This window comes from Clavelina lepadiformis, chromosome 7 (genome assembly GCF_947623445.1).
Source record: "Clavelina lepadiformis chromosome 7, kaClaLepa1.1, whole genome shotgun sequence".
Lineage (NCBI taxonomy): Eukaryota > Metazoa > Chordata > Ascidiacea > Aplousobranchia > Clavelinidae > Clavelina > Clavelina lepadiformis.
The window spans coordinates 12,744,509-12,991,954 of NC_135246.1; the positions used below are offsets into that span (position 1 = coordinate 12,744,509).

Genomic DNA, 247,446 nt, shown 5'->3' on the forward strand with positions numbered 1-247,446 from the left:
TTTGGTTGCTACATGTAATTATCGATGATGTATTTTCTTTCATTACGTTTGTCACTTCAGAGTTGTGAACGTCAAAATTACCATGTGCTCCAAAAAACACCTGCTGCGTAGAAATCATTACCGCAAACCACTCGATCAAAAGATATATACTCTAAAAGGTTGGTAATGGGACACAACGATTTCATGATATTATCAAATATGAGACAACGTGGCGTGTTTGTACAGTACTAAGAAAGAGTTTGACTCAGTTCACTTCCATGTGCGTAGTGACGTCTTGAGTAGTCTATGCGAAATGGCAGCGAACAGTAACAGATGGGCGTATTTGCCGTCTGAAAGTGTTACTAGAGCTTTCACAAAATCACTTAACTGTTTCAACTTACAACCACTGAACAGCGACAGCTATCTTCGCATATTTCGCAACCTGACATGCAGAATTTCTGTTCGATTTATAAAAAGTTGTTTTACAAAAAGAGGTTGCGAATTGAATATGCCCCTGGGCGGTTAGCTCTGTGTTAGTTTATTTTATACAAACAGCAAAAAGATAATGAGAGTACGCCAGACACATGTGAATGATAGCAAGGGATACCATATCTTATATCATCATGGCCATACCTTTCTAAGCAGTCGCTTATTTCCTTTACAGCGCTTCCATTATAATCATGTACTGTAGACACTGTGCATAGACTAGACGTATAGCTACGACTACGCCTCGCGCGAAAAACATGACGCCTCGAAGAGTAACGGGAATTTAATTGCTTTCTTACAAAGGTACTTATTATCGTAATTGCAAGAGCATTGTGTCCATGTAAATGCCCCTGCAGATAAATAGGAGGTAGCCTGCCGTGATTTTAATGCAGCCGGAAACGTGCGTATTATTAGAGACGTTTTCACAATTAGCAGCAAAGAAATGAATCTTGGCATTTGGTTCCAGTATCACAGGGACTGTCTTATGGAACTAACAATAATTACCTGTAAGGTATAGAATTCCTCGCCAGGTTTTCACGGGTTTCTACCTTTATCTTAACGTCTCATTATATTGCAAACGCCATAGCAAGAATCTTAACTAAACTACTTTTGGAAAATCCTTTGATTTTATGCAGTACAAATGTCTAAACTCTAAACAGAGCCAAAATCTCAAAATTTATTCAAGAACTTGAAATAATCGACAAGTTTTGTTATCGCCTATCGCTACCTTTTGGGTGGTAGCATTATTTCGTGTAGGCCATGTATACCTATAGAGTCTCCTTTTTACACTTACAGGGGTTGAACTACACTCATTTTTAATAAAAAACAGTACAGAATTTTTTATGAAAAAAAGGACCTCTTGTATTGAGTTAACTTAAAGTTAGAAACCTGTTCTTGTTTGTTTCCGCAATCCGCTGTTTACTGTGCTTGCTTTATATGCGACATACAAAATACAAGGCTGTTCAAAATGTTGCAGTAAACTCCCAATACCGCTGTTTTCTTGAAGTGAGCAGGAGCTCCAATCCAACCTTTTTTATTAAATGGAGAGTAGCCAACAAAGTTATCGATAAATGGTACAAATCGTACGCCTACGAGTCGCTGGTTATATTCGATCTTCATTTTTCGCCTAATAGGTCATACGCTACATAATTAATGCATTAGAAACAGGTCTTCTTTCTTCTCAGATCTTTGTTTTCGTGACATTTTTAACGCATCCAAACCTTCCAAACCATTTTTAATCTGGTAGATGAGACTTTGCAAACGCTTTGTTTGGATGAAGGGTATTTCAGATTTGCTACATGTAATTGCCATGTTTCATAGAAGCCGTTTAGCAATGCCTATTTGAAAGAAAGTAGTCAACGTTTTCACAGCGGATTGTCGAAACTATTCCGACCGGTTTTGTTCTTTTTGGATTAATTTTTCATACGAGTACGCAACAGTTTTTTTTTGAAGGTTTAACTAAGGCAACTGCTAAATTTTGTTATGAGACCACGACTTTTAAAAACTAACCTCTAACTTTCTGCTGTATTTGCAGGAGTAGAGATTTTGAGGGACCGTTGGAGAGATTTAAAAGACCGGTTCGGGGTCCTTTAAAAAGAGTAGGTGATCATATTGTTCTGTATTTAATCCGAGTTTTCGCTATATAATCTAATTCCTGGTCCTTCTTACCACCAACCTAATGCTCTTTCAGTGGGATATTTTATATTAATGTTGAATCTTTTCGTTGTCTTACACTATAGGTCTACTATTGTTTGTACGCTTGTTTTTTGTAAGAAAGTTTAACGGCCTCTCCTCTTCAACACAAGCAATTCTTGAAAAACATCAAGCCTGATAATTTTGAAACTGTTCGTCTATTACTAAAGAATTATCTTTTCAAATGTTGTAGTATAATTGCGACGTGCATTAAATTATAGGATTTTGTTTAAAAACGTGTACTTTTTGTAGTGCTCTTAATGCCTCAGCTTGCTTCGTCTGGTTTTGAGACCAACGTCTCTTATAACAATGGGTGCAGGCCTATTTAACAATCAACGTATTTTACATTAGAATAGCGTGTTGCATTGGTTCTTATCAATTGTCTTCTCGCAGCAGTAACTCTTAAATCCCATTGTTTTCGTGTTGAAAATCAGTAGGTCTACTGTAGGCGTACTTAGGTTATACATTGGACAGTGCTACGTACACTCCACAGTGGTTCATCAATGCATTATTATCCAGAATGAAAACGCTTAATGACAGCATGGCTAAATGCTCAAAACAATCAACTTTTATGGGTATACCAAGTAGTGTATGAGTAACAGAAGTTTGAAGTTCGTGAACAGAAACCCAACACCACTTCGATTTTGCCATGATTCCTTAAAACTTAAGCAAAACAATGTGACACTTTAGTGTCACCGTACGGATAGATTACCTTTAAACAACAACATCAAACGCATTTAAACGCCCAGTCACAAAAGCTCAGTAACTGAAAATGGACAAAACAAGTTCAAGTTAATTACATATAAGCCGCGTTAAAATACTTGATTTATTAACAAAAGTAAGTATTGATTAAGATGTAAGTACAAAGTTGATATTTGCTATACACAGACACATGCCATAGATGTTCAGTAAGGTGTATTTCTCCATGGTAAGTATAAAAGCGAGCCAGTAGCCATTGAGAGCGGCATATAGTGGTAACTTTAACCTCTAAAATGGTTATTAGTTTGGAAAATTCCCCAAGTGTAGCTACCAGATGGTCAATCTGGCCATTGATGGTCGATCTGGCCATCTGACAGTTTTTTTGATATGTTTCTTATAAAATAATAAAATAAAAACAACATAGGCCTATAGGTTGGACACTCTGAAGGTTAATTTTATTTTTGATTTTTCTACGCGAGCTTTCACAAACATAAGCTTGCTTCTTCAGTTGTACTACGAAATGGGAAAAAATAGTTTAAAATTGCTAGGTAAAGGTCTGCTTGGAAAAAACAAACGCAATGGTGACGTAGTATCTACATACATCCAAGCAATTACAAAGTACTTAATGACGCATCAAACCAAAATAAAACGAAAACGGGAATAAAACTGTATTAATATCAAAATATCAATATTTATTTATAAAGTCCCAAAAAATCGGCATCTCTGTTAAGGCCGTCAATAATGCAATTAAAAAGGTGAATAGTGCGCTGTTCTTCAATTCTGCGATCAAGGCGGTTAGTAGAAATCAATTTTCGTAATACGCATAAGTCGTTGATGTTATTGCCCGGTGAGTTGAAATGATTAGCTACGGGTTTATAGTTATGTTTATGACGGATATCGCTTCTGTAGCCCGTGAATCGTTTCCTCAAGGTTGATCCTGTTTCTCCCACGTAAACTGCCTTGGGGCAGCGTTGCATTCAAACCTTCCACTGATGAGATGCATAAATCCATTAGGGCCGACTACTTGGTCAGTTGTGTAGATATAAGAACGGAATTCACATCTAGTGTGTTGACAGGGGAATGTTCCCAATTTTTCAGATAAGTCGGGTAGTTTTCTCTACGTCAGGAGATTTCTAAGGTTGGGAGGTTGTCGGTAAGCTATTAGAGTTTGGTTTGGAAAGATAGCGTTAAGTGTAAGATCAACATTAAGGATGCTTTGTAGATTCTTGGCTATATGCTTTATGGGTCTCCGTTGTGGAGAGAATGCCATGATGAGTGGATTCTTATACGACTCTTGAGGGTTACGTCCGTATTTCAGGAGCCTATTGCGCGGCTTCTTTTTGGCTTTTTCGATTTGCTCTTCTATGAGATCGTTTTGGTAGCCGAGCTACGTAAAGTTTTGGTGTAATTTGCGTACTTTTTAATCTTGTTCTGAAATGGAAGAGCAAATGCATCAGTATCTTAATGCTTGATTATGAACAATAGATTTACATATGGGCGGAAGGTGTGAGCTATTTTGGGGTGTAGATAGGTAGAGGAATCTGTAGGATTACGGTATAAGGAGGTTTGTATTTTATTCTGGGTTAACGTCACCTGGGTATCTAAGAAGTGGACTTAATTCCGTTTTAGACCATTCCAATGTCAATTGAATGCTGAAATTTAGAGTTGAGTGCCTCCGAAATTTGGACAAAATTATCGTAACCGTGAGTCAAGATCATGAATATGTCATTAATATATTGCAAATATAGGAGTGGCTTCAGAGAAAAGTCGGATATAACGTCATTTTCGAGTCGAGCCTTAAGAATATTTCCGTACTGGGGTGCCATGCGAGTTCCCATTGCTGTGCCTTTCTTTTGAAGACAAATCTTGCTTTCAAAAATGAAGCGCTGTAGTTGTGTTAAAAAAAATACAATTAAATATTCGGTAACGGTAGAGGTGTCTTTAGACGGAGGTCTACGACGGCTGGCCTGAAGACCGGCTTCGTGAGGAATGTTCGTATATAATGATTTCACATTCATGGTCGCAATGATGGTTTCATCAGATAGATCTCCAACAAATTCGAGTGTTTTGGGAAAATAAGTGGTGTTTTGGATGTGGTTGCTGCTTCCGGACGCGCACACGGTTTTAACACGCCTTCAATATAGCCAGATATCATCTCTGTGAGTGTACCGTTGTCGGAAACAATTGGCCGGCCAGGATTATTGGTTTTGTGAATTATTGGTAACAAATAAAATGGTGCAATACGTGGGTCCTCAGGTATGGCGTCTAGAAGCTTTACGTCTGTACTAAGTATAAAATACGAGGAGAGTTTTCAGTTCTGTTTTGAAGACGTCAGTGGGATCGTTATCAAGTTTATCGTAGTATAGAAAGTCTTCCAGTTGCCGATGAACCGCGTTGACGTAATCATCTCGATTGGGTATAACTACGGCTCCTCCTTTATCTTCAGGTTTGTTGACTTTAATGCGGTTGGATTTCTAGTTAGGTAAATTTTAGGTTACTTTTCTTATGCTCTGGCGGTTAGCGCTATACTTTCCGTTGCATCTCGAAGTTTTTCGTTAGCTGCTGCCAGCAAGGCATGAGAAAAAATGATCAGATAAACCTCCATTATCACAACAACAAGAAATTTTTGCCAGCTGTTACAATTATAACCAGGGTTGCCATCGGTCTCAACTCAAAAATAAGCACGACTAGGAAACGAAAGACGAATACCACCTTAAACAGTGCACAACAGGGGAAAGCAACCAATGTTCCTAAAAAAAAATAAAACAAACGAGACACTATCTGCATGTTCTTAATTTTGGTATCTCATTGGTACAAAATGGTATACTAAAGGTGTCAAAATGCCCAAAATACGAACCTCTGCCCTAAAATTAAGATGAAAATAAGGACATTTCTTAGAAAAAAGGACAAAAATATTTTCTGAGACACTGACCTTTAAAATAAGGACAAATCTTAGAAATACGGACGGTATGGCAACCCTGGGTATAACCCTGCAGAAAAATTGGTCCATATTCTTTAATTCAATTTAATATAATCACAAACAAAGAATGATGCAAGGGTTAGTAAAGGGGAAAAGCTTTGCTAACGCCAATGATTAAAAGAAAGTTGTTGATTCCTTTTTTGTTCATGATATCTAACTTTTTTTTATAATTAAACGATATCATTTGTTGATATTCATCGTATAACATTGCGTGCTCAGAGAATAGCATTTCACCAGACTGGGCAAGGGCCAGCAAAAGCGTTTTATCAGATACACCTGTTAATAATACAACTTACTAATCAAACAAAATGCAAAACTATTGATCAATTTAGCAAAAAGAATTCATAGCTGAGGACAAAAACGAACGTTTAAACTACGTTTTTAAACAATTCTAAACCGGGACACATCTATCAATGGTGAGAGTGACGTCATAAAAAACACCAATGTCAGCCAAAGTATTTTGAAAACTATAGACTCTAGCTTTAACCAAACAAGGAAATCAGCAAAGTTAAATCGAGAATAGAGCAGGTACAGAATTTACATAAAATTGGTACTAACACTATAAAGGAAATTAGTGCATTGAAATGCTGTAGATTCATTCTTCAATGACGACACATATACGTTTAATTCTCTCTGACTGATTGCCTGTATGATTTAATTCTTGAGGTATGCTGTTTTGTTTTTGCCGGATTTTATTTCTGTGATAATGTTGTTGTAATTATGGTTTTCGGTGCTTACTGTTACAAAGAGCACTGGCTACGTGAAAATTGCTTCGGTAAAACTTTCTTGTTTTATTTAAAATGCCAAGAAGATATGAATGTTAATTTCTACTGCATGTATGGTCATTTTAATAAAATATAATCTTTACGTTTATTAACAGATTTTGCCACATGATCTAGATGCAAGACATGTAAAATATTATCATAAATGTTTTAACTAATAGATATGCTGCTGGAGTTATAAACAAAGTAAAACAACAAAAACGTATTACAGTTAATTACAAAAAAACGTGCAGAGCTAATCATATTTATAATTTCTCGTGTCAATAAGCCTATATACGGAGGGTTAATCACGTTTTAGCTGACATTTAACGACTTTTGAAGTCTACCAAATCTTTAAAATCATGTAAAAAGTTGCCCGAAGGTCCAATTTTTATTAGAGTATCGGAAATTCCCAAATCGATTCGTAAACTTCTAAATGCTTTGTATTTGCCATAAAGCTACGAGTCTTCCATACCACGCATTTCTCTAAATCTTATGAACATCTGGTGGTCGGTCAATTAACTCACCAACGATTCAACCCAGTGCGACTAAACCCACGACGTTTTAACCCAAGTTCTATTCAATGACTATGAATTGCAAACGTTTCAACAACGTTATGCAGTCCTTGTGAAATGCAAGATTTTGTGAAGTCAGCCCGCGGTGGTGAAATTTTAAATTATTCGCGTTAATAGATTGTCTCAAAACGTGAAAAGTGCCAGCTAATTATAGTTAACTCTGCGTAAATCCTAACTGTAAATTCGGCCTCCTATTAATTAAGTTTCCGAAAAAGTAAGAATTTCATTACCACAGACTGAGATCATCAGTTTGTGACGAACTTGTTGACAACCATTTAACGCTGAGAAAGTATCCTGAGGCAAATGAGGAGCGGATTAAAAGCTCGAGCACATTCATGACTGCGAGCAAAATGCAGTTTCTTTCATTCGTCGTCGTTTGTATTTCGTTAGCCTCAGTGCAGGCAAACTGGCTTTCAATTCACGATGAACGTAAGTAACATACAAAGAGAACCTGTGAAGTTTTGTGTATGTGAAAGTTATGTTTGGACAGTGCCAGTTATAAGTTTGGTAGGGCTGTTATGATAATGTATCGAGATAACTTCTAAGCCTTTCGAGTAAGCGGTCCAAAAGTATAGCTTATGAAAAGTTGAATAACACTTTTATGTCACTGCTATTTTTTTAACTGATAAATACAACTGATATTTCTATTCACTTGTTATAGTTTGCGATTACGATCCACCACTGATCGCAAATGGCACTTATTCAACTGTTTCGTTCTTTTCTTCCGTTCCCAATGGAGGACCCGTTACTTACAAATGCCATCCGGGTTTCGAATTACGAGGACAAGCAATTGTTTATTGCAGTGAGGGAACATGGACAGAAACCCCAACGTGTATAGCTAGCAAAGGTGAGACATGTCAATGCTTTAAGACATTAACAATAACAGCTAAGCTTAACATTCAGTGTTTCAAGCCTTTTGTGGCTATAGCAGTTAAACAAAACGTCTAAACTGTCGTAGGGTGTTATATTAAAGAGTATGTTGAGAGTCTTTAACAATTTGTAGGTTATAGCATGATTGTAAAATAAATTTCCTACTGTAGAATCTCTTCCTATTTCAGGATGCCCCGAACCTCCACCGTCCCCCAAGTACGGTCGGGCAGAATTTCTGCCGGTCCCAGAAGGTTATAATTACACCCACGTTGTTTTTCGTTGCGATGACGCACATGAATTACTAGGAATTCCTGGCACATTTTGCAATGAAGGAAAGTGGTATCACAGAGAACCACCAATCTGTTACAGTAAGGAAAATAGTGATAGCAAAAGAGATAACCTACAGTAGGCCTACGTGTAGTAAAATACTAATAAATGCATTACGAGTTAACAATTGACATCTTGTGAACGTGTTTGTATTTTCTTTACAGTTAATTATTGTGCGAGCAGACCTTGCGGTCTTGAAGCAGATTGTGAAAACAGAGAGGGCCACTACACTTGTTCATGTGGGCCAGGTTATGTAGGAGATCCATACAAGAAATGCCGACCCCGGTCACGTTGTCGCGGCAAGCAATGTCCACGTGAGCATTTTTTCTGTATGCAGGCGTTAGGCCGTTTAGACTTTAGACGATATCAGTGCAATTAGTTTATAGATAATATCAAATTCCTAAACATAAAATCAAAGTAGCCTATAGGCCTACTCTGAAAGCAATCATCTTCGTGATTCTGCTGATTGTCTTGGCAGGGTGCGTTCTGCCAACAATGCCAGAAAATCTAAAGACTTTTGAAGCCCCAAAGTTGAGATATAAGCCAGGAGATGACATAAATTACTACTGCTCATCGAACACACAGCTCTCAGGCAGTCTGTACAGTATTTGTCAAAACGATGGAACTTTCTTTCCTCCGCCACCGCAATGCAAAGAACTACGGTAAGGTGAAGTTTACAAATGCTTGAAAATTAATTTCCAAGCTTGATTAATAAACACAATTATGGTGATGTCATATCTGACGCTGCTTTTCGTCCCCTCTGCGCCAATGCTGAAAAATGACATGATTTATTATACAGTTACCAAGGTTGGTGGCGCATAGGAACTGCTTACTTGCTGGATGCAGTTAATTAGAGAACGGAAAGAGATCGAAACGGGCCCAATGTTTAATTCCGAAATTTGACTTACCGCATGATTAAAAAATTACGTTCATAAGCGTTTACGGGCTGCGTTTATAAGCGCAAAATAGCTTATCAAGTGACTATCTGTTGTGATATAACTTGCATGTAGGCCTATTGGTATTGTGGCGTTTCTATTTGTAATGAAATTTTGTTTTCATTTCAGCTTAGCAACTGCTTGGTTGCTAAGCAGTTGCTAAGCTGAAATGAAAACAAAATTACTTTTTGTATTATAAAAGATGTCTGTGTGGAGACCCGTCAATTTTCAGATACTGAAGCCCAACCTGATTTCCATTTTTGAACGGAATAAATTACTGCATCGGTTTCTAAATATGGCTTCTGACATGTTATTGACCATTTTGAAAACTGGAATGCGAAAGCGTGACGCTGTGTTTAAACTGTTTTCGTGCAGGGGCAGGAGTTTGGAGGAATCAAGCGGTGAAGAAGTAGCGGAAGAATCTACGGACTAATCTCAAACATCTTGCTTCACGACTTGTTGAAATTCTATCGTCTAATGTAATTGGGCTATTTGAATCCTAGCGAACATTGCGTCTTTCAAGCTTCCTCCGGTGTTCTTATGTAAGACAAATATAAGCCATATAAGCGCCAAGAGTATCATTTAAAATTGCAAGCATCATGCTTTCTCGTACTGCTTGATAAAACAGCGAGATTCTATGAAAATGAAGAAAGCAACTGGTCGATTCCTTGTAGATCAATGACTCATACTAGACCTGTAGCCAAATTAAACATGATTAGCCTATATAAGACACAATCACTGGTGAAAACGCTGCAAGTCGGTCAGGTGACGATTATTCATCGCGGACTCCATAAATCAGCAGTTGTTTTTCTTTTAAAGGCAACTACCAAACCCGAATTTCGTACTTATTATAGAAATAAATATTTCGCACAAACATAATTTTAGTGCTGTACAAAGGTTTATCAACTGGGTGCCATGGGGGCGTTCTATGGGAGCCACGAGCAGATGCGTTGAAGTACTAAAATGAACGTTACCAACTAAAAATTCCAATTTAATGAATTGATTGCTGTGACCACACACCACAAACGTACATTACAATGAAACTGAAAGGTAAATTTGAAAGTAATTCTGTGCTTTATTTAATCCGAGTGTATCAACGACAGTCGTATCCATGTATAACGTACCAAGTCTTGTCAAGTAAGGTACTGTACTAGGCTTACCGGTGGTAGATTACGTACCACAACCACGGTAGCCTAATAGCCGTAGGTTCATTCAGACAGAACTTGAACATTTACAACGTCAAATTGCGATCAACCGCTTGTAGCATGTTTTTTCAAGTGTGAGGGTTTCAATTTCCAACAGGCTAAAAACGAAAGTTTTAACACCAATTAAGATGTGAGTTGATCACACTTCTTTGGGTCTATCAAGCGAGCCCAATTGATACTTCCGTTTATAAAGAAAAAGCATAAGTTAATAATTTCCCACTCGTTAAAAACCGCTGTTCTAATTAAAAACATCTGGTCAATTTGCAGTTAACTATCCATAGATGACACTTTTAATATCACACCAAAGACTTTATTAAAGAACCCTATGCAGCAATGCAGTACCGTTTCAAAGAAGGATTACGCAAATTTCGTGAGCAAGGCGTGGTTGTTAAAAGGCAGACTCTTGTTGCTAGTAGAGAACAAAGCAATGGAGCAGGCTCTTCAATAACAAGCGAAAAACATTAAGCAAAAACCTAATCACAATAATTACATTTATTTAATAAAAATGCAACCGCAAAATTGTCTTTAAAGGTCATAAAGACACACAACGCTATGGCTTGCTTACTGTATCTAATACAAGCCCCTTCGGAATGTAAGCTTGCAACACTTAGAAGTTTATCCATTCTACAAACACAAAGGTTTCAACAAAAATATAATATTTATAACACAATGAATCACAACTTTGTAAGAGGTAAAATTACATAAATTACATACATGCACCTTTAACTATAAACAGGAGGACTTCTACAAACCGTCATGCCAAACTGACTTACTAATATGATTGAAAACACCAATCCAGTAATTACTGAAAGATCTAGCTCATAATAGTGGGATGAATTGACATTTTATTATACACAGCAAACATATCAGGGCAGTTTTACAGCCAGTAACTTCATGTTTTTCACAAATTGAAAAGATGAAAACATCTATGTAAGTCTAGTTACTGAAAGGCATAGGTATGAAAGCACAGTTCATTGAATATCCTTATATTGCATTCCAACAACAACACAACAGATTAACATTACAAGAAGTGACATTTAATTGGATTTCACTTTTTCAGTTAATTGGCGCATGGTTTCTTGAGTAAGTTGCTTTGCCCCTTGCTGTATGACTGAGTTGTAGATGTTGCTGAGAAAGTTTTCCCAAAGAAAATCGGCAACAACATCAAGAGTTTTCCCAATGTCTTGGTGGTTGCCTGTGAACTGTACATAACTCCATGAAAGGATTGAAACCACAGTGATGAAGAGAAAAATGTTGCAGATGGTCGCAAAAGATGTCAAATATAAGAAACCAAATAACCCAGACATCAGATAACAAATAGCTCCAACCACAAGATAAACACTCGGAGTGCGTACATTTCTAAAAACATTTTTTGCAGAATTGGTGCGAACGTAATTGTCGTACATTTCAACGATATCAACTTCCAGCTTTTCCCTGTAACTTGTACTAAATTCCACACCACCCATTTTCCTGGTGTTGTCAAAGCAATCTAGCGACAGCTCCTTGTATTCAATGTGCTTGTCATCTAACACAGTTGGATTAACAAATGCAGACGAGCTTCCACAAACTTGATCCATGGAGCTGGAGTAAAGATCCCGAGCTTTTGCAACAGCAGCTAGGTTGTTGGCCTCTGCTGTTGCTTGGAGCATACTCTTTGGTTCAGGAAGCTTTTCGCCATGATATATCTTTATGTACGACCGAAAATATTCAACCAACTCGGAGCACTTGACGGCACTCCCGTGTATTTCCTTTACTTTTAATTTTTCTGGGGCCAATAACATAGGAGCCAACTTCAACATATATTCTTTAAAATCCGGGGTGATGTCTTTCAATGCACCTTTAAAATGGGGATTGGTAGCAACAGCCAAGCCTGGGTGTGGCATGAGAAAGCAAGACAAGTCGTCAAAACAAGATCGAATGTGTGTTCGTACTCTTTGCAATTCCTCGTGCTGCTTTTCTGACAGCTCCAAACGTTTATTTAGTAGCTTCCTACCACCCTCGACACCATACTCATACTCATAAGGATAACTCCAATCACGAACTAAAAACTGCAGTGATTGGAATGGTTTCACATCAGATTCTTCCAGTGCCAACCTGCCATACTCTGTAAATAACTCCAGATGCTGAAAATCATCTTCCTGGATGTTTTGGGATATGTTGTAAATCTGTACTGAGCTGGTCATCGTACTCAATGCAAATACAGTTGCGCAATCTTTGACAGTTGAGGAGGAATCAAACGCTCCCTGTGTATCCATTAGGACAACTGCCACCTTCAGCCCAGCTGGTGTGCTGATCTGAAACACTTCGCTCCACATTAATATTCCTGTGGTCACACGATCAGATCCACCTCTCCAGGAAAATCCAGAAAGGGATTCATCAGAATCTCCAATCCAATTTTCGTTCTCATAATTTGACAGGAAACGTAAAAGAAAATTTAGTAGGAATGATTTTCCTTTGCGAAAAGCTCCGGCAACAGATATAACAACAACAGGAAGATCAGCAATTTCCTTTTTTAAAAGGATGGACGAGATTGCATCTTCGTCAAGAGTGAAAGTGTGGTCATCATTGACCAGAACAACAGGGACAGGTGTTCCCCGCTCAGTGTCATCGACCAGTTCATTTTGAACAGAATCTCCATCAACAACCATTTTATTAAATGTTAAGTATTTATTTCTGCAAAAGAGAAAGGTCATTGACTCATTCATGATAACAATTGTAGCATACAAGTATACCTAACAGGGAGTTACGCTATTTCAGCTTAAAAAAGTCACTTTACCTAAAATTTCTGATTTAAAACCTTGACTTATCAAATCTACTATATGTTATTTATTTCTTCACTTTTGACAGTTCAAACTTGGAAACCTGATTGATCTAACAACCAATCGTTTCACACAATTAGATTCAATTACATCAACTTTAATTGCATGACTGGTTAAGGGCTGCAAAAACTGTTTGTGCGGTACATGCTTTGGGCAGGCTTGTTGTAAGATATCAATTGGCTAAGTATGTTAAGCTACAGATCAATCAGCTAAATTTGTTTGAACACATGATTCATGAATATATTTCATTTTGCTGTCTAATGTTTTTAACAGTTGAATTGCCTAGTAACGACGTCATGTTTAAAAAGCAGTTGTGATTCATGTTTTAATTCTGGTGTAATGTAGCAAGTTGATCAGTAGAACCAATGTGAGTATTCCATAATTAATGGTTACATTGTGGAGTTAAAAATGTTGCAACAAATAAGCATTCATCTTTCTATATATATACCAGTTGCTTCTGTCCAATTTTAAAACAAGTATGATAAATATATGCAGTGATTATACACCATGTTTGTTAGAATAGTTCTTCTGCTAACTGTTAAATGTGTACACAAATACACACAGTAAACTAACTTCAGTACGGTCCACCTCTTAATAAGAGGTACCTTGTACAATGCAGAATGAATGGTGAAGGTCATACTAGGATCAGTGTTTGTATATCTAAAGATGTACAGCATTCAGTAACCCTGGAAAAGTCTTCTTGTTTTTTCTATAATCTATAGCAACATAGCATATAATCTATAGCAAAATAGCAAGTAAATAAGCACATTGTTGGATAGCTATGAAGTAATGTGTGAAGATGAATTAAGATAAATTTTGCATGTGATTGACGATACACTGTAATGAATGTTAGTGAAATCATACAATACAATGCTTTCAAAGCTATTGGAAGCCAATGGAGAACTGTGGTATGCTATAAAGCAAGCACTCCAAGCCTAGCTTGATGATAAGCTCTGCAATGAAGAAAAATTCTATGAAATTGAAATACTGCCTGACTTGTTTAAAATATTTTAAAGCTCAAATGTTGAGAATGAATTTTAGTTTCCTATATGAAATGATTTTTTTACCGATTGAGGCACGTTATGTACTTAATTCATTTGTTTAAATAAAAGCTCTTTTAGTAGTTTTTGTACGTATGCGATGCAAGCAAGTGATGTGAACAAATATTTGTGACTGACTACACAATGCATGCCTCCAAGGGCAATGGTGTGTAAACATAAACTGCAAATTAAGGACACGTGACCTACTGGGATTAGAATCTGAGGGTCAAAAACAACAGCAAAAATTGTACAAATGTGTGCAAGCATTGTCTAGGCTAGGCAAGTATTTACCATATATGCCAACGTATATGTAAGCCCATTACTAGCTTTTGGGTCCAGAGTATTGCTTTTAGCCTAGATACTCCCATGTAAACCCATGCCACATTTTGGCTTTTGACTACAATAGCATAATTGCACCACGCACCATAATGTTCACTCACATCCATCATCATGATGCTACAACTTCATATCAATAAATTGTGCTTTTAAACAAACGACCTCCTATAACGTTATTGTTATCAACAGCAACACAAATTCTATTTTCTATTTGGCTGACTAGCTATTTGCAACAACTATTTATTTTTTTATTACGCTGTTAAACGAGTTTGAACTGATGTACGCATTTGTTCACTTTTGTAAATAATAAAAAAACATTCACATCATCTGCTTTACCCGCAAAGAATCATAATCATGATGGCCTAGTGAACTCATACGAAAAGGTAAAAGTACAATACCGAAACCACAATTGAGAACTGTCTTGATGCATTGTTTATTTAGTGTTGGTTAGGAAAGGACGCAAGTCAGTTATATGGGCAGCAATGATTTTGTGGTCAGAGCGACATTTTTTAGGTAACATTTTATACTCAGCGTAGAAGCCCACTGCTAATTTTTCAGATGATTTGGAAGTGCTAAAAGTGGGCCTATAAGCTGGCATATACGATACAATATTTAAATTAAATATATTAAAATTTAAAACTATACCATGAGGACGAGATAGTTAAGATTCGATAGACTGATGGGCAAAATGACTAATGAAACAACGAATCGAAATTGTGTTCGAAGTTATTGTCAGCATGAAACTTGATCCTATAAGAAACATTACTCCTCCTTGTAAACTTTATTCTATCATTGTGTGGATAACAATAGGATAAGTCAGCTACAAAGTGCCTGGTGATTTGCATTATTAAAAGGAATTGATTGCTTTTAACCCAACGCATGCACTGCACTTAAAAGCATTGTTTTCTTAAGTTGCAGAATATAAATAATGTCTTGTTATGTATGTACAAGCAATCTAACAATTAAAATGATACACACCAAAAAATCAAACAGTAACACGACACAAAATCTTCTTGAACAGCATAATTATGACAAGCAAACAATTCCAAACCAAAATATTTATTAAAGTGATAAACCTACCCTACTAGCTAGGCCTTTTCTAAGCTGTATCTACAGTAAGTAAAAAAAATAAATGAAACTCTGCAATATGCATTAAGGTAAGTTTAAAACTGTAAATAGCATAGAATCAAGATCACAGTTTCAACCGCCAAGACTTTCTATTTTAGAACCACTGGATCAATTTGACATTAAATTCATCTCATCAAAACAACAAGATTTTTTTGGCGAAGCTTGTTCGTAAAAGTATTAACTAGCCCTTCTGCACGTTATTTAGACATATGCTGGTAGGATACGTTTCACTAGGATTAGCACAAAACAAAGCTTATGGAATTTAATGCTTTGGGTCTTTTCATCAGCTATGTAGTTAAAGCTGCTGATGTTACGTTATTTTAAAATTCGATGAGCAATGTACATTATACATGTTAAAGCATGAAGACGCCCTGACATGGATGAGTGCTAAATGCAGAAGGAATGACAATGGTGTCTCCTAACACAGGTTGGTCCAGACATGAAACGCCACATTAAGGTTTGAGGAAAATATTGCGAGCTGCAAATAGGGGAAACTCTATAGTCTAATAAATAGGAAATATAACTTTAAGACAAATAACACACTTCTTGACTTTCTACTTGTTTGCGAATGTGTCTGCAACAAAGAACAAAAATCATAGCACGGGTGTTTTATCACACAATACAGTGACGTAAGCTGTAAAAAAGCATTGTTATTCCAATAAATCACATATTCACTTACACTTCAATGATGTGTGACTTATCTTGGCTGTGGGCTAATGTAATACAAGTAAACAAAACATAGTTGTATTCTAACAACTGCTGATTTTCCATTAAAAAATACAGAGCGTATTGATAGTGTCCGCAAGCTGCCCACATGCACATGACCTGTCCTAGCATTAAATTGGCAAGGGACATGAAAACGGTTCTTCGGGAGTTTTTTTTGTGCAGGGCCCGGTTCCACCTCATGCTGCTAAAGAAGTAAAGAAATTTTTTGACAAAAACAATATGAAGATGCTTGACTGGGGGGTTACCACATATCGGACTTTAAATCAATAGAAAATTTGTGGAGAATTGTAATATAATAATATGTCTCTTGAAAGCAGGTTGTGCCAATACGACAAAACTGATCGAAGATGTTATTCACAGATGGTTTCATGATGTAAAAAGACACAAAACTGTGAAAAGCTTGCAGCCAAAGGGAGTCGAGGAAGTTATTAAACACATAAGTGATCATGCTAATTGCATACTAAGAGCAATGTTTTATTTATGAGTTAAACAGTGGTGCCGAAAGTGGGGGTGCGCCATACGGTTAATTTTAAAAGTGAAAGGTGGGGCACCCTTTGCCAAAATGTAAGTAATGCCTAAAGATAAAACTGTCTTTCTATAAATTCCCCTATTAAGGAAAGAAAGGTGCATAAAACAAAATATTTACTTGATGTCCAACTTATAACATGTCTTTTGTTCATATGCGTGACCTGGAGGTTTTACGACAATTGTTTTGTTTTTAAACAATGTATCGGCGGGAATGAAGTTAATCTTTTCCCGTATAACAGATTCAGTTGTACAACAAATAGGTTATCTGTTCTCATACATCCCGGCTTTTTTCTTTTCCTTTGTTTTTGCATTTGGACAATACAAGCTATCATACAAGGTGGCATTACTAGTTGTAACTGGCAAAATTGCCAACATGTTTAAAATAAAGCTGGTGTACAAAACCAGTTAAAACCGTTACATAAGATTGGTTATGCCTTGAATATCGTTTAATAGACGAATGGATTCACCGTAGAGTTAATTGCCAAAATATATATGCATTAAAATATTTTTGTTAAATGTATTTCGAAAACAAGTGTCTGGCATGATTGGTGTATCCATCACCTTCTGTTAACTTAACTTAATTCCACGTTTAATACGTCACGCGTGTGAAGTGTGGTTTGCCTCTCTCTTTTAACTCTTTGGAGAGTGTACGAGGAGTTCACAATGAAACAATGCCAAAAATAGTGTTGGCACTTGTGGTTTGCACACTTATTACTACAATAACCAATGGAATAATTTATATAATTTTGTTCGAAGCTGAATCCATATGAATTAACATAAAAACGATCTTATTTTGTGGAAGCTATGATAAATCCTACTTTTCGTGGCGTGTGGTCTTCCATCTTTTTTCATGGATTGAGTCAATGTTTCAATTATACCAATCGTGGTCAATCGTCAACAATAGATGTTCTAATATACATTAACAGCCAACTTTGGAGCGACTGGATGGTCGTACTCGTATTTAACAAATCAGGTTTGTACTAATTTTCGACATAAAGAAGTATGACTAATACCTGAAATTCGCCAAGTTTTCACTGAAGAATATACTTCAGGCCTTCAGTTAGTCAAATCTAAACAATGTATTACATTTAAGACTACGCTTAAACCTCAATGTGCAAGCATATGTTTTCACATGCCCAGCTTTGTGCATGAGGTACGCTACATGAAGTAGTGTGACATTAGAAATGGGCAATTCAGAATAATTTACTATTCTATAGTTATTTCGAATATCTAAAACGAATCCAGAATACAGAAACCTGTTCTGAATTTTTTATTCTAGCAAATAGCAAAACAACAACAATTTATTCTCTACAACAAAAAGACAATTAAAGCACTCAATCAATCAATTTATTGCAGTGCAATACATTAAAGTTTCTAAATATCTACCGGTCAATTGAGATCGCAAGTTCGTCGCAGTTAACCCTGCTCTGGAAAAAGATCTCTCTGAAGATGCTGACGTGGCAGGTATGTAGAGATATTGTAAAGTCAACTGCTTTAGCAGAGGCAAATGTTCAGCATTTTTGTGCCATCAGTGTTAGTGGTTTTTGGTTGGATCTGCAACTTCAGAAAGTGAAAAAAGAGAAGAGAAAAAAAATGCATGTGTGTGTGAAACACGTGTGAATAATGATTACGCTTGTTTCCTTCAAACAATTGCATGCAAGAAAACTCACATTCATTTTTTCTCGCTTTTGTGTCGCACGTCCACTTTTTTCTCACTTGTTCCGTCGCACTCTCTCGCTCTTAAAGCCAAACCCTATTATTCGGTTTAAATTGGCATTTTGAATTCAAATCCGGAGGATTCGGTATTCTGAATCGCCCAGCCTTATGTGACATCACACCCCGTTGTTTTGCAAAGCTTGTAAACTATTGCTGGTAAGTAGTCAACCAGGTAAAAATCCTTAGCAAAATAATGTCACACCCATCCAATTCTTGGCTAGGCAATAAAATATTCACAGAAGGATATAAACAAGACGCGGCAAGAACAACATTAGTTATCACAACGACGTCGGTTACTTGATGGCGCCATACCTTGCTGCACCTTCAACGATTTCCAAAAGTCGGCGCCTATGGTGTTAAAGTTTTGATAATAATCAAACAAAAAAACTGAATGTATGCTGCAAGCCTTCAACATATAATGAAAGCAATTACGATAACCATCAAATTAATCATTGTCAGTGGCATGACCAACATAATAGCAGAGAGATCAACATTAACAACTTCATGTCACAAACTTACACCTCGATGCCTAGCAGCATTTTGATTGAAAGTGAAAAATAATGCATAATATCAATGACACGTGAGAAAGTTTTGGAGAAGACAATGTTCACATAATCACAATTTACATTAAAGTGAACTCTAGCTCTCAATTCCAATGGTGTAATCTAAAGATTACATAATTAAGTAAATTATGATATATTTGAAAAAGCATTTAACCTTAGTGACCTACACATGGTCCATTAGAGAAAACAAGGTTTGTTAGGCAAGCTCATCCAGCAAAGTAAATCGGGACATACACAGTTTTGACTGATTCCAGTTAGTGACAAATCTGAATTTGTTATTGACAAATGTATATGTCTCTGATATTCCATGTGAATGGTGTGTCATCTGCAGCATTGGGAATTTTGTGGCTAAGCTCGTTTTTGCTTGAATTTTTAAAACTGATGATTGTGGATTTATTAACAAAAATATATAGCTTTTTGTAATGTTATAAGACTAAGCTATAAGCACCAGATCTGGTCGTTTGAGGCGGCTGATCGCTCATTTCAAACGATTAGGGCAAGCGCTTAATCACTTTTTTTAAGTGGACATGACCCTACTGGTACGTTTGTATGATGCACCAGATTTTTCTGGTGCAGAAAGTTGGCTTTCGTGCCAATTTTCTGCCGCAGAATTGCTATTTTTCTCCCATAATCTATATTATAAACATGACATTGGCACGGCACAAATGTTGCCAAGTTACATTTATCCAGCGTACTGAGAGCAAATTTTCTGGTAGGGGACATAGCCATTAGCCAGAGAAGAGCGAGGTGGCATTCATGCTTATAACAAACAATACACATCCGACAAAATCGCCCATCTGACGTTGATGAGGATGAGCATGTGAATGTAGTTACTCAGTTTGTATTTACTTGTAGTTGAATATTTTAAACTTTGCTTAACATGCAATACAAAATTAGCTTAATGCAGTGTGCTGCATATAGCACACAGGCCCTTACGAATCTTATGCCCAGGTGCGTTCCATATGAGTTACCCCGAAGCTTAACCGTGTGACATACAGCCAAGCGGCATCAACTTGCTTTGTACTCAGTGTGACACGAAGTTAATTCACGTCTTGGCGCAACCATGGCAACAGCAAATTCACTATGGTGCTTTTTCATTTTTCTTTTGTTTTTTTAAATTGCATTTGGCGTAACTTCTTCAATGGCATAATGGCATACTCCATGAACTGACCTTCGAAGTATGCATTGCACGGACTGCACCCTGGATTTTACATCACATGCTTTACTGGCCATAGGCCTATATCTAGACGTCAGGGTGCAAACCGGCATAAAATAAAAGCTAGGCTAGCCTAGTCAACATGTTCGCACATTTTTTTCTTCATTGTGTAAAGGGATTTATATAGGCTAAATAAATAAAAGCTGGTTGTTTTACCGCTAAGTTATAATAAATATACAAACAGCTGAAGCTTCAATCCACACAAAAAATTGCTCGCACGATTTCTTGTCGAAAATTGCCGTACTTTTGAAGTGGTTGTGCACTTCCGCACTAGGGTATACCCAAACGAAGTAAATGACTCGGACAGTAGGAAATCTAGATACTTAAAGTACAAATCCATAACCTACTGACCTACTTTTTGAAAATTCATCGACTCATTTGCCATAACAAGACCGAACAACAGATTTGGATTTTAACTTGTGCTTTCAGCCGCCTTCTCATGATCATAGACACCTTAAACGCTGCCGATATCTGCAAGCAACTAAGCATTTCTGTGGCTGTGAAGTATACAAAATTTTGTTACGAAAAAATGTTGCATGAATCAGCGCAAGTCTTTCGATCAAAAATCTTGTATTTCTATTAATTTGAACGTTTTGTTTTCTTTTTTGTAAATTAAGTTTGTAACCATGTAAGTTTAAGGTTTTTGAGTGGAAAACTTACGCTGAGTCATGCCAAATTTCTACGCTACAATGCCCAGAACAAAATTGATATGCCAAAGCCACAAAAATTTAAATTTCATTGGCTGCTTTGAGGTAAGTAAATTTTGAGCATAGAATTTTCAGGGTCCATGCCGCTTTACGGATGACTGCTTCGTGAATACACTTCTCTTATCTCATATTCAACCGCAAAAAAATTATGTTTATTAACCTGCTTTCAAGTATGTCGAGTTCTCGTTTTTAACATGCTCTCCTAATCCATTTAAACGAAAGAATTTTACTTCACCTTGCCCTCACAATATCGAGCAGGAAAAGGTATATAGGCAAGAAAGTACTGTAGGTATAGATCAGATCATGATAAAAGCATATGGTAAAAGTAACCTATAAAGTGATAGACTATAGAACATTGAATTGACGGATAGGGCACCGCTACTTACAACTCCGTAACAACGAGTAACCAAACATTCAATGATTTACAATTGTGAGAGTTTGTATTTAGAGAATAATGTAAAAAGACATGCAGATAGACGTTTGCAGAAAATCTTGGGAACGTGTAAGATTATCAACATTGTTTATAAGTAAAGACAGTAACAAACTAAGACAACTAAAGCTTAGTCTTTACACTATTGGATTTTTAAGGACTATGGTTGAAGCAATGGCTGATATTTAAAGCCTCGCTTTGAAAAGTATCCTTGGGGTCCAACAGAAGCTTTCTAAATTAAATAATTGTGGAGATTTTCAATAAGATTACCTTTCACAACAAAAGTGTTAGTTTCAAATTAGATATCCTGGGTGTAAGCTAGCGAAACTAGGCTACACCATAAGTAACCAAACGATGTGCAAGGTAGTCTTTGCCGCTTTTTCTCGCTCGTTGGTTGCCGTTTGTGAGCGTATTGCTTGTTATGTTTTTCTATAACAAGGTTAGTTAGTTAGGTTAGTCTTTTCGCTCACCAATGTAAACGGCGTAAAATAACATATATAAACAAAAATTTAGTTAGATTTTGAGTCAAGTTCGAGGGACTGAACAAAAGCTTTGAAGATCGTATATATGAGTTCGCCAAGATTATGAGCTACAGAAGTTACAGCATTAGGTCTCACATATCAAAAAAATGCACATTTTCCTCTTTGACATCGTAACCGTACATTTGATAAATAAGCTATTGCTTTGATATTTTATAATGCTGAGAGTAAATAATATTGCTTGCACTAAAGGCAGCCAGGACACAATCCTTTTAGTTTTCTTTCAGTGCTGACTGTTGAGTCGAATGTTGTTGAGATCGTCTATTTTCTATAATCTATACATTCTATAGGTTCTGTGTTACAAGTTGTGTCACAAACGATAAACGAATAAAACCTATACGAATTTTTGAATGATTTTATTGCGCAGCATATAGTCTACTTGATTTCTAATGGACTGAAATATAGTGTTTAAAAAAAGTGATATAATGGGATATTTGCTGAATTATACCTCATTTTGATCTTAGCAATATGAAAGGTGACGCAATGAAACGTGGGTCGCTAAAAGAGATGTTTAATTAGGCTACAAACAGTTGAAAGCTGATCTTTGAATCGATACGCTTTTCTTCTGCAATGAAAACGCTATCGTATCAACCTACTGTGTAATTAAAATATATTTCATTGTTCTCAACGGCACAAGCAAACGGACATTTTGGTGCATGTTCTCTATCTATTGTGCGGATGTTAAATATTCCTACATGGTCTACCTCGTAAGTTAGCTTTCTCTGCAAACAAAAGCAATTCAAAAGTTATATGACGTCTTTTACTATTTGTTATTCGTGTAATATGTGCAGTAGGATAATTCATAAGTCAAAGAACGATAAGTCATTACATTTCAGAAGCTTTGTGGGTTTTCTTTCAATTGCATTTACTTGCTTATTGGATTTTACAAGTAGACCAATGTGATACTATGTAAATCTGTTTCTTGGTAAATCACGAAGGCTAATCTTTTTTGTATTTTACACAAAATGAAATTTTGGAAATATGTGTGCCTTGTGCATGATATAAACTTATGTAGCTTGTGATAAGCAGTACTGTAGGTTAGCCCACTTCAAACTTTGTAAGGTTTGCAAGACGGAATACATCGGTACATTCAATATAGCAAACGAAACAAAGCTCACATCATGACCAATGTTTGGATTTCTGTTGATACCACGTCAAGGTATAGGGTACGTTAACATTTAAGTTTGCCGAAGTTTCGTCCCTTTACCGATGCTATTTTATTAGCAACATTAGCATACTCTTGTTGTTTTTGAAAGTAACTAATCAAATACTTTAGTGTGCACTTACAAACAAACATTTTGAGTGTGTTACACTGAATTTCGCATGTGGCGCGCCATTGACTGCATGAGCTGAAATTAACCATTCTCTGCTAATCACAAAGTTTGCTATCGATCCTTATCTTAATTCAACGGATAGAATAGTTCAAACCCCGTAACAAGAATCCTACAAATTTTCGGAAAAAGATGTTTGAGTTTATTCTATAGTAATGCAAAAACTCTCAAAATTATGCGAAAACTTTGAAATTATCGACAATTTTCCGTTATTTTTTAACCTGCTATCTTTTCTGTGGTGGGAACGTTTCGGTATACAGGTAGTCTACATAAGCAGGGTTGCCATACCGTCCCTATTTCTAAGATTTGTCCTTATTTTGAAGTTCCATGTCTTAGTAAATATTTTTGTCCTTTTTTCTAAGAAATGTCTTTATTTTCACTTGCGTTCTTATTTTCGTCTTATTTTTAGGGCAGAGGTTCGTATTTTGGGCATTTTGACACCTTTATTATACCATTTTGTACCAAAAAGATACAAAAATTGAGAACATGCAAATAGTATCTCGTTTTTTCATATTTGGAACATTGTTTGCCTTCTCCTGTTTTACATTGTTTAAGGTAGTAATCTTCTTTTGTTTCCTGTTCGTCCTTAATTTTTGAGTCCAGGCCGATGGCAACCCTGTATGTAAGCCTAACCGGAATTTCCTGTTGTTGTCAAACATTCTCAAAAAGTAATGTATGAAGAGATTTAATTGAGTAACGAGCTCAATTAAACTAGTTTTGAATCAGCAGTTATAAAATTCTGCACGTGGCATTGACTCTCTGCAGCATAGAACAAGATATGTTATTAACATGTAGCATACGCATAGCGGTTATAGCCTAATGCTGCACCCGTGCAAATAATTAACATGGGTTTGTTCAACGCCATGCGTGAGGGTGGCGATGCGTAATACTCGGGTGTGACTTATAAGCGTGAGTCATCACTGGGGTCCAAAATCTAAAGGTTAAAAGCAACCTTCGACTTGATGTGCAATTGCAAACTCTTTTTGCACTGCTCGGTTCAAATGAAAACAAAAAAGTCAACCTATGGCGTTCCGATAAATACTATTGTAGTGATGAATAAAATGTTACAAGTGTTTTGTTTGTGCAGTTAATAAAGTAAATATATTTGTTTATGTGATCAGATCGCGATGGACAACGTTCACAAATTTCTGCAATGCGTCGTTAGCAAAGTTTTGTGCTTGTTCGTATTCGAATAAAATGTTTGTCATGTAGAGTTTCATAGTTCAATGGAACTTAATGTTGCTGTAGTTTGCGAAGCCTGTCAACGGTAACCTCTGGTTTAATGTTGACAAGTTCAAGTGTTGTTTTATGTTATTTTTAAAGGAATATTTTACATATAGGCTACCGTTTAAGGTTTTAGTTAGTTTTAGCTTTTATCGTTTAGTTTATGTAAAAAAGAACAATTAATATTAATTTTTTTCAATTATAGTTAAGCCATTAATAACATCAACGTTTTGTTGTAGCTGGGAAGAGCACGATTTTTTAACTGTATAGTTTTGTTGATAAACTGTAACTAATAACTGATGTACTGTACGTTTCAAGCAAGATTACTTTGTGCAATATTATTGCAGATTTGCCTCCGAGTTCTGTGCCGCTATTGCAAAACGATAAGTGCGAAAAAAACAAATTTGCTTTGGGCTGGATAGCTAAATTAAACTTATCCGGTCATTAATTTAGCTTACGTATATAGGGCTATTATAAATTAAGACGGTGGCGTGTTTGCTTTTAATTCAGACAAGAGCGAGTTATGTTGAATGCTTTAATGTTTGTAAAAGTAAATCACAAACATAGTCTGTTTGTTTTAACTTCAGTAATCATTGATTGCGCCGCTGAATTTGTCAAAAATGTCTGTTAACGTACGTAATGCGAGAATCAAGCGATATCCATACACCGGAATAATCCTACCGCACAACAAGTAGCACTAGAGTAGCAGGTTAAAAACATGTCAATAGTTCCAAAGTTTTTCGAATTAGATAGGAGGCCCGGTAATGGAAGTCACGACGTTTTCAAGAAAACTTAGGAAGAGATAAGAAATTTGGGAAAAGAATAAAACTGTGGCAGCCAATTTGCTCTTTTTAGGCTTATAAGGATTCATCGAACATAGCGTCCCAGAACCATTGGCAACTGTTATATCCTATATGATAAAATTATAGGAGTTACTTGACTTCATGAGCCATATAAAGCTACATTTTTTTGGTAACTTTTGTTTATGAAATGAAACTACGGCCGGAATTCTATGAAGAATGGCTGCGACCTGTGATAGCGGAATTTATTGGACAGGTTATTTTCGTCTTCATGCATATGTGCGGGGCCAACACAAATCTGGCGGTCGGTACAGCACTGGCTCCAGCTCTAACTGACGGATTTACCATAGCACTTATTATCAATTTGTTTGGACATATCAGGTAAACGAAGCCTACTGTACATGTGAATAAAGGTAAAGTATGGAAATTTATCGTGTTATTGATTAATAAGCTTATTAATTTATTTAAATGTCGCTTTGTTGTACTTTATCAAGCGGAGCTCACGTGAATTTCGCCGTTACTATAGCCGTGTTTTTAGCTGGCGGTATTAAATTGAAGATGGTGCTCCCTTATCTCGTTTTCCAAATACTAGGATCTTTGGCCGGTGCAGGATTAGCTTATGTAAGTAAACTTTTTCCACTCTACCATTATTACTTTTGTCTCGAGATATTTTTACGCACCTTTTTTTATAAGCACTAACATTTTAACGTTGTATCACCCTATTTGTAAGGCACGCTAGTTTAGTTTACAATGTAAGTTGCTTATTACTATTTAGAGTTTGTTTTTATATTTATTACCACGTAGACTGTGATGGAGCATTAACCTTAATTTGTTTGTCTGCTTGTCGGTTTTTATAACTGCTCTCGTACTGCTCCCTTCTTTACTATTGCATGGTTTTTAGCTTATTTCTCGTGACGCGTTACGCCATTACACCTGAGAACTTATTTGGTAATTAAAACCCCACGCTTATTTCCTTGCCAAGCGGCTAAGATTGACACTGTGTTTTGTGCTGACAAATTTTTTTCTGGAGTGAGACAGTCTACGTGTGTGTTCTCGAAGAAGGGGTGGTCGATTTCTGTCTGAAGTAAAAAAACTTTTCTTGACGTGTTCGGTGCAGTGGTTCAACGTAAAAGAAGAACTTTGACCTGATAGGAACGGACGCGATAAACCCGTTACACTTTTATATTTTTAAGGAATTTCGAGCATTACTTTGAACGCCCGATGCACGGAATATGTACACCACGTCCACTTGAGATTACCAGTGACGGTTCCCTGTCTGGAAGGTGCATATGCACCGAGGTATAGCCTAATTACAGTAATTATAAAAATTTGCAGGTTGTAAACGGTCGAGGAACCGGCGCTTTCAGTCTTGGTGTTGGAGTCAGTGTGGAACGTGGGTTGCTTCTGGAAGTAGTAACCACAACTGTACTCACATTAACTGCCATCATTACAGGCGTCCAACGTAACTCTATACTGGCTTCTGTAGCTGTGGGTTTCTCCGTCATCATTGCAATATTAGGAGGGTAAGATATGTGTTTGTTATGTCTGTTGCCGAGGGGAGCACGACATATGGCCGCGGGAAAGTGGCCGCGAACAAACTCACCGGGGTCAACTGAACGTGACGTAAATTGACCGCAGACAAACTGACTGTGACATAAACTGGCCGGCGATCAAATTAACCGTCGATAAATTGGCCGGCGATCAAATTAACCGACGACAAATTGGCCGTCAAAAGGTCAAAATTCTAATTCACTATCTAGTCACTTCTGTTTATTTCAATAAACGTTTCAATGTGTATTGAAATAAAAAACAATTTTGTTAAAAACAAAGGAAATAGTTACAAACAAATATTTACTTTACATATCATATACTACCGAGTTTAAAATTTTGACCTTTTGACGGCCAATTTGTCGCCGGTTAATTTGATCGCCGGCCAATTTATCGACGGTTAATTTGATCGCCGGCCAGTTTATGTCACAGTCAGTTTGTCTGCGGTCAATTTACGTCACGTTCAGTTGACCCCGGTGAGTTTGTTCGCGGCCACTTTCCCGCGGCCATATGTCGTGGAACCGTTGCCGAGTATACTTAAAACCCCTGTTTTTGGGTCATTTAAACGTAAACAGCTTTTAAAAACTTCCACTTAACCTGCAGTAAAGTGGCTTAGCTATGTGATTTAGTGTAAGCTGGTTCTGTTGTAGATATAGCAGACAAAGGCAGATTTTTTACTCTCGTATATGATTGCTTTTAAGTTCAACAGCAATGCTTCATCAAAGCAAGTAGCTGAAGTAAGGGCTCTTGATGACGTTTAAATGAGTTTTGCCGATGTGTATTCTAATATGGACGAATAGCTTATTTTAACAACTTATTTCCGAATACATTTGTATTTTGTTGTATTTAATCAACAAATTAATCGGTTTCATTTGAAGTTACCGAGCAACTATTTATTTGATACCAAATTTCCCTTTGACAGTCGCCAAACAATTTCTGTTTGTTCAGTTTGGCATGATGCATAGAAATAAGTTATTTGACAGGTTCAACATATCTGGAGCGGCAATGAATCCAATATTGAGTCTTGGGCCTGCGGTCGCTTCTTCTGCGTGGGAAAATTACTGGATTTATTGGGTTGGACCTTTAATTGGTGCTTGTGTATCAGGAACATTATACAGGTAACTTCGTTATCAAATTAGCAGTTGTGGTGTAAAAAAAAACAATTTTGCCTATAATTAATTTTGAAAATATTTGGGTTAAACAGCTTCTATTATTTATAATAGTTTACATTTTCGATTGTTGTTTTAACAAAAATATCACATGAGAAATTTAAATTGCTTCAAAAAGCTTGGCAAGTTAGCGTTGGAAATCTGTTCTCGATTAGGGAATATTTTGTTATATGTAAATACATTATAAAATATATACAGTAAGCGTTATAATAAAAAATTTAATCAAAATATATAAAAAACTACATTAATTTTTCTTAGATTTGTGCTTGCTGATAAAGCCCGTTTGTATTGTCGTCGACATGAACTGGATCCGCAAGACAACGCCAGTGATTATAAGCTCGAGAAAGAGAGGGAAGCGGAAATGACCAAAGAAATCACCAGAGTGTGAACAGAAAGAAAAAGTTTCTCATTATTAGTTATTATGGTGATCTGTTTATAGCAAACATCTAACATGATGCATTAAGTTTTGATTATAGCGTTTTTACCAACTCATGCTTGCATGACATTCGTACGATTTTTATCAGTTCTTTTTTATAACAATCTCTTGTTGAACTTTCTTTTAATAGTTTGCTGATTCTCATTGCATTAGAATCTTTAGAATATTTTCACTCACATTTTAAAGTACAGTTTTTAAAGTATTTGTTTAATGTATGCTTTTATCATTAAGACCGGATGTTTCTTATTTTCCATCGCATTTGGATTATATTGTCTTCTGCGCACTTCAAAAATCCAATTCAACGATGTCCAAAGGTCGGTTTGGTTAATTCAAATAGCTATATGGTCCGCAGGCTTAATCTCATTTGCACTAGCTCCCCATGGCTTCAGTCCCTCAAGTTTTTTATTGGATATATTCTCTATTTGGTTTATCCATAAAAGTTCAATGCTTTGTGGACAACAAATCGCTGTATATGCTAGATAGATTTACCGACCAAAATGTACATCCTAATAAAATATGTAAGATAACTTTCACGTCGGTGTTTTGTAATTGTGAAGCTAAATGACTGTGAACTTCTCTTGGCAATGATCGTTATTGGACACAATGTATTTCAAGACGACAAAATCGCCCTTGGCTATTTTTTTAACATAAAAACTCCTGAATTGATCATTTTAATTCTTATTCTTATTGGCAATGTGCTGTACCAAAAAACGCTATGAAATATTATTTCATCATCATGATGATTCGGCAACATCCGAGCAAGTTAAGATTATTTTAAAATCTTCATAGTCATGTTGAAGAAAAAACAGCTGTATATTTAGCATATGTAGGTTATAGTCTCTGCAAAAAATACGATTCTAACGATGAATTTTCGCGAAAGAATATTTGAATCTAAAAAGCAATGATTAATATTAAATATCATCTTTTTGATACTTGTTTAATTATTCAGCGCAACGTAATGGGATTTGTTTTGTTATACACGATTACCCTGAAATTTCGTCGTATTAGAAAGAAGCGCAAAGTTTACTCGGTCATAATTCGCAGGCCATTATGATAAGAAGATTCACAGAACCCGAAGCCGGTTAGCTATATTGAATTTTAAAGTCATAATGACTCGAGTCAGTGGATCGAATCGAATTACATTTTTGAAAGACTTAACTTTGACTTAAGTCTCTTTCTAAGAAGTTGCATAAAAGACTTGACTCGAGTCAATTCTTATTTATTACCGGTTTTGGCATTTAAGGTAAAACTAATTTTTCTTTTTTTCGTCCAAATACATCAAAGTGAAATTTAAAATGAAGCTTTTTCTACAAGAATGCGTTTGGCGCATAGCAAAAGAAACGAAACAAACTTGTAAAATTTCTTACAAAGTTCATTGCTGACAAAAACGGTATGTTTGCCGTTTTTGTTTCCATATGGCTGTTGTTTTTGTTTCCTTATTTTGTTTCCGTATGGCTTGTTTTCAGATATAAATTGGTTAGACTCGACACAACTTGAGTCACTTCGTCCAACAAACTCGACTTGATTCCCGATTCGGGTTTGATAACTTGGGGGCCACTTTGCCGGATTCTACAGTGTAATTTTGCGCATAGGACTTGCGTATCGGTTTAAGGTCGTCAAGCAGCAGAGTGACGTCATTCAGTTTCCGGATGTTGTAAACAGTACTTATCCTTGTTTCATTAATCATCTGACCTGTAAATCTATGTGTGCTGTCAAAATAAAGTAGACTTCAATCTTTTTGTCGCTCACTGCATGATGCTTGATATACCCTCATCTTTGCTTTTAAGACATGTACAAAAATATTGACCATTACCTAAGCACACTGAGCAAACAGTAAACATTTTACTAAACTGTATGATTTTGCAGAATGAAGTATTGCAAACGATTATAAGCGCGATATATGTGATCATTTATAAAACAATCGCCTACTGAGTATGATTTACTTTCATTGGCGCACAACACCCAGACGAAAAGGAAAAGGGCCGGCCTGGAGTGCTTTCGGTCAGCAAAGTTAATCGATCACAAATCATAAGTCAGATGCACATACAGCGTTTTATCGTATATGTCAGACAGGTTTACTTACTGCTAAAGGTTCACTTTACCTTCAAGCCTTTTATTAGGTCCCTGACCTATTTCTGAGGGCGTGTATATACTGTGTAAACGCCCAAAGAATGATCAGAATATGAAGCAAGCAAACAGCGATAACGAGGGTGCCAGCAAAAAGTTAAATAAACAGTTGACCATAAACCAACTTAGAATAAATAGTAATAAAAATACCATAAACGGTAACCTGCAGATGGTGTATGCAGAAACCGCTGCACACAAGATGAGCAGACAATCACGGAAATATGCTAGACACGAACCATTTCAGCTTGTTATGTGTACTTTTGCAGCGGCACCGCAAAGAGCATCATGCCAATTTGTATTCCGGGTACCGACTCCCAAACAGGATATTAGAAAGCTCATGCCTAGTCATGTAGTCATGGGCTGGGAAGCACCAACGTGATGTCTAAAAGCTACATGGCAATTCTGACGTTGCGATAATCATCTCTTTGACATAATAAATGTAAGGAAACATACTCTAAAATCCGCCATTTCTGGTTTATTTTTCACCCTGGCAACGCCGCTGGCTACTGAATGGTATACATTCCCAAAACGCCGTCTGCCTTTTTCTTACGTTGATTAACGGGAAAAAAAGGTTTGAGTGAAATATAAAGCGCTAAAAACTTTTTCAAATTTTCAAAGCTGGAAGGATAAAGTGGAAGAGTTTAACCGAAGACTTGAAGGTAATAATTCTGCTTTGCTTGCATCTTTATACTTTTTACTTGTTGTACTTTTTAATTTTCATATTTTTAGCTTTAGATAATTAATGCATTATGTTGGGTGAAACGCGCTTTTCTTTCAACTGTGCATTTTGGCATATTTTTAATTAACACCATCCAGAAAATACAATCGCAAGAAACGATGGTTAATTAACCTAGCATTTATATGCAATTACATAATTATATGTTAACGTCAGAATCAATGCCTACGCATAAAACTTTACACAAACTTGTATTGGTCAAAACATACTCGCATAAATGTTGTACCATGCTTTTACAAGCCTATATAGAGAACATACAAAATACTTCTTGCAAGAATTGTTCAGCGAGCCTAAATCTGTATTTCACTTTTAACCTCTGTATCAAAACAACGCGTTACAATTAGCATATTGATTGTAGTATTTTGGCGAGGGTTTGAGATAGTCAATATGTGCTGGACCACGATCTATCTGTACACAGTTGGCCATTATATCTTTGTTATCGGAACATTTACTTAGCAATATCTAGAAGATAGAAGATGTATGCTTAGAGAGATAAACACAAGAGGTGAGCTCGGCAAACCAGCATGCTAGCACTTTTCGAATAACCTGCAACCTGTTAACTGGATTCACATGTATATAGCAGAATTTGGAATCGTATATTATAACCCACAAGTAAATTATTATGTAAGTGGAAATTTAATTGACATAAAACATCTGAATTTGTAACAAAGTAACTTAAGTAGTCATCTCCAAACCACTACTCTGCAAACACAACCTAGGCTTTTCAATAAGACACAAGGTTGCAGCCGCATGCAGTTAATGGTTATGGATTTTTCAGCAATCGAGCTTAAATGCCGCTTGGAAGGTGAGTGTGTGTGTCAAATTGTTCACTTGCCACTTGTTGTAACCAATTAAAGTAAGTCGTTGGCTTCCGGCTGCTGCCCGCATAAAATTGTTTTGTAAAATGTTTGGAATGCAGCATTCCCAAAACGCTGCCACCTTTTCACCAGAAAAAAATTCGTGTACTCGAAGCTATTTTTCACAGTTTCTTGTTAACGTAACTTAAATGTTATAACATAGTAACCTAAACCAAACCTAAATCTACCTTCTAATCTAAATCTAACTCCAATAAAATCTCAAATAACTAAAATCAACTTTTTGCATTGGTTTATCGATTCTTCTGATCTAACCGCCTATTTTAACAACAAGCTTCGTGACCTACACTTTGTTATAAAAGCCCTTCCGTGTTTATTTTTGATACTTTCTTGCAACAAAACTAGTAATTCCTGCGAGATAATTTTTTACCATACAAATTACTGTGGTTAACCGTCTTTTTTTGCAGTGGGCATTCTGTTTGTTAACTTTTCAAAACAGCGCTTATATCAGGTACAATATCGTAATTTATTAACAGGCGTTTGGTTACTTCTAGTATAGCCTAACGCTTTCCATAAATGCCCGTTTCCATTCATGCATACATAAGATATAGCCCTATATGCAGTATCATATTTTATGAAACTGGGTTTTGTAGTTTCTGTATCATGCATTTTATCATTACGTGCTTGTTGCATACGCACACTGGAAACAGTGATGTGTAGCCTATATGATATGAAACATTTTTTTGTTTATGTTGTTTGTTTATAATCACATCCATTTGGAAAGATTGCAGTTCTACAGTTTGAAAGACGTATAGCTAGAATGAATTTATTGTTTCCCTGGCTGTCATTGAGAATATTTTTCAGTGAGAACGTTCATAATCCAGTCTAATCCTGAACATAGTTTCTCTTTGTAAAAACCGCACTGACCGCATTAACACCGTTTTATATCTGTCATGATATCAATGTTTTGTCGACTGGAACAGAATACTTCACAAGAGAGAGCGCGGCGAGTTTTCAAAATTGCAGTTAATTGAAAAGTATGAATAAACTTAGCACGAACATCAAATATCATAGAAATTCTTTCCTTTTTTTGGAACTTTTTGTGTCTCATGCAATGAACGTAATATGCTTTCATTATCTGTGACACCACTTTGGCTTTGAAGTTATCACTATTTCACTGGAAAAAAGTTGTTCGTATCTAACCTAAACGCGATAACATAAAGTAGCCTAAACCTAACCTAAATCTACCATCTAGTATAAACTCAACTGTTATTAAACCCTTAAATATAGCTCAAATCAAGTTTTGCATATCATTTCTTCTAACCAATCCGCTTATTTTCAACAAGTGTCTGGGTCAGGGTCACGTACTTACAGTGAATTATGGTCACTTTTTAGTTACAACTCTAATCAGACGACGGTCAAATGGCATGAATATAGAATTATGACTAATCTTTTGCAATCTTATGCATAAACTTCGGAAAACTTTTTTTTGTTATGGTTTTTAAGAATATTTGTGCTTCACGTTTGGCAAATTTTTTGGCCATTTCTGCGTCTACTGCATTTCGCTTAGTTTGTTTACGAACTTGTTGTTAGAAGTGGCCTACCTTGTTTGTTACATATGGCGCTGCGGACTGCAGTCTATTCTATAGCCTGTGTTTCCATGTGCTACCACTCAATTGGCCTAAGAAAGCGCTCGATAGTGATTTCATTACAAATCCTCATTGGGTGGTGGATTTTTGAACATGTGATTAGTTTTCATAGGTATATTTCATGAAGTCATTGCCAGTAAATCTGTAGACATCTTGTTCAAAGATTTCAGTTGTTTGTATCTCTGTCACTACTAAATTAACACGTTTTGGACAGAAGCAACACAGGATTTACGCAAAACCTTGGTTTATTGATGATTTTAGTGAGAATATTGCTGTATTATTATTATTAAGTATATTAGATCTGTCACAGACGGCGTGCAAGGGGTTTTATTGTTAAGAGATTTTACGCAGTCGTCTTCCAAAGTTTTTCAAAGTTAGTGTTCAGCTGGTGTCACGTCTGGCTATGTTTGCTATACTTATGATGGTTTTTGATATCGTATATAAGTAACAGGTTATTAGTTATAAGTATTTAATACATAATAGTAACAGCTAATTAGCATTAGTTGGTGTATTTTCGTATTTTTACATGACAAAATGGAAAACGATTTTTGCAAAGACACCGAAAAACTGCTTGGCGCAAAAAAGCGGTAAGAAGTTTTGCCTTATGCCTGAGTTTAATGTATTTTTTGGTGATTATTTCTGAGCTATAATTACACATTGGTAGAGAACTAATGTGAATGAAAATAGTACCTCTGCAGAAAGCCAAATCATCAATTCCTTAATGTCAGTGGAGTTGGAAAATTAAGTTCTATGCTGGACATTGATGAGTTCAAAGTTCGAATTATGTGATAGATTCGGTCTAGTAAAAACCTACCCACCGGCCACAGGCATCGACGTAGCACTACAAACCAACTTCAATTGTAGTTGAAAAATCGCACTATTATGATTTTTAACCCTCACTCACTGTGAGTCTATTTAATAAATATAAATGTGGGTTTGTATGTTAAATGCGGATTCTTCCGCTGATATTTTGTCCATATCAAAATACAGTTTCGTTAAAAGACGTTTGATTAAATTTAACCCATGTAAAAGGTTGTTGTTTTCAGAAAAACCATAAAATGTTTTCGGTGGAGAGCATTGAACTTAGATGAAAATAGAAAAATATTCAACGAACGCCACAAACCAGGGCTTTGGAGCCGGAGCTGGAGCCCGGAGCCGGAGCCCCGGAGCCGTGCATTTTCAAAGGAGCTGGAGCTGGAGCTGGAGCCGGAGCTCTTCGTGAAATTCAAATGGAGCCGGAGCAGGAGCTGGAGCCAGTTGTTTGAAACATAGCTCCGGCTCCGATGTATTTCATAAGATGCTATGCTACTAGCCTAATACTATTGGCTGAATTCACATAATTTAAGAGCAACCCTTCAGAAAATTAAGAATTACTGGGGATTTGACAGCAGAGCAGTCACATGTTCATAGTAGCAACCGATGGTACTGACTACTGACTGACCCATTGAGCTATATATTCCAAATTGAGACTTCATCCTTAAACCTCAGTTAGTGACGTAATGGAGCCGGAGCTGGAGCCGGAGCAGTGGTATCAATGAGCTCCGGAGCTGGAGCTGGAGCTAATTTATGATAAAAGAGAGCTCCGGAGCTGGAGCTGGAGCAATTTAAAATTTACGCCTGCTCCGAAGCCCTGCCACAAACTCCGTTGACCTAAAACCAGTCCTGAAGCGGCCTTGATAACTGTTGTAAACAACTACCAACCAGTCTGGCTCGTCCGTGTCAGTTCTGCTCGAATTTAAATTTATCATGGCATGTGCAACGATAACGCAATTTCGTTGACCTAAACCCACGTGATGGCGTAACGGTGTGAATGTATAGCAAGCCATACTGGACAAAAGTGAAAACCTTGAAGTGTAAGGTATTGGGTTAGCCAAATGGGACAAAAACGCGTGATTACGCGTTAAAAGGAGTAGAATAGAAGAGGTTGGGATCGTACGTGTCATAAACTTTCACGCCGATCGTTTTTAATCCCTAGCAGGCCTATACGACGGGATCACGTCAATTGACCGTGAACAAATTCACCGGCGACAATTGGTCGTGGTCAACTGACCGGCAACAAATTGGCCGGCGACACAAATCAACCGCTACGCATTTTATTTTTATTTTTTACGCAAATTAGCATTGTTGTTTATTCAAATTATATGATTTAAGTGATAATATGATTTAAGGTCAGTTGGTTCTAGGTAAATTTACGTCACGGTCAGTTGTCCCCCGGTCAGTTGTCCCCGGTGAGTTTGTTCGCGGTCAATTTCCCACGGTTAATTGTCGTGGAACCCTATACGACATGTTTCCGTCCACTTTAGGTAACAGTCCATTTCAAACCCATCATTTCACTTGCGTAATCACCCACGATTAGACTTTTTTGTCCCACTTGGCTAACTCAATACCTTACACATACCGATTTTCACTTTTGTTCCATATATGGCGTGCTATACAAATGCAGTTCCATAAGGTGTAATGAGCGATGATCCTACGTAAATCTGTCGTTGCTCAATAGCCTTGGTTAATTTGTAAATTGCAAACACGGGAAACCAAGGTTGCAGTAAAAGCGAACCCAATAGTTGTAGAGCAAATGCTGTAGAAGCAAGGTTAAATGCCTTATTCATAAGAATACAACTATCTTTGTTCATATTTAAGCCGAGTTGTAATAGATTTGAACCTATTCTAGCAATATGTTGTAATCCTAATTTAGCTTAGTTTCTTTCTTGGTGTTCAGGAATCAGAATTGCGTCAAAATTGTAAGTCAAAACGCGTCTGGCACTAACAGCATTAGTGTTATTAATAATTAATTAATTAATGTTTTGTGGCGGAGACAACGTTTTTCACAGTCGTATCTTATGTTTTTTTGGCATTGACTTTAGGGAGCGCAAAGTTTGATGCTACCCTTGTCATAGCAAAATATAACAAGAAATACGCTCACTAACAATTAACGATCAGGGAAAATGTGGCAAGTCCGAAAGCTTAAAACGTGCAAGATATTAAAAACGGTACTGCTGTAATGATGGAAGGTTGTCATTATTACGGATACCAAACCTAAAATATGACACTACATTAATTGGGATGTATATAGCTGTCTGTCGGGAAACTAAGGAAAATATTTTTGACGCAAACGGCGAAGAATTAGATGCAAAGTTGGATTATTATCGATTACAACGTACCGTGTAACACATTCCGTAGTGCTATAAAACAGGTCTAAGTTTAAACTCAGAAATTTTTTAAACTTCTGTTGTTCATCGCGCACTTGCCAATGCTCCACCAAACATTTTTGTTGTATTTGCGAGCTGCACAATTTCGTCTTAGGTTTGATCGAAAACAGTTAAAAACCTGTTCACAATCAACCAACATGGCGACAGATTGTTTAGATCAAATCTGATTAGATGTGTGGTTAATAGCATCTTATCAGTATATTGAAGCTGTCTACAACAGGGTGTTGTCGTTAATCGTTGTAACGAAGTACATTGCTAGGACCGAAAGTGTCCTTGCAATGTACTTTTTTCTTGTCTTTTACAGTCATGTGAACATTTTAAAGACAAACGTCTTTGGCATTATTAAATTCATTTCCGGCTATGAATGTACAAGAGTACGTCATAGGAATAAAAAATCAAAGTGACTATTTCACCGTAAGTAGGTTACGCAGCCCTTTGTTAAGTTAGGCGGTTATGTGAAGAGAATTGGTATGCAATAAGTCGATTTTAGGATTTTTGGGTTTAATTGAAGCTATAGATTAAATTTGAAGGAAGATTAAGTTAAGGTTAGGTTACTATGTTACAACATTTAAGTTTCATTAACAATAAGCTATGAAAAATAGCTTAGAAGATACGATTTCTTCGGTTAAATAGTGACAGCCATTAAAATAGCAAACTTCTCGTTCAAACAAACTGCGTCAATGCTTTTTGCATTCTGCAAAATGACGAGAATGCTGGCAAAAGAGAAATCCCTCATAAAATAGTTTACCGTTATTCAAACATTTATCTTTTATGGCGTGTCCATTGCCAGTAAGCATATACGTTTGTAAACTTTATGAACTCCTGTAAAAAGAATCCATTATTGTCTGTTGGTGGTCTTAGATAACGCTCTGTATATTTGTTACTTCTAGCCAATAACTAATTTTGCCTATATTTCTATTTTAGTGACTTTCAGAGTATAGAGCAACTTCCTTCGTCGTCTAACGATCCAAAACTGCGCTCATTACGACGCGAATCTTCTCAAAACGTTGCAAACAAAATGAGACCGAAATCGGAGATCTATGAACAGTGGGTTCGACCATTGATAGCAGAATTTTTCGGCCAGCTCATTTTCGCTTTTCTACATTCCTCCACCGGCCACTCTAATATCGCGGGAACTGCGCTTGCTCCTGCTATTAGCGATGGATTAACAGTCACCATCCTAGTTATCACGATTGGTCACATAAGGTTCGTTAATTTTTTTACTCAAGAGAACGTTTTTTTGTCCACTTTACTTTTCTTATTGGATTCCGATTTAAATTGGATTTAAAATCGACTTTTGCCTTGGCCTGTATTGATGCACTGCTTTTAGCGTATGTGCTGCATGAAGCACCGAATACCTTTATAATAACGTTTAAAAATCAGAACGAAAAACAACCACTTGGTTTATCATTGTTTTATCAAAGCATAGACCGTATAGGATGTGAAGGTTGTTACACGATTCTTTCCACTTGGTAATAACATTTTTCACCTTGCTTTGCAGTGGTGCCCATGTCAATTTTGCGGTCACAACAGCTGTCTTTGTCGGTGGCGGCATCAAGTGGATGATGGTGCCTCTCTATCTTATCGCTCAACTTCTTGGTTCACTGGCAGGAGCAGGACTGGCTTACGTAAGAATAACGTGCGCTTAAAATATATACTTTTTTAAGGTTTATATTGCAGGAATATAGGTTATGTGATGTTCATTATAGCTTAGATCTAAGATTTGCATAGGGTTTGTAATGAAACAAATTCATGATTTATGTTATATAGGCTACAAACGGCGGTGCGTCGGGTGCCTTTGCTTTGGGAGCCGGAGTAAGTGTGGGGCAAGGTATCTTGATGGAAGTCATTCTCACTGCAATGCTCACTTTGTCGGTTGTCTTGGCTGCTGTCGAACTTAACGCGGATCTGGCCGCATTGGCGATTGGCTTTTCAATTTTAATTGATATATTAGCTGGGTAGAGAGCAATAATATTTTAGTAGAGTGCATTCACTATCATATAGCATATAGATTGTTTAAGCTATAGTTGTTTATGTTGTGGATTACACGTTTTTTCTCCTTTTTAAAGTTTATAAATGTGGTTGCTGTGTATTTGAATATAGATTTACAGTTTCTGGTGGTTGCATGAACCCTACTCTGAGCTTCGGACCAGCTGTTGTCGCGGGAGCATGGACAAACTACTGGGTATATTGGGTGGGACCTTTACTGGGAGCTATTTTTTCTGGAATCGTGTTCAGGTGAAGTTTTCTGCATTAATAATGTGTGCGTTAAAGTTGCGGTTTCATGGAAAATAAATACGGTTGAGATGTTAAACGATAACTTCCACGTTTTGGACGATTACGCATTGCGCTTTTGAGGTAAGAGTCACTGGCTTCGAAAAATCACGATCGCTTCTAAGTTTTATTCATAGCTTTCCATTTTACATTTGCTCCATGAACAGTTGACTCATGTTTAACTTTTGTAATGATTTTAACAGGCTTTTTCTTGGCGGTAAGGCCAGACTTTTGTTCCGGCAAGAAACGTCTGCACCCACTGAACAGGGAATGGAAAGAATAGAAAACGGGCATAGCACTGAGAAAAGCAAAGGTTCAAACATGTAAAAAGGTCATCTGTGAATCTTTGCAAGAGTTTCGCTTCCGAGAAACATCCTGCTCTATACGAACCCTTTATACAAACTCAAAATGAAATCATTGATTTTAAACATTACTAAGTTTTCCTCGTAAAACATAAAACTGAACCGTCTGTTCTTGCTTGTCTGTTCGTCTTGTTCTTGCTAAACCATATCAGTAACCGAGCAAGGTGAAGATGGGAATCATTTTCCAAACGCCTGCATGGACTCGTTATTACAAATATCGCAAATTGCAACTGTATAACGTTATTTAGATGTAGCAACATTTACAGCAATGTGTATTTACTTAATCCAAATCTACTCGGATTGCAACAGCATCAGACATTTATAAATGACTTAATAAACTTATCTTGTAACGACATAACATGCTTTTGTTGCGGTGTTACTGTTAATTTTTCTGTGAAGTTTTTCTAATGCATAAGCTAAATGACTAAATCGTGTTTACGTATATGTATATTTCCCATTTGTTTATACTTTCATTAATAAAGTCTTGCTAAATCATCACCAACAGCATTTTTTGCCTGTGTATCTGCAACTCAGTGCAGGGTAAAAGCTATTTCCCAATTTTTCCAAAAACCTTGTCTCTTTCTATAGACGGTACCAATTTGTGTTACTTCCTTTAAAAGCTTTATAATGGAGCGCTGATGCCATGCTGGCCCAGTACAGACTAAAGAATTTTTCTGTTAGGCTTCAGCTTAATGACATGTCCATATTGTCCAGGTTCTTTCTAAATAACATAACATAAATGGTACGAGAGTGAAATAGGTTAAAATATTTAAATAGGTCTGGAAGCATGAAACGTTGTCGGTGGCTGTGGACAACGAAACCATGTTGCTTGCTCACAAACAATCAATGAACGAGAAAAAGCGGAAAATTTCGGATGGCTTGAAGCGTGCAAAGTGTTCACTAAATTGTGATGCTATAACGATGGAAGGTTAGCACGACCATCAAATCTGGTGCCATAACATAATGGATTTTCCGCGTAATTTTGGAAAAAAAAACAGAATTCAACATTATCTAGAATTCGTACGGTTATGAACTATGCATAACTGTATACGGATTAAACATAACTGATTAAACTAAACATAACAATAGTAACTTAAAATATTGGCAGTAGGCCTAACATGACTACGGACAGAAAATTTGAAGCGTCTGAGAAAAAGTGTCAGAATGAAGTCGCTGAGGAAATTATTTATCTGTCAACGTCGACTCCTACAGTAGGCTATTGTGTCAGAATCCCTGTGCCCTATCTATCTTTTTTCTCAGAAAAACGAATATTTAATCACTTAATGTTGTTTTTGGTTTCTATGTGTTATAAGTTTTATTTTCAAAGTTGCTGTTATTGACCCTTGAACTCGACCAAGGGCTGTTAAGATCTTATGTCCTGAAATATTTGGCTAAAGTAATTTCAGTGCTGTCCAGTTTTAGATCTGGTCTGGCATAATTGGAAGCAAAGAATTCCATACCAAATCGAGCCGACGATCTAGCATGGCCCAAAGGCGTTTGAGTTCAAACGTCGCGACAAACGAGTGCACCACTGTACGTGTCATAATTGTCATGAATAATGTTCCGCATTGATGGTACATTTGGGTAATCGTGCCGACGCGTGCACTGTGTTTGCAACTAACCTGATTCTATTTAAAATATCCCGGTCTGTCGCAATAAAACGCGAAATTTACGGTAACATCTTCCATGAAGTGTGTTATTTTAGTTAAAAAAAATTTTGGCACTGAAAAGCAACAGTACGCATTTTTATCATCCAGAGAAAAATGAAAACATTCCAAAACATAGTTCTAAAGAAACCGTGATGGGACAGACAAAAACATTTTAACAGTCAGATCGCAACGTCTATTCCACCATGGCAGACAAACTATAACAAAACACAGATAAAAGTTATCACAAGAGCAACCGAATGTAAATATTTATAACAAAACGATTATGAATTTCAATCCGATAAATGATGAATGCAGAAAATACAAACGATTTGAAAGAAAATGCTGTTTACCACAACACAAGGAATCATTCCTCGTAGCTTTGTCGCGTAGTTGCATTAAGTATTGCCAAACTACATTCTGAATTCCGGCTCCTAAACAGGATGTAAAATAACTACACCGCGTTGCCCATTGCCTAGTCATGTTTTACGTATCATGGTAAATACCGCGCCGTGATTTCGAGTAATTACAAAGCAATTATGACGTAGTCATTACAGTCTGTTCGATAATTGAAAATATATATACAGTACTTATGAGAAAACAATTCTGAAAACAGCCATTTCTAATCAATTTTTCACCATGGCAACGCTGCTGGCTACTGAGCGCTGCGACCGCAAAACGCCGCCTTTTTTCTTGCATTTATTTTGCGATGGAGAAATAGTTCAAGTGACGTATATAACGCGCGACAGTCTTTTCACCGTTCTTAAACATGTGAAGGAATGATAATTTTGTGCTGAAAATTTATTTGCTTTTGTGTTTGTTAACTTATGAACCTGGAAAACGACCAGGCGCAGTAAAGAGTCCTTCGTGATGCTACTCCACAGTTTGTTGTGAGATAAATATTGATTGATTTTATCTATTGAATTTTAAAATTCACATATTATTTACATTAACATGTTTAACGTAGTGTTGCGCAATAATGTCTAATTTCTGAGTTACAATATAAGTAAATTTTTAAATTGCGTATACTATAATCAGAAAAATAAATTTTCAAGAAACATCGATAAATTAATGTAGCATTTATAATTATATGTTTTGCGTATAGCATATATGTTAATGCCAGTGCATAAGTATATCGATTCTATGGTCTACCTTTTATTGTTGCTTGCAGTTTTCATGGCTAAATCAAACACACATACTTACACATATAGCTTACACTGCCCTTCATTTTGCACAGCAAATAAATTATTTATATTACCTTGAAGAGATGTAGAGCCTTCATCGTGCTACTTTTGTGGAGCTGTATGGTTTTGTCAAATGTGATGACACTATTAGATTCAGAACAGCTTGTAATTAACAATGGCACATAATATTCCATAGAAAGCTTGAAGCAAGCGCCAAATATGTCAGCATCGCATGTGAGCATTTTTGCAACGTTCTTGTTCTTAAAATAATAAATCTAATTGATACGGACGGTTTATAACTGTGTGTAGATGGCAAATTGTTCACTTAAAAATCTTCCCACGCCTATACTAATTAATGTTGTCACAAATGTTACTTCGTGTTAGGGGATAATCTACAAACTATGATGTATGCTTTCAGAGATTGAGAGAGAGAGAGAGAGACAAAAACCTATCCTCTGCAAATTTTCCACAATTTTTCAGAGTAAAACCATTTGCTTAAAACCACAACAAACCACAACCGTTCATATATGTAGCCAGGTAGAATTTCTAACCAGCAAAATTTAGTTGCTTATTGGGTTATAGTTGGCAAACTTAGGATACCGGATAACGAATGTCTGGCTAAGTAACCAGGTAAGTGACGAAGAACTTCGTTAGCCATTACCTAAAAGTGTAGAGGCACAAAAGATATATGACAAATGTTTTTTGATTTTTTTTAATGATTTTTTTAATGATTTTTTTAATATCATTTTCGCAGTACACATGAAGAAGCAAGCTTGTGCTTGCGAAAGCTCGTGTAGAAAAATATAAAGTTAACCTTCAGATTGCCAAACTATATCCTGCTTTTATTTTACTTTGTGTTCTTATAGTTTTACTTTCTATAATCTGTTCGGATAGCAGGAGATCACATTTGTCGAAAAGTTTTGCTACAACCAGCTATCAATTTTCTTTAATATCTTTCATTGAAAACTTTTTTCGATGCGCTCGTTCACAACAATCCTGTTTAGTCTTGATGCTTTTCAATTAAACTTTTGACCAGTAGGTCGCAGTGACCGCCAACGCGTATCACATATCCCATGCTAGAAGCATGAAATCAACTTCTTTATTAACATGATTGCACTGCACTGTTTTTCAAACGTGAGCGGCTATTCCTCAAAAGTTTAATCAACAAGCTGGGATAAGTCTATAATGCAATGAAAATTCGATGATGATCCATCTTGTTTTTAATTTCATCTTAATGCTTGTATGCAAGAATTTGATCGTGAAAACAAGTCAAATATCGTAAATATGTCTAAAGAATCATCATTCTGATCGAGTTAAAGTTCTTAAATGATGAAGTTCATGCAGGATATTTGTTCAATACTTGTTGTGGAAAATTTTATTGCTTGTCATATAAACGTTTGAGCTGTTTACATATCTTTGCAAAAGCGTACGGACACCAGGATTGGAATAGTTCCACGCAAAAAAATTGGTTTGATTTTTACGCGGTTTCAACCTGCATATAAAAGCAATCAAACTGTTTGCTTTGGTACTTGGCTCTGTTGTTCGGTAAATTGTTGTTGACTCGTTAATGATAACCCACTCACAGGTTACCACTGTTATATTCGCAAAGTCACACCGCATGCTTGTCATCAGCATGTTGTTTTCCTACAATAGCTTTTTAACTTCAATCACATGACGGTTAATTTACATAAGCATAGCATATGCATTGACCATCTGCAATATTGTATTATATTATCAGCAACATTTGCACAAGCCTTCCACATACGGAACGCACGAGGAAGTTTTCCTCATTTGTTAAGTTGAATTTTGTCGGTGCAATTACGCAAGCTTCCCACTCGTCACTATACGGTATATTTTCTACTGTTGGGGTAGTTTTGGGAGTGTAACGTGTTCGTATGCAGTAAGAGTGAGAAAAAGTTAGCAGTAATAAAATATTTAGTTGATATAACTTTGTTTTAAAAAAATGGAAAGCGATTCTTACGGGGATAGAGAAGAACTGCTCGGTGCAGTGAAACGGTAAGAAATCTTGTCAGCTGTTAGTGTACCTGTGTATACGTGATACTTTTTGTGATTGTCATTGAACTGAAAGTATATACACAAACAACCATTGAGCTAGAAAATATGCTTTTAAAGGTTTCCAGATTATTGCTTATCTAATTCTATACCTTTTTGGTGTTTTTTCGAAAGCAAACACCACAAAACTTTGTCAGTGAACCTATGAGAGGGATCCTATAAGAGGGAATATAGCTTATGGCATATTCAAAAACGACAGTTTTAAAAACTTAAAGCAAAAGGTATTTTTGCTGGAATTTAGTCAAAGGATCCAATGTCAAATTATTAAGTATATTTGTTTGTTGCAAGGATTGGATCTTTAATGTCCTTTTGCAAGCGTATTGCCTAGCGCTGGCCTATACAAAGACTCAGACGAGGATCGATCCTTGCAAAAAAGTGTTTGTTATTGCGAGGTGTTGTCACGAAAATGAAGGCTAGCAAATTCTTTTTTATCAAGTGATTCCGCTTACGATAAAACATTATTACCTCGTCAATCATGTCTCAGTTTATATCGTATTTTTTCTTACGCAATGCACACAGGGTTTGTATATGATTTTTGCTGACATCATGTTACACAACCGTTATTCCAATCACATGACGATAAATTGACACAAGCATAAAATTTACATCAAACCTTTGACATATTATGCATTGACTTTGGCAATATTTACTTCATGGAAATGCATCCGATTCTGATCCGATGCGGTTTTCTACTATCATTACTTGTTGCTTACGATGATTTTGATATCGCGTATATAGTAACACTGATAAATACTAAGCACAACTATATTGTATATAGTGTTGTAAAATGGACAGAATTTTGTGTGTAACTGACACTTTGTGATGTTTATCGTTGAGATAAAAGTATACAAACAACAGTACAAGCAAAATAAGCCAAACAATATAATTTTTTCGGGAGTGTTTGTTTAATTCAATAACCTGGTGGTAACTATTACGCTTTAAATCGAAAGTGGACAAAAAGTGTAGGCTAACGTGTCGATGAAAAAGAATGGAATCTTTTGGTGTATGACGCTAAATCATTGATTGTTATCGTCCGATTAATTTATGACACGGGCTTCACATGATCGGCTTGGTAGCGTAGCGGTTTGTGATCCCGGCTCATACAAATGCAACCAGCGTTCGGTTGCCAGTTGCGCTACCGCTGTAAACAGTGTCATACATTTCTATTTCAGTGACTTTGGTAGTATAGAGCAACTTTCATCATCATCTAACGAGCCAAAAGAGCGATTCCAAAGTGTTTCATCCCAGAAAGCAGCAGACGAAATGAAAACAAAATCGGAGATCTACGAACAGTGGATTCGACCATTGATAGCGGAATTTTTCGGCCAGCTCATTTTCGCTTTTCTACATTCCTCCACAGGCCACTCTAATATCGCGGGAACTGCGCTTGCTCCTGCTGTTAGCGATGGATTAACAGTCACTATCTTAGTAATCATAATTGGTCACATAAGGTTCGTTTTGAATATGATGTTGTCCATGTTGTCCAATTTTATTTTCTTAATCTGCATCGTTTAATATACAACTTACTTTGTTTTACAAAATTCCGCTCGATTTTTGTCTTGTTTTTTGGTATATTGCTTAAGCGAGTGTTGTTCCAAGTTAAAATTTTCAGCAGCATCACTTTGACAAAAATTTTCTTATAATCAGACCTAAAATCTAAATTAAAAAAGAATAGTAACAATTATCTTGTCGATCGTCATTGTTTTTGAAGGTATTATTAGATGATTGGAAATATGCGTTTCACGTGCCTTCTGAGATTTTTTCCATTTGGTAACTAGATTTCATGTTGCTTTGCAGTGGTGCTCATGTCAATTTTGCGGTTACAACAGCTGTCTTTGTCGGTGGCGGCATCAAGTGGATGATGGTGCCTCTCTATCTTATCGCGCAACTTCTTGGTTCACTAGCAGGAGCAGGACTGGCTTACGTAAAAATAATGAAAAAATAAATTTTCTTAACGTTACGGTTTTTATTGAGAGATGATAGTGACACTGTTAACTTTTTTCTCCCTAACTCAAAACTGGCCGCACACGCAGTACATCCTATACTTTCGTATATACCGAGGAAAGTCTTTGCACAGTTTAAATTCAGAGATTGCACATCGCTGGAGCCAAGGTTTTGGAGCTAACTTTCGCGCAAGTTCCGATTGAAACACTTTTTATCTTTTTATGTTGCCCATATTTGGAACTGTTAACCAGGACCACTGAACAGGAACAAGCGTCGTTAACGCCAAAGGGCATTCAGAAGCGCCACTGGTTATCGAACAGGGACCGCAGCATTGCAACCCCAGTGCTCTAATCACTGGGCTACCGAGCCGACTAATGCTACCGCATACAGCCTATACTTCAAACAATAATATTAACAAAAAGAATAGGTTTCCTACATTCATTGGAAGATAAATCAAGATACATTTACAGAAAATGCAAACTGTAAGACATTTCCTCAGGCGATAAAGTTGACCTAACTTATAACATATACGCTTCGACTTAACAGATATCTAAACGAAGTTTTACTAGTCGTGAATGTATGAAATTTGATAATTTCACTCTAAGAACAGACAAATGAAAGGCGGATTTGTTGGGTCACTAATAGGAAGCCAACTAAGGCTAAAATTTCTGTGTAAGAAAAACTCGAAACGCGGAAAATGAAAATTTTTTTTTTGTATTTTGTGCATATTTATATATATATGTATAATTGTATATCTATACCCCACTACCCAATAACAGAACATAGGTACCCTGGGGTACATGACAGCCCATTGTCTTTATAGAAACTCGAGTCGACTCGAGTCGGTTTTTGCGAAGGCTTAACTTGACTCGAGGCACTTTCTAAGAAATTAAATAAATGGCTTAAATCGAGTCAAGTGACATAAGAGATGAAGTGAAACTTAAAATGAAGTACGTTTGCTTTTAAACGCGTACAGGGAAGCAAAACGAAGTAATTTTAAAAAGTTTTTTTAAACGTTTCTTGTTGACAGAAACGTTTTTTTGCTTTCTGTATGGCTTGGCTTCAGGTATCACTTGACTTGACTCGAGTTTTCACTGCCAAATGCCTAACCTTACTTCTTCCTAAAGTCATGACTTGCAAGTTGAGTTTAATGTTACGTTACGGTTACGACTACGGGAACGTCAAAAGAAAAGGGAAAGCTTGTCAGTGGACAGTTAAATTCAAGTAATTAAATTCAACTTGGAAATTGGTGGAGTGTAAGATATTCCAGGTTGCCTTATACTGGAGTTGAATTTATGGTTATGAAAGGTTGCAAAGGTTGCATTGAGTTAATAATGATAAAAAGTTATGACGTCTATTTTAGATTACAAACGGAGAAGCGTCGGGAGCTTTTGCTTTGGGAGCCGGAGTAAGTGTGGGGCAAGGTGTCTTGATGGAAGTCATAATCACAGCATTGCTCACTTTGTCGGTTGTCTTGGCTGCTGTCGAACTTAACGCGGATCTGGCCGCATTGGCAATTGGCTTTTCAATTTTAATTGGTATATTAGCTGGGTAAGCGCAATGGTATTTTTAATGTAGAGTCCATAGTCCATTCACAATCATATAGGATTGGTTTCATATAAGCTTGCCATTTGTCATAGGTGGGTAGTAACCGCGGTACTATAGTATCGAATTCCTGAACCTTGGTACTTTTTCAGTACCGATACCGGTACTGTCAGTACTTTTGAAAAAATGTACCAAATCTCTGTACCGAATTACTTTTCTGAAGATTTTTCAATTAATCCCGGTACTCGATACTTTTCACGTGATAATTTGAAAATTTTAACAAGTATGTTTTCAAAAATACATGTTAATTAATTCCTGATACTAATTTTAGCACTTGTTGATCTTTTCTAATCTAGAAATGTCAAGTAAAATTGCAAGCGATTAACGTCACATATGTTTTGACCTGAAGTAACCTCTACCCGGAGCATAATAGCGGCAAACATTGCATTTGCAGCAGCTTACACAAAACGTACTGGTACCGAGTACCGACAAAGTACCGAACTACTTTTTTTAAATAGTACGGAATACCGGAACCGTCGGTACATTTTTTGCTAAGTACCGACTGCCCACCTCTGTCATTTATGTTAGTGTAACTTAGTTATATTTTCGTTTCGGCCTACAGTTAGACCTTCTGTTCTTTTTGCAGTAAAAATGTGGTTGCTGTGTATTTGAATATAGATTTACAGTTTCTGGTGGTTGCATGAATCCTACTCTGAGCTTCGGACCAGCTGTTGTTGCGGGAGCATGGACAAACTACTGGGTATATTGGGTGGGACCTCTACTAGGAGCGCTTTTTTCTGGAACTGTGTTCAGGTTCAAAGTTCTCTGCGCTTAATGTATGGGTAGTTGCATTTCATGAAAAATACTGTAGTCAGTTTTGACATTTTGGATGATACTTTTTGCGTTTTTTCCGTTGACCAGAGAGCTATTAACTACGAAACTAAGCGTTATGGTGACCCACTGGCCGTGAATAAACCACATATGCCACAATACCACTGTTGTTTTACAACTCCATGTTGTATGCCACACTTGCTTTGCAGTGAATACTTGTTTAGACTTTTTGTTAATTTCAACAGGTTTTTTCTTGGCGGTAAGGCCAGACTTTTGTTTCGGCAAGAAACTTCTGCACCTGCTGAACAAGGAATGGAAGGAAGGGAAGGCAGGCGCAACCCTGAGCAAACGAAAGGCTGAAAAATGTAAAAGATACATTTATTAATCTAAACAGAAGTTTTCTCCCTAGAAAACAGCTTACAATATAAACCTGTTGCTTCAAAGTTTTGATTGAGTTATCCAGTAAAATATTTTTTCAATCTGAAATTTGTGTTGCAGCATTGTGTATCATAATATTCCACTGCACAAATTAACGAACTCGCATAACATACTGCACTGCTGCCTTAGTGTTGCTTAAACGTTTCGGTGTTTTTTGTTTTCTCTAAAAGTTAACGCTTATTTAAGCATTTTAAAATATATCATCCGATTTAGCCTACTAGTTAATTACTCACGTGTTTATGTATTGTTTTCCACATTTGCGTATACTTTTGTTTACAAAGAGTTCGTATCAAATACTAGTTCGAAATAGAACGTGGTTAGGCTACGTTTAGTTTTGCATACGTGATGATAGGCATGCAAAGGTTTTCCGCCTGCACATTATCCGTGCATGCTATAGGGATAAAAATTTATTTTTTCTGCCATCCACTTCCGGCAGAATCTATGTGAGAAGGCTTACAAAAGTTAAGGGATGACGTTACTAATTCTTTAACGAGAAAGCGTGGCGTTAAAGTTCCAACAAATAGCGAGCTAGTTTTACTTAGCCGTAGTGCAGAAAAACTTAATCGAGTTTCGAACTTGGAAGACTTGATCTAGTTCCGTTCTTCTTTACCAGTGATGGAATTAAGTTTTAATAGTCGCGACACAAGTCAAATCAAGTCATTTACAGCGCAAGTCTAAGTCAAGTCTTTCCATAGGCTTAATGTCACTGAAAGTATGTTTTGTCATGATAAAGTTGTGACGGTTATCCCTAGTCAACAATGAACAGCCGACAAGAGCAAAATATGTTATAATAGAAACGATATAAAATTAAATGATCAATTTCAATGGTAAAATTTCCTGTTTCATCTAAATTTGTCAACCCATACGAAATGCAATTTAACCCTGGCCTTTTTTCATGAGATGGGCTGTAATTAACTCATGAAGCTCCTGAATATTGTATAATAAATTGACCTTTTGTTGACTTCATTAATGGTGAATCCCCTACTGGGGTTCACTCCAAAGCTAACCCATGTTATACTAAAATATAAAACATCTTTTAGTTTACTAGCCTATTGGTAAACCCTTATAGTAGCCTAAACACTGAAACACCAACTTAGTTTATAGCCTAGTAGCCTACTGTAGTGAACAGGGGTTCCATACGTTTCTGGACCAGTATTTAGGAATTACAAGCATACACAATTTTTGCAGGGGTCTAAATTTACCCTTTGGCCCACATTGCACTCTACGCCTAGCCTACACGACCATGGGGTGAGTATTTTAACATCGTTTCCTAGACGATCCCTTTGCTAAAGCAACATATTGGTGTAGGCAGTAAATGCATACTCGTATTCTAGCAATCCCGTGTAAGTGCAATCACGTTGGGTTGAATGCCGGGTGCAATGCCTTGGTCACCAGGGAACAGTAATAGGCTACTGTTATAAGGGTCACTTCCAACAGGAAGACAATTTTGAACCTGCAATGTGGCGATTGTGGCGATGTCGCACTCAAAGTGCCATTTTAAAGAAAGTAAGAAATTTTTCGGTTCGATGTGCATGTAAGGTCGATGTGGGATGTTTTCCTAAGGTGTTGGCGATAGCCTATCTGGTTGCAGATCCAGACTAAGTTGTAAATTTGGTGTGGGTTTGAATTTTGGAGTATTTGTCTTTAAGTTTTAAGCTCAAAAATGGATATAAAGTTAAGGTGATTGTTATAGAAATTTGAATACAAGGATTCTGTCCAAATTAAGACTGTAGCCGTCCTAGCCTAGATTTTGTTGCATGCCAAAATTCAGGGGAGGTTTATAATGTGGTTTTGCGATAGTAGCTTCTTAATTCAATGTACTTTGCATTGAAAAGCCCATCTCTTTGAATTGGGTCATGATCCCTATAAGAAAATACTAGCCTATATTGGCCTATCAACCTATTAACTACGTTTATTAGTTTTGGTATAAACTAGTTCTGTACTGACACAAAAATGTACAAACAGAAAACTTTATGTCTATTTCAAATCATGTCTACTCTAAAAGGTAAAGTGTGCCTTATAACTGGCGCTTCAAGAGGGATTGGGCGTGGAATTGCATTGCAGTTGGTTACAAATGGAGCAACTTGTTACATTACCGGAAGAAATATTGAAAAACTGGTAATGGTTCAAAAAGAGGTAGGTTAAGTTTCTTTGTGAATTCAATATCTTGATTAAGCTATGGTGTTTTATTTGGTAGGCTTTTTGGTAGTAAGGTCCCTTGCCACCACCTGTTAACAACCAAAGAGATGCCTAATAAGTCAACATTAGTGTGTTGAAGTGCTAAAGTAATGTACTAATTTGCTGGACTGTAAAAGAAGAGAGTACATTGGACAGAATATTGCTATACTGCACTTCATAGAATAGTGTTTTCCCTTGCCAAAATACACCTTACATCTCAAACGTCAAAAGTTGAAAAAATCATCTGTCTTACATATGATATGTAGTAATAGATTGCATTGACTTTGTGGCTGGAATACCCTTAAATGTTTTTAGTGAATGGCCCTGGACATCCTGGCTCCGTAAAAATGGGCGCCCCTTGAAAAACTTGAATGAGCAACTCTGGAAAACAAGCTTAATCATTCAACAGGTACAATCTAACAATGCAAGCTCAACTATTTTCTCTCCAATGGCCTGGTCACAATTGCCAGACTCATTTCCTGTAAATAAATCACTTCATACTGTGCGCATCGCTGGCACAGACCAAGCCTTATACAATGGCCTTATCCATAAATTAGTTACATGGGCAAACTTATTGTGCTGGGAAGACCAATCCTTAAAAAAACAATGGATGCCGAGTGGGCATCCATACAACTCACATTTTGGATGCACAATACAAATTTTGCTTGTCATGGCACCAAGACACCCACTAAAATTTGACTCTGCATAATGTGATAACCATTATAGTCAAGGTGAGTAGGACACTACAATTCAACAAACAATAGACACACTAATGAGTGCGTTTTTTCTTGTTTGTAACATGATAGAATTACTAGACCGATGTTTATATTACAGTTTATTGTAACTTTTTGAATATGTTATTTTGCTATTGTTCTGCTATTGTCAAGAAACAGCAAAAGTTGTTTTAAAATTTAATTTTTATGGACTATTCTGTGGTTTGGATTTGTTAGACTGTAAAGTAAAAGGAATTGGTTGGATTAGAGTTAAATAAAACTTTTGTTATAGCAGGACTTTTGAAACTTACTGTGCTCAAACACATGACCTACATTGTACAAACAGTACATTGTTAAAGCAAGATTTAGTGGGACCAATTGGTAAAGTTGAAAAACTTTGCTGTGGTTTGCAACAATATTTTCTCCAGTACTGATAATATAATTGATAAGTATGTTATTATCCACTGTTGTACAGATTAAGGGACTAACTAAGTATTGCTACAATCAATGTGCAATTTATATTTGCAGCTGTATGGCATATAGTTATGACACCACAGTTTGTCATTTATAAGCAATTTGTTAGAAAGTGATTGGAGTCTATACGATTCTGAAAAATCTTTACTTAACCCTCTGAAAGAAATATATGAGCTTATTTATCAGGCGGCTGAATGCCAGCTTAAGGGATGGATAGTACTGAAAATACAGAAATGTATTACAGGGGCAAAATAGATGTGTACCAGGAATATGCATTCCTGTTGAGTGTGATCATTCCAATGATGAAAGTGTTGCGAAACTGTTTGCAAGAATATCTGCGGAACAAGCTGGACAATTGGATTTGCTTGTTAATAATGCCTATTCAGCTGTGCAAGTAAAGTTTAGCATGATACCGTAATGTTTAGTGTCACTCTTTTATGAGATAAATTTGCTTAGAACAGGGAATAGCAATAAATTTGAACAACCATTACTGTATTACTGAGGGTGATTACTTAATTTTTTTGAGTTCAATTATAAGAATGGTTGGTAGTTGCTCAAGTTCAAAAACTTCTTTTGTGGTAGAGGTATTCTACTCATTTGGTAGAACACAGTTGATTTTAACTTATTCTATTTTTATTTAAAGGAAGACAACTGCAAATGAAATTTTATGTAAATGTTATTACTGGTACCATTCAAATTTGTTATTTTGTATCCAGTTTTTATTGAATAACCATGACAAACCATTCTGGGATCAAACACTTGAGGGTTGGGATACTGTTAATAAAGTTGGATTACGGTAGGTATACTGGAACATTTGTTTGTCATTGTGTGAGATAAGATTTGCTTGTTTCATAACTTGTACCGGTCATTGTTTGAACACTGTTAATTTCGTGCATAGAAACAATTACCTATGTGCTGTACATGCTTCTCGTATGATGATCAAAAGAAGACAAGGTTTAATTGTTAATATCAGTTCAGTTGGGGGGAAAATGTATTTTCAAATCCCTGCATACGGTATTGGAAAAGCAGGGGTGAGTTTTCATACTCAATGTTATTATCGAGATTAAATCTGGAAAATATTGTAATGCAATTAATGCAGCTCGATCGAATGGCAAAGGACTGTGCAGTTGATTTAGCGAAGTACAACGTGGCTTTTGTCTCTCTTTGGCCTGGAATTGTTAAAACAGAGCTGTTTGAGGAGTCACTTCATGATAGCAGCCTAACTCAGAAGCGAGCAACTCAAGTTAGTTGTTTTATCTAAAGTGACAATAATTCAATTTTAAACTCGTTCCAACGAAATTATCACTTTTAATTTTATTTGAGTTACCATGGATAACATTGCATTTTTCATAAATATTACATATTAGTATTATACAGACGTATTTAGTAAAAGATAAAAGTACAGAGTTTTCTTCAAAAACTTTGTAGTTATCTTTCTGTTAACGAAATTCTCTTAATTTTTCCCCATAAATTTTGAATGAAAGCAGATTGATGTTTTAAGCTGAAAAACTATGCGAAAAAAAATATTTATTATATGGATGTAATAATATGTAATAAAGTAAGTTATCAGAGAGTCCGACCCAAAATTTTATACAACTATAGCAAACAATTGTAGGCTGTTTAGATTTACTTAAAACACATGTCATTCAATATGAAAAGTTCTTCATCTAATTCTTATATACTTTTTCAGTTAAACTGGTTCTACTCCGTGGGAGAAAGTACGGAATATTCTGGGAAATGCATTGCTCATCTTTTGCTTGGTTGGTAAAATCTCTGCACTTGGAAATAGTTGGAATATTTTTAGAGGCCTTCTCCGGACAAAGTTTTATAGAATGAGGACGATTTATGTATACTGTAGGTTTAAAGATGCTTTAGTATTAAAAGTTTACAATTTTGCACTTTTACATTTACAGATAAAGATATCATGAAAAAAAGTGGGCAGATATTGCTATCCACTGATATTGGACTTGAAAATGACTTTAATGACGTAAATGGTAAGGTTTGCTTAAAGTAATCCTCTCTTTGTAAAATTAGTGCCACATAGAAAGTAAACCTAACTTGGCAGGAAAAAAGATGGAAATTAAATGATTATTTCATAATGTTGTATTCTATTTAAAGAATTTTACCCCTATGTTAGCTATCGCAAATTTTGCTTTATATAAATATCTCGAGTGTGTGAAGTGTTTCTTAAATGGAAATTTTGTTGTGTATTACTCAAAAGATTAAAGTTATGTTTAGAGCACTGTTTTCATTGAAACAGATAGCTAATAAAGGATTGTCTACTGTTCTGGTATTAATCAACAATATTACATAATACTGATATCATAAATCCATAATAGGTCAAGATCCACTAAGCTGCAGAAGCTTGAAGTTTTTGCTTGGTGTAGCAGGAATGTACAATTTGAGTAACTATGTACCACGATGTTTGAGAATTTCTAAAAGTATGTTCATGCGGTCACTAACATCGTCAACAGCGAACACACCTTTCAAATTGGAAAGTGAATATGCCTGAAATAAGTGCCAAGTGGAACTCCAAGTATCATTTGCAGACTAGACAGATACATGATACATTTTATGGACACCACCTTCAAGATAAGGGAAGGAAAATTACCAATAGGATTTAGTAGGATTAAAACATTCATTTGTTTTACATTGGGCGTACACTAAACGGGGAAATTGTACAAATCCTCTACAAACTCCATCTTTCAATGCCAGAATAGAAATCCTTCAAAGTGGATTAGGTATTATTTGCATAAATTTTGTTGCGTTGTAGTGTCTGCAGTTTTTGCTATTTGTTAAAACAATTTTGCAAATAACAATATATATACAATATATATATATATATATGTCATGATAAGGGCGCACAAACTGTGTTGTGTTGTAAGTCGGTTTTAAAGTGACAGGTTAAAATTATCGATGTCTTACTAAATGTCGATATATTTAATTTTATATGTGCAGGCAGTCTATTTTAAAGTTGTTTTAGGGGGCCAAAACGGTCCTTCAAAATTTATACTTTTGGATCGACAATGATAAGTTAGTCTTTAAAAGTTGTGGTCTTTAAAAATTTCTTAGCAGTCGCTAAACCTTGAAAAAAACTGCGTACAAGCATTGCTTTACTCATAGACTGTAGCTGATGTTTTGAATTAACAAAGATATTGTAACGGTTACGTCACGAGTCATGAGTTGTTTTGTAAATGCTGAAATTTTATTTTAGGATCTTACAATTCAATTGTTGACCACACTTGAATTCTCCTTAATGACGTTCCGATAAATTACCTCGCTTGAATTGGTGTGCCATATATATACTGTTGTTATGTTACAATCTTTTTTTACGTTATCGAGTTCACTGGTTAACATCCAGTAAGCTTTGCCCGAATGTGGAAGCCTTTGTGTCTGATAATAAATAAAATGGGAACTTTATAATATTGTAATGTGTATAGACAGAATTAAGCAACTAACAGCATAATCACGCCGTTTGACGAATGAGAACTCTTATCATCGAAAAAGAAGTAAAACGAATTATCATCTTCAATCGTCCTCGCTCATATTATAACAATAGCCGCCAGCATACGCGGTCATTATGACAGATGTGTTTGATGTGTAATACTTCACACAAGTAATATCACAACGAACTAATTTGTCATAATATATAGTGTGATATATAGATTTGTTTTCTACAAAATTGACCCTGTATTTTAACTACATTTTAGGTCTAAATGAGGTTTTATTTTATCGTAATGTCCATAAGTGACATCATCATTAGATGGTGTTTTGACGTCGCCTGACGCCAACCTCCACAGGCCTAATAAGATAAGAGTACCCACACGCCTTAGTTAACCTATACATACAAGTTTATAACAGGTAATGTCACAATAACATAATAACTGAAAAAAGACAGAAAACACAGATTCATTTTCAAAACATTCCCGGAGTCAGGTCAGTTCGAGCCCTGAAAGTCAAATCAGACAAAACCAGAGTACCAGACGAGTGCTGTCAGGATGACTTACTTGAGGATCCCTGTGAACTTAGATTTCCGGATAAGAATATAGGCCTAACTGATTGGTTTCTGTCATGGTGATCAACAGCACTTGTCCTCAATGAAGCCCAAACAACCTTGCAACAAGATCAACTCGGAAGAAAAAGATAGAAAAATAAAATAAAAATATAGCACCACTGGTAGCTGGTACTTGACTAAAGTTGTCCCAAAGTCTCGAGGTGCCATCAGTTTTGAAGTACTGTAAATAACTTTGATAACCTTGTTAGCGGTAGCTTATATGGTGTTTTGCTACTACGTTGCAAGTACACCCACACTTGAAAGTTTGCATTGTGCAGCTGATTTATCAAGCAAGAATTATCTGCATGATTTATAAAGCAATCCGCAGCGGCACAGCCATCGTATCGTTTATTGTTCGTCATCGTCAGTGGTGGAACAAAAAAAAATGCTAACCATTATAATGTAGAAACATCACAGTTCAGCCAGCAGACAATAGCGGGAAAACGCAGCAAAGCCCAAGGTCTTAAAACGTGCAAGGATAATGATAACACAAGATAAAGACGACCAATGGTTAGCATGGCCACTAAACCCAACGAGCAAATAACAACAAAACAAACAAAAAATTAAGTGTTACAGTTAAATTTGGGCACCGATGCAGTGTGGTAATTAAAAGCTGATAGTAGAAATACGTATTAGTAACATGATAACAACAAAAAACAATGAGTTGATTAAGATTAGTGCAGCTGGATGGTGAAAAGAAATCCCATCCCAAGGATTGGAATCCCGTTTCCGTGGCCAAAGAGAGGGCACGATAGTACACACTCTGGTGCACTAAACTTATTAGATTACACATGTCCGAAATAAGGTATTGAGAACTTAGATGTCCAATAAAAGATAATAAAGCAAAACGTTACACTAACAGAAGAACTAAAAAAAACATAAAAACACTCTGAGCTGTTGGAAGAACATGCCCGGGAGCAAATCAGTTTAAAAATGAAGATGAACATGGAGCAAAAATAACGAAACCAGATCAGATCAGATCAGTAATCTCAGAATGACTTTGATTGATTGGATTCTCTCACCGTGATTGGTGTGGATGACGCCCCGATAACCTTAGAATAAGAAAAACTCGGAAGGAAATGATGCCTAAGTAAAATGAAACACCAGCAGGCACTATTAAATAACAAAAATTAAAGCAAGGATAAAAAACATTCAAGCTTTTTGTCGTAATATTATTCACAAATTTGTTGCATCGTGTCTGGATTCGATTTATTAAAGTGATTTGCCCCTGGTTACCGATAGGAATACAATATCTAATATGTGGTTCTATAATAGAATGATACAGGGCAAACAGGCACTTAATTATAGTTCAAATAAGGTTTAATTTTCATGATTACACCTGAGTTCCTTTTAACTTTTTGTAGCACAAATTTCATACGGTCTTTCCAAGATACGTTTTCGTTGATATGAATTCCGAGGAACTTGAATGTTTTAACTCTTTCAATGTTTTGACCATTAACCATCAGTGTATGTGAAATGGGTTGCGACAGGTTTAGCAAAAAAGATCATAATCTTAGTTTTGTTTACATTGAGTGATAATGTTTTCGTGACAAGACAATCAGTAACGTTAGACATTTCAGAGTATCTAAGTACTCTTTGCTCTCAGAGTATCAAAATTCGTTCAACCATATCATAAATTGCGCTATTCGCAAACGCACGCACATCCGAACAGTTTTTGAATGCTGTGCAGTCATCCTTGCGCGATCGATCTTGTTTGACGCATTGAGCACCCTTAGTCTAATACAGTGGTTCTCAAACTTTTATACCTCACTACCCAATATCATCTTTAGAGATGAACTCGCTACCCATCTCGATTACACAGACTGATTGCATTTAACAAAAATAGAAATAGCTTATATTGTTGTGCGTTTGCTTGATATTCAAATTTGTCACAACCTATTGGAACGAATGAGCTTGTTCATAATCCGAAAGTAGTTTGATACATGTCTCAATGCTAGACTAAATCACAATCATGTCGCTGTCCACGTCTAGTTTATTTCGTTACTGCATTTGTTTTTAACAACAATCATTGTGGACCTATTTGCAGAATGGGTGCAGGACTGCAGGTGTAATGGATTAATTTCAACATTGGCGTATTTAAGATTGTGTTCAGAATGACCAACAGTTTTTAAAATCTGGTTTTAACATTCCAATGATTGACCACCCCTCCCAAATTACGCGAAGCGCAAAAATGTTAGGTTTTACGCCTAAAAAACGCCTTGAAATAAAATGTATTCTCATATTTATACGTACAATGGCTGTCAGGTCATAGTGTATACTTTTGAAACGCCGAGTACAACGATTTTTTTTTAAGCCAAATACAACGATTTTGAAACGCCGTATACACGCTTATTATGTATATTCCATCGTATAGACTATAGTATCTGTTTAGTCCCAAACAAGGAAAAGTAATAAACAAAAATTAAACAAGGTATAAAAAGGCCTATGGCCCAATGTCCTCTAAATACGCTAGTGAATTTCACAGGTGCTTGTTTGCGACATTCTACGCAAAAGAGTTCTACCATCTCGCAAAACAAACGTTTTGTGTGCATTATTAGCAATGCTAAATTCTAAATAAAAGAAACTTAAAGCCGGTATAAACTGTAGGCATACACAGCAGCGAGGAAAATTATTTCGGGTAGCATACTGCCAACTCGAATATCATGTAGGGCCTACACACACAGTAGGAAAATGCGAAGGAATCCCGAATCTAACTTATTCTCATCAACACCATACGATAAAATTTCATCAACATATTGGCCAATTTGTTTTGTTTCAAGAAAAGATTAAGTCACTTTTGCTTGTTATACTTTTACGTTTTAATTGCAGTGCTTCAGATGTGTAGAGTGAGTCACAGTTTTTACAATGTAGTTACCACAAAACTAAGCAGTTATGTATGAAATTGTGGAATTAATTGCAGGAAAGACCTGCTTTTTATGCTATATACAGGAGCGTTTACAAATTAATGCTCATGTATCTTAGCTTTGTACCCTATTGGGAAATACTGTATGATCCGGGTTCTGCAAGATCTGTTGGAAATAAATTTGTATTGTATTGTAGAATTGTGGTTTAATTTGCATTCTTTGTTTTTTTTTAATTACTTCCTCATAGAATGAAATTAACTAATGTTTTCATGCCGCACCTGATAACATATCAAATTCACTATCCATTTGAAGTTTCAGTTTCTCAATATTTTTGCAACAAAAAGAGATATAACTAGATTTCAGTTTTTTATTTCAACTATCCCTGGTCACTCTCACTACACATACTAAAGCAGGGTTGCTCAAAGCTATAAGTGTGTGGTCCACATTACATTATTTTCATGCCTTGGTGGCGACATTATCATATCTCTTCACCCACAATTTTTTGTCAAAAACTGACATACTATGACAAAGAAATAGTTCGTTGAATTAATATCTTGTTTTTCTTCTCACTCGATGAAATGGTTGTCATTTCTCGAACGGTTTGCTTCTGCTATTTTTTTAATTTCTGTCTATACAAATTGCTAACTGATAATGTTGCCATTTTATTTATTATAACACAAAGGTTTTCACCTTCGGGCAAAGCTTACTGAATGTTACATAGCGCTGTAGTAACCAGTGAAATCGATCACACGAAAAGGGAAGATTGAAAACATTACATCAGTATTTATATGTGACACACCAGTTCAAGCGAGGAAATTATCTGACGTCATTAAGGAAAACTCAAATCTGGTAAACACTGAATTCCAAGATCCCAAATTAAATTCCAAACATCTCAAAACAACTCGTGAGTCGTGACGTAATCGTCACATAGCCTTCCTACCCAGAGTAAAGCTTGCCTGAAATGAAATTGAAGGCAACCTTTACTCGACAAAATTATGTCTTCACGGACATTAAAACAAGAATTTAGTACAGTACAATGACAGAGTTCGGCAAATATAACAAATATCGATACACCGTTTCACTTGAAATACAAAACATGAGACATAAGCTTACAGAAGTGTCGCAATCCCTTGCGTGTCGAAGGTAAAAAAAAATGAGCGATCACGTCTGCGTGTGTCGTTCCGCGGCTGTAGCAAGCCTTGTTCGCGGTAGTAAGATGCAGTTTGTTGCGATGTCCAATGGACTTTGTTTCTTGATGCGTAAAAAATATATACAATAGTTTGCTCATGCTCTTGGAGATGTATAACACGTTAGTTAGGCGATCAAAACTTCATCACATCAACCAGGCATCAATGTCATTAGTGCTGTTGTTTCCGAATTAGTCTGGTTGCTAAGATTGTAGATGGAATGTCTTGAAAACTTCCTCGTTGACTAGCGTTCGTAGTTGGCTGATCTTGCTCTTGAAACTTGTTCATCAAAACTTCATAAATAGCTGGTAACATGCTTTCTCGCTCAATGTGCAACTAACTCAGCAATTTCGAACTTGTCAGGGCACCAATTTATGACAAAGAAATAGTTCGTTGAATTAATATCTTGTTTTTCTTCTCACTCGATGAAATGGTTGTCATTTCTCGAACGGTTTGCTTCTGCTATTTTTTTAATTTCTGTCTATACAAATTGCTAACTGATAATGTTGCCATTTTATTTATTATAGGACACGAAGGCTTTTGCCTTCGGGCAAATCTTGCTGAATGTTACATAGCGCTGTAGTAACCAGTGAAATCGATCACACGAAAAGGGAAGATTGAAAACATTACATCAGTATTTATATGTGACACACCAGTTCAAGCGAGGAAATTATCTGACGTCATTAAGGAAAACTCAAATCTGGTAAACACTGAATTCCAAGATCCCAAATTAAATTCCAAACATCTCAAAACAACTCGTGAGTCGTGACGTAATCGTCACAATACTTTCCAGGTGGGGCTTTCTCTACTCTATATAAGTTGTATAAAAACGTTGACTTGAGCACCATATATCATATCTGTATTGAAGGCTATAAGTTTTAGGTTGACATGGGGACATGGTACAAATTATGACATTAGATTTATTGATTTATTTATCTGGTATGTTGAGTGCAAATATGCCAACAGAGTTATATTATATGCAAATATTTGTTTTTGGTCAGACATCAGCTCAACTTAAAATGTATATATGTTGGCATACTAACTTAATTTTAACTCAGAGAGTTCACGTGCTGTCTGCTAACTTTGCTTATTTCTAAGTTCTTAGTATTAACCTGGTAGCGTTGTTGAAATTTTGTTTAAAACTTAACTGTACTGAAATAAGTATTATTGGCAAAAATGTCATTGCAACTTTATACATAAAAATGTCATTGCAACTTTTCATTAACATTATAATCTACTGGCACTGGGTAATACCGATTAAATGCATAGCTTGTGACAAGAGGTATGTGCAAGTACAGTGAATGAAGTCTTACTTTTATTTAAGTGTCATATTAGTAAACTAAAGTGTACTACCGGTAGTTGGATCAAGTCGGTGACTGTGGTGAACTCAGAAATATATAGAGAATTTGTAAGATGCCACCAAAAGCGAAATATTATTTCCTAACAACCACGTAACTGACTGATCAGAGCTACTTTTCATTAGTAACTGCTATAGAATTGTTTCTAAACCAGATAAGATAAGACTTCAGGGTGCAGCATAAACTACTTTTTCAAGTTAAACGTGTAAGTGATCATACCTGAGTTATGTGCTCTTTAGAAGGTAAAGTGTGCCTTGTAACTGGAGCTTCAAGAGGGATTGGACGTGGAATTGCATTGCAGCTAACTACATATGGGGCAACTTGTTACATTACCGGGAGAAATATTGAGAATTTAAAACTTGTGGAAAAAGAGGTGTGATCATATTTGTTTGGTTATTTTTTTTATGCAACTTTGTTGTATTTAAGTTGTGCAATAATTTATATAATTACAAAAAAATCAAAGTATTTATACTGAAATTCCAATTAAAAAAGTTTGGTAAATTTTCCCAACTGATTTTAGTGAAATTTTATTGATAGTGCAGTGTGTTTTACTATGCAATATTTTATTGTATATTAAGTAAAACTGCAAGCATTGTTTTCTGCCATTGCTCGGTATTAGAAAACGACAGTGTTGGCCCAGAGTCCAGTGTTGTCTTGCTACACATTTCAAATCTGTTTTCATAATGAGTGCAGGCAAATTAAAAAATAAGTTGCCATGGTTTGTGTGGGTAAAATATACCCAATAAGTAGGTTACAAAATAATGTATGTTATGCCAATGTTTGTAACATTAGTATTTATTTATGTACTTGTAAGCTTTTTAGTTATTGCATAAACAATTAATAATCGCAATTCACAATCTCCCCTTGAGTAATTGCAACTTAATTCTCACAAATTGTAAACATATTTTGGTGAAGTTTGCATGTTGTGTAGGTTGTACAACCATCTTAATTGCGCACAATTGTTTGATAAATGTGTAGCAGACATGTGATAAACAGGTTGAAAAAAGATTGTGTAACAATAGATTGCATCAAATATGTTGCTCATGCCGCATGACTTGAATCAATGAGAAGTAATTTTTAGAAATGATTTTAAATAATTTTGTGTCATGAATATTAATCCTGACCCCAGTATGCTTTCTTAGTTTTGAAAACCAGTAAAATGTTTGCTCTATAGCAGTGTTTCTCAAACTTTTTGCGATCGCGTACCACTCGTTCGTTTTTTTTGCTACACTGCGTACCACCTGGCTCCTGAATGACTTATTTTACTCAAATGTACCGGTATTTATTAGTTATTACCGTTATTACTATACCATAACACCAATGAATAGCAAGAAAACACAATTTAATTTGATAGAAGCAACTGTTTCTTCTGCACAAGCTTGTCTATCCGGGGCAACACATTACTCACAGCACATCGAAAATCATGTTCAGCGGTACGCGGTACCACTTAAAAAGCTCTCGCGTACCACTAGTGGTACGCGTACCACAGTTTGAGAACCACTGCTCTATAGTCTATACCAGGGGTGGGCAAATTTGTTCAATGAAAGAGTCACTTGCGGAAAAATATAAACACCAGCGAGCCGCAAAATCAGTAATGATTGTCAATTTGGTTATTATACTATTAGTAGTCATTTTGGGATATTACTTTTTAACTAAAAGACCCATAAAAACATGTTGGTGAGGTGCATTTTGACAACCTTTGCCATAGAGTATAGAATCTATACCTGAAAACAATGTCGGAATCGATGTCTAGTGTTACGTCATAAACGAAATCCTGGCCTAAATAAAGAAAAACTACACAGAAACTTTCATAAACGGTACTCTTGGTAGCCTTTACATTTTTTGGAATTTTACGATTCGACTAGAAGAGCCACAAAAAACATGCCGGAGAGCCGCAGTTTGCCCACGTCTGGTCTATACGAATAAAAAGTGGACTGTTGCATAACTAATGTGACGTCTTCTAATTTATGATGTTTTTCACACTTGGGCTATTTCAATCTCACTTTCAACTTATGCCAATGTGATTATTTTTTAAAAGTAGCTTATGTTGTCGCAGATCTCATTTAGAGTTCCCAAAAAAGAATGCTGTTGAATTTTTGCGGCCGTTAAAAGTAGGATAAACTTTTGCGATGAAAATATACATCTTTTTCCTCATTGCAGGTAAAAACTAGATATGTATCAGGAAAATGCATTCCTGTTGAGTGTGATCATTCCAGTGATGAAAGTGTTAAGCAACTCTTTGAAAGAATATCTGCTGAGCAAAATGGGCAATTGGATTTACTTGTCAACAATGCCTATTCTGCTGTAAAAGTAAATTAGTCTATTTCTAAGTGAACATGTTTTCTTAGATTATAATCATTGGGCATTTGGTGTGTTGGTATTTACCATTAGCTGTTTCCTTAGTTTCCTTATGATTGCTTCATCCAGTCTACCTGACTTGTTTTGCATGTAATTAGTTGCATCATTGTTTAAGAGATTTAGGAGTGTTGATAGTTTTGTATTGTAATTTACCTGGATAATCTGTAACGTTCATAATACGTTTTTATTTAGTATTTGATGGACAACCATGACAAATCGTTTTGGGATCAATCATTTGATAGTTGGGATACTGTTAACAATGTTGGTCTAAGGTAATTGCTTGAATAACGAATACAGCCTACAGCCATTTATGAGATCAAATGCTTTATGTTAATTGTTATGTTATCTGTGGTACTGTCTACTGGTACATTCAGTACCACTTAAAAAATTATTATGGTGTTTAGAAATCATTATCAATGTGCTGTACATGCTTCTCGTATGATGATTAAAAGAAGGAAAGGTTTGATTGTTAACATCAGTTCAGTTGGAGGAAAGCTTTACTTTCAAATCCCTGCATATGGCATTGGAAAGGCTGCGGTAAGTTGTGTAGTGTATGTTATGCTGAAATATGGGCATTGAGCAGGTTATTTAGTATGATTGTTCAAATGTGAATCGCATTAACTTTTTTCTTGCAGAAAGACCGAATGGCGAAAGACTGTGCGGTTGATTTAGCAAAATACAATGTTGCTTTTGTTTCTCTTTGGCCCGGTCCAGTAAGAACAGAAATGATTGGAGAATCTCTTGATGACGAGAGCCTGACTGAAGATCGAGGAAGAGCAGTAAGTTGTTGTTGTCAGATATTGTGTGAAATGTTTATTGTCTCGGTTCCTGCATGTTCTGTTGCATTCCAGTGAAAGGTTACATAAGAATATATTTTACTACCGGTAAACTATATTGTTAATGGGTTTCCACCATATGTTCTTATACATTAAATACGTTTTTTAATTTTTGTGTATGATATGATCAGTGAAAGAAAATTACCTGAAAACAGCAGCTTAAACAATATATATATATTTAACACAAATAGCACTTTACATAAATGAATCCTTTTGATTTGCTTTTTAGCTAAATTGGTTGTTTTCCCGAGCTGAATCCCCAGAATATCCTGGAAAATGCATTGCATATCTCATGTCTGGTATGCTTTGTTTGTAGATGGTAGACATATTTGTAAAATAAGGTTTTCTTGCAGTTGTGTGTTAAAAAGTGTAGTGTATTATAGCTGGATATCAAAGAAATATCACATAACTTTTATAGACAAAGATATCATGAAAAGAACTGGTCAGGTTATATTGACCACTGACATTGGACTGGAAAATGATTTTAAAGATGTGAATGGTAAGAATTAATGAAGTTCTTTTAGCTTTAATTGTAATAATTGTGCCATTAAGCTACTTGTTTAAGTAAAAAGAAGGCGAAAGTTACATAAATTAAGAGCATGGTATCAAAATGTTTTTCTTTAGATTGAGACAAAGTCTTGCATAACTTGAGATTAACGAAGGCTAAGCTTGTTTGTGTGCCTTTTCTGATAGATGCATTTTTAATTTGAGTTTTTAGATTTTATAGTTATATCCGAATTTTCTACTGTTTACCAGGACTTTTAAAGGATCATTTATGCCTTGTTCAGAGTCATTACAATGATAGTTTAGTGCTGCAAAATGTGTAACAGATTGCTTAATTGCGAGTGACATGCTTCCTTAATATAGGCGACCCTTACCACCAAACCAATCTGAGCGGTTTGGGATGTACCGATTTTAAAATTAAATATTTCTTTTTTAAATGTTTAAAACAAATATTGAGTATAATGGTTTAAATTTAAAACAAAACTTTTTTGGCAGGCCAAGATCCACTCAACTGCAGGAGCTTAAAATTTATGCTAGGCGGTATGGGCATGTACACATTAAGTGACTATATTCCAGAGTGGCTGAGAATTCCTAAAGGCTTGTATATGATGATTTTGTCCCTAGCCAAGGCAAGATCTCCGCTCAAAAAGAAAAGCGATTATGCTTAGAAAGTACTGGAAAATGTCTTGCAGTTTGTTGTTGATAATTTTATGAAGCTATGTAATCTTCATGCAATTGTGTGTCTAAAATACGCTTAACGTTTTTATTGTTTTGATCACATTAAATCTACTGTGCAGTACATGATTGAGTATTTTGTTTCATATATGTCATTAAACTGTTTTACTAATAAGGGTACAATTTTCATGTGGTGTGCCTCAATTATTGTTATAAATTAACTGATATTTGCCACTACAGTAGAATCCACAATATGACCACCCAGTTTATATGTCCATTTTGGTATGGTCCCGAATTTTGCCATATAAAATTCTCCTTTTACTATGACCAGTTTTCGCATATTATGGCCACTTTTTCAGGTTTTTCTTTCAATTTTTTGTGTCAATTATGCAATTTTACAGTGTAGGCCTAAATTGTGTCACGTGTATTACACAGGCCAACAACAAAAATTCGTTTTCAAAAGGCATGATATGTTAGATCGATATAGGGGTATATCAGGTGCGCTGAGTCCGAAAATGCCATTACTTTTGCTGAATTGGCTCTAGTTTTTGAGATATTGCTTCTTCCTACATATACCATGAAAAGTTAGAAATGTATGCTAGTGACTAACATAGGTTAATAAAAACTGAAGCCATGTGAAGCTTGTCTGGCGCAAGTTTCTCGCTTGGGAGGTAAATAAGGTCTTAGATTAGTTTATATCATCTCCCATCAAGCACTAACATAAGCTTTGTAGGGCACTGATAAGGCAATAGTTAGTGTTATCCTGAAAGTTATCAGTTAAAGGCTATTTTGCTGAATAGACAGCTTACGCTAATTTATCCTCCCACTTGAGCTGAAGAATTATAGATGAGATGACAGATCAAATGACAGATATCTCATCACCGACGATTAGTACGCTCAAAGTTAACATGCGTTTTTAAAGTCAGGATATAGATAGTGTACCTTAAGCCATGACTTTAATTAATGCTCTAACATTTTCAGAAATTTTAATTCACAGGTGTTTTAAGTATATGTTATAAAAATGAATGGTGCAGCTAGACGGAGAAAGTGTCATAATGACCCAGAGGTGCTTTGCTACATCTGTGGCGAGTACACGATGAGGAAGCGGCGATTCAATGTGCGAGATTTCACCAAGAGAACTTACAAAGCCTACTTTGGCATGAAGTTGGGAGATCAACATAAATGCTAGGCACCTCACATGGTCTGCAAGCATTGCATTGAAACCTTGCACTTATGGACTCAAGGTAAAGTCAAATCTATGGTAAAGTCTAATCCCTATGGTTTGGTGCGAGCCTAAGAATCACCATGATGATGTTGAAAATTCACGGCTCCGGGGCTCCGGCTCCAAAGCCCTGGTTGTAACTAATCATTTCAGGGCATATTTAGACACTTGTGTTGTATGTAAATAAGAATTTTCGAATTTAACTAATTTATTTCATGCGTTTCTTTAAGTTCCTTTTGACCCTCCAAAATAGGATATTTATAACGTCAATGGTGGCGTCTTTGGGCGTCCGGTTTCCAAGAATGGTTTGGCGCGCTTTGTTGTATTTTCTGCTCAGGGAAGCGTTTTGTTTCAATAACAGAATATGTAGTATCATTAATGCCTTTATAATACTATATTTAGTATTTTAAAGGCATTGGTATCATCGTAGACTCTTACGGTAGTCTATGGTATCATAATCGGATTACGTTCAAAGTCACCTGAAGAAAATTATATGTCAGTCTGTTTATTTATTAACTTGTAAAATTTCAACACTTATTACACAACTATTTCGGATATTTAGTGCAATTACTGCAGATCGCTTTTACATATATTCAAGATAAAAGACTGGAACCAGTTACTGGATTGAAACATCGCCACTCAAGTCTTCAGCTTCGGATCAAGCGAGGTTACCTTTCAGCACTACCGTCTATTGGACAGCATTGGCATATTTTTTCGTAAATCACTGTCGATGTACTGGAGAAGTTTCCATCTAGCAACAAGCAGTATTGTCATCACATCTTCCAAAGATTATAATCATTGGTGTGCATTCTTGCTGTACAAGTTCAGGCTAATCAATAACGCCCTTAGTGCTATGGCCACCAGAAACCAGGCTCTTGCCAGGGATGGGGTTTCTTTTCCCATCCACTGATATGCAGCATAGGAGCAATTTTCATTCATCAGTTGCTTGAACACACCACCTGCTCATCTGCTTAATTTTTGCCTTTTCAACTTATGTTTTATAGATTTAAGTAATTATAGGTTTAGTGGCCGTGCTAGTTGTTACCAGCAAATATTAACGTTATTTCTCTTTAGCACATTTTAAGCCTTTTCGGCTTTATCACTTTTTCCTGTTCATTGGCACGTGTTAGTAACAACTGGCTTGATTTTTTGTCCCCACCACACTTTGACGAAAAATAAAATGATAATGATGGTGAATGATAATTTCATACATGCAACAAGTTCTTTAATCTGTTGGGTACTTGTCTCAGTAAAGTCTTGTTTCGTCCAATGGTGGTCTGTAGGCTATTCCAATATTTTAAAATTTGTTTCCATTGATCTTTGTGATAAAATTAGTGTAGTCACTTTTCTGCTCACTGGGTCATTTGGGCTCTGGTTGTTTCAGTGGACAAGATTTACCTCCCAAATCTGGATTTAAACGCGACTAGCTTAAATCCAATTGTTAAGTTAAATACTCTAATTGTCCTAAAATATCAAACGGTAATTTATATGATTGTCGTAAAAGACTTGTGCCAAAACCATCAAAATATGTTGCTGAAGTACCTGCAGCCTAGTAAAACAGTAAAACGTTAGCTTAACTCGATTAAATAGGCTAAGTTTATGTGTAAGTTTACATATTGCAAACAAAGTGAATATAGTAACATTAGGAAACATGACTTTCTAGCGCAATTGGCTAAAGTACTAGCATAATTCTTTAGCACTACATAAACAAGGCCTAGTGGTTATTAGGTTATATTGCCAGAAACTAGTTTAAGTTAAGTTTAAACCGAGTTTAAGTTGCGGAATGACGTTTTTTTAGTTAGAAGATAAAGATTATTGTGAAACCGATCACCGTTTCCTTACTTATTTTTACCGGTTCTTGTATATTTTTAACATACGGCTTGGGAAATATGTAGCCTATGATGAAAAAGTAAGTAGCACATAAATCAGTGTTTGCAAAACTTGAACAATTTTGAGAGTTTTTAAACATTTTCATATTTTTGGCAGTAATAAGAAAAATTTAGACTCGATAACGTCGTGATGACAATGACTCAATGATTACATAAATTAGGTAATAAATGTGCCAGTGTTTGGTTTGTTACTCAAAAAGTACTCACTTGGTCAAAAAAGGCAGTAATTTATGTTTATCAACCATGATGTAACATAACAGAACATGTTCATTTGCCCATATTATTCTCAGTACATACCGGAACAATCCCTTTTTGCTGTAAATTGCTGTGTCATTATATTTTTTTATGAAAGAAACACAATTTTCAGCATGGTTCCTTTACTCAAAAATGATAACAGTATGTAGTGCTGTATTGACAAACCCTGTGTAAGGTTTCCTATTGCTCTCAAATCTATAAAGCAATTGTAGTTGGGGCGAGTTTGGTTAGTTGAAATATCTTTAGTTTCATAATGGAGCTCTGAAAATGTTTGTAAAATGAAAAGCTTTGTCATATTTTTATTTTTATGGTAACTGATGTTATTTCAGTTTTATAAGCTGCATAGCTTGACTAAATAATTTGTGATGTTAGATTTCAGGCATTTTTCCACTACTCTGCTTAAACATGTGTGCTGCTTATAGTATAAGCATTGTATAAGAAAATTAAGGTATAATGTAGGTTAAATTGTAATCACTCAATTTTAAAATTGCATCTTTGAAACGATTGCAACTTGCAAACAGTTTCGTGTTATTGCTGGATGTACACATCAGTTTCGATAGACACAAAGTTAAAATTGACAATTTCTGACCATATAAATTGCTGGGTTTTAAGCTTCACCCAATACACTCAAACATGCTTTGTCTAGGCAACTTAGTATATTTCAACTCTTGTTGTGTTTAATGTTAGATTGTATTTGTATGCGAGTTACTTTGGATCTCATATTGCAGTACTTAAGTTTTCTTAATTATGATACTGGTTTTAGTTTAATGCCAGAATAACCCCAGTTAACGTTACAATAATTGTGGTTACACACCTTTAATCAATAAACAAAGCATATGTGTAATAATAACCTTCACAACTAACTTATCAAAAGGATTGTTAATTGAAGATATTAGCTGAGATTCCTGTGATGTTTCTTGCATACTGCTACTATGAATTTTTGCGCAGAGTATTTATATAGTTATCATTAGCTAAATGCTTCAAGTAAAGGAATTTAGATAACAAACATTAATATACGATAGTTATGAAAAATTGATGAATGATAGTCTAACAATTTTTAATTTTGTTTGATGGGTGTTTTTCTATTAATTTGAAAAATCAGTTTCTAAATTGATATGTCGGAGTCGGTCAGCAAGATTTTTAGATTAGATGTTGATGTGAGTTAGGCCAGGGTCAGATACATGGGAAGGAATCTGTTCCTAGCAATCTCGTGTTGGGTACCAGCCTAGCAGGTTCTTTGTTTTTGTGGTATTTTGATAAATAAAGTGTGACTGTATATGACCATTAATTATTTTCCTGACATCTTGACACAAACGAGTTCTAAATCTACCAATGTTAGTACAAAACACTTATTTGCTCTCAGTATTGTGACACTGACACACATAGCTAATTACATGTTGCCATCATTTTATTACAGAAAGTTGTGATAATCATAATTAGCTCATTCAACATTTTACCATTTATAGTTCACAATCTAACAAAACTTGAAATAACTCAGAACATTAAGGGCCTGATTAATTATTCGATTAATACATATATATACAAATTAATGCAGTAGAATTTACCGTGAGAGAAGGACACAGGAGAATGAATTTTGCTAAAATATTTAATTTATATATATCGTTTAATTACATAAAACTAGAGATTTTTATCTAAATTTTGCTCTAAAATATTCCTTGATGATTTCAAGCTTGTATTTATTGGTTTTCCTTGGCTGACATAATCACATTATTGTGATACACTGAAATGAACCATGCTGTAAATCTAACAATAATAACACACAATGGAATTAAATTGCAATTTACCACTTTACATTGCACACCACTTGATGTTGACAAAGACTGAATTTTATTTTACATCTGATGGCGTTATGCTAGCAACTTTGGATCAGCACGAGTATCAAAATTTTTTACTGTATTCATATTTTCACAAATCCGAATCTTTTTCACTTTGGCACATCCCTAACAAGCATGATTGATCAGCTTTTAAAAACACGAGTTTTCTTGGTGAATGATGTGCAGTAACTGATATTTCGTTTTTAGTATTACTTTTCCTAACATATTATGTCATCACGTTTTGCTATACTTGGCAGTTTTACGTAAAGTGATGTAATTAAATTCACCCATTGTGCTACTATGCACTTTCATTTGTGGTTTATTTCATATTGGCCCGTCCTTGTATACTGTATATAGACATCAATTTTTTTTTAAATTGAAAATTCGTAGGCCATAGCATCTAGTTTTGTATGTGCACGCAGTTTTAGAAACCGCTGATATCTTTGTGCAGTATTTCACAACATTTTCAACCCATGATCTATATACATCTTCCAAATATTATTATGTAAGGTTTGTAGTTTAGTTTTTTGTGTTCCACTCGCAAAATCCATGACGCACATGTTTGTGAAATGCATTTATAAACACAGCAATATCTTATGGTTTTAGGATCTTTAATACAAACTCATCAATCATTCTTTTTTTACTGGTGTTGTGGGATCATAAACAAAGTAGGGCATGCTTGACTTGACTGAGACGAAACATTAAAACATGTAAGACTATGATTTAAAAAGTGTTATCACATTCCGTGGTTACTAATATCTTTTGTTTCTTTTTAGTTTCAATCAGTTGTTTTGCAAGATAGCAAGTAAAAATGATGAGCGATGCTACAGGCAGTTATAGATTGGTTGCTGTGAAGACCAATTAGAACTCTAACTGTAAGGTTAAGATCAGGTTTTTATGACTCAAGTCACCTGTAAAAATGAGAACACAGAAATGGCAAGAACACTGCCAGGTTACACCATATCAGTACCTAGAGAAAATTGATGTTTTTACTGACATGTAGTTTGTCAATTATTTGAAACCACTGTGCAATTCAGTTCATGATTATGCCAATTTATTTCAGTATACAAGAACGTTGCTGGAGTGACGCTAATTGTCTTTGGAAGGAAATAAAATTTTAAATGTGATTTTCATCTTCCACTTTGAAAGAGAAGATCGTTTATACAAAGGAAAGTGTCACAGGTTTACCAATTTATAACTGAATGCATGTGTAGTGTTTTATCTTTTCATTCATATTGACTTGGCAGTTTTGGAGATATTAGAGGGGGAGCTATTGAAAGCAACATAACATAAAACCACTTTGGAAATTTAATCCATTCTGGGATAAAAGCTGCCGTTTTATACCAGCCAGAGGCGATGGTTAACAATCTTAGACTTCGCCCACTGATTGGAGAATTTCCTACACAAAGTACATCAAATTAAGATATAGGTATTATCCATGCACCATATCTTAGTTTTTAATTTTTGTAAAAGTTTTGTAAAATTGCTTGGATGAGATGTACTGAAGTAATACCATTTACATCTTTGAAATTGTATTCATCTGCTAAATCGGTTGTCAAAAGAATCTGTCCCGTCTTTTTCAGAATTGTTTTATCTGCATATAATATGTATAGTAGTGCTTTGCTTGGCTATAACTAATAAATTAAATATTAATACTGACTGCAGATAAAAAACCTTAAATAAAAACTACTTTCATATTTTTCTGTTGACAGACGTTTTTGTTAATGTTTTGCATAGATGCTGTAAAAACTAAGCTTCAGATTGACCTGTAGCATAACTACAAAGTTTTCTCTTACATCTGTTTTTATGGCATTCCTTAATCCTAGATCGCCAGATTCAGTAAATTCTGTGATAAACTCTGTTTGGACCATACCTGGCCACAATGACACAAAAGTGATATTGTATTTTTCAAGTTCCACTGCACAATCCTTTGCCATACGATCATTCTGTATATGAAGCATTCGTTATGCTTTGTAATACTTTTAATTATTGTTTAACCCAAGTAGAAAATGACCAAAACACTTACTGCTGCTTTTCCAATTCCATACGGAGGCATAAACAGAAATAGTTTTCCGCCCACAGAACTAATGTTAACTATCAACCCTTTTCTTTTGGGAACCATCATACGTGCCGCGTAAACGGAACATATATAATGATTCCTGGCCAAAAAGACATATGGCTATTTGGCTATAAAGACTTAATACAAAAATAGTAGGTCTAGCCTATGTTAGATACATGCACAATTGCACAGTTCTACCTTAGTCCAACGTTGTTAACGAGATCCCAGGCCGCAATGTCTTGATCCCAAAAATTTACATCGCTCTTTCCAAAGACGTGCTACAAAGTAACTGTGGTGGATATTTATGAAAATCCGAGCAACATGTCAGTTAAAATGTTTGAATTTAGAAATCAACCACAATACATTGACGGCAGATCAATAAGCAAAAATACATTCACAAAGTTGTTGTAACAAGTTTTCATTTTCATACTTACCGAAATAGCAGCATAAGCGTTATTGACCAGTAGGTCAAGTTGACCGTTTTGTTCGCCGGCAATTTTTTCGAAAACTTTCTTCGTGTTCTCTTCATTCGTGTGATCACATTGCACAGGTACACACTTTCCACTTGATCCTCGTTCTTCTGTCTGCAAACATTCAACATAATCAAAACTGGCTTTTTAAGAAAGTCATAGATGTAATCATTCATGGTGATTCCCAATGTAGTTATACAATGGTAGCAATCAAGACGTCATTCTTACCAATGAATGTCCGACCATTTTACAATTTCTTTATGCTAGATGTAATATAAAGTATAGTTTTATGTAAAAAGTTTGCTATTCTGTAATAACTGAAACAATATTTTTTTTTCTTGGGAACTTTATTGATGTTTTTTCAGAAGACTAAGAAACTATATGCTGAAAGATATGTTCATACCAGGCAGGTTAAATTTTAAAGCTTTTTCGTATAATTCTTTCACAATACACGTTCTCGATTCTAATGTGCTGGTCTGAATTCAACAAAATTTAGCTTAGGTGAACCCATGATAAAAGGTTAACGGTATTTGTCTTCAGCTTAAAATGTTTAACATGACAGATTAAGAAACTTGATAACAAACGGCCACTAGACAAAAACTTTTTTCAGCCAAACGTTTATCGCAAAAATGAGTGTATATCCTATAGGTATATGGAATACTACTTTCAAAACGCTATTTTAACCCCTCCTTTGACATCTTGTAGCGTTGTCAAATCTCTTCCAGTGATATAGCACGTGGCACCGCATGATATAAGTTGAAGGGCTATTCCTCTGCCGATACCTTTTGAAGCACCTGTCACTAGACAAACTTTACCGGTTAGGTTAGGCATATTAGGATATTATATATTACCGTCCCTTGCACTGGAAAACAAAGAAATCTAGGAGTTTGGTGTGCAAAAAAGCGTTCTTGTTAAATTTGTTAACGGGCTCCTTAACTGTGGTCTGCGTGAGTCGTATTTTGTCACTCGAAAAGTTAAAACAACTCTTTTTTGCTGCCTATACACTGCCTGAAAGTTTCCACCAGAGCGCAAGTAATGGTTTCATATAAAAATTGACCGTCGTTTAACCTACGATTTATTTGGCTGTTGAGCGTTTAACATCATCGTGGTTTGTTTAAATATGGTTAAAATTTAACTAACTCAATATGTATCATTTCCCGAGAATATGCAGGTCGTTGATGCTTTAAGAACGTTTTCTTTTGCCTCCACATGGAGGTAGTTTTTGACACATCCTCAAAAATTGAAAAATGGTTCGTGATTCGGCACAACCTGTATATTTTCACACTGGATATATAACGTTTAGTTGTGACGCGGATAAAGTTTTAAAACACGAACCTGACACCTATCCGCGTATGAATATAACACCATTTGCGTTAATAAAAAGCAAAAATTGTAATCAAACATGGTCATCAAACAAAAATATTGAAATTCGATAGCGTGCGAGCAGAAATAACGAATGATATTTATTCATAAAAATAATATATTGCTACGTTGGCTGGATTCGATTTCTTGCGCTTTGCATTTGTTGTTTCTGGACAATGTAAAAGGTCATAGTTTTATGTTAAAGTTGAAGTGATATGCTAAAGTAATTTTGCCTTAGCATACAGTATGCAATAGAACAAATGTTTCTTCGTATGTGTCTCCGCAAAAATTTCATAGTTGGAGCCCTATCGTTTTTTGTTCACCCTTTCTTCGAGTTTTAACAGTTTTTGTCCGTTATATAGTTACGTCATGGAGCACCTATCACAAATTACCTAGCGCTTTGTGAAATACGTTAATTTTCTTGTTTTATCGCACAACTTGCCTGATTTAATCTAATGCTTATTCCGCAAAGTGATGAAACACTCATTATAGCGTATATATATTTTGTAGAAATTTCCTAACTGGCAATTTATGCCGATATGATTAGGCAATTGCTTTTCGAGAATAACTTTGTTGCACAAACGGCAATTTACATATCCATGTGCGAAGTTCTGTGAATGCTTACGGTTTAACGCAGAAAATCAGGTATGTGCTTGTACCTGACTGACGAACCTATGAAGGTTGCAAAATGGTGTTTAATTATTTTCTTGTGCATTTTCGAAACTTTTTTTACTACGGTACAGAGCAGATCGCTAAGAAGTTTTTTGTTGGATTCGTCCTTTTCTGCTGTGATTTCATCACGCTTGTTTCATCAAGCGTAAACTTACCTGCGAATACATAAGTATTTAGCAATTTTGCTTTAGGCCGAGATGAAGTACTGAACCTAGATTTTACCATTCCACTTTTAAACTTCTATTCATTATGTAATCATAGAGAAAAAATACTGTACTGGATTTTAATTTATGGCCTCAAGTAGTTAATTTCGATTAGAAGATAGATTTCGACAAGGTTCACGTGCGGAAGTGCAAAGTGTACAACCAGTGTCGGTGTAAAAATGGATACTTTTTTTCCGATGCAATTAAGAGAGGCAGATCATTAGATGGAATTCTGGTGCAAAATTTTCATTTAAAAATAGCCATGATGAAAACGAAAAAAGTAGTTCTCCATTTTAATGGTTTGGTTGTAGAAATAGCAAATATTTTCATTTCATGTATATTTTCAGCACAAACAATATTTTAATACTGTACTTTAAACATAAAAAGTAATCAAAATTACCGTAACAAAATAATATGCTGAAGCAAATGCCTTGCTAATTTTGTCACATATTTCCTTTGTGCCAAATAAAATTGTGAACTACATGCTGTTCCGTCTCGAAAATGATCAGAAATCCTTGCTAAACTTAAATGGAGTGTCTTACAATCGAAAGGCCTTAAATTAAAAATTTGTAGGACTTAGCTTTTAAGTTCGTCGATGGTTGCTTTTTTTTTAATTGAAAGCAAATTCATTGGAGTTTTACACGGCAAATTACGAATTGTATACGCGCAGAAGTGACGCCGTATAAATAAGTTTTGCCCAAATAAGGTCGTCGTAGCACAACGTATAATGACGTAAATTGTAAGGTATACTAGTCACGACAAATCAATTATTTTTAGTTTCTTTTTCGTTGTTCATATAGCCAGTATTAGGGTAAGATGGCAATCCATCTGCATCCCTTACTGCTGTTTATGTTTGGATTGACGAACCCTCAACTCCTGCTGGGACCGGAATGGTAGTCCTCCTAGTGGTAGTAATGAAAATGTTTTGCGGGTCTGCATATTTAGCTGAAATACAAATGTAACCAGGTCACTTTTATGTTAGAAAGGGGCTTTAAAATCAAACGCACTCATAGGTCACGGAAAGCATTATCTAAGAAACATCCTCACCCGACACCGCTATGAAAGCGTAGCCCCACATAATGCTCCAAATCCAGCCAGCAATTAACCAACAGGTTAAAAGTTGAGCCCAACCTATCCAGAAGTTGTAGCAAAGTATTTCACATTTACTCGAGTTTGTAGTCATGTTGACACGACCGCAACAGAAAATGGTAAAGGAAGCTATAACGGTACCTAAACATGAAATTAGTTTCATATTACTGTTAGGGTAATTCGAATTGACCAAAGTTCTTCTAATTAACAGAATACGCTCATTTTATTTGAAGACGTTCTTTATAAGAATCCGTGGTGCTATATTTTGAGAAACTAAAATTCTGTCAGCTTGAAATTTTAGAAACTTGTCACGTTTGCAACTTGCACATCCTATTTTATATTGTATTGAGTTAGTACATGACACGCTTAAAATTGCATGAGTTTATACAAACATTTTGTTATGAGCTTCAATTATATTTTATCCGACTACCAAAAAATTTTGGCTCCTTGTCAGTGAAATCCGGTTTAAGCAAATAAATCATATTTTGAATACAATATCTGCTTTACATTTTTACGGTAATATTTGTGCCAAGTCTACCAACTAAATGATCAAGTTTCTGAAAGTTCCAACGCAAAATGTCATATCATAGAATCAGGTTTTTTTTAAGGTTTGGTTTGGGTGACCGCTAAGTAGTTTTAAGAGACCGCAAGTGTTTCATTTAAATACCAAAAAATAGTAGTAGTAAGTTGCAAGTCCAAATTTTGGGAAACCGCTGGAGAAATTTGGGGGACCGTTTCGGTCCCCCCAAAACACCTTAAAAAAAACACTGCATAGAATGATGGTCAATAATTTGTCATATCGTTTTGAAATCAATAGAGTAGAACATTTTTTTTGTAAAATAATTGCTGTAGAGTTCTATACTAAGACCATGTAGATGAAAGGTTAACACTACCATGTAATAAGAACATAAAACGCGTTGAGTTATAGAACATATAACCAAATTTCAACATATTAACTTACCCATTCCAGGACAGATCGTGTTAATGACGCATAGAGTAACTGCCAAACACATTGGCATGATGGGTATGCGGGAATACATATCTTCAAACGCACCATGTTGAGTTGTGGTTTGCGTGATGTAAGTTATTTGGTTAGGTTGGTTGGATTGGGGAGGTAAAGAGACCGTGGTCTGCGTGACGTAATTTACCTTAGCTGGGCCCTGCAAAAAGTTTAAAATGTATATGTGTGTATGAAAATTTAAAACGTAAAAGCATAACGCGTTTTCGTTTGATTGGCGTTATACTTACAATGTGTTGTCCTGTTTGAGATATGCCAGACTGAGATGGACCCGCCTTTGTTTGATAAGGGGGTGGTTCAAGGTTGGAGAAGTCGTTTCTTTTGTCGGCTACTTTTTCCATTTTTTATCACAAATGACGCTGACTGTGTTATACAAAGAGTCTAATTCCTTGAAGAATTGAGCATCAAATTAAACCTACATTTAAAAGCTGACATGTGAACATACTTCAAAACTAACGTTTTTGCTTATAAGTTTTAGCTTCTGTGTATACTCAACAGTTGCAACCTGTCTGTTTTCTTTTGCGCATACAACAGCTTATATTTAACGACTGACTGAACATTAATCTGGAGCTGCTATAAATTATTTTGTCGTTATTATTCTTTACTTCCCATTTCGAAATGTCTGGCTTGCTGCATCTGACAAATATACCGATCATAGCAACTTTTAAATACATTGCTGAACTGCTTAGGTTTACCAATTTTTCTTTTCTTAGTTTGTCAACATTTGGTTCTTACAGTATGACTACAGCCACTGTATAGTCACGTTACCATCGTTTGTTTTGTTGGGTTATTACGGCCTCTTCACGTGATGTCCTACCAGTATTTATTTTGAATTACGGTTAAAGATTAACGGGTTATTGCACTCGCTGGTTTAAATTTTTGTCAGCCAGTTACTTTTATCTGGTGGAGTTTATATTATCTATCGAATAAGTAGACCACATAAATTTTTGTTTTAGTTATAATTTTTCAGTTATAAGTTATAAGTTTTCTGTTTTAGGGTAACATGTCTTGCACCCCCCCTAGGATGCATTGCTACGTTTTCTACACTTTCAATCGACTACAATAATTTTCACCCGGGAATCATTGACGATAACGTCCTTTTCTGTATGGAAATAGTGCATTTTTTCCGGATTCTTTCTATTGCATCTATTCTGAATTCAATATTTCTTTGAAGCCAACTTAAATACCCTAAATTAAGTGTCTAAAATTGACTATAGATGACCACTTTTTATTAGTTACGAGAGAGGGAACCATAGATACGAATAATACATGAAAAGTAGGTCATGTTGAAAAAGGTTGGAAACGACTGTTTTTGTAGTGCATCAATATCCTTCAAATATTTGTAGGCACGGTTAGAATGCTGGAATCAACGTTTTTTTTAATAATTGACTTAGCCTATGTAGTAAAAATCGCAATGTATTTTTTGTATTTATTTGTTTCATTGGAAAATTTTTTGTTTACCGAATTTTGCTTGTAGGTTGACAGCGAATAATGCTACATTTTATCGTATTTGAGTCTGCCTGTGTGTGATGAATTCTGCATATCACTTACTTACACCATTTTTCAATTTTTTAAACTCTTCACACACGTTATCCAGATACCACAAAGTGGAAAAATGGGAGATACTAAAGATGAAATGGAAATGAAAATTAAAAATGGAAGGTCAAGTTTACGGTGTGCGGGAGTACAATGGCGGGCAAACACATATCTGGTTTAAAATGTAAATTTTTATTGTAACGTTACGCATATGCAAAAATCTCTTTCTTTTTAAATGACCCGAATGCTCATTTTATGCACTAGTTAGCTGTCTTTGGTTTCTGGAACATTACTGTGTCTTGTAATTGGATAACCGGGAGGGCTGAAATAATTTTTTGTGCCCGTAGCTGCATAGCCAGGCGGTGGAGATGGCTGTGCGAATCCACTTTGCGCTGGAACAGTGTTCATTGTCGTTGTGACTGTGACTGCAGGCTGCTGGTCTTTCTTGGTTGAAAGGAACAAGGTTTCTTGTTTATTCTGTTCTGTGTGGTATGGTTATATTTTACAGTACATTTCTTGCTTTCGCATTTTGCTTTACATGAAATGGATATAAACGCGTATCCCCACATTATGCTCCAAACCCAGCCGACTCCTATAGCCAGCACGTTAGCAGTTGAGCCCACCCAATCCAAAAGTTTATGCAAAACAAAACAAAAATGCTTTGTTGTACTTCAGCGCTCTGGTGAGCACAGCAAAACACGCTGAAAGAGGCAAAAATGGTACCTAAAATGTGGTGGTCGGACGATTCAACCCAGAACAACCTGCCGTTTTACTCCATGTTTTTATGCATAATTCTGAGTTATTTCTCAGTAACCACATATCCCAACGCAATAGCCTACGTTATACAGATCTACTTACAAAATTTTGGAAGGAAGCTTGGTATGAAGGTGGTTGAACGTTACAGCCCTTTTCCGAATTTTCCTTGTCCATATCGTATCGTGTAAAATAGCACTGTATGTTTACTAAAATAAAATGTGCTTGATGAGACGAGTGACGGACTGATAGTGTTTTGGGGATTGTAAAATTGATAGAATATTTCTAAATTGCATTCAATAACACGCGATAACATTCTCGTGTCGGATTAAACTACAGGCTTAATTAGATTCTGCTAGTTTGAAAAGAGAAAAATAGAAATTTACGGTTTATTGTTTCGTTTCCTTTTGTCTTGGCCATATAAGCTTAGTTGCAGTTGAATTTTGCAACACTCGTCATTTGCCCCATTTTAACTCGTTTTTCATCTAGACATTTCTCACAGTATTTCTTAATTTTAAACACCAAACTAATAACGTATCTCGAATGAAGCTGAAACATTTCTATTTTATAATATGTGCTTGCGTTTGTTTGTATGGCTGGGAATGGTAAGTTTGCTTGTCTCGATTTAATATCTTCATTTGGTAAACATAGTTGCGCACTTGAATTACCTTTCTGTTTTGAAATTATTTCCCATACATATCCTATACGCACTGATGTCACGATCGGTCGCTCTCATTCTAAATACTCGATTACGCGTACGGCATCAAGCAGAGCTTTCAGCACTTCGGTTTTGGGAGAATTTTTTTTAATGTACGGCGTGTGCTCACGTGATACCCAGTCTCCTTACCTTTCTAGCTTAAAAATAGCTGGGAAATATATTTTCTTTGTGGCCAATTGTTTTTATCACATGATGCAGGAACACATGACTGCGCTTAAACGAAAGTGGCGCATACTGTAACTGTAACACAATTAAATCGAATAAAATCGTCATGGATGTTGGTTTGGGTTAATGTTTCACCCAATTGGCAGTATTGTAGTTTCATGTTGCACTGTGTTGTCTCGTTTGTGTGTATAACTAATGTTTTCTTTTAAAATTAGCCATTTGCATTCGTTGGCACTACCAATGCAGCTGCCAACTTTATCTTAAAAATCCCTTGCTTTGATTGATTGTATTTCGAAATTTTTGCAATGTCTTTAAAGTTTAAACGTTTGATTTACATAACTTTGTTATTGGCCTGCAACAGCGCAGTGTTGGTATTTTGTCACATCGCTCATGGTCACCGTACCGATTGCACTTTTGAATACGTATTTTAGCTAAGCGGTTCGAAAATACTATTTCGTCAATGTAACTATTACCATGTCGTCGTCAACCTTATTCATGCGCTTTATACATGTAACGCATTTTTGCTGACTTGTATTGCTTGAACGATTTCTTGCTGAAGACTTGTCGTGCTGCTAACAGTTTTACTATTTTATTTGCAGCAAACTGCACGTTACTCATAATGTTACTCCGTACGATGATATTATCTCTTATTATCATTTCCAAAGTTGTGTGTTATTTACAATTGTTTGCTTCCGATATCACATCTAAATTTACTATACATACATATTTTCTGCATAATACTAAATAGTGCACTTCAGGTTTCAAAAATCGTAGAAAACAGCGTGCATTTTTTTACAATAGCAAAGTGAATCATCATAATATTAATAATAATTATAAATGCTAAAAATCGGTCGCCAAAAACGTGCTTACAGCCTATTGAAACATATCTGGTATTTCGTGAATTGTGACAATTCCTTTATGTTATGCTATGCTGTTCATACGTTTGTTATAGCCTATATTAGAACACACATTGACAGAAAAAACAATGTTTTGAAAAATTAGAGGAATACATCTTGTAAATCAAACTTAAGTCGACGTTTGTAAGCTCAGTTTTCTTTTACTTCTGGAAGATTATTGGAATATCCAGCCTGAGGATAACTCGAATCAATGGAGTAAGGTGCTGGTGCTGGAGCGGGTGCTTGGAAGCCAGGTGGTGGAGGTGGCAATGGCGCAACTTCGAGAGGAACTGTAGTGGTGGTAGTTGTAGTAACCACATTGACGTTCTCCTGCATGCTAGCCTGACCTTAGTGAAGAATTTGTTAGGTTAGTTTTAGCACTTGACGGTAGTTATTACGTATACATCGTGTATTTACTATACCTGCGAGAAAAACAAAACCGTAACCCCACCATATGCTCCATGCCCAACCGACGCCAAACGGGCATGTGATAAGCTGGGCCCATCCAATCCAAAACGTTATGCAAAAAAGGCTGAATGCACTTCGGTCGTCACGGGAAGTTGAACGATCACAGCAAAACACTGAGAACGATGCTATAATTGAGCCTATTAATTCAAAAAGAGTACGAAACGTTAATACTCTCTTGTTCGTATGGCGTTATATCAGTTAATTTCTCACCAAATCCTGGCAGAATGCAGTTAATGACCAGACAAGTCACTGCCAAACACATTGGCATTGCAGGTATGAAACGTTGAAATTGAGCCATGGTCGATTTTTGAGCTGTGGTCGTTTGGGTGACGAAAGTAACATTATTTGGATTCGGTGGATGATTTTGTGGATAAGAATTGCTTGGCCCGGGTTGACCACCATAATTTGGTGGTGGTTGTAGCGGTGTAGAGATAGGATCTTGTTTAGGGTAGCTTGCAATCGACACTGTCTAATTGTAAATAAAAGTCATAAAAATAATAGTAGGCTACATCACTTAATTAAGAGAAAACCGCGACACTTGGAATGGTAATCTGTATACCAAATTATATTATTATATTCGTGTTAACGAGGGGCGTCTGCTCAATTTGCTCAAACCTGCGTAGTTACCTGACCAAATCGCTGTACTAAAATGCGTGTAGACATTACAATTTACCGTTTGGTGAGTGTTGGATTGATAAGGTGGTGGTTGGTTGTCAACGTTGTATTGCTGTTCATAGCTTTTTTCCATTTTATCCTAGTCTTATATCACTATTAGACTGAAATAAAATTGAAAGCGCAGTTTATCATTTCGTTTTACATTGTTTACTATCGGCTCCATGTGTATCCATTGGCATTTTTGCACTAAATCGTTTTACTAAATTTTGTTCAATTCGCACAGCTCATGTTTTTCTGCTCACACGTTTTACCTTCCATATCATTATAACCTGTACTCTTTCGAATTTTAGTTAAGTGTTTCTCATCTATATAACTCTAAAAATGATACAGTGATCGGACTCGCTTCTACGGTAGCTTCCATAACGTCTGTATAGTCATTCTCGTATTTTATTCTTCCAGAGATGTATTGCAGGGTCTAGGGCTCTAGGCTTTAATGGTCAGGCGCCCATTGAACTGTTGTTCTGACTGTTGAACCATTAGGTTTTGTTTTTGTGCTTACTTTGTTCACGTGACACGCATACGTACTACCTCCTCAAACAATGGTTGAAGATTAATTTGATGTAAAAAGCAGTCTTTTCTGTATTCTTTAATAGAGTATGGGATTCTGCTATCTCTTGTCTCAGCCACTAGGTCAGTGGTTCTTAAACTGGTGGGCGTGTAAGATTCATAAAGCGGGCACGAGAGATGACAAACTGTCCTTTATATGAGCTATGTCTAAACATGCTTTCTTGACTTTCGCTATCGGTTTATTTTTACTAAAATTTTAAAGCAAGGCTCGGTAACCTGCGGCCCGCCATGCGAAATCGTCCGGCCCGAGACATATTAATTAGTTATCACAAGAATACGGCCCGCCGTTTCTTATTGAGTTCCAAACTGCAGTGTTAGCACTGTTTGAAAAAATTGTGGTATTGTTACGCCATAAGTACGTCGTACTAGTCCAGGGGCGGGCAACTTCTTCGGTCGGCGGGCCTGATATGAGAAAATGAAGTAATTGGCGGGCCGGATTCCTGAATCGTGCATTTATCCACCTATGCAAATCGTATTTAATGTAAACTTTAACCCTGTTTTCACTAGGTGTGGCTTCTCCTGCACACAGTCACAGCAAAACGTGGCGTACAGTTGCATTGTTTACTGTAGAAACTTGAAATTTGGCGACTTTTCCTAAAAAATGTTCAGCTATCTCTCCATGTTTGTTTTATCATGTAAGACCGGAAACTGTCTGCGGGCCGCTCAAAATCCCGTTGCGGGCCGGGTCCGGCCCTCGGGCCGTATGTTGCCCGCCCCTGTACTAGTCTATTGTTACGCCATAAAGCTGGTGCGAAGGCGGTAGACTAGTATCTCGTACTAAGTACGAGATTGCTTGTAGAGTAGACTAGACTAGTGGTTATAGAATTATAGATACAAAGAGAGATGCGACATTCGTTCTCTACAAAATAAATTCAGGCTATTCAGTACTCCGTTTCAGTGTTTTTTTTAAGGTGTTTTGGGGGACCGAAACGGTCCCCCAAATTTCTCCAGCGGTTTCCCAAAATTTGGACTTGCTACTCTGGTCTTGCTAATTTGGTCTCTTAAAACTACTTAGCGGTCACCCAAACCAAACCTTAAAAAAAAACCTGCTCCGTTTGATGTGGACGCCAATACCATTCCCGAAAAATTTCAAATGGACCTTATTGAAATGCAATGCAGTGACGAATTGAAGGCAAAATTTCATACAAAGGGCATATCGCTGCTTGACTTTTACAAAAAGTACCTCCTTGAAAGTGGTCTTTATCCCAACTTGACCAACAATGCAAAAGAAATGGCATCGATGTTTGGTAGCACGTACACATGTGAACAAATATTTTCAACAATGAAATTCACGAAGACTAAGCTAAGATCACGCATTTCCGACGCCTATTTAGAAAATGTTCTGGTTCTTGCTTCATCTGACTTGTCACCAGATGTTGAAAAACTTTCACAAAGCAAGCAGTATCAAGTGTCACATTAATGCTGTGTTGTTGAAGTGTGAATACATATATTTTGCTCTTTTTGTGATTGGTATGATTGAGATTGCAGCAATGTAGCGTAATATACTGAAGTGAGTGTGAATAATAGTATTAATGAAAATTCCGGCCCGCCAAAGAATTGTACGCTCGACATTTGGCCCGTGACTAGCAAAAGGTTGCCGACCCCTGTTTTAAAGTGTGTCATGAATCATGATGGCAATTGTATTTTTAAAATTTGGATTCTGAAATACGACAATTGTTACGTCATAGTACTTGCTATCTCCCCGCATTGAAGCGTATTGTTTTCGTTTACTCATTCACGCACTCCTAGCTCGACTAACTAACTGTTCTCTTGTGTTCTCTTTTTGCGGTGACCTGGTTTTTCTCACAACGGAGGGCGGCGTAACAAGAAAAACTTTTACAAATGTATCACTTGTAGAAATACTTAATTTACACTAAATGCATTTTCTTTAGTTTTACAATTATGATGTATACAGGAAGCCATATGTTTTTGCTACTAACCTGTAAAAATCCGATCAGTTTACGACGTATAATTTTCGAGTAATTAACGATTGAAAATTTGTGTGCAGTGTCGGCCACACATAGTTAAAAGAGTAATGTCGCGCACCCGGTTTAAATAGGGAAAAACCAACGTCAGCCAATATTAAAACCGTAAAATGAAGTAAAACTTAAAGTTAGTATTGATTTAATAACCAGGTATTTTAGTAATTAAATTAATTGTATTGACACAAAATGAGTGGAAAAAAGAGAAAGTATGACCAAAATTATCTGAAGTATGGCTTTATAGATACCACAGTGAACGGAAAAGTCGTACCGCAATGCGTGATATGCTTAGAAAAGCTAAGCAACGACGCTTTGAGACCAAGTCGTTTGCAGCGTCATCTTCATGAATATAAAGACAAAACCTAGGAACAAACTTGACTGTGAAGCCGAGATGTGCATTATCTTCTACAAAGCCTCGAATTAAACGTTTGATTTCCCAAAAACAACTGCATCCTTCACATTAGTGAAAGTTCATTGAAAATAAATTGTTGTTTTGTTTAATGCTTTTTTATTTTGCAATGAGGTGGGGCGCGGATTTTTTAGGTACTGTCAAGGGGGGCGTGTGCCAAAAAGTTTAAGAACCCCTGCACTAGGTTAAAGGTAAACGGATTTGTACAAAATGAAAAGGATTGATACAATGATTGAAAAATTTACAAGTAATGTGCCTTGTCCAGTGTTGAAAAATATTCTTAAGTTTCGTCATGCATTTTTGTAAAACACGAAAATTGGTTTTTAGTTTGTTTGTGACTATCATCTTGCCAGCTATCATATCCAAAAATACACATGCAAACATGTTTTTACTTTTTAGCACAGTGAAGTGGTTTATCTAAAACAGTTTGTTTGCAGAATGAGGGCGCTGCTCCAATGCGGTACAATAGTTCGTTTCAATCTCAAATAAGACTTGGAAATTAGAAAAATCTAATGCTTATTTTCTGTTTTTAAACGTGTAGGTAGTTTATTTTTTATTGGCAAAAATCTTATTTACTTTCTTAAATCAAACTTACAAATGACCAATAAACACAATGTGTATACGGAATTTTGTTTTGAGCTTTTATTGCGTTGTTTTGCAAAACATTTTATTCATTGCATTTACAATATAAATATACATTTTTTCACCAGGAATGAATGGATAATGAATACATTTCTGTGTAAATGTACTTGAAAATTAAAATTCAGCTTCTTAAAAATAATTTGGCAAAAGAAATTACAGCAACAATGTCACGAAATTATTTTCCATGAATGCCATAGCTGAATTCAGATCAAGCACTGAGCTGCTTCAGAAGTTACATGGATTTTATAAAAGAATTAAAAATAACTTTGAGTTGGCAGTAAAAACATTTTCGGAAATTCAAACCTAAACACGCTTTACACAAATATCTATGCACCGTTTTAAAAAAATTACTTGTTTTTGGTGCTAATACACTATAGTGACTATACGATGCTTACACACAAATTGAATTAAATTAGCAATATTAGTTTCAAAATGAACAGGTTTAAATCATGTATTTTTATACTAAGTGAACTTTGAGTTATTTTGAAATGATAATTCCTTGGTTACCAGTTACCAAAGATATAGCTGGTTACCAGTTTTTTAGTTTCTTATGCAGTTAGTTGTTTGCAGTTTTAGTGGCCTTGCTATTCTATCACTTGCTACCTGAAAACTTGCTTTAAAATTTTTTTTTACAAGAATTAGTGAAAGTTTAAATAAATATATCATCTATACAAATTTATCAAAATTTAAACAAGTAATAAAAATTATAGGATTTTTATTTCAGTTTATAAAAATTTATCAAAATTTAAACCATTTCCTGTATAAAATTGTTTTACGTAACAAATGGTTTAACAGGTAACCCACTTGAAATGTGAATGAGGAACTAAAAAAAAGGGAACTGGTAATAAATTTTGCTCTGCTGGGATAACTAATTATTAATAAACTCACATTAAATGAAATAGCTTGATAGATTAGTACATGCATATATGAGTTTCAAAAGAAATAAGTTAAAATCGAATATCATAATGCAAAGTAAACTTTTAGCTAAAGCAAGGTGATAATTAATTAATGAATAGCGAGAGTAATGACACACAAAAAAAACTGAAATACATGCAAGAAAAGAAAATTTATGCATTTTACACCGAATTTATGATTTCAACTTCTTCCACAGGTTCTCCTATGAGAAATAATAAATAACTGTCTGGGTAACTTAAAAAGAATACAGTGCTTGCGTTAAGTCAGCTTATATTGATTTCTTACTTTATAGTGCATGTGATACTTGCAATACATGTACTATATCATTTTTTCAATCATAAAATACTTATATTTACCTCTTGTATAGTCACCAGATGACTTTGTAGACTGTTTCTTCTTCTGGTTGCAGCAAAGAAGTGCTGTTAATATAGCAACAAACACAACCAAACCCAACACTGTCCATAAAATAATCTGCATGGTTTGGTCCCCTTGGTCAATAATAACTGCAAAGTGAATATTCATTTTTGCACCAATTCTGGAATACAATTCAACCCTATGTTTTTATAGTTATTGTTGGTGTTGCTGATTCTGTTTAAATTGGTGTCATTTACCTGTTTCATGTATGTAGAGAGTTACAGAACGGGTTCCTAGAGGTTGAGTGGGGCGGTAATTATCCACTAAAAATGCTTCTTTCGTTGCTAGTAATTCTGAGTCTGCAATGTATGAAATGCAGATATGTGTGAAGAAATACATTGCATTAAAAATGCTTTTTGTTTTTGCACATATGTCAAAATATGTAGTATGCAAGTTTCTTAATTTAAAACTTAATACTTTATTTTTCAACAGTCCCTTATGAGTGCTGTATGCCTGCATTTGTTATAAGGTTTCTTTACTCATGTTATAGATGTTGTACAGTTTATTGGAATAATGATAATATGTAATTATGCTTGTTATTTTGAAACAAAAGTATTGTTACCTTGCTCAGTTGTGTCAGAAAATGACCTAGTATTGTTGAGTGTCACAATTTGATCATATGCAACTTTGTATAGAGATTGAAATGTAAGAAACTGAAAACAATTGCATTAAAAAATTGACATGCATTATAAAAATTTTTGGCAAATTGTCAATGGATTGGTAGCTGGATTTACACAGAATAAATCGTACTTACACATTCTGTTGAAACATATACTGGGTACTTGTAAACAGTCCACATCACGGTTTCGCTGCATGGAGGGGTTGTAAGTGAACCCATGTAACGATAATATGTTTTGTTTTTTGGAAAAAAATCATAAAGCTTTGGGCCGTCAGAGATGTGGTCTTCATCATCTTAGACAAAAAATGCAAAATTAATTTCTTTATACTTTTTTCATGGCTCAAACTTTTTAAAAAAGTTTTTTGATTCCTCAAATACCTAAATAATTGACAACATCAAAAGACTTTGTTATCAATTGCAATGCATCATCAGCCCTTTGTGATTCTAAAACATTTTTGTCCTTGTAATCCAAAAATACAGCGATAACTGCAAGATTGTCGTTACCATCACCACCCTCTAGTACTTTTTTATGTACTATGTGCATCTGGAATGCAGTTTACAGCATGTTAACATTTCACATACTTACAAAATTAAGAATAAAATATTATTTACATTTAAATTTAATAAATAGTTGTCATAACTGGACAATTTTTTATAAGTTCCTGAAACTTGGAATCAAACCAAGATTTGATATGTATCTGGTCTTAAAGGATCTTACACAAATTCCATCTAGATTTTTACATTAATCTTTTACTTTTTAATTTTTAGATATCACTGTTGTTTGAAACCTTGCAATGAGTGATATGTAACTTTCTCAGTTATGGAATGGATGGTGTGTCGGCGAGTTATTTCAAAAATTTTATTCAGTAGTAAAAGAGTTATGACTTTAGTAAATATTCGAAAAAAAACCTCCATGGGGAAATGTTTTCCATCCACTGTATGTTCTGATCCACCAATGACCTCAATCCCTTTTTCACCAACCTGCCCTGAACCCCAATGGAAGTGAACTTGGACAACTTGAAATGTTCTCTTGTTGTCAGTGAAGTAAAGTCCCTCATCCTCACTTACTTTGTACATAACTACAAACAACAGAACTTAAATTTTATATTAGTTATTGCAATTAACCTCTTGGATACCAAGGTGTAAGATTGAAACATTCATTAATTTTAAACATAAATTAAACTGTAGAATAAGCGAAGTAATATCTAAACTTTTCCATCTTACTCTATCAGATTTTACTTGTCATTATTAATTAGACCAATGAATTTAATTCCAACAATTTTATGCTCTTGTAAACACTTAATACAGAAGAACGAACTGGTATGGCCATTGTTGATTATCTGGCCAGTTGTTTCCTCATGATACGCTGATGAAAGTTCCAAAGTTCCTGTTTCAGTTGTTGGGTTAATATTTTCCGAGATAAAATTTATTGGTGATTGGTGCTTTCCATGACATTGTTCATAGGTAGATGACCAAGAATCTGGAGCTGACCATAAATAATTAATTTAAGAGTTATATAAACATGATTTGACATTTTATCATTGACATTAGATGTTGGCTGTACAGTATTTGACATTTCATATGGATTGCTAATACCTCACCAGCATGGATACCAAAATCATGTTTCAAAAAGAAATTAAGTCACAAAAGTAGGTATGGTCATAAAATAAATAACATCACACAATACATTTACCACAACTAACAATGTTTAAAAGAATGTCAAATAAAGATGAATCCAACAACAGCCACACTAAGTGCTGATAGGGAGAAACAGGAATATGGGATTTTGGGTGTCCCATGTGTATTATTGTATCATGCAAGCCATTGTTTGCAGACACTTACGTTGCATGATTTAAGCATGTTCAGTTAAACACAAATTTATCTTTCTGTGTATTAGCTATTGTAAATTATTTAGTGTATCAGTTGTTAAACCTATGAAAAAATTTTTAAGCTGTTGCTTATGATTTAAACAATCTATATGGTTTTCTTAGACGACATTCCCACATTCACAGTTTCTATAAATAAAAGCGCTAGTATGCTGCAAATATTGTTAAGGTGCCTGTAATTAAAAGTTTTTTTTACCAAATATCATGTATGTAACATGTTGTGCAAATAAAACTGTGTATGATATTTACGTAAAAACAATGGCCATTGAGCAGTGTGACTTTTCAGATGACTGCGGAATCATGGTATTCTGTTTCGCAGTAAGCACTGCCATTCTGGTATGACCAGCTTTGTGTCTTTTTAAATCAGATAGTACTTAACCGTGATCTTACCATTTCTGCCCTCATAATGCCAGGTATCAGGCTCCTTTACTTCCTTAGATAAGTCTGTAGATATAAATATTTATTTTATTGTAAAAGCAAGTATGTCATTAACCACTACTTTCATGAACCATGTCATAGACACCTTGAAACACAAATTAAAACTGCCTATTTGTAGCTAGTTCAACTACATCCATATTTGTAAATAAGTAAAGCTTTCTTTTGCTTAAAGTGTTTTGACAAGATTTGTATATTGACATAATTTAATTCTTTGGAAACCTTTTTAAAAAAATGCTAAATTTAGCCAAATGAGGTACGATGGTTGCTTCTGTAAAATCATGAAACTCTGGCTCAAGACAAAGTAACAGATGGTATTAATTTGAACAATGAAGTCTGTTTTGCTTTTTGCACATGAATAAAAAATCGGCATGCCTTACCAATATCAAAAAATGCTGTGACTATCCGTCCATTTAGGGGTTGTACTGGTCTGTAGTTGTCACCGAGTTCATAATTTTTATCATGCACATCACTTGCATGGTCGTCATAGCCATTTGGGTCTTTGTTTTCATCTGTAACAAAAATTAAAGAAAATTTCATCAAATTGCAACTGTTTATTTTTCAGCAAACATGTCAGCCATTTGCTGGGTATTGTCAATTTTTTATACAAAGCCTGTTGTAACAATACTATTGTAAGTTGAGTGTATTTATAGTTATGCTGGTACAGAAAATGGCATTTGTACAGTATTTTTGCATTAACTAGATATCACTAAAAGTAAAAGTTTTTATGATTTACTAAAAGCAATACCTGGTTCAGGTTTTGTTTTTTTGAGGCTTTGAAAACTATCCAACTGCAACATAAATCAAAAATAAAATCTTGTCTGAACCATGTTAAACAAAGGGTAATAAATGTTTATGCTTATTATTAGAAAGTTTGAAATAAAGTAAAAACACATGCACCTGTTGCTTTGAAATAATCACTGGATTCTGATAAATTGTCCACAAAACTGTTTCATAACAGGGTGGGGTGGTTAAAGATCCATTATATCGATAATAGCTTGCACTTTCTGGAATCAAGGAAATTAAGCTTGGTCCATTTTCCAAATCTGCAGTTTCCCCTATAAAAGACTGTTTATTATGAGAACGAATTTCCATAGTGATAAAAATGGTTTGCTATCGTAACATCATTCTTCCACTTTTGCAAATTGAATTAATTACTAGAATACTTACAGTCTTTTACCTTTACTTACACACATTTTAGCAGTATCTAAAAGCATTTGAAAATGTGGATTGTCTGCTGCATTGGGCTTTACTTTTAAAAAAACACCAATGACTGCCAACCCGTCTTGCATGCTTTTGACATCATCAACACTAGTGTAGGGGTCTTTAATGTGGACAATGTGCATCTGTTAGTATAAATCCACAGATTACACATCGATATGTATTTATTAAAAGTTAGAAAATGATCCATCAATTACAGTGTCCAATTTAGGATATAGGCGTGCAGTTTTAGAGCATCTAGTAAGCTACACGTGGAGTAAAATTAGATATTTATTGTAGCAAAAGCTAGCACACACCAGAATACGGGAATAATTTATAACTGCTTATGAAGAGTAAACATAGGTGCCACATTTTGTTTGCATAGCAAGCCTACAAAGTTTGTCATAAGTAAACAGTAAGTTAGGGTTTGATATACCTTGTAAGCTTTAGTTGTAAATCATGTTTGGGTAACATTTAAGACTATAATGTTTTGCCGTAATTGAACATGGTGTTGTGCTGCTGTGTCATGCTTTGCAATCAATCTCGTGACTGTTTGCATCGGTTACCGGTGAACATATAGCACTTTGGTTTTGTTATGATAGCAATTAGAACACATCTTTTATCATAGTAAATGTAAACTTGATATCTGCTAGTTGCAGGCATTAACTATTAGTAATCATTTCAATTGTACCTAATGTTTGGTATTTGAAACATTAAATTTACACTGAGTCTTGGCCCTGCTTAAATGCGATAATGATTCCTCCCAATATGATCTTTGTTTGCCGACCTTGACTGTGTGCATTTTGCAATAGATGCATGTTTTTCTCTTTTACTTTTTGTTGTTTTGTCAAAAGTTAAAACTGTTCAACAAAACCAAAATATGAGAGCAAGCATCGTAAATGGCATGTTTAAAGGCATTGCAACAACAGTGTAGCGTTTCAAAGTACTAAAACCGGATCGTGTGATTGCAAGTCCTTTCTTCCAACTGTTATACAATTTACTTCCACTACTTATTTTATTTTGTTTTTCATAAGTTACAGCTGTGTTAAATACCTAAAAAAACGTGTTAACATTACGATGTCGGAACAAGTTTAGGTTCGGTATATCCACTACAAAACAAAAACGCAGGTTCCATGCTGTATTGATTACTGTAACATCAGGTACCTTAAAAGAATATGTTACCTCAGCATCATAATAATGACCATTCACTGAGTGTTCCGAGCCTACATCATCTGAGCCACTTCCCACCCAGTGAAAATGGAGCTGAAGTGCAGTATATGTATCAGTCATTTCATTACCAGCAAGTCTAAATGATTTGTCTTTGGGAAAGTTTAGCTGGACTGTTAAAAATATTTAAGGAATAAGTTTTGAATTTACACAAATAGGCTTTTAACTTAAAACTGACAAAATTACGAATATGGGTGATACAACACTCTTTTAACTTAAGTAAAGTGTTACGTTGTAAAGTTGTTTGTTTTTTTCATTTGAAATCTGTTGTTAATTATTTTTTATTGTAGTTAAAGATATGTAGTATTTACAAATATATAACAGTGCCAGAAACAATTGCTAAGCAAAATCACTAATTTAATTAAGCAGAGTAGTGAAAGTTCTTACGCATATCCCCACTCGGCGCATTTAAGGAAAGCAGTGGATAAATTGGAGCCAACTTTCGTAACCACTTAATTAAAAAGATTATTTGATTTTTGACTATTTCATCAAAGTACCATTTACCTGAGTGTCCATTATTGATAAACTGACCACCACTCAAAGTTTGTGAATAATTCATGAGTTTGAGGACGCCCAAACGAGCATCAGGAAGTGCGGTCATTGTGTCTATGTTAATAGGCGACTGAGCCGAATTACCACATTGTGGAGCATCTTTATACCACTGTTGTGTTTCTACAAACAATGAAAGAGGTTAAAGTTCAATTTTTCTTGCGGAATAGACAATGAATTAATTATTATTTTTAAATACTTTTGAGTTTGCCTTCAATTTACCTGAATATTTCCATTCGCTTGATCTAACGACTGAAAAGACAGACATGTTAAACAACGGAAACACAGTTACATCAGTCTTGTTCGGTATAAAAAGTTTAAAACTATTTGTAAGGTAAAAAGAAAATTTATTTTCAAAATATCATACCTTTCGTAAGTGCATAGAAGCACACGAAGCTGATTATGACGCGTAGCTTAGATAGAAACATCGATCAGATGTACACAGCCAGAATTTTTACAACACTGTTTGCTTAAGAGATATAACTTATAAATGAATTTTCAAATCGCATGAAACAAAATGGTTTTGCATTTATACTTAAGCGGCCCATTAAGAAACATGCTTCCTAGTAGGCTATAAGACCATTCAATGCCAAAATGTATATACGAGCAAACTGTCGCAGCATATCACACAAAAGCTACACGCTACAGTACTTTATCCTTCGATAAAAGTGAAAGGCAAGTCCGAAAAACGATTTGACTTAAAATCACGTGTAGTTCTCAGCAAATATATAATAAAAAGCATACTTTAATAATGTTTAGTAAAGCAATTTTTTGAAGCGAACAATGTGCCGCAAAAACCGTAAATTTTGTGCTAATTATGATGTACTCGATGGCAGTGTATGAACCTCTTGTTTGGATTAAGTATGAACAGAACGTTTCGTGTAGGCAACAAGAAATAAGTATGGTCAAAAGTCACTTAAGTGCGTAACAGGAATATCTTGCTTTAATGAAGCCAACCTTATCTCGAGCTGGTATATTTATTCTGATAAAGATAAAACACTAAGCTATAACTCACTGAGCTCAGTCATTGTTGTTGGCGCTATCAAACTCCGATCCAGAAATTGCCGTCAAGACACGAATGCTTTACTAGTGCATACACTGTCATATCTGAAATTCCTATACTGAAGAAAATGTTGGCCTGCGAGGTCGTTTTTAATTTATATTTAGCCACCCTACCAATGCCATCATACTTTATTCAAACACCTGCCGTCAAGCTTGTTGATTTCACAATGTGACGTCATATTTGCTGCCACCTTCGTCATAATTAGCAGCAAATTTGCGATACATTTTCAGCAATAAATGTTTAAAGATAATGTACTGTCAAAAAATAATTTATATATTGCCTGATCAGCTTTTATAGTTATGTTCGAATTTGGTCTTGTACAAAAATCTGATTAAAAAGTTTAGTGAGTATTACATTAATAGCGTAGTACAGTTTCCAATTTGCTGCGCCAACTAATTACACACAATTCTTCTATAGATATACCAGTTATTTCGACAACTTCAGCTGTCTACATCGGTTTGCAGATTGTTTTTACAATTTCGATGGTAGTCAACGTTGACTGTCTAAAATCACAAGCCCATAAGCATTATTTTGTTAAACGAAACTAATCAGTAAGAAAATCTATATTTCAAACAACGCTATCATTCCACGGTTTCCCGGCAGACCACTTGTACGTATTGTTGCATGTCCTTCACTTAGTGCTGTCCTCTCTTTTTAACCTCTTGACATGGTGTTTTGTCGACTTTCTAGGGTAATCCCCGAGACTACCAGAGTGACCGGAATTTCTTAGAAATATGATATCTCAAACTCGCCATAACTGTCTGATTAAACAACTGCGCTAGTTTCGATAAAATGATCATGGGGTATGAGTACATCAGAGCAATTAACTTAGATCTGCTTGGAATTGCTTCCCATTAAATGAGTGAAATCTTAATTAACTCCAGTGTATCTGTGAATCATGGATCATAGAATCTTAATGTCTCGAGTTAGTTTTTGTAAGGATTTGGCTTGATTTGAATCAAGTTGGCCTGGTTACGGCTTAGGTCTGAGATACGGCGTTGGCGCTTCTGTTAAACTATGACAGGGAGCCACAAACTTTGCGACCAATGAGAGTGGCGCGCAGGAACAAACCGCAGATCATGTTATATCCGAATATTCTGTCTGCCGCACCCCGTTACGGAATGCATGGCCTTTAGGTTTTGGCTGACGGCACGACCCAGTGGCTGCTCTATACGTGCCCCAACATCAAGTCTAGGTGGATGAATAACATCTGGCTCACACGGCCACAAAAACGTTAATATAGATCGAATTTATTAGAAAGGACTATATTTCGCCGCAACTGTTATTAAAATAGACCGTTTTGTCAGAAGAATGGTATACAATAAGTTAAATTTAGTTATTTGAGGTTTAATTCATGTTAGGTTTACTTCAAAAGGTTGGTAGGCCTATATAGTTTACCATTTTATATCATTGAAGTTTGGTTAACAAACAACTGCAAAAAATATATTCGAAGGTACACTTCTTTTTCGGTGAATTTGTGACAGTCGAGTTTTCAGCAATGTTAGATTCTGTCATAAGCGAAAGCTACGACCGACAGTATAGGACGCTTATGTGAATTTGTTACTTTATAAAAAGTTCGTTTATTCTATGATTTAGCCGATATCCCTGCCCTCTTCCTGGAGTAATTAATATACTTCGAACGTGCGTTGGTAACCATGTCCGGGACCAACGTGAACAAGTAGTTAGACAACAACAAGCTATACCATATAAATCAAGTAGATCATTGTAGTTGTAAAAGTTACGACTTAAATTAAATTTATAAAAATTAAAAATTCCCCCGAAATTTGATCGAATTAAAGAGAAACAAGGTCACATGAGTTAAAAAACGCAACAAGACTTCAACTAAGTTAATTCCATACAATTTTGTGTAATTTTTAATAGTTCATTCGAATTAAAATAAATTTATGCGAATTTAAATAAATTCATCGTGATATAAACTTACTTAAATAGCAATTAATTTACTTAAAACCAAACAATTTTCATAAAAAACTAGCACTTTTATAACGTCTCAATCCAAAATCCAAAAATATTGTAGGTATTTAAGTAAATTTGAATTAAGTTTGTGCAACTTAAAATCAATTATCACAAAATCAAAAAATGAATTGAAATAAATTCATTGGAATTGACGTTAAAATTTAAAATGTTTTTTAATAAACGTAGATAAAAATTTATTAAAAACGAAATAGGTAACAGTACTGCTGACATTATTTTTATTGTTTATTTAGAATAATGCTTCCAGTGCTAAAACTTCTTAATTTATTTAAAACATTTTTGGAAAATTACAGCATACAGTTGTGTTTATGTTTTCAAAGTTTTTGCTGTATACCAATTTAAGTGAGGTTTTCCTTGTTTAGTTTTTATGAGTATTTGGACTTACATAATTTTTATTTTATTATTTTAGTTTATGAGGTTTCCCTTGTTTAGTTTTTATGAGCAATTTGGACTTTTTCCAATTATCTATGCTTTCTAATTTTTATAATATTTATTGGTTTTTAATTTAATAATTTAGTCTACTTGATGTTATATAAATATAAATACAATAGTTTAATTTTATGTGAATATCCTTATCTTTCTCTTTAAGTAAATTTGTATAATTTAATTCATGTTTACATCGATTTTTATGAATTTATTTAAATTCGTTTTAGTTTTTTCAAACTTACATGAATTCTCATCAATCATGATTTTTGCAATAGGTAAAAAGTGCTTTCACAAATAAACCACGTAAACTGCGATTTAGTAATCAAGAAACCCGATTTGTCCGCAAACTTGTTGCGGTCGTTACATGTCTCTTGATGCCAGATCTTATACCGATCCTAATTGTCATTGATATTCCCAGCTGAGATTTTTGCCTTTTTTCTGCCCAAACATGGTGCTGTTTACTGCAATCTAACAAACAAAGAACGTGGTATAACGCCTTGGGATATTACATTTACAATGTAACGTTATACAAACCATCTAGCATGTATTTAAACTTGTAGCGCTTATTAACGATACGTACGATTCTTCTGCAAAGATACTAACTGGTGTGAGTACATTGGTCGTCTTTTTAAGTTTGCCTGCAGCTTTTTTGCCTTCATTGCTTTCATCACTCTGCCTTTTGCGCTTATGTTCTGTAATTTTCAACGCTAGCACCTTAAACTAATTGTTGTGTTATTCAAATTCCGCCAACCTAAATATACACAAAATCTTTCAAACGTTTTCGGGTCATCTCAAACGCAAAAACTGAAATCAAAATTGCAAGATTTTCCGACACAGATTTCCTTTGAAATAATGTCACTCATGTAAAGCAGTATTTAGTAAAAGAAATCGCTTCGTTTCAAACAATTCCCAGATTTTTAGAAACAAATTAGAACATCTGTGACGCAAGTCGTACTTTAAAAACATGAGCATTTACACTTGAACTCAAACTATGTTTTTATGTTTATATTGTTTTTGAAAGGTTTATATGAGGCAACTTTCACTAATACGCAATGAGATTGACATACATTTTGCAATGAAAAATAATATGACCTCGCTCGGTGGTTCCCAAAGTATGGATTACGACCCAAACAAGGGTCGTGAAGGGTCAAAAAATGGGTCGCGCTGAAGCGATGCAAGCCTATGTTTGTAATGAAATACCGTACATTTTTTCATAATGAGTAAACCACAATACCACTTTTTGTCTATGTCTGTCTGTAGTGTATAGGTACTTGAGAAAAAAGTAGATTGCTGACATTGAAAACAAACTTAGCAACTTACTGCAAAAAATTACCCATACACTCATTATTTTTTCGTGTTAAAATACGCTGTTTTAGGCTTGGGTCGCGATATTTATCAAACTAAGATTTGGGTTGCGCTCAAAAAGTTCGAGAACCGCTGACTGGTATAAAGAGCGTGAGAGCATTGTTTAATCCTAAAAAACAGCACGAACACTACCACCACTACTTCTTTGTTTCGCATCAGACAGGTTCTGACGTAATTAACGAAACACATGACTTCTAAGAGGTTAAGTTGCACGGACTCATGATTTTTGCTTGCATTGACGAAGAACGCATTACTCAGTGCATGTTCGCCAAAAGATATTTCTGTATTATTATTATGGAAAGATCTCAGTTAAATTGCTGAAAAAGTTGTATCTAGATTTTGTGATAAACTTTTACCGGACGAAACACCGACAAATACATTGATTGATCAGACAAATAACTAAAGACGATATTCTAAAATTTAGTGTGGTCATTGTTTTTCTACGTTTATCCCTTTTGGCTTATTCACTCTATCAATAACATCATCTTTTATTCAAACGCCTGCCGTCAAGCTTGTTGATTCAACTATATGACGTCATATTTGCTCTCACCTTGTCATAATTAGCAGCAATTTTGCGATACATTTTCAACAATAAACGTTTAGTCATAATGTACTGTCGAAACATTTTTTATATACTGCCTGCTCAACTTTTATAATTATTTTCGAATTTGGTCTTGTATAAAAATCTAGTTAACAACGTTTTTTGACGCTTTGGGGTATTACGTTAATAGCATAATACAGCTTTCAATTTGCTGCTCCGATTACTTACATGCAATTCTTCTGCAGATATACCACCTATACTGACAACTTCGGCTGTCTACGTCGGTAGGCATACATCGGTTTGTTGCTTGTTTTTACATTTTAAGTGTTGTTATAGGTTCGCTCGTTGCATTTAACATTCCTCGGTTATAGCTTTCAAAACTATCTTCGTGAAATAATTGAACTGTTCTTCGATGGCAATGAACGTTGACTGTCTAAAATCACAGACCCATAAGCGTTTTTTTGTTTCTAAGAAAATTGTAGCCTACAGTTATTCGAATACCGCCAACCTAAATACACAAACATTCTTTCAAAGAACTGAAGCTGAAACTAAAATTGCATAATTCTCCGAGACTGATTTTCTTACAAATTTTGTCTTTCTTGTTTCCAAAACAATATTTGCTAAAAGAAATTATGGCGTTTCAGGCAATCATCATTTATTGCGCAGAAAATTAGAGCAGCCACGAGTTAAGTCAGAGTTTAAGAACATAAACAATTGCACTTAAAACTGTTTATCAGTGGTATGTAGGACAAAAATCTAATTAGGACCAAGTAATCACGGATCTAAATCAAAAATTTCGATGCGTATTGTTTTACGCATTCTCCTTCTCCTCATCTTGCGTGTTTGGTGCGGTAACTGGCGTAAAAAAGATCGGACATTCTTGAAATTTGGTGTGTAGATGGGATTTAATAAAATCTCGGTCAAGTTCGTATATGAACATGATCACATGACTATGTTTTGGGGAATCTCCGACAACTTTTAAATTTTGGCATTTTTCGCCAGTTAATAGCTCCTTTATCTTTTATCGGTTTGCTTTGAAACTTTACTGCTTTAAAGGTACTTGATCCCCCAACATACCACTATAATGACGATCACATTCGGTCACGTGACAAGGATATTTAGGGCAATTCATTAGAGGTGTTTTGCTAACGCCACAAATCTCACGTTTTCTTGCATAGCTTTTTGTGGAGTCAAGATAATTTATTCAAAAATCGTGGAAGTAATTATCGTTGTCATAGAATGGGTGGAGAAAAAAATTCTTTCGTCACTTGAGCATAACTATAGAAAATCGACTTTACATTCCCGGATTTTACTTTAGCGTTACTCAAAAAACATTTTCGGTACAGCACTGAAACTTTTTCGATTGTTAACCTGTTAACTCCCCATCTAAAAAAGGACGGACACTTACATTAAATCACGTGATCTGACAATAACAGCCCAAAATCGGGCTTAAACGTAAATTTTTAGATTTTGAAAATAATTTTTTTACTTATTTTGTAATTTTAAGCAAGGCTATTTCTTCTAGCAGACGCACATCCTTTAAAAGTGTAAAATTTAACGCACTTACTTATACATTTAGATGAAGTTAAAAGCGGATTTCCCGCTTTAAAATTTTTTAATTCTTAATATTTTAGCGGTTTTTGCGTCAATGTCCTTGTAACTTTATGGGTTTGGGCGCTTTGGGCCAAAAGCGATATAATGCTACTCAATATAGTTCAACCTTTAGGTGATATTTTCAACTTTTAAACCATAGGATAGTAATACTGAACAAAAATAATATAACCACACATATTTTATTAATCACGTGACTACTTTTATCGCTAGTCGCCAAAAACTTTGAAAAATAGACATTTTCGTTGCTTCATAACTCCTTTATACTTTAAGATATTCCCTTCGAATTTCATTGGTAGATGGAAAAAGTCCTCGGCAATATTTAGCTAAACCGACAACTTCATTTAAACCCGCACTACGAAGTTGTGAGTGAAAACGCTAGGGCTACTTCAACCATTTTCGATATATTGGCTAAAACACGTAGCTTAAAGTCTATCCACCAATCTTGTCCAACTCACCTTAAGTATTAACGCATACGATACCTCTGGCTTGATGTAAATCGAAATATATGTTAACGCCTTACATTAAAGTGAGTGGCAAGTCCAAAAACAATTTGCCCTTAAATCAAAGAGTAATTGTTAGGAAATATACTGGTGAAAGGATTTTTATTCGTACTAATATGTAGTGGTTAGAGGCAGTTATTGCCACTAGTATTAGTTATTAGCAGTTATTTGTACTACTAATATTATTGGTTCTTATTACGTAACAATAACAGAAACATAAGTGACGACTCTGGTCTTTGGACCAAGTATGAACAGAATGTTTTCTGTGAGAGACAAGTAATAGTAATAGGCATGAACATAGCGTACTTAAGTGTATAACCGGAACATTTTGCGTTAAATAAACCTAAACTATCTTATTGTTTTTGTATATGTACCGGACCGGTACATGTAGAAGAGATGCAAGTCTGCTGTCCGGAGAATTTAAAAATGGCAACAACCTTTTGCAAACAGAGTCTTTAAGATTAGCTGGCAATAGTGGAGATTTGAGTTTTTCAGTTGTTCCGTTGCGTTCCACTACGGACAAATGCAAGCGGATGTTACAATATTTTCTCCTTCAACTTGTTGCATCGCTTCCTTCAAAGGCAATGGCACGCTCACGAGCTTGCTCAATGCTAAATAATCCTGATTTGTTATTTTTTCAAGTGACTGGATCAAGGTGAGAGCTGCGTTAACTTCTTCGTGATCCTTTAAGACACTTTGCAACATAACAAACTGCGAATTCCATTTTGTCACATTCTGTGTTCTTACAGTTATTTTTTTATGTTGCAAATAAGAGGTAGCATTTACAGATTTTCTTACCGAATTTACAATTTTGGCCACCTTTGCCAACGTAAGAATTAGCAAACTCCGAATCTTGCAGACAATCCTTAATACGAAATTGTTGCGTAGGCTATGAGCAAAACAGCTTACTCTTTCTTGTAAGTTAGCGAGAAGAGCATGTAAATCAGCACCCTACACAGTTCACAGTTCACTTGGAACTGTGTAAAACTTCATCAGTTTTAACCCATAAAGCCAAAGCAAACATATATGTAATTTAACAAAATATGAATATTTATTTAGGATTTCTGAAACCATTATAGCGGTAGCCTAATTTGTAACAAGTGAAAATTCATTAAGTTGTTTGGTGCAATTTTTCGGTTTCCCTGCAGAAGATTTCTTTGTTATCTGCAAGAAAAACCAGTTTAATTAAATGCAGTTCGTTGTACCTGCAGTTTGCTCAATAACTCACATAAGGTACCTGTACCGAATAAGGCCCACGTAACACTTTTTTGAAAATAACTCAAGAACCATAAATGAGAATAGACTGCAAAATCGTATTCTATTAGTGAGGGTATATGACTACAACATATTAAAACCACAATACCTGACTACCCCCCAAAAAATTTTATAAAGAAATTAAAAATTCCAAAAAATGGGCTTTATTAGGAGCTCCTAATAAGGCCCACCAATTTTGTGAGTATTTTGATTCAAAACATAGTAATAGACAACATATAACATTATTAGAAATTTCACATTTTAAGTTGTACAAACATTTAAAAAGATTCCACTAGGCGCATCAAAGTAACTGCAACAATTTGCCAACTGATGACTGGAACCACTCTTGAAGTCTGGACATCAATTAGCCAAGCATCTTGTATGGGCCTTATTAGGCGCATGTGGAATCCACGAAAAAAATGTCACATTTTTATCATCAGAAAAATTTTAGCAAAAAAAGTGCATTATCCTTTTCAATACTAAGTTGGTTGTTACATGAAAACTTCAGCCGGCTGACAACAGTTCATTTAACCGGCCAAATTCTCACTTACTTTTTTTCTAAATTAACAAAACCACCTTAACTGCAAATATCAAATTTTTGTTGTGCTCTAGCGAATCGGTTGATCACGTGACAAGGATGAAATCTGGTAAACCATCATGAATTTATATTAGTTTTTATGTAGGAACAAAATCTTTCATTTATTTGCACGGGTTTGCAAAATATGAGCAATGGGCCTTATTAGGGACCGGGCCTTATTCGGTACAGGTACCTTATATATGACCTATATATACCTATACTATAGGTATATCGTACATATCATATACAGGTAGGCCTATATTGTATAGTGTATTGGGTCCACTGCTAAACCCGGTTACCTTTTTTAGCCCACGTCTGTTCAACGCCAGACCCAAATATAGCGAAAATTAATCCTCCGGTCAAATTAATACCAAAAGTTAACCAAAACAGGTTTTCCCAAAGAGCAACGGATTGCTGAAAATATAAACTCGTTTGTTGAAATAAAGTTTTAGCAGGCGTAATAATATCATGTTTAAAAAGCGGCCGTTTATAACGTTGTTGGTTTTACCTGGTCGGTTATCATGTAACCAGCGGCAAAAGGCCCCAAAAATCCCATGGTGTTAGCCATTGTGTTAGATATTCCAAAAACTATTCCGCTGTATCTGGGTGCAACATCTAGTGCTGTAGACAGATAACCAGGGTCTGAATAAAAAAATGACGAGGTTTGTTAGGAAAAGAATGAAAAAAATATGTACCAACAGATGTGATAACAATCAGTATACTAATTTTAGCGAAAAATTTTTACGATCACTTTTAGAGAATATGTAGTATAATGAACATTAATTGATTTATGGCCTCATATCGTATGTTTAATAAACTATCATATTCCTTGCTGTTTGTATGACTGGGTATATATTTTTAAAATAACTTTTAAATGAATGACAACTTAAACAAATTACAAAACTCACAATGAAGGCCGCCGATTGCGAAACTAATTGTGAAAAGGCTAATCACCACAAAACGATCTCTTCCCGTATAACCACTTAAAACTGGCAATACTCCAGATACTAAACAGCTTGTTAATGTGTTTATTTTCCTTATACGTGTAGTGGTCACTATTTTGTGCTTTCTCAGTAAGTCCGTAGTTTGACTGGCCAAAACAAGCACAAGCCACTGTGTCAAGAATGGAAGGATCATCACTAGTCCACTCTGTAAAATAATAGCTTTCCCTCGTGCTTACTATTAACATTGTAAGCTAAAAGTTACAACTTTCGTCTAAGGCTCTAAGCCAATGGTTCTCAACCTGCTTCGGACCGCGTACGACCGAAGTCTTTTACTAGCACTATACGTACCACTTGTTTTCACAAGAACATAATTTTCTCAAATGTAGCTATGGTTGCTAAACCACACAAATGAAGTTACAAAAAAAGCACAATTTAATGCGAGGTGTACAACTGTTTTATCTTCACGAGCTGGTCTATACGGCCTGTAACCTTGCCAACAGAACTTATAGGAAACCATGTCGGGGACGCGAAAAATGGTGGTACTGGAAAATAACGGTAACCAATGTTTCCTTTCAAATTTGCAAGTATACGTAGTACATGTAAAATTATAATCTGTGCATTACAATTAATTATTTACAATATATGTATGTTATATTATGTAATATAAAAAATATACTCTTATTCGCCTTCATATCATAACGTCAAGCTATTTCTTATTTTTTCCGTTTCTGTTATTATCGATTCTCGAAAATTATTAGTTTATTTTTCGCAAACTGTCATTGTTATTGACACGTGATGTTAGAAAGGTAGTAACAATTAATAGACATTCGAAATCGCATCACTGCAAGCCTAAACCAAATATCTTAAGTCAACACTTATTTTTGTTTCATGTTAAGTGTTTTTTTACGTTTTGATTTGCTTTGTTTGTAAAGTAAAATGGACTCAACTTGGCAGGTTATATGCTTTCGCTGTTATCTTCATAAAATTGCAGACCGTAAATTTTTAAACAGAAATAGTGCGTTTATAGCAGAAGTCAAAATGATTATCAGGCGACTTTATTGAAAAGCATATTTAAGGCGGTTGTACACATAAAACGATGAGATTTTAAGTGCGTAATTACGTACGTAAGTGTGTAATTTAATTTAAATAATTATGTGCGTAATTGTTGTGATAAAAATACGTAAGTCTTTTAATCTTGCGATTTTTAATCATAGCAAAAACGTGTTTCGGTGTTATACATACACCTAATACGATTCTCCTAGTTGAGTCATAGCGTTTGCTGTTTTCAGCCAGTTCCTAAACTTATAAACTGAGTTTGTAGGTTATAGGTTAGCAAGTATAGGAACAGAAAAAGTTAAAAAGGTGATCGCCAACAAACAAAATTTTTTAATCTCAAAATTCATACATTTACAGTTTGGAAAGGAAAAACTGATTTTCGTCATATTCCACTACGGTCATTGTCCAGGTGCAACAACACAATTCCAGCTTAGCTACATGGCTCCTGATCATATTCCCATGTAACGGGGAAAATCAATAGCTGAAGAACGATGGTGTACCTATTTAGGATTGTGTTGAAGTTGGACAAAAATGGTTTCAAACTTTTCACGTTTGCCAACCCGACGCAAAACAAGCAGAGCCCAATAGTTTTATAGTTTTACGCATCAAAAAAATGTTAAAACATCTCGAAATTAATCAAAATCTCATGTTTATACGTAACCTGTACAGTAATGGCAATTTATGGCTTAAAATCTTGAAACGCCGTGTACAACAATTATGTAACGCCATATAACCTGCCTATTTTATGTTTTGCTTAGATCCGTCAAGTAAGCCGGGGCGGGGTCCTACTCAATTCATCCATCTTGGAAGTAATACATTACCCCATGCAACTTGTTTTTACACTTCAATTAAAAAATAAACAACTCTGTATCAACAACTATAATACGCCATTTGATTTGTAAGACGTAAATAGTAGATACCATCAAAATGTTTCTTTCGATGTTGATTGCTAACCAGAACAACAAGTAACATGTTTGTTTGTTGACCAGCCCATTGCTTTTTTGACCACGCTGTTCTTTCTTTTATAACAGTGCTTTCTGGAGCTGAACGTCGCAAACGGTTGAAGGCGATAAGGAGTCAGATAAGAAAAAGTGCAATATGAACGAAAAGGAATGAAGACGTAAAAATGCTTACGGCTATAAAAATATTGAGTTTGTGGTTGGCTAATGCCCAATGATCCTTTGCCTCTAAATACGTTAGCGCTGAGGAAAACGTTAGTGGTCAAGGTCGTGCACGTGGAGGCCAGGGTCAGTTAAGCATTTTACACTAAACTTTATCAAATAATCCGATCACATGCTCGTGTCACAGGGTTGAGAAGCACTGGTCTAGCTATAGAACTTAACTATCGTGCAAACTTGAGCTTATGGGGAAGTTCGCACATGCAGTTATCTCGGTAAAATCATGTTTAAATTTTTGTGTGAATAAGAATATTTGTACAGTAAATAAGGATTATAACTTTTTTGCTAAATATGTAGAAGCCGGAATTTTATTTGCCATCACACTTTGGAGTATATACCGTATGTATGTATTTTTCGTAATACCACAGTCTACCTACCTGAGTTATATCATAATGAAATACTTCGGCCATATAAGTTGGTAATATGGCAGCAAAAGTGTACTGGAACCAAGCATCTGCTGAAAGACTCGCAAATAATGCCCATATGCATTTGGAAGAGAATATTGCTTTCCATGGAATTAACTTTGGCTCATCGCATAACTAAAGTCATGTGAAGTCGATTTCAAACGATATAATTCAAAACAAACGATACGTTACTGCCTTGGATACAACACATGAGATTTTTCATCAATGCAAACAGTTGTTAGCAGCCAACATATTTACAGTATTATACCTACCTCTCTTTTGCCAATGCTTTTCTCAATGAATGCTCTTTCTGTTTTAGAAATCCATTTGTTGCTAGATGGAGTGTCAGATGCAAAGATAAGAAAGAAGATTAACCAAATCAGAGTCATGCTTCCTGTATTTAAAATTATAGTGGTAAGCTGTTTGCAGAAATGTTTATGGATAGATTGTTCGGAATACCATTACTACTTACACAAAAGTGAGTAAGGTCACCAACAATTAACTTAAGTATTTTTGTATCGTTTTATTACACAAGCAATAGGTTTCGCTGCCCAAGTCTGATTAACCTGTAATGTAATAGGTGGCCTCCCAGCCTACATTATGTGCAATTACGCCTGCCAAAGGATATACAACCAATTGACCGAATATCATTCCGGATAACCCAATTGAGTTTAATATGCTGACTTCTAAAGGCGGTGCCCATTTAGACCAGGCGTAGTTGAGAGCAGGAACAGTTCCTCCCTATCACAATTCATTTACTTTAGCAATACGTTTATGTAAATGTGGACTATTAGGCAAGCAACAATAGTTGATGTCAGTAACCTGAAATAATCCAAGAGTCGCCCTACAAGCAACGGCAAAGTAAAAGTTGTAATAAGCTACTAAAGGAAATGTTATCGTGAGAACACTTGCAACAAGCATGGTGATCGCGCACAAGTTACGAAATCCAAATTTGCTTGCTAATATTCCTCCAGGAATATTTGCTGCTGCATACCCATAGTAATAGGATCCGATGAGAATACCTTGTTGTTTGCTGTTCCAGTTAAACAGCCCCTAAAATAATCAAAATCTATTAAGCGAATAATCTTACGTTCTGGTTTGCGACAATTGTGTTCAAGAAACCTTTACCAAGTGTAATTACATGTAAAAGTAATTTTAATCCAACTTCAATTGTTTGAAGTTGTGAGTTTTGGTTCAGAACTGACTGAACTTTCTGCATTTGTGGAGTTTGGTCTAAAACCATTTATTGCAACATATATTTTTCCCAAACGTTTATCCTGTTTTCAGCTTATCATCCGATCGAATTTTTTTCTCGTTACAAAGACGTAGTTGCGAAGTTTTTATACCATTACCTGTGATCACATTGCGAGATTAAATTATGTTTGCTTAGCAAATAACATTTCACAAAGTCAAAAACCTTCAACGCCAAAACAGGAAAATGCTGGCATGTTTTATTACAATTGAGTATTTACAAGTGAGAAGGTACGCGACTTCAATGTGAATAATGCTCACGTTTTTGTCGTTATAGTATGGGACAATTTCTTAAAAGACCAAATGAAATTAGTACAGCAAAGATATGTGCATAATATTCTTATTACTTACTGTTTGTGTTATGTTGTCCTGCGTTGTGTTTATCATCGCCAGTATTGTAACATTTATGTTGCTCCGCATACAGCTGACGTTGAATAATCCAAAGAAGGCTAAAACGGCGAGGACGTACCTCTGCGGAATGTAAAATCCCTCTTTTCTCACCTTAATATCAGTATTGTGTTAATTGCATAGCCTTTGTTAACATAATAGAGCTATATAGTGAATACATAAGCTTATAGGAGTAACAGGTATACCTCTCTCAAGACATCGTTTCCGTCGTTCATACCAGAGCTGTAATGTGGGTATTAATATGATGCTGATGATTGATCTTATAAAGACTGTTAAGATTAGGCTGTGTGCCACTTTCAGGCTGTTGGATATGATGGCCCGTTTACAGGTTATTGCTTAGCGCACTGACAAGTTATCCTTCGCCAGAAGTTTGTTATGCTTTTCTTAAAACCTGCCCGAAAATAAACTTAATCACAATGCATAACTTTAACTTAACCTTATCTGAACCGGGTGGGCGACATCACTATTTTAACTATGTGTGGCCGACACTACACACAAATTTTCAATCGTTAATTACTCGAAAACTATGCGTCGTAAACTGATCGGACTTTTACATGTTAGTAGCAAAAACATCTGGCTTCCTGTATACTGCATAATTGTAAAACTAAAAGAAAGTGCATTTAGTGTAAATTAAGTATTTCTACAAGTGATACATTTCTGGAAGTTTTTGTTTGTTAAGCCCTGCTCCCGCTGTGCTTAATTGCCTAAAAAACCAGCTGACCGCAAGAAGAGAAAACGAGAGTTCAGTTAGTTGAGTTAGTTGTGCATGAACGATTACCGGTAAACGAAAACGATACGCTTCAAAGCGCTCGTGGCAGCAGCAGAGAGCAAAATTACGAAAATATGACAGTAACTCAAAAATTACAAAATCAGACTTTATAAAATAAATATGGAAAGATAGCTGAACATTTTTTAAGAAAAGTGACCAAATTTTAAGTTTCTACAGCAAACAGTGCAAATCTACGCCATGTTTTGCTGTGACTGTGACGTGCAGGGTCGGCCACACAGAATGTAGATAAGGCTCCCATATTTACAAGTTGACTTTATTAGTTTATCAATATAATTAGTAGTCTGCGGGGGAGCAATAGCGTGTTTGTTTCAATATTTACTTAATTTTGACCGTTGTTTCACTCTAAAACCTTTTTGAAAGCTTCGGAGACACTTTAGTTTGTCACTTTATAGCATTGGACACTGGTGGAGAAAACATCTGTATGATTGTGTGCCTCGAGTATATCCAAACTTAAATGTACAGTAAATCCATAACAACGCGGTTTTGAGACTGAATTGACTTGAAGATTTTGACCTTTTCTGCATATCCTACTCTCTTTCAACAAGTTTTACATTCGTAAGTTTTACGCGAACGCGTTTGATGAAAATTTAATTGTCATAAAAATGTTGATTCTCTGCTGAAGTTGCTGTTTCTGTCCTATCGAAGCTGTTCGCTCGATGCAGCGGTTTTCTTCTAGTGACATACTGATGAATCCGTATGTCTATGGAATCATTAGGCCATGCAAACATTTTTTCAGTAAGTCAGTGGGTCTACAATTATCATCCAGATTAATGTTGCTGATTGTGCAAAATACAGTTGTTCTCAGTCACATATACGATGCTTAGCGTGTGCTTGTGTTATTTGAATAAGACTTCGTGCCGCCAAAAGTTCTTCTTATTAACTCTTGCCTAACACGTAATATAGCGCGTTTTACAACCTCCACCGCAATGCACATGCAGTAAACTTTGGGGTACGTGTTCGGCGACGATTTACTTTCACGCAATACATTTACTTTACAGATTTATCGAGCTCATTTTAGTTTAAACTTTGCTTGCTTTGACACACTTCCATTGTAAACTTTTCAACCTCATTATTGTTTCGACTGTTGCGTTCGTGTCAACATTCCTATACACGTCGGTCAACTTTTTTATAAGCGTTTGTTCCCGTCTACTTTTCTGTTTACGCGTCCTACGTTCTTATCTCGTGTGGACATTGACTTTCTTGACCCGACCTTTAGAGAATTGACTTCATTGCAGTTTCTTCAACGTGGTTAAAAAAATATTGACTTGACCAAACGTTTCTACAGGGGTGGGGAATTTTGCTGATGTTTCACTTTTTTAATGTTTTTAAAAGCGATATAAACAGCTCTGCAAGTACAAGTCTTAGCGAGTTACATCTTGTGGTCTAGGACTCTAGGGGAAGTCAAGTGAAATGACGCAAAAACATACAATGTTATATTTTGTTAAACAGATATTTTAGCAATGTTCTAAATTCACTCGATCACTGCTGTACACCTAAACTCATGTTGACATTAAATGTAAACCAATGTTTGTATAACAACATTTAATGTAATGTTGTGGTGAGCCTGTCATTTTCAGTTTCCAATACTTTGCCACTTCTATTGTCACCTGCACATAAACATTTTGATAATATTTTGTGAAAATATAACTTTCACAAATTAATTCAAACAAATTTGATTGTGTCTGTTATTTACATGTGTCTGCTTTAGCCCATGGTTGCTCATCGCCTGATCCCAGAATAGCGTATGCAGTTACTCCGGTTAGGTTAATACCAAAGCTTAGCCAGAAAAGATTTTGCCAAAGAGAAACTGATTGCTGTAACATCAAATGTTTCTCATAATTTTTTACACGACTTCGCGAAAATAATTCTCACAAAACTTTACCTTGTTGACAACAATGTAACCTGCAGAAAAAGGTCCGAAAAAAGCGAAAATATGGGCAATGGTGTTGGATATCCCATAAACGATACCGCTATACCTCGGAGCAATGTCAAGCGCGTTGCATTGATAACCTGAAACTAAAAACCAACCATCTCCTAAATATTTAAATAATAATGTTTAATCTTGATAGTTCTCCTTCAAACACATATCTATACGCTGCTAATTGGATGATTTGCTATATGTAAAAGCAAACTTTTTATCATACAAACAAGTCCGAGAGCTGCAATGCTCATTGTGAAAAGACTGATGACCGCGTAATGGTTTCCTCCAACGTAACCAGTTAAAACCAGGAACAATCCCGACATAGAAGCAGATAGGAAAGAGCTTATCTTTCTTATGTTTGTTGTGGTTATAACTTTTTTTCTTCGAAGCATATCAGTAATTTGGCTTCCGAGTACTGCCACAAAACCTTGGAGCAAATAAGGAAGGATCATGGCTAATCCAATCTGCAGAACAAAAACACAAAGGTCGAATGCATGATCCATAATGGCAAATTGATGACTTGACAGAATATGTTAACGAACTTGTTGACCCTTGTAATATATGGATATCGATGCTTTTGTATTCAAACTTACTTGCGTCATATCAAAGTCCAATACATTCGACATATAAGTTGGCAATACAGCAGGGAGAGTGTGTTGAAACCAGGCATCAGTTGAATGACAAACAAACAGTCCCCATGCACACTTCGATGTAAATATTGACTTCCACGGAATCGAGCTCAGTGTATGACGTACCTGAGAGCCGTTTACACGATAATTTTTGCAAATACCGTAAAACCTCTATTTGAGCGCCACCTTTATTTGAACGCCACCTCTAATAGAACGCCACTTTTAAAGAAGGGTAGAAAAATAGAGCGCTATGGCGGTGAAATAGAGGTTTTACGGTAATAACTGATTTATGACAACATGTGTGATTAAAACTGTAGAAGTTGTTTAAAGAGCTCTTAACTTAGTGGTTACTAGTGCAACCAAGATTTTCTTTAGCCAGGCTGCCTTCCCACATTCACAGTGAACCGTGACACCATCAGTAAAACCCAAGAAACCAATTAATTTTATTAAATACCCCCATGACCAAAACCAAACCACACGACAACGGATTTTATAGAACCCAATAGGTGAAGTGTAAAACTATTGATAAGATAAGAGCGCACAAAACGCGAGATAAACAATGATAACCGCAAGTACAGTAATGGACTAAAACTAAAATGTGAAGTAATCATCGCACAGAAAATTAACGCATTGTAAAACGGTAAAATATAAGGTATTATAAATAACAAGTGACATATTTTCGTTACACTAGAGTTATTTAGAAGAATATTTATCCCTATTTTGAAACTGCGATTGAAAGCTTCAGAAATGTTCGTATTCTACCTTATACCTCCCTTTTTCCAATGCTTTTCTCAATAAATTGTTTTTCCCATTCAGAAATCCATCTGTTGTTGGAAGGCGCATCAGACGCAAATATAAAAAAAAAGATTGCCCAAATGGTTGTCATTCCTCCTGAGTAGTAAATACATTCGTCATATTTCTGCGTATGTACAGTTAGATTTTGTTACTGTGTTGATTTGTTTCATGTTTTGCACTACTGTAACATTAACAAAGCATCGAAACTATGAAATATAATTTACAAACCTGTAATATAAAATACTGCTTCCCAGTTATTACTTTGTGCAATGACACCAGCTAAAGGGAATATTACCAAAAACCCAACCATTGAACCAGACAACGCAATTGAATTTAATATGGTAATTTCCAGCGGTGGGGCCCATTTAGACCAACCGTAATTAAAAGCTGGGATAACACCTCCCTGTATTGCAATGAAATAATGTATGAATGATCAAATAATGAGTGATATTATTTTAAAAGCTATTCAGCTTGCGTGGAAGTGCTTTAACCTGGACGAATCCGAGCATAGCTCTGCAAACCATAACCAAGTAGAAATTGGCATACGCTGATGGTGGTGTGAGTACAGAGAAAATTGCTGATATAAGCAAACTAATTCCAAATACTTTTCGAAATCCATATTTGCCAGCCATCCAACCACCTGGTATGTTTCCTGCCGCATATCCATAGAAATACGATCCTAGTAGTAGACCTTGTTGTTTACTGTCCCAGTTGAATGTTCCCTTCAATTATTAAAAAACGTTTAATAATACACTATATGAAGAAGCTGTGATGTTTGTTTCAACTTACTGTTTGGGTTTGGTTGTTTTCCGTTGTGCTTACCATGGCCACTATGGTGACATTGATGTTATTTCGCATGCAACTGAAGTTGAAATAGCCAAAGAAGCCCAGAGCTGCTATTACGTACCTTTGACGGACGAAAAAACGGCTTTTTCTCTCCTGTTTGAAAATATAATATGTTATTCTTGATGAAGTATATTATCAATGCGTTACTCATGAACACCAAATGACAATGCATGCATATTAAAACGTTGCCGACCCGATGAATTTACCTCGAATTCAGCATTCACATTTTCATCTGTCATCCTGTATGGACTGAGGTTTGTGAATTAATGTTTTTAGCAAAGTGCTCAGGCCTTTTTCTATTGTGAGTGACTACTTCACCGTATGTAGGTCACGCAGCCTGTTGTTAAAGATTAGTGATTAGTCTGATTACTGATTAGGTTAGGGGAAAAGCCATGTGAAAACTTGATTTTAGCTATTTAAGGTTTTATTGGAGTTAAATTTAGATTAGAAGATTGATTTAGGTTAGATCTAGGTTACTATTTTATAACATTTAAGTTAGGTTAACAAGAAGCTGTGAAAAATAGTTTCGAACGCACAATTGTTTCTGATAAAATAGTGGCAGCCCTTGCTAATAACCTTGTGAGTAGGCAGAGATTTATACATGGCCCAATTGCTATATGAATTAATCAAACAGCGTTTCTTGTTTTGTCGCCTTCGGTACTTCCTTCTGCAGGCCTTTAACTTTTATTCTATATATTATATTTTTTATGGTATTCTGTTTCGCAGTAAGCACTGCCATTCTGGTATGACCAGCTTTGTGTCTTTTTAAATCAGATAGTACTTAACCGTGATCTTACCATTTCTGCCCTCATAATGCCAGGTATCAGGCTCCTTTACTTCCTTAGATAAGTCTGTAGATATAAATATTTATTTTATTGTAAAAGCAAGTATGTCATTAACCACTACTTTCATGAACCATGTCATAGACACCTTGAAACACAAATTAAAACTGCCTATTTGTAGCTAGTTCAACTACATCCATATTTGTAAATAAGTAAAGCTTTCTTTTGCTTAAAGTGTTTTGACAAGATTTGTATATTGACATAATTTAATTCTTTGGAAACCTTTTTAAAAAAATGCTAAATTTAGCCAAATGAGGTACGATGGTTGCTTCTGTAAAATCATGAAACTCTGGCTCAAGACAAAGTAACAGATGGTATTAATTTGAACAATGAAGTCTGTTTTGCTTTTTGCACATGAATAAAAAATCGGCATGCCTTACCAATATCAAAAAATGCTGTGACTATCCGTCCATTTAGGGGTTGTACTGGTCTGTAGTTGTCACCGAGTTCATAATTTTTATCATGCACATCACTTGCATGGTCGTCATAGCCATTTGGGTCTTTGTTTTCATCTGTAACAAAAATTAAAGAAAATTTCATCAAATTGCAACTGTTTATTTTTCAGCAAACATGTCAGCCATTTGCTGGGTATTGTCAATTTTTTATACAAAGCCTGTTGTAACAATACTATTGTAAGTTGAGTGTATTTATAGTTATGCTGGTACAGAAAATGGCATTTGTACAGTATTTTTGCATTAACTAGATATCACTAAAAGTAAAAGTTTTTATGATTTACTAAAAGCAATACCTGGTTCAGGTTTTGTTTTTTTGAGGCTTTGAAAACTATCCAACTGCAACATAAATCAAAAATAAAATCTTGTCTGAACCATGTTAAACAAAGGGTAATAAATGTTTATGCTTATTATTAGAAAGTTTGAAATAAAGTAAAAACACATGCACCTGTTGCTTTGAAATAATCACTGGATTCTGATAAATTGTCCACAAAACTGTTTCATAACAGGGTGGGGTGGTTAAAGATCCATTATATCGATAATAGCTTGCACTTTCTGGAATCAAGGAAATTAAGCTTGGTCCATTTTCCAAATCTGCAGTTTCCCCTATAAAAGACTGTTTATTATGAGAACGAATTTCCATAGTGATAAAAATGGTTTGCTATCGTAACATCATTCTTCCACTTTTGCAAATTGAATTAATTACTAGAATACTTACAGTCTTTTACCTTTACTTACACACATTTTAGCAGTATCTAAAAGCATTTGAAAATGTGGATTGTCTGCTGCATTGGGCTTTACTTTTAAAAAAACACCAATGACTGCCAACCCGTCTTGCATGCTTTTGACATCATCAACACTAGTGTAGGGGTCTTTAATGTGGACAATGTGCATCTGTTAGTATAAATCCACAGATTACACATCGATATGTATTTATTAAAAGTTAGAAAATGATCCATCAATTACAGTGTCCAATTTAGGATATAGGCGTGCAGTTTTAGAGCATCTAGTAAGCTACACGTGGAGTAAAATTAGATATTTATTGTAGCAAAAGCTAGCACACACCAGAATACGGGAATAATTTATAACTGCTTATGAAGAGTAAACATAGGTGCCACATTTTGTTTGCATAGCAAGCCTACAAAGTTTGTCATAAGTAAACAGTAAGTTAGGGTTCGATATACCTTGTAAGCTTTAGTTGTAAATCATGTTTGGGTAACATTTAAGACTATAATGTTTTGCCGTAATTGAACATGGTGTTGTGCTGCTGTGTCATGCTTTGCAATCAATCTCGTGACTGTTTGCATCGGTTACCGGTGAACATATAGCACTTTGGTTTTGTTATGATAGCAATTAGAACACATCTTTTATCATAGTAAATGTAAACTTGATATCTGCTAGTTGCAGGCATTAACTATTAGTAATCATTTCAATTGTACCTAATGTTTGGTATTTGAAACATTAAATTTACACTGAGTCTTGGCCCTGCTTAAATGCGATAATGATTCCTCCCAATATGATCTTTGTTTGCCGACCTTGACTGTGTGCATTTTGCAATAGATGCATGTTTTTCTCTTTTACTTTTTGTTGTTTTGTCAAAAGTTAAAACTGTTCAACAAAACCAAAATATGAGAGCAAGCATCGTAAATGGCATGTTTAAAGGCATTGCAACAACAGTGTAGCGTTTCAAAGTACTAAAACCGGATCGTGTGATTGCAAGTCCTTTCTTCCAACTGTTATACAATTTACTTCCACTACTTATTTTATTTTGTTTTTCATAAGTTACAGCTGTGTTAAATACCTAAAAAAACGTGTTAACATTACGATGTCGGAACAAGTTTAGGTTCGGTATATCCACTACAAAACAAAAACGCAGGTTCCATGCTGTATTGATTACTGTAACATCAGGTACCTTAAAAGAATATGTTACCTCAGCATCATAATAATGACCATTCACTGAGTGTTCCGAGCCTACATCATCTGAGCCACTTCCCACCCAGTGAAAATGGAGCTGAAGTGCAGTATATGTATCAGTCATTTCATTACCAGCAAGTCTAAATGATTTGTCTTTGGGAAAGTTTAGCTGGACTGTTAAAAATATTTAAGGAATAAGTTTTGAATTTACACAAATAGGCTTTTAACTTAAAACTGACAAAATTACGAATATGGGTGATACAACACTCTTTTAACTTAAGTAAAGTGTTACGTTGTAAAGTTGTTTGTTTTTTTCATTTGAAATCTGTTGTTAATTATTTTTTATTGTAGTTAAAGATATGTAGTATTTACAAATATATAACAGTGCCAGAAACAATTGCTAAGCAAAATCACTAATTTAATTAAGCAGAGTAGTGAAAGTTCTTACGCATATCCCCACTCGGCGCATTTAAGGAAAGCAGTGGATAAATTGGAGCCAACTTTCGTAACCACTTAATTAAAAAGATTATTTGATTTTTGACTATTTCATCAAAGTACCATTTACCTGAGTGTCCATTATTGATAAACTGACCACCACTCAAAGTTTGTGAATAATTCATGAGTTTGAGGACGCCCAAACGAGCATCAGGAAGTGCGGTCATTGTGTCTATGTTAATAGGCGACTGAGCCGAATTACCACATTGTGGAGCATCTTTATACCACTGTTGTGTTTCTACAAACAATGAAAGAGGTTAAAGTTCAATTTTTCTTGCGGAATAGACAATGAATTAATTATTATTTTTAAATACTTTTGAGTTTGCCTTCAATTTACCTGAATATTTCCATTCGCTTGATCTAACGACTGAAAAGACAGACATGTTAAACAACGGAAACACAGTTACATCAGTCTTGTTCGGTATAAAAAGTTTAAAACTATTTGTAAGGTAAAAAGAAAATTTATTTTCAAAATATCATACCTTTCGTAAGTGCATAGAAGCACACGAAGCTGATTATGACGCGTAGCTTAGATAGAAACATCGATCAGATGTACACAGCCAGAATTTTTACAACACTGTTTGCTTAAGAGATATAACTTATAAATGAATTTTCAAATCGCATGAAACAAAATGGTTTTGCATTTATACTTAAGCGGCCCATTAAGAAACATGCTTCCTAGTAGGCTATAAGACCATTCAATGCCAAAATGTATATACGAGCAAACTGTCGCAGCATATCACACAAAAGCTACACGCTACAGTACTTTATCCTTCGATAAAAGTGAAAGGCAAGTCCGAAAAACGATTTGACTTAAAATCACGTGTAGTTCTCAGCAAATATATAATAAAAAGCATACTTTAATAATGTTTAGTAAAGCAATTTTTTGAAGCGAACAATGTGCCGCAAAAACCGTAAATTTTGTGCTAATTATGATGTACTCGATGGCAGTGTATGAACCTCTTGTTTGGATTAAGTATGAACAGAACGTTTCGTGTAGGCAACAAGAAATAAGTATGGTCAAAAGTCACTTAAGTGCGTAACAGGAATATCTTGCTTTAATGAAGCCAACCTTATCTCGAGCTGGTATATTTATTCTGATAAAGATAAAACACTAAGCTATAACTCACTGAGCTCAGTCATTGTTGTTGGCGCTATCAAACTCCGATCCAGAAATTGCCGTCAAGACACGAATGCTTTACTAGTGCATACACTGTCATATCTGAAATTCCTATACTGAAGAAAATGTTGGCCTGCGAGGTCGTTTTTAATTTATATTTAGCCACCCTACCAATGCCATCATACTTTATTCAAACACCTGCCGTCAAGCTTGTTGATTTCACAATGTGACGTCATATTTGCTGCCACCTTCGTCATAATTAGCAGCAAATTTGCGATACATTTTCAGCAATAAATGTTTAAAGATAATGTACTGTCAAAAAATAATTTATATATTGCCTGATCAGCTTTTATAGTTATGTTCGAATTTGGTCTTGTACAAAAATCTGATTAAAAAGTTTAGTGAGTATTACATTAATAGCGTAGTACAGTTTCCAATTTGCTGCGCCAACTAATTACACACAATTCTTCTATAGATATACCAGTTATTTCGACAACTTCAGCTGTCTACATCGGTTTGCAGATTGTTTTTACAATTTCGATGGTAGTCAACGTTGACTGTCTAAAATCACAAGCCCATAAGCATTATTTTGTTAAACGAAACTAATCAGTAAGAAAATCTATATTTCAAACAACGCTATCATTCCACGGTTTCCCGGCAGACCACTTGTACGTATTGTTGCATGTCCTTCACTTAGTGCTGTCCTCTCTTTTTAACCTCTTGACATGGTGTTTTGTCGACTTTCTAGGGTAATCCCCGAGACTACCAGAGTGACCGGAATTTCTTAGAAATATGATATCTCAAACTCGCCATAACTGTCTGATTAAACAACTGCGCTAGTTTCGATAAAATGATCATGGGGTATGAGTACATCAGAGCAATTAACTTAGATCTGCTTGGAATTGCTTCCCATTAAATGAGTGAAATCTTAATTAACTCCAGTGTATCTGTGAATCATGGATCATAGAATCTTAATGTCTCGAGTTAGTTTTTGTAAGGATTTGGCTTGATTTGAATCAAGTTGGCCTGGTTACGGCTTAGGTCTGAGATACGGCGTTGGCGCTTCTGTTAAACTATGACAGGGAGCCACAAACTTTGCGACCAATGAGAGTGGCGCGCAGGAACAAACCGCAGATCATGTTATATCCGAATATTCTGTCTGCCGCACCCCGTTACGGAATGCATGGCCTTTAGGTTTTGGCTGACGGCACGACCCAGTGGCTGCTCTATACGTGCCCCAACATCAAGTCTAGGTGGATGAATAACATCTGGCTCACACGGCCACAAAAACGTTAATATAGATCGAATTTATTAGAAAGGACTATATTTCGCCGCAACTGTTATTAAAATAGACCGTTTTGTCAGAAGAATGGTATACAATAAGTTAAATTTAGTTATTTGAGGTTTAATTCATGTTAGGTTTACTTCAAAAGGTTGGTAGGCCTATATAGTTTACCATTTTATATCATTGAAGTTTGGTTAACAAACAACTGCAAAAAATATATTCGAAGGTACACTTCTTTTTCGGTGAATTTGTGACAGTCGAGTTTTCAGCAATGTTAGATTCTGTCATAAGCGAAAGCTACGACCGACAGTATAGGACGCTTATGTGAATTTGTTACTTTATAAAAAGTTCGTTTATTCTATGATTTAGCCGATATCCCTGCCCTCTTCCTGGAGTAATTAATATACTTCGAACGTGCGTTGGTAACCATGTCCGGGACCAACGTGAACAAGTAGTTAGACAACAACAAGCTATACCATATAAATCAAGTAGATCATTGTAGTTGTAAAAGTTACGACTTAAATTAAATTTATAAAAATTAAAAATTCCCCCGAAATTTGATCGAATTAAAGAGAAACAAGGTCACATGAGTTAAAAAACGCAACAAGACTTCAACTAAGTTAATTCCATACAATTTTGTGTAATTTTTAATAGTTCATTCGAATTAAAATAAATTTATGCGAATTTAAATAAATTCATCGTGATATAAACTTACTTAAATAGCAATTAATTTACTTAAAACCAAACAATTTTCATAAAAAACTAGCACTTTTATAACGTCTCAATCCAAAATCCAAAAATATTGTAGGTATTTAAGTAAATTTGAATTAAGTTTGTGCAACTTAAAATCAATTATCACAAAATCAAAAAATGAATTGAAATAAATTCATTGGAATTGACGTTAAAATTTAAAATGTTTTTTAATAAACGTAGATAAAAATTTATTAAAAACGAAATAGGTAACAGTACTGCTGACATTATTTTTATTGTTTATTTAGAATAATGCTTCCAGTGCTAAAACTTCTTAATTTATTTAAAACATTTTTGGAAAATTACAGCATACAGTTGTGTTTATGTTTTCAAAGTTTTTGCTGTATACCAATTTAAGTGAGGTTTTCCTTGTTTAGTTTTTATGAGTATTTGGACTTACATAATTTTTATTTTATTATTTTAGTTTATGAGGTTTCCCTTGTTTAGTTTTTATGAGCAATTTGGACTTTTTCCAATTATCTATGCTTTCTAATTTTTATAATATTTATTGGTTTTTAATTTAATAATTTAGTCTACTTGATGTTATATAAATATAAATACAATAGTTTAATTTTATGTGAATATCCTTATCTTTCTCTTTAAGTAAATTTGTATAATTTAATTCATGTTTACATCGATTTTTATGAATTTATTTAAATTCGTTTTAGTTTTTTCAAACTTACATGAATTCTCATCAATCATGATTTTTGCAATAGGTAAAAAGTGCTTTCACAAATAAACCACGTAAACTGCGATTTAGTAATCAAGAAACCCGATTTGTCCGCAAACTTGTTGCGGTCGTTACATGTCTCTTGATGCCAGATCTTATACCGATCCTAATTGTCATTGATATTCCCAGCTGAGATTTTTGCCTTTTTTCTGCCCAAACATGGTGCTGTTTACTGCAATCTAACAAACAAAGAACGTGGTATAACGCCTTGGGATATTACATTTACAATGTAACGTTATACAAACCATCTAGCATGTATTTAAACTTGTAGCGCTTATTAACGATACGTACGATTCTTCTGCAAAGATACTAACTGGTGTGAGTACATTGGTCGTCTTTTTAAGTTTGCCTGCAGCTTTTTTGCCTTCATTGCTTTCATCACTCTGCCTTTTGCGCTTATGTTCTGTAATTTTCAACGCTAGCACCTTAAACTAATTGTTGTGTTATTCAAATTCCGCCAACCTAAATATACACAAAATCTTTCAAACGTTTTCGGGTCATCTCAAACGCAAAAACTGAAATCAAAATTGCAAGATTTTCCGACACAGATTTCCTTTGAAATAATGTCACTCATGTAAAGCAGTATTTAGTAAAAGAAATCGCTTCGTTTCAAACAATTCCCAGATTTTTAGAAACAAATTAGAACATCTGTGACGCAAGTCGTACTTTAAAAACATGAGCATTTACACTTGAACTCAAACTATGTTTTTATGTTTATATTGTTTTTGAAAGGTTTATATGAGGCAACTTTCACTAATACGCAATGAGATTGACATACATTTTGCAATGAAAAATAATATGACCTCGCTCGGTGGTTCCCAAAGTATGGATTACGACCCAAACAAGGGTCGTGAAGGGTCAAAAAATGGGTCGCGCTGAAGCGATGCAAGCCTATGTTTGTAATGAAATACCGTACATTTTTTCATAATGAGTAAACCACAATACCACTTTTTGTCTATGTCTGTCTGTAGTGTATAGGTACTTGAGAAAAAAGTAGATTGCTGACATTGAAAACAAACTTAGCAACTTACTGCAAAAAATTACCCATACACTCATTATTTTTTCGTGTTAAAATACGCTGTTTTAGGCTTGGGTCGCGATATTTATCAAACTAAGATTTGGGTTGCGCTCAAAAAGTTCGAGAACCGCTGACTGGTATAAAGAGCGTGAGAGCATTGTTTAATCCTAAAAAACAGCACGAACACTACCACCACTACTTCTTTGTTTCGCATCAGACAGGTTCTGACGTAATTAACGAAACACATGACTTCTAAGAGGTTAAGTTGCACGGACTCATGATTTTTGCTTGCATTGACGAAGAACGCATTACTCAGTGCATGTTCGCCAAAAGATATTTCTGTATTATTATTATGGAAAGATCTCAGTTAAATTGCTGAAAAAGTTGTATCTAGATTTTGTGATAAACTTTTACCGGACGAAACACCGACAAATACATTGATTGATCAGACAAATAACTAAAGACGATATTCTAAAATTTAGTGTGGTCATTGTTTTTCTACGTTTATCCCTTTTGGCTTATTCACTCTATCAATAACATCATCTTTTATTCAAACGCCTGCCGTCAAGCTTGTTGATTCAACTATATGACGTCATATTTGCTCTCACCTTGTCATAATTAGCAGCAATTTTGCGATACATTTTCAACAATAAACGTTTAGTCATAATGTACTGTCGAAACATTTTTTATATACTGCCTGCTCAACTTTTATAATTATTTTCGAATTTGGTCTTGTATAAAAATCTAGTTAACAACGTTTTTTGACGCTTTGGGGTATTACGTTAATAGCATAATACAGCTTTCAATTTGCTGCTCCGATTACTTACATGCAATTCTTCTGCAGATATACCACCTATACTGACAACTTCGGCTGTCTACGTCGGTAGGCATACATCGGTTTGTTGCTTGTTTTTACATTTTAAGTGTTGTTATAGGTTCGCTCGTTGCATTTAACATTCCTCGGTTATAGCTTTCAAAACTATCTTCGTGAAATAATTGAACTGTTCTTCGATGGCAATGAACGTTGACTGTCTAAAATCACAGACCCATAAGCGTTTTTTTGTTTCTAAGAAAATTGTAGCCTACAGTTATTCGAATACCGCCAACCTAAATACACAAACATTCTTTCAAAGAACTGAAGCTGAAACTAAAATTGCATAATTCTCCGAGACTGATTTTCTTACAAATTTTGTCTTTCTTGTTTCCAAAACAATATTTGCTAAAAGAAATTATGGCGTTTCAGGCAATCATCATTTATTGCGCAGAAAATTAGAGCAGCCACGAGTTAAGTCAGAGTTTAAGAACATAAACAATTGCACTTAAAACTGTTTATCAGTGGTATGTAGGACAAAAATCTAATTAGGACCAAGTAATCACGGATCTAAATCAAAAATTTCGATGCGTATTGTTTTACGCATTCTCCTTCTCCTCATCTTGCGTGTTTGGTGCGGTAACTGGCGTAAAAAAGATCGGACATTCTTGAAATTTGGTGTGTAGATGGGATTTAATAAAATCTCGGTCAAGTTCGTATATGAACATGATCACATGACTATGTTTTGGGGAATCTCCGACAACTTTTAAATTTTGGCATTTTTCGCCAGTTAATAGCTCCTTTATCTTTTATCGGTTTGCTTTGAAACTTTACTGCTTTAAAGGTACTTGATCCCCCAACATACCACTATAATGACGATCACATTCGGTCACGTGACAAGGATATTTAGGGCAATTCATTAGAGGTGTTTTGCTAACGCCACAAATCTCACGTTTTCTTGCATAGCTTTTTGTGGAGTCAAGATAATTTATTCAAAAATCGTGGAAGTAATTATCGTTGTCATAGAATGGGTGGAGAAAAAAATTCTTTCGTCACTTGAGCATAACTATAGAAAATCGACTTTACATTCCCGGATTTTACTTTAGCGTTACTCAAAAAACATTTTCGGTACAGCACTGAAACTTTTTCGATTGTTAACCTGTTAACTCCCCATCTAAAAAAGGACGGACACTTACATTAAATCACGTGATCTGACAATAACAGCCCAAAATCGGGCTTAAACGTAAATTTTTAGATTTTGAAAATAATTTTTTTACTTATTTTGTAATTTTAAGCAAGGCTATTTCTTCTAGCAGACGCACATCCTTTAAAAGTGTAAAATTTAACGCACTTACTTATACATTTAGATGAAGTTAAAAGCGGATTTCCCGCTTTAAAATTTTTTAATTCTTAATATTTTAGCGGTTTTTGCGTCAATGTCCTTGTAACTTTATGGGTTTGGGCGCTTTGGGCCAAAAGCGATATAATGCTACTCAATATAGTTCAACCTTTAGGTGATATTTTCAACTTTTAAACCATAGGATAGTAATACTGAACAAAAATAATATAACCACACATATTTTATTAATCACGTGACTACTTTTATCGCTAGTCGCCAAAAACTTTGAAAAATAGACATTTTCGTTGCTTCATAACTCCTTTATACTTTAAGATATTCCCTTCGAATTTCATTGGTAGATGGAAAAAGTCCTCGGCAATATTTAGCTAAACCGACAACTTCATTTAAACCCGCACTACGAAGTTGTGAGTGAAAACGCTAGGGCTACTTCAACCATTTTCGATATATTGGCTAAAACACGTAGCTTAAAGTCTATCCACCAATCTTGTCCAACTCACCTTAAGTATTAACGCATACGATACCTCTGGCTTGATGTAAATCGAAATATATGTTAACGCCTTACATTAAAGTGAGTGGCAAGTCCAAAAACAATTTGCCCTTAAATCAAAGAGTAATTGTTAGGAAATATACTGGTGAAAGGATTTTTATTCGTACTAATATGTAGTGGTTAGAGGCAGTTATTGCCACTAGTATTAGTTATTAGCAGTTATTTGTACTACTAATATTATTGGTTCTTATTACGTAACAATAACAGAAACATAAGTGACGACTCTGGTCTTTGGACCAAGTATGAACAGAATGTTTTCTGTGAGAGACAAGTAATAGTAATAGGCATGAACATAGCGTACTTAAGTGTATAACCGGAACATTTTGCGTTAAATAAACCTAAACTATCTTATTGTTTTTGTATATGTACCGGACCGGTACATGTAGAAGAGATGCAAGTCTGCTGTCCGGAGAATTTAAAAATGGCAACAACCTTTTGCAAACAGAGTCTTTAAGATTAGCTGGCAATAGTGGAGATTTGAGTTTTTCAGTTGTTCCGTTGCGTTCCACTACGGACAAATGCAAGCGGATGTTACAATATTTTCTCCTTCAACTTGTTGCATCGCTTCCTTCAAAGGCAATGGCACGCTCACGAGCTTGCTCAATGCTAAATAATCCTGATTTGTTATTTTTTCAAGTGACTGGATCAAGGTGAGAGCTGCGTTAACTTCTTCGTGATCCTTTAAGACACTTTGCAACATAACAAACTGCGAATTCCATTTTGTCACATTCTGTGTTCTTACAGTTATTTTTTTATGTTGCAAATAAGAGGTAGCATTTACAGATTTTCTTACCGAATTTACAATTTTGGCCACCTTTGCCAACGTAAGAATTAGCAAACTCCGAATCTTGCAGACAATCCTTAATACGAAATTGTTGCGTAGGCTATGAGCAAAACAGCTTACTCTTTCTTGTAAGTTAGCGAGAAGAGCATGTAAATCAGCACCCTACACAGTTCACAGTTCACTTGGAACTGTGTAAAACTTCATCAGTTTTAACCCATAAAGCCAAAGCAAACATATATGTAATTTAACAAAATATGAATATTTATTTAGGATTTCTGAAACCATTATAGCGGTAGCCTAATTTGTAACAAGTGAAAATTCATTAAGTTGTTTGGTGCAATTTTTCGGTTTCCCTGCAGAAGATTTCTTTGTTATCTGCAAGAAAAACCAGTTTAATTAAATGCAGTTCGTTGTACCTGCAGTTTGCTCAATAACTCACATAAGGTACCTGTACCGAATAAGGCCCACGTAACACTTTTTTGAAAATAACTCAAGAACCATAAATGAGAATAGACTGCAAAATCGTATTCTATTAGTGAGGGTATATGACTACAACATATTAAAACCACAATACCTGACTACCCCCCAAAAAATTTTATAAAGAAATTAAAAATTCCAAAAAATGGGCTTTATTAGGAGCTCCTAATAAGGCCCACCAATTTTGTGAGTATTTTGATTCAAAACATAGTAATAGACAACATATAACATTATTAGAAATTTCACATTTTAAGTTGTACAAACATTTAAAAAGATTCCACTAGGCGCATCAAAGTAACTGCAACAATTTGCCAACTGATGACTGGAACCACTCTTGAAGTCTGGACATCAATTAGCCAAGCATCTTGTATGGGCCTTATTAGGCGCATGTGGAATCCACGAAAAAAATGTCACATTTTTATCATCAGAAAAATTTTAGCAAAAAAAGTGCATTATCCTTTTCAATACTAAGTTGGTTGTTACATGAAAACTTCAGCCGGCTGACAACAGTTCATTTAACCGGCCAAATTCTCACTTACTTTTTTTCTAAATTAACAAAACCACCTTAACTGCAAATATCAAATTTTTGTTGTGCTCTAGCGAATCGGTTGATCACGTGACAAGGATGAAATCTGGTAAACCATCATGAATTTATATTAGTTTTTATGTAGGAACAAAATCTTTCATTTATTTGCACGGGTTTGCAAAATATGAGCAATGGGCCTTATTAGGGACCGGGCCTTATTCGGTACAGGTACCTTATATATGACCTATATATACCTATACTATAGGTATATCGTACATATCATATACAGGTAGGCCTATATTGTATAGTGTATTGGGTCCACTGCTAAACCCGGTTACCTTTTTTAGCCCACGTCTGTTCAACGCCAGACCCAAATATAGCGAAAATTAATCCTCCGGTCAAATTAATACCAAAAGTTAACCAAAACAGGTTTTCCCAAAGAGCAACGGATTGCTGAAAATATAAACTCGTTTGTTGAAATAAAGTTTTAGCAGGCGTAATAATATCATGTTTAAAAAGCGGCCGTTTATAACGTTGTTGGTTTTACCTGGTCGGTTATCATGTAACCAGCGGCAAAAGGCCCCAAAAATCCCATGGTGTTAGCCATTGTGTTAGATATTCCAAAAACTATTCCGCTGTATCTGGGTGCAACATCTAGTGCTGTAGACAGATAACCAGGGTCTGAATAAAAAAATGACGAGGTTTGTTAGGAAAAGAATGAAAAAAATATGTACCAACAGATGTGATAACAATCAGTATACTAATTTTAGCGAAAAATTTTTACGATCACTTTTAGAGAATATGTAGTATAATGAACATTAATTGATTTATGGCCTCATATCGTATGTTTAATAAACTATCATATTCCTTGCTGTTTGTATGACTGGGTATATATTTTTAAAATAACTTTTAAATGAATGACAACTTAAACAAATTACAAAACTCACAATGAAGGCCGCCGATTGCGAAACTAATTGTGAAAAGGCTAATCACCACAAAACGATCTCTTCCCGTATAACCACTTAAAACTGGCAATACTCCAGATACTAAACAGCTTGTTAATGTGTTTATTTTCCTTATACGTGTAGTGGTCACTATTTTGTGCTTTCTCAGTAAGTCCGTAGTTTGACTGGCCAAAACAAGCACAAGCCACTGTGTCAAGAATGGAAGGATCATCACTAGTCCACTCTGTAAAATAATAGCTTTCCCTCGTGCTTACTATTAACATTGTAAGCTAAAAGTTACAACTTTCGTCTAAGGCTCTAAGCCAATGGTTCTCAACCTGCTTCGGACCGCGTACGACCGAAGTCTTTTACTAGCACTATACGTACCACTTGTTTTCACAAGAACATAATTTTCTCAAATGTAGCTATGGTTGCTAAACCACACAAATGAAGTTACAAAAAAAGCACAATTTAATGCGAGGTGTACAACTGTTTTATCTTCACGAGCTGGTCTATACGGCCTGTAACCTTGCCAACAGAACTTATAGGAAACCATGTCGGGGACGCGAAAAATGGTGGTACTGGAAAATAACGGTAACCAATGTTTCCTTTCAAATTTGCAAGTATACGTAGTACATGTAAAATTATAATCTGTGCATTACAATTAATTATTTACAATATATGTATGTTATATTATGTAATATAAAAAATATACTCTTATTCGCCTTCATATCATAACGTCAAGCTATTTCTTATTTTTTCCGTTTCTGTTATTATCGATTCTCGAAAATTATTAGTTTATTTTTCGCAAACTGTCATTGTTATTGACACGTGATGTTAGAAAGGTAGTAACAATTAATAGACATTCGAAATCGCATCACTGCAAGCCTAAACCAAATATCTTAAGTCAACACTTATTTTTGTTTCATGTTAAGTGTTTTTTTACGTTTTGATTTGCTTTGTTTGTAAAGTAAAATGGACTCAACTTGGCAGGTTATATGCTTTCGCTGTTATCTTCATAAAATTGCAGACCGTAAATTTTTAAACAGAAATAGTGCGTTTATAGCAGAAGTCAAAATGATTATCAGGCGACTTTATTGAAAAGCATATTTAAGGCGGTTGTACACATAAAACGATGAGATTTTAAGTGCGTAATTACGTACGTAAGTGTGTAATTTAATTTAAATAATTATGTGCGTAATTGTTGTGATAAAAATACGTAAGTCTTTTAATCTTGCGATTTTTAATCATAGCAAAAACGTGTTTCGGTGTTATACATACACCTAATACGATTCTCCTAGTTGAGTCATAGCGTTTGCTGTTTTCAGCCAGTTCCTAAACTTATAAACTGAGTTTGTAGGTTATAGGTTAGCAAGTATAGGAACAGAAAAAGTTAAAAAGGTGATCGCCAACAAACAAAATTTTTTAATCTCAAAATTCATACATTTACAGTTTGGAAAGGAAAAACTGATTTTCGTCATATTCCACTACGGTCATTGTCCAGGTGCAACAACACAATTCCAGCTTAGCTACATGGCTCCTGATCATATTCCCATGTAACGGGGAAAATCAATAGCTGAAGAACGATGGTGTACCTATTTAGGATTGTGTTGAAGTTGGACAAAAATGGTTTCAAACTTTTCACGTTTGCCAACCCGACGCAAAACAAGCAGAGCCCAATAGTTTTATAGTTTTACGCATCAAAAAAATGTTAAAACATCTCGAAATTAATCAAAATCTCATGTTTATACGTAACCTGTACAGTAATGGCAATTTATGGCTTAAAATCTTGAAACGCCGTGTACAACAATTATGTAACGCCATATAACCTGCCTATTTTATGTTTTGCTTAGATCCGTCAAGTAAGCCGGGGCGGGGTCCTACTCAATTCATCCATCTTGGAAGTAATACATTACCCCATGCAACTTGTTTTTACACTTCAATTAAAAAATAAACAACTCTGTATCAACAACTATAATACGCCATTTGATTTGTAAGACGTAAATAGTAGATACCATCAAAATGTTTCTTTCGATGTTGATTGCTAACCAGAACAACAAGTAACATGTTTGTTTGTTGACCAGCCCATTGCTTTTTTGACCACGCTGTTCTTTCTTTTATAACAGTGCTTTCTGGAGCTGAACGTCGCAAACGGTTGAAGGCGATAAGGAGTCAGATAAGAAAAAGTGCAATATGAACGAAAAGGAATGAAGACGTAAAAATGCTTACGGCTATAAAAATATTGAGTTTGTGGTTGGCTAATGCCCAATGATCCTTTGCCTCTAAATACGTTAGCGCTGAGGAAAACGTTAGTGGTCAAGGTCGTGCACGTGGAGGCCAGGGTCAGTTAAGCATTTTACACTAAACTTTATCAAATAATCCGATCACATGCTCGTGTCACAGGGTTGAGAAGCACTGGTCTAGCTATAGAACTTAACTATCGTGCAAACTTGAGCTTATGGGGAAGTTCGCACATGCAGTTATCTCGGTAAAATCATGTTTAAATTTTTGTGTGAATAAGAATATTTGTACAGTAAATAAGGATTATAACTTTTTTGCTAAATATGTAGAAGCCGGAATTTTATTTGCCATCACACTTTGGAGTATATACCGTATGTATGTATTTTTCGTAATACCACAGTCTACCTACCTGAGTTATATCATAATGAAATACTTCGGCCATATAAGTTGGTAATATGGCAGCAAAAGTGTACTGGAACCAAGCATCTGCTGAAAGACTCGCAAATAATGCCCATATGCATTTGGAAGAGAATATTGCTTTCCATGGAATTAACTTTGGCTCATCGCATAACTAAAGTCATGTGAAGTCGATTTCAAACGATATAATTCAAAACAAACGATACGTTACTGCCTTGGATACAACACATGAGATTTTTCATCAATGCAAACAGTTGTTAGCAGCCAACATATTTACAGTATTATACCTACCTCTCTTTTGCCAATGCTTTTCTCAATGAATGCTCTTTCTGTTTTAGAAATCCATTTGTTGCTAGATGGAGTGTCAGATGCAAAGATAAGAAAGAAGATTAACCAAATCAGAGTCATGCTTCCTGTATTTAAAATTATAGTGGTAAGCTGTTTGCAGAAATGTTTATGGATAGATTGTTCGGAATACCATTACTACTTACACAAAAGTGAGTAAGGTCACCAACAATTAACTTAAGTATTTTTGTATCGTTTTATTACACAAGCAATAGGTTTCGCTGCCCAAGTCTGATTAACCTGTAATGTAATAGGTGGCCTCCCAGCCTACATTATGTGCAATTACGCCTGCCAAAGGATATACAACCAATTGACCGAATATCATTCCGGATAACCCAATTGAGTTTAATATGCTGACTTCTAAAGGCGGTGCCCATTTAGACCAGGCGTAGTTGAGAGCAGGAACAGTTCCTCCCTATCACAATTCATTTACTTTAGCAATACGTTTATGTAAATGTGGACTATTAGGCAAGCAACAATAGTTGATGTCAGTAACCTGAAATAATCCAAGAGTCGCCCTACAAGCAACGGCAAAGTAAAAGTTGTAATAAGCTACTAAAGGAAATGTTATCGTGAGAACACTTGCAACAAGCATGGTGATCGCGCACAAGTTACGAAATCCAAATTTGCTTGCTAATATTCCTCCAGGAATATTTGCTGCTGCATACCCATAGTAATAGGATCCGATGAGAATACCTTGTTGTTTGCTGTTCCAGTTAAACAGCCCCTAAAATAATCAAAATCTATTAAGCGAATAATCTTACGTTCTGGTTTGCGACAATTGTGTTCAAGAAACCTTTACCAAGTGTAATTACATGTAAAAGTAATTTTAATCCAACTTCAATTGTTTGAAGTTGTGAGTTTTGGTTCAGAACTGACTGAACTTTCTGCATTTGTGGAGTTTGGTCTAAAACCATTTATTGCAACATATATTTTTCCCAAACGTTTATCCTGTTTTCAGCTTATCATCCGATCGAATTTTTTTCTCGTTACAAAGACGTAGTTGCGAAGTTTTTATACCATTACCTGTGATCACATTGCGAGATTAAATTATGTTTGCTTAGCAAATAACATTTCACAAAGTCAAAAACCTTCAACGCCAAAACAGGAAAATGCTGGCATGTTTTATTACAATTGAGTATTTACAAGTGAGAAGGTACGCGACTTCAATGTGAATAATGCTCACGTTTTTGTCGTTATAGTATGGGACAATTTCTTAAAAGACCAAATGAAATTAGTACAGCAAAGATATGTGCATAATATTCTTATTACTTACTGTTTGTGTTATGTTGTCCTGCGTTGTGTTTATCATCGCCAGTATTGTAACATTTATGTTGCTCCGCATACAGCTGACGTTGAATAATCCAAAGAAGGCTAAAACGGCGAGGACGTACCTCTGCGGAATGTAAAATCCCTCTTTTCTCACCTTAATATCAGTATTGTGTTAATTGCATAGCCTTTGTTAACATAATAGAGCTATATAGTGAATACATAAGCTTATAGGAGTAACAGGTATACCTCTCTCAAGACATCGTTTCCGTCGTTCATACCAGAGCTGTAATGTGGGTATTAATATGATGCTGATGATTGATCTTATAAAGACTGTTAAGATTAGGCTGTGTGCCACTTTCAGGCTGTTGGATATGATGGCCCGTTTACAGGTTATTGCTTAGCGCACTGACAAGTTATCCTTCGCCAGAAGTTTGTTATGCTTTTCTTAAAACCTGCCCGAAAATAAACTTAATCACAATGCATAACTTTAACTTAACCTTATCTGAACCGGGTGGGCGACATCACTATTTTAACTATGTGTGGCCGACACTACACACAAATTTTCAATCGTTAATTACTCGAAAACTATGCGTCGTAAACTGATCGGACTTTTACATGTTAGTAGCAAAAACATCTGGCTTCCTGTATACTGCATAATTGTAAAACTAAAAGAAAGTGCATTTAGTGTAAATTAAGTATTTCTACAAGTGATACATTTCTGGAAGTTTTTGTTTGTTAAGCCCTGCTCCCGCTGTGCTTAATTGCCTAAAAAACCAGCTGACCGCAAGAAGAGAAAACGAGAGTTCAGTTAGTTGAGTTAGTTGTGCATGAACGATTACCGGTAAACGAAAACGATACGCTTCAAAGCGCTCGTGGCAGCAGCAGAGAGCAAAATTACGAAAATATGACAGTAACTCAAAAATTACAAAATCAGACTTTATAAAATAAATATGGAAAGATAGCTGAACATTTTTTAAGAAAAGTGACCAAATTTTAAGTTTCTACAGCAAACAGTGCAAATCTACGCCATGTTTTGCTGTGACTGTGACGTGCAGGGTCGGCCACACAGAATGTAGATAAGGCTCCCATATTTACAAGTTGACTTTATTAGTTTATCAATATAATTAGTAGTCTGCGGGGGAGCAATAGCGTGTTTGTTTCAATATTTACTTAATTTTGACCGTTGTTTCACTCTAAAACCTTTTTGAAAGCTTCGGAGACACTTTAGTTTGTCACTTTATAGCATTGGACACTGGTGGAGAAAACATCTGTATGATTGTGTGCCTCGAGTATATCCAAACTTAAATGTACAGTAAATCCATAACAACGCGGTTTTGAGACTGAATTGACTTGAAGATTTTGAACTTTTCTGCATATCCTACTCTCTTTCAACAAGTTTTACATTCGTAAGTTTTACGCGAACGCGTTTGATGAAAATTTAATTGTCATAAAAATGTTGATTCTCTGCTGAAGTTGCTGTTTCTGTCCTATCGAAGCTGTTCGCTCGATGCAGCGGTTTTCTTCTAGTGACATACTGATGAATCCGTATGTCTATGGAATCATTAGGCCATGCAAACATTTTTTCAGTAAGTCAGTGGGTCTACAATTATCATCCAGATTAATGTTGCTGATTGTGCAAAATACAGTTGTTCTCAGTCACATATACGATGCTTAGCGTGTGCTTGTGTTATTTGAATAAGACTTCGTGCCGCCAAAAGTTCTTCTTATTAACTCTTGCCTAACACGTAATATAGCGCGTTTTACAACCTCCACCGCAATGCACATGCAGTAAACTTTGGGGTACGTGTTCGGCGACGATTTACTTTCACGCAATACATTTACTTTACAGATTTATCGAGCTCATTTTAGTTTAAACTTTGCTTGCTTTGACACACTTCCATTGTAAACTTTTCAACCTCATTATTGTTTCGACTGTTGCGTTCGTGTCAACATTCCTATACACGTCGGTCAACTTTTTTATAAGCGTTTGTTCCCGTCTACTTTTCTGTTTACGCGTCCTACGTTCTTATCTCGTGTGGACATTGACTTTCTTGACCCGACCTTTAGAGAATTGACTTCATTGCAGTTTCTTCAACGTGGTTAAAAAAATATTGACTTGACCAAACGTTTCTACAGGGGTGGGGAATTTTGCTGATGTTTCACTTTTTTAATGTTTTTAAAAGCGATATAAACAGCTCTGCAAGTACAAGTCTTAGCGAGTTACATCTTGTGGTCTAGGACTCTAGGGGAAGTCAAGTGAAATGACGCAAAAACATACAATGTTATATTTTGTTAAACAGATATTTTAGCAATGTTCTAAATTCACTCGATCACTGCTGTACACCTAAACTCATGTTGACATTAAATGTAAACCAATGTTTGTATAACAACATTTAATGTAATGTTGTGGTGAGCCTGTCATTTTCAGTTTCCAATACTTTGCCACTTCTATTGTCACCTGCACATAAACATTTTGATAATATTTTGTGAAAATATAACTTTCACAAATTAATTCAAACAAATTTGATTGTGTCTGTTATTTACATGTGTCTGCTTTAGCCCATGGTTGCTCATCGCCTGATCCCAGAATAGCGTATGCAGTTACTCCGGTTAGGTTAATACCAAAGCTTAGCCAGAAAAGATTTTGCCAAAGAGAAACTGATTGCTGTAACATCAAATGTTTCTCATAATTTTTTACACGACTTCGCGAAAATAATTCTCACAAAACTTTACCTTGTTGACAACAATGTAACCTGCAGAAAAAGGTCCGAAAAAAGCGAAAATATGGGCAATGGTGTTGGATATCCCATAAACGATACCGCTATACCTCGGAGCAATGTCAAGCGCGTTGCATTGATAACCTGAAACTAAAAACCAACCATCTCCTAAATATTTAAATAATAATGTTTAATCTTGATAGTTCTCCTTCAAACACATATCTATACGCTGCTAATTGGATGATTTGCTATATGTAAAAGCAAACTTTTTATCATACAAACAAGTCCGAGAGCTGCAATGCTCATTGTGAAAAGACTGATGACCGCGTAATGGTTTCCTCCCACGTAACCAGTTAAAACCAGGAACAATCCCGACATAGAAGCAGATAGGAAAGAGCTTATCTTTCTTATGTTTGTTGTGGTTATAACTTTTTTTCTTCGAAGCATATCAGTAATTTGGCTTCCGAGTACTGCCACAAAACCTTGGAGCAAATAAGGAAGGATCATGGCTAATCCAATCTGCAGAACAAAAACACAAAGGTCGAATGCATGATCCATAATGGCAAATTGATGACTTGACAGAATATGTTAACGAACTTGTTGACCCTTGTAATATATGGATATCGATGCTTTTGTATTCAAACTTACTTGCGTCATATCAAAGTCCAATACATTCGACATATAAGTTGGCAATACAGCAGGGAGAGTGTGTTGAAACCAGGCATCAGTTGAATGACAAACAAACAGTCCCCATGCACACTTCGATGTAAATATTGACTTCCACGGAATCGAGCTCAGTGTATGACGTACCTGAGAGCCGTTTACACGATAATTTTTGCAAATACCGTAAAACCTCTATTTGAGCGCCGCCACCTTTATTTGAACGCCACCTCTAATAGAACGCCACTTTTAAAGAAGGGTAGAAAAATAGAGCGCTATGGCGGTGAAATAGAGGTTTTACGGTAATAACTGATTTATGACAACATGTGTGATTAAAACTGTAGAAATTGTTTAAAGAGCTCTTAACTTAGTGGTTACTAGTGCAACCAAGATTTTCTTTAGCCAGGCTGCCTTCCCACATTCACAGTGAACCGTGACACCATCAGTAAAACCCAAGAAACCAATTAATTTTATTAAATACCCCCATGACCAAAACCAAACCACACGACAACGGATTTTATAGAACCCAATAGGTGAAGTGTAAAACTATTGATAAGATAAGAGCGCACAAAACGCGAGATAAACAATGATAACCGCAAGTACAGTAATGGACTAAAACTAAAATGTGAAGTAATCATCGCACAGAAAATTAACGCATTGTAAAACGGTAAAATATAAGGTATTATAAATAACAAGTGACATATTTTCGTTACACTAGAGTTATTTAGAAGAATATTTATCCCTATTTTGAAACTGCGATTGAAAGCTTCAGAAATGTTCGTATTCTACCTTATACCTCCCTTTTTCCAATGCTTTTCTCAATAAATTGTTTTTCCCATTCAGAAATCCATCTGTTGTTGGAAGGCGCATCAGACGCAAATATAAAAAAAAAGATTGCCCAAATGGTTGTCATTCCTCCTGAGTAGTAAATACATTCGTCATATTTCTGCGTATGTACAGTTAGATTTTGTTACTGTGTTGATTTGTTTCATGTTTTGCACTACTGTAACATTAACAAAGCATCGAAACTATGAAATATAATTTACAAACCTGTAATATAAAATACTGCTTCCCAGTTATTACTTTGTGCAATGACACCAGCTAAAGGGAATATTACCAAAAACCCAACCATTGAACCAGACAACGCAATTGAATTTAATATGGTAATTTCCAGCGGTGGGGCCCATTTAGACCAACCGTAATTAAAAGCTGGGATAACACCTCCCTGTATTGCAATGAAATAATGTATGAATGATCAAATAATGAGTGATATTATTTTAAAAGCTATTCAGCTTGCGTGGAAGTGCTTTAACCTGGACGAATCCGAGCATAGCTCTGCAAACCATAACCAAGTAGAAATTGGCATACGCTGATGGTGGTGTGAGTACAGAGAAAATTGCTGATATAAGCAAACTAATTCCAAATACTTTTCGAAATCCATATTTGCCAGCCATCCAACCACCTGGTATGTTTCCTGCCGCATATCCATAGAAATACGATCCTAGTAGTAGACCTTGTTGTTTACTGTCCCAGTTGAATGTTCCCTTCAATTATTAAAAAACGTTTAATAATACACTATATGAAGAAGCTGTGATGTTTGTTTCAACTTACTGTTTGGGTTTGGTTGTTTTCCGTTGTGCTTACCATGGCCACTATGGTGACATTGATGTTATTTCGCATGCAACTGAAGTTGAAATAGCCAAAGAAGCCCAGAGCTGCTATTACGTACCTTTGACGGACGAAAAAACGGCTTTTTCTCTCCTGTTTGAAAATATAATATGTTATTCTTGATGAAGTATATTATCAATGCGTTACTCATGAACACCAAATGACAATGCATGCATATTAAAACGTTGCCGACCCGATGAATTTACCTCGAATTCAGCATTCACATTTTCATCTGTCATCCTGTATGGACTGAGGTTTGTGAATTAATGTTTTTAGCAAAGTGCTCAGGCCTTTTTCTATTGTGAGTGACTACTTCACCGTATGTAGGTCACGCAGCCTGTTGTTAAAGATTAGTGATTAGTCTGATTACTGATTAGGTTAGGGGAAAAGCCATGTGAAAACTTGATTTTAGCTATTTAAGGTTTTATTGGAGTTAAATTTAGATTAGAAGATTGATTTAGGTTAGATCTAGGTTACTATTTTATAACATTTAAGTTAGGTTAACAAGAAGCTGTGAAAAATAGTTTCGAACGCACAATTGTTTCTGATAAAATAGTGGCAGCCCTTGCTAATAACCTTGTGAGTAGGCAGAGATTTATACATGGCCCAATTGCTATATGAATTAATCAAACAGCGTTTCTTGTTTTGTCGCCTTCGGTACTTCCTTCTGCAGGCCTTTAACTTTTTATGGATGAACATTGTTCTGCTGCATAATGTTTTTGAGTGAGCAGTTTAATTTAATAACAAGTTTGTAGTCGGTAACCATAAAACAACACTGTTTTAACATTGCAGAAACGTAGTGCTTTTAGCAATGTCATTATTGTCAAATAAATTTTGACATAAACTTTGTGATCGTGTTGTTGTCGAATGTAAAAGCATTTTTCTTGTTCGCAAACATGACATTTAGCTGCTTCGAATGCGATAACTGATATTATTGTAACCGATTTCTTGTTTTAGGGTTATATCGCTTTCATAAAGACATTTGACCGGTTATTGATTTATGTTACTAGTTATTACTTCACTTACTTACTTCTACTACTTATCACTTCTGCTTTACTTCTATTATTGTCATTAGTTATTTCTTCATTTCAATAATAACCTTGATGTTGACCAGTAAGAGACCTTGAGAACTACCTTTGCTAACAGTTTAAATACCTTTCATCGAAAGTTTAAGGTCGCGCGCAAATTGTGGAAAAAAAAACGCTTTTAAAAATGTGTAACTTTTGCTCCAAGTTTTTACACCCGCCGTTCTTTATCTGGGATATGACGTTTTTAACTCATTACATCGAAGCTAAAATGACCCATTAAATTACTTCAAATTTACAAACATTACAGAAAATTTCCAGAATTAACAACGCTGTAGTCAGTGCGCTAACATTTTGTTAATGCCATGGCAACCTATTCAACTTATTTGTATGTGTAAACCTATGGTTGCACTGGATACTTTTTATAGTATCCATTTATAGATTTTTTGGAGTAATTTTGATATAACATGTGCCGTTTATGCCCTGGGGCCAACAGAAAATGCTTTGAGTTAACATAACGTTTTTGATACAGAGATTTGAAACTTCAAGATAGCCTGAGCTTTCTGCTTATATTTTTATTGGCAGCTTTATTAATCTTGCCAGAACCAGTTAAGTCAGTTTGAGTTATCCGAAGCTAAGTTAAACGGAGTTGAGTTGACGAGCATCTACAGTCATCTAATCATATATGCTTGCGGACGTTACTGCAAATTCATGATCTATGTTTGTTTTGGAGTACTGACTTCTTTAGTAATCTAAAATTACAGTTGTACATAAGAAAATTTGGACATAAATGAAGCCTAGAAAGTGTAATAAAGAATATCAGCAGGGAATCATTTTGCAAATAACAGCGCTGTCTATTGCCAACCGGTTATACCAGCCTAGCCGGTAAGGATTGGCTTGCTTAAGTCTCCACGTTCTATTTAACTATTTTAACTGGTCGTGCGTCACGTTGTTATATAAACAAAGTGTGTCTGGTTTGTTTCTGCTGAATAACCCTTCCTTAACTGAAAGTGTTCGGCGTTATCGCTATTTATATTGCATTTTCACTTCATTTTTCATTTCCACGAAGAATTTTTATCCACTTTACCTTGCTTTACCATTTCCTATAAAGCCGGATGAGTAAGAGCTTCCGAGAATGCGAAATAATCCTTAGCAACAATAAGCCTTAATAGCCTTAGCCTTAGCAGCCTTGTTTGCACTCAGTTTGCCTTACGTTGATCCAGCAGCTCGCAAGCAATTGCCTTGTCATCGAATGTTACTCATCCTTGTAAAGCACTCGTCTTATTATTGAACAAATGTATGTGACGAGCACGAACTATCTGCAGCATAGTCGACATCGTCAACCAACGACTAACAAAAGCAGACTCTAGGAAATCTAGTTTTTGATTGTTTTTGCGGATTATTAATTGCGGTTAATAATTAAGTTGCAGTAAATGTTAAACCACTGGAAATGTTTAAAATATAACATAAAATACCGGGACACAGATCCTGGATGAAAAAGACTATGTTTTTGGATGATTTAGATAAACTGTGGTACATCGTATTAGCAATCTAAACAGCGGTAAATCTGATTCACCAAGACATATTTTTAACTGCATAGAGAAAAGAAGATGATTATACTCTTTATGAAGATGATCAAAAAATGGCTTAACTTGCAAGCATGATAAAACAAAACAGAATAATATGCAATTGTTTTCAGTCTTCTTTAGACAATAACCAAATAACACATACACTAGGCTACAATAGAAATACTGTACAAACAACTATGTAGTGGTGAAAAGTTATGAAAATTATCGCAATCGTCATGATATTCTAATATCATGATTTTATGATATTAGAATCTTTATTCTTTAACTGAAGAAGATCTTTGCATGACTAAACCTCGGCAGTGCTTCCTCATCTCTCGAGCCCCAGTTACTGAGCTTATTTTTAATCAAGTTCCGATAGACACACATTTTTTTTTTTGTGTTTTTTTTTTTGGTACTTATATGGTGTTTCCCAAATTTGGAACTGTTCGCAACAAGAACCACTCAAAGGTAACCAGCGTTGTTCATGTCCTACTTGAGGGGACAACAATAACGCCACTGTGGGTATTGAAGGCACACGATGGGTAATAAAGGTAGGACGCGTCATTTGCAAGCCAGGCGTTCCATCCGCTCTGTCAAATAGCCTATATTAAAAAAAATAAAAATACAATAACAGCATTTGCAGATTTCATTGCGACAGAACCGTGGCTTCTTTTTTAGCTGGACAAACAAGTTGCGGAATGGAGTTCTTTCGAATCAGTTCGTTTGTCCAAGTCTTTTGTATGCTGATGATGACAAACTGCCTAGCTACATAACCACAAATTAGCGTTAGAGCTGTGCTATGTAATAACATGCACATTCTGGTATATAAGTGTGTAAAATCTTTTTCATAGAAGTAAAATTTTGCTTTTTCGAATGAACTTGGGATTAGTGAGCGTCTCCATTATTAATACTGTATAACTTATAAAAAACAGTAGGAACTTTTTTTGCTAAATGTAAATAGTATTTCACCAAAGTTGTAGCACTCATGACTATTTTTTTCTGCAGAGTGAGCTGTTTACTCCATTCTCTCCTGCCTCTAGCGCTTTTCATCATAAACGTTATACACAATATCAATAGTTTGAAAAAGTTAGGTGCAAATTTAGTGTAACTTAAGGAATCGGATATTCATTTATTTAACCGAATTGCTGTTTTAATGGAAGGCAATGAACGTTACACATTCTAAACGTAGAACGTTTACTTCTGACGTTCTCGTTTGGTGTTTTAAAAAGCTAGGTTACTTGGTTACATCATTCGTAAACATTGACGCTAATAAGTATATGAATGCCGGAAAAATAAAACATTTAAGTGTAAAAACTCTTTCAGGTTATCGACAGAGACATCATGTATCTACTAATAGGCTGCTGTTGGTGATATGTGGCGAACAAATGTGGCCCATACAAAGGGCCGAATGGTCGGGTAGACCACTCTGGCCATCTATAACTCTGGTCATCGCTTTACAAATGTTGACTAAAACTGAATACACTGCCCAGTGTCCAGTCAAACCAATAAGTTTGTGACGGTTACGTCACGAGTCATGAGTTTTTACTTTTATCACTCACTTGTTAAGACTGCGCAATGACGTCAGATAAATTACCTCGCTTGAACTGGTGTGCTATATATATACTCTTGTGTTGTTCGCAATCGACCCTCTTATTGTGTGATTGATTTCATTGGTTACTACTGCGCAATGTAACATTCAGTAAGCTTTGCCTGAAGGTGAAAGCCTTCGTGTCTGATAATAATAAATAAAATGGGAACTTTATAATTTAGTAATTTGTATAGACAGATTTAAGCAACTAACAGCATAGTCACGCCGTTTGAGAAATGAGAACTCATATAAATAATCGAAGCAGAAGTAAAACAAATTAATTATCAACCATCAATCGTCTTCGCTCATATTGCTACAGCCGCCAGTGTACGCGGTCATTATGACAGATGTATTTGTTGTGTAATACTTCTCACGAGTAATATACAAACGAACAAAAATTAATTTGTCATAACTTAATGCGGTGTTATTAGTCAAAGGCAGTCGACCGTCAAACATCTCCTTTGCGGATCGAGTGGTGGAGGACTTTGGTAACAATGATGCAGTAATCAACAAGTCTTCTGCTTGCAAATAATCAACAAGTTTATAAACGAGTAACTTACTGTTAATTTTTTATCGAAATAGGTATGCCATTTTGAGCAGTTCAGTAAAAGATGTGAGCTTGTGTGCGTGAAATCCACGTAAATTGCTGAAGAAAGCTGAATCTTGAAAGGTGATATGTCATCAACCAAAAACATAAAAACTGCGGTATGAAAATTGCGTAAAAGAAATCGTTTACTACGTGAGTTCAAGCTTTTCTTCCTCAATTTCTGCTAGTTGGTTACCTGCGCAGAACACAGATTTTTAATTTAGCTATATTGTAGACAATATATTTAACAACAACATCTTTTGTTAATTAGATCCCAACTTTAATTTTTATGACAAAACAATCCAAATAACGTGGAAAAGATCGTACGACCAGCACACAATATTTATCTTCATATACATTTATCCACATTTTTTTCAAAACTATCCCAAACTCAATATATTATCACATCGGAAGTATACGTCAGATTTGAATTTTCCAATGCAAAAGGATTATTCCACTATACGTTTCTATATACCAGCACGGGCGTCCAAACTTTTTTCACTGAGAGCCATGCACTAAAAAGTTAACGAGTGACCGGGCCATTTACCATGTGTGAATATCGCTGCTTTGCCTACAACGTAATAAAGATCGTGAAAACCATTAACAATTAGCGTTGGAGGTACAATCCATTTTGTAACCGAAAATGCTAAACAGTAAGCCTAGAGTCTACAGAAAACATCTCCCCAAGTCACAAACTGTAGCAACCCGCCTATTCTAAAATGTACCACAAACGTTAAGCCTACGCAGCTGAACATTGTATAAGACATAAAGTTAATGGAAGTGGGAGTACCGATTCAAAAACGTCTTTTAAACTCTCAACGTCAGTTTCATATTTTTTCATCGTGGTTTAAAGTTATGCGTGAAACCGATGATGGTCACGTGCTAATAAAAAACAGGTGGCCTGCTAACCATAGTTTGAACACCCCTCCCCCCCTGCTGTAGATAATCTTGCTTTGCTCGAATTCAAGTTTCCTCCATTACAAAAGTGAGTCTTTTTTGTTACTCACCTTTTTCCTCTTTAGCCCATTTTTGTTCTTTACCAGATCCAAATATTACGTAAACAATTGCTCCAGTAATATTAATGCCAAACGTTAACCAAAAGAAACTTTGCCATTGCGGAATTGAATGCTATAACAGAAAACCTTAATTTCTTTGTATGTATTTGTGTGCAAAATACTATTTCAAGCATCACATAATCGACATACATACCGGATCAGTGACTATGTAACCAGCAGAAAATGGTCCTAGAAAACATATAACGTTGGCGATTGTGTTGGATATTCCAAAAATAATGCCACTATGTCTAGGAGCAAAATCAAGTGCGTTTGAATAATGGCCTGGATCTAAATATGTAAAACAAAAACAATGTTGGCTTACAATCAAGAATAGCTTTTTTGTTTTTAATTTGTTGTAAAAAGAAAAATTTATCGGTCGTGTACAATACCATGCAATTATAACTGTATGATCTGTTTAAAAATTTTTAAATATTTGACGATCAGTTCGTTTTGATATTGGTAGCTTACTCATAAATAATATTGAATCCATCGGCTGAAGATGAAAGATTTTTTCAATATTCTATTGGTAGCACGTTATTGTTATCTTTTCATGTGTGTGTATAGCATAGGTATCAACTATATGAAACTCATACATGAAAGGCCGTTAACTGCGATGCTGGCCGTAAAAAGACCAATCACAACATAATGGTTTGTTCCTACGTAACCAGTTAAAATCAAACATAATCCAGATATTGACAAGGAAAGTCCGGAGTTTATCTTCCTAATATTTGTTGTTGTTACTAATTGTTTTCTTCGAAGCGTGTCTGTTACTTGACTGCCAAATAATATCACAAAACCTTGCACCAAAAAAGGCAAAATCATTACCAATCCACCCTGAAAGTTTTAATAATATGATGTTATATATATATGCCTAAGTCTACGCAGTAACGACTGCCAGTTTCGAACATAATTGGTTGAAACTATAACATGTACAATGCAAACGTATCTCGTAAAGCCTGGAAGTCTCCATTTTGCAAAGCGACTGACCTCTGTGATATTGAAGTGCAACACGTTAGACAGATAAGTTGGTAAAATAGTAGGGAGAGTGTGTTGAAACCAGGCATCAGCCACGTGACAAACAAATAGTGCCAACGTGCATTTAGTTGTGAGTATTGACTTCCATGGGACTGAATTAGCTTTGCTCATCTGAACATATCTTTGGTGACTAATTCATATTTGACAAGTTTTCTTTTTTAAATGCGACAGGATTTTTTTAGAAACTTTGTGGACACACACCTCTTGTTTTCCAATGCTTTTCTCGATGTAAAGTTTTTCTTTCCCAGAAATGCATCGATGGGTGGAAGGAGTATCCGATACCAAAATCAAAAACAAGATTGATGAAAATATAGCGACTCCTCCTTTGACAGCAAAAGTAAATATGTTTGTGATTAGGCTACGGTTTGTGCTATAAACTACTTACGTAATCAAGGTTTTAACAAGTTCACCTCTAAATTATTAACAACACATATTATTGAAAATACAGGATCCATAGATAGTGTTTTGTTGTGACTAATATTTATTCATGCCTTTTTAGATACGCTTTTAAATAGCAGTAGCTTATTCCTAAAAAGAAAACGCTTACCAGTGATGTAAAACACCGCTTCCCAAAACAAATATTTTGCAATTACACCAGAAAGCGGAAAGATGGCAACTAATCCAAATATGAACCCAGAAAATGTAATGGAGTTTAATATGCTGACCTCCAATGGTGGTGCCCAGTTCGACCAAGCGTGCGTCATTGCGGGATAAAGTCCACCCTATTGTAATAAATAAAAACAAAGCTGTACAGTACCGCGGTGTATAGAAAACTATTAATAGTTTGAATTTTTTTATTAACCTGAAACAATCCGAGCAAAGCTCTGCACATCACGGCCAGGTAAAAATTGGCGTATGCTGCTGGTGGTGTTAGTACAGAGAAAATCGCTGATATAAGCAAACTAACTCCAAATACTTTTCGAAATCCATATTTGCCAGCCATCCAACCACCTGGTATGTTTCCTGCCGCATATCCATAGAAATACGATCCTAGTAGTAGACCTTGTTGTTTACTGTCCCAGTTGAATGTCCCCTTCAATTTATTACACAACTTACGTTTCAACGCGACTTTATACTTAAGTACAGTAGACTACATATCTTTCAGTTCAACGTATAATGCAATCGCCATTGGCAGCAACAGAAGTTTCTGTTTGATTTTAATAGTAACTTGGCCACGTCGAAAGCTACTTGAGAAGTTCGGTAATATGACAAAAGATTGATGATGTTGTAGTTCAACTGGGAAATTACGTAGTTCGACTCCTAATGCTTCAAAATGTTTGATCTTTCGATATCTTATTGTTGGTATAAACTACAACAAAATGTCAGATAAGTGATATCTGTTTGTCGCCATCGGTACCTGACTTACATAAGCTAGTAACATTCGATGCCGATATAGAAATACTACTTTACTTACTGATTGCGTTTGATTTTGTTCCGTTGTATTCACCATCGTAACTATGACAAGGTTCAGGTTATTTCGTGTACAACTCATTGTGAAAAGCCCAAAGAAGCCCAGAACAGATAAGACGTATCTTTGTCGTATGTAGAAACCATTTTTCTTTGCCTAAATACAAATTAAATTTTGTTTATCTTTCCAAACATTTATTTAAAGGAAATGACTATTTCACCTTATGTATGTCACGTAGCCTGCTGTTGTTAAAGATAGGCGGTTAGGTTAGGAGAATTGGTATGCAAAAGTCTATTTAAGGCGATTTTAGAGTTAGATTTAGCTTAGAAAGTAGATTTAAGTTAGGTTTAGATTGCTATGTTATAGCATTTAAGTTATGTTAACAAGAATCTATTAAAACTAGCTTCGAACGCACGATATTTTTCCGGTGAGTAGTGGCAGCCTTATTTAAAACGGGATGCGGGTTTATATTAGAGAAAGAATAATAACATAACCAAAGTAAGTTCAATATTGACTCAATAATTCCGTTAAACAACGAGTTCTCTTATCTTTTCCACACTTAACTAAACCTGCTGTTGGTTTTATTCCGTTCAGTGATAGCGTTATTGTATACTATTTGATTTTCTCCTGTGTTGATCCTATTGCATTGATAAATTTAATACTGGTACTCATCAGAACACAATCATCAAATACGAAAAATGTTTTTCATCTGTACCTTAAACGAAGCATTCAAGTGATCATCTTCCATTTGTGTGAAGGTTGCTCGATAACTTTAATCCGCGACTAGGCGCCTTAGCATTATACAGATATTTTTCTTCGTTTCTACGTGTACTGTAGGTACTTCGTAGGTCTGATTGTTTAAGTTCTATGATACTTGCTTTTCCGACTGTCTACGTTACACAATACAGCAACTAGTTAAACATTGATTTGTCGTTGATGGTAACTCGACCCTGCAAAGTGGAGTAGTTGGAACTGGTTTCTTTTTAACAACAGCCTCGAGCGCGCTGATGAGTGCTTGTATAAATTTAACTGCTGACTGACGAACCCTATACAGTTAAAACTTCAGTCACATACGTATAATACTATAGTTGATTGCTTCGGAAACGGTGCAATATTATCTGACCGTTACACTCACCTTTCCAGATGAATACGATATATGCTGATATAAGATTCAACTCACAAGATTGCATGCCAAGCCATGGACAGCATCAACCATCCCTTACACGCAACCCTGGGCGGCCAACTCCACGGTGGCCGTCAGCGGCTGGTTTCTCGCCGCCCCTTTAGCAGACATGCTGCTGCACTTGTGGCCGCCGGATTCAACATCAACACTGCATGGTGCGACGACTGGAAAGAAGTGTCCCGCCCCCCCCAGTTCAATGTTGAGCCCTCCACCACTACCCCTGCTGGCGCAGACCTTCCTCGAAAGGCCTGGACAACACTGAACCGCCTCAGAACTGGAGTAGGTCGTTTTGGCGAATGCATGCACCGCTGGGGCCTTAAAACATCATCATCATGCATTTGCGGTGCAGAATCACAAACAGCAGAACATATCCTCTTCGACTGTCATGTCCTGCACCCACCTATAGGCCAAGACGACCTAAAGACCCCTGACGAGGAAGGGAAGAGATGGCTGCAATTGGTAGCCGAATATGCTTGAGCCGACCTCATACGAAAGAAAGAAGAAGATTCAACTATTGATTGCTGCACTAACATCTGTGATTGAGAGTTTCCTTAGTAGCTAACAACATATGACAATAATAACGTTTGAGTAACATAATATACCTTATGTTATCACATATTACCCGACTTGAACCCGAATGATTGAAGGTCAATTGAATGGCTGACACACACCGAATTACTACATGTAGGCTACATCAGAATAAAGATTAAACACCATCCGAAGAGCGATCCAAGACAGAAAGTAATACCAAACTTACTAATAACTGGGATCACGAGAAGTGACCGTGAACAAACTCACCGGCGACAACTGGTAGTGGACAACTGACCGGCAACAAATTGGCCGGCGATCAAATTAACCGTGACGTAAATTGGCCGGCGATGAAATTAACCGTCGATAAATTGGCCGGCGATCAAATTAACCGGCGACAAATTGGCCGTCAAAAGGTCAAAATTCTAATTCACTATCTAGTCGCTATCTAGTCACTATCCAATTTAGTATGTGTATTGCAGTCAAGGTTGCCACTCGTAGAGTTTTTTGGCCCCTTGTAGGGTGTAGGGTGACCCTACGGGTTTTTCACCTTTATTCATAGATTTCCTATTGTTACATGCATTTTCCCGGTCTAGACGAGTTGTTTGATGAGATTATGAAACAATGCGTTGTAGCCTATCTCATGTTGTAACAATGGACTCATTGCAATAACAATGGACACTTTAGTTAAGTAAATTGTCAGATTGAAGCTGTACGTATCATACGTATCATTACATATCATATACTACCATCAACTTAAACACAATAATTCAGCACTTGCACGGTCAATTTACCTCCCGGTCAATTTTCATTCCGGTAAGTCTGTTCCCAGTTAGTTTGTTCGCGGTCAATTTACATCACAGTCAGTTTGTTCGCGGTCAATTTACGTCACGTTCAGTTGTCCCCGGTGAGTTTGTTCGCGGTCATTTTCCCGCGGTCATATGTCGTGGAACCCTAATAACTAATGTATACTCAATGAGTTTGCTGGTGATTATATTGGCTTTTTTCTCTAAAATCGTTCCGTTGTGATGACTGGCTAATAATCACACTATAACACAATACATTACACTGTACATAGTCACATGATGTTGCTAGAACACAATTGACAAAGCAGTCTACGCAGCGCTCATCACAATCACACTCGCACGTTGCGTGTACTCCGTTACTCATAAATCCATTGCTGAAGGAATAGTAGAAGTACTGTCCAAAGCGCTCACTACATTCACCGAAACGATTTTTCCAACAGCAACTTTTCATCGACCTGATATGTGCTTGAACTATGTTAGAAGACCAACCAACTAGGTGACGTCACATTGTCCGCTCCCTGCGCAGTTCTTTGAAAACGGTTTTGCCAATAACTCGTCAACGAAGAAAGATAAAGACATTTCGTTTACATTTTCGGAATCAGCGCATTTTTTTCTGTTTTTAGAAAATAGGTTGAAAATGATTTCAATTCCCCTTAAAATACCTGTCAGTTTTTGTTTGGCTATATAAGGTGCCGTGACCGTTTATAAGTTTTCAAAGGGCGCTGAGAGAAAGAAAAGTTTGGAAACCACTGCATGGGTTAGACCAGGCGTCACCAAAGTTTTTTCACTAAGGGCAAGATAATCATAAAAACTGACGATCGATGGCCAAATTCCCACTGTTCAATAGGCTACCAAACCATAAGCTTATTTGTGATTCAGTGAGGCGGTCCGGACAACCTTCCTGTCCATTGCACTTAATAACTTGTAGGTACAACTTTGCTTTGTATACTTGATGTTGCATGATATTTGAATGTAAGCTGTTGTTGCTGCTTAGCTTTTTCAATCTGATTTGCGTTGTTTCATTGGAGCTTTATTGTCATTGACCATATATTATTGCCTAAGTCTTCGATGACTTTTTGCCAGATTCTCAGTAATGTAAACATAAAAATGTTAACATTGTGTTCAATTGCGATTCCATAATGATTTCTTGATTGGGAAATAATAGTGCAATAATATAATAGCGTAAGTGATAATGATAACGTTGTTTTTGGTAGACTTTTTGTTAAGGCTCCTTGGCTTATTCTTGTGTAAAGCAAAACTTTGGTAACAATGATACAGTATTCAACAATTTTTTTATTCGTTTCAAAACGTTTTCAACAAGCAATATTCATAAATAGTTGTTATTATCGTACTGGATGCCATTTTGTGCAGTCTTGCAGAGAATTTGTGCATGGCTATGTATGACGTGTAAATCCACATGAATCGTTTGAGAATACCATGTCTTCAACGATAATGAGTCACAGCAAAACCCATGAAATTTTTAGCAGAAAAATTGCGTATAACGAGAAGCTTAATGTGAGAGTTCAAGCCTTTCTTCAGTTTCTGCTAGTCTGTGACCTGAGCAGAACAGTTTGCTAATTTAATTATACTGTAATCAATATGTAACAACTTATTATGCTAGTTAGGTCCCAACCTTACTTTTTTACCAAAATTGTCCCAATAACTTGAAAACGATTGAATAACCACACAATATTTGCGCTCCTTGATATTTATCGATATTGTTGTTTCCCACAACATATCATAAGCAATAAATCGGGATTACGTCAGATTTGATTTTTGCTATACAAAAATATTATTCCACTATAGGCTACGTTTCTGTAGACAATCTCGCTTTGTTCAAATTCAAGTTTCCTCCATTACAAAAGTGAGTCCTTTTCGTTACTCACCTTTTTCGTCTTTAGCCCATTTTTGTTCCTTACCAGATCCAAATATTACGTAAACAATTGCTCCAGTAATATTAATGCCAAACGTTAACCAAAAGAAACTTTGCCATTGCGGAATTGAATGCTATAACAGAAAACCTTAATTTCTTTGTATATATTTGTGTACAAAATACTATTTCAAGCATCACATAATTGACATACATACCGGATCAGTGACTATGTAACCAGCAGAAAATGGTCCTAGAAAACATATAATGTTGGCGATTGTGTTGGATATTCCAAAAATAATGCCACTATGTCTAGGAGCAAAATCAAGTGCGTTTGAATAATGGCCTGGATCTATTGACGTAAAACAAAAGTAATGTAGACCTGCTGAAAGTATTATTTTTGTTTTCAAATTGTTTATATAAAAAAAGTTTGTTGGAAGATTACGATACCATGCAATTAAAACTACGAATTTCAACAAAAAAATACCAATATTACCACGATATGTTTGTTTTAAAGTATTGGTATTGTTTACAGATGAATGCTATTGTTAATCCATCGCCTGAATTTGAAAGTTTTCTATGATATTCTTGGAAGCGTGTTCTTGATGTTATGTTAAATGTTTTTATATGTGTGTATACCATAGATATGAAGTATATAAGAAACTCATACATGAAAGGCCGTTAATTGCGAAGCTTGTAGTAAAAAGACCAATCACAACATAATGGTTTACTCCTATGTAGCCAGTCAAAATCAGACATAATCCTGAAATTGACAAGGAAAGTCCAGAGTTTATCTTCCTAATATTTGTTGTTGTTACTAATCGTTTTCTTCGAAGCATGTCTGTTACTTGACTGCCAAATAATATCACAAAACCTTGCACCAAAAAGGGTAAAATCATCACCAATCCACCCTGAAAATTTTAAACAAGATGTAGTTATATGTACTGTATATACTGCTATATAGCTTATCGCAAGCGTATATATCTTTAGATCTTTACAGTAATGATTAACCGATTCCAAAGTATGCAGTCGAAATTATAAGATCTATCCTTCCATAGACATTACATTACATGTAATCTTATTACACATCTTATTACAAAACGACTTACTTGTGTCATATTGTAGTGTAACACGTTAGACAGATAGGTTGGTAAAATGGTGGGAATAGTGTGTTGAAACCAGGTATCAGCCACGTGACAAACAAATAGTGCCAACGTGCATTTAGTTGTGAGTATTGACTTCCATGGAATTGAATTAGGTTTGCTCATCTGAAGATCGGTGCAGAATTTAAGTTTGTCTATCATATTTTTGTCGTTTATTTGTGATTTGACTGTCCATCGATTATTTCAATTAAACTTAAAATGAATTACAATACTCACTCCTTGTTTTCCTAAGCTTTTTTCGATGTAAAGTTTTTCCTTTTCAGAAATGCATTGATGGGTGGAAGGAGCATCAGATACCAAAACCGAAAACAAGATTGATGAAAATATAGCGACGCCTCCTTTGGCAGAAATTAAAAGGAAAAATGTACCCGTGACTAGCCTACGGTTTGTTCAATAACCTACTCGATCAATGTTTCATCTCCGTCTCATATCTACCAAATTAGTCTATAATTAATTTACTAACTTAGGCCTGCACTCTAATGGTGAGATAAGATCAGTTGTTATTTGAATGATTGGGTTTGACTTAATCATGCTTCATTTATACGCATGACACTTCACATGCACTTTATTTATAGCAGTATTACTAAAATAATGGCTTTGTCTAGAAAACGCTTACCTGTGATGTAAAACACCGCTTCCCAAAACAGATATTGTGCAATTACACCAGTAAGCGGAAAGATGGCAACTGATCCAAATATGAACCCAGAAAATGTGATGGAGTTTAATATGCTGACTTCCAATGGTGGTGCCCAGCTCGACCAAGCGTGCGTCATTGCGGTATACAGTCCACCCTATTGTAATAAATAAAAACAAAACTGTACATACGTACCAAACATACAAATATAATAATATAGTTATATTTTTATTAACCTGAAACAATCCGAGCAAAGCTCTGCACATCACGGCCAGGTAAAAATTGGCGTATGCTGCTGGTGGTGTTAGTACAGAGAAAATCGCTGATATAAGCAAACTAATTCCAAATACTTTTCGAAATCCATATTTGCCAGCCATCCAACCACCTGGTATGTTTCCTGCCGCATATCCATAGAAATACGATCCTAGTAGTAGACCTTGTTGTTTACTGTCCCAGTTGAATGTTCCCTTCAATTTATTACAAAACTTACGTTACAACGCGACTTTATGCTTAAGTACAGTAGAGTATATATCTTTCAGTTCAACGTATAATGCAATCGCCATTGGCAGCAACAGAAGTTTCTGTTTGATTTTAATAGTAACTTGGCCACGTCGAAAGCTACTTGAGAAGTTCGGTAATATGACAAAAGATTGATGATATTTATAGTTTAACTGGGAAATTACGTAGTTCGACTCCTAATGCTTCAAAATGTTTGATCTTTCGATATCTTATTGTTGGTATAAACTACAACAAAATGTCAGATAAATGGTATCTGTTTGTCGTTATCTGACTTACATAAGCTAGTAACATTCGATGCCGATATAGAAATACTACTTTACTTACTGATTGCGTTTGATTTTGTTCCGTTGTATTCACCATCGTAACTATGACAAGGTTCAGGTTATTTCGTGTACAACTCATTGCGAAAAGCCCAAAAAAGCCCAGGACAGATAAGATGTATCTTTGTCGTATGTAGAACCCATTTTTCTTTGCCTAAATACAAATTAAACTTTGTTTATTTTTCCAGACATGTATTCAAAACGACGACGCGGTTTATATCAATGAAATAGTAATAACATGCATGACCAGAATAAGTGCAACATTGACTGAAACTGATGGTTTGATTTTTTCTGTGTTAATCTTATTCGATTGATGAATTTAATACCGGTGCCCTTCAGAACGCATTCATCAAATACCGTAGACGTAGAAACGTAGACCAAATACCGTAGACGTAGAAACAAAACGTAGATATTGTTCTTCGTTTCTGCAGGTAAGTAATTTCTAAGTTTAATTGTTCAAGTGCTAAGGTACTGCCTGAAAGAGTAATAACATGCGTGACCAGAATATGTGCAACATTGACTGAAACTGATTGATTTGATTTTTTCCTGTGTTGATCTTATTCGATTGATGAATTTAATACCGGTGCCCTTCAGAACGCATTCATCAAAGACAAAAAATAATCGTAATCTGTACCTTAAACGAAGCATTCAAGTGGTCATCTTCCATTTGTGTGGAGGTTGATCGATAACTTTAATCCGCGACAAAGTTAACTTCTTAGTAAAACGGAGATGTTGTTCTTCGTTTCTGCACGTAAGTAATTTCTAGGTCTAATTGTTCATGTGCTAAGGTACTGCCTGAGCAGCTTTCTATACGCTACACAATACAGCAACTAGTTAAACATTCATTTGTCGTGGATAGTAGGTCGACCCTGCGAATTCAATTGAGTGGTTTGAATTGTTTGTTTGTTATTGATAGCAGCGTGCGTGCTGATGAGTGTTTAAAGTGAAGTGCTGACTGCCGAAGCCAATACAGTTAGAATTATGCGGTTACAATGTATGTCATAGATGTAATCGGTTGCCTACTGTAATTGGTTGGTTTGATCACTGACAGTACATTCTGCTAAAAATGTGTACCGAATATACCCAGTGCAAATGCATCATTTCTACGGTCAACCTTGTTGGTGTACCTTTTATTTCGATGTTTATTAAGTTTAATTACTTTCCATAAAGTCGTTACAATGTAAAGTAAATATAAGTAGGCTAACAGCTGCACTGTATCCATACTGTGACCCGACGTCCCGACCGCTTTTTACATCATGCGCTTTTAAATGACCGACGTGAAGCTGTTTACCGACTCCCTGGTTACGTATTTGCAGATAATAGTTAGTTATATACAAGGTACTTTGATACACTTCAAGATTTTCTTCTTTGTTGGTGAAGTTGGTTAACGATAATGAATATGCAACCGACAAAGTAACACAGGAAAAATCTCCTACGTTACGACGGTTGTGACATCAGTAATCAACGGAAGTTTGAGTTATTTACTGAAATCGCCCGACTGAGCAGATCCGAGAATGAGATCATTTTATGAGTAATTATGTCTGATTCCAAGTCCTTAAGGTGCTTCCATGATCCTATTGATTGCACTCTTCAGCACCATTTCTTACCTCTTTGTAGACTGCACGGCATATATACATTTTCTGCCAAAGTCATTATTTACGGATGATTTTGCAAAGTATTGAAAAATTTATATTTTCCGTTATTTCTAAACCGTTACGACATGTAGCAATGATTGTGGTTTTGTTATTTTATTGCGTCGCTGTTCTGGTATTGAAGGCCACAGGTTTAACTCTGACCTGCATGATCCATAGTGGTTTCAACAGAAGCAAATTTCAATGAAAAAACAAACCCTTTTAAGGCGAAAAATGCGCTCTTAGAGATAAGCGCAACCACGTATTGTGAGAAAAAAGAAGTAAATGCTGTACTTCTGTAAATTCTGGTAAGGCATTTACAATTAGTTCAACGTTTCTTGGATGTGCAGGTGTCTTTTATATCAGGTCACAATTTCGGAATCGAACGAATGTTAGATGAGGTTAAGACCAATATGCCTACACGTGCACTTTATATCAAAAAAGACTTTTAGGTTCGTTGACTAGCTGATTCGTTATTTCGAAAACATATATCATTAAGCAATCACTGTCAAAAAATATATGATAAATATGCAACACCGTTTTCGAAATGAACACCTTGTGACTTTACGAAATGAAATCAGTTTATGTATAACCTCTAACGTGCAATTAATAAACAATTGACAGGGAATGTTTGCATTTTTTGCGAACCATACCATCGTGTTGAGAATACAACGGGTCATCACTAGGGCCATTTTTATTTTGACCTAAAAAAAAATTTTTTGACTTTATTTTTATCAAATTTTGACTTTATTTTGACCTAACGAAATTGCTTATTTGTAGAGGTCACAGTTCTTCCTCCAGTTACCCAAACATAATATTTTGTCGATTTCAGACCCAAACGTAATATTTTGTCGAAAAGTCAAGGTGTTTTATGGATTATAAAAAGTGCGTCGTGTTTTTTGGCGTTAGATTTAGGTAGCTTGTGTTATTTTGTCCTTGTGAAAAGGGCACTTTGCCTCGATTTTCTCCGAATGGTAAATTCTAATAAACAGCAAATTAAACAGGGAAGAAGTAATGTAACCCCCTTCACGCGGCATAAGGATTAATTTATTTAAATACGTAACAATGAATAAACAATGGACAATTTGCGATAAAAGTAACTGCTGATCCAAGTGGGCATTGTGACTTATTTCCTGCTTTTATGGGTTAATATGGTTTAATTGTGTCGCAGTTCCTGATTTACAATGCTTCCACGAGGATTTTTACAAAAATTACTTTCAAGAAACACAAAAACTTTGTCAAAAGCCATAATTTGACAAATTTTGACTTTATTGAAAATTTTGACTTTATTGTAAATTTTGACTTTATTTTGACCTATAAACTTCTTAGAAACAATCCCCTAGGTGCTGAAAACAATTTTATTCTTTGATTCGTGGTCAGACGAGGTCCTTAAAAATTTTTGACTTTATTGACTTTTGCGGGCCCTAGTCATCACATAAACATTTTTGAAGACCGGTCGTGGACAAAAACAAACGTATTAGGTCCAGGTGTATTTGATATGTTTTTGTTTATCCAGTGTTTTAGTGTGATTCTTGTTTAGTCATTGATGTCTTTGCACGGTGAAAACTCAGTAATGATTTCTCATCGCTCGAGCCCCGATTACAGAGCTAGCCGTTGTGCAAGTACTGTTTACAGTACAGTAACAGCCATTTACAGTAACTGTTCAAGTTGGATCATTCAAACAAAAACTTGAACGTTGATTTCTTACTTTTTGCAAAATATAGGATTCGACCGGATTTGTGAGAATAAAAGAAATTGTCAATAGTTCTGCGAAGTATTCGGGTTCGTATTCGATTTGGTACACTTTAGTAAGTGGTGCTTGTGACCTCGTTACAAAGTATTCGGATTGCGCATGAATGCACAGTGCTATAAGTATTCGTTAGCCAGCGATGCTCAAACTGGGCGCCGTGATGCCTTGTAGAGCGATTAGGCTTGGTCAGGGAGGCTGCGAAAATTGTATTCTTGGTCTTACTCGCATATACATAAGAACGTAAATCTACAGTAATTACTTGGCCGCAAAGTTATTGTTTTCCCACACATACACACAGTAGCGGATTAAGGTTGGGGGTGATGGGCTTCAGCCCCAGGCCCACTGGCAAAAATAAGCCCACCAGAATACGTACGCGTTTATAAAAACACAGGTGTAACCATGTGAAATATATAGCTGTGTGAAATTTTCGCATCCCTTAATCATATTTTTGTGTTAAACGAGGTGATTGATTTTTGCAACATTATGAGACATATATAAAGTTGTTTTAGGTCGCAATTTAATCTTTTTGTATTTTTAAGTCGAACAAATATTACAATCAGCATTGACAACGATAGAATTTTGCATTTGAGTTTAGTAATGTATATAGTTGATAGTTATAGAAGCTACTATACAATCTTTGTGGATAAAGAAGTCAGCCGTCTTACTTTACGGTAGACTACTTAGCAATAATAATTACGTTTGATTTAGTTCCGCAGTATTCGCCATCGTAACCATGACAAGGTTCAGTTTATTTCGTGTACAACTCATTGTGAAAAGCCCAAAGAAGCCCAGGAAGGTTAGTACGTATCTTTCTCTATATAGAGGCCACTTTTTGCCTGAGTATGCAGTAATCTTTGTTTATTTAAAACGCCGGACGTATTTATTCGAACGTTTTTATATCAATGAGAGAATAATATCATCACCAGGTTAAGTCCAAAACTGCCTGAATAATTCTATTAAATCAAAAAGTTCTGGTACCTTTTCTGTCCTTAACTATGGCACGCAGTTGGTTGTATTCCGTTCGTTAATGGTTTAATTCGGAGATTTTTGATTTGGTTTTCGTGTTCATGTTATTCTATGTTGGTGAAATTAATACGGGCGCGCTTTAAAATACAACCGTCCAACGTAATGCTAAAATCTTTACCTCAAATAAAGAATTCATATTGTCAGTTTCTAATAATGTGGAGATTGATCTTTAAGTTTCACCAATAACAAAGTTAACGTTAACTTTATACACGTAGATGTTTCCTATTTTTTCTTGTTTAAGTGCTAAAGTACGGTACTGACTTGTTTGCGTAATCCAGTGTTTCCCAAACTTTTTTGTCCGTAGAAACCTGCAGGGTTATTTAAGTTGACAAGGAACCCCCAATATGCCGGAACGTTTTTTCACTTAACTTATCGTTATTTAGGTTTGGTATAGTGAAGAAAATTAAGCACAATAAAGTGCTAACTTGTTATTTCCTAATTTCAGTCATCGTTCCATCATATTTATACTGTACAATACAGTTCATTAAAATAAGTTTATATATTGAATACATAGAAAAAAATAAACAGAACAAAACCACAGCGGCACATAAGATATGCGCGGGTGCGGCTGGAATATCGACAATAAATACATTCTGGCCGGTAGGTATGACTATCGTAACTTACGTGACAACGACGTAGTCAAGGAGAGGAAGGGGCTCGTGCAGTTGCCCACAGCAAGAATCTTCCCTCCGCCGAGAGATGTTAGTGCTCTTTACTAATTTGGGTACAATTAGGCTATTACACGACCTTTCTGTACTCTATTGCGATTTTTAACTGTTATTTATGGAATCCCTAAAATTTTGTTATGGAACCCACTTTGGGAAACTCTGGATAATCCTACGGTCAGCCTGGTTAGTACATCTTTTACATTAATTGTTTGCCCCACTTTATTTAATTACCTTTCGTAGCTTGTTCATAAGTGTTTTGTATTGCTTAAGAGGAGATGTTAGCAATCAGTTGTTAAATGCAGTTAAAGTCTCTATTTTGTAACCAAGCGACCTTATTCATTTTAATGTAGGCCTATTATAGTAAATGGTTGTGTTAATTGTAACGTACGTGTAGTTTGTTACCGGTTCTCTTTTACTTCTTGAGTTGATTTATTGTGATTGCGAAGCTACTTTTACATAGTTATGTTAGTATGCCGCAATAATCAAGTAAGGTTAAGAAGGAGATGGGAAAATGAACGAACGATTTTTTGATTACAGCCTATTTATATAATGTTTCTTGAGTTGCACTCGTCGTCGTGCACTTCTATTACGTGTAATAGTGTTTCTTTGTTTAATTTAGCAAAGTATTTCAAACAATTCGACTTTTATGTAAATGATAACAACATGTTGAACACTTTGTCACCTACAGCGAATACATTTTTTCAGGCAGCATTTATTTTGATGCTATTGAAAGCACCAACTTTAACACGTACATGCATGTTCAACGACCTTCTGCAAAACCAAAACTAATAAAAAAGGCTGTATTAGACAGTTTTCTAAAGTATGATTGTCTAGAATCTACATTAAAAGTTTTAACGCACGTAAAAACTCTTTTAAAGATCTGTTTTGGTCAGCAGCAAAATCAGAAAATGTTATCGAAAACGTAAAACAGAATCAGTTAGGTGAGGTAAACCTCTCCTTTTCAATTTCCAATGTTTCTTTATCGTCGTTGGAACCTAAACCAAAAAAACTTACTTAGTCTACGTCTTAACTACACCGGAAAGGACAGTGCATACGCGAAATACACATTTTCCTAAATTAAATTATTAATTGCAATATAATTATTCAAAATTCGAATATTGCAAATAGTCGATGATGTATGTATGTATGCTTGTCTTTAGATAACCAAATTGTGCTTGATGATTTTTATCCTTATACAACTTACGTAGTCCTATATTTTCTTTTGCCCATATTTGTTCAACACCGGAAGCAAGTGTAGCATAAAGAATTGTTCCAGTTATATTAAGTCCGAATGTTAACCAGAAAAGATTTTGCCAGAGCGTAACCGAATGCTGTTACAGAAATCATCTATAAATTTATTTCGTAAAACATGAGTGTAAAGGAAGCAGTACCTTTACATATCTGGTCTGTAACGATGTAACCAGATAGAAACGGTCCCAGAAAAGCCACAAGACTTGCAATTGAGTTGGAAACACCATAAATTATTCCGCTGTATCTAGGAGCAATATCAAGGGGAGTACACATATAGCCTGGATCTAAACGGAAGCAAAAAATTGTAATGTTTAATGGCCGGCCACTTCGCCACTTCGTTCGGATTGCTTTATCAAGCACACAAAAGCAGCCGTAAATCATGGCCAATAACACGAAATTAGACAAAAACAAGTTGAGTTAGTATTATACTTTAACAATTTGTACCATAAGCTACGTGTGCCTCATCAACAGTGTCTAATAAAGGTTTGACCAGTCGAGAGCAAGGTTAGCACCATACTTTTCGCTTTCCACAGGCAATGCAGAAAAATAACGATACGATTCCACAACAGTAATTTTGAAACTATTTTGCCAGTCATAATCTTACATGCGAGACCAACAATTGCAATGCTGGTGGTGAAAAGACCGATTACAGCATAGTGATTTCCTCCAACATACCCAGTTATAACAAGACACAATCCAGATATTAATAAAGATATGGATGAATTTATCTTCCTAATCCGTGTAGTTGTTATTAATCTCTTTCTTCGTAAAAAGTCTGTAATTTGACTACCTATAACAATCACAACTCCTTGCATCAAAAAAGGAAGAACCATCACTAGACCACTCTGAAAACCATAAAGATTTACTGATTAGACCTGTATTATCTCAATGGAAAAGTGATTAAATTATATGAAGATTTGTTGCTCGTTGACTCATTTTTAGATAAAAACACAAAGTTTCCAACTTGTTTTCGGTACAAATATCGCAACTGCACATCTGAATTAGTTTTAGATAGGATTCACATATTCGCTATTACTCGAACAATGACTTACTGTTACATCAGTGTTTCCCAACCTTTTTGTTTTTGTAGCACTTTGATTATCCTACGATCCACATGGGGCCAGATGAAGCGATTGGAAACCTTTCAGCTGCTTATTTTGCGAGAACCTCCGTATTAAACTAAAAACCCTAGTTAGCCAATTCTTGAACTTAGGTTATTATGCGGTATTTCGCAGCAAGCAGGGCCAAGGAATTTCGCAAGTACAAGCGTTGTGGTTTATATTTGCAATATTACTAAAGAAGTTGTTAACAGTTTTTGATTCAGTTTTCAGAATGACTCCGATGTTGATTGACAAGGTGTTTGAGCTACCGTGGTTTACTATACTGTATGCTTAGAGTGCTTTCTTTTATTTGTATGAATAGCTTTTGTTTGTACTTCGCTATTTTAGACCCAAAGGAGTGGTTGTGGTGATGAATTTTACGGCTACGGCTGAAATCGTAAAGATGTAATATTCGTAAACATATATAAATGATTCAAATTATCTCTAATAATAATTTAAAAGTGAAAAGTATGAGAGAACCGAGATTTAATAAATCTGAATACACGTTCCCCACCGGTGAGGCGGAAGTCCTCTTTTAGGAAACACTGTGTTACACTAACAGCTACAATGTATTTGGTTATGCCTTGTTTGCAGATAACGTTAAAACTTACCTGAGTGACGTCAAAATAAAAAACCTCTGACAGATAAGTTGGCAGTATAACCGCAACTAAATTTTGCACAAAGGCGTCAGCTGAATGACATGCAAACAATCCCCACACACATTTTGATGTAAAGATCGACTTCCATGGTGTTGACTTCGGTTTGCTATAAGCCTGTAGATGTAAAGACGTCATATTCATGTTATATCTTTTATTTGACCTCGCTTTATCTAAGCCTACACTTTTCTTTGCACAAATTTAATGTAAACAGTAGCTGATCAGCAATGTAAAATTTCATTTTAATTTAAAGTTTAATTTCTTATAATCAATGCTGCATCTTGTATTTTAAAAGTTAATATCTACGATTACACTGTGGCTTCTCTTCGAGATAACATTCCAGGACTAAGCACTGTGGAAATCGAGACCCTTGCCACCAACAGCGACTTTGTAAAGTCGCAGAAGTTAATGACGTCTATGAATTGTTATCGAGATGTACTTATAATTGCGTGATGTTTTTAAATAGGGTTCTGGCAATATAGTCGGTCAGTGCTTTGAATACAATTTTAAACAAACAGTTATTTGCATACCTCTTTGTTTCCAATGCATTTTTTGATATAGAGTTTTTCTCTTTCGGAAATCCACTTGTTGTTGGAAGGAGAATCAGATGCAAAAATAAAGAAGAAGATGTCTCCGAAAATGGCGACACCTCCTTCAATAAACATGCATACTTTATACAATTATATATAGAACCTTTTCAAGAAGAAAACACTTCATTTCAATTATAACGGTAATTAATTTTCATCTAACTTTTACAAGATTTAACAGTTACAGTTTGTGATAAGATAACAGTTTACATGATTGGCCCGCTATGAGCAGTTGGAAGTTCATTTTAAAGGGGAGGCCTACTCCGCGATAGCAAATTTTTAAATGAGATATGCTGACTTGCAAATCACTGACCTGTGATGTAAAATACTGCTTCCCAGTTTAGGAATTCCAGAATCATTCCGACTAATGGGAATATAACAAGCAAACCGACAGTTATGCCGGAAGCGGCAATAGAAGATAATATGCTAACTTCGAAAGGTGGTGCCCAGTTGGAAAAAGCATAATTCATGGCGGGAAAAACTCCTCCCTGTAAAAAGCAACAAATAAAATATGTATTGAGTTACATTAGATGTGAATGATAATATTTTTTATGATATACAATACTCACGTGAAATAATCCAACTAAAGCTCTGCACACCACAGCCAAGTAGAAGTTGGTATGCGCTGCTAGTGGTGTAGCGACAGTGAAAATTGCTGATAAAAATATGGTGATTCCGTACACGTTACGAAATCCATATTTGCTGGCCATCCAGCCACCAATTAAATTTCCTGCTGCATATCCGTAGAAATAAGACCCGAGTAACAATCCTTGATCTTTGCTGTTCCAATGAAAAGTTCCCTAAAGAGGCATAACCGTTAATATCTAGCATAAATTAGTTACAGTTTAAAGGTTGGAGTTGTTATAAGCAGTACATATGAAGCTTACCAACACAAAGCAGATTTAACACAATACTGGCATCACTTACTGCCTCCGTATGATTGTGTGCTGTGTTATTTACCATCACCACTATTGCAAGGTTGAGGTTATGCCGCATGCATGCGACGTTGAACAAACCAAAGAAACCTAAAACTGCTATGACGTATCTCTGACGTATGTAGAAGCCACCTTTGTGAGACTGAGTAGCAAAGCCGGGTGAAAGCATTTATTAAAGTCGACTTTATAAAGAAACTGAAAAATCGGTACTGTATTTATATTTATCTTACCTCAGTTAAAACATTTGCGGTTTTGTCTGTCATCTTGACTCACGTGGCTATATGCGAGTGGTTTCTATTGAAAGCAACAACACGTTCCTGAAACCCCTTCCAAAACGAGGTGAGTTGGAAAACACTGGTCACGCAGAAATGTCTTGTAGCTTTTTAACTGAAATGGGTTAAGTACTGTTCTCTTTTAAGTATCGAAGGTGCACGTTTTTAATTCTAAAAAATAATTGGAGTCAAACAGCCCCTGTATAAAATATTGCACAGTATACTGAATTGCAAATCTTCAATTGTCTTTTAACAATTTTCAGTCAGATTAGATTTTTTTGTTTAGGTTAGATTCAGGTTACTTCGTGTTATAACATTTAAGCTGGGTTAACGACGAGCTAAGTAAAATGGTTGTCACTATCATCGGAAAAATCATTCGTTTGAATGTAACCGAAATATAGTAACCGAAACCTAACCCAACTCTACCCTGTAATCTAAGTCTAACTTCAAAGTAAAATATTGTACAGCAGCATTGCACGTAGCGTATAATGTTGTCGGGTAAAGTAGTGATAGGCTGAAAGCTTATTTTTCAAAGGTGATTTGTTTATGAGTTAGCATAGCCGTTTGTAATAACGCTATTGCTAACTGCAAATGTACCAATCCGATAATCATTAACAAAAACGCGTTGATTGCCAATAGATGCAAACTCGTTGAACCGTGCAGAGCCTTGTGTGTTGTTTCAATAGCATCGTGGAATATTGAAAAAGGGGTGTACGCGCTTTAGTGTACTGGTAAGTGGAAATCGACGGCTGATATGCGATTCTTCTATTCTCCTTTAATCTTATAGGTTTTCCCACGTGAGTTAAACTAAATCAGTTATGGTAGGTTTGTAAATAAGGGTCATTCTGTACTTTGAACAGCTACTTTAACCAGTTGCTAATCTTCAGAAAAATTAATAGACTATGTGCAATTTACTATGTTGTTTGGTTACGTCATAAACCCCATCGTAACGTTTAGTTATCAAAGATTAACTTTAAAACCACGGTTCTCTTTCAAAGTTTCTTCTAATTTAAGCCACCTAATCATACAATTTTCGTTAACTAAACTGTTGATGAAATGGTTTTGTCTTTATCCGAGAAGAACTGCTTTCTACTTGTCAATAATTACACAACGTTTCCACTTTTCTAAGACATTGTTTAGAATGCATTCTTATTCGCTTCAGTCGTTTATAAATCCATCACTGATTTACAGGTGTCAAAACATGCTCTACTTCTAGACAAGTACTTTAGTCTCTAAATACATTCATTAAGTTTTGTCGATTTGTCCACCTTGCGTAATCCGTTTATGCCAACTGTACCTCCAGTTATTGACTACAGGAAAGCACAATCCAACCTCAGCTTAACAATATGGGCTTTCCTATTTAATGTTTTACGATTTATTTACTTATTTCATCGGGTTTTGGTAAAACAAACAGGCTTTATTTTTGCTTAATTCCTATATATGCGAATATCGCGTTGGATATTCTATTAGTCTACTTCAAGCGTTTAGCACTTCCTTCCCTCATACCATTTTCACTTCAGAGATAACGATAAAGTTTCCTTTGTTTCGTAAAACGCCATAGAGATCTTATTTTAGAGATCCATTCCAAAAACAAGGTTTTCCTACGCTTTGTCGTTTTGTCATCACATAGTAATGTTCATTTTATTTTAGATAGGCAAAAATACGTGAAAGTTGTGCATTGCAAAACAAAAAATTGAGCTTAAATTCAGCATTCAGCATACAGTGTGCAATGAAAGATTTTGTTTGTGACGATTTCCATCAAGTCACCTACATGCCCCGTGTTTCCTTGCAGGGAACCCGACAATATACTTTTTGACCATGTTGTCAGCGCACAAGCGATAACAGATTAAAAATAGTACTTTTCTTCAATAATTTGCAAGTTTTTGGATAACTTTGATATTTTAAGCAATAGTATTGAAATAAATTGAAGAATTTGACAAAAATGTTTGGTTAAGAAGTTAAAAGGCTACAAAATTTGGATTATTTTGGCGTTGACATTAAGGTACAAAATCTATGTTTATAAGGGCCGTTGATGTAAAAGAAACGGAAACACTGGTTTCCGTCAATGTCCATTACGGCCATTAACCATTATTGCCAGTTACAAATACCGTTATTGTTCATTTTTGTCATTGTCCATTACCAAGATCTGTTTAAAGCGCATCATGCTTTAACATCACAGAAAAATGTATTTTCTCCTATAAAAAGGCTCCTACCACAAAACGAAACGGTTTTGTAAATAGTGCAAAGCAAGACATTTTTCAAAATAATCTTTAGAATCTTTTGCTTTTAACCAGTAAATTTGTTTGTATTTGAATCGTGGTTTTGTTCTGGTCTGCTCAGTCATATGTACTAATAAATAATTTATAGTACTTATTAGTTCAAATGACTTCTCCCAAGCGTGTTAGAATATAACTGTGAATTTGTAACAACTATGTTTATCTCGTCCTCGTCGTATGAGCCAGATGTTACTCAGTACCCCGGAATAGATATCAGAGCATGATTCATGCTGTTATGTAAAGCTCGAAAGTCGTGTATTTCGTAGTGAGTATGATAGAATGTTTCTTTCATAATAGCACAACTTAATTTTTTGTTTTTTGGGAGAAAAGGTGATCAACCTAACACGCATGTACAAACATCGTTATATTCCTGTTATAAACATTAAGTTTATGTATAAAAATAACTGATGGAATTAGAACCGTTATGTGTTTAACAATAGAACTTCCCCCAATTTGTAAAATTGTGTTTTTCTTGGCTGCAATTAAGGTTGAGCGATATACATTGTTATAACTCATGTTATTTCATTATTGGTTGGTTTCAATTATAACGCGTGAAACTTAAACATTTAAAAGTAGCATTCAAGCCAACTTACCATAACTTATATTTAAAACGAGTTTTGCATTTATATAATCATGGAGCTTGTGGTTCCGAGTGAAAACTATTTGTACATTCCCACATTTATTTGATTACAAAGCGTCTTATTACACAAAAAGATGTTAAAATACTAAGCAAGTGTGAAAATGAATGTGTTTATCTCCGCCTTTTTTATAAATGTACTTCAGTTTTATTATTTATGTATTTTGTTATTTTTGTTTTGGGTTATTTTGTTTTGTATATATTGATTACTTTCTTTGTATTTGTTTTGTTCAAAGTACTTACAACTTTTAATTTTTTTTAACTAACTTTTTTTAATTAACTTTTTTCAGTGTGTACAACAAATATAAAATGATTTAACAGAGTATACCCACTTAAACCGCGAATAAATAACCGAATAAGTAACATGTAAAAATGTTGTTGCGTTTGTAATAATTTTATTAAATTTTTATTATTTGTTAGATTTATTTTAATTTGCGAAAGTTTAGTCAAAAGTAAAAGAGTTTTTATGATTTGATTAAAATCCTAGTTTTCATAACAAATAGCAAGTAATATGACAGGTTATCCACTTAAAATGCGAATATTGAACCTGTAACTAACTTCGCGCGGGTATAGGAAATTCTGAACATGTTTTCAGATTTTTATCGGCCAGTAAATGGGTTAGAAAAGAGTTCTTGATGTAACGATCTGATGTTCTGTATGTTTGCTTTGTATTTTAATCACATACATTAAAAACATACATTTCCCACTTTTTTAAATAATTTGTCTCGAAGTTTTCCGCGCAACCTGAAACTTTGAAACGCGCCAATTGCTAGGGGAACTCCCAAGCTAGAAAACAACACCAACCATGCTGCCTTCTGATCGAAAGAAACAGGTTTTTAAAGTCCTATACTGTATGTTAGAGTCTAACTGTTAGACTCCAACAGAATCAAAGAAATTTTATTTTTTGACCCATATGCCTCCATAATGAGGCTTGTTCCCGTTCAGTGGTCCTGATTAACTGTTGCGATTTCGGGTAATACAATTCAAAAACCAAATACCATACAAAATGTGTGTATCAATCAAACATTTTCCTTAGTTCAATGAAAAAGGTTATGATACCATACTTATGAATCGATAAATAAAAAAAAAGGTCAAAATTTAGTAACGGGTAAATGTTTGTTTTTTGTATTAATCATGTTAAAAATCCAACGGTCGTAAAACAGCTTAAACTTTCATGGTCAACCGAGGCAGAAACACCAATTTTTTTTGTAAACTTGTAGAAAATCAGTAGGATGTATTAAACTTCTCTTTTTCGATTTCCAATGCTTTTTTATCGTCTTTGTTACCTGCATAAAAGTTTAAATATATTATCTATACTTTACCAGAAGATATCCTACAAAAGGCAAATGCTCACTCTCTAAATTAAATTACTAATTGCAGAAACTTTTAATAACTGTTTTATTCCAAATCGTGGATTATTTATTTGGCAATGCCTAGTTTTATGTCTAAATAATACTAATCTAATTTTGTTATGCTGATTTTTGAATACACGTTATGTAGATCCTTATTCTACTTACATATGTTTTCTTTTGCCCATGTTTGTTCAACACCGGAAGCAAGTGTAACATAAAGAATTGTTCCAATTATATTAAGTCCAAATGTTAACCAGAAAAGATTTTGCCAGAGAGTAACTGAATGCTGTTACAGAAATCATTCAAAAATTTACCCTGTAAAACATAATTTTAGCAAGCAATACCTTTACATACTTGGTCTGTAACGATGTAACCAGCTAGAAACGGTCCCAGAAAAGACACAAGACTTGCAATTGAGTTGGAAACACCAAATATTATCCCGCTGTATCTAGGAGCAATATCAAGCGGGGTACACACGTAGCCTGGATCTAAAAGATAGAAAAAAAAATGATAAAAGTTTATGGCAAGCCCGAGTTTGTTTTAATAACTTCTTTTGATTGTTTTACTAAGCACACAATGCACAACTAGATACGAAAATTGTGAGTCAATATTTTTTAACGTTTTGAGCCACATCAAATGGCCACTTTTGAAAGAATTGTACCCAAGTCTAAGATCTTACATGCAAGACCAACAATTATAATGTTGGCGGTGAAAAGACCGATTACAGCATAGTGATTTCCTCCGACGTACCCAGTTATAACAAGACACAACCCAGATATTAATAAAGATATGGATGAATTTATCTTCCTAATCCATGTAGTTGTTATTAATCTCTTTCTTCGTAAAAAGTCTGTAATTTGACTACCTATTATAATCACAACTCCTTGCATCAAAAAAGGAAGAACCATCACTAGACCACTCTAAAAACCATAAAGATTTACTGGTTAGACCTGTATTATTTCAATGAAAAAATTAATTTTAAGAAGATTTGTTGCTCCTTGTCTCATTCTGATAGGACATACTTCCAACTTGTATTGAGTATGAATATGACGACACAGTTAAAGTAACTACACTTCTGAATTACTCTAATCTAAATGTGATATCAAGTGCAGTTACAAGCTAACGGTCACAAGCTATTACGTTACTGTCGACCCTTTGTAAGAACTAGTGTTACAGCAGTGTTTTCCAACTTTTTGTGTAAATTTGATTTTTTAAATCGTAGAATTCACCATGACTCTGTATCGCGATTGGGCCGACCTGTCACTCATTAATAATACCCAAAGAGATGTGGCCAACTCACATCTCAATGCGGGAGTCGGCAACTCCAAGCATCAGGGCATGCGGGGTGATTTTTATTCATGGCTCACCTAGTGTTTTAAACCCTGGCCACGCGATACAACTTTGCTCGTGCTTTTTGCTTATTCGTTAGTTTACAGCTTTAAGTGTTGTAAATCAGCCCTATGTGCTTTCTGTTTACTGTTCAAATCCAAACCCGAGCGTCCAAAAAAGTCTGGCATACCAGGTCATTTATATCCTAAATAACAATTCGTGTACTGGATCACTGCGTTCAAAAGGTTGACGACCCCTGTCTCAATGGGTATTAATAACGTAAGAATATTAGGGGACGCTGAAAATGGCGGTAATAACAATGGTGTTTCCATTTCCGTTATAACGTTGAGATTTTGGGTTAGTTTGGGCATTAGTAAGATACGGTATTGAAAAAAACTAAAGAACTTGTCAAAAAGAAATTAGGTAAGATGTTTGTTAGGCTGTGGAAGTTGGATTATTCCGAGGTAGGGATTAAGATCGGGATTCATGTTGAAAAGAGCTGTTTTTTTAACTGAAATGGAAACACTGGTTACCGCCATTTTCGTCGTTGTTGCTGCATAGACTTTGTGTATGTGGGATTTAATTGAGTTATAGAAGCAAGCGAGTCCGTATACAAGCATTATCATTTACCACTATACCTGTTTTACGTGTAACGTTTAACATCAAAGTTTACCTGTGTAATATCAAAATATAAAACCTTTGACAGATAAGTTGGCAGTATAACCGGAACTAGATTTTGCACAAAGCCATCAGCTGAATGACATGCAAACAATCCCAACATACATTTTGATGTAAAAATCGACTTCCATGGTGTTGATTTCGGTTTACCGTAAGCCTGCAGATGCAAAAGACGTATTGACATCATACTACTAATTCTACTCATTTAATTTGTCATTTATTCGATCTCCTTTTATCTTAGTCCAGGGCCGGATTTACCTATTACGAGGCCCTGGATATATATCAGAGGGGCCCTCGAAAATGCTCATTTTTAAGCTATAGACATCTTGACCTATTTTAAAGCTAGTTTAAACAACTAAAAAATACTAGTTTAACTATTGTGTATTTGCAAACGCCTATTTGCAAAAATTTTAAAAAGATTAATTAAATTATCTAACTTTTGTAAGTAGCCTTGATTTATGAGTTAGTATCGTAAAGCAAACTAGTTTCTCAGTTGAATTATGCTGATAACCTATTTGCACCGGGGCCTTCAAAATGCAGCCTATGACAATTAACCGCTTTACGTGCCATTACTTTAATCCGGCCCTGTTTAAGTTTTACTAATCGAAGATGCATTTTTATTACAATTTCATTGGGTTGTTGTTTTAGAGATAATATCCCAGGAATAAGTACTGTGGAATTTTACAGTCTACAGTACTTTTACGAAATAAGAGATGCGTTACAACCAACAACGTCTTGGTAAAACTGCAAGAGTTAGTGTCGTCAATTGTTGTCCACATACGTTTAGTTACGGGATGTTTTTCTTGCATTAGCTGATCAGTGTATTTAATAAAATTCCAACAGCCAAGTATTTGCACACCTCTCTGCTTCCAATGCATTTTTTGATATAGAGTCTTTCTCTTTCGGAAATCCACTTGTTGTTGGAAGGAGAATCAGATGCAAAAATAAAGAAGAAGATGTCTCCGAAAATGGCGACACCTCCTTCAATAATTATGCAAATCAAAAACAAAATCATGTATAAAATTCTTTGTAAAACCAATCACTTTACGTCAAATACAACGGTAATAAACTTTTCATGCGTATATGGGTTATCAGTAGGGCGATTATTTTTTGACCTAAAAAATGAAAACTTTTCACTTAAAAATTGAAACTTTTTAACACTTTTGACATTAAAAAACTTTTTTTTTGACAAATTTTCACGTATGAAGAACTCAAGTAGTTAAATTACGCATTATTGTACAAAAAGTTAAAATTTATTGCAGTAAAGAAGGGCAAAAATCTGAACACAGACTTAGCCTATTCTGAAAAGGGAAATGAGTTAATTACAAATCACTGCCAAAAATTTGCAGCGAAGACATAACAAAAACTGTTCAATATATTTGTCTAAACTAAAGATACGTGAAGTATCTAAAGCAAAACCGAAGCAAGAGCTGCACCTAACCTACAGCTGGCGCAAAAATGACTTAATTAGGACCTACCAAAAATTTTACACGTTTTGAGGTGTGTTGAGCATCACACCATATCAACCTAATTATTTCACTTAATGGTTTATGATTCACAATAAGTAGACAATGGGCCATTTACAACAGTATAAAGTAAGCTACAAGGTGTAAAATGTAAAACGACAAGTTCACTGACAGCGCAACCTCTACGACACCACGGCAATGCAGTTTGTAAACAGTTATGATTTTGTAAAAAAATTTGACTTTGTAAACAATTTAGACAATCTTTGACATTACGCTATAAATTTGACCAATTTTTGACTTTTTTTGACAAGTCAAAAAATAATCGCCCTAGTTATCAGTTACTTTTTGTTATAAAAGCTTTGTAACCTCTGTGACAAATTGTACATTAAGTTAATTTTAACAGGTAATGTACTTTGCGATGGCAATTTTTTATAAAATTTTTAAACGATTTTATTTCTAAATGAGATATGCTGACTTGTAAATCACTGACCTGTGATGTAAAATACTGCCTCCCAGTTTAGGAATTGCAGAATCATACCGACTAATGGGAATATAACAAGCATACCGACAGTTAAGCCGGAGACTGTGACAGAAGATAATATGCTAACTTCGAAAGGTGGTGCCCAGTTGGAATAAGCATAATTCATGGAGGGATAAACTCCTCCCTGTAAAAAGCAACAAAAAAAATTTATATTGAGTTAAATTATATGTGAATGTTAAGATTTTGTATGATATGCAATACTGACGTGAAATAATCCAACTAAAGCTCTGCACACCACAGCCAAGTAGAAGTTGGTATGCGCTGCTAGTGGTGTAGCAACAGTGAAAATTGCTGATAAAAATATGGCGATTCCGTACACGTTACGAAATCCATATTTGCTCGCCATCCAGCCACCAATTAAATTTCCTGCTGCATATCCGTAGAAATAAGACCCGAGCAACAAACCTTGATCTTTGCTGTTCCAGTGAAAAGTTCCCTAAAGAGGCATAACCGTTAATTTCTAGCATAACTTAGTTACAGTTTAATGGTTGGAATTAAATATACTATGTTTGCCACCAGGCATAATTTCAATAACAAAAGGTGCTCAGCTGGTGAATTAATTCTTTATGAACCAACGTTTTGCAAACTCATGCGGTTGAGCTTCGTCAGGGCAGATTACAATAAGAGAATGTTGGTTGGAGTTAAAGTTGTTACGAGTAATAACTTACATATGCAGCCTACAAATGCACCTCAAACTTAAAACATAATGTTCATTGCAGTACTTACTGTTCCCGTATGATTGTGTGCTGTGGTATTTACCATCGCCACTATTGCAAAGCTGAGGTTATGCCGCATGCATGAAACGTTGAACAAACCAAAGAAACCTAAAGCTGCTATGACGTATCTCTGACGTACGTAGAAGCCACCTTTCTTGGTCTGAGCAAAAATGTTTAGTGTGAGAGCATCCAAGAGAAATTTATAAAGAAACAAAAAATCTGTAATAATTTTCATCTTACTTCAATCACAATATTTGCGTTTTCGTCTGTCATCTTGATGTATGTGAGTGGTTTATACTGAAAGCAACAACACGTTCCCGAAACCAGTATAGGCCTACCAAAACAAATTGAGTGTGGGTACTTTTAGGCTTTAAAAACTGTTTATTCTAGAAGAACTGGAGTCAAATAACATCTCTGTGAGCTACAGATTCCCAATCGTGTTTTAAGTTTAGATTAATACTTCTTATAATATTTAGTTAGATTATCAAGGAGTCAAGTAAAATATTGTAGCATTGAACGTTGAGTACAATTTTTTCGAATAAAATAATGACAGCTTATTTTTAAAGTACTGAGAGTAACTAATTCACCGAAAGTAGGTCACGCAACCTGTTGTTAAAGATAAGCGGTTATGAGGTTAAGGAAATCGGTATGCAAAAGTCGATTTAAGTTAATTAACGTTTAATTGAAGTTAGATTTAGAATAAAAGGTAGATTTAGGTTAGATTTAAGTTACTGTGCTATAACATTTAAGATGGGTTGACAACTAACTGTAAAATAGCTTAGAACGCATGATTTTTTTCCTGTAAAATAGTGGCAGCCGTTAGTATTTCGAACTAAACATGGCACGTCTGTGATGACGCCATTTCTAACGACAAACGTACAAAGTAGGATAAAATAGTCGATCATTAACGCGCAAAGCGTTATTCGTCAATCGGGGTAAAATCAATAAACCTTGCAAAATCTAGGAACTAAACTTTAGGTTGTTGATTCGTTAACTTATTGTGGGGTTTTAGTAGGATGTAACTTGCTTAGTATACCTGTAAATCAAAATCAAAATCAAAATATGATTTAAGATGCCCTTTATTTTTCTTAATCGTCAAAACTTTCCATGTAAGTCAAGTTAGGTTTGCAGTTACTATATAATTTGAAATCAGCACTGTCAAAAAACTGCCTGTCTTAGAAAACTAAGTTGCCGTACCCTTCAGTCAACGTACGTACGACAACTTAACAAAACCTGTTAGTTTCGAAGCGAAATGTAATCTAAGTATACCGTGAAGCAGCAAGACGATTTGATTGGCTAATGCAATCCTGCACAATTATGTATTTTATGGTATCATTGCTTCAACTCTCGCTATTTTACAGAAATGAGGTTATGCTAACGTTCCGTTTGCTGAGATCAACCTAAAACTACACTTCTTATCCTAAAATCCTTCTAATCTATGGGTTATAGCTATAGGCTTGTAGTGTTGACGAAATAACGACGCCTTTGTTTTAGTAAGAACTGCTTTCTGTTTGTCAATGATTAATCGACGTCTCCGCTTTCTAGAGCAATAATTAGATCGCGCTTCTTAATCACTTTAGTTATTGATACATTTACCATTAACTGTTAACTATAATTAATCATTAAAAAACCATCGCTGAGTGGTTAAAGCGCTCGCCCGTTAAGCTACACCTAGGTGCTAAGTCATCTACATTTAATACGATGAATCGAATCTTCAACCCTGAAATTTATTGCCAAGTAAACAGTGTTTTCTGAATATTTGTCCACTTTTTGTTGGGACGTTATAAGAGGTTACTTCGGTTTTCCACTTCTGATTTCGTCGACTGCTTTCTTTTTTTGCAGTCTAAATATAACGTCGAAATTAGGACGGTGAAAAAACAATGAAAGACGCAATGAAGTGGTGTTAACATTCGCAGTTACTTTGCTTTTTCGCCCAATTCTGTTCCACTCCCGATCCAAAAGTAACAAATGTTATTGCTCCGGCAATACTTATGCCGAAACTCGCCCAAAAGAGAATTTGCCATTGCAGTAGCGATTTCTGCAATTAATAGTTGCACTATTAATAGTACAATATATTGATCAAATGTAAAGGTTCATTTATTTTTAAATAATAAAAAAAAGAAATAAAAGTGGTAATAAAAATAACAATAAAACTTCAAGTAAAACTACAGTACATAATCAGTGATAATGTAGCCTGCAGAAAACGGTCCCAAAAATCCGACAAGGTTGGCGATTGTGTTGGAAATAGCAAAAAGGATACCACTGTGTCTAGGAGCTATGTCTAATGGACATGACAAATAACCAGGAACTGCAAAACCAGTTAAAGATAAACAACCTGTAAACTTCTTGCATTATTTTGTAAAATTTATAAGGTTCTTGCATGTTGCTAACATGTCAGATATACTTAACAAAATTTTTAAACTGAAAAGTTTATTCCAAGTATTATAACTTACTATTAATTCATTAACTACAAGTTTATAACCTACATGTGAGACCAGTAAATGCATAACCGCACGTAAATAAAGCAATGACAGCACGGTGATCTCTTCCCACATAACCAGCCAAACTAAGGCACAATGCCGGTACTGATAACGCCAAAAAAGTGTTGATTTTTCTTATTTGAGTCGTTGTTATCCGACGCTTTTTTCGTAACATATCTGTAATACAACTAGCTGGCAGAGATACGAGAAATTGCATCAGAAAGGGAAGAATCATCAATAACCCACTCTGAAATACAAAACATTACCATAAGGGAATACAGTGTACTGTAAGAAAATTATAAAAATTGTCTGATAATCAGATAGGTATTGTCATGCTGAGATCTTATGACAATAGCACTTTTTTTCTGGAAAAAAGGCAGAAAAATTTTGAGTTTGTTAAATTTTCCCAGTTATTATTATTATGTTTTCTACTACGAATGGAACAATTACCGATAAACTAAAACGTTGTAATGGAAAACTGTTTATTTACATTTTTATGTTTGATGTCTGGGCCATTTCATAATTTTAACTTTAGTCGAATAGTTCAAACACGTATAACTCGTTTTACCTGTGTAGTATCAAAATTATACATTTCTGCCATGTAAGTAGGCATTAGAGCGGCGAAAGTGTATTGGAACCAGGCATCTGCTGAATGCGCAATGAAAAGTGCCCAAGAACATTTAGAAGCTAGCATTGCTTTCCATGGAATAGAAGTTGTTTTTTGAGGTCCTTGAAATTCGTCGTGCGTCTTGTTCTAAGTATTTTATTTGAGGTGATGAAACTTGGATGGTTAAGCTTCGTGGTGCCTTCTTTATGGCTGCGATGCAGAGAAGTATGGAATAAAATGAGAAAAAGTACAAAAACGTTATACCTCCCTGTTCTCAATGCTTTTTTCTATGTAACGTCGCTCTTTTTTAGAAATCCATCTGTTGTTGGAAGGAGCATCAGATGTGAAGATGAAAAAGAAAACTAACCATACCAATGCCATACTACCTGTGCATGGTAAAATTAAGCAGATAGCAACAATCTTTTTAATCTTACAGTCTCAACATAAACGTTTTAACAGATAGGCCTAGTTTTCACAGTCAATGAAATTGAGCACAGTAGTTAAATATTCAATGGTTTTGTTACGTGTGATAAGTATTTTTTATGGTATTTTTGCATACCTGTTACATAAAATGCTGCATCCCATCCCAAAGCATCAGATATAACTCCAACCAATGGATTTACCAGAGTCAATCCAAATCCCATTCCAGACAAAGATATTGAATTGAGTACGCTGATTTCTAACGGTGGAGCCCACTTAGCCCAGGCATAATTCATTGCTGGATATATCGCCGCCTGTGTAGAAACTGGTCCTTATGTATTGGCGTCATTGTTGATTTCATTAAGCTTGTTATGTAGTGCAACTGATCTAGAAGCTTTTTCGTCTCAGCATGTGCTTGTTAATGCTAACCGCAGCACGTACAGGCATTCGCGATTCGGTTTTTGAGTATCAAGGCTAAGTTATTGCAAAGCATAAAAGGTTTAAGATAATGACCTGAGCAAAACCTGTTAAAGCTCTGCATGCCACTGCTAAATACAACCCTTGCGTTGTTGCCAGTGGAGTGATAAGAGTCAGAATGGCAGATGCAAGCATACTGATCGTGAACATTTTATGAAATCCGTATTTGTTTGCCAACCATCCAGATGGAACATTTGAAGCTGCATAGCCATAAAAATAACTTCCCAAGAAAAGTCCTTGTTGACTGCTATCCCAATTGAATGATCCTTTCTATTTTTTTAAATATACCAACTAAATTCATAGCTGAACGTTTCAGACTCAAGATTTTATAACATGTGACTTGGGTGTTATAATTTGCGAGGTACAGTAATTCGAGCAGTCAATTATGAGCAATCGTTAGTGTTGAGTGACGACACCTACCGTTTCCGTATTATTATGCTCGCTTGCATTTACCATCGCCAGTGTTGCAACATTTACATTATTGCGCAAACAACTTGCATTGAAAAATCCAAAAAATCCGAGGACAGCTAAAACGTATCTTTGGCGTAAGTAAAAGCTGTGGTTCTTTGTCTGAAATATCAGCACAACCCAGTCAATGTATTAGTTTAAATTTTAATATAGCTTACACAAAGACATCACTACAAAGATTTCAGAAATGTACCTCATTGACGGTGTTGATTGTATTGAAATTTTCCATGCTTCAGCTGAACTTGTGTTTTTCTAGGTTTGAAAAAGTTCTCCTATTTTCCAAAAAATGCTTTTTCTATGCCTTTCGTACTGTTATATTTGTTGTCGGTCTCATTCTATTTCATTTAATGCCTTTATGTGCACGACCAGCCCCACGCTGTTATATTTGTTTACATGCTGTTTGCTCTACTTCCGTTTTGGTTTTATCATAGTGCTTGACGCTTATTTAAGATAACAAAAAGGATATTATTTTGTTACATATCATGACCATTTCTTTTCTAAGAACTGCATTTTATCGAATGCTTATCTGATCTTAAGTATAATGCGTTATTATCATTTGCTATAGCAAATAATAATAGTCAACTAGTTAATTTGAAAAGTTTAAACCAAGTCATAATAGGAAACAGATGACAGCTGTGCTATATATCCCGACCAATTTTTAAAATTTGATATGCAAGCATAAACAAAGCAGAATTTAGTGCATTGTAGATTGTCACTATATGCAGTTAACTTGTTTGCCTATTGTACCGTACCGTTGTCTTGTATTAGACATAGCCTACTTAATCAACTCGATGTCTTTGACCACACCACAATTGCAGAAAATAACGTTCATATTTTCTATAGCCTTAAGCTACCCTAAAAATGTTATACGAAACTGCTGTTGAACTGAAGCAAATCTATTTGTAAACTCTTTAAGTTTAAACACGACACGGGCTGAGTTCGTGACACGTCCGTCCTCACAGAGTGCTTCATTTCTTCCTGTCCTTTCTTCCTGTCGTTCATTAACCCTGTGTTGATGTTGATGTATCATTCATTTTACTGAGGCTTGTGGTAGTAAAGAAACTTTCTTGCTTTACTTCGCCTTGTTTGTGGTGCCCAATTTTAACTTGGCCAAACTCAACCACAGTTACTACCTTTAACGATATAAAAATCAGTCATCTGAAGAACTTGCATGATGGGTCACACTGTGTATCTTCGGCTTTAACCTTTTTATTCACTTGAGGACGCGGTGAGATGCGTTTTGTAGAATCATTTTTATAATGAAAGGTCTTACATTAAGCCTATAACAAAGTGATGTTGATTTCAGGCAAATTGTGATTTTTGCCTTCCTCAAGGTGGCACTATTGGACACCAATCTAAACGTTTTGGGCAAATCCCTTTGATTGGTGGAAAGTTTAGGTTGTTTGTTTATGAAAACAGGCTCACATATCGTGAAAAAATCCACTTGTGTTCGTAATCACTTTTAATTATATACGCTTGTGTCTATTTACAATGACTTTTGTTTGAAAAATATTTTTGCGGTAGTACTTTCACAGAACCATTCACGTAGGCTATAAGTACGATTCACGTACGTAAATGACAAGTGTTTGGAAATTCCCATAATGCTCGATATATTAGACAAAAAACTTGACTTAGTTTTGATCCAAAATTTCTTGAGAGTTTCTATATGATGAGAAAGGTGTACTCATTAAGTAAAGTGCACAAAAAGGGCCTCAAGGGACAATACGAATTTAAAATTATTGAAAATTTTGCTTGGATGCGCGTAAGCCTACGTTAATGCATTCGTTGAAATCGTATGAATGGTGTATTAGAGCACGTTGTTTCAACCTTACCATTTTCAGTTATGAATGCAATGAAAATTATTTTCGGATGCTTCCATGTTGGTGTACAGGTTTGGGGAAGCACTTGCGACAAATTTGTTGGTTAAGACGTGATACCTAGGCCAAGATCTTGTGTCTCGCGGTGGGCGGTGTTTTCTGAAACGCTTTTCTCGCAAACAACAGTCTTTATGAGCCCCGGGCGTAACAAGTTCGATAGGATATAATCAAAATTAGAAGATGAAGGTTTTCTTTTCCTTTATTAAAGATGTTAAAGAAACCAAACTGAGGAAAACAAGGAGTGGAAAAGCCTCCTTTTATGTTCGTCAAGGTGAGTGTAAATTGTGGCGTTTAACTTGCCAAGTAGTAATTGTATTAACACAATGTTTCTAGCGTGTAGAGTTTTAATTTTGAAAATTTTGCTTTTAAATAGAGATTAAGTTATGTATAGAGCATAAAGTTTAAATCACAAACTTTATAGCCGTCTAAAATCAAGCGTGTTTAGATTCTTATTAGCCGATTATTCTTAAATTTATGGTTACGGCAACAAACGTATGACTGGTTATACAGACAAGCAACTTCTTCAACTACTGACTTTTAACACTCGAGGTGATGGTAATGTCGCTACAACCGCTATAGCTTTCGTGTGTTAGGCTGTAGTGCAAAAACCGCACACTGTAGCCTATACGTTGTGCAAGACAAATAAATGTAAGCAAGAATTTACATCTTGAAATCGTTGATGCTTGTTAAAAGACATTAAATAGTTTGTCCAATTTTAAAGGCGCGTTGTAAGTTTGCAAGGTTTGTTGCGTGAGCATGTGTTCAGAAGCAGAGTATGGTGTTGGTCTTTAAGAGGTTTGAAGTTGGTAACACGTGGATCCAAATGCATGATATTTTATCTTTCTCTCACCGTCTTCTTGAGTAAATTTTTCTGAGGTCAAGTATAGCCTATATGATGGAAACGTCATTATATATTGGATTTGAATTATTGTACCGACAAACGATTTAGCCTACGGTGCATCAGTTATTAAAATGCCCTCCTTTATGTGTATATGGTTGCTAGCCTTTAGTTTCTTCATCTAGCCTAGCCTGTAGGTTTGAACTATGAATGATTACTTTTCAGGGAATTTCGAAGAATAAGTTTTATATGCCCAGAGTATAGGTTACTTTTATGATGTGTTATTTAAAAACGTGGAGGTAGTTGTGTGATTGTGACGACGTTTTATTTTCAATTTTACTTGTATTTGGAATGGATTAAGATTTCTTCAGGATGGCGAGTCAAAATCTTCAGTTCCAAACAACGATGATGGAGTTCGGTCCCCAAGGAAAAGATCTCTTTTTTGGAGGTTGGTATTTCCGATAGAAGGTAGCTTACTTGTAAAATTTGAGTTACCTTTGCCAATCTTATACCTTAGTCAAAACTTATAAATAAATAATACAACTTGTTAAGTTCTCGTGTGTTTCATTATTACTTTATGTTATGGTTGTTGGCTAAAACATATTTAAATCCCTTACACAATGGGCTTTGTTAAAGTGAGGGGCAAGCCCACAAACAAGTTGATATTATATGAAATAAAACTACTCACTGAATATCCTGGTAAAATAATTTTGAAAAATAGTTCTTGGTTAGGTTATAAGCAAAAGAAAATCGCAAGATTTGACGTAGATCAAGGTTCATGTGGTGCCATACGTAGTTACAGACAACATTCGTAAATTCATAGATTTAGTACCTACTGTACATCACTTATATATCTGTTACAGCTATATAGATTGCTCTAATTGCCTATTGCTTGTTAGGTGCCTATTGCCTATAGCCCAACCACGGCAACCAGTACGATACCGGTTTGACGGGTAGCCTATGCGGTCCAAAGGATACCGTAACTTCACGGACGCAAATGATTAGGCTACCGGATTTTTTAAAATTAAAACAATCTTAACTTATTCAAGTGCAATGCTTCACATATTTAATTTCTTCACGTGACGCTTAATTGGACATAGGCTAAACTCCTATGACCTACACTTCTGACTTCAGCTGACCGCGGCGCAAGAAAATAACAGCAGCAGCATGTTGTCAAGCAACTTGACTAATGTATGATATAATAAGAGCTTTCATCTACGTCACATCGAAGGCCAAAATCTGAGACTTTTTGCGATTTTGTTTTGCCGATAACTACTTAACTACGAATTAGTTTTCAAAAATGTTTTACCAGACTGTTCAGTTAATAGAGTTCTTTCATATAAGATCAACTTGATTTTGGACTTGCCCCTTACTTTAAGCTTATAAAACATTTCCTTAAAACTTTGTTACAAAACAAAACAGGTGTAGGGCTGTTTGAAGCTACCATAACCGCTAATTCGCAAAATAAATTATTAAATATCGTTCAAGTACTTTCACCCGAGGAGTAAGGGAGTCATTCTCCGGATGTATTTAGCAAGCCTCTTCATAAAACATTTTCCCATTATAGCCTATGCATCATAGGAACAGGCTAAATAGCACACAATAATGACATAATTGCTTACAATGACATCAGCCGTACAATTTGCGTATTTAAATCAAAGTTATTTTCATTCGTAAGTTAAAGATGTGCGTGTTTGAGGGATGTTTAATTGCAACTAAAGTGTAGTGTGTGAGTAAGACGTCACGCAAATGGTGTGGGATTTTCTCCGTCTGCTGTTTCTTAATGTTTTGGATAACAAGTCTTAAGTAGCCTACTCTGCCATATGACAACGTCAAGAATAATAACTGCTGTAGTATTGACTGAAAGTCTGAATAATAAACGTGTTTTCCGTTGTGTTTTCCCATGTAGTGTTCTTTCTATGTATGAGTCGTAACAAATAACACTTTTCTCTTAGGCAGCGTCATTTTTCACGTACACCATCTAAATACGAACGCATAAACAAAATCAAGTCTTGTTTTTTGGAATTTTTGTTTTTTAATGCTGTTATTCAGCGCTTAGTAAGAGTTTCCCTTTTCTTTTAATTGATAAATCAACGATTACGTATAGACGTACAAGACGTGATATGTGAAGTACTTTCAGGAAACTTCCCAAAATAGACAGCGAAAGTAGGTGCGTGATCAAGAATGATATAAGTGTATAGCCTAATTGTTACATACCTCGGCGGTTTGCATTGATATTGTTTGTATGTATGTAAACATTTATACCCATCAAGATTAAGATAACATTTGAAAGAGTTTTTGTCAATATTTTTGTTACCTTAAGAGTGGATGGAATTTGAATGTCCTAAGCCAAATCAAACAGCTATTTTCTTGTCCTTCGATGTATTGTTTACTGTGTTTTTTTGCATCCTTATAAACTGATATTGTGTGGACGTGGCAACATAAACTGACTTATGCGTTGCGGCAAAAAAGGAGTGTATTAGTATTTTGTTGGTATGTAAACTGTGCAACAAGGTGAATCACCGGCATGTAAACAATAAGGGCGTTGTTTGTTCAGCCCCTCACTCGTCATAATCTACCAAAAATGGCAACGGTGACGTACTAATCAGCTATTTTTCATGTGGGCCGTGGGGTTCTGAAGACAACGCGAATAACCTTCCTCGCAAAACAAAGGGCCGGGGGCATCCGGTATTGCGATGAACTTATCGGTCATCTCATCAGCAAACCTTTGACCTGTTTGGTTTCTTTCGTTGTAAATAGTTTAGAGCCTGTGAGGCTATTGGCAATGTTAGTTTCTGCTGCAAGTTGTGCAAAACGTTGTTACATAAACTAAGCATACGAGAGGCTAAACTGTTGTGAGTGTTTCGCGATGTAGGTACTACTGTACTCTTCCTGGAATTCTGACAGTGGGTTTATAACAACCTGAACAACATCAAACCATGCGCTGTGTAAATGTATTTTTAGGACTCTTCATCTGTTACTTTACGCTCTGACCTAAAGTCTTACCTTTTTTGTGAAAATTTACATTCAGCGTTTTTGCGCGTTATTTTGAGTGTTTGATGATGATTCTTAAATAATAATTTTCTGCTGAAAATAGTCGGTAATTATAAAAAAGCTTTTAAGATTAAATTAATGTCGAGAAAGATTAATTGAAATGCTAATGATATTTTTACACGGATTTGACAGTCACCTTTTTTCTATACTTACTTTGATATATGCAACAGATTTTCAGTCAACTTAATATGAAAATCGGCTGTTCTTAAAGGCAATGTAAAAAATTCGTCACCTTGAAGATTTAATTTCCATAATTCCTTTTTTCGTTACAATAATATTATGGTAACACTATAGCATAACGACCATTTGTGACAGAATCAGCTGGATATCCTTATGCATTACACATATTTGGGGTGTCCTGTGTTGGTGAATCTTTTGATTCTTATCCGAACTTATATGTAAATGTCTCTTTTGATTTCGTGTTTGGGGGTTATCATTACCTTTAACCTGCAACATTATTAATATAAGTGAAAATTTTCAGAAACAAGCTTTGTATACGACTTACTAGTCATATTGGCTTTTTTTGCGTCCAAGGCAATGTTTAATATCGTAAATACCTTATACAGTGTAGGCCGCTTGGCTCATATCGCAACAAATGTCACGATTTATTTTATGTAAATAATGTCAAGTATTGAGTTCCCTCACGATCGGAAATTGTTGTTATTAGTTTTCCATATATGTCTAAGAAACCATTTTTTTCGAGTAAAATTTTTTCTCTATACGTTAATGGTAAACCGCGAAACCTTTCATGGTAGGTTAAATGAATAAAACACTATAGGGTTGGCCTGATCTGATCAACAGATCCCTTGTAAATTGAATAAACTAAAAAAACGATGTTTAAGTTTGGCGACTGAGAACCTCATCTCAATACTGTTCATTATTTTGATGAATTTTACTTGACTATCCTCCTAAAAACTAAATATGTTTGGGAATGTTTATTTAATTTGAAAAATGTTCCTGTCTCAAATGCAAACGTGGTATGTCATGCTTACTTGGTTCTCCTAAACTGAGGCCGTTAGTGGGCATAAGCGAGCGGCGATAAGTTTTTTGTGCAGTAAACCGGTTCTTCTCAAACGTTTTCAACTCGTAGGCCTACTTCTACTGACTATTTTTGTTTTGACACCCACTGTAGTGGGTCAACCGAATTATAATTCAGATCACTAAACTTTAATGACAATATCTTTTAATCAGGTAATACAAACGAGTCTAATTAAAACAATCTTTTTCGAAAAGTGCGTGTACAATAGCATCTAGGTTATGAATAGTCCCACTTAACGTAACTTGCTTTTTGAATGCTAGAAACCTTTTGGCATAATTCGCAGAACTAAAGTTGAGAAGCGCGGCACGAAACGATTCACCCTCTAGAGTTCGAAAAAGCTCTGTTTCTACACCCTTAGTCGTCTTGCTGCACTGAATTTCTTTGCTATGGCATACTGTATGTTAAAGGCCACATATTTTAAAATTCAACTCTGTTTTACTATTGAATAAAACTTTTAAGTTAGTCAATATATTCAAACCATGGTGAGTGATAGTTATCTTAATAACGGTCGGAATTACTGGTTTTTCGGTTGTTCGCTGAAATCCTGTTAGCTGTAATATAGTATTATGACTCTTATTAATTTTAATTAATTTGAATTGACGTAAGTATGACAATTATGGATCATTTGTTCCAACTAATGACTTAGCAAAATAATAAACTGCATATCTATAACATGCATTTGACGATCAGGTTCTTCATTCCTCAGTTGTGCAATTGTACAAAGTACAGTATTAGTAAACTTCTTCTTCTTCTAGCATAATGTTATTTAAACAAGAAGTTAAACATCTTTACATCCTTTATAGTTATTTCAACTATAATTTATAATAAACTGTTTAATAAGATTAATACATGGTATGTTTAGTGTGTTATCCAAACTGATGACGAAGCGCAAACAAACTCTGTAAAAATCTGTGAAAAACAAACTTCCTCCGGGTTTAACGTGCTGCTGCTGAGGTTAAGTGATCGATTAGATTTATCTTTGCAATCAAGTTTGAAGTACTGTACAGCACTCAATTAATCGCTTTAAGCGCAGTGTTGTGCAAACAAAAAGTCGCACGTTCCCACCCGGTTTGCTGGGTGTATTACAAGCTCGTTAACACGCTGATACGCAAGCCACTGATAAAACGATTCCAATTATATCTCGTCGCTTTCGTTTGTCAGCAAACGTCATAAATTTACAGTTTGACATGAAAAAAAGAAACAATGTGCAGTAATTGTACCAATGTACTGTTAGCTATAATTTTTATTTTGATACATTTGTTGATCTATCCTGATGCAGCCTACTTGGTAAATGCAAAATCTCATTAATGTGCAATAATGATAATTCTAAACTTAAGTTCTGAAAAGTAGCTTATTTGTCAGCGTACACAGCTACACAGTGTATGCGAAATTTTCGACACTCACGATTCGTATGCTGTGGAAAGTTTTCATATATATATTAAGCAGCTTATCTCCGACATTACTTGCTTAAAAATTTTAGTGGCATTTTTTTGGCTCAATCCTTTAAAGAATTCACCAAACCTTGTTTTTTTGCAATGCTTATTGTGTAAACAACCAGTTTTAATACCACTTGGAGCCAAGGCTGTAAAGAGAATTTTATAAGGGCCAATGCCTCATTGGCTGCTGTTTCCAGTCTCAAGTTTTTCTTATAAATTCATAGCAAACTTTCCTTTCCCTTTTCTTTATAACCAGTACATATTTTTTCGTCAGAAAAAATATATAAAAGAAATATATAATACAGAAATGTAGTATGGTCTTAACACATGATTTTGTGGCAACAAATTATTTTCCGGTAATTCTAAATAATTGTAAGAAGAAATTAGCTTGTTACTGACATTTTTGGGGAAAACTTTTTTCTCGCAGCATGGATTTTATATATGTTCTTAACAGCTTCTGTTTAAAAAAAGCTGTTTCATTTAACCATTGTTATTAATGGTGGCAGATTGATTTTCTAGTAAAAGTTATTTTGCAAGATAATCTCTGCGCTTTTTGCAAAATATTGTGCTCTTAAGTTAATAGCTGCTGTGAGAAAGACGATTATTGTATTATAAGTTATATCTTTTCTGTATGTTGACAATCAGTTATCATTTATCTATTTAAATGGCATGTTACTGATTTTATTATCGTTGATTCATTGCTCAATTGATTGTTTAAGGATTATATAAGAGTGTTGTGAATTATGGTTATGTTTGCATTGCGCACATTAACCCATAGTGGTATTTATCGCAGGCGCTGCGTGAAAACTATAGTAAGAACACGCTTTTGGGGCGGACATTTAACCGGCTTTGACGATATTGCTTTTGTTTTTTTTCTCGCGCCCTGTTTGGTAATTGTTATAGCGATACGATTAATAGCAATCTTGTTTTTAGCTCTTTGCAAGATTAATAGACAAGAATGGAAGGTGTAGACATTTATGCATAGCCGGTCTCCAAAAACAACTTCGTAAAAGCTGACAATATTCAAACTATAATATTCTAAGATTTGTTACAGCTTCTTGGTCTACACTCTACAACAAACAGGGAGTAGTTGTATTTTTGCCACGAATTGGCTTAGAACAAGTTTATTCACGCGCAAGTATAAGGCGTTGTCAAACAAGAAAGCCACAAACTCACACTTAAGTACATTGTGTCGTCAATTTGCCATAAACTTTGTTTTTATCGATACTTCAAGTAAACATTAAGCGAGATAGATCTGATATGTTCTCGCACTGACATTTATAGTTGGTGGCATGGCCACAAGTAAATGCTAAGACTTAAACCCGGAGCGTAGCGCCCGGAGACGTCTCATCAGGTCACCGACTGTCACCAAGTATAACGCATTCTTCCTCGCCCAAAAAACACTTAAAGGCATAATAACACATTCTTCTGCGCAGGACAACTGCAACCATTTCCTGGCAACATCGACACTTTATCGAAAACGTACTGTACCCTTGCTTGCAGCAGTTTTACGCAATTACGTCATGCAATTAGACGTGCATTACGGTACTAGGTATAATGTAACGATTAACTAAATCACGTGCTGTTCATGCAGTTTATTCGAAATGAAACATAAGTTAAACAGACTGGGTGAATGGTGGAATGATTGTACCACTTAACCACCTGTAACTATCTTGTAATGGGTATCAGCACTCCTTACTTTATTGGCGTAATTTATTAAATTAGCAGCAAATAGAGCTAAATGAATTTTAATTGTCCGCTTTAATTGAAACCTTCTTACGGGAGCCTTGACATTCAAGTTGAAACAGGTTTGCGCATTTCAAAGAAGAAGAAAGCTTCTTCTACCTATTTTACAGCCTATATCAAGGAGAAAGATACTTGCATAAGCTGATATTCTTCATTTAGTCACTTCATCTGAAACAGGCGAAGGTTGTAGCGAGGAACACGTCACGATTGACTAATTGATACGTCTCAAATTTATTATATTTTATAAGACATGTTTTCACAAAACTTAAAAATGCTCGAAAGTCCCCATCTTTATATTACGCGGCTGTATTGATTGTGACGTCACAAAAAAAAGGATTCTAGTACCGCGGGCAATGTCGTAATTGGTGGCGACAAGGACGATGGAAGACTAATTTAGAAACGCAAATGCTCTCTTTAAACATACAAGGCCAGATTGAAATTTTCGTCTTCATAGATGTCACTTTTTCAAAAGTTTGGTCCAACTTGGTGGAACTTATCTATTTAGTTCACAATCTAGAACAAGCAGAGTTGAAAATGTGTACTTATAGATTGCCGTCTTAGCTGGAAGTTGCAGGATGCTCGTTTGCTTTATGTTTTACTTGTAAGAATTGAGATAATTAGCAAGAGCATATATTTCGATGCAGTGTAAACAGTCGCGTAGAGGAACAGGGTAAATGTGCAAATCATTTTTGAGGGAAACTGTTGCATATTGTTACACCACTTTTCCACTTGCTTGAAAACTTTTTTATGACGTGGCACGAGGTCGATTGAAGTCAGCAGTTTACCTTTTCCTGTTAAAGTCCCAAACGGAAACAATTGAGTTTTATTGCCTCGGTCACCAGATCTGCGCAAGAAGAGAAACGTTTTTATTAATCAGTTTGCTGGAAGAAACTACATCCGTTCTGTTTTGAGTAATAAGTGTCAAGAAGATCCCAAAGGACTGGAAAGATTACAGTCAGCTTGCAAATCATCTTGCTAGGTTATACAAACAGCTTGTATAGTGTAGGTTTTAGGTTATGAAAACAGCGAATGTCCGGTATTGCCTTGAATACTTATAACTTTGGACGGTACAAGTTATTTAAAGTAGCTGAACCATTGTTTAGTACCAAGATAAATGTCGTGAATTAGTTCTTATAGATATCCCTTGCGCAAGCAAATGAAACTCGATATCTAGCTACGATTACCTTCCCAAATTACAGAGCCAAAAGTAGACGGTGCCAGGCGATAGTTATTAAATGTGGAATGATAGATCCATTGTGTCAATGGGTTGTCAATATTTTGTCGTTAATAATAGTTTAAAAGCGGAAGCATTTCGTTAAGAATATGGCGTAGCCCAACAATTTATATTTAACAAGCATCAATTCCGAGTAACCTTTGTCGTGAAATGTAATTTTTCAAAATGACTGTCGATAACTTACGTGCTTCCTGGTATTATGAAACAGCCTTGTAACGGTAAACCTTTGAATGTAACGAACGGCGGGATAGCGCAGACAGCGTGCAAGGATGATGTACTAAATTAAACACAGAAAAATATTTTTAGGTTCTGCCTTATTACGGATTTCTTGTTTGTGGTGATTTATGATACTGGCTATACGCGAAGTTATAGTAGTTGCAAATAATTTTTTTCGATCTTTCAGATGTACATCATCGACATCGTTGGTTAAAACACTTTTTTTGACTTTTCATGTATAAATTTATTGTCACAAACTGGCTTTGCGTGCCCGGCCTAACTGTTAATGTATTGCCGTGATCTTACGCTCCTCATGAGATATTATTGCGGTTATGCGCTCTTCATGTCGATCAAATAATGCGCATCAGAAAAGCGTTTGGTGTCAAGTATGCAAAATATTGCTTTAAAATATGTGTTAAATTTACATTAAAAATTTTGTGGTTGTTAACGATTTGGAGTAAAGTGTTTGTAGCGGTTGTTTTTAATATTTCTTTTATTTCTCTGATAAATACGCGAAAATGAAATATTGAGAGTTCTTCAATGAAAGTACTGTTCTTTTAGTTACTTTTTTGCAATCTTCGAATATATTTCATGAATCATATTTAAACACTAGACTGCGGAAGCCGTTTATTTTAGTAAAATGACATCATGTTTGTGCGATTACGTGTTGATGGTGTACAAGTTAAAAAATAACGCAAACAAAGCTCAATACTCTTTTTGTTTTGATCGGATTATTAAGATAGCTTTTACTCTAGCTTAACAATTTAATTCGAAGCTAACAATCTCGGAATTGTCATTACTTTAAGTTGATCTTTCAGAAACTTTCATGAGCGATACAATTAGCAAAAACAAACCAACCGTGCTGGAAGATTTTAGCGACTATGTGCCTGGCACAAGCTGTTTGCATGATTAGAAGAGTCTTGAGCGCTTGATATTGTCCAAGCTTTTTCTTTTCAGTAAGAAGGGAAGCATCAGGATGTCTTTATGGAGTTGGATTTATGTAGATGCAGTGTCTTCTGCAAACTTTGTAAAAAAAGTCCAAGGCATAAACCTGAAGCCTAAAGGCAGATCACCCTTGAGTCACAGAGTCAGTTGGTGCTGGAAAACGATCTTGTTACTCATACGATTTGACATTTCGGTGCGATTGAAGGCCATCCTTTAATGTTTCTTTTAAACTCTGTATAGGGTGTGTTTAAGTGAAAAATAATAGAGTTTTGTAAAATTACGTGAAAGAGTCCCTGCTTGCGGTTTTAAGGCTTTATCAGGATGACGGGTATTGTGCGTCGATCTGATATGTTTGGCTCGCTACACGCAGACGCCGAAGCATCAACCTTTATAAAGGAAGAACCACTTTTTGGTGCAGGTAAGGTTTGCGATCAAATGTATGGGGCATTCGGGAGATCCCATTGTTATGTAACAATGAGTGCAGAATATCTTTAAATAACTTGTTTGTGTGATAGTGATAGTTTGTGTGATAAGTATTAGCGACGCTTTTTTATGTTTTTTCATAGTTTTTGTAATCAGCTAAGCCTTGCAATGTTTTCAAAAATGTAGCGTCCTCGTTTTGTTTGCTTGAAAGCAATAAAACGAATTTATTTATGAAGGGTTTAGTTTTGTGATTTGAAGGTTATGGCAATGTTTACGTTTTTTTAAGTGCTGAGGCGGTTGTTTACGGCAAAAGACGTAGCCAGTTTCTACTTACATAAAGTCCAAATAGGTTTGAGAGTTATTTTAAAAATAGAAAATCCCAGAGCAATTAAAAGTTGACGTTGGCTTTACTTGCGTGGAAACTTCGAACGTCAGATGCAAAACTTAGATTATACCTCGAAGCCCATTTGCGTTGACTCGTGTGTAAACTATGTATAGTACAACAAAGTGCAAAGCCTGTTATTTATTAAGTTATATATTCGCCTTTTTTTCTGTTTCAAGTGTGTATTATGTGTGAGCTGAAATTCAATCACATATAATCCACCATAACTGATCAAGAAAATAGGTCTTTTTAAATTATAAATTTAGTTAAAGAAATTTACTTTGAATTACAGTTAAATTTTAGTTACATAACACAAAATTACTTTTCACTGTTTTTCACGACTTTGATGTAACTTTAATGTCAAAAAGAAGAGATGTTTGGTTTATTGGTTATGCTTGCAGCGGTCGTTAGCCGGGAGAACGACTTACGTAAGCCCCATTATTACTCCTGTACTTTTAGTAAACTGATGATATTTCAAGGCCAGTTTGTTAAATGAATAGTTTTTGTATTCCATGGAAAACATACATTGTCACATTAGTCAGCTGTATACCATTGGGATTTATAAAACCAGTTTTTACTTTTTCGTCGAATGCATATTGAGCACTTGGTGGATTGTAAATATTTAATTTATGGTTCTCCTGCATTTCCGTTACGCACTTGTTTTCGTACTAAATGTTCCAATGACGTCATATTGCGTTAAACGACTTCAGGACCTCGGGCAAGATTTGGTCAGATTAGAACGCGTTAAAAGTAAACGCGAGAGATGAAAGTTTCCAGAAACGAGATTGAGATTTTGTAAGCAGAAGCTAATACTGGTTGATGAGGTAAGCCTAGAGATGGAAGTGAGCAAGAGAGAAGTGCCAAGAAACCTGGGCCACAGCATATATCCGGGTGAGTCAATGTTTTTTTCTGGTTCATAATCTGCAGGAGACAACTTTTTTCGAATCACAAATTCCTTAGTAATCAACATTTACCCACAATGACAAACAAGGTTTTGAAAAAATGTAGGATTAACGGAGGTCAATGGACTGACTTAAGTTGAAATATTGAAGAAGATAGCATTTCTGCGGATGTACCCCTCTATAATTTAGCAGCATAAACATTCTAGCAAGGTAAAATATCAAGCGAATTACTCAGAATCGCATTACAGGTGTATGTAAGCTTAGTTATAGAACATCGAGCAATTTGAACTCAAGCTGTTACGGCAGCATCCGCATTGGCGCTTGGATGTTTGCAATAATAGACTTAACGAGAGAATAAGTGACTGAATAAAAATAAGCTTAATAAAAATAAAAATTCTTTTGAAAAGAAAACTCTTTTAACTTAGCCGGAGAATTAAAATTCTTTACCCGTAAACGGTGCATTTTTATTACGGCGCATGCAGATAAAAGCTTTCACCGTTCAATCGATGCAGCAAAGCAATTAAAAAACTAGACAGAGCAGGTCTATACCATAAATATTACAGAAAGAATTCAGAGCCAAAGCTTATTAAACCACACGTAATGTGCCCACGCAATACGTGCAATAGTATATAGGAACGTAATTTATTGCTTGACAAATTCGTAAAAATTTTCCAAATGCACAGCAAGCGCCGTAAAATTCGCTCATTACGATCCCCCCAAACCGTAGTCCAGGCAGAAGAAGAAAGTGCAGCGCGCTCGTAAAATACCTCGTGATTATTTCGATATTGTTCTGTTGACTCTCTTAAAAGTCCGATTGTCAAGAATGTTCTTTCGCGTAATTTCTGAAACTTGCGTAATATTGTTAAACAATGATTTATGAAAATGAAAACCCATGTTGGCCTGCATTGTCGTCCTTTGACTTGAGTACTTAAGAAAAAGGTGCTTATGTAAGTGTTAATGGCAAACAGAGTTATCAGGTCAGATTACTTTTTAATCGGTTCTCATTGGTAACACTGACCTTTGCGCCTTCGTCTATACCGTATATGCGACACGTGGCGATGCGACATAAAGACGTCAAATTGCATGTTTTTTTACGCTTGTTAACAATTTGTATATGCAACGGGATTTGTCAGGGCTTGCCCCTTGCTTGTGCCTGCTTACTAAGTTTACAACTTGCATAGTTAATTCGCCTGGTCAATAAATTACAGCTCATAAAGATCAAATGCCAATAAAAAGCGACATAAAGCACCTGATAAGTCAATAGACTTCTGTCTTGCATGTGCTTAAACCAATAAACCGCATTGTGTCGCTCTATCTATATAAATGTTTTCAACAGTTGCTATAGAGAAAATGCATAGCTTTCATGAGAAAAAATAGTTTTAATGGTAGGTAATTTGCGAGTTATTTTTCTACACCAAACTAACTAAAATGTCGGATTTGCTCGTGTTATCGGTTGTTACTTCAGCCGTGTTTTTACGACCCGGGAGCGGTTTTCGGTGCTTGCTTAAACTGATAAGCGTTCATGCAAATGTTTGCTTAAAGTGCTTTAAATTTTAAACGCAGGCAAGTATGGGCTTGTTGCTGAGCATCAAGAACAAACTTTTGAGGCATGCAGCGGTTGCATTTTGGCGGACTTTGCAACGCCCATGAAAAAATAGTATTTCAAACTTGCTCCATACGTGAGGGATAAGACAAGAGCCTTGTCATCAAGATAAACGCTCGCTGAAAAACAAGGATAGATTTTCTTCCATTCTGACTGCTAAGGTGTTTTGTTGAAAATTTTTATCCGTTAGCAGAAAAGATTTAGAATTTAATAATTTAGTTGTGAGTAGTTAAGGCTTATGGATGATATTGACCATTCAAAAGATTTAGAATCAATTTCTCCGACTGTGCGAAAGTTTTTCGAAGATGGTGAGTTACTGTGAGATTTTGAAGAACTAAACCATCAAATTAATTTTTCAAAATTTTCGTAACTCATATATAGAATAAGTAATTATCAAGCTTTCCGGAATTGTTATATTCGCTTTTTTCTGCACCATTTTTTAATTAAACCATTGCAACGCTTGATCTTAAAATTAGATACAATGTAGCTTTGTTCAGCCAGCTTGCATTTTTAATAGGTACGTGCAATGTTTAGTAGTCAGGCAGTGACAAGTCGGGGATTTCACACTTAAGCTTGCACATATACCGTCAGCATAACCTGACTGAGGTTGATTGACATCTCACTCAGTGCTTGTTTAGATTGTGTCAATCAAAGGTTAATCACTAGAAATGTGTGTACTTTGGTCACACGAAATCAAACACCCTTATCTTAGAAAATGAGCTCCCGAACAATATTATGCGCGTATTTCACCGATAAGAAACGACAGGAGGACAGAAATATGTCGTAAACAAAATCAGCACTTTGAACTATGTAATTCAAGTGACGTCATTATTGCCAATTATTTGATGAATTTTCTCGCTTTGAGGATAAAGGCGGAATAATCAGGTGTCTATGATGACTTGAAGGTTAATGAAACAAATTCTTGCTCTGCTGCGCCCCGTAGCGGCAAATCAAGGAAGTTTTTGTAACTCGTTTTTAGATTCCACAAATTTACCGGGGTGTGTTTTTTGGAAAATAAGAACTCGCTTATTTCTTATCTTTTGATCTTTTAGATGGAGAGAATCTTCAGTTTGATACAGAAATAGCTGATCTAGCTGATTTCATTTCAAAAGCTGATCCAGATTTGTAAGTAACATTTTCTTTTATTGAAATTAATAAGTGTTATGTAATTATAACGTGAAATGGTTGTTTATCCATGCATGGCGCAATAAACAGTTAAATTCCTGGCATTGCCTAAACCAATATTTGTAACGTAATTTTTTACATTTGGGTGCATTTTTGCGTGATATCTTTCCGAATAATTTCAAAAGCATTATCACTGTAAAGTAAGATTATGTAAAAATCGCTGTTTGCAGATTTTACATTAATATGAATGCTGCAGCCACAGGAAATGCAAAAAAATTGTGAAATTGTGAAATTGTGAAATTGTATTTGAAGGCCCCTTGATATTCCTGCCCAACTTACTGCATCCCTTGAATCAACGTCACAACAAAATCTTTGTGACGTCATACACCAATTACACGGAGACCAACAAAAAGAACAACAGGCCCAGAAACCCACAAACAGCAACAACAACAACAGACATAACCATATATCTCCAAGAATACACAACGATTCGAGCAATCTGCAATTTTCGAGACAAAATTCTACAGCCGGTATTGAAAAAATATTATTGCATGGTGTTTGTAACTTGGTAATTTTCCTGAAAAGAAAATACCCGGTCTGTGTTTTTTGAATTTTAACTCATGCCAATTACTCGCGGTAATTCAATCTTTTCCTAATCTAAACAAAACTAATCACTGACCAAAATTGCATGCCTAAAAGTGCTGGGTTAATTAAACAAAGTGTATTGTTGTGGAACAACAGGATACCAGCAGAGCGGTGACTTCAGGAGATACTCTCAAATATACGACCGAAAGTGTCCCCCTGGGTTGTCCAATCAAGATCAATTTAATCCCAAGTAAATTTCTGTTGTCAATAACTGTGTCGACAGCCTTCATGTTACTGTACAAAACACCTCCACTAAAACAACAGTAATATTTCCTACTACTCAGGAAATAACTAATTCTTCGAACTAGGTCGTTCTAGTTGCTTCAAATTGTAAATGTTTTTCTAGTTGTTTACCGGAATCACCGCCAGATTCAAGCTCCGAGCCATACTCGCCACCACAAGACGCTCAAAGTGAGTTATTTTGTCTCACGTCTGTAACCATTATGTAATCAGCACGTGGCGTCATCGTGTGACTGCACACGCGCATATGATGCAATGCAAATTATGCATTTTGTGACATTTGCCTTATTTAGCTCGATTCAATCATCCGGTTGCAGGAGTCCTTCAAGCTCAACTGCAGAAGGAGTACAATAGTTCTCCTTCTTACGAGAGGTCTCCTCCTCATCAGTTTGATAACAGGATCAGCATGGATGGTAGAATGAGAAATTCGAACGTGTCCGACTACGGCATAGGTAAAAATATTTTTTATTGCGTAAACAATTTACGATGCACTCAATTTTACGGTAGCAAGTTTTCCTGTTTAATCGTATGGAAATTCCCAAGGAATATCTTTAAGCACGTTTTTTTTGTGATTGTTGTTTCAGAATTGAGCAATATAAACAGATCACTTTATCTGTCGGATTACATTAAATCATTTATCACGCCTGAATTATTGTGCTTAGACAGCCTTTAAGTTAAACAATTTGACGACGGTGTCTGCGTCCCATCACATCGCTTCTAAAGCTCTGTCAAGGTTTAGAGCAACAATGTATAAATCTAATTACTTTTTCAGTTGCAGGTGAGCCCCAGTATAATCACGTCAACCGTGCACAGATGGGCGCCTACGGTGACATAGATAGCCATTATGCTGGCGTTGAAAGTGGCATGAAAACGGCCAGCAGCCTTAGCCCAGGTTCTAACAGTTCCGATGGGTCAGTCCACAGTGGCCAAGGCATGAGCTACATGGGGTAAGAGATACATTTGAATTCTTGAAAACATCCGGTATATGTTCGCTAATGAGTACGTTGCCCTTTGTTTTCTTTTGTCTCTTTCATTATAAACTTTTTACCTGTTGCAGAATACCCGCCAGTAAAAAGCGAAAACATTCCGATTCTCCCAACAGTGCAATCCCCGAGCAACTCAATGCGGCGATGCTCAACCAGCAATATCGTCACATGATACAGCAGCCTATCAAACAGGAACTTGGTGAAGGTTCATAATTGCTGAATTTCAGCTCTTAAACGTTCTGTTTAATGACAAGTGTTGCTGGTTTTGTTAGCTTTTAAATTGCTAACTACGCACATCCGATCTCATGTTTGAACATAATTAACCTTAAGGTGGGTGGAAATAGCCACAATTGCTTTTTGGCGTAGCCAGGCACGAATTTAACCATAATGCCGCCAAACGTGATCTTTTCTAAATGAAAGTAATTTACCTCAAGTGCGTATTCAAGTAAACTTACACACATCTGTCCGGTATGCTTAGGATTGCTGACGTCTCCCAACGCTAATGATAGACGAGCGGTGGCATACCTCAACGAAGCCTACGAAATAAACGAAGGCAACAATTCACTACGAATGCCGGTACAGGGTCATCCACTGACCGTTAGCGGGTCTACCCGTCTTGTCGACTCCAGGCAGGAGTTAAATACTGATCGCCACCATTCCCTAACTAGCAATATTTCACCTAATCACTACTCAGACAACAACGGTGCTTACCAAGTGATAAAGTGGTCACCCTTCATACGAGAAAACTGGACACCCTTGTATGACCAAACTGGAAAAGAAGTGTAAGTTTCATCGCAAATTAATATGAAAAATAAGTTATTTTCATTTATATTACCGACTTTTTTTTATTAGCCTAACCAGTTGGAGAGAATTCAATAAATCGGATATTTATAGAAACGCTGGGTAGTTTTTTAGTACCAGGATATACCACTTAAAGCTGGTTGTTTCCATTAACCTTTAGTTCGATTTAAAATTACACTTTAATAAGTAATATCAGGCCTGTTAAAAAATTTGTGGCAAGCCTTGAAAACAAGTTTAAAACAGCGTTATCTCGATCACGAACCAAAACTTCCCAGAAAAATGTCCATGACTTAGTTTGTTATTTTTATGGGTTAAATTATTTTGCAGACAACCCATATCTTATCGCGTCGATGCCGATAAAGGCTTCAATTTTGCCGTTGCTGACGACACCTTTGTCTGTCAGAAGAAAAATCATTTTCAGGTAAAACAAACAAGAAAATAGCCGAATTCTTGAAAACATATTACTTTGGGCTATTTGTAGCTTTTACTTGGAACACTTTGATTAATTCCCCACCATACGAAAATATTGTTTATGTAGACGCCTTCTTGTTCAATTGGATACTCCCGTGATTAAAAACTAGTTTTACCAGAATTAGTCCTCGTTAAAATCTTGTTTTTAGTGTTCTTGGTGTTGTTGATTTTGCCAGATATGCAGTAACTATTTTTGCATGGTACTGCAGTCGGACTAAATAATCCTCTTATGGTACCGGTACCGTGCGTCTTAATTTGATCTTTCCTGTAAACCGGTGATTAAAGATTTTTCAATGACAAACCGGATCAAATTTTTGTCAACAAAAAATGTTTTTATCTCAAGATCCAAAGTGCATCGGAGTGAAACTTACATAAAAGCGGATAGGTTGCAAGTTTATTGTAAACGTATAAAGCCAGTTACATTTTGTTTGTTCTTAGCAAATTTACGTTAATTCAAAGTTGCAGTATACGATATTGGTCCCGTTCATGAAACAGCGTACTGCGTGCTTTCTTCCAAAACTTGCAGAAACGTCTCCCATAGCACTGAAGTTTGCTGCTTGTGAGAAACAAGGCTGTTTTCGTAATTACATGCAATCGACACAAAATCAACCGTAATTGTTGATTTGTTCAGGTGACGGTCCACATCGGCGTCGTCGGGCATCCATATTACGTCAAGACAGAGGAAGGCCTGAAACCACTCGATGCTTTTTACATTAATTTGTACGGAGTCAAGGTATGACGGCTTAAGCTATCGGTCTTGTTTTTGCGTTAATGAAAATATCACATGCTTGGCTTTAGAGCGAACCTGTTGACCCATGTCCCAATTTTATTCACCAAACACTTGATAAGCTGTTTTTGAGAGCATCGTAAACCGTATAAAGTTCTAGTAACTGCAGTCATGGTAAATAAAATCTGATGCAAGGCAAACAGTAACTCTTGATTTACTGCAAGCGCTTTTATTGAAGGCCAATTTTACTACACCAATTGCCAACCCATTATACGAATGAGTCATAAATTAACTATTAAAATAAACACTTTTATCACTCCTGTACCTTTACTTCTTTATACTCTGGCATGTGCATACAGCTTGCAAGTATTAAATACTTCGTGGGAGACCGACGTTTGGACAAACAGCTGTTAAGTTTGAAATGTTTTGTTTTTCAGCACGAGAGCCAAAACCAAACCATAGCTATTGAACAATCGCAATCGGACAGAAGCAAAAAAGCCTTTCATCCTGTAAAGTACGCTGCGTTTAGCTTATATGTTGCTATATAACCAAATAGAGAAGAGGGCAGCAATAATAGTAATACTATATGCAATAAAACCCGGTACTTGGTACCGGCTAATACCAAGACTTCTACATTATATGCTATGAAATATATTAAACCGCATCATAAAGCACATTCTATATTTGTAACAGGGTTGATCTGCCAGGCGACCAGGTAACCAAGGTAACGATAGGTCGGTTGCATTTCAGTGAAACCACCACTAACAATATGCGAAAGAAGGGCAGGCCCAACCCCGATCAAAGGTGAAATATTTGGCAAACATCATACACTCACATGTTCGCCAAAAGCACAAGACTTTTACACTAACGTGATACAGTAAATAATTTTGGTGTTTAAATTGGACTTAACCGGAACACAATACAGTGCATTTATTTTGTCAATGCTGATTGATGCGAACATTTTTATGTTGATGTTTCAGATATTTCCTTTGCGTTGTCGCTTTGCACGCCCAGGCTGGTGGCAAGAGTTTTACAGTCTCGGCATCAGCTACGGAGAAGATTATCGTCCGAGCTTCAAATCCTGGACAGTTTGATCAAGATGACATTCAATGGCAAAGAGCTCAAGTCCCAGACGCCATATACCATCATGTGAGTAGAGAATAAGCAGAACTATAAAAAACACCAAACTTCGTTAACCTCTTCTGCCAAAATAGTTAATATTTTTCGATAACGTTGGTCCTAAATCTTCAAATCTGACGGTATTTTTACTCACAGGGTCGTGTTGGCATCAATTATGATCATCCTGATGAGGCGCTGGTCGTCCATGGCAACATCAAGCTTACTGGACATCTGATGCAGCCATCTGATCGCAGAGCAAAGGAAGAAATTCAAGAGGTAAATCTTTGTTCCTTGAAGCAAAAATGATTCCTTGTGGACTATGAGACAACGTGTAACAAATTTGTGTGTTTATTAATTACAGGTTGATACCAGCGCGCAACTGCGAAACGTTTCAAACATAAGGATATGTCGTTACAACTATTCTTCGGAATACGCGAAATACGCTGGCATCGACTCAAATCGAATGGAGACGGGTATGCGACTTTCCGTTACAATTCACAATCATTTGAAGTATTCTTGCTTGTAGTGTAGTAATTCCTCAACGTTTGATCTGTCTTTTTAAGGTGTAATTGCACAAGAATTTGCTGAAATTATGCCCGAAGCGGTCAAAGAGACCGGAGACGTTAAGCTGCCGAATGGAGAAACGATACCAAGCTTTTTAGTTGTCGACAAGGTTTGTGGGATCAGTGGTTAGCACTGCCACGTCAGTTGCGCCTATGCATAATGTTTCGTGTCAAAAAATGCCAAATCATCTTCCTGCTGACAGGATCGTCTTTATATGGAAAATGTCGGCGCCGTGAAAGAACTATGCAAATTAACGGGAAATTTTGAAGAAAGAATAGATGAATTGGAAAGGTGGAACAAGAAACTGAGCAAACTTCGTAAATATGACAGTTTTCGGTCAAACGTGAGGTGAGTTAAAACTTTGATCGCCATTTTACTTTTGTTTACGGTCGTATAGTTCTTGTTAAATTTTTTTTTATTTTACAGTGGCTTTACCAGTGCAAGTGCAACACCTAGCGTCAGTCGTCAAGGCAGCACCCGGACTCCTGCCAACAAGTCAAGATCTCCAAATAACAGGAATCACAGAGGACGCAAGGTAGTAGTTTTCCAAATATTGTTGTGAACAGGCTAAAACATTTACGATTGACATCCAGGGATTTTTCAATGAGCACGTTTGACTTTGGATTAACATCCTGTCATTGTTTTAGCTAAACTCTCCCGCTGAAACACCAGGTTGCATGAGCAACAGATTTGTTCAAATCATGGTCATTGCGCTTGTAGTTATTATGGCTTTTAGGTGAGTGCCTATATAGAAGTACATGTTTTAAATCTTGGACGTAGTTTACCTTTGGAATGTTTACGAATGGTTTGACTTATGTTTAGTGTTGTAACGATGTCCACTCTGTACATTGTATCCATGTCCCATAAGGGGGGAAACGGATCACCAAATAGCGGGTAAATTTTAAAGCATGGGTGCAAAGCTAATGTAGTTGCATGTTTTTTGCACGTTTTGGTGTCCTCGCTTGCTTCTTTGCACAACTCATCTGCTTCGATTGACTACACTTGCACTTGGCCGCACTTTACGACATCAGCGTTATTTCCATGGCAACGCTTTATATTCTTGAACTTAAGTCGCATCCAACAGAGACTGATGAGCCGCTTCCAACACCCAAGTAATGGATAATTAACACAGCTCTACAAACAGAACATAATTTGAAATAATAAGCAGCTTTAGTTTGTTGCATTATTTGCATGCATGGTGCATGTTGAGTAGGACCTGGTGTTTGTGGTGTACAGACTACTGCTGTAGTTTGCTAACATGCTATTCATTTATCTTTGTAGCGAGGTAGATGGAGTAGCTGGAAACTCCCCTAATACGTCATCAAAGCCTGGACAGACGTCACCATTTGCTTCGACGTTGTCGAGTACAACAAAATCAACAACTTCTTCAGTACCATCCACATCCCCGCCTGATTACGTTTCTCCTCACATCGCTGATCCCATCCTGTACTGTCCCGAGCAAAATCAGGAGTGTGACTATGTGAGTAAAATTGATTGCGCAGTGACGTCCTATTATTTATAAACATTTTTTAAATAATTGCGCACGTTTTAATTACAGGAATATTGCTGCACCACCGAGGAAGCTGGCTCACCAGTTATAGTCGAATTTTGCCCACATGATGAAAAAGTATCGAAATCGTTTTATACTAACCTTGTCCACGAACAAACGGTTTCGCCCCATGTAACCGCCCAGTTTGAGAAAGGAGGTAAATATATAAACGTTTAAGATATTTGTCAAACATTATCCTAAACTGTATGTAATCGAACGTACACCTTTCATGCAGTTTTATATACCGCTTTCTAAAACGTTTTCAATCTTTCAAGTAATCACGACTCAGCACCCAAGTAAGAAGAAGCTCATCTTTGATAACCATCACAAAAAACTACCTGGAGCATTCGACCGCAATGACGTAAACGGTGATATCCTTAACCCTCGACTGGTGAGACCCACAAAGACAAACAATGGTGCAGGCACAGAGATTGAGAAACATGCTCATTATCCCACTGACGGAGACTTGGATGATGATATTGACATGAATCCTGGATCATTAAAAGACAAACACAGCGTTAAGAAGTGAGTTTTGTGGTTTAATTGTTGCTCTTGCAAGCCCCATTGTTGCTTTTGTTCGCAAGGTCATTTATTCTTTACAGATCTGAACTCATTTGGCTCCACAGAGAATGGTTTTTTATTTCATCAACTTCTTACTTGTTTTTGTAGACGTTCATTGCAAGATGGCAAGGCTATTGCTACCATGTCCTTCATTCAATTGGTTGAACCAAACGTTACCTTATATCGCAACGACGAAGATACTTTGTATTTGGAATGGTAAGATTTATGCTTCCCGCTTCCTTTATTTCTTAACACGTATCACCGCGAAACTTAGTGCGTGAAATGATTAACTCAAAAACAATAGTTTGTAACTTCTTCTTCTTGTGGTTGTTTCAGTGGTATCCGGGAGAAGAACTATACTTTCAATGCTCCGGTGTCAAGCTTCACTGAAACCAATAACGCTGTTAACATCCAGATCAGGTATAGCTGACAATGAAGGAAATTAATGTATGAAACAGCTTTATAATGTTACTAAATTATGCTAAAAAAATCCTGTTTATTTAGTCTGGAGGAAGAGGCACTTGTCGTTTTGTGCGGAAAGTCGGAAGATCCTCCATGCGCAGGCGCAAAGCCCACAGTTGACGGAAGTGCAAAGCTATCTCATGTCATAGGACCAGCTGCCAGCTTCCCAGTCTACTTCAGCAACTTTATCTCCGCAAACTACAAGTTTAGATTCACAGCAGATGTAAGAAACCTTTGCTTTCACTAGTATGAAAAACCTTAATCGTGAAAGATGTTTGACACAGTTGTACTTGTTAGGTGTCGAAGCATTCTGTCGTTGTGAATACACGACATAACTTAAAAATGTTATAAAATATTTCTTAACTTTGTTGCTATATGTTAATTCTAATAATTATTTCTGTTATAGACTTCTGTTAATCCCACGGACGTCTGCGAAGCACCGATCGACAAAGCAGGGTTTCTGTACACCGAAATTTTTATCCACTTTTACAGAAGTTGCACGCACAAGGATAACCCGGTTATGTACGCTTCCGACGACTCGGCTGAATAAAAACAGCGCTGTATCGTTGCAAAGAAAAGGTAACGCAAGTTATTCGATTTGGCTCAGCTCTCCAAATCAGGATCATCGTCAACATCTTTCCTTCCGACATACGAAGAAAACTAAAATCGCCGACTGCCAGTTATATTTTGCACCCTGCAGCTTTTGTATGACGCCGGCTATAACGTAAAAAGTACTTGATAGATAATGCAGATAATGCATGATGCATTTCTTTCATTTTTTATACATGAAAGAAAATGGTCTTTGTTGCGGTTCTTGTGGGATAGCTTGTTTTGCTGAAACCCAATTTTCAAACTTGCCAAGCGCAGTATATAAGCCATACATGCCAAAAAGAGCCATCATGTACCGTACTCTATCTTAGCGTGCAATACAGAAACAGCAGCCATTTAGTCCGTTTTAGCTGTGTTATCATCACCTGATTTTTTGTATGTTTTTAAGTGTGCTTGTGTGTACTCGTATTTTTAACTTATTTTGTATGCCCTTTTGCTAATTTTTGCTGAATTTTGTGCATTGATCAAACCTCGTAAAATCCGCCTACGTATGTATAACCTTTTCTGACAATGAAATTGCTCGTAACATCATCATGACTAATCAAAAAGTTCCGACTGGTTGTAAGTAAATGTTCTTCTTTTTACACATTTTTCTTTTCTCTGTATCTTTAATGTTCCCAAGTTATATTGGTTGAATAAAATGCATGTACAGAAATGGCAAGCTTGTGTTTTCTAACATACAACTAGTTGTCCCCCAAATTAACGGTTTTTGCTATCTTCATGGGAATGATTGTCTTTGACTTTTCTCCTGCGGTGCTACTTGCTGATTTGGTCGAGTTTGTACGAGTAAGGTCGAACGGGTATGAGAAGGTTTGATGAGTAATCGAAGTAACAGCTATATTAGTATAGTCGTTTATGTTAGTCACACACATACTTCAGAGCAATTAATTTGTAAGCTATTTATGAGAGTTATTAGGTTACTTCAATGTTACCATGAATATTTCTTGATTTAAGTGTTTCCTGTTGATAAGATTTACTGAAACCAGACAATGTACAATAACAGATTCATGTGTTGGATGACATGAATATAGTTGTCGTTAAACTTGTGTAAAAGGCAAAAGTTACATTTCGTGCTATCGCTAAGGTCTGGGTAAACAAAATCTGAATATCTGTGCATTGGTGGATTGTAGATAAATGGATGTTTTTTTTTCTATAGCAAGATCTTGTTGCACATAATTACAGATTAAACCAAACAAATCTTGCAGACACGACAGTAATTTTAGTAGACTTACTTTTGATAGCCAGAAAAATTGGCCTGATATGAATTTTATTGGAGAAGATATAACATGTCCCAAGGCCTCCAATCGATCAAAGAAACATTACCGTTTCGACAAAAATACCTACTTGTGCCAAGAAGGGATAAGCACAATGACGAAGCAATATGTATCTAGCACACAGAGTTGACATTTTACCCTATAAATTTATCATCAAATATAAAGACCAACTGTTGGAAGAGCTAATTGTAAAAAATGTTTGGGACCTTTTTTAAGAGATAAAAGACACAGAATTCCTTAAACTTCCTTAATTTCTAGTTTGATGTTTCCCATCGCGTACATCTTTTAAAGGGGAATTTGTTAGGACTGCCGATAAATTTGATTTTCTTAAAATGCATCACTGTTTATAACCAGTGGTGTATTTACGATGGCATTGAGGGGGTGGCCAAAAATTTTTAATGCTAGATTTAATACTCTCGTGTATGTCCTTTCCGCCAATATGCTTAAAGGACGAAAATTTTGATTTTTTTTTTAGTCTAAAAAAACGCTTATAAACGCATGGACATGAAGTGTCTTTATTACCCCCGCAATATGTTGTTCCTACTAAAGCCAAGATCACTTCAAAATATGCACGATGTAATTTCATAAAAAGCAGCTATCACAAGACGCTTTCAGTCATCTAACGCAGGAGTGTCAATAGCATGTTCAATATCAAATGGCGACACTGCGTCCGACAAACATTTGGTTTTCTTTTTACTAGAACAGGGAACGTTACTGTGATCGTTTTCTCTTACATAACCGCTTTCAGACTTGGTCGTTTCGGAAATTAACAAAATTTTCTGGTTTTTTGACACTGTAAACTAAGCTTCTCTTCCTCGCTTCATGACTGACTTCACTGTACTGAAACTAAAACGTTACTATCTGCAAAAACTCTTTATAAATAACTGTATCCCCTGACAAAGCTGAAACAATGGCTATTTGAAACAGTATTGAGAAAGATAATTTAATTTTTCATATTTGAATCAAATACTGCAGTGGTTCTCAAACAGTGCGCTGCGGCGCACTAGGGAAAGAGGTTACCAGCGGCGCCGCAAAACTTGCGTGTTTCTTCTAAAAGGGAACGCAATTAAGAGGAGAGCTTTGTGTATTTGAAATTGCAACGCTTTTCGGTCAGAGTTGACAAGGAGTCGCGAAAATATGATAAACGAAGAAGATTAAGAAGCAAAAACGCCTATGGCCCCAAAACAAATCTTGGAGCCGTGAGGGGGTGGCCTAATGGCTTCCGTTAAATACACTAGTGTTTATAACATGAAAGATTTCGCTGAATTTCATCGCAGTAAAGCATAAAGCAATAATCAACTAAATAATTAGTGACAGCTGATTTGAATACTTGAAGAAATGACGATTCAGGACGATTGTCTTGCCTATGAGCACCTTTTACGATTATAGCTTCTTAAAGTGAAGTAAGTTTAAAGTACAATGATTTTGAATATAGTGTCGTATTTACAGGTTTGAAAGCATAAAATGTTTGAAAAAAATCTTTTTCCCCAGAAAAGAATGAGATCTGATAAGCGACTGATGGCGCCAAACAACTTTTGTTCACGTCCAGATTGTATATCTGAAGGACTCTCTTGCCTATGTTTTACAAACTTTTAACTTAAGACTTCCTTGTTAAGTTATTTTAGGTTATGCAATGTAGCACGATTTGAGTTGAGCCTCATGCCATTATGTTAGCTCTAACAGATTTTCTCTTTATCTTTATCATAAAAGGCATAACTTCAGGCTGTAACGTACTCGTAGGTGTAACACGAATACGAACGACATAATTAGTTTGGACCCACATAGTAACAAACAAATTTGAATCGCAACGGTGACAACAACTAAACCAGGGATTGCAACTTTGATATCGATTAATGTTTATTTCAAAGTTAGGTATAAAGTTGAAACTTGCTCGTATCCAGTAATAAAACTAAGATTTGGAAATTATGGTTTATCTAAATATTTATCTTGGAAAGATTTGTCGACATATATGGATGGATATTACACTCTCCCTATTCTATGGTGATAGGTTTCCGTATATCCAGTGCCTATACAACACTACACCCCAAACATAGGTTCAAAACAATTGGCGGAACAATCCTCGTGATGAATAGCTGTTATAGTACGTCAGAAGCAATTCAAGTTGCGACTTGTCGTTTCAACAACAGCACTGGGAATAGCACATGCAACCAACTGCATTATGATTTTTAATAATCAAAGTTTCAAACGATTTCAACAAAATGTTTTCATTAATTAGCTTATTGGTTACAGGAAACTAAACTAGTTTATAAACTAATACACATGTCAATATAAAGCAAAATTTTACGTGGGTGTCGAATGAGATCATGAAAAATCAGCATTATAGGCATTAAGCTGATATGTTGAAAAGTAAATGCGCTTTGTCACAGAAAGCATAGAGTGCATACCAAGTCACCATTGTTATATTAGAAACGTGGTTTGATTTTTGTAGTATGGTGCTAAGCGATATCGTATTTGTTTATGCCACTTATTATACAGCACGAGAATATCATTGACAAGATCTGAAATATAAAGAAATGATATATTAAAGTCAAAAAAATTCTTAATAGCTTTTGGAATGAAGTCTGCACCAAGCGCTGTAATTATTTCACTATGGAAATACTTTTATGAAATACTTTTCTCTGTCCACAAATTATAGATCCGCATATAAAAGTTTGTTGTTGTTAATGTGACTTCAAAAATGTATTTGACTATTAGAAAAACGCTTACTTCGAACACAAGCACGCCAATTCCAACCCCTCCTATGGTCCAGAAATAACTTCTCACTACAGCTTCGCAGCCAGTGTTGTACAAGGTTGGTGACTTGGAATTACACAAAGTCGTATTTCCGCAGCAAGAAGGAGGTATATTTGACCCCCAGTCGCTTACATTTGTGTATCCGCAACATTTCAACTATAAAGCACATGAACGGTGTAACTAGGCTGAGTCTGCATGGGCTCTTCAATAGGCTTTTACAATGCGTTATCTGATTTACCGTGCTTTGTATTGCATCCCAAGGTGCTTTGGTTGTGGTGTTATAGGATTCGATGCTAGTAATGGCAAGTTCCTTTGCCCTCGGGTAGTAGACGAAAATTAGAATAACTACCACAACTTCCACAAGGAAAAGTAGCAGCATGATGGCAAAAAACTGTAACAATAGTAGACAGTAAAACATTTTGACACCGTATCTACTTATGTTCGATGGTTATATGACGTAGCAGTTTTAAGCTTTTTTGTGAAAGTTTCAATTTCTATGTGGACTATAGGCCTAAAAAGCTTCCGATTAATACGTAGGCCTATACTTACAAACCTATGCCATTCTTAGTTGTTTCAGACCAATTTCCAACATTAAATTGTAGAGTGTTTTGAAGGACAAACTGATTTTTGTGAAAAGAACTTACCGTCCCGAGCATGCATTTGCTCTCTCGTATTGCTCCTGCGCATCCAAAGAATCCAGCCACAATGAGGACACATCCAACTGCGATTATGATAGCAACGGAGCTGAAGATGGCAGGATCTGAAGATATGAGTTGTCGAAAACTTTCGCCCCCGACATAAACCCAAACGCCAACAGCCAGCAAACCGATACCACATGCCTGAGGGTTTGTTAGATTATTTTATACGATAAGTAAGCGTTTCAGAACTTTTGCTGCTGCTTAGTTTTTTGCTGCTACTAAAGGCTCTGACTCATGACATTAATAGGTTCAGGAATTAATTAGCTATACCAGTATGTATGTGAATTATAGTGTTTCAAAATAGCAACTAAAGCACTACTTTCTTTAAATGCACTACAGTGAAACTATTAGCATTTGTATCAAGCCTTCAAAACACTTACAAAAATTATGAGGTTGACGACGAACATCAAATATCTGCAAACTTCCAAGCCTCGACTTTCCATACTGTTATTCTGGTTGCACGTCAAAAATGGTAAAATTATCGAAGCTAAGCTTTTAAATTTTAGATCTTTCTCAGCAAAACAAATACGGTGCTTCTTATGCGGTCTATTTACAATAACTCCTTTCAGGCATTCGTATTAGATCGCTAACATGATCTCCGGAAATCGGTGATGACGTTACTCACGTGATGAGAACGTTGGGTGGTGTATATGACGTATGTAATAAATCCTCCATTCATTTTCGCCATAAATAGCACTGTGGTTACAGTAAAAGTGCTGTATACATGTACAGTAGGTGGACTAACTTTCCCTAGTTCCAGCCAGGTTCTGTGCCACAGTAACGGTGAACCACGACACCAGTTAAATTTTCAGGCAAGATTTCTCATGCTTTTATTTTTTTCAAAGCAGCAGTACATGAGCACACATCGTGATTAAAACTGAACCTCCTTGCGTAAACGACATAACGTTTATATAACGGCGAGGTGCAAACATGCTTAGATAAAACTCGCACGGCAAAGCAATTAGAAATAAAAACATGAAAATGTGAAATGATTAAAGCAGTGAAATAAAAACGATAAAGAAGTTATGTATCAAACAGTGTTGGTGATGAGTAAAACATAAATTACTAAATTTTGTTACATGTACAGTAGGCCCATGTACCCACCACATTGCATTACTTTATTAGTTTGTCTTATATAAAAGCAAACCCATGCTGCTTGAAATGACCACAGGAAATTACAGCAGGATGGTGCACTGGTGCAGTGTGCAAATGCATTTGTGGATAACTAAATATGCAGTGAAGATTTTTTTGGTCAACTAATCTAAATTATCCACAAGTCTGTTTTGCCTATAAGGTTTAAGGAATTTCTTTACCCTTGCACTTCCTTGCTCCCAAGCGCGTATATTTTAAATGGACAAAATTAGGTCAAGTATGTAAATTGATGGTTGAAATGTCTTTCCCAATTTTCCTATTTGCCACTCGGAGACTGACCGAATTTGACCACTGTTTCATGTTATCAACTCAGCTTCTTCTTTGTTGTCTACTGCATAACGATTGACGTAATATGATACGTAACGGCTTATTGCGATTTGCCCACTGACCCTTTTAACTCATGTCCTCACAACTTCATTTTATACCGTTCAAATTCATCTGCACAATTTTCCACAATTCCAAGTCTTTTTTAATACTTTCATTGTTTGTCTTAAGTTGTTTATTTGAAATATTTATGCATCTTGCAATTGAATACTTGACCTCTTGACCTCAAAAAACTAACATGATACTATAATTTAGCCGATTGTTTCCTAAAATATTTGTTATTGTAATATTGTTATAGTATAAAATTTACAGAGTAATTAGTCTAATAGATGAAATTTCATAACCACGCTTAAGACATCATTGCACACAAGGCATTATGGATATGTACGCTAGAGGGCAATCGGGTTTCGTTAAAAAGGTCGATGTTTCTGAATTTTTCTTTAGGTCTTAGTAGAAAATGAGTTTTCGCCAATTTTCTCAAAAAGTCCTATCTTTATAGTTGGCGAACTTATACATATATAAAAAATGCAAGAGTTTAACTTTAGCAATGGAAAGCAAAACATTAAAAATTAATGTTATTTTACACGATACAAACTGACCGAACGCAACAGTTTAATTCTTTTCATTTTCAATCTTCAGCCTCAAGTTTTGTTTTGGAGGTGAATTTTGTGGTAAAGTCAGAAAGGTCAGTGTACAAGCAAGCTATTTGCGACACCATGAGAATGCGTTTATGCTCCTCTAAATGTGCAATACTTGTGATATATAGTAACACATCGAAATGAAACACGCTCGTGCAGTGCCCCTTTTGGTGCGTGATCTTAGAAAAAATGCCTTCGGTTTATTTAAAGGTTGCATTTAGTTGTTGCAAACATTTTAAAAGCTGATCACAGCCTTTCTAGAAAACACGGGCCAAGTGTTGTTAAATTGTATTAAGATTTGAGAAGATAAATAACACAATGTACAGTAAATATAAACTTTATACTCGTGTAAGTATAATTCTACCTACAAATATCCAACAAGCTCGTATTTTACGTCACACTCAGCTTTCACAAATCTTCCAGAAAAGATTACTCGTTAAGCACAGTATTTAGTAAAAGCAAAAATGAAATTTGTTTGTAAATTTTATATGGAGTAACCTTTGCTGCTTTTCTTACAATTTCGCTTTACGAAAGATTTAGGCTTTTTGTTTGCGTTATACGTAACTTTCAGCAAAAAGTTTAGACAATTTTAACCTGTAATAGGAATGGGGGTCAATAAAGTCTATACTTGGCCTATACTAGCCATCAATCGATCGTTCAAATATAACTAGATTTTTGCAGACTAATCGATCTGTCTTTTTAACAGGCTGCTGATTAATGGAAGTAACATAGAAAATAAATCTGTGGATTGTAGATCTCTTCTTATTAGTTCCATTTGTGAGTGAGCATTCAATGCCCGCAATGATCGAGGTCGTGATACTTCATGCTTGGCAGCACTTGAACTTGCTTTTGTTAGAATAAATTAGTATCTTTTTTCCTCCACGTTTCTATAAATGCAGCAAGCGAAGATCATGGAAAGCAGCTGCAAAAAAAAGAAATTTCGTACGTTAACAAACATCAACACAAAATAGAAGTTCTGTCGCTTTTTAAGCATGTGTTTCTCCGTTGGCATGGCATCTAAAGAAATTTTATACTGTATGTAGATTGTTTTGTCGGTGTTATAGTCGCTCTTTTCATCAATTGTTTCTGCTACTCACCTCAACAAACAGAACGCCAAGCGCTATTCCACCCAGAATTGTAAAGTAATTCTTGAGAGCTTCTTCACAACCTTTAGACGGTGGAGTTGTTTTACAGTTTTCATGATAAATCGTCGGATCCACACCTGCATTTACCCAATCAGCTCTGCCATTTAATCCACAACAACTGAACTAAAATGAAAACAATATGAACCAGAGTTAGTCAGACTGATACAAGAAGGTGGACGAACTGAGAATAAGCAGAAGTAGCTTTAGAAGTAACCACGGCAACACATATGACATCAAATTTATTTTATATTTAAAATGACTTTATAATTAACCTAAAACAGTTTGTCAACAAAATAACTGGAAAAATGACTTGCCGTTCCCTGAAGAGCATTCCATGCGGCTGTAATAGAGTTACCGGTTTTGCTCGTTAGATTGCCATAAACCGTCATGGTTTCCAAAGCCACATCTTTGGCGACGGGGTAATTGACAAAGGCAAGGATTCCCCCGACTATTTCAGCTAGGAAGATGATAAGGACAAAGAAAAAGAACTGCAAAATACAAATTGAGAAAATCCTTTAGCATCGATTCCGGTTTTCCACAAAAGCGCAACGGTTTCATGTAATATTAATCACATTGATTTATATTTAAATATTTATTAATCGTCCAAATTAACATTTTCTGAATAAGCACTCTAAAAAAGTGTATATAGTTACACATCACTAACCATGCCAAGAAGACATTTGTTTTCCTTGATGGCACCGCAGCAACCAAGGAACCCCACAAGAAACAAGAGCACACCCACTGCAATAATGATGTAGACGGCATGGAATATTGCTGGGTTGGATGACACGATTTCTCTAAATGAATTTGACCCGACCAAAACCCATATACCGGTGCCAAGCATAACCACTCCTCCAAGCTGATTATACACATATAGTTTAGTACCATTTTAATTCCCGGACTTTTAAAACAGACGAATACTTGATGTGGAACTTTTAAGTACTATTTTAAAGCGCCCAGCAGTATAACAAGTACTTTGAACATCATTTGAAGTATTACAGCATAGTGAAGTACTATGCGCAGTTGTTTAGGCCTATAGTGCACAGATATGAACTGCAACATTGTACATACGTATGTTGTTTAAACTTTAAGCTTATATCGAATGTTAGTTTAATCATCAACGCTGAATTCGGTTACCTATAGCAATTCGCCAACTTAAAGCACAAAACGTAACAATTTAGAATAATATAATCTATCATATAGGAATATACAAACACCCAAAGTATCATACTTACAAATATAAGTAGATTGAAAAAAAACAAGAGATACTTGCAGCAGGCTGTACTTCCCGACATTGCTGGAGGTGCAGGTTTTTTTTTCAACTTGCCTATAGTTTATCAATTAAGCAGCAAACCTGAATTAAAAGCGGTCACTTTTTTACATTTATTATAACTTCACCGAAAATGCCTATACATTGTAGTTTCATATCTGCAAACCTAGTTAGTATTCTGAAAATTTACTTTAAGGCTCGTTAAACTGTCAACGAAAAAAGCGTTTAGTTAGTTATGCGCAGCAGTTCACGCCCAAACAATTAGTTCTCCTAAACCACACTCATTTTTGTGCATGCCAAGCATATGCCTAGAGGCTGCTGACTAACTTTCGACTAGCGCTAACTCCATTTACTCAAGCGCGACGAAACTTTGGGTTTGCATGAATGCAACAATATGTGCAACTCGAAACTCGAATACAACAATATCTTGAAACAAAACTCCAAGAATATAGCAAAAAAAATTCTTATTGGTAACTTAACTTCTATACAGTCTATATAGTGCGTCTACTGGTGTTACACCACAGATGTATGTGCACTAAATATTTCTTCCGAAATACTTCTTCGTATTGTAGTAACGCAAATATCTGCTTTCACTTGAAAAGTATAACCAAGACAACCAGAGAGCATGATCTATTCCCACAGGAACAGTTGCTTCCACAAACACTGCCAAATGGGAATTACGTCACTTGCGTTGTTGGCAAATAGTTATGACGTCAGTCAGTAAGCGACAGAGCATTTGGTGGGGCAAATCCAATGTAGCAATTATTTATCCATGCATTCAGTAAATCATATGTTCCCCAGAGGTATACTGCAATTGTACAATATCAATAAATTTGTTATATGTTTATGCTAAATTGCACCTACGGATAACTTTCATAGTCGAAACGCATCCAAACTTTCTGACACTTTATTCTACAACTAAGTACAAAATCAATGCATTACATGTAGTAAAAATGTAAAACTGTTTTCTGTCATGCAATTGTCAAAACCAGCAGCCATTATAAACACTACGTGTAGAATTTTATAAGGGTACACGAAATGTGCAAAAAAAATGTACTTCTGTAATGCTCAACTAACATTTCTTGGTTAATTGCAATTATAGTTTTATTATAATTGATTTATTGTAATCATTAGATCTGATTTTAAACGGTTGAGAAAAATGAGTTGAAGTCAAGAAAAAACCTGCACAAAAGAGTTCACTAAACATCATATAAGAGAAGAAAATTTTTTGCATAAGATTTGTATAATGGATTAATGGTATACATGTATTGCGTCGGGTAAAAGTTTAGAAATTAATATTGAAATATAATGTCATCGTTACATAAAGTAACAACGTATAAATCGCTTACAAAAAATTAAAAGTTGTCTTGATTTTGTTGATTTTATGTTGTTCCACAAACGACTCCATGGCACTCTTTACTTTTTTATATTTCTAGTATTCATAGCTATGATTGTCCACGTTCTGGAAGATACAGCAGGCAAAGATCATCGCCAAGAGCTGAGGGAAATAATTCGTGTAAGATCTCTTATAATAACAAAACTATACTGCATGATATTCTATATTGTTATCGATCCAGATTCTGTTTATATAAGCCTACTCCAATTGGATTTTCATACGACAAAAGCTTTTTAATATCAACAACGTATTTTTATTTGACAAAAGTAAGGGAATTCTTGTGTTGGTAAAATTCTTGAATTGCTACGACAAACATAGCTTACTAAATTTGACAACTGGAATATACGCATTTTTCTGATATGCTTTTAAAACGGTAGTATTAGCGTATAAGTATAAGTATTCACCTCAATAACTAGAACGGCAATAGCTACGCCGGCAAGTATATAGAAATACATCTTCAGTGCTTCTTCACATCCTGGTCTTTTTAAAATTTCGTTAGGACCACCGCAGCTTGCTGGTGGAAGTTTATAGTTGCTATATAATGTCCAGTCACCTGGACTGTTGATTCCGCAACAGTTCAGCTATATTGAATAACATTAAAGTTTATTAAAAGACGCTAAACCATACTTAATCCATGTTGATTTTAATCCACTAAGATACATTTCATTTTAATGGAATTTAATTCATGACATGTAAAATATATCTTTGTTTAAATTCTATATCTATAGGCCGGTAAAGAAAGAAAGAAAGCTATTGCACATTTATGCGTGACCGTAGCAAGCCATACGAAAGACAGCTTGCCTTCAACCACTAAACAGCGGTAAAGCTGTCGCTAAATTGTCATCAGATAAAACTGCGCGTTTTTAACTTATGATGAAGGTAAATACTTGAACTGAGATGAACTGTAGCTATATGTATAAAATACAATCAAAGCAATTTCAAGTTTGTTGGTAATTTTAAATTAATACTGTGTTTCATTTTCCCGGTATGTGTATCATACAATATGTAATAAAGCAAAAATCACAACAGCCATTTGTTATCGATATTTGCTGTAAAAAGAAGTAAAAAGAACAACAAAGCACTTTAGCAATAACAACAGTAGAAGTTCACGAATCTGTGACCTGATATTTTTCAGTGTGATCATAAATTCATGGGCCAATTTATTTCGCCTATGCAGGACATAATTAGTGTCTATATGAGTAAATACAAAAATAAAAAATATACATGTAGATGACTAAAAACAAAAAATATAGCCTATATAAAGGTAAAAATGTTAAAAGCGGTAAAATCTAAAACTGCTAAAAACATTGACTGAAGCATTTTACTTACATTTTCCTGTATAGCATCCCACGCAGCGGTCACCGATTTACCTTGCTCAGAGTCAACACCGTATAAGTTCATGGAATCGATGGCAGTTTGTTTGGCGTCCGGGTAAAACACAAAAGCAAGAACTCCTCCAACAATTTCCAAGATGAATATGATGAGGATCACAAGGAAGAACTAACAGCGTATCAAGGAAACATTACAAATAAAAATGCCAGTTTTTATAATATAAGGTTATTCTAACGTTGTAACACGCTATACTTTATGAGTACTTTACTGCAAGCAGGCCGCGCTGCCTGTTGTTAAAGATTAGGTAAATTTAGGTTACTGCATTATAACATTTAAGTTAGGTGTTGAAGAAGCTGTGAGAAATACTTTCAAATGTACACGATTTTTCCCGGTAAAATAATGACGGCCTTTTAAAAATCGGAAAAGTATATATGGCCTACTTAACTGTTCCGAGAAGGCACTTATTTTCCTTAATGGCTCCACAGCACCCCAAAAACCCAATTACTAACAAGAAAGATCCGACTGCGATAATGATGTAAACCGAACTGAAAATAACCGGATTGGCCGAAAAGAGTTGCTTAAATGAGTTGCCTCCAACTAATACCCAAATACCAGTTCCAAGCATTGCTGCACCGCCGAGCTGGAAAATGAAGCAAAACAGATCTAGATATAAGATGGAAAGACAAGTGATTTTATTAACATTGAGTAATCCTGTCAGTTTAAACAACTGCTTTCGAAATTTAGATTTAGGTACTAATAATAATTTAAGTTTCTCAGTGTAAATATAAAAGAAACAAAACAGTACCGTCAGTTTGGTTCTATGAGTAGGCTATATACTACGTTTAAGTGGTATTTTGTACAGGGAATCTGTAGGAATGTGCCAAATCAAATCAAAACCAGATCCATGAAACTATGATAAGCAAGGGAATCATCCTTAAACATGTCACCTTGTCGGTGGATGAAAGAAATAAACTTGTTTTTGTTCATACGAAGTTATCAACATTTTTTGCAACCTTTTTTCACCGTCTTCGGGCTCGATCATATTGTACAATCGAAAACTTGAAGGTTTTGCTTTCGTTTTCTTAAATTATGCAAAGTATAAGGTTCAACGAGACCCTGCTTGAGAGATTGAGAAACAAGGTCAATATTTGAAGGTAATTTTCGAATTTGTGCTCCATTCGGTACATCCCTATAATCCCTGCAATCGTTTCCGAAGGGAAACTCTTTGACCAGCACGTTTCGCAAAGTACCTTATATACTATATAAAAGTCAAAAGAAGTGTTTGAAATCTGTTTTAAGAAGTATGGCGGTATAGCATAAGCAAATTTTTGTTGCATAATCAGCATTTATTTATTTTCTTAAACCTTGGATCGAAATTTATTTAGTTTTGTAATGTGTGGTCAGTTGTCACCCAACCATAGCAAGCAGTGTATATTTTGATGGATGCTGCCAAGCTACACTAAATAAGTTAAATGTTTGGCTGGGTGGGAAAATGAAACGGTTGATGCGTTAATTTTGCAGCTAATTTGAAACACTTACACAGCAATTGTAAAAAAATGGGTAGCAACTACAATAATTTAAGTAAATAATAAGCCGATCAAAGTTTATGTGTGTTTTATGCAGTCGTTTAGCTTGTTTTTAAATATACTTACAAATATCAGCAGGTTGAAAACGAACATGAGATATTTGCAGCATTTTGTATCACCCGACATTATCACAGCTATTTAACTTAAAACGTTTTAAAAAAAGAGGAAGCTGAAACAATATATAACATAGCGCGTCATAATAAAGAAATAGTTTAAATATAGAACTTTATGCAAATAAAGATTCAAAGCGATAGGCCTATTCTGCATAAACGTTAGAAAACAATAAACTTTTCATGGAACGAAACTGTTCTGCCGCAAACGCGTAACTATTTTCTACAGCAGCATGAACTGTTAGCCTTAAACAGAAGTCAAATGCCAGGGTATATATTAAGCCTTGCATTGCCTCTCTCGCTTGCTACTGCTTTGTCTACTGAACAAACAGGATTCCAGAATAAATGATAACATGATATCTGCAGATTATTTCATCATATCCTTCAAATTGGTTGTCAGCGTATAATACTTACCACAATGCAGTTTTCTTGATGTACCTGGTTATGTTTTTTGAAAAGCAAAAATTTTCATTATATAATATTCCAGATAAAACTACAATTAATTTTACAGCAGCAATAATTTTATTTAATTCACGTGGGGCCTCACAAAAATAAACTTTTTATTTTTCAATGAGATCTCTTGTTTCAGGATTGAAATAAAAAAATCATTAAACAACATCGAAGTGTTAAATAATTCAGTTTGCATCATTACGAAATGTGAAACAGACAGCAGGCAAATTGAACAAGCATGTGCGTTTTTGCATCGGCACACTGACTATAATATAGCACCTTTCTTGTTTACAAATCGGCATTAAGATCTTCTAATCTAATTGGAACATTATAGTCTACGATAATGGTAGCGTGTTTTGTTATTAAATCTCTTTGTACATATGTTCATGCACGTATCACTTGCAGATGCCAGTAGAATAACGCATAAAGATGTGTGTTTGCGTCAAATCTTGTTTTTTATAGAAGCAACGGCTTCCAAGTTACTGTATTTTGTCGGGTTTCCCACTGAGCAAGTACACTTTCTATGTTTCTTCACAAGACACTAATAAAATGTTTGGCAAGACGACGTTCAAATAAATTGTTCTTGAAATGAGGGAAATACATATGAATAAGCATGAAGCATTGTGTAAAAAGAACATTTTAAATGTCTGAATGCATCGCACTTGATTACATTTGACGTTATTTATTTATACAGGTAAAAAAGAAAGGTCATTAAGAGGCGAAATTTTCGCTTAATAAAAGTTGTACCAAAAAATTTTATCAACACGACTGGTGATAAAAGTATCAGAGAAAAAAAGCTAAAAAAAGAATTAAAAAATAAGGCATGCGATTACAAATTGAAATGAGTCAACTGCATATTTTGATGAACCAGACGGCAGACGACGTATACAAGGCAATAATCCTTGACCAACAAGGTTGTGTCGCTGCCGAACAGTTATCCAATAAAATACGCAAAACATCGATTAATTATTTCATTGCGTGAAGCGCTGAAAAGGTTTATGTTGATCTGCTGGGAATTGGTACCAAAAGCTTAAGGATAAATAGAGTGAAAGCTCGTTGACCCAAATTCGAAGGAATCAAAGTAATACTACTGGTCAAGGCAAAACGTCTATAGCTTATACAGAATCTTTGGAAACTAAATGTATACCAAACCAAACTGCAAAAATATATACCAAATTTATACCAAACAGATCTGAAAAAGCAAATGAAACGTTAATGTAAAAACACTTTTTACACACACACCAACTTTAGGAGTAAATTTTGAAAGCTATCTAACTTACAGAAAAACGTTACTTTGACTGTTTAATTCATAATATGACTAGTTTTATGGATTAGTGACTATTGTTAATGCAAAACACTGCAGATCAGTTTTAGCCCACATAAATTGGTTCTGGATTAGCATTAGTTTCATCATCTGCAAAGTGTGCAAAGTTTGCAATAAGGTGCATCTCCTCCATCACTAGATTTAGAGATCCAAGGAAATTCATGAGACCATTCTGAACGAAATTTTCGTTGACCATCATAACGTGGTTTCCATTTCCTTGATGCCATTATTATTCAATTTTGAATTTTTCGTATAACGCCTTATAAACCAACTAAATTTAGCGCCCAGCTACCGTTTTCTCAAGACGGCTGAGAACAGTGAGTGACAGTCAGCACTCAGCAGTTCAGTTTCAGTAAATTCAGTCCTACACTCTACTGTTAGTCTGTTACTGCAGGGTTGCCAGATTGTAAAGTAAATCTGTGGTAGAAATTCAGAAACAGTTTTTTTAATTTCAAAAATATACCAAGAATATACCAGTTTTCCAAAATATACCAAACGAAAAAATCGCATACCAAACAGGTTTGAAATATACCAGATTTCTGGAATTTGGTATATAAATATACCAGTTGGCAACCATGCTTCGAGTGTACAAGATCGAGCCTGTTAGTCGCTATTTAGATTTTACGCAACATTAAACCATAAATCTATTGATCGTGCTTTAGTGACTCAGCTTTCACTTGAACGCGAAAGTTGGTGGTTTTAGCTGGGCTTCCATATCAATTTCATAAACTGGAATAAGATCAACACAACAACACAATCAAAAAAACCCATCAAGAGTTGGAATAAGAACCAGGTTGTTATTAGTTCGGGATCGAAAAAAATACAAGAGCTTATCGCTGCAATGATTCAGGCAATTTTATAGTTATTTCGATGACGTTTTCAATGTTCTTGATTCAGCCGTGTTCCATGTTCAACAAGTATTCTGTCCAGAGGGCCACTGATAAGCGAACAAATGTAACAACACTACAATCATATTAGTTGTGTCAAACTCATAATATGGGCATCGAACAGCTAAGCGTCGATTGATTGAAGTTTTTTAACCACAGAACAAGGACAAACTAATAATCAGTAATGTTTCCAATGGTTTCTACGATTACAGCTTGCAGCAAATCAACTCTAGCCGTATGCGTAACAGGATTTGTGTATTGTATCAATTCAATTACAATGTCGAAGCAAAAAGCAAACTAAACTCCAGTGTAGCGACATCTAACAAGCTTACCGTCCATACGTATAATGGGTCAATATTTCTAAAAAACTATTAATATTTAAAATAGCTGCAATTCATCACGTGTTTTCAGCTTCATGAAAAATATCGACAATCTATATTCGCACCCTGAGATGGTCGATTTGTTAAGAAATGTTATTAGTTGTTAATACACAATATCTACTCAAATAACTGTAATATTATGGGGCTATGTATCAATTAAGTACAAAGCTGCACAAAGAATCGGTTTGAAACTTGCACAAAAATGGCATTCGCTGTACAGAAATCAATCATCATTCAAACAAAAAGTATATACAGAAGTCATTCAAACTTATCGGCTACATTGTTTGTGAAAATAACGAAAAATGTTTTTGTTGATCATGCACTGAATTATGGTAATTTTTTTTACTCCATGTTGGATGCATCGTGAAGGAATACCTTACGCGTATCTCTCCTTTCGGATATTCTTGTAAATACAACAGGCGAAGACCATGGCCATGAGCTGCAAGTCAAAGCATAAATTAAAATGGTATTTATATGACCACAGAGAAAAAAGTGGATTGCATGGTGAAACGTGGCATAGTGTAGGTGTAGCGTTTTAGCAGTATTCTCAAATACCTCAACGAACAAAACAGCAATCGCTACGCCACCAAGTATATAGAAGTAGTTTTTCATCGCTGCTTCACAGCCTGGTCTTGATATACCAAGAGCAGCACCACAACTTGCAGGCGGTGGCATTAAGACGGTTGCCCAGTCAAGTGAGTTGTTGATTCCACAACATTCGAACTAGGAAAAATAAAAAAATACTGACCGACACATTCTTAATTATGTAACTAATAACTCGTAATAATAATAATATGTAAAACTCATAACTTACACCAGCTTTTCAAGACTACATGCAGTCAGTACACGTCACTTACCGTGTTCTGTATAGCATCCCACGCAGCGGTCACCGATTTACCTTGCTCAGAGTCAACACCGTAAAACTTCATGGAATCGATGGCAGTTTGTTTGGCGTCCGGGTAAAACACAAAAGCAAGAACTCCTCCAACAATTTCCAAGATGAATATGAGGAGAATCATCACGAAAAACTAAAAGAAATTAATTCGAATGAACAGGAGGACTTTTAAAGTTTCATTTAATGCTCTAATTCTTACACCTATTTATAACGATACCACACATGCCTTATAAGTAAAGAAAGTAAACTACTGCTGTGGTGGGATACCAGCAAAAAGCAAAACTCACGGTTGCGAGAAGGCATTTGTTTTCCTTGATGGCTCCACAACATCCAAGAAATCCAACAACAAACAAGAGAGCACCGACCGCAATGATGATGTAAACCGCATTAAAAATCGCTGGATCAGATGACACCAGTTGTTTGAAGGAATCTCCGCCAACGGCAACCCATATTCCAACTCCAAGCAACGCTGCTCCACCTAACTGGATGAAATTATTAAAGTTAGGTTTAAGTCAGTTACCACACAATAGTTCACTCATCAGCCAACTCAATTTCTTGCAAAAAGGACGTTTCTCGTGCTGACAGCAAGTTTAAGTAAAACTCGGGCGACATGTTGAGACTGTAATTAAGATTATGCATTTACAGGTAACAGAGCGTTAGAACTTTTATCGCGCTGCAACCCAATTTTTTTATTTAGTCCTCAGTGACCAATGGGCGGGATTGTGCATGCAGTATAAGTGCATAGCAAATAGTTAACACAAAGTTATAGACTAAGGTATTAAACTTCGGCTATTTTTTGCATGAAAACGTTGTAGATAGCAACTGTAAGTTTAATAAACACTGCAGTTAAAGTGCACCAACTGGCTATCAATCCATTAAAAGTGATACGGCGCGGTCAATCAACAATTTTCATGCAAACTTTAATTGCTAGCGATTAGCTTTTGATGCTGTAGTTGCGCAGCCCACAACACATTGTAACATATCTATGTAATTTATGATACCACTGTTCGTAAGGTTATAGTTCAATTTCAAAAGTAATAAATACAAATGGTGCGGTTTGCAAGCCTTTCTCGAGTACGCATATCGCCCGAAACATTGTACGGCTTACGCCCGTTTACAGTAACTACTTGGTGGATGGTTTAGATTGGCCGTTGTTATTGGCGCAAGTATGTTTGTGCTTTACGACGATGTTATGTGGTTTAACGTCGTAATTTACATGCAATGTACAATACATTTACGGAGCATCTTTCATTTTAACAAAACCTCCTTTCGATTTTCTTTCACCCTGCTCTTATAGTTTTACAATATTTGTCCAAAAGAAATAAAAAGCAAGTGTTTGTGGAGTATACCAATTATCATTAACCGCTTCGACGAAAACTGTTTTGACTAAGATAGTGAACCTATAAATAATATATATGGAACTGTAGATGGAAGGTCTGCTGCTGTATAAAAAAATATCAGTCGTCCATACACACGGCTGATGGGTTACGATTATATTAAACGCAGCAAGCGACAGTTCAGGTCAGACTTTCAGACCCATAGAATCGTGGTAAAACAAACACTTTTTAGTCTAATTCAGACATATACCGTGCAAAGTACACAATCATAAAATACTCACAAAGATGAGCAGATTGAAGAAAAACATTAGGTACTTGCAACATTCCGCGTTACCCATTTTCACAGTTGGTATAATTTAAACACCTCCTTAAGATATCTCACTGAAACAAGAAACACGATACATCACAACATGTAGCATACGTACAACACGTAGGTCTATGAAAAGGCCGATGTGAAGGTTAGAGACATATCACGTGCTATGCGAACCATGTTGAATTTCGTTCTCTTCGTTTCGTTTCGACATATATCTACTACCTTATGGGCAAACAAGCTAGCAGGGAGAGCTTTGCTGTAGCTTGTTATTCTAAAGCTGCTGTGACAAACCTATCCACATGTGCTTGTGAGTGAACACAAAGCTTTCGGGAAAAGTTTAAAAGAAATAAATCCGTTGATCAAATTAAACAGTTACTGAATAATTAATCGCCATCCTTATCCGATATATTCATGTTGAGAAAACAGTATATGGTATACCACTTCATTACAGCATGTTGCCATATATGAGACGTAGTTAATGCTTTTTTAAAACCGCACAGTACTGCAATTAACATTCCTTTGGGAGCAAGCCAAATGAACAACGGTCAATTCATATTACAGTACCTAAAAATATTATGGGTATGAAACGATCATCGTTGTTTGACAATGTATGGAAAATCCAGCAATAAATGTTTTTATCCTACTCTGTCTAAGTTTTGGTCTTTCAGATGTGTTCTTTTCATGGTGTTTTTAAATCTGTAGGATGACACCGCACAAATTATGGTGTTTCCGTGAAGTATTTCTATACAGTATAGAGTATAGACGAAATGTCAGGCTCATTTCATCAAACATTATAAATTGCCTTCAAATGAATAGCATCAAGTAACAAATATATGTGGCGCAATCACAGAGCCCGACTGAAATCAACAGAGGTTTTAAAGTTAAATGCGTTGTTGCCAATACGCTTTATAGTTATTTACAGCCTCAGCTGTACCTGGTATCGTTTTCAAGAACAAAATTTGTAGTTACTTCCATATCAAAAGTACGCTACAGTAGCGTCTAGCAAGGAGATCAGTTTATCTGTTTTTAGCAGTGTTCTGCAGGGCGTGATATCATCACATTAACACTGGACAGGCTATACTACATCATAGAAGGTCGTAAAAAGTAAAAACATCAAGCCACTTTCCCCACAAGCTTGTTTGCGATGACTATGACTAAACGGTAAACAGGGTACCTCATTAATACGTAAAATTTCTACTGGTAAATATTGATTAGTCAATACATTTAGAAATTCTTATCGTGTCTCTCCCCTGTAGTGTCCAGCATAATAACGTGACGAAAACTATATAAATGTAACTAATTCCTTGTTGCGAAAAACTACTTTCACTGCCTGACTGCTGTATAGTTGCACAACATACCAAAGCGAACTTAACTTAATCAGTTAAACGACAGAAACTGTACAATGTCTTTATTAAATAACCTATCTTTCAGTTCTATATTTAATGTAGTCGTAACAGTAAGTGCGTAAGAATCACGAGTTATAGGATCGCCCATACACCCACTCATTTTTAATTTATCTATAATAAGCTTATGTGGCACAAGCTCATTGTCGTCGACAATTACAGTAAATTTCCCCGATTTCTACGCAAAGCACACTGTCACAATGGCTTGTTTAAATGATAGCAGGCTTTCAGCAACATGTCAATTGCCTCGTAACAAATTATTTATCTCCCACAGATACCAACACTGACTATTTATATATGCTAAGGATTTTGTTTTTTCCGCAACGAATTTCTTAACATTCTAAACAAATTCAACACAAAAGTAGCCCGAGTATAAGAAACTTATCAATATGGTATAATGAAACAAGCAAAAACCCCTTAAAGCGTTCATAACTTTAAAAGATCAAAAGGATTTTTGTCATGCTGAACTGACTTTACTGCCATTACCACACCCTCTCATGCTAGCAAGGACGTCATCCATTAACGGTCTACGCGCCAACTCACAACTTGTCTCTTCTTGTAATGACAACAGAAAACCTTTTCTCTCACCAGGAGTTCGCTTTGTGTTTGAAACCACGGGCAGTCTTGTTTCTTTATTTTCTTTATTGAGAGGAGCGTCTTTGAGTATTTAAGTAACAAGCGCAGATATCGGTTACCACTCCATTAAAACCTGTCTCTTTAATTAAATCTTCCTTGCTGACGTAAAAAGCGGTGTACGATGTTGTCCAAGTGCCGAAGGCAGCTGCAAACAAAACCATCATCACATAGATGCGTTCGTACTGTGAGAACAAGATGATGCGCATACTATATCGGTTCAACAATTGTCGGTGCAGATGTAAGATATAGATATCTCAATTTTAAATGGTTTACTTTTGCATATTTTTTTCTGATCTGCCTGTTGAAGGATAGGTGTTATTGTTTCATGTTACTGTGGTTAACTGTGATGTGTTACCTATCATGTGTTGTAGGCTATCTGATTTCTCAAAAACCTCTCAAGCAAGATGACAAACAATTACTGAATGCAAATCTTAAAAAGCGCTGTCAGTTATCTGCAGTGCTGCAAAATTTCAGGTTCTTTGCGAAACACACGTCTACGAACATGTACACAATACTACATTTTGCTAACGAACGTCCAGGAAACACCACTCCCCCAACCAACCATTATTCTGTAACTAACAATGGAAAAAAACGCTTCTGCTTTTTCCTATACAGTTCACTGTTAAAATAGACCATGACGTAACCCTATAGTGATGGCTTTTTCAACAACAAGAGCAGATTTACGTAGGCGGCATAGCTTCAAAAATAGTGGAAAGGGAAACGTTATTCGAATAAATAGAGCAGCGTACCACACTGATACGATCATGTTTACAAAGGTTCCTATTTTTCTTTTCTTTGATATCTGTGTATACGTGCATGGGCACTCTTGTCGCCAACCATACTTAATTTTGCTGCAGATAACATCTTTCGTATTTGTGCGATTGTACTTTCGTTGATGACTGACGATTAATCATCACCCCAACAGCACATATATCCTCATTTTACACCTCACGGAAAATTCATGGCTCAAGCAAAATTTAACTGAGGCGTATAGTGCAGTACTGTATAGCTGATGCTAAGGTAAGTTCTTTCTTACTGTTACTTTCTCATAACAATTTGTTAGTTCATGACATCAAGTGAAACACGTACTGTATATACAGTATAAGCACCGGTCCAAAAAGTTTTACAAGGCTCCAGTTGCTACCAACTGTTTTGTTCAGCAATCACTGGTGACGAGGTGAGCAGAATGCCACGCTGTTTTGCTCCCTACCGTCATCTTGGCGCAGACATAGAAAACAGTACCGGTATTTGTTTATTACAGTACAAATGACATGTTACGGCAGAAAAATTGCTGTACAGTTACTTAATTGAATAGCTTTTCGACTAAGTGTTTTTGTAAATTACATAGACACGGTTGTGTACACTGTCAGAGACAGCAAATCAGTACGATTAGCAAATAGAGAAAAGTATTTTTTACATGTTCTCTTAATCGCGCTTTTGTTTGTTCCATTTTCTTCATACCACGCTTTAATTAACTTTTTATTATTCTTCTCAGTGCACTACCCAGCATTCCAATGGTAATTATCTAAAAAAAATTCAAATATTTAGGTCAGTTTGAGAACTATTTACTAGCCAATTTTAGATCAAAAAAGAAAAACAACATTTAAATAGGAATTACCAATTTAAGGAGGCAAGTTAGGCCAAAAGTTAAACATTTGTTGTAAAACACCTTAGTCTTATGCAATCTTGTTTTTCACAACAATAAACTATTTGAAGAACTATTTCAATTTGAATATTTAGCAACATTAACCTATTTCAAAGAACCTCTAATTATGTTCTGGAGAGGTTTACGGCAGACTACTAGTTAAAGTAACTAACTTCGAATAGTAATACTCCGAAACCGATTCCTCCTATGATATGAAAAAACGTCTGAAGTTGTTCATCGCAACCATACCGAAACCTGGTGCTGGTGGTCTCGCTGCAGCTGCTTACTTTGTCGGAACAACAAGAGATCGGCAGATTAGGGAACTCGGTTCCGCGCTGTTTCCAGTCCGTGTACGCATTTATTCCGCAGCATTTAAGCTGTGTTTGAGGGAAAGGTTTTATTACGTTGTGTAATACTGGTGGTGTTGGGGGTGGTGCACTATACTATAAGCCTATCCTATAAGGAAACAAATAAACAATGACCTCACCACACCCTGTATGGTGTCCCACCCCTGTTTTATTTGTGAGTCCATGTCGTAATCCTGAATACTACTTTGGGCATCGTCCCTTGCCAGTGGGTAGTAAACGAAAGCTAAGACTGATCCGACGATTTCGATGACAAAAACAAGTGCCAAGAGTCCACAATACTGTGAAAATAGGAATAAACTCAGTAAGCTACATTGTTTTAACTAACAAATTCCAATGTAGCCTATACTAGAAGAAATGCGTTTATTTTTCTATTCGCCAGCAGCTTATTGTCACCCTATAGCATTTTCTTAGAAAAGAAAATCTCTGAAGAAAACATTAAAGAGCAAAAGAGTGTGTAAATATGAGATATGTAGACTACTATATATAACTTTGTTCCAGTATACCTACCACAAAGATCAAGTACTTATTCTCAAATAATATGCTTGCGCAACCAAAGAATGCTGTAAAAAACATGATGCCTCCTACAGCCAACATGGCGTAGACTGAAACGAAAAGACCGGATGCTGTGCCTAGGATGCTTGGAAAAGCTCCTATTGTTATTGCAGTCCATATTGACGCCCCAAGGATTGCACCACCACCTAGCTAAAACATTATACTAACGTAATTAAAGGCATAAAAAGACAATTACATAAATATATGGAGGTATTCTGTAACTTTCATGTATATGACAAACAGGTTTGGACGTCTTAATTTTTAACTTTGCCAACACAATATAAAGAAAACCTTAGTCACAAGCTATACCGATCATTATATTGTCTGTATACTTACAAACACTAAAAGGCTGCAAAAAATGACCAAATTGCGCAAAGTTCCTCCCAAGTAATTTGACATTTCTTCACACGTAGCAGGAAATCTACAAAACAGGCAATCTGCGATTTAAAATAGAAGTTTAAAAACTATCAATTACAGAAAAAATTTGAAGTAAAAATTCAAATTACCTTGTACAAGATTGATTTTCTAAATTGCTTCAATTTTTACTAAGTTTTGAGGAAATTTTCTGTTTGCTTTGTAATTGTAACTATCTGTGCCTCAGCGCTCGATATGATAAATCACTTGAGTATACACAGTAGTACGCTTTTTTAAAGCTTTACAAAATCATTGTTTCCCAATCAAAACTCGCTATCTCTTTTTCGATGTTAAGAACAGCAACGAATAAAACGAAGATTCCAAAACTTGGGAGAAGATTGTTCGACTTCATTGACGGTTCTTTTCGCGTTATTGCGTCACAAAAGATTGGCATCAAGTTACAGCTAACAGAAGTAACGTGAGAGACTCCCAATAAAAGCGCATCAGAACAAAGCAACTTTTGGAAGCCCAATATGAAAAATTTACACAAGTTACACTACAAGCCAGTAATAATGCTGTGTCGTTCTTATATTGTTAATTAAACTTTTTTCTTTGTTGTCATGTACGAAAGTTTTGTTTGCAGAGAAAAGCTGTCAACCAACCACATTGGATTCCCCAATATCGGGAAAAAGTCCTCAAGTAAAAATGAAGAAGCTAATCAGAAAAACTTCTCTTTCTAATGTCTTAGGACATGAATAGCAAGCTACATACGCGTTTTCATTTCCATTACAATACTGACAACGTATAATTTTTTCGCCATGCCTTGTCTTGCTAGATATAACAGAACTATGGAAGAGCAAATGAAACGGTTTCAAAAATTTCGTTATCAACACGATTTATTTAAATAGCTTCTTACAATTTTGTAGACCTATTACCCCTACAAATGCAATTTTAAATAGGCTACCAGCACGTTGAAGTCTCCTTACCTGCAATCTTCATCTGATCAGAATTCTTGATAAGTGCTACTCGGAGATTTACCTAAGGCACTCTGCGTAACGGAAACAGCTATTTTTCCGAACAGTTTTGACATGTATCCTCTTGCTTTATAAAAAGGATACCATTCTTCGGAGAGGCTAACGTCTTGTATCTTGATGTTAGTTTGCCAACCGACCTGTCAAAGTGTTTGCATAAAAGTGATTTTTTTACACACTCTTTTACTGACTACAACACAGTAAACAAGGCAAACATACAAAATAAGTAGTTACGTGCAAATGAAATATTTATATATATGTTTAACAATACATCTCAATATCAGATTCATTAGTTTGAGTAGCAATATGCAGTTTATGTTAGTGTAGTTAATAAGACTATATAAAATTATTTAATGCGATAAAATGTCACTTACCGAAGGCAATTATGTGCGGTTAGAATTTAAAGTACATTATACAATATGCATTCTTTCTATTTAAAGAGTTTGATTACGTTTCTCTTAAATCATTGTAAGGTATTTAATTTTTTTTTGGTATATTTGGCACTAAATAAATAATAATTTATAAATGTTTGCATAAAAGTGCTTAACGTGCCACAAATGCAACTTTGTGCAAATAGCGCCAACCAACGGACAGGCTAGGTACAAACAACAATATAGTACGAAGAGCCGTCAATTGAAAAACTATAACCAGAGTCTAATACGGCCGGTGACTCAGTGTCGTTTCTTAGCCTAGAAATTTGTTTTGCAGCTGCAACGTGCGTGAAGTTCCAGACAGAATGTGCAATATGGCTAAAAGGTCCATGAAAGTTGGTTATGTTTAATTTTTCCTAAAACATTTTTCATTGATCTTGAGGATCCACTAGAAGAGTTCGAGACGAGGGGTTTCTTTCAGATTTTATATATGATACGTTTATCTTCGGAGCGATTCGAACCCCGGTTACCGAGCAAGTGCAACTTTCTATTGCCTCACATTTTTTATTTGGTTTTCGGCTTTTTTATGTTGTTTTGCCGGAATTTGTAACTGTTCACCAGGGCCACTGAACAGGAGCACGCACCGTTAATGCCTTGCCCAAAGACATTACAACGGTAGCGTCACTGAGCATCGAACACGAGCCGGTTTATTACGAACTCACCGATCTTAACCATTCCACTACAAAGCCGATTACAGAACATAAATCGATAACGCATGCTTAAATCACGTGCATTTTAGGCAGCCCATACAGGGTTTTCTTAGCTTCCTTAACAGCAATTTAATTAAACATAAAAAAGAAAAGGACTCTTTATCCAAACTAGATGACCCTAAACTCAAGGTTATATTAAGTGTACATCACATCAAATAAAATTTGTACTGACGGAAAATCGACTTTATGTTGTTGTATAACAACAGCTTAAAGCGTTTCCTGTAGTTTTGTTTACTACCTATCTTTTGAAAGGCGTTGCAAGATGGCTGTCAACAATGCAAATCCAGAAACTATAAACAAACGTGTTGTATGTCATAAGTGTATACAAAACACCATCGATGAATATAAGCACTGTTTGCAGCAGCGTTATAGGCGAAACGGTACGATTCATAGCAATAATGCAAAGGCATGTCTGACAAGAACAAATGAAATTGCAATACATGTCAACATCTCCTTAACAATTTTTAAGGTAAACCAACCTGGATTGTATATCTGTAAAATCAAAAAAAATTTATCTCCAGTTTTAGATAAGCCTGTGCAATAATAAAAACGTATCATAAAATGTAGAAGGCGATTATACAAGATTGTAAACGAATATCATTCTATAATCATAAAGAAATTTACTTGAAAATCAACTATGATAGACCTGCAATATATGGGAAATATATACGTGGAATGCAATATACCGAATAAAGCAACAACCTCCGAAGAACTCGACTGCAAAACACTACTGCGAGGTTATATTCTCAGTAATGGCTGTACATAATAAGAAAAGAACTCGGAAAAAGGCTTTCCAGCGTTCAAATGACGAAACAATTTAACCTCAAAACAAAAACAGCAGATTCTAAAATTGCAACGGAGGGCAATAGTTTTGCAGCGACACAATAAATGTGAAATCAATACAAACAAGTTTTTCTTACAGGCTAATATTAATGTGTGATTAGTAAACGTCTCCCATGCTTAAATGATTTGTTAAAATTTGTCCGAAAACCTCTTTCATACTCGTATGGTTTAAGCATAATTTCCCTCCTCTCCTATTGCTCTGTAGAGACAACATGTGAAGATCATGGCCAGCAACTGCAAGTAAAATTGTGTGATCATTCTATTGGAAACTGTAAGTAATTTCTACTCATTTCGGTTTAATTAAAATTGAAACGTCGAGTAGCATTGCGCAATGATTGACGACAAGACTCCCTGAAAACGTTGCAAAAAATCGCAGAACATATACCTCGACAACAAGAATTCCAATACCGACTCCTCCCAAAACCCAGAAGTATTGCTGGAACTTGCTCTCGCATCCAAGAGTATGATAGAAGCCGCTTTCCATGTTAAAGCAACTTGTTTCATTCCGTATGGTGCCAGATAAGCTGAGGGTGTCTCGTACACAGCACGAAGCCGGAAAAGGACGAGGCTCGGCAGCGCTATTCAATTTCGTCCAATTCGAACTGCCCCAGTTGTCCGGACTGTCAAATCCGCAGCATCCTACCTGGAATTAGAACGTCAAAGATCTATTGTATTCATATGCCTTACGCAATACATTTCTTAAAATGCAGGTAAATAAACTAAAATCATTTTAATCTAGCAAGAAGGTGGCAGTTTTATATCTTACCACAGACTGTAAGGTGTTCCATCCCTGGGTGATTCCATTATCTTGGATATTTTCATTATATTCGTTTAATGTATTTTTTGCCAGTCGAGAAACGTCTGGATAAAACACAAAAGCCAAAATAGCTCCGACGATCTCCACAATAAAGATAATGAGCACGATGGCGAAGAACTGAAAAACATAACAATCGTGTCATTCGTTTAGTGTTTTCGAACTTTCCTTGGCTGTGAGCGAATTAAAATCAGAAGAATCGTGACGACACTCACCGTCCCGAGAAGGCATCGATTTTCCTTGATGGCTCCGCAGCATCCAAGAAATGAGATGACCAGCAAAGCCGCTCCAACTGCAATAAGGATGTAGGAAGCGCTGAAAATTACGGGATTGGAAGCGACTATTTGCATGAAAGATTGTCCATCAACAACGACCCATATTCCGACACCAAGCAAAGCTCCTCCACAAAGCTTTTAAGAAAACAATAAAGTTTTTAGATTCAGTAATATTTTGACAAAAAAATATTAAGCGGAATAAGACCATTCGGTTGCGAATGCTACCTTATCAGTGTATAAGTGCAAGTGCGTGGAAAATTTAAGCACTTTCCTTTTCAAGACGTCAAAGAAGAAAAAACGACTTTAAAGGCAGATTACAATCGTGACGTTGTACTTACAAAGAAAAGGAAGTTGAAAATAAACATGAGGTACTTCAAACATTTCTGACCACAAGTCTCCATCTTGATGTCTTCGAGTGACCAATTCAAAACTTGCTAAATAACAGGCAATAGAAAACCTTAATCGTAGCTGACAAAAACAGACGTTAGTCGAAAATCACAGCAACAATTTTTCAGTGATCTCAAAAGCCTTGATGTTTTTTCGTTACCACTCTCCGCGTGAAAAATACCTCTGAAGGACCATTATAACCGTTCAAGCGTATAAAATAGCCCAATGGTTGACCAGAGAACGTCTTTCGATAATACAAAAACGCAAGGCATTATTAAAGCGGGAAATAATAGGGGAAAATAAATATTTTCCATAATCTACACAAACATGCCTTATTTGATGGCCATATCGTACCGAGCATAAAACCTTTTTTTTCTAAGAGGGTGAGTTTGCCAACAGGATAGTAGTATGTGACAACTGAGACGGATTTAGGGCAAACTTTATGAACTGAATACCTATTCTACGCTGGTCCGCAGCTAAAGGTTCTCGGTGTAGCTTGATACGAAATTGCTTGCTGTTACACCAAACGCGTTAAAAAGATTGCACCAAAGGCAATCGTTGAAACAACTGTCGAGTACTTGCATGAAACAACAATACAGCGAGCTGTGGTGTACAAAGCTCAGAAAACGATGAACGCGTTATTGTTGGAAAACAGGCAGCAATACTATGTGTCAAAACATGTTGAGTACCTTGGTGTAATACGTATACGCGCAGTACTAACAAAGATATACAAAATAAAACGTATGAATATGCGGTAACGAACGTATACTGACTCATGCAACTGTTGTTGTTTCTGGAATAGTCACCAATACAGTGTTGCCACTGACAATAAAATACGATTACTGTTTTGCAGTTCTCCGTGCCATCATTTTTAAAACGAGGAAATAATTCAATCTGTTTTTAAAAACATTGCAGCAGATTGCGTTGGCAAGTTGGCGTGAGTAAGTTCTTCCCTCAAGTTTTGAATAAAACGCAACGTAACAACGCAAGTGCTAGTACAGTATAACGTTTCAGCGAACAATATTGCAAAAAGACACATATTATAGAGTCATATTGATATTTATTACTTCAGCAAATATGACACTTAATAGAAGAAAACTCTCTAGACACTATCTTTGGTTCCGCGTGATTGATAAATACTTGCGACAAAAAATTTGAAGCATTCACTCAAACCCAAACCTATTGACTCTTTTTCCAACACCTCACCTCTCAGCTACGTCAACAAACCGTAAACAGCTCAACAACCTAGGCTTATATAGCATCTTTATGTAGCGCAGAACGAGGTTTGAAAAGACCTGGCAAGAACACGTTTAACCGTCACCGAAAACTCGGCCTGAAGCTATGTACCTCGAAAAATCAAGTCAAGTAGGATTCGACGGTAATAACGCTAATAAGCGCTTACACGACTAGGCTGAAAACGCGGCATGCCACTTAAACGCCAATTCATATTCTGAAAGGCTTGGCATGTTTAGCCCAGAGCTGGACACCATTAAGCAAGATCATATGCTGAACTACAGCACGACTCTTTTTTGATACCTCAGCCGTCTTTACAATTCTAACGCCGCGTATTTTCCAAAATAAGCAAAGGGCTTTTCTAGCGAGCATTAAATTTCACAGTTATTCCTTTTTCGGGGCCTTATTAATATTTGAGAGGTAAATATCTCTATTCTATTCACCGCCTGCCCTTGTGATTGTGACGCACCTCGACATACAGGTTGCGTCACACAACTAAAGATGCTATCTCAAAACCATTTAAAAAAAACTTTCAGTTTACCTCATACCTGTTAAGTTCTGGTAGAATATAAACACTGTTAATTTCAAGCCAAAAATCTTAAAATCGAAGGAAATAGTTGAGCACTTTCCAGACCAACGCCTATTGCGTTCTTTCCTTAAATTAGCCTTTTTCCTTCTGGATGAAAAATCGTGCTTCATAAGCACGTGATCGACGTCACAAGCCAGTTAGTTTTTCATAAAACCGATTACGTCAATATCAGAATTGTTCTGAAAATAACCCATTGTGAAGACAAATGGTATGATATCATCAGAACGTTACGATAGCATACTTGGGCGTTGCTAGCCCTAGTCATGTGATCCAATCCGTATATTAGCAACAGTTGCATTGCATTCATTTGATGGCACCTACAGAATTAGTATCGAAGCGCAAAATTGAAGTGCATTTTAGTGGCTATACGTCTCAAGCTTTCCACTCAACTGCTTCTGATGAAATGAAATGCAAAGAAGTATACAAAATTAATTATACAAAACCATAAAGCTATATCAATTGCAAGCAGAGCATAAAACTACGGCAAATAATAAGCTTAGCTAACTCCACAAATCAAATTGCACTATCAAGGCTGGCAGCGATTGTAAACATGTAATTATGACGTGCTTTCAGTGAACATTTGCCAATTACAAAACAGAACACTTAAGATATACGGCTATGTTTTTGTACATAGAAATGTTAATAAAATAAAAAGGCAAATATGCATCGATCTATTGCCGTCGAGACCATAAAGGTACACAAACATTGCCTTTCAAAAAGGGAAGTTGCAACACTTCCCTTCGGATGGTACGTCAATACCGGAGCTTTTAACTGATACAGAACCGTTTTATACCTGTTTACCACAAATAACGTGACGCGTCAAAACCCTCAAACCGGTATAAATTCTGTTCCAAAGAAGCAGAATTCAAGTTTTGTTGAAAATCGTTCAAGCGAAACTTGTAAGTATGTCCAGAACAAACCGAACACTTCAGTAGCAAAACTAAGCGAAACCTACAATTGTAATTCATTCAATGGCTGCGTAAGTTGGGCTCTCCAAATTATGGTCTTCATGTCACTGACAAAGGCATTTTCAGAATTAGCTTAGGGTTTACACCACGATAAAAGTTCAAAAAGAAGCCGGGATTTTCATCCCATAAACCTGGCAAAACTAACACTATGAAACTTTACTAGCACACGTACAATATTACCAATTTGTTTAGGTCTTAAGCTAAATGTCTCTAGGCTTGCAACTAACAGCGGTTTACTCCAGCATGCTCGTATAAAAGGATTCTACTATCAATGCATCCTATTAACATTTTAGGACGGGTTCCTTTTAACGCTTTTTCAGAACATTTAAGTTAATAAAAATAAGTCTGATCAATACAAAGCAGTAATGTGTGTAGACCCACAAGAAAAAATCTGAAAATATACTCGCTTTTCATAGTAGGTAATGAATCATTTAAGTATGCATTGGGTTGAGCAACGTTTATGCAGTTGCTATATTTATCAATTAAAATTGGAACCATGACCAACAAACCTTAATACTCCACCAAATAGCACATAAATTACGTACCGAATGATTCTTACTAGCAATTCGTGAACAGTTTTAAGTTAATATTAATATATGTTTTACTGCCGCAAATAATGCAGCAGTAAAGTCATCGACCTGAAAATAGCAGACGTGTCTATAGTCGTTGTTATATTAATATCCCCACGATCACGAATTCTTTCGCAATCAGTGTTAGCCTACCTCGTCATCAAAAGTTGTTTATAGAACAGGTTAATTTAAATTAGGGAGCATGATGATACGTTTCTGACCCGTTTCAGATGGCAAAGGTGCAATCGTTGACATAACATATGAGTACTAACAAACAGCATACCTGCTGACTTCCACTATACCAAACCGTATATAATCCTTCAGCTAATAACGTTTAATACTGACAGCTGTTTATTATATATTGGATGTTGTTATTATGTGACTGCAATTACGTGACCAATATACACAACCTGACAGCCCTACTCGACACATCGTAACATCCTCACACATAGGTGCAACGTTGTATATACGAGCTGCTAAATACCACCATCAGTGCTCCCAAGTTATGTCTTCTAGCACGCTGCTGTGGGACTTACCTCGCTGCTTGCGCCAAATGAAATACAGCACATTACGTTGAAACCATCATATCCTGTAGCGTGTGTGCGGCGTACGTACCACTCCGAAATGTGATAAACTGCAAATAAAAAGGTTATTACCGTATAACACAATATTTCAATAAACCGGGCGCGTCTTGAGACATTTCTTGGTAGTATAATGTTCGGATTTTGTACATACACTTTTCAGGGTTTATAGTCGTGCTGTCGCAAACTACAATCGTGCAAAGCACACGCACGAACCCGATTAATTATCGATCAATGCACAATCAAACGGCATATACTGCTCCATATTAATCTCACGCCTATAATGTGAGTTCGTAAAAGTTGCTCAATATGCACTGTGTACCCAGAGATATGGCGTTGTAATACCAAAGAATATATTAATTACATCTCCTACAAAGCGGAATATCGGATCAAATACAACAGGCGTTGACGCGATCAACAGACTTCAGCAAACAAAGATGCAAGAATAACAATGGCTGATACGTCATGTTGTTTACACAGCAAATGGAAAGGAAAAATACGTGGCTGGGCTTTTGTTCAGAGATTGTAAATTCTTTTGTCCAAATTCAAACTTTCACAATGACGTTATTTACCAATATTCGTGTCTTACATTATCATATTCTCATAATCAGACTCAAATGTAAACACATGTTCAGCTAATAGGCTGATGCTTGCTGACGTTATTAATCAACTATTACTTCTAGCATTGCTTTACGTAAGAGGAGGATTTGGGGTTTAAAAACCGCCCCATTTCGTTGGCATATTACATGTAAAAAATTCTGTTACTATCATTAAATGTGTTATGTGATATTACAAAGCCCTCTTCTTGAACATTTTCTGTATACACCGATGACTCATAAGATTGCTTTGACTATTAGGCGTTGTATATCACAGCACAAAGAAAGAAACTAGAACAGCATACGTGCTTGTCAATACAGTACTATGACATGCACAGCAAGCAAAAATAATAAAAATAGCCGATATTCTCAGTGTTTTATATATGCGAATGAAACCTTACTTATCATCACGTGAACATGAGGTAATTTTTGGCTTTAGCTTGTTGTGCCTGATAGAGAATCACATGCGTTGTAAAGGGAGAAAATCTAGGCTTTTCTGCTTTTCCCAGAAAAACGACAAGATAAAACGCGCCGTTTGTAACTGACCTTAAAATTGATCATTATAAGAGCTACTCGTGTCGTGTGACATTGAAGAAATGAAGGGTCCACGCAGTGAACTTATTTAATTTAAGGGGGAATTCCAGGCCTTTTTAAAAAAAGATAAAAGTTCGCTGATTTTAAAACTGCAAACAAAATTTTGTTAAAATTATTTTTATACAAATATAGTCATTTTCATGAAATTGTGCGGGAAACGGATACAACGTCACCGTTGGTAGTTTGCTGTTCAAGCACATATCAGGTAAAAACGCATAGTAGCTGCGTATCAGAAAAGTCCTTTTCCCAAACTTAGTGACGTTATTTTTTTTAATTCATTCTGTTTGGTGGTTGACCAATGACATGATGCATTACTTATTTAACGGGTGTTATCTTTATAAGTAGGTTATGGAGTTACAACACCAGCAGAATCAGTGACGTTGCAACTTCACAATTTGCCACACAAAAATCAGCGCATCGGTTCAGTGTTTAGGGTGTTTAGAGTTACACCATTTGCATAAAGCTGCAAAAAGGTAGCTTTGAAACATAAAGGGAAATGTGGGGGTGTTTCTAAACATGACATTTTTAGGGAGGGTTATTAGTTATTACCATGATCAATACTACACATGTTCCAAATTTTGAACATCTTGCATAGTAAAGCCCCAAAACAACTCGATTGCTTGAAACTACTATTGAAGAATCGGTATGTATCTCACTCTCTCTGTGTCAGCTTAGTACGATTGGTGTCGTTGTCGCAATGAGTATCAGCTTCGTACAATTGGTATAATTGTCTTCAAAATACCGTGTAAAAATATTTTCGCTTTACGGGCACTTTAAGAGTTTGTCTAGTTTGTTTCCAAAACAAAAGCACTTGCAAGATTGAGCTCAGCGTAATGCGTCAACTTGTGCAATAGACGTACATACTTATTATTATCTATACAACTTCCGTCATCGGTGCTTATAGTTGTCTATATCAGCAGGTCTATTATGGTACTTAACAAGGCATTTGACATTTAACAGTATGGTGTATAAGAAACTATTTCGGACAAGCTTACTTAAACGAGTATAGTGTCGGTTAAAAGATGTAGCCACATTATAAAAACTTTAAACGCATAGCGGCATTGTAAATCGATATAGGAAATTACAGTTAACAAGAAATCTGCTTTATGGTAGCGGTTATTACCGGAATAACACTGGACGTGTGTAATATTATCAGTATACGTACTTGACTTTTTGTGAGAATGCAAAAACGTTACCTTCGACTAACTGTGTTAGGTATTTTGATAGTCGCTTCTCATTTGCGATAGTAGAATAAACTATTACGTTTTTACTCTTTCAACTACTCTATATGTAATCAAATTGTCAGACACTTACAGTTCCAGTACCAACAACCACTAGTAATAGAATAACAAACGGTCGTCATCACAAGTTGCAAAAACAATGAATGATCTTTTTTCCTAACTGAGAGAACACTTCATGAAATTGGTCACGAGTACCAGTACTGTAAATAACCAAAAAGTAAGTTAGATTATTACTCAAGTAATTTCAACGTCGTATTTTACACTGCGTCATATCGTCGACTTGTAGACAGAAATACATTTACACGATCAATTCTACTGCCATTTAGCTATGTGACACAGGCAGAAAAGGGCCTGCAACTTTATTACGTATGCCCAACTTACAGCTTTAAACTTTCCCGTTTTTAAGTTATCGATTAAATTAAGATTACAAATATTAAATATTATCAAACATCAAATACAGCAAATATTATCAAACATCACTGTTGTGCAGTATCAAGACCTAAACCGTTTAATGTACTAATGACAGACATATTCTCTTTTTACGTAGACTGGCCTGACAATTGTCTTTCTGGATAAAAATGATTCTTCCCTTGCATTTTCACAACGCATTGATACTGGTAGAAATGCTTTATTTGCTTCTAAACAAGTTCCAAGTGGTTTCGGTTTTGATTTCGATTTCGCTTTATTTTTTCTTTTCGCTGCGGCAACAACAAAATATTCTTAAGGTGAGTGTCCACAAAAATAGTCGATTGCGAAATAAAGACGATATCGGAAACTACATTGCCCTAAGACTAAGTGGTGCCCAAATATTTTAAACTCAAAGCAACATATAGTCTGGGTGTGGTGGCAGTGCTAACCTTCCATCGTTGTAATTTACATCTTGCACGTAAATCCATCAGAGCTTTGCCGCTTTTTCCCGTTAGTTGATTGTCTGTGACCGTATTTCTTCTTTGGCTAGTCTACAACTAGTTAGACATCACACTTCATCAGTATCATGTTTGAACGTTTTGCAGATGTAAAATTCATTTGATAAAACGAAGCTGCTCTAAAAACGCTTAAATAACCAGGCATTCAGAGGGCAAGAGGCCTGATGCGGGCTCGTTGGCGACAAGGCTGAAGCGCTTCCAGTTAACCTTCCTGAAGTTCGATTGCTTCATTGGAGTGCTTGTAACTGATGACATATAAGCTCACGACCACATGCATTGATAAGCGAGGGTCGAAGTTGGGACCGCGAGAACTTCTCAAGCCCATATCTGTTTGGTATACTTGGTTGTCAGCATCAATGTTTGCAAATGCCAGGTCGGAGTTTATGGTTACTGCTCTTCAGCGTTCGGAGATAAAGTGACTTTGGACTGAAGAAGAGTAAGGCCAGAATGTTCTTCGGTGCCCAGGAGGTCACAGATTGTCCGTTGTCAATGTTGTTATTACAGTATATCCCCAGCCAACATGTACAATTGTACATACACTTGTAGTCGCCACCATGATTGAATAAATGTGGCAGGCCATGTCTCCTGCTTAGTATAGAACTTGCTAGCGGGAAGCTGTGAAGAGCTAACTTGTCTGCAGAAGTGTAGCGGGTCTCTTGGAGAAAGATGATAAGGGCCTGATGTTTATGGACGAAATGCTCGATGACACTAAGCTTGCTCAAAACTATACACCCGATGTTCAGCTGCAGTATTGTTGGTCGAAGTAGACTACTTGTTTTTGTTTTGCCATATTTAGGGTAGTTGCCGTCTCACTTGCTGCCGAATGTCCTGGGTGAGGTCTCTTGGTGTCAGACGTGGCTACCTTTTGTTTAAAGACGTAGCCCTGAGATCAGCGCGAGGACCTACATGACATGACGCCCAGATCCAAACACTACTGCTGTGACCGTTTGTTGTGCCTAAAACAAGTTCTTATTTTGTAACTTTATATATAGATCTACAGTTCTACACTAACACCAGTCTCTTTGCGTCCAAATATTTCGTGTTTTGCAACCACAAGAAAACGACGTATTGATACTAATGGCAAAAATGGAAATGCTGAAGTCGACTGAAAATTATAATACCGTGTTTTCAGAAATATAAAAGCAAATTCAAGTTTATCTGCTGAAAAGCAAGTTGAACTGTGTGTAGCCAAATTCCTTGCCCTGTTGGGTATGGTGTGTTGACTATGGTTTTCTGCATGGTTTCGGTTTTGCATTTCGCATTTTCATTCTTTTTATAGCTACAGCAACCGCATGATTTTTACAAAACCTCATTTTTTTCATGAAACACTTTACTTAAGAAAATTTAGAGGCCTTTCGGAGTGCTAAGAAACTCCAGTATCGGGCCATTGCAGAAGTTAGTTAAACAACTTTTCAGGTTTATTTTATACTTAAAATCGTAAATTTGTTGCGCTGTTTATGAATGCGACATACTGTGTATGAATATGTATGATTTTGTTTTTAACTTTACAGTAAACTTCAAACCCGTTTAAGTTTTAAACTAGTTAAACCCAGGCCAAACAGGTCTATGAGATTTTTCCAAGTTTAATACAAACGATTCTCTTGCATATATTGCATTGCAACCAAGACTTATCGTTGTCTGTTAAATGACTGGTTCACAGTCGTTGGTTTGATCGTTCAAATAATGTATTCCATCCATACTATATTTGCAAGTGATACAGATAATTATTCGAAACTGCTTCAAAAACGCTTGAACGACTTCGACAAAAGACTGCTATCAGAAAAAAACGAAATGGAACTATTCGTGAGTTGTGATGCGGCAAGGAATTTGCAACAGGCATTGGAGACTGGCGGGTTTTCGACTCGGTTGCCGAGTTGTTAGAAGGCTACTGGGCTCGCCACAATGCGGCCCGCGTTCAACACCCAGACTATTGTAAGTGATCGAGCGGCAAGTCCAAAAACTTGTTGGCCTAAAATCAAAGATTATTTGTCAAAAAATTTACTGGTGAAAGGATTTGTACTAATATGTAGTGGATAAGCAGTTATTGCCAGAAATAAGGGGCAAAATAGCGCAAATTCATCGCTTGATTATGACGATATAACTGGTTCTTATTACGTCATAATTACAACAAAAGGGATGACTTGGGCATTTGGATTCAGTATGAACAGAATGTTTCTTGTGACAAACAAGGAGAGAGTAATACGCATAATTATAGCGTAATTGAGTGTATGACAGGAACATTTTGCCTTAAAAAAGTCTAACCTAGCTTACCGTTGGTGTATTGTACTACCGGTAGTTAATCTAGATGCTAACCGGGAGTGCAATGCATTCTTGGCTTTTGGCTCTAACCTACAGTAGTCCGGTACCGGTAACTGCGGTAAAAACAAGAATGCTTTACCAGTTTATTTACTGTCATCTGTGACATTTCTATGCTGAAAATAAACAGTACCTTTCACTAATCATCTCTCTATAAAGACGTATTCCTCCAAGTCGCGTTAGCGAGCTTACCATATCTAATAGAAATCCCAGTCATTAGGCACATCGTTTTGCATAGTGACGTCATAATCACCATCCTCTCCTTTATAATTGGAGGCTAAATTTGCGATACAATTTTGGTAATAATTGTTTAACCTTTAGATATTATCAAAAATCTTTCCACCAATTTGTTCACTGACAACTGCTGTTTGATTTTAAACCAACCTGTTTTTGGACTTGCCCCTCATTTTACCAAACAGTTGACATCACAAGTTGTAAAGACACTAAGACAGTGCTTCTGTTTCCAGTCCTTACGTCAAAGAAAACATCATTCAAATTGATCACGACTACCAGTAGCAGTAGAACAAAATAAATCATTTGATATAACTTGAGCAGGGCCAGCACTATACATACTGCGGAGCCCAATTTCGTAATTGTTAGCGGGGCCTCATAGCTACTTTACTATACCCAATAAAAATACACACCAAGATAAACAATAGACGTCTTTTTTATTCTTACTGTAGCGTAATACGCTAAATCAGTGGTTCTCAACCTTTTTAGCTTGCGGACCGGTAAAATTTCAAAACAAATTTTGCGGACCGGTGGACCTTCAAAAATCTACCCAAAATGTAATTACGACAAAAGTATGCAACTCAAAAGTTGTTTTCGCTAAATTATACTGTAAAATTTCGTTAAATTTTGTTTAAAAGTCTTCTTAACTTTCACATACAACTGGTCTTAAACTAGTTGTAGCCTACTTTTAAACAGTTGGGCACAACACTTGCAGCATTTGGACCTACGATAAAGTCCTAAGTAGACCATGAACTCTATGTTACGTCACACTGCTGCAAATTACGGAACTGGCGAAGCTCTAAATCAGTTTAAAATTTGATTTTTTATTTCTTTAATCAATGTACAAGCCTTCAACAACTTGCATTTTGCAATTGAGATATAAAATTGCAATATATTTGACGGACCAGCTGGAAAGTTGACGCGGGCCAGCACCGGTCCGCGGGCCAGCACCGGTCCGCGGACCGGCGGTTGAGAACCACTGCGCTAAATCCTATTTTGTAGTATTGCATTGAGAAAAGGAATCCAAAGAGTTTGTGATTTTACGCCCGGAAAACTACTTATGATCGCCCTGAAATGAATTTTCATATTTAAACGTAGGTTACGCTAAATTTAATAAAACCACTTTTCTAAGCCAGATTGCAAGTTAAGCGACGGAATTCAGTATAATTGTGTTTCTTTGTTAGCACTTGGTGTGTTGATTTGCCTTAGTATTCACTCTTCATGCTATTACGTAGCTGGAAAAGTGGAGTAACATCGTTTTGTGGAGTCACTATAATGACGTTCTGATCCGTTTGTGTAAAAGATGATTTAATCCAGTGTTTCCTAAAGTAACATAAAAATTTAGGTGAAACATCCTGATCTAGCTTTTCCACATTTTATTGTAACGAAACCATAGCTTGCCCACTCTATTAGCCTCTAAAGCCAGCGAAGAAAGTTCCCAGTTTATGGCATACAATCTTGAAACGCTGTATATAGCAACTTTGCCACGCCGTATTATTCGCTTGTTATGTGATTTGCAAGGATGAATCAGTGATCTTCAACTTTTTGTGTGAAATTACCCCCTTGTCGGAGTTTTGGGTCGAAATCGCCCCTATGATTATTTTTGTACAAATGCATTTGCTTTTTGCGATATAGGCCTACAATATGCTTTGAAATTATCACAAAAAAGAAAGAGCAATCAGAAACACAGCAAGTATGATGTTATGCAATAACAGCGTGGTAAATGATTAATAGATACATAATTATAAAATCACAATTTGGAAGACAATGGAAACAGCGTCTTCCACCCCCTTAAAAATAAAATCGACCCCAACTTCAAAAATTGTCCCAATTGCCCCCTTGATGGACAATATCGCCCCCGTTGAATAACTCTGCAATATAGGCTATTAATGTTTTCCTTAAGGTTGTAGCTGGTAAGTAGCCGCAAACAAGGAAATGTGATCAACAAAAAAAACTAAAGACGGTAAAAGGCCTGTGACCTAAAAAAGGTGGAGCTAACTATAGCTTATAAGTAGAAAATCATTACAATTTAAAAAACAACGATTGAAGGAACAGTAAATCTAAATAAAAAAAATTGTTTGCAGAAATTTTGAACGTGAAGCAAGAGAAATGGATATTGTATAATTTTTTAAGGTAGGCTATAGCCTAATGTGCCGCTTTTAAAGTTTTACCAGACCCTCAATCGGAGCCTGCTGCCTCCAGATAAATCCAGAATATCCACATTGCTGCTACGCCACTGATTAAGAATACTATTTTTATGTTATTGAATTATATATTCTTCGCCATTGACTGTGGGGAGCGAAAAGTTTGTGCTAATCTCGTTGTAGAATGGTCAAATAAATAGCTTACGCTCACAAACAATCAATAAACGGGAAAAGCGGCAAAGCTCTGAGGTCTTAAAACATAAAATATTTAAATTACACTTGTGCTACAATGACAAAAATTAGCACGGCCACCAAACCCAAGAATAGTTTATACCAGTGGTTCCCAACCTTTTTTGGTGTCGGGGCCGAATTTCAAACTTCAGAGTACGTATGGAGCCGCATGAAAACACTCAAGTAATTAGAACGAAAATTTTAAAGCAGATAGCATGTACCAACGAATAGCAACACTAACAAGAAAAACAACACAAATCAATTTAATGTCCAACTTGACTCCAACTCCAACTGACAAGTCAAAAAATAATCGCCCTAATTATTATAAATAGATTTTTTTGTATTGTTTGTGGGATTTTCAGGGGTCAGCCGCAAGAAGGCTAGCTTGGAGCCGCTGTTGGGAATCACTGGTTTATACTGTACAGCAGGGGTGTGCAACCTTTTGTACAAGAGGGCCAGATCCCAACAACTGGTTGAAACCGCGGGCCACACCTTTAATTAACATACACGTAGTTAAAAGCACAAAATCAATAACAGTTTCTTTCGTTATTGGTCTTGTGACTTTATTAACTAACTGCTCAGCAATTGACATCTTTGTGAATTGCGTTCTTGCTTTGCACAAGCTAGCCGTTAGGCCCTAATCGTCTGTCTGTGACGCAACAATGCCCTAACCGTTAGAGTATTGTTGCGTCACACACATTCAGCCAAGGTTTGATTCAGCACTGCAAGGGGATTAGAATTGATTGCACATAGCAGACTAAACTAAATTAAAACTCGTTTCGCGGGCCGCACACCGTTCAAAATTGTCACTTCTCCGCGGGCCGCATATTTTTCCTTTGCGGGCCGCGGGTTGCACACCCCTGCTGTACAGTATTCACATTTAATAATGTTTATGATGTAATAAAATGTATAATATGACACATAATGTAATGAAAATGTAATAATATAATTTTATTAATGTTCACGTTTAATAGTTTACATTCACGGCCTCCAAACACTAAGCCCACTTCAAAGCATAGTTTAAAAAAAATGTTCCGCCCTAACTTAGGAAATTAGTCCGTCCAAAGAGATTTAAACACATGAGTAGAAACTTCTCTTTTGCACATGACGTCATGTTTCTTTCTTTTATTCTCTTGGAGCATATTCTACTTTCTCCACGGTCACGGTTCACTACATAACAATAAACATGCAGACGACGACAATGATTTTCAGATCTGTTTGCTGCTGGAACAGATTAGTCTTATTATTAGGGTGCAGTTATTGGGATCCATTGGGTGTTAATTTTAATTGAAATTAATTATTGAAATCAAGTGAGAGTTTTAGGTTCAGCAATTAACTTAGTTTCAGTTCCTTGAACTGATAATGCTGCTGTTTTGTATCAAGGCATGGCTTAGCCTACTTGAGTTGCGCGGGAAGATTTTTTCGTTCACCACATTTATCTTCGACCAGGCAATTAGCAACTAAACTCATTACTCATTAGCATAGGCCTTATGTTGCAGGTGTTGTGTCATTAAAATAGGCTACTGAAAGTCTGATTTCAGATCTTGTTATTGTGGTGCAGTTGTTGGGATCTAATGGATGTCAACTTGAAGTTAATTATTGAAATAGATTGTGACCCAGAAGACGATGCAGCAAACTTCATGTAAGATACGATATGCCTATTAATCAATTAGCCAACTGCTGTTGAGCTTGTCCTGTATGGCGGTCACCCAGAGTGTACGTTCTCGCCAATTTATAATAAACAGCCAAGCAAAACAACAAATTAATGTAAGTCGTAACGAGTATTTGAAGTAATACTGTACTGATATATTGATGTCATTTAATCTGATAATGAAAATATTTATTTGCAGATGTGGACAATGTTTGCATAACTGCACAAGTAATGAAACTTTGCTGGCTCATCAAAAAACTGCTCACGGTATATTTGTTTTTTGTTTGAAACTTATTTCATTTTGAGCTCTATCATTGGCAGATTCCGATTAAAAAAATCAAACAAACTTAATTTTACACTTGTCTTGCAGAATCTTCTTGCAATAATGTTACAAGAGAAAAGCTGATGGAATGGTGGGAAACAGTGGGTGGCGTTAAAACAGATCTAACTGCAGATGCGGTTAACTATTTTATGAAGCTATTTTCTTCGTACAGTTCACCGGATGAACTGTTTCATAAATTCTCCTGTGATGGAATTACGTGCATCCCATCACTATTTTTCTTGCCAAGAAAATTGTCACTATGTTTAACACGAAAATTGTTTGATGTATTTTTATCACACGTTACCACTGTTGCACACAACAAAAAGGGGAAACACTTGACATTACACAAGTTAACCCGAGACGAAGAATTCATAATTCAGTACATAGGTGGTTATATTTTGCAGAAACTCACTAAGCGCTGTATAAATCCGAGAGAAATAGATCTATTGTCTTGTTTAACTGATTATAGTAATGAAACCACTAATAGTTCCTTGATTTCCGCTTTAAATAATAACAATTATGGACATCTTACAGTTCCAGCGAAATCACTAGTGAAATTGTTGATGTATGTAGAAAGTGTCTTTAGGAAACAAGACATAAAGGAGCACATCATGGAAAGTTGCATGTCTTCTTTGAGTGTTTGTAACATAAAAGATATATTTGAAAATCTTGTTTTTGATGAATGTTTGCAAAAATTGTGCATGAAAATATGTAAATTTTACGTGAAGATTAGATGCTATCAAAAAGCCAATCATTTAAATTCAGTACTGCATGTAACCTCTGATCAAAATGTAAGTCTGAGAAAATCATTAAAATGAATGTACATTACATAGTTGTCTTCTTACATGTACTTCGTCAGTTTTAGCTCAAGAAGGATTAAGTGTTACTGTATTGTAAGCAGACTGTCAAAACACTCGAAATCAAGTTATTTTTTTCGCTTCGGCATTGGATCATCGCAAACATCACCATGTTTCCAGTCAATAACGTGATTTACATTTGACCCCTTAAGTGACTTGATATTCTTTTTGCACATTATCACATTTTCAAATTGTGCATATTGGTGAATATCAGGCACTTCATTTCGACGGCCAGTTTGTCTCATATGACCGAAATAGGCCTCCAATGGGTCTTGGTTTAAGCGCTTAGTTAAGACGTATGAACCTTCTGGGCTGTTCTCCAACAAGAATTTCACCAATTCAGCAATGGCCATGGATGTGGAAACTAAACCGTCGTAGGTTTGATGGCTCAGAAACTGCTTTGACTGTTCAGAAACGGACCCAGTTAAACTGCTTTTCCATTGTTTTAACTCTGAAAGGAATGTATTAAGCCATTTCAGACGAGGATCATCAATCGTTGTATATGGTTTCAAGTCAGGGTTGTATGAATAATTTAATCTGGTGTTCATGAGGTCAAACCACTTATTCATCAAACCAGCAAACCACGCACTCATCTTCATTTCTTCTCCACCACGACTCTTCATTAAACTGGAGACAGTTCCAGAGAGCAATTGTGCGGCATAGCAAACCCGCATTTTTGCGTAACTCTTATGGGAAAAATGGCCATCAGTCAACTTGCAACTTCTCAACTCTGAACTTTCAAATAGGTAGGGAACATGGCAAAAATGCTTCCACAAAATGAAATGTTGATTGTACTTCATCATTCTAGCTCCACCTGGACGGCTGGATCTCACACAGTTACAGGCTGTCTTCAGCAAGTGTGGAGGGTCACTAATCAAATAAATAGGCATTTCTGGCTGATAAATATTAATGCACTTGTAGGGGACGGTCAAATTGGAATTATTGAGCAATTGGAACAATTTTCGATTGCAGGATGCACCATCAGCAACAAGTGCTAAGACTGTAAAATCACATCCGGCCAAGGATTCAACCACTTCCCAGAACATGCTAACCAAGTGAAATGCCTTTGTATTCTTGGTGGCATAAAAAACAATAGGCCGGGAAAAATTGCTGAGGATACTCCTACCATAAAATTGTAGGGCATGTGTGGCAGGAGCTTCATTATTGTATTGTCTGTCGACACCCAGATCAACAAATCCTATTATTCGGTCTGTTGCTGCATTATACACAATATTTTCTTTCACTGTAAACAAAATAAGCAACAGGTTATATCTTGTGCATATACAGTTAATAACTTGTGTCATTGTTTTGTCATAAAGCATGAATAAGAATCTTACACAGTGTGATTAATAGTGTTAAAAATTCCAAGAAAAGTTTCACCTTTCATTTCATCGATTGATATAACGAGAAATCGTTCATGTGATGCTAGACTGAGACTTTTGGATTTCAGTTCTTCTAAAACATTATCTTGAATGCCAGGTGCAGTGCAGTAAACGTTTCTGAAAACAGTACAAAAGTGAGCAAGTGAAACAATTGCTCGTAGTTAGCTTGTAGTAGCCAAATTGCAGAGAACAGAACCCATACGCTACCGATAGTCATTTAGGGTGCGTGAGCTTGGTAGTCGTAAAATGCCACTTTGTCGTAATTCTTCATAGGCGCTTTT

At 35.8% G+C, this 247,446-nt stretch overlaps 30 protein-coding genes and 2 long non-coding RNA genes across 75 annotated transcripts; 10 read left to right on the forward strand and 22 right to left on the reverse strand.

Annotated features, from left to right (window-relative positions):
• Window positions 1-5,225: 5,225 nt before the first annotated feature.
• Window positions 5,226-9,906, forward strand: LOC143464744 (C4b-binding protein alpha chain-like). Its single transcript, XM_076962696.1, has 7 exons — window positions 5,226-5,302; window positions 7,408-7,601; window positions 7,834-8,019; window positions 8,231-8,410; window positions 8,534-8,683; window positions 8,848-9,031; window positions 9,680-9,906. Exons 1-7 carry the CDS (start codon window positions 5,241-5,243, stop codon window positions 9,735-9,737), a joined length of 1,014 nt encoding a protein of 337 aa, XP_076818811.1. The 5' UTR covers window positions 5,226-5,240; the 3' UTR covers window positions 9,738-9,906.
• A 1,080-nt stretch (window positions 9,907-10,986) lies between these two features.
• Window positions 10,987-14,044, reverse strand: LOC143464743 (atlastin-2-like). The gene has a single exon (XM_076962695.1). The coding sequence runs from the start codon at window positions 13,212-13,214 to the stop codon at window positions 11,547-11,549; it is 1,668 nt and encodes a 555-aa protein (XP_076818810.1). The 5' UTR covers window positions 13,215-14,044; the 3' UTR covers window positions 10,987-11,546.
• A 10,174-nt stretch (window positions 14,045-24,218) lies between these two features.
• Window positions 24,219-30,647, forward strand: LOC143466071 (aquaporin-8-like). The gene is made up of 5 exons (XM_076964674.1): window positions 24,219-25,993; window positions 26,107-26,233; window positions 26,948-27,135; window positions 28,144-28,278; window positions 28,588-30,647. The coding sequence occupies exons 1-5, from the start codon at window positions 25,803-25,805 to the stop codon at window positions 28,715-28,717; spliced, it is 771 nt and encodes a 256-aa protein (XP_076820789.1). The 5' UTR covers window positions 24,219-25,802; the 3' UTR covers window positions 28,718-30,647.
• Window positions 30,648-31,481: 834 nt separating this feature from the next.
• LOC143464638 (aquaporin-8-like) lies at window positions 31,482-40,436 on the forward strand. Of its 2 annotated transcripts, none has more exons than XM_076962529.1 (6): window positions 31,482-31,551; window positions 38,223-38,504; window positions 38,800-38,926; window positions 39,069-39,256; window positions 39,402-39,536; window positions 39,776-40,436. In XM_076962529.1, exons 2-6 carry the CDS (start codon window positions 38,317-38,319, stop codon window positions 39,897-39,899), a joined length of 762 nt encoding a protein of 253 aa, XP_076818644.1. In that variant the 5' UTR covers window positions 31,482-31,551; window positions 38,223-38,316; the 3' UTR covers window positions 39,900-40,436. The 2 variants fall into 2 exon arrangements, with proteins under 2 accessions (XP_076818644.1, XP_076818645.1); XM_076962530.1 differs by lacking the exon at window positions 31,482-31,551 and adding an exon at window positions 35,601-37,843.
• A 4,086-nt stretch (window positions 40,437-44,522) lies between these two features.
• On the forward strand, window positions 44,523-51,040 carry LOC143464637 (aquaporin-8-like). Its single transcript, XM_076962528.1, has 6 exons — window positions 44,523-44,780; window positions 46,010-46,288; window positions 46,635-46,761; window positions 48,145-48,332; window positions 49,005-49,139; window positions 49,403-51,040. Exons 1-6 carry the CDS (start codon window positions 44,728-44,730, stop codon window positions 49,515-49,517), a joined length of 897 nt encoding a protein of 298 aa, XP_076818643.1. The 5' UTR covers window positions 44,523-44,727; the 3' UTR covers window positions 49,518-51,040.
• Window positions 50,102-56,385, forward strand: LOC143464636 (dehydrogenase/reductase SDR family member 1-like). Of its 4 annotated transcripts, XM_076962526.1 has the most exons (10): window positions 50,102-50,843; window positions 50,930-51,101; window positions 51,601-51,731; window positions 53,205-53,354; window positions 53,677-53,756; window positions 53,859-53,991; window positions 54,060-54,203; window positions 54,651-54,720; window positions 54,874-54,954; window positions 55,300-56,385. In XM_076962526.1, the coding sequence occupies exons 2-10, from the start codon at window positions 51,071-51,073 to the stop codon at window positions 55,470-55,472; spliced, it is 993 nt and encodes a 330-aa protein (XP_076818641.1). In that variant the 5' UTR covers window positions 50,102-50,843; window positions 50,930-51,070; the 3' UTR covers window positions 55,473-56,385. The 4 variants fall into 4 exon arrangements, with proteins under 4 accessions (XP_076818641.1, XP_076818640.1, XP_076818642.1 ...); XM_076962525.1 differs by having other exon boundaries at window positions 50,102-51,101; XM_076962527.1 differs by lacking the exon at window positions 50,930-51,101.
• Window positions 56,386-61,922: 5,537 nt separating this feature from the next.
• Window positions 61,923-81,393, forward strand: LOC143465723 (dehydrogenase/reductase SDR family member 1-like). Of its 6 annotated transcripts, none has more exons than XM_076964177.1 (13): window positions 61,923-62,796; window positions 64,584-64,733; window positions 64,974-65,053; window positions 65,186-65,318; window positions 65,417-65,560; window positions 65,847-65,916; window positions 66,036-66,116; window positions 66,617-68,040; window positions 68,617-72,949; window positions 73,061-73,426; window positions 80,468-80,590; window positions 80,754-80,869; window positions 81,082-81,393. In XM_076964177.1, the coding sequence occupies exons 1-8, from the start codon at window positions 62,650-62,652 to the stop codon at window positions 66,787-66,789; spliced, it is 978 nt and encodes a 325-aa protein (XP_076820292.1). In that variant the 5' UTR covers window positions 61,923-62,649; the 3' UTR covers window positions 66,790-68,040; window positions 68,617-72,949; window positions 73,061-73,426; window positions 80,468-80,590; window positions 80,754-80,869; window positions 81,082-81,393. The 6 variants fall into 6 exon arrangements, with proteins under 6 accessions (XP_076820292.1, XP_076820293.1, XP_076820294.1 ...); XM_076964178.1 differs by having other exon boundaries at window positions 68,617-72,877; XM_076964179.1 differs by having other exon boundaries at window positions 68,617-73,426; window positions 80,671-80,869.
• Window positions 73,224-75,695, reverse strand: LOC143465725 (dehydrogenase/reductase SDR family member 1-like). 5 transcript variants are annotated; one of them, XM_076964182.1, is made up of 7 exons: window positions 75,211-75,694; window positions 74,491-74,640; window positions 74,255-74,334; window positions 74,024-74,156; window positions 73,871-73,943; window positions 73,511-73,591; window positions 73,224-73,396 (listed from the first exon to the last, which is right to left on the reverse strand). In XM_076964182.1, the coding sequence occupies exons 1-7, from the start codon at window positions 75,355-75,357 to the stop codon at window positions 73,224-73,226; spliced, it is 837 nt and encodes a 278-aa protein (XP_076820297.1). In that variant the 5' UTR covers window positions 75,358-75,694. The 5 variants fall into 5 exon arrangements, 3 of the variants coding, with proteins under 3 accessions (XP_076820297.1, XP_076820298.1, XP_076820299.1); XM_076964183.1 differs by lacking the exon at window positions 75,211-75,694 and adding an exon at window positions 74,755-74,955; XR_013118642.1 differs by having other exon boundaries at window positions 73,261-73,396; window positions 73,794-73,943; window positions 75,211-75,684.
• On the reverse strand, window positions 77,044-79,279 carry LOC143465728 (uncharacterized). Its single transcript, XM_076964186.1, has 4 exons — window positions 79,101-79,279; window positions 78,814-79,012; window positions 77,811-77,993; window positions 77,044-77,708 (listed from the first exon to the last, which is right to left on the reverse strand). Exons 1-4 carry the CDS (start codon window positions 79,209-79,211, stop codon window positions 77,611-77,613), a joined length of 591 nt encoding a protein of 196 aa, XP_076820301.1. The 5' UTR covers window positions 79,212-79,279; the 3' UTR covers window positions 77,044-77,610.
• Window positions 81,394-82,615: 1,222 nt separating the features above from the next.
• Window positions 82,616-84,546, reverse strand: LOC143465727 (uncharacterized). The gene is made up of 4 exons (XM_076964185.1): window positions 84,080-84,546; window positions 83,617-83,875; window positions 83,361-83,543; window positions 82,616-83,285 (listed from the first exon to the last, which is right to left on the reverse strand). The coding sequence occupies exons 1-4, from the start codon at window positions 84,152-84,154 to the stop codon at window positions 83,089-83,091; spliced, it is 714 nt and encodes a 237-aa protein (XP_076820300.1). The 5' UTR covers window positions 84,155-84,546; the 3' UTR covers window positions 82,616-83,088.
• A 3,113-nt stretch (window positions 84,547-87,659) lies between these two features.
• Window positions 87,660-96,230, reverse strand: LOC143465722 (uncharacterized). 4 transcript variants are annotated; one of them, XM_076964172.1, is made up of 17 exons: window positions 95,294-96,230; window positions 95,149-95,178; window positions 94,882-95,049; window positions 94,315-94,490; window positions 93,141-93,296; window positions 92,851-93,018; window positions 92,699-92,741; window positions 92,331-92,462; window positions 91,906-91,959; window positions 90,948-91,115; window positions 90,539-90,708; window positions 90,008-90,173; window positions 89,765-89,922; window positions 89,573-89,663; window positions 89,208-89,309; window positions 88,953-89,099; window positions 87,660-88,798 (listed from the first exon to the last, which is right to left on the reverse strand). In XM_076964172.1, the coding sequence occupies exons 1-17, from the start codon at window positions 95,352-95,354 to the stop codon at window positions 88,758-88,760; spliced, it is 2,031 nt and encodes a 676-aa protein (XP_076820287.1). In that variant the 5' UTR covers window positions 95,355-96,230; the 3' UTR covers window positions 87,660-88,757. The 4 variants fall into 4 exon arrangements, with proteins under 4 accessions (XP_076820287.1, XP_076820286.1, XP_076820288.1 ...); XM_076964171.1 differs by having other exon boundaries at window positions 92,851-93,008; window positions 93,131-93,296; window positions 95,294-95,463; XM_076964173.1 differs by having other exon boundaries at window positions 92,851-93,008; window positions 93,131-93,296; window positions 94,333-94,490; window positions 95,294-95,452.
• Window positions 96,231-103,439: 7,209 nt separating this feature from the next.
• LOC143465556 (sialin-like) lies at window positions 103,440-110,693 on the reverse strand. 2 transcript variants are annotated; one of them, XM_076963915.1, is made up of 10 exons: window positions 109,685-110,693; window positions 109,443-109,592; window positions 108,663-108,893; window positions 108,407-108,581; window positions 108,113-108,234; window positions 107,814-107,975; window positions 105,158-105,407; window positions 104,767-104,900; window positions 104,558-104,672; window positions 103,440-103,591 (listed from the first exon to the last, which is right to left on the reverse strand). In XM_076963915.1, exons 1-10 carry the CDS (start codon window positions 109,712-109,714, stop codon window positions 103,539-103,541), a joined length of 1,422 nt encoding a protein of 473 aa, XP_076820030.1. In that variant the 5' UTR covers window positions 109,715-110,693; the 3' UTR covers window positions 103,440-103,538. The 2 variants fall into 2 exon arrangements, with proteins under 2 accessions (XP_076820030.1, XP_076820031.1); XM_076963916.1 differs by having other exon boundaries at window positions 105,167-105,407; window positions 109,685-110,686.
• LOC143465564 (uncharacterized) lies at window positions 107,493-108,559 on the forward strand. Its single transcript, XR_013118633.1, has 3 exons — window positions 107,493-107,651; window positions 108,160-108,254; window positions 108,421-108,559. It is a non-coding gene; the product is annotated as an uncharacterized LOC143465564 (long non-coding RNA).
• A 1,020-nt stretch (window positions 110,694-111,713) lies between the features above and the next one.
• Window positions 111,714-114,004, reverse strand: LOC143465562 (vesicular glutamate transporter 1-like). 3 transcript variants are annotated; one of them, XM_076963930.1, is made up of 7 exons: window positions 113,863-114,004; window positions 113,602-113,730; window positions 112,804-112,965; window positions 112,434-112,674; window positions 112,172-112,305; window positions 111,983-112,103; window positions 111,714-111,896 (listed from the first exon to the last, which is right to left on the reverse strand). In XM_076963930.1, the coding sequence occupies exons 2-7, from the start codon at window positions 113,680-113,682 to the stop codon at window positions 111,832-111,834; spliced, it is 804 nt and encodes a 267-aa protein (XP_076820045.1). In that variant the 5' UTR covers window positions 113,683-113,730; window positions 113,863-114,004; the 3' UTR covers window positions 111,714-111,831. The 3 variants fall into 3 exon arrangements, with proteins under 3 accessions (XP_076820045.1, XP_076820044.1, XP_076820046.1); XM_076963929.1 differs by having other exon boundaries at window positions 113,609-113,758; window positions 113,863-113,972; XM_076963931.1 differs by having other exon boundaries at window positions 113,602-113,758; window positions 113,863-113,972.
• Window positions 113,751-114,719, reverse strand: LOC143466185 (sialin-like). Its single transcript, XM_076964823.1, has 5 exons — window positions 114,687-114,719; window positions 114,424-114,573; window positions 114,126-114,356; window positions 113,863-114,037; window positions 113,751-113,815 (listed from the first exon to the last, which is right to left on the reverse strand). Exons 1-5 carry the CDS (start codon window positions 114,717-114,719, stop codon window positions 113,751-113,753), a joined length of 654 nt encoding a protein of 217 aa, XP_076820938.1.
• On the reverse strand, window positions 114,458-119,954 carry LOC143465561 (carbonic anhydrase 2-like). Of its 2 annotated transcripts, none has more exons than XM_076963928.1 (11): window positions 118,666-119,954; window positions 118,521-118,550; window positions 118,254-118,421; window positions 117,705-117,862; window positions 116,513-116,668; window positions 116,223-116,390; window positions 116,071-116,113; window positions 115,703-115,834; window positions 115,278-115,331; window positions 114,687-114,817; window positions 114,458-114,573 (listed from the first exon to the last, which is right to left on the reverse strand). In XM_076963928.1, the coding sequence occupies exons 1-10, from the start codon at window positions 118,724-118,726 to the stop codon at window positions 114,795-114,797; spliced, it is 993 nt and encodes a 330-aa protein (XP_076820043.1). In that variant the 5' UTR covers window positions 118,727-119,954; the 3' UTR covers window positions 114,458-114,573; window positions 114,687-114,794. The 2 variants fall into 2 exon arrangements, with proteins under 2 accessions (XP_076820043.1, XP_076820042.1); XM_076963927.1 differs by having other exon boundaries at window positions 116,223-116,380; window positions 116,503-116,668; window positions 118,666-119,940.
• Window positions 119,955-126,811: 6,857 nt separating this feature from the next.
• Window positions 126,812-134,943, reverse strand: LOC143465557 (sialin-like). 2 transcript variants are annotated; one of them, XM_076963918.1, is made up of 10 exons: window positions 133,057-134,943; window positions 132,815-132,964; window positions 132,035-132,265; window positions 131,779-131,953; window positions 131,485-131,606; window positions 131,186-131,347; window positions 128,539-128,779; window positions 128,139-128,272; window positions 127,930-128,044; window positions 126,812-126,963 (listed from the first exon to the last, which is right to left on the reverse strand). In XM_076963918.1, exons 1-10 carry the CDS (start codon window positions 133,084-133,086, stop codon window positions 126,911-126,913), a joined length of 1,413 nt encoding a protein of 470 aa, XP_076820033.1. In that variant the 5' UTR covers window positions 133,087-134,943; the 3' UTR covers window positions 126,812-126,910. The 2 variants fall into 2 exon arrangements, with proteins under 2 accessions (XP_076820033.1, XP_076820032.1); XM_076963917.1 differs by having other exon boundaries at window positions 128,530-128,779.
• On the forward strand, window positions 130,865-131,931 carry LOC143465563 (uncharacterized). The gene is made up of 3 exons (XR_013118632.1): window positions 130,865-131,023; window positions 131,532-131,626; window positions 131,793-131,931. It is a non-coding gene; the product is annotated as an uncharacterized LOC143465563 (long non-coding RNA).
• A 142-nt stretch (window positions 134,944-135,085) lies between the features above and the next one.
• On the reverse strand, window positions 135,086-141,050 carry LOC143465554 (sialin-like). 2 transcript variants are annotated; one of them, XM_076963910.1, is made up of 11 exons: window positions 139,968-141,050; window positions 138,062-138,192; window positions 137,799-137,948; window positions 137,501-137,731; window positions 137,238-137,412; window positions 136,984-137,105; window positions 136,176-136,337; window positions 135,806-136,046; window positions 135,544-135,677; window positions 135,355-135,475; window positions 135,086-135,268 (listed from the first exon to the last, which is right to left on the reverse strand). In XM_076963910.1, the coding sequence occupies exons 2-11, from the start codon at window positions 138,092-138,094 to the stop codon at window positions 135,204-135,206; spliced, it is 1,434 nt and encodes a 477-aa protein (XP_076820025.1). In that variant the 5' UTR covers window positions 138,095-138,192; window positions 139,968-141,050; the 3' UTR covers window positions 135,086-135,203. The 2 variants fall into 2 exon arrangements, with proteins under 2 accessions (XP_076820025.1, XP_076820026.1); XM_076963911.1 differs by having other exon boundaries at window positions 138,886-141,050.
• A 128-nt stretch (window positions 141,051-141,178) lies between these two features.
• On the reverse strand, window positions 141,179-147,187 carry LOC143465558 (sialin-like). 4 transcript variants are annotated; one of them, XR_013118629.1, is made up of 11 exons: window positions 146,836-147,176; window positions 146,127-146,276; window positions 145,515-145,745; window positions 145,260-145,434; window positions 144,914-145,035; window positions 144,665-144,823; window positions 144,271-144,511; window positions 143,832-143,965; window positions 143,630-143,750; window positions 142,597-142,818; window positions 141,179-142,180 (listed from the first exon to the last, which is right to left on the reverse strand). XR_013118629.1 is itself a non-coding variant. In XM_076963920.1 (10 exons), the coding sequence occupies exons 1-10, from the start codon at window positions 146,866-146,868 to the stop codon at window positions 142,772-142,774; spliced, it is 1,341 nt and encodes a 446-aa protein (XP_076820035.1). In that variant the 5' UTR covers window positions 146,869-147,187; the 3' UTR covers window positions 142,365-142,771. The 4 variants fall into 4 exon arrangements, 3 of the variants coding, with proteins under 3 accessions (XP_076820035.1, XP_076820034.1, XP_076820036.1); XM_076963920.1 differs by lacking the exon at window positions 141,179-142,180 and having other exon boundaries at window positions 142,365-142,818; window positions 144,343-144,511; window positions 146,836-147,187; XM_076963919.1 differs by lacking the exon at window positions 141,179-142,180 and having other exon boundaries at window positions 142,365-142,818.
• A 2,727-nt stretch (window positions 147,188-149,914) lies between these two features.
• LOC143465559 (sialin-like) lies at window positions 149,915-153,982 on the reverse strand. 2 transcript variants are annotated; one of them, XR_013118630.1, is made up of 10 exons: window positions 153,778-153,982; window positions 153,148-153,297; window positions 152,541-152,771; window positions 152,287-152,461; window positions 151,887-152,008; window positions 151,617-151,775; window positions 151,178-151,418; window positions 150,726-150,859; window positions 150,524-150,658; window positions 149,915-150,194 (listed from the first exon to the last, which is right to left on the reverse strand). XR_013118630.1 is itself a non-coding variant. In XM_076963922.1 (10 exons), exons 1-10 carry the CDS (start codon window positions 153,808-153,810, stop codon window positions 150,148-150,150), a joined length of 1,413 nt encoding a protein of 470 aa, XP_076820037.1. In that variant the 5' UTR covers window positions 153,811-153,982; the 3' UTR covers window positions 149,918-150,147. The 2 variants fall into 2 exon arrangements, 1 of the variants encoding a protein (XP_076820037.1); XM_076963922.1 differs by having other exon boundaries at window positions 149,918-150,194; window positions 150,524-150,644.
• Window positions 153,983-158,912: 4,930 nt separating this feature from the next.
• Window positions 158,913-164,514, reverse strand: LOC143465560 (sialin-like). 3 transcript variants are annotated; one of them, XM_076963924.1, is made up of 10 exons: window positions 162,978-164,514; window positions 162,740-162,889; window positions 162,382-162,612; window positions 162,126-162,300; window positions 161,756-161,877; window positions 161,181-161,342; window positions 160,074-160,314; window positions 159,610-159,753; window positions 159,423-159,549; window positions 158,913-159,213 (listed from the first exon to the last, which is right to left on the reverse strand). In XM_076963924.1, the coding sequence occupies exons 1-9, from the start codon at window positions 163,008-163,010 to the stop codon at window positions 159,500-159,502; spliced, it is 1,308 nt and encodes a 435-aa protein (XP_076820039.1). In that variant the 5' UTR covers window positions 163,011-164,514; the 3' UTR covers window positions 158,913-159,213; window positions 159,423-159,499. The 3 variants fall into 3 exon arrangements, with proteins under 3 accessions (XP_076820039.1, XP_076820040.1, XP_076820041.1); XM_076963925.1 differs by lacking the exon at window positions 158,913-159,213 and having other exon boundaries at window positions 160,145-160,314; XM_076963926.1 differs by lacking the exons at window positions 158,913-159,213; window positions 159,423-159,549; window positions 159,610-159,753 and having other exon boundaries at window positions 160,305-160,958.
• Window positions 164,515-166,443: 1,929 nt separating this feature from the next.
• Window positions 166,444-173,506, reverse strand: LOC143465555 (sialin-like). Of its 2 annotated transcripts, XM_076963913.1 has the most exons (11): window positions 173,051-173,506; window positions 172,255-172,348; window positions 172,025-172,174; window positions 171,504-171,734; window positions 171,248-171,422; window positions 170,151-170,272; window positions 169,287-169,448; window positions 167,964-168,204; window positions 167,639-167,772; window positions 167,450-167,570; window positions 166,444-167,218 (listed from the first exon to the last, which is right to left on the reverse strand). In XM_076963913.1, the coding sequence occupies exons 2-11, from the start codon at window positions 172,285-172,287 to the stop codon at window positions 167,157-167,159; spliced, it is 1,431 nt and encodes a 476-aa protein (XP_076820028.1). In that variant the 5' UTR covers window positions 172,288-172,348; window positions 173,051-173,506; the 3' UTR covers window positions 166,444-167,156. The 2 variants fall into 2 exon arrangements, with proteins under 2 accessions (XP_076820028.1, XP_076820027.1); XM_076963912.1 differs by having other exon boundaries at window positions 172,255-173,505.
• Window positions 173,507-173,703: 197 nt separating this feature from the next.
• Window positions 173,704-177,564, reverse strand: LOC143465553 (sialin-like). Of its 2 annotated transcripts, XM_076963908.1 has the most exons (10): window positions 176,660-177,561; window positions 176,419-176,568; window positions 176,035-176,268; window positions 175,661-175,835; window positions 175,366-175,487; window positions 175,063-175,248; window positions 174,501-174,741; window positions 174,189-174,322; window positions 173,935-174,052; window positions 173,704-173,857 (listed from the first exon to the last, which is right to left on the reverse strand). In XM_076963908.1, exons 1-10 carry the CDS (start codon window positions 176,693-176,695, stop codon window positions 173,796-173,798), a joined length of 1,458 nt encoding a protein of 485 aa, XP_076820023.1. In that variant the 5' UTR covers window positions 176,696-177,561; the 3' UTR covers window positions 173,704-173,795. The 2 variants fall into 2 exon arrangements, with proteins under 2 accessions (XP_076820023.1, XP_076820024.1); XM_076963909.1 differs by lacking the exons at window positions 176,035-176,268; window positions 176,419-176,568 and having other exon boundaries at window positions 176,660-177,564.
• Window positions 177,565-178,508: 944 nt separating this feature from the next.
• On the forward strand, window positions 178,509-202,675 carry LOC143466247 (uncharacterized). 12 transcript variants are annotated; one of them, XM_076964890.1, is made up of 29 exons: window positions 178,509-178,614; window positions 179,543-179,629; window positions 193,214-193,286; window positions 193,599-193,816; window positions 194,028-194,121; window positions 194,278-194,342; window positions 194,465-194,623; window positions 194,944-195,118; window positions 195,229-195,362; window positions 195,636-195,939; window positions 196,286-196,379; window positions 197,061-197,162; window positions 197,594-197,670; window positions 197,850-197,960; window positions 198,137-198,305; window positions 198,432-198,551; window positions 198,637-198,748; window positions 198,839-198,948; window positions 199,042-199,187; window positions 199,266-199,374; window positions 199,487-199,575; window positions 199,662-199,733; window positions 200,121-200,319; window positions 200,398-200,545; window positions 200,664-200,913; window positions 201,058-201,165; window positions 201,286-201,369; window positions 201,454-201,634; window positions 201,818-202,675. In XM_076964890.1, exons 1-29 carry the CDS (start codon window positions 178,524-178,526, stop codon window positions 201,959-201,961), a joined length of 3,825 nt encoding a protein of 1,274 aa, XP_076821005.1. In that variant the 5' UTR covers window positions 178,509-178,523; the 3' UTR covers window positions 201,962-202,675. The 12 variants fall into 12 exon arrangements, with proteins under 12 accessions (XP_076821005.1, XP_076821004.1, XP_076821006.1 ...); XM_076964889.1 differs by lacking the exon at window positions 199,662-199,733 and adding an exon at window positions 199,871-199,951; XM_076964891.1 differs by lacking the exon at window positions 199,662-199,733 and adding an exon at window positions 199,871-199,951 and having other exon boundaries at window positions 194,489-194,623.
• Window positions 202,676-205,467: 2,792 nt separating this feature from the next.
• Window positions 205,468-207,310, reverse strand: LOC143464676 (tetraspanin-9-like). Its single transcript, XM_076962598.1, has 5 exons — window positions 207,127-207,310; window positions 206,693-206,887; window positions 206,287-206,439; window positions 206,022-206,204; window positions 205,468-205,813 (listed from the first exon to the last, which is right to left on the reverse strand). The coding sequence occupies exons 1-5, from the start codon at window positions 207,187-207,189 to the stop codon at window positions 205,751-205,753; spliced, it is 657 nt and encodes a 218-aa protein (XP_076818713.1). The 5' UTR covers window positions 207,190-207,310; the 3' UTR covers window positions 205,468-205,750.
• Window positions 207,311-209,131: 1,821 nt separating this feature from the next.
• Window positions 209,132-212,077, reverse strand: LOC143464675 (tetraspanin-18-like). Its single transcript, XM_076962597.1, has 5 exons — window positions 211,241-212,077; window positions 210,670-210,864; window positions 210,320-210,493; window positions 209,958-210,128; window positions 209,132-209,782 (listed from the first exon to the last, which is right to left on the reverse strand). Exons 1-5 carry the CDS (start codon window positions 211,298-211,300, stop codon window positions 209,723-209,725), a joined length of 660 nt encoding a protein of 219 aa, XP_076818712.1. The 5' UTR covers window positions 211,301-212,077; the 3' UTR covers window positions 209,132-209,722.
• An 89-nt stretch (window positions 212,078-212,166) lies between these two features.
• LOC143464674 (tetraspanin-18B-like) lies at window positions 212,167-218,457 on the reverse strand. The gene is made up of 5 exons (XM_076962596.1): window positions 215,656-218,457; window positions 214,449-214,643; window positions 214,001-214,171; window positions 213,076-213,252; window positions 212,167-212,773 (listed from the first exon to the last, which is right to left on the reverse strand). The coding sequence occupies exons 1-5, from the start codon at window positions 215,713-215,715 to the stop codon at window positions 212,708-212,710; spliced, it is 669 nt and encodes a 222-aa protein (XP_076818711.1). The 5' UTR covers window positions 215,716-218,457; the 3' UTR covers window positions 212,167-212,707.
• Window positions 218,458-218,598: 141 nt separating this feature from the next.
• On the reverse strand, window positions 218,599-221,408 carry LOC143464677 (tetraspanin-18B-like). Its single transcript, XM_076962600.1, has 5 exons — window positions 221,254-221,408; window positions 219,923-220,117; window positions 219,598-219,768; window positions 219,296-219,463; window positions 218,599-219,179 (listed from the first exon to the last, which is right to left on the reverse strand). The coding sequence occupies exons 1-5, from the start codon at window positions 221,308-221,310 to the stop codon at window positions 219,117-219,119; spliced, it is 654 nt and encodes a 217-aa protein (XP_076818715.1). The 5' UTR covers window positions 221,311-221,408; the 3' UTR covers window positions 218,599-219,116.
• A 3,150-nt stretch (window positions 221,409-224,558) lies between these two features.
• On the reverse strand, window positions 224,559-227,372 carry LOC143465250 (tetraspanin-9-like). 3 transcript variants are annotated; one of them, XM_076963448.1, is made up of 6 exons: window positions 227,230-227,372; window positions 226,226-226,310; window positions 225,845-226,039; window positions 225,457-225,615; window positions 225,143-225,346; window positions 224,559-224,849 (listed from the first exon to the last, which is right to left on the reverse strand). In XM_076963448.1, the coding sequence occupies exons 2-6, from the start codon at window positions 226,286-226,288 to the stop codon at window positions 224,796-224,798; spliced, it is 675 nt and encodes a 224-aa protein (XP_076819563.1). In that variant the 5' UTR covers window positions 226,289-226,310; window positions 227,230-227,372; the 3' UTR covers window positions 224,559-224,795. The 3 variants fall into 3 exon arrangements, with proteins under 3 accessions (XP_076819563.1, XP_076819561.1, XP_076819560.1); XM_076963446.1 differs by lacking the exon at window positions 227,230-227,372 and adding an exon at window positions 226,396-226,634 and having other exon boundaries at window positions 226,226-226,326; XM_076963445.1 differs by lacking the exon at window positions 227,230-227,372 and adding an exon at window positions 226,396-226,633.
• Window positions 227,373-228,703: 1,331 nt separating this feature from the next.
• LOC143465061 (tetraspanin-18-like) lies at window positions 228,704-230,846 on the reverse strand. The gene is made up of 5 exons (XM_076963198.1): window positions 230,686-230,846; window positions 230,288-230,482; window positions 230,025-230,192; window positions 229,644-229,901; window positions 228,704-229,492 (listed from the first exon to the last, which is right to left on the reverse strand). Exons 1-5 carry the CDS (start codon window positions 230,746-230,748, stop codon window positions 229,427-229,429), a joined length of 750 nt encoding a protein of 249 aa, XP_076819313.1. The 5' UTR covers window positions 230,749-230,846; the 3' UTR covers window positions 228,704-229,426.
• A 13,464-nt stretch (window positions 230,847-244,310) lies between these two features.
• Window positions 244,311-245,754, forward strand: LOC143466249 (uncharacterized). Its single transcript, XM_076964903.1, has 3 exons — window positions 244,311-244,595; window positions 244,804-244,871; window positions 244,975-245,754. The coding sequence occupies exons 1-3, from the start codon at window positions 244,528-244,530 to the stop codon at window positions 245,742-245,744; spliced, it is 906 nt and encodes a 301-aa protein (XP_076821018.1). The 5' UTR covers window positions 244,311-244,527; the 3' UTR covers window positions 245,745-245,754.
• Window positions 245,755-247,446: the final 1,692 nt, after the last annotated feature.

Excerpts from the sequence above, each read along its gene's own strand:
- LOC143464744 (XM_076962696.1), top strand. The coding sequence starts at position 5,241 with ATGAACCGCGTTGACGTAATCATCTCGATTGGGTATAACTACGGCTCC. Across the intron at positions 8,684-8,847 it reads TCGCGGCAAGCAATGTCCAC|GGTGCGTTCTGCCAACAATG; the intron begins GTGAGCATTTTT and ends TTGTCTTGGCAG. Across the intron at positions 9,032-9,679 it reads CCGCAATGCAAAGAACTACG|GGGCAGGAGTTTGGAGGAAT; the intron begins GTAAGGTGAAGT and ends GTTTTCGTGCAG.
- LOC143464743 (XM_076962695.1), bottom strand. The coding sequence starts at position 13,214 with ATGAATGAGTCAATGACCTTTCTCTTTTGCAGAAATAAATACTTAACA.
- LOC143466071 (XM_076964674.1), top strand. The coding sequence starts at position 25,803 with ATGAAACTACGGCCGGAATTCTATGAAGAATGGCTGCGACCTGTGATA. Across the intron at positions 25,994-26,106 it reads AATTTGTTTGGACATATCAG|CGGAGCTCACGTGAATTTCG; the intron begins GTAAACGAAGCC and ends TACTTTATCAAG. Across the intron at positions 28,279-28,587 it reads GTATCAGGAACATTATACAG|ATTTGTGCTTGCTGATAAAG; the intron begins GTAACTTCGTTA and ends AATTTTTCTTAG.
- LOC143464638 (XM_076962529.1), top strand. The coding sequence starts at position 38,317 with ATGAGACCGAAATCGGAGATCTATGAACAGTGGGTTCGACCATTGATA. Across the intron at positions 39,257-39,401 it reads TTAATTGATATATTAGCTGG|ATTTACAGTTTCTGGTGGTT; the intron begins GTAGAGAGCAAT and ends ATTTGAATATAG. Across the intron at positions 39,537-39,775 it reads TTTTCTGGAATCGTGTTCAG|GCTTTTTCTTGGCGGTAAGG; the intron begins GTGAAGTTTTCT and ends TGATTTTAACAG.
- LOC143464637 (XM_076962528.1), top strand. The coding sequence starts at position 44,728 with ATGGAAAGCGATTCTTACGGGGATAGAGAAGAACTGCTCGGTGCAGTG. Across the intron at positions 48,333-49,004 it reads TTAATTGGTATATTAGCTGG|ATTTACAGTTTCTGGTGGTT; the intron begins GTAAGCGCAATG and ends ATTTGAATATAG. Across the intron at positions 49,140-49,402 it reads TTTTCTGGAACTGTGTTCAG|GTTTTTTCTTGGCGGTAAGG; the intron begins GTTCAAAGTTCT and ends TAATTTCAACAG.
- LOC143464636 (XM_076962524.1), top strand. The coding sequence starts at position 51,549 with ATGTACAAACAGAAAACTTTATGTCTATTTCAAATCATGTCTACTCTA. Across the intron at positions 53,757-53,858 it reads GTTAATAAAGTTGGATTACG|AAACAATTACCTATGTGCTG; the intron begins GTAGGTATACTG and ends TTTCGTGCATAG. Across the intron at positions 53,992-54,059 it reads ACGGTATTGGAAAAGCAGGG|CTCGATCGAATGGCAAAGGA; the intron begins GTGAGTTTTCAT and ends CAATTAATGCAG.
- LOC143465723 (XM_076964179.1), top strand. The coding sequence starts at position 62,650 with ATGTGCTCTTTAGAAGGTAAAGTGTGCCTTGTAACTGGAGCTTCAAGA. Across the intron at positions 62,797-64,583 it reads TAAAACTTGTGGAAAAAGAG|GTAAAAACTAGATATGTATC; the intron begins GTGTGATCATAT and ends TCCTCATTGCAG. Across the intron at positions 64,734-64,973 it reads ATGCCTATTCTGCTGTAAAA|TATTTGATGGACAACCATGA; the intron begins GTAAATTAGTCT and ends GTTTTTATTTAG.
- LOC143465725 (XM_076964182.1), bottom strand. The coding sequence starts at position 75,357 with ATGCCTAACCTAACCGGTAAAGTTTGTCTAGTGACAGGTGCTTCAAAA. Across the intron at positions 74,157-74,254 it reads GTTAACAACGTTGGACTAAG|GAATCATTATATATGTTCCG; the intron begins GTAGAACTGTGC and ends CTTTTTGGCCAG. Across the intron at positions 73,944-74,023 it reads ATGGAATTGGAAAAGCAGCA|AATGATCGTATGGCAAAGGA; the intron begins GTAAGTGTTTTG and ends CTTCATATACAG.
- LOC143465728 (XM_076964186.1), bottom strand. The coding sequence starts at position 79,211 with ATGGAAAAAGTAGCCGACAAAAGAAACGACTTCTCCAACCTTGAACCA. Across the intron at positions 79,013-79,100 it reads CTCAAACAGGACAACACATT|GGCCCAGCTAAGGTAAATTA; the intron begins GTAAGTATAACG and ends AACTTTTTGCAG. Across the intron at positions 77,709-77,810 it reads CGCTTTCATAGCGGTGTCGG|CTAAATATGCAGACCCGCAA; the intron begins GTGAGGATGTTT and ends TTTGTATTTCAG.
- LOC143465727 (XM_076964185.1), bottom strand. The coding sequence starts at position 84,154 with ATGGAAAAAAGCTATGAACAGCAATACAACGTTGACAACCAACCACCA. Across the intron at positions 83,876-84,079 it reads AATCCAACACTCACCAAACG|ACAGTGTCGATTGCAAGCTA; the intron begins GTAAATTGTAAT and ends ATTTACAATTAG. Across the intron at positions 83,286-83,360 it reads CGGTTTTGTTTTTCTCGCAG|GTCAGGCTAGCATGCAGGAG; the intron begins GTATAGTAAATA and ends TTCTTCACTAAG.
- LOC143465722 (XM_076964172.1), bottom strand. The coding sequence starts at position 95,354 with ATGTTTCTATCTAAGCTACGCGTCATAATCAGCTTCGTGTGCTTCTAT. Across the intron at positions 93,019-93,140 it reads TAGATACTGCTAAAATGTGT|TCTTTTATAGGGGAAACTGC; the intron begins GTAAGTAAAGGT and ends CATAATAAACAG. Across the intron at positions 91,960-92,330 it reads CACAGCATTTTTTGATATTG|ACTTATCTAAGGAAGTAAAG; the intron begins GTAAGGCATGCC and ends TTATATCTACAG.
- LOC143465556 (XM_076963915.1), bottom strand. The coding sequence starts at position 109,714 with ATGAACGACGGAAACGATGTCTTGAGAGAG. Across the intron at positions 108,235-108,406 it reads GGCCACCTATTACATTACAG|GAAGCATGACTCTGATTTGG; the intron begins GTTAATCAGACT and ends TTTTAAATACAG. Across the intron at positions 103,592-104,557 it reads ACAGACGTGGGCTAAAAAAG|ATAACAAAGAAATCTTCTGC; the intron begins GTAACCGGGTTT and ends TTTTTCTTGCAG.
- LOC143465562 (XM_076963929.1), bottom strand. The coding sequence starts at position 113,725 with ATGACAACCATTTGGGCAATCTTTTTTTTTATATTTGCGTCTGATGCG. Across the intron at positions 112,306-112,433 it reads TGCAGCTCTCGGACTTGTTT|TTTCAGGTTATCAATGCAAC; the intron begins GTATGATAAAAA and ends GTTGGTTTTTAG. Across the intron at positions 112,104-112,171 it reads GTTACATTGTTGTCAACAAG|CAATCAGTTTCTCTTTGGCA; the intron begins GTAAAGTTTTGT and ends TTGATGTTACAG.
- LOC143466185 (XM_076964823.1), bottom strand. The coding sequence starts at position 114,719 with ATGACAGATGAAAATGTGAATGCTGAATTCGAG. Across the intron at positions 114,574-114,686 it reads ATGTGAATGCTGAATTCGAG|GAGAGAAAAAGCCGTTTTTT; the intron begins GTAAATTCATCG and ends ATTTTCAAACAG. Across the intron at positions 113,816-113,862 it reads AGCAGTATTTTATATTACAG|TAGTGCAAAACATGAAACAA; the intron begins GTTTGTAAATTA and ends TTAATGTTACAG.
- LOC143465561 (XM_076963928.1), bottom strand. The coding sequence starts at position 118,726 with ATGTTTCTATCTAAGCTACGCGTCATAATCAGCTTCGTGTGCTTCTAT. Across the intron at positions 118,422-118,520 it reads AAGCGAATGGAAATATTCAG|AAACACAACAGTGGTATAAA; the intron begins GTAAATTGAAGG and ends CATTGTTTGTAG. Across the intron at positions 115,835-116,070 it reads AAAAACAAAACCTGAACCAG|ATGAAAACAAAGACCCAAAT; the intron begins GTATTGCTTTTA and ends TTTTTGTTACAG.
- LOC143465557 (XM_076963917.1), bottom strand. The coding sequence starts at position 133,086 with ATGAACGACGGAAACGATGTCTTGAGAGAG. Across the intron at positions 132,266-132,814 it reads AGGACAACATAACACAAACA|GGGCTGTTTAACTGGAACAG; the intron begins GTAAGTAATAAG and ends TGATTATTTTAG. Across the intron at positions 128,780-131,185 it reads TTCATTATGATATAACTCAG|AGTGGACTAGTGATGATCCT; the intron begins GTAGGTAGACTG and ends ATTATTTTACAG.
- LOC143465554 (XM_076963910.1), bottom strand. The coding sequence starts at position 138,094 with ATGACAGATGAAAATGTGAATGCTGAATTCGAG. Across the intron at positions 137,106-137,237 it reads AGCAGTATTTTATATTACAG|GAGGAATGACAACCATTTGG; the intron begins GTTTGTAAATTA and ends TTTACTACTCAG. Across the intron at positions 135,678-135,805 it reads TGCAGCTCTCGGACTTGTTT|TTTCAGGTTATCAATGCAAC; the intron begins GTATGATAAAAA and ends GTTGGTTTTTAG.
- LOC143465558 (XM_076963919.1), bottom strand. The coding sequence starts at position 146,868 with ATGGAAGATGATCACTTGAATGCTTCGTTTAAG. Across the intron at positions 145,036-145,259 it reads AGCGGTGTTTTACATCACTG|GAGGAGTCGCTATATTTTCA; the intron begins GTAAGCGTTTTC and ends TTGCTGTCAAAG. Across the intron at positions 143,966-144,270 it reads CGCAGTTAACGGCCTTTCAT|ATCCAGGCCATTATTCAAAC; the intron begins GTATGAGTTTCA and ends TTACATATTTAG.
- LOC143465559 (XM_076963922.1), bottom strand. The coding sequence starts at position 153,810 with ATGGAAGATGACCACTTGAATGCTTCGTTTAAG. Across the intron at positions 152,009-152,286 it reads AGCGGTGTTTTACATCACAG|GAGGCGTCGCTATATTTTCA; the intron begins GTAAGCGTTTTC and ends TTTCTGCCAAAG. Across the intron at positions 151,776-151,886 it reads AAAGCTTAGGAAAACAAGGA|ATGAGCAAACCTAATTCAAT; the intron begins GTGAGTATTGTA and ends ACCGATCTTCAG.
- LOC143465560 (XM_076963924.1), bottom strand. The coding sequence starts at position 163,010 with ATGACAGACAAAACCGCAAATGTTTTAACTGAG. Across the intron at positions 162,613-162,739 it reads CACACAATCATACGGAGGCA|GGAACTTTTCATTGGAACAG; the intron begins GTAAGTGATGCC and ends ATGCCTCTTTAG. Across the intron at positions 160,315-161,180 it reads TTTATTTTGACGTCACTCAG|AGTGGTCTAGTGATGGTTCT; the intron begins GTAAGTTTTAAC and ends TATGGTTTTCAG.
- LOC143465555 (XM_076963913.1), bottom strand. The coding sequence starts at position 172,287 with ATGACAGACGAAAACGCAAATATTGTGATTGAA. Across the intron at positions 170,273-171,247 it reads GGCAGTATTTTACATCACAG|GAGGTGTCGCCATTTTCGGA; the intron begins GTCAGTGATTTA and ends TAATTATTGAAG. Across the intron at positions 167,773-167,963 it reads TATAATTGTTGGTCTTGCAT|ATCCAGGCTACGTGTGTACC; the intron begins GTAAGATCTTAG and ends TCTATCTTTTAG.
- LOC143465553 (XM_076963908.1), bottom strand. The coding sequence starts at position 176,695 with ATGGAAAATTTCAATACAATCAACACCGTCAATGAG. Across the intron at positions 175,836-176,034 it reads CTTTAACAGGTTTTGCTCAG|GCGGCGATATATCCAGCAAT; the intron begins GTCATTATCTTA and ends GTTTCTACACAG. Across the intron at positions 174,742-175,062 it reads ATAATTTTGATACTACACAG|AGTGGGTTATTGATGATTCT; the intron begins GTAAAACGAGTT and ends TTTGTATTTCAG.
- LOC143466247 (XM_076964889.1), top strand. The coding sequence starts at position 178,524 with ATGAAGGTTTTCTTTTCCTTTATTAAAGATGTTAAAGAAACCAAACTG. Across the intron at positions 195,119-195,228 it reads CAAGGCATGAGCTACATGGG|AATACCCGCCAGTAAAAAGC; the intron begins GTAAGAGATACA and ends TACCTGTTGCAG. Across the intron at positions 196,380-197,060 it reads AGAAGAAAAATCATTTTCAG|GTGACGGTCCACATCGGCGT; the intron begins GTAAAACAAACA and ends TGATTTGTTCAG.
- LOC143464676 (XM_076962598.1), bottom strand. The coding sequence starts at position 207,189 with ATGGAAAGTCGAGGCTTGGAAGTTTGCAGATATTTGATGTTCGTCGTC. Across the intron at positions 206,205-206,286 it reads GGGATGCAATACAAAGCACG|TTGAAATGTTGCGGATACAC; the intron begins GTAAATCAGATA and ends TGTGCTTTATAG. Across the intron at positions 205,814-206,021 it reads TTGGCGTGCTTGTGTTCGAA|ATCTTGTCAATGATATTCTC; the intron begins GTAAGCGTTTTT and ends TTTATATTTCAG.
- LOC143464675 (XM_076962597.1), bottom strand. The coding sequence starts at position 211,300 with ATGTCGGGAAGTACAGCCTGCTGCAAGTATCTCTTGTTTTTTTTCAAT. Across the intron at positions 210,865-211,240 it reads TTTTCAATCTACTTATATTT|CTTGGAGGAGTGGTTATGCT; the intron begins GTAAGTATGATA and ends GTGTATAATCAG. Across the intron at positions 210,494-210,669 it reads ACAAATGTCTTCTTGGCATG|TTCTTTTTCTTTGTCCTTAT; the intron begins GTTAGTGATGTG and ends TGTATTTTGCAG.
- LOC143464674 (XM_076962596.1), bottom strand. The coding sequence starts at position 215,715 with ATGTCGGGTGATACAAAATGCTGCAAATATCTCATGTTCGTTTTCAAC. Across the intron at positions 213,253-214,000 it reads GGGATGCTATACAGGAAAAT|CTGAACTGTTGCGGAATCAA; the intron begins GTAAGTAAAATG and ends TATTCAATATAG. Across the intron at positions 212,774-213,075 it reads TTGCCGTTCTAGTTATTGAG|CTCTTGGCGATGATCTTTGC; the intron begins GTGAATACTTAT and ends TATTTCCCTCAG.
- LOC143464677 (XM_076962600.1), bottom strand. The coding sequence starts at position 221,310 with ATGGGTAACGCGGAATGTTGCAAGTACCTAATGTTTTTCTTCAATCTG. Across the intron at positions 220,118-221,253 it reads TCTTCAATCTGCTCATCTTT|TTAGGTGGAGCAGCGTTGCT; the intron begins GTGAGTATTTTA and ends AATTTCATCCAG. Across the intron at positions 219,769-219,922 it reads ACAAATGCCTTCTCGCAACC|TTTTTCGTGATGATTCTCCT; the intron begins GTGAGTTTTGCT and ends AATTTCTTTTAG.
- LOC143465250 (XM_076963448.1), bottom strand. The coding sequence starts at position 226,288 with ATGTCAAATTACTTGGGAGGAACTTTGCGCAATTTGGTCATTTTTTGC. Across the intron at positions 225,616-225,844 it reads ATAAGTACTTGATCTTTGTG|TATTGTGGACTCTTGGCACT; the intron begins GTAGGTATACTG and ends CTATTTTCACAG. Across the intron at positions 224,850-225,142 it reads TCGGAGTATTACTATTCGAA|ATAATTACCATTGGAATGCT; the intron begins GTTAGTTACTTT and ends AATTTTTTTTAG.
- LOC143465061 (XM_076963198.1), bottom strand. The coding sequence starts at position 230,748 with ATGGAGACTTGTGGTCAGAAATGTTTGAAGTACCTCATGTTTATTTTC. Across the intron at positions 230,483-230,685 it reads TTTTCAACTTCCTTTTCTTT|CTTTGTGGAGGAGCTTTGCT; the intron begins GTAAGTACAACG and ends TTTTCTTAAAAG. Across the intron at positions 230,193-230,287 it reads ATCGATGCCTTCTCGGGACG|TTCTTCGCCATCGTGCTCAT; the intron begins GTGAGTGTCGTC and ends TATGTTTTTCAG.
- LOC143466249 (XM_076964903.1), top strand. The coding sequence starts at position 244,528 with ATGGATGTCAACTTGAAGTTAATTATTGAAATAGATTGTGACCCAGAA. Across the intron at positions 244,596-244,803 it reads GACGATGCAGCAAACTTCAT|ATGTGGACAATGTTTGCATA; the intron begins GTAAGATACGAT and ends ATTTATTTGCAG. Across the intron at positions 244,872-244,974 it reads TCATCAAAAAACTGCTCACG|AATCTTCTTGCAATAATGTT; the intron begins GTATATTTGTTT and ends CTTGTCTTGCAG.